General features: G+C 44.5%; 2 protein-coding genes across 6 annotated transcripts; one reads left to right on the forward strand and one right to left on the reverse strand.

Moving 5' to 3' along the window:
- The first annotated feature begins 11,694 nt into the window (after window positions 1–11,694).
- Window positions 11,695–67,271, forward strand: LAMP2 (lysosomal associated membrane protein 2). Of its 3 annotated transcripts, none has more exons than XM_073547585.1 (9): window positions 11,695–11,849; window positions 24,889–25,007; window positions 25,932–26,145; window positions 45,310–45,465; window positions 48,199–48,383; window positions 49,254–49,382; window positions 49,546–49,600; window positions 50,110–50,277; window positions 59,486–67,271. In XM_073547585.1, the coding sequence occupies exons 1-9, from the start codon at window positions 11,804–11,806 to the stop codon at window positions 59,626–59,628; spliced, it is 1,215 nt and encodes a 404-aa protein (XP_073403686.1). In that variant the 5' UTR covers window positions 11,695–11,803; the 3' UTR covers window positions 59,629–67,271. The 3 variants fall into 3 exon arrangements, with proteins under 3 accessions (XP_073403686.1, XP_073403690.1, XP_073403687.1); XM_073547589.1 differs by lacking the exon at window positions 59,486–67,271 and adding an exon at window positions 58,007–58,542; XM_073547586.1 differs by lacking the exon at window positions 59,486–67,271 and adding an exon at window positions 53,058–55,809.
- A 1,886-nt stretch (window positions 67,272–69,157) lies between these two features.
- ATP1B4 (ATPase Na+/K+ transporting family member beta 4) lies at window positions 69,158–239,556 on the reverse strand. Of its 3 annotated transcripts, none has more exons than XM_073547592.1 (9): window positions 238,852–239,556; window positions 236,980–237,107; window positions 115,145–115,292; window positions 87,856–87,984; window positions 77,121–77,225; window positions 75,572–75,768; window positions 75,246–75,302; window positions 73,222–73,314; window positions 69,158–69,715 (listed from the first exon to the last, which is right to left on the reverse strand). In XM_073547592.1, exons 3-9 carry the CDS (start codon window positions 115,245–115,247, stop codon window positions 69,557–69,559), a joined length of 843 nt encoding a protein of 280 aa, XP_073403693.1. In that variant the 5' UTR covers window positions 115,248–115,292; window positions 236,980–237,107; window positions 238,852–239,556; the 3' UTR covers window positions 69,158–69,556. The 3 variants fall into 3 exon arrangements, with proteins under 3 accessions (XP_073403693.1, XP_073403691.1, XP_073403692.1); XM_073547590.1 differs by lacking the exons at window positions 236,980–237,107; window positions 238,852–239,556 and adding exons at window positions 190,041–190,098; window positions 205,313–205,445; XM_073547591.1 differs by lacking the exon at window positions 236,980–237,107 and having other exon boundaries at window positions 238,852–239,555.
- Window positions 239,557–288,344: the final 48,788 nt, after the last annotated feature.

The raw sequence follows: 288,344 nt of genomic DNA on the forward strand, positions 1-288,344 counted from the left end.
AATACGAATGGTGACAGAGTGTCGGTCTAGTCAGTTACAGCGCCAGCGCGCCATTGCATCCCTGCCACAGCAGCCTAGCGTCAGTATTGCGCTTGCCTGATAGCAGCGTCCTCTTTGCGGCTGCGTTCCTGCCGCACTGCAGTTGCAGTGTACGTCCGCAGTTACAGTGTACGTCCGCAGTTGCGACGCCTCTGCCACAGACGTATACGTTTGGTCTAGACGGAGTTGGTGCCGTCAGCCTTCACCTCTCCTGTGACCATTTACCGCGTCTGTGTCGCTGAGTTCCTGTGAGTTAAACAGACTCAGCGCTTTTCTATTTCCATTTATGATGGTAGCTCTATGAGTTTAACTGAGCTTGCCCAGTGCACCAGGGTGACGTAATAACCCAGTGCATTCTATCGCCTTATATTCTGCCAACGCCTAGCAGCGGTCTTACCATCTGCCGCACGGTGGACCCCAGGTGGCGAAGGCACTTTATTTATAACTAGCTGAAGAGCCCGGCGCTGCCCGGGCATAGTAACTAACTGTGGTTAGTTATAACAAATTATAATAATCCTCCATTCCATAGTCCCGTGCCCATATACCCATCACACATCCACGATCCCATAGGCCCGTGCCCATATACCCATCATACATATCCTCCATCCCATAGTCGAGTGCCCATATACCCATCCTCCATCCAATAGTCCCATGCCCATATACCCATCATACATATTCTCCATCCCATAGTCCCATGCCCATATACCCATCATACATATCCTCCATCCCATAGTCGAGTGCCCATATACCCATCATACATCCTCCATCCCATAGTCGAGTGCCCATATACCCATCACACATCCTCCATCCCATAGTCCCGTGCCCATATACCCGTCATACATAGCCTCCATCCCATAGTCCCGTGCCCATATACTCGTCATACATATCCTCCATCCCATAGTCCCGTGCCCATATACTCGTCATACATATCCTCCATCCCACAGTCCCGTGCCCATATACCCATCATACATATCCTCCATCCCATAGTCCCGTGCCCATATACCCGTCATACATATCCTCCATACCATAGTCCCGTGCCCATATACCCATGATGCATATCCTCCATACCATAGTCCCGTGCCCATATACCCGTCATACATATCCTCCATCCCATAGTCCCGTGCCCATATACCCGTCATACATATCCTCCATCCCATAGTTCAGTGCCCATATACCCGTCATACACATCCGCCATACCATAGTCCCGAGCCCATATACCCGTCATACATATCCTCCATCCCATAGTCCAGTGCCCATATACCCATCACACATCCTCCATCTCATAGTCAACCATTATGACATCATAATGAGCGGCGGCAGGGCTTGCAACCTATGATGACATCAGCGTCGCCATGGCAACCATTGTGACATCATAATGAGGGGCGGGGCTTGATATGCACACACTGCTTCCCCAGTATGCAAATAGGGGCATTATGACATCATAATGAGGGGCTGGGCTTGACGCGCACACACTTTTTCCCCAGTATGTAGACGGGGGCAAAATTGTTTGGTGAATTGGAACGCGCGGGGTTAAAATTTCACCTCACAACATAGCTTAGGACGCTCTCGGGGTCCAGACGTGTGACTGTGCCAAATTTTGTGGCTGTAGCTGCGACGGTGCGGATGCCTATCCCGGACATACACACATACACTGTTATGCGAGGCTTAGGTCGAAGGAGGCTGACAAACCCGGGCCCCTGCGGAGTCCCTCAAACTAGGGAAAACCCTGTCTGACCCTCAACCCAGGGTTTTTGCTAAAGGTGCAAATGCCTGAGCCTCCAGCCTCTCCTTATCTCCTGCTCAGCCCTAAGCTGAACCCTCCACCCTCCACCCAGTGAGTTGTCAAACCACCAAAACCCACACAGTAATGACAGACAGGGAGAACTCAAACCGCACCGCGCCGCATACACACAGGACAATACTATAATGTGAACAGGGCAAAACAAAGCACAAATATAGGAAGGCGAAAAGGTAACAACGGATCATATGACACCAGATATGAATTTCTCTCTCCAACACCTCCACTCCAGACCGGAACCACTTGGCACAAAACACAAGCTATAATCGGCGATGCCCACAGGCCAGCACGACTATTTAAAGACCGTGGGCGTGACCAAACATCCCACCTGATTTCCAGCTAGATTAACCCCAGATAACCTGAGTAAAATCAAGCCGGCGCCACTGAGGCTATAGTGGACGGAGATGGAACTACCGCTGCCTGCCGGACGCTGTGGTGTGAACAGCGTCCGACATGACACACACACACACACACACACACACACACACACACATACACACATACATACACACTTTGAGCTTTATATATTAGATTTTTATTTATTGCCTTCCGACACTCCTAACACTAAGGGACCTTTTTAAATGATTAGGAAGCCTTTGCAGGTGTTTTTGTTAATTATTCTAATTTACTGAGATAATGACTTTTGGGTTTCCATTGGCTGTAAGCCATAATCTTCAACATTAACAGAAAGAAACACTTGAAATAGATCACTCTGTTTGTAATGACTCTATGTAATATGAGATTCACTTTTTGTATTGAAAACCTGAAATAAATTAACTTTTTAATGATATTCTAATTTTGTGAGAAGCACCTGTATTTTCATGACTCAATATTATAAACTTCTGTGAAGCACCTGGGGGTTTAAGGTGCTCACCACACATCTAGATAAGTTCCCTGAGGAGTCTAGTTTCCAAAATGGTGTCACTTGTGGGCGGTTTCCACTGTTTAGGCACATCAGGGGTTAGAACATAGAGTCATATTACTTATGACTTTAAAAAAAAGCCCTTAAAAGTTATAATTGTATTAATATAGCTTAAAATCTAATTCCCAAGATAAAACAAAAACAAAAAAATGAACACGAGAACTGTAAAACAGTATGAAATATAGGCAAATTATGGGTAGCAAGGGTGAGCCGCCGTGGAGTGGGGGTGCCATTTTGAATCCCCTAGGTTGCCAACCTCTGCTTGTAGGCAGGGATGGATTTACATCCAGCAGAGGTAAAGCTTTCTTGTGCATATTTATAATTATCTATGTATGCCATACTCAGTTTACACTTCACGTGTGCAATTTTTCTTTTTCTTTTGTCTTGGGAATTAGATTATAACCTAATAACATAAGTAATATGCCCCTACCTTTATAGAATTTTGTAAGAAACATCAGGGACTCTCCAAACACGACATGGCGTCCGCAAATTATACCAACAAATTTTACATTCGAAAAGTCAAATGGTGCTCCTTCCCTTCCGAGTATGGGATTGACAAGGCTATGGTTAGGTGGATTTATAACTGGCTCAGTGAGCGTACTCAAAGAGTGGTTGTGAGGGATCTCAGGGGAAGGGGGGCGTCGACTTCGCTCACCTTGGGGGAGGGGAGAGAAGGCCCCGCAGAGATCGACTCTCTGGCGCCACCACTTGCTCCAGGTCAGTCAGTCAGGGAACTGCACCGAGGGCAAATAGTCACCGGAAAGGCTTCCCTTATAGTTACGAGTTATTGAGGCACTTCCAGTGAGGGGGATATATATCACCAGTCCAGGCTGGGGATATATATTTAAACCTCATGGGTTCACTGCCAGAGTTCCTCACTAAAACAATACGGTATTCTGCCACCAGTTCCTCGTTCGACATAAGCCCCATCCGACAACAGGCTTATATCAGGTCAGAAACCAACCCGGGTAGCGTATAATTGACCAACCGAACGTTCGAATGTGGGGATTCGGGAATTGAGATAAAAGAGCAGCCCAAGATTAATTTTATATTTAATCGCCGAAAAGGCGCACTAGAAATATACAGGTATACAGTCACAAGTGTAGTACAAGGATAGGGTATAGATAGGTTGCAATTACTGTGTTATGTAGCATGTGACCACAGGAAGGCGCTGATGGATCACAGGTCCAAATCTTAGTCACGTGCTTGCCAGTCCAAAATGAGGGACTGCCTTATATCTCCTAGACTGTTCCCTCCCACATTCTGCTGCCACCCCTGGGCTGGGCTGCGTCCCTCCTCCCATGTCTGAGAATAAGATTTTCTGTCCAGAATCGTGGAAGGCCCATAACTTTTGCACCCGAAGCTCTGAATGGGTTGATTGTGCCGCCACTGGGTTCAGCTGGATTTTATCTGCGCATAGAGTCTAAATATGCCTACTGTATGTAATTTCTGTTAGCTATGCTTTGGAACTTCATAATGCAGGGTTCTGCAGGTGGCTAAATAATATCGGCGTGTGGGGAAAGGAATGCCGATTTAGATAATGTGCTCAGCTAGGCACAGAGATATTGCATTCTGATATTATAGGTGCTTCAGTCAAACAAAAGAGCCAGCTGGCTGCAGCTGCAAAAAAAGTTTGCACCTTAGTGTTAAGAGCTTTAAAGAGTTTCTTCCTAGCTCTTTTAATGTAAAGAAAACAATGATCCTGTGGAATCCCAAGGGTGGGAGCACATTTCAGGAGGGGAGAGAATTTTACTTTGTCCCTCACAGTGGTGATAAATGGTTGCACATCCAATTGGAAGATTGTTTCAAGTGAAGTACCACAAGGCTTTGTCCTGGCCCCAGTGTTGTTCAACATTTTTATAAATGATTTAGATAAGGGAACTGAAAGTAAATTAGTCAGACTTGCAGACAACCGGCACCATTTTGAAAGAAAAAAAAAACAGGCATTATGTAGATGGCGGTGCCTGCGTAGTAGCATCTATCAGAACGATGCAACTGCACAGGTGCCACCAGCACCATCTTGATGGGGCCTAATTTTTTATTCTCTAGCTAAATGGCAGCTGCGGTGCCTGCACAGTAGCATCTATCGGTGTGGTTGCCAGTGCTATTTTGATTAAGATTATTAATTTTTTTTCCCAACAAAATATCTCTAAATAAAATGAATACATGCATATTATCCACCGTATCGTGCTACAGCGCAGGAGCCGCCGCCTGCCTGATGAATGTGATTTTTTTTTTTTAAGCCTTATTCTATACAGTATGTCTGCATGGCTGTCGTAAGCCATCAGTACGACTAGCTAAGAAGAGCACCACGTAAAGACCCCCCACAGGCCGCCTCGGAGCATGAGCATATCATTAACTGAAAACTGCAAATAAAGATTAAACAACAACCACAAAACGGATTTCATCACCCAGGTATTATTTTAAGGCCGGAGTCACACTAGAGAGAAATACGGACGAGTGCTTTGTGAGCAAAAATTGCATAGCACTAGGACCAATGTTAATCTATGGGGTAGCTCCCATCATTCATTTTTTTCTCACCTGTATTATACATGCGAGAGAAATCACAGCATGGTGCGATTTGCACCGTATTAAGCCCAAGGCTCGCCAATGCAAGTCTATGGGTGCGAGAAAAAAACAGATTACACACGGACCATGCGTGTGACTTGCGAGAAATACGCACCGGTGTCCTTTAGAAAAGCCGGCAATTCAGTGCGCTATACTGTAAAATCAAACTGACAGGTTAAAATAGAATAGATAGAATGCATGTATACACATAGTATAGGTATATATATATATATATATATATATCATTGACACACATATATATATATATTTATTTATATTTCATAGAGATATAGATAGCAGAATAGGTGATAATTCAATTGTCAGCTTCTGTAAAATCATTACAGAACCCGACAGGATATGAGACATACAGCAAACCATTGCATAGCTGTAAGATTTATATATGTCCCTCACTAATAATGTTAGTAGTGTTTGTAAAATATTGGAGCTGTTAGGTGTTAAAGAATTAATTCAAAAACTGGCGTGGGCTCCCGTGCAATTTTTTCCACCAGAGAGGGAAAGCCAGTGACTGAAGGCAAATATTAATAGCTTAAAGTGGACCATGTTTATTGGCCCCCCCCGGCTAAAAACATCTGCCCCCAGCCACCCCAGAAAAGGCGCATCTGTAAGATGCACCTACGCTGTGTTCCAAATTATTATGCAAATTGGATTTAAGTGTCCTAAAGATGTAATTTTTTGTTTTTCAAATAAACTCATAGATGGTATTGTGTATTAGAGCTCTTTGGATCACCGAAATGAATCTCAAACTCCTGTGATAATTAGTTTACAAGATGAGCTCAATTAAAGGAAAACTACTTAAGAATGATGTTCCACATTATTAAGCAGTGCACAGGTTTCAAGGAATTTAGGAAAGAAAAAGGATCTCTCTGCTGCTGAAAAGCATCAAATAGTGCAATGCCTTGGTCAAGAGATGAAAACATTAGATATTTCCCAAAAACTTAAACGTGATCATCGTACTGTTAAGAGATTTGTGGTTGATTCTGAGCACAGACATGTTGTGCTGATAAAGGCAGAATGAGGAAGGTTTCTGCCAGGCAAGTTCATCGGATTAGGAGAGCAGCTGCTAAAAAGCCATTACAAACCAGCAAACAGATATTTAAAGCTGCTGGTGCCTCTGGAGTCCCTCGAGCCTCAAGGTGTAGGATACTTCAAAGGCTTGCTGTGGTGCATAAATCTACTATTCGGCCACCCCTAAACAGTGTTCACAAGCAGAAATGGTTGCAGTGGGCCCAGACATACATGAAGACTAATTTTCAAACAGTCTTGTTTACTGATGAGTGTCGAGCAACCCTGGATGGTCCAGATGGATGGAGTAGTGGATGGTTGGTGCATGGTCACCATGTCCCAACAAGGCTGCGACGTGAGCAAGGAGGTGAAGGAGTCATGTTTTGGGCCGGAATCATGGGGAAACAGCTGGTAGGGCTCTTTAAGGTTCCTGAAGGTGTGAAAATGACCTCTGCAAAGTATATAGAGTTTCTGACTGACAGCTGTCTTCCATGGTATAAAAAGCAGAAACGTGCCTTCAGGAGCAAAATCCTCTTCATGCATGACACTGCACCATGTCATGCTGCAAAGAATACCTCTGAGTCATTGACTGCTATGGGCATAAAAGGAGATAAACTCATGGTGTGGCCACCATCTTCCCCTGACCTCAACCCTATAGAGAACCTTTGGAGCATCATCAAGCAAAAGATCTATGAGGGTGGGAGGCAGTTCACATCAAAACAGCAGCTCTGGGAGGCTATTCTGACTTCATGCAAAGAAATGCAAGCAGAAACTCGCCAAAAACTCACAATTTCAATGGATGCAAGAATTGTGAAGGTGATATCAAAGAAGGATTCCTATGTTAACATGTAACTTGGCCTGTTAGTATGTTTTGGAGTTAAATAGCTTTTTTGTTCAGTGAATGTGACCTCCTAATGCTGCAAATTCCACAAATGAGCATTTTCAGTTCTTTAAAACATATCAAATGTTTAGAAATTCTACTGTGCATAATAATTTGGAACAGTGCAATTTGAGTTTTTATTCATTTTGGAGATTATACTGTTATCATTGGGAGGTTTCTTCAATAAAATTTGATGTATACTCTAACAGGTGATGACCTTTATTAGACTGACTGTCATTTGAACCGACTATTTAGTAAAATCAGAGAAAAATATCATTTGCTTAATAATTTGGAACACAGTGTATTCTGGCACTTAGCCTCTGTCTTACCATTGCCCTGTAGCGGGTGGCATATGCGGTAATAAGGGGTTAATGTCACCTTGCAATTGTAAGGTGACATTAAGCCTGGTTATTAATAGAGAGGTGTCAATATCCATTATTAATCTACTAGTCTGAAAGGGTTAAAAACACACAGACATTAAGAATAAAGACTTTTAATGAAATAATTAAACACATATTTTTGCTTCCTTTATTAAACTTCCAATCCAATCGAAGCCCTTGCTCTCCTGTAAAAAATCCAAAATAAAAAAGCAACAATATCCCATACCTATCCGCCGTACAGTCAAGTCCCACGCTGCAATCCATATCAAGGGGTTAAATATTGTAGTTTACAACCTGGAGCGGTGCTAATGCTCCGGCTGTAAACCACTGCAGAATGAATGAAAAGCTGCCTGCGCAGCCTCCCCGCCTGACCGGACATGAACTCAGTAGCGTGGGAAAGTTTCTGAACATTTTCCCATGCTGTCAGTTCATCGCGGGTCAGGCGGGGAGTCTGCGCAGCCTCAGTGACTGCAGCAAGCCTGCGAGAAAATCTCGCCATACGGATGTCACACGGATGCTTACATGTGAGAAAATCGCATCCTCGCATTGCACACGGATGACATACGGATCACTGTTCAGACAACATTTCTGTGATTCTCGGCCGTGTAAAACGGACCAATTTTTTTTATATGTTGTGTGTGACTCCAGCCTAATCAGTATAACGGTGCCAATCTGACACTGTTGTGTAGGTTACTGTGCACAATCCTGAAGACAGGTTCCCTTTTAAAGCATTTGGGAATGTTTAGCTTGCAAAAAAGAAGGCTAAAAGGAGACTTAATAGCTGTGTACAAATATCTGAAGGGCCGTCACAATGTAGAGGGACCATCCTTACTCTCATTTGCACAAGGAAAGACTAGAAGCAATGGGATGAAACTGAAAGGGAGACGATAGAGATTAGATATTAATAAAAACTTTTTGACGATGAGGGTGATCAATGAGTGGAACAGGCTGCCATGAGAGGTGGTGAGTTCTCCTTCAATGGAAGTCTTCAGAGACTGGACAGACATATGTCTGAGATGGTTAGTGAATCCTGCATTGAGAAGGGGGTTGGACACATGACGACCTTGGAGGTCCCTTCCAACTGCAACATGCTATGATTCTTTGATACAAAATAAATCTACTTGCTTACTGAGCACAAAGGATTTTTTACTCCAGCTTCGTGCACTTCCATGCTTATTTGCATACCTGCTCTGCAGCGTGTTACTTACCGCGTTGAGGAAAAGCAATAAGACTGACTGCACATAGAGGACTGAGGCTGGAGTTGAAAAAAATCCTTTGTTGTCCCAGATTTGTTCTCATGTCACAGCCCTGTTCCAACGGCTTAGCAAGGTAAGGGGTGTTTACGACACCGCTCTTGTGTCAGTTGTGACATGTTTTAGGTAGGGTTTCTTCAGATGTCAACTTGTACTGATAGGTGACTAGGATAGGATGCAGTTTGAATCATGGGGTGGGGCCATTTCAGCACATTCTCAGAGAACGCCTGTAAGGATGGAGCCAATTTTTTTCCTTTTTTTGCTTTTTTTTAAGAGCCATAAAATAACTTTATTTTTTATCAACAACAAACATATGAGGGCTCGAAGTTTTTGTAGGCATGGTGTTCATTTTGAATGACACTACCAAAACAAATTGCAGCTTCAACAAAATAGTGAAAGAATTGCAATTCCACCATTTTTTTTTATGGGGAAGGGGGGGTAACTCAGCATTAATTACGTAGTAAAAAATACATGACAACCTGATTTCCTGGATCTGTGCGATTACTGTGATAAACTTGCATGTTTCATTGTTTTTGTTCTTTTTTAGCTATTTTAGTAGCCTTAAAAAAATTGTTTAAACAATACTTTTCTGAGATTTTCCATCCATGGAGCGGTGGGAGCGGAGGGCATGTTATTTTGCGTGGCAAGCTGTTTTTATTTATACCATTTGGGGGCACTATAATATATAACGCGTTATCCGCAAATTGGGAACTTTTCTGAAAGGTAAATGTTTCTACAGATGTTAATACACTTTGTTTTGTTAACACTCCAACCAGTCACATATAGATCAGGAGTGGTCACGTCTACAGGGGCCGATTAGATACTTGTTTGTGCTCTTGAAAATAAGCTGACCATAACACAACAATCCACAATAGTGCAGATCCGCTGCACTACAATACAAGCCGGAGATTTATTTCTACTAGCAAATGACATAGATATAACCGCCTGTCATAAAAACTCTACAGCCCATCAAGAGATCTCCCCATCCCGGCTCGAGTTTCACCTTTCAGCTTCTTCCCAGTGTTGCGTTCTGCTGAGGGTGTGTGCACACACTACGGATTCTCCTGTGGATCCACAGCAGATTTGGCCCTGTGGATCCGCAGCACAGTACCATTATTCCCAATGGGAATTAAAAACTGCTGTGCAGACGCTGCACAATTTTCCGCGCGGATTTTGCTGCGGTTTCAAATCAGCAGAAAAAATTGCATGTCAATTCTTTCTGCGGATTCCGCTGCGGTTTGCCATCTCCTCCATTGTAGAGATGAAAAACCGCAGGGCAAAACCACAGGCCAATCCACAGATAAACCGCAGGTCTTTTGACCTGCGGATTTATCTGTGGATTTTACAAAATCCGTGCGGATGAATCCGCAGAAGATTCCGCAGCGTGTGCACACAGCCTTATTTTCCATAACACAAAGTCATTTTTATTGGCTCATAGAAGTGAAGACTCTTGATCTATATATGACTGGTTTGAGGTTAAAGAAAAATCAGTGTATTATATCTGTAGGAATAAATATCCCGAGTTATAAATTTGAAGGGGCTGTGAGACATGTAATGACTGACTGTCTGCTCTCCTCATGTACATGTCTCACACTAGTAACGCCTCCTTTCATTTACAGTAATCTCTGGAGGCAGAGTCTCAGGGAGATCTATGTCCGGCCCATAGATCTTAACAGCTCCTTTGCATATAAGAAAAACATGGGTTTCTCTGGAATAAGACATCAGATCGCAGATACGAAGGTATCCTCTTACTCAGCGTCCTATGACCCACATGCCCATATAGATGGCTTAGGAGGGATGATCCTACTGACTAAGGCTACTTTCACACTAGCGTTTTTTAGCGCTGCGCTTCATGCGCAGTAGAATCGCATGCAAAAGACGCATCATGCGTTTGCTTTTTTTAGGCACATGCGTTTTAACCAGTTTCTAGCCATGTTAACTCTTAAAACGCATGCGATTTCAAACGCAGGCGTGCGCATGCCTTCCCATAGACTGTAATGTGATTTTTTTTTTTTTGCACATTCCGTGCGCAAGCGTTTTTTTGAGACAGGTCGGACGGACCAAAAACGCAACAGGTTGTGTCCGGCGTGCCTAGGCGCACACTACAAAAAAAACGCATGTGCACAAAAATGCATATGAACGCGTGCATGCGCTAGACCACGCACCCCCATGTTAAAGATAGGGGGTGCAGGACGCATGCGCATAGACGCGCACGAAGCGCAGCGCTAAAAAACCCTAAGGTGAAACCAGCCTAATCCCCTTTAAAAAATGCCTGAAGTTTTCTTCCTATTCCTTTCTATTGTTATGGTCCCAGATTACCTGGAAGACACTTCGGGACAACTCTCCCTTTTTGGAAGCCTGAATTGTCTTTTCCTCACATTTTTTTTTGTCGTTTCACAAGAGTTTTTGTTGGTGTTTTTCTTTACAGTACTTTTTTTGTATTTCATTAAGCATTCAGGAAAATATTTATGTTTTTTTGAGATGGGAAAGCTAAAAAATAAGTGAGTCACACACCGCTCAGGTGGCGGCTATCGGCACACACCGACGCCGCGCTCCTCAGCACAAGCTCTCCTGACTCAGCAGATACACGAACCTGCGCTACTTTTTGTTTGCCGTCGCCTCCCGCATTTCCACCTCAGATATTCGTTAACTTGTAGCAGTCAAAAAAAAAATCAACCTGGAACTATTCTTCAGTCCACTGTTGTGAACACACATCATATATGGCTGTCACTGAACGGTGATTTTATTTTTTAATTGTTCATTTTTAGAGAGAAACTACTGGAAAATAAATTCTTCCCGCTCTCGCAAATCCGTCTGACGCGAACCATATACACAGCGCAGGCGCCGAGGCTGTGGGCGAGGCCGGCGCTGTCATGTGACGAGCTGTGTTCTTGCAGTCAGTGTGATAGTGGGCTTTGAGCTGTGCGGGCCTGAGCCGGGATGGAGCGGTTCCTGTGCGGTGCGATCATCTGCCTGCTCGGCTTAGGTATGTGGAGAAGGTGGGGAGGCCGGGCGGCAGGTTACGGGGTCCTGCCCTGCTGCAGAGTCCGGGGGTGGCTCCCTTTGGGATGTCAGACCCTACAGTACAGAAAGGTCGGCGACCAGTGCTGGCGCCCGGGTGAGGGGCTCCTCCATGCGCCCCTGCTCATTCCCACCTGATGGCATGTCACATGGTATTGGGAAACACATAGTGGGTCTATGTGTGGCCGCCTTGTTGGGGGTTGTGCGTGTGTGTGGTCGTCGTGTTGGGGGTTGGGCGTGTGTGGCCGCCGTGTTGGGGGTTGGGCGTGTGTGGCCGCCGTGTTGGGGGTTGTGCGTGTGTGTGGCCGCCGTGTTGGGGGTTGTGCGTGTGTGTGGCCGCCGTGTTGGGGGTTGTGCGTGTGTGTGGCCGTCGTGTTGGGGGTTGTGCGTGTGTGTGGCCGCCGTGTTGGGGGTTGTGCGTGTGTGTGGCCGCCGTGTTGGGGGTTGGGCGTGTGTGGCCGCCGTGTTGGGGGTTGGGCGTGTGTGGCCGCCGTGTTGGGGGTTGGGCGTGTGTGGCCGCCGTGTTGGGGGTTGGGCGTGTGTGGCCGCCGTGTTGGGGGTTGGGCGTGTGTGGCCGCCGTGTTGGGGGTTGGGCGTGTGTGGCCGCCGGGTTGGGGGTTGGGCGTGTGTGGCCGCCGGGTTGGGCGTGTGTGGCCGCCGGGTTGGGCGTGTGTGGCCGCCGGGTTGTGCGTGTGTGGCCGCCGTGTTGGGGGTTGTGCGTGTGTGGCCGCCGTGTTGGGGGTTGTGCGTGTGTGGCCGCCGTGTTGGGGGTTGTGCGTGTGTGGCCGCCGTGTTGGGGGTTGTGCGTGTGTGGCCGCCGGGTTGGGGGTTGTGCGTGTGTGGCCGCCGGGTTGGGCGTGCGTGTGTGGCCGCCGTGTTGGGGGTTGGGCGTGCGTGTGTGGCCGCCGTGGTGTCATTTCACACCCTTGGATGCCATCCCTTCTGTTTTCAGGGGAGATAAGCTGAGGCCAGAGCTCAGTATCTGCCGACACCATACACATTAGATAAGTTGGCCAAACTCGCCTATTTCAGTGAGATCAGCTTATGGGGGAGCTCCCATAACCCCTTTAATGTCAGATGAGTTATGGATTGGACGATTAGATTTTAATCCAAGGGAAATAATTCGCTGCCCGAGGAGTCTGTGTCTTACAGCCCCCAGTCCCACTGACTAGTATGGGGGCTCTCCCCTGATGGTTGAGAACAGCAGGATTGGGTAGTTGGAGTTTTCTTTTCTTCTCAGGGTAGAGGAGTCACGGTCAGAGGTGCATGTAGCCAGGCTCTCCTCTCCCCATGCATAACATGCGTGCTTGTTGATAGGGGGAGTCCAGAGAGATGGCTGACCACCATCTAATGTGTATGGCTGTTTCAGGCTATGCTTGACACTTTCTTTTAGCGAGGACTTTATGTAAACTAAAACCAAAGTGCATTGTATGTACATGAGGTTTTTACAGAGCTCCATCCACGCACAACAGAAAACCCTTGTGTGGATCTCGGGTGTTAATCCTGTGGTTTTCCTGTGTTGTGTATTTTACCTAATACAAAGCCAAATCTGCGTGCATTATAGGCAGAAGACCACCCGGTCAGACCATTACCTGCTGCATAGGTGAGAAGTGTTAGATCAGTATTTGTGGACCCTGTGTTGCCCTCCCAATCACAAGCCTCAGTACCCCTTAGCCACTTGCCATGCTTCTCCATCTAACGGCTATAGCCCTGGTGGTCCCCGATGAGCAGTGCTATAGACTGTGAATGGAGTAGCAGAGCACACTCCATCTCTTGTGCAGTCCAACTCCTCCTCGCAGGTTGAGGACCATGAGACCACCCATCTGGGAGAGTTCGCTAGTTCTGACACCTGGGCAGGTAAGCACTGCTGCCTCTTTTTTTACATTGATAAGTTGTGAACTTTTGGAGGGGAATTTAGATTCCTCTTATTGTGGCTTTGCTTTTATTTTAGGATTTGCAGTTTACAAAGATAATATTAGGAGAAGGAAGGCGCCCCTCTAGTCCCCCCTTACCTGTGTTATTGGCACATTAGTAGCGTGCACGTATATTACACATGTGCCCATGGCCCCAGTGATGGCATGAGAGGTAATAGAAAGGGCTTGTGTTGCGAAGATGGGAAATATTAGTGTCTTGTTACATCTGTTTTCTTACAGGAGGGGAATAAAATGTTGGTCGTGAAGGACATGCCGTCTTCTGCACCTTGGGCTGTAAATGAGTAATCTGTCCTAATACCTACATATAAGTGTGGAAACAACTCTAATAATCTTAAAGGAGCACTACACCCACATACTGTATGCAGCTGATATTCACAAGTATGTCTTTAAGGCTGTGTGCACACGCTGCGGATTTTGCTGCGGTTCCGCAGCGGTTTTGGCCGCTGCGGACCCGCAGCAGTTTTTGCTGCGGTGTACAGTACAATGATTCCCTATGGGAATCAAAAACCGCAGTGCAGACGGTGCGGAATTTTCCGCGCGGATTATCTGCGGTTTTCAATCCGCAGAAAGAATTGACATGTCAATTCTTTCTGCGGATTCTCCTGCGGTTTGCCATCTCCTCCATTGAGGAGATGAAAAACCGCAGGGCAAAACCGCAGAGCAATCCGCAGGTAAAACCACAGGTCTTTTGACCTGCGGTTTCACCTGCGGATTGTACAAAATCCGCGCGGATGAATCCGCACCTTTTCCGCAGCGTGTGCACACAGCCTTAGGCATCTCAGAACTGGAGGAGTGTGATGACGGTGTGATCATGAGGGCAAACCTGTGTTTTTTTTTTTTTTGGCTTCCTGTCAGTCATCTCCCTAAAGACCCTTTTTAATTAGATCACTTATCCACAGAGTTAGGGTACCATCACATTTAGCGATGCACCAGGATCGCTGGTGCATAGCTAAATGGTCGCTAGTGAGCTGTCACACAGGCAGATCTCACCAGCGATGCAGCAGCAATCCCGACAGCGATATGACCCGGTCAGGATCGCTGGTGCATAGCTAAATGGTCGCTAGTGAGCTGTCACACAGGCAGATCTCACCAGCGATGCAGCAGCGGTCGTTACTTACCTGTCAAACACGGCGATGAAGACGTCCTCCTACCCGCGTCTGCTCGTTGGCGCCAGCAGGAAGCGGCCGACGAGAAACGGCCCAGGATGTTCTCGCGCGATCAGCAATAGATAGCGGGGGAGTCAGTCGGAGGTAAGTATCACACATAGCGATATCGCTGCTGCGTCACAAAATCGGTGATGCTTAAGCGATATCGCTTTTTGTGATGGAGCCTTAAAGGCTGTGTTCACACACCATAGTCATTCTGCAGCTTTAGGCTGTGTCCACATGTCCGGAGTCCCGCAAGCATGGCTGTGGAGTCGGTAAGCCAAACCTGCGACTCCGACTCCTCAATTTCCCTTACACCGACTCCGACTCCACGACTCTGACTCCCACACATATTGCTTATATTTAAGTGAAAAATTTATTGTAGTACAATGTGAACCTCAGACATTTAATCATTTTTATGATCCAATAATCAAGATATTTATATAGAACAGAATATATATTGGTGTACTACCCAGATTTCATTCTTTTTGGTACAGATACGATATGGATAGACAGATATGGATGAATGGATGGATAGAGCAGATTTCTAATCTGCTTTTGCTATTGAAAACATTATCTATGAGCTCAAAAACCTTTCAGGTGATGCAGTTTTTTAAAAAGATGATCAGCTTTTGCAGCTGAAAAACGTATCCTCAAAAAACACAGGAAAAACGCTGTGTGTGAATGTAGCCTTAGATCAGGAATAGAACAGTCATTTATAGGACATTTCATAACTTTCCCAAACTCCTATAAAAAAAATATTCAGCACATCCTGCATTGAATTACTGTACCCAATTTATTATATATTTTAGGAGTCGGTCCATTTTATACCGACTCCAACTCCGACTCCACCAAAATGAGCACCGACTCCGACTCCACGACTCCGACTCCACAGCCCTGCCCGCAAGGTTCAGTTCTAGGGCCTCTGCTCTTCATTTACACCTTCGACAACTCATAGAATATCACGGCTTTCAGTACCACCTCTATGCTGCTGACACACAGATCTACCTCTTTGGACCAGATATCACCTCCCTACTAACCAGAATCCCACAATGTCTTCTCTGCTATTTTATCCTTCTCTGCTAGATTTCTAAAACTTAATATAGACAAAACAGAATTCATCATCTTTCCCCCATCTCACTTGAGACCCCCCCCCCCCCAATGTATCTATCCATTAAAATTAAATGGCTGCCCACTCTTCCCCAGTCCCACAAGCTTGCTGCCTCGGGGTAATCCTTGACACTCATCTCTCCTTCAAACCTTCCTGTCAACTTCAACTCAGAAATATTTCACGGATCCGTACATTCCTCAACCAGGAATCTGTAAAAACCCTAGTCCATGCCCTCATCATCTCCCGCCTTGACTACTGCAACCTCCTGCTCTGTGGCCTCACCTCTAACACTCTCGCACCCCTCCAATCTATTCTAAACTCTGCTGCCCGACTAATCTACCTGTCCCCCCACTATTCCCTGGCCTCTCCCCTGTCAATCCCTGCACTGGCTCCCCATTACCCAAAGACTCCAGTTCAAAACCCTAACCATGACATACAATGCCATCCACAACCTTAGTCCTTCATACATCTGTGACCTCGTCTCCCGGTATTTACCTACACGAAACCTCCGATCCTCACAAGATCTCCTTCTATACTCCCCTCTTATCTCCTCTTATCTTCCCACAATCGCATACAAGACTTCTCCCGTGCATCCCCCCCTACTCTGGAACTTTCTACCACAACATATCAGACTCTCGCCTACCATGGAAACCTTCAAAAAGAACCTGAAGACCCACCTCATCCGACAAGCCTATAACCTGCAGTAACCACCGATCGACCAAACCGCTGCACGACCAGCTCTACCCTCGCCTACTGTATCCTCACCCATCCCTCGTAGATTGTGAGCCCTCACGGGCAGGGTCCTCTCTCATCCTGTACCAGTCGTGACTTGTAGTATTTAAGATTACTGTACTTGTATGTGTTATGTATACTCCTCCTCACATGTAAAGCACCATGGAATAAATAGCGCTATAATAATAGTTATCCCTTAGGCTATGTGCCCACGTTGCAGAAATGCTGCGGCATTGTCTGCAGGATTTCCGCAACTCCCCGCCACAGGTAAAACGAATGCGGAATTTGCATGCGTCTTCCCGCAAAGCACAAGCGTTTTTAGCTTGCAGAATGCTAGCGCTTTCCAAGCGATTTGTAGCATCGCTTGGAAAAGTGATTGACAGCTTTGTCACACTCCTCAAGCATAGTGCTTGACAAGTGTGACCAACTTTTTACTATTGATGCTGCCTATGCAGCATCAATAGTCAAAGAATGTTAAGACTAATAAAAATAAATCGGGATATACTTACCCTCTGTTGGCCCCCGGAATCCTCCCGGCTCTCATTGGTGCTGCCGGCAACTTCCACAAAACAAAGGGAAGGGAGGGCACCGCTGATACTGTTATGAAAAAGGGTTCACCAAGGGCATATAAAGAAGTTATGAGAGAGACAAAAGTAAGCCTACAAAAATTAAGAACACCCATATATTATGAAACTATACGCTCAAACCCTGATTTGTTATCCCCCTCCTTCTCTTCTCCCACAGCCCCAATGGCTCTTGAAGACATGCCTGTCTGCTTTTTGAGCAGGGTTTGAGCGTCTTTGGCTTCTTTTCTGTGATAGCTTTCAGAAGTTTTGCTAAACCCTTTTTCACTGCACTTTAGAGGGATTTGCTATTTGATATTAGGTCCATGCAATTTTATACATATGGTGCTGTGAATAATCAGGTATTTAATCAATCAATTTTTTGAATCAGTGTTGATTATTGTCTCTCTTTAGCCATATCATCTGCCCTTATTGTAGAGCTATGGTATTTAAAATTATATGCTGTGTGGGACTAGTTGTGGGGCGACATTGTCATTAGTTTATGGCATGTCTGGACTGAATCACTTTTGTTAAGTGTTTTTAAATTTTCAATTTTTTTTTGTCTACACATGTCTGGTTTCTGTGAATACAGATGTGTGTGTATATATATATATATATATATATATATATATATATATATATATATATATACACATACATACATACCCCTCACACACATCCTCCATCCCATAGTCAACCATTATGACATCATAATGGGCGGCGGGGCTTGCAACCTATGATGACAGCATCGCCATGGCAACCATTATGGCATCATGAGCAGCGGGGCTTTATACACACACTTTTTCCCCATTATGTAGATAGAGGCAAAATTGTTTGGTGAATTGTAACGCGCAGGGTTAAAATTTCGCCTCACAACATAGCCTATGACACTCTCGGGGTCCAGACTTGTGACTGTGCCAAATTTTGTGGCTGCGACGGTGCAGATGCCAATCCTGGACATTCACACTTGCATACATACGAGCTTTATATATTAGATTTTCATAATATATGGGTGTTCCCAATTTTTGTAGGCCGGCAACTTCCATTCCCAGGGATTCATTGCGCGAATCACCTGACGTAGCGGTCTCGCGTGATGCTACATCATCAGAGGTCATTCTCGCAATGCATCCCTGGGAACGGAAGTTGCCAGCAGCGCCAGTGAGCAGCAGGAAGGCTCTGGGGGCCGCCAGAAGGTGAGTATATCCCTATTTTTTATTTTAAAGTATTTTTTACAGGAACATGGTACCCAGGGCCTGGAGGAGAGTCTCCTCTCCTCCAGACCCTGGGTGCCATCCGCACATGAAGCGCTCACTTTACATATGGTGGGCATGGCCACATGCGTAAAGTGAGCATTTCAATGCAATCCTATGGCGGCGGAATCACTGAGATTCCGCAGAAATAATGAACATGATGCGGATTTTACCACAATGTGAATCTGCTGCGGTAAAATCTGCAGCATGGGCACAGCAACTGGGGAATCACATAGGATTGCATGAGATGTGTCTTATTAGTGTTTTTTAAACGTTTCCGCTGCGGCAAAAACACAGTGGAAACACTTAAAAAAAAAACAAAAAAAAAAAACAACGCAACGTGGGCACACAGCCTTATAATGGATCCAGCAGCAATCTGTTGGCAAAAAGCTGTGCAAACACTACTTTAGTATGGTGTTTTTTTTTTTTTTATATATATATATTGAAGTCTATGTACAGCACCATGGAATTAATGGTGCTACATAAATAATATGGAAAATTGATCTGTTAATTAGCCATCCTTTTCTCTTTCATTTGTAGCAGATCTGTTTTCTGCTTACTGGATCCAGTAAGCAAAAAAGGATCCGTTACAAATGAAAGAAGAATGGATGGCTAATTAACGGCTCACCACTGGACTTGTGAACAGGCCTCACACTGGAGCCCCCCTGTGCCATAGTGGGTTTTCTGCTGTATCTATGTACAAGCACTTAATCTTGGTGAATGGCTGTGTCGCTTGCATACTCGGGGCCATTCTGAGCGGCTCTGTGGTTTTGCAGGTGAAGTGTTTCCCTTGCAAGCTTAAAGGATTGTGTAGGAAAACTGTGAAAAGACCACTGTGTGTGAACACAGCCTAAAAGTTAGTTTAATTAGTTCTAGTTCCTGCATGGAAGGCATGCTGATCCCGCTGACTTGTATGGGGGCTTCTCCTTGACACATGATGGCTGAGGAGGAGGATCAGGTGGTTGGAATTTCGGCATCCGTTCCTGTTGCTGTATGAGCCTTTTCTAGGTGATGTTTCCACTTTTCATAGCAGGATGGGATTGTTGGGTGGTCTTTTTCAGGGATGCAGTCTATGGTTTGGCCATTTGAGGACTTGTATGTCATGTGCATGTGTCGTAGCCACATCCTTTGGTATCCTGGCTATTGGTCACTTGACCACCTGGAGCAATAGAAGGTAGCAGTGAAAACTGTCCTTGACAGTCCTGACATTACAGCCATCTTGCACCCACGGTTAGGGCCAGCATTGCTCCCCATACGTTCACATACATCACAGGCAGGCTCTCCTGTTAAGTGCTTCCATGTAATCTGTGTAGTAATTGAGTCAGCATAAAGGGGGAGAATGTGTTCTGTGAAGAAGACCTTACTAATGGCATTTTGGCTGGTTTTGGCCACTAACCTAGACAATTCGGCTTCTAACGCCACGTTTTGGGGATTTGCAACGGTAAATATAAATGGATTTTGAAGACATTGCTCAGTTTTTCCACTGATCTTGGTCAAGGACCTGACAAAATATAACATCAAGTGAACCGTGTCCTACTGAATCCTCTAGTGTAGCTCTCCTCTAAAAGAGGGTCTGAGCACCGCCCCAGTAAGGCATGTAGATGGGAGCTGTTTTGAACCGAACTTTTTTGTTGTTCTCTTGGCTGTTTGATGTCAGTCAAGCAGGAAGAGGTGGCACTGGGTGGGGTATAGAGCTGGAGTGACGGAGGCTTCAGATCTACCATAGCCGTGTAGATGGACTCGTCTTTGAGATGTGAAATCCTGCTGACCAATGCGCTACAAGGCTATGTTCACACATGCAACATTTTTGCTGCAGTTTTTTTTTCTGCAGCTAAAACCTGCTCACTTTGCAGTAAAAAATACTGCGTTCAAAATGCCCGTCCTGACAGTGCTTTAGCTTTTTTCTTTTCTTTTTTTTTTTTTTTTGGGTGTGAATTACACATGTCCTTTGTCCACAGTACAGGTTTAAAGAAAACAAGCTTGTGCATGAGGTGTTTTTTTTTTTTTTTGAAATCTCATACCTTTTGCTAGTACTGTAAAAAGCAGCTTTTAATTGGCATAAAAAATGCCGGTTGTGAACATAACCAAAGAATGCTTTGTCCAGCACTGTTCAGTGGGTAGGCCATGTTCATGGTCGCTCAGCCCTCAGCACGTGGACTCGCGTCGCTGCTACTCTTGCATTAAAGGCCTAATTATAGGGAAAGTTGCAGATTCATCGAACCTGGAGGAGTTGACCACTATCTGGGCTGTTCTTTTAAAGTTAAGTAGTTTTGCTTGTAAAATAAGTGAGATCTCCTGCACCACTCCAGCGTGTGCAGGGCTCACATGGCAGAACAATCAGCGGCCACTATTGGGCTGGCGAGATCCCACTTGTCTGAGGTTCGTCTGAAGCAAGTAAGAGCAGCAGTCCAAAAGCAATTGCTGATTGGCCGCAGGACTCGTGTAACATAATGGTGTCATGGGAGACCCAGCGCCAACAATGCTGGAACATTGTCACCTGAATGCATGAACCATAGCGTAAAACCTCAATGGGTTTGTCCAGGACTTGTGTATTTACGACAGATCATAAAGAGAAGTCATCAATATCCGATGTCAGCCCCAAAGCTGGAAGCTCGGTACAGCTCTATACATTAAATATGGATCCATACAGTAATTGGCACATCACTGGAATCGGGGTCTCTGCCCCTACATCATGCTGCTCTCAGATGGGGTAATAAAGCTATTGTCTGGTTCCTTTTAACAAAATCTAGAAGAGTGGTGCACATGGTGCTGATATGGTGAATTATATTGGGAGATAAAAGGATGAGGTGTAGATGTGCGACCTGTGCAGCTGGAGGGGGCAAAGTATTGCTACATCTTTCTAGAACATGAGACACAAGGGCGTCTTATCTCTCTCGTCATGAAATTCTTCCTGATAAATGGTACATATCGCAGCCCCAGGACCTCCATTATTCTGCGCCTATTTGATGTGTTATGACACTCCTTTAGGTGGATAGTTTACATTTGGCAAAGACAACTTTTCTGACATAAACAGGGTTTGTTGATTTGTGAGCTTTCTATGTTTGGTCACTATTATGAAAAGCAAATCTTTAAAAATGAAGGTTGATCATAGGGCGAGCTGCTGTCTGAAGATAAGATTTCATTTAGCAAAGGTCTAATGTAACCTAATGCCTCTTGGTGGATCGTTAGAAATGAACGCTGTTAATGAATGCTCGTGTGAGGTGCCATATAAATAAAACATACAACGGGGGAGGGCACTACACAGCTTTTAATCAGTCATGTAGTCTGCGCCTAGACAAGGTGCTCCAGAAATACTAAACCTTTATTGATAATTTAGATTTAAACATTAAAGTTATTTACTATCAGCACCGCTTAAGGCGCATGTTTATTACTGCATGGGGTTATGTCTATCATTAATTGTGGCAATATACATTTAGTACTTCTTGTTGATCACATTTTTTAATTTTTTGTAAAGTGGTCTATTTTGGGTTAGTATATATTGCTTAGTATTTTTAGGCTAAATAGCCTTTTTTCCATACTAGCCCTTTAATGTGTATACAGTATGAAATATTATCTTTTCCTACACAAAAGGTTTTTTCTGCATTTTTCCTTTATTTCCCTTCCTTCATCCCCTTTCTATCTGAATATTGTTTTCCCACCTTTTCATCTAGGGTGAGTGGGGGCGCCAAATAATCGTATCTTTTAGGGTGCCAACCTCCACGGTAAGGAAGGTGTGCAGATAGGTTATTGTAGTCCTTTTGTAGGGCTTTTTTTTGGTCTTCTAATTTTTGTGGACTTCCACTTGCTTCACGGGAAAAGGTGTTTTTTAATCTAAATTATCAATAAAGGTTTAGTTTTTTTAAGGGAATACATGTACACAATTATGTTTATATTCCTTTGATTATTCAATAAGTCTGACATGCTCCAGAAATACAGCCGCTGTCTCATTCAAAGAAGTAACTGGCCCGTGGCTGGTAGAGGCACAGGGGGCCCGTGGTGGCACAAAGATGCACATGGCCTCGCATCTTGTATAGGGGGAAGGGCTTTACTTAGCTGGGTGGAGAAAGATCACATTGGTTATTTCTCAACTTCTATAATGTTGGCTTCCCCAAAAGCCTATGCAGTTGAATGTGCTGTGTAGTCTTAAAAATATTGCGGTATTGTCATAAATCTGTGTATAAAAAAAAAAAAAAAAAAAAAAGTCTGCAAATTGGATCTCCACATAGGTCATGATAAAATGCTGCCAGGGATGGAGGCTGCAGGTGAGGAGAATGTGGCCTTTGGCTATGGTGGAAGATTAGCTGGGACTATATACCTTTTTGCCTGGCGCAGATAAAATTCATAAATATTAACCTTTTGCCGCCATTTCCTCCTGTAGCCATGCGTCTGACTACATTACACTGTAATCCCGGAGTTCTGCTGCTGAATCCGAGTCCTTCAGCCCAAGGTTGTATGAATTGGGCCATACACATTATACACAAGTGTGACTGCAGAAATCCTGGAGTGGATGCCGACTCCTCAATGGATAGAAATCAGAAGTGGCAAGTACATTGCCCAAACCGACATGCAGAAGGTTGAACCCACTTCTCAAGATCTTATTTTGCAAGGTCATGGCTCTGGGGAGGAAAAAACGGAAATTGGCTGTGGCATGAAGGGTTTCATTGTTGGGCACTACTAGTCATCACTTTCCTACTAGCTCCGGCAGAACACAAAGTAGAAAGTGCATACTTGTCACCTAATTGTTGGCGCCCAGTGACATTGCCACGTCACTGTTGTGTAAAATGTGCGCCTGCAGATCAGCCGCAGCCTGTCCATATTCTGCCAGGAATGGTGCTGCACGGAGCCAAGTTTGCCACGTTCACACATTTAGTATTTGCGTTTTTCACATCAGTAATCTGTAAGCCATAACCAGGAGTGGGTGATAAATACAGACGTGGTGACGTATTTCTGTTATACTTTCCTTTGATTGTTCCACTCCTGGTTTTGGCCACAAATACTGATGTAAAATACTGAACATATGAAAGTGGCCTTAAAGGAAGTCTGTCACCAGTTTCACATCCCCATCTGCATAGCATGCTGTAGCGGCAGAGACCCTAATTCCTGCACTGTCACTTACTGGGCTATTTGCTCTAGCTTTCATAAAATTGCTTTTTATTCTCTGCTGCAGATCTTGCAGGTCTCTGAATACTCCGCTCTGTATAACCCCGCTCACACCACTGATTATCAGTTTCCTGTGTACACTGCATAGGCAGAAAGTTGCCAATCAGTGATTGGGGTGTTTTTTACAGAGCTCATAAATATGGAGGACTACATGGCAGCAGGTGGACTAGTCTTATAGTGGTCTCCTGATTAAAATTGTGCTTTTATAAAAACCACAGCATGCAACCCAGTAAATGACACCTCACTGGAATTGGGGGTCGCTGTCCCCTACATCACTTTGCTCTCAGATTAATTTGTGAAAACCTGGTGGCAGGTTGGCTTGAAATTTTCTTAGGTGAGAATTTTCAGCTTTTCCTCCCAAGTGATGTGACTTATAATGTGCGTTGCCTCTGGGGAGAACATCTCTAAAATGTAGCCAGGGTGCAGCACTGAATAGTGCGACATGGAGGCTATTGTTCCGGGCTCTGCATTATGATAGAGCTGCGGGGTTTTTCTGCTATGAATACACTGTTTGTATACTGCTTAGGACTGCTTTACATTTCTTAGACTTTCACTCGTCATCAGTTCCGTTTCTTCCATTGTAAGACTTCATCTTCCTGTACACTGCGGTGTTGGAATGGGTAACCAGATAGACTGAGCACTTGGGGGACACTTCTGCTAAGTGCTAACTGTTATGTAGCTTCTTAAAAAGGTTGTCCACTACTTTTTGATTAATAGGATAGCTCATCAATGTCTGGTCAAGGTGCAATCTAAGACACCTCCGCCGATCAGCTGTTAACGGTGGTGGTGGCCGACGGCTAGAAGTACTGACTTGCAGAGCTGCTCCCTCTTCTGCTAGTGGCTGCTGCAGGGTACTGCACATCTGCTTCCTATTGATTTGAATATTGGGAAGATGTGTAGTCCAAGCCTCAACCAGTACTAGATGGAGCAGCTCTGCAAGCGAGTACTTGACACCGAAAACAGCTGATCAGCGGGGATGCAGGTGTCGGACCCAGACCGATCACATTGATGAGCTATCCTAAGGATGGGCCATCAAAGTAGTGGACCACATCTTTACTTTGATTATTGTCTCATTATCACATGTGATTGACATTGTTTTTGTTCACCAGGGCTCATGACATCAGAAGCTTTTGAAGTGCAAGTCAAAGATGAATCCAACCATACCTGTATACACGCCAGCTTGAGTGTGAACTTCACCATAAAATATGAAACGGAGAGCGGCACCAATGTAAGTCTGAAACCTAATGTAATGTTATCAAGAATGCAAATCTAGGTACATGGTACATCCTTCAACATTGATATTGCAACACCATGATAGAAATGTCAAGGAGTTATGGAAATCCCAGGATGGATACGCATGTTATTAATATGGAAATAGTGAAAAAATGGAAACAAACTTCTCATAACATCTCGATGTATTCAGTATGGGTTATAAATGCTCCATGTAGAAATCTCTGCAGTTATATACTTTGGTAGCTATGTGGAGTTCACGTGTGTATCGCCATGAGGAGGCCTTCACGAGGGATCATGAGTTTCAGAAACTGTTTTTTACTACTAGAGTTGAATGAATATGTTCGGAATCGGTTGCCAAATCTGAATTTGCCATATTGCAACCTTTTTCGTGCCGAATTTGTTTGATCGGTTCTGAACATATTCAGTCATTGCTACTCCAATTTACTACAATGACTTTTGGCGTATATTGCAAAAACAATATTCGCCACCACTCATAATCGGAACTGAATTTTGAAAAGCTCGCTCAACTCTATTTTATATACAACAACCAAGCCAGATTGTTGTGAGCAGCATGTGTGACCTAACACGAAGATCTGCAGCATCTCTGGACTTGTACCCTATCGAGCACATCTGGGACATCATTGGTTGACAATTGCAAAGGTAGCCACCAGCAGCGGATCTTGATGATTTGCCAAAGTGCATTCAATGTGGCAAAACATTCGTTGGCCAAGTTGTGTAAGTGCAGGGATTTTGCCACGTGTCATTTGTTTAGAAAATGGTCTCTATTTTTTTTCTTTTTTTTTTGTATATGCATATCATTAATATGTCATGTCTTTAGTTCATAACATCTACTACCAGTCCTTTTTATGAAGTTGAGGAAAGTCCCCCATTAAAATGTTTCTTTTTTCATTTCCTTCAGAAGAGTATAACCTTCGTCGCTCCAGATGATGTGACTACAAGCGGCAGTACGTGTGGCAGTAGTGAGACAGCGGCTTTGTTGGTAGTTAACTTTATGAGCAACCATTTATGGAGTGTGAACTTCACCAGGAATAGTACTGTGTACAGTATCGACGTGATCATCTTCACCTACAATACTAATGACAGCACGCTCTTTCCTGATGCTAAAAGAAAAGGTAACTGCTTTAAAAGCTATGATGAATGCATCCCACTTTTTTTTTTTTTTTTTTTTAAAGGGGTATTCTGGTTGCTTATTCATTGAATTATGGAATGTTTTGTGACGTAGTAAATTTTCTGTACCAATTCTGTGATGTCTTCAAAGTCTCTGAAGGCCACCCATGAAATAACTGCAAGCAAAAGTTACTTCTGCTGAATAAAAAAATGTCCTGGTTTTGTGATGTAACAAGCCAAGGACCTGACATCACATGACCAGAAAAAGGTTCTTGGAACTGGAAAACTATCTGGCAGCTCTGCATATGCTTTTCATGATGCCATGGCTCCTCCATTGAATTATGTGAATTAAATAGCATGGCAAACTGGTAAAAGCAGCTTGGGGACAAAAAAATGCATCGGATCAGCAAAGTATAAGATGCGTATATAATTATATATTCTAAAATATATAGAGTGTAATGGTTAAGTGCATAGCCTACGATGTGGAAGCCTGGGGTTCAAATCCTGGCTCTACCGTGTGTGTGTGTGTGTGTGTGTGTGTGTGTGTGTGTGTTAAAAAAAAAAAAAATGAAGTAAATTATATACCAAGGGGGGGGCGTGGCCTAGCACTGATGTGAGCAGACGCTAGGCAGAGGAGCTCTGCCATCAGCTTTATGAAATATCCTTCATCAGGCCGCTTTAGCACTGATCTGGGCACATCTATTGGCACAGTGAGTGCATAAGAGTCGGGAGGAGACGCCGGGAGTGCGGAGGAGCGCTGAGATGGGACGGAGGAGGCAGAAAGATATCGGGGAGGACGGCAGCGTGACTGCACAAGATGGCGCCGGGAAAGTGAAGGAGGCGCGGAGACAATCTGAAAGCTATGGTAAACGGTCACAGATCCTCCAGAAGCTGCAGCGCTTTGCAAGGGAGGAGGAGGGGGACACCGGAGAAGGTATTGTGCTGGAGGGAGAAGGAGTGAGCGATGAAGCCACAGGAGATGCTGATAACAGGAGGAGAGGGGGAGGGGAAGTCGCTGGCCCTGAGTGTATGTCTGAGGAGGAAGACAGTGGAGCTGATGATGAGACCCCTGAGAGAGAGCCAACCCTGAAAGATGTCTTTATGGTGGTGTCGTTTTGCAAAAGGACACTGACTAGATTGAATAGTCGGGTTGATAAGATTAAAGAAGAAATCACTGGCATTAAGGAGGCACTGAACAAGGCTGATACTAGGATGGGTGCTGTGGAAGAGAGGGTTAGCACCACTGAAGACTCTGTAAACAAAATGCAGAAAACTCAGACTCAGCATGCTCAAAAGATATCAGAAGTGCACTTAAAACAGGGCGACTTAGAAAATAGATCAAGGAGGAACAACCTTAGATTTGTGGGCTTTCCGGAAAAAGCAGAGGGCAGCGACCCCACAGACTTTGAGCAATGGATCTTATCCAAGATCGGCAGAGACACGCTCTCCAGGGTGTTCGCAGTGGAGAGTGCGCACCGTGTCCCCCTACGACCCCCTCCCACCGGGTAGTGCTCCCCGTACTATGCTGGCTAGGATACTAAATTGCAGGGACAGAGAGACTATCCTCCGGGAAGCCAGGAAGCTGCAGGACCTCACGTTTAATGGAAGCCGTATTGAAATATATCCGGACTATTCAGCAGAAGTCCAGAAAATGCGGATGAAATTCGGCGAGGTCAAGAGAGGAATGAGAGCGCTGGGAGTGAAGTATTCTATGATATATCCTGCCAAACTGAGAGTTGCAGCGTTAGGGTCTGTTCAGTTCTTCCCGACCCCAGAAGAAGCCGTCAAATGGATGGAGAACAATCGTTCCAAGCTGGGAGCAGAGAGAGACGGAGAAGGATGAAGTAGAGACTCTCGGACATATATCCTTTTCTCTTTTTGATGTGGTGCCCCGAGGTACCTGGTTTTTTCAGAACTATTTTTTAGGGGTATTGATCCCCGGACGTTTTTGATTATTATTGCAATATCCTTGTTTGAAAATGTTATGCGGCCTGATGAGTACTGTTGAGTATTCTTGTTTTTGATGGAGGGAGCGATGGACGCCAAAGGAGCGGAGGAGACTCGGTGGCTTTTTATGGGTTTGCAATAACTGGGTGCTGGCTGTACCCTCTCTCGTTGGAAAGAGAGAGTCAGCTAGATTGGGATAGAGGGGAGGGAGGGGGGAGTGGAGGGAGACAGGGAGGGCCTTGTTCTGGGGTAGTTCATAAACTGCAATATAATATAGTGACCATAGGAGCTCGGTTATATTTTATATCTTTAGGACATGAGTGGTGATGCCAAAATCCTAAGTTGGAACATACGGGGAGTGTCTGATCCAAATAAAAGAGCGGCAGTTATGGCAGAAATTAGGAGACATAGTCCAGCTATCACATGTTTATTGGAAACCCACTTGATCACGGGAAAGGAAAATTGGTTGGGGGGGGGGAAATGGATCACTCGGGCCTATCACTCTATGTATTCGGCTTACGCAAGGGGAGTATCTGTACTGATACACTCTAGTACTCATTGTGAAGAAATTGATTCTTGCATAGATAAGGACGGACAGTTTGTCTCTTTGCACTGTCGAATTTCTGGAATATGCATAATTGTGGTGGCCCTTTATATTCCACCCCCATATTCGAAAAAGAAACTGCAGGAGATCTTTGAATGGATTGGGGGGAGAGGGGATTGTCCAGTGCTAATATTAGGAGACGTTAATAATGTTATGAATGAGTTTTGGGACCGGGCGGGTAATGGGGGAAATTGCTCTAGGAAAGACAAGATGACTCCATTTGGGATATATGTTGGCGAAATGGACATGATAGACTTATGGAGAGTACGTAATGAGGGGAAGAAATGCTTTTCGGGTTATTCGACCTCGTATCACACTTTATCACGAATAGACTTATCACAGGGCAGTTGTGGTTAGTCTGAGAGTGGGAATGGGGAAAGGGAAGAGAGCAGGGGGGACAATCCACCCGGAATGGCTCAAATGTTTAAACATGGGAACTATTAAAAATATTGAGTTTTTTCAGTTAAACGAAGGTACTGCGGATCCACTTATAGTATGGGATACCATGAAAGCTTACTTGCGGGGATTATTCATACGAGATATTTCGAGGCAGAAGACACGAACGAGGCAAGTAAATCAGGAGGCAGCAGATAGGCTCAGCAGAGCAGAGGAGGAAATGATAGTTAGACCTAATACCGACACCCAAAACGCATTAAAAGAAGCACAAGAGGAAGTAAATAAGTTATACCTACAGGGGATAGATAAGAAAAGGGCATTCCAAAAAGCATTGTTCTATGAAGAGGGGGAAAAGGTGGGACACTTATTATCAGTGATTACTACAGCGCAGAAACAACCTTCACAAATATACAAAATTGTCACTAGAGATGGGGCAGTCCATAAGGATACTACCGGGATATTGGACTGTTTTAAGGAATACTATGTAGAACTGTATACTTCGGAATTGAGGGCCTCGGATCTGGAGATGGATAGATATTTACAAGAGAATTACCTAAGTTAGATGATATTGATAAACAAAACTTGGAAGAATTATTTACTGTGGAAGAGGTAGAGAAGGCTATCCTATCATTAACAAATGACAGATCACCCGGATCTGACGGGATCCCAGGAGAAGTGTACAAAGAGTTAATAGGAATTGTAGCACCCAAACTTAAGCATGTGCTTGAGGTAGCAGTGGAGAAAGGGGTATTACCAAGATCTATGAGGGAGGCTGTAATCGTGGTGATTCCTAAGGAAGGGAAGGATGCCTCATCCGTAGAATCCTATAGACCAATCTCATTATTGACATCAGATGTTAAAATACTAGCCAAAATGTTGGCGATAAGAATGTCTAGAGTTGTCCCAAAATTGGTACATCCAGACCAATCAGGGTTCTTACAAAATAGATCCACCGCCATTAACCTGCGAAGACTTTTTTTAAATATTCAAATCCCAGCAGATAACAGGGGGGAAAGGGTGGTGGTCTCATTGGATGCACGAAAGGCATTTGATAGGGTAGAGTGGAAGTATTTATGGGCAGTACTGAAATGCATGGGATTTGGGCATAGATTTATCTCCTGGGTTAAGTTACTGTATATAGACCGCAAAGGATATATTAGGATTAATGGGGAGACTTCGGCGGCATTTGGGTTGTTCAGAGGAACTCGTCAGGGATGTCCATTGTCGCCGTTATTGTTTGCTGTAGCGATGGAACCGTTAGCGATTAAAATTTGTAATTCCAAGGAAATACAAGGCTTTAGATATGGGGAATTGGAGGAAAAGATCGCCCTATACGCGGATGATATACTCCTGTTCTTAAAAGACGGTGGAAAAGCACTGACTGAGGTCATGGGCCTTATAGGGAAATTTGGACACTTTTCCGGATTGAGAATTAATTGGGACAAGTCATGTATCATGGGGGTTGATGGAGAGCTGGGAGTTCGAGATGTGGGGGGGATAGCTGGACACTTGAAAGTAGTTAAGAAATTTAAATACCTCGGAATATGGGTATCTATGCCTGTGTCTAGATTTCTCGAACTAAACTTGGATCCATTACTAGTTAAATTTAAAGTTAAGATGACAGCATGGTGTAAGCTAGTATTATCAATAGTGGGGAGGACAAATTTAATTAAAATGATTATGATGCCTCAGTTGATGTACATCCTTCATAATGCCCCGGTTTGGATCCCAAAGAAAATTTTTTACAAAATTAATACCATTTTTAGGGAATTGATTTGGGGGAAAAAACAAGCAAAAATTAAATTGGAGATACTGCAAAGGGGGAAGGAAGAGGGTGGGTTGGCGGCGCCAAATCCATGGATATACTTTCTAGCAACACAAAGGCAGCACTTTAGGGGCTGGAGGGAAGAGGGGAACTTGAGCGTTATGGGGAGAGTTTTAATACAAAAATGGTGGGGGGAACAAGAGGCGCAATAGTGCCCTATCACTAGTGACACTAGAAGTATGAGCGGTATAATACAGTTCCACTCACCTATTCCAGTTGTGTAACCCACAACTGGCTTGAGAGCATATCACAGAATCAGCTGCTGCAGGACCTCCACCAACCACTCGCACGTGGAAAAACCTTCAGAAAGTTGTGGGAAGCAGGGTGTGTTGCAGTCCGCGCTGCCGAGATTCACAAATCACCTGGGATGCAAGATGTTGTAGCAGTGTACTCCTTTATTTCCTCCTACGCGTTTCGGCGCTCTTCCTGGCACCTTCCTCAGGGATATCCCTGAGGAAGGTGCTACGAAACGCGTAGGAGGAAATAAAGGAGTACACTGCTACAACATCTTGCATCCCAGGTGATTTGTGAATCTCGGCAGCGCGGACTGCAACACACCCTGCTTCCCACAACTTTCTGAATGGGGAGAGTTTTGGCCCAAATGACCAACAAGAGAACATTGGTACAGAGTCTAGAAGCAGGAAACTTCGGGAGATTAGGGAAGGTAATGCCTACATTTGGACTAATGCACAAAATATGGCAGCATATCAAACTTCTTAGAGTTGAGGAATTGACGACATACACACCTATCTGGGATAATGTGAACCTTTCTGAACTATACAAACTGCGGGACTTTAGTGATTGGGAGAGGAGAGGTTTGCAATATGTGTGGCAACTATTGGAAGGGTCTGAGATCAAGTCTTTTACTGTTTTAAAAGAAGAGTTTGGACTCCCATGTAGTGGGGAATTTCGATATTTTGGTCTCAGGCATGCATTTCAAGCGCAGAAACAGATAATGAATATGACGGTGCAGAGGGATGTGGTATTGGATTTTGTGTGTGCGTCCGGGGGTACGAGAGGTGTTATTTCTACCATCTATAGAGACTTATTATATTCTTACTTGGCTGGGTCTCCCTTAACAGTAAAATCTAAATGGGAGAGAGAAGTGGGGGAAATAGTAGATGACACATGGGAGTCTATTTTAGAGTATATACCTAAACTCTCTTTGAGTGAGCCAGGTAGGATATCGCAACTATATATTGTACATAGAACATATAAGACTCCAGAACTTATGAGGAAAATGGGCTTGAGGGATAATGCGGAATGTCCAAGATGTGGATATGAACCTGCAGGAATGCTTCATACAGTGCCTACAAGTAGTATTCAACCCCCTGCAGATTTAGCAGGTTTGATAAGATGCAAATAATTTAGAGCCTTCAAACTTCACACAAGAGCAGGATTTATTAACAGATGCATAAATCTTACAAACCAAAAAGTTATGTTGCTCAGTTAAATTTTAAGAAATTTTAAACATACAAGTGTGGGTCAATTATTATTCAACCCCTAGGTTTAATATTTTGTGGAATAACCCTTGTTTGCAATTACAGCTAATAATCGTCTTTTATAAGACCTGATCAGGCCGGCACAGGTCTCTGGAGTTATCTTGGCCCACTCCTCCATGCAGATCTTCTCCAAGTTATCTAGGTTCTTTGGGTGTCACATGTGGACTTTAATCTTGAGCTTCTTCCACAAGTTTTCAATTGGGTTAAGGTCAGGAGACAGACTAGGCCACTCCAACACCTTGATTTTTTGCCTCTTGAACCAGGCCTTGGTTTTCTTGGCTGTGTGCTTTGGGTCGTTGTCTTGTTGGAAGATGAAATGACGACCCATCTTAAGATCCTTGATGGAGGAGCGGAGGTTCTTGGCCAAAATCTCCAGGTAGGCCGTGCTATCCATCTTCCCATGGATGCGGACCAGATGGTCAGGCCCCTTGGCTGAGAAACAGCCCCACAGCATGATGCTGCCACCACCATGCTTGACTGTAGGGATGGTATTCTTGGGGTCGTATGCAGTGCCATCCAGTCTCCAAACGTCACGTGTGTGGTTGGCACCAAAGATCTCGATCTTGGTCTCATCAGACCAGAGAACCTTGAACCAGTCTGTCTCAGAGTCCTCCAAGTGATCATGAGCAAACTGTAGACGAGCCTTGACATGACGCTTTGAAAGTAAAGGTACCTTACGGGCTCGTCTGGAACGGAGACCATTGCGGTGGAGTACGTTACTTATGGTATTGACTGAAACCAATGTCCCCACTGCCATGAGATCTTCCCGGAGCTCCTTCCTTGTTGTCCTTGGGTTAGCCTTGACTCTTCGGTCAAGCCTGGCCTCGGCACGGGAGGAAACTTTCAAAGGCTGTCCAGGCCGTGGAAGGCTAACAGTAGTTCCATAAGCCTTCCACTTCCAGATGATGCTCCCAACAGTGGAGACAGGTAGGCCCAACTCCTTGGAAAGGGTTTTGTACCCCTTGCCAGCCTTGTGACCCTCCACGATCTTGTCTCTGATGGCCTTGGAATGCTCCTTTTGTCTTTCCCATGTTGACCATGTATGAGTGCTGTTCACAAGTTTGGGGAGGGTCTTAAATAGTCAGAAAAGGCTGGAAAAAGAGATAATTAATCCAAACATGTGAAGCTCATTATTCTTTGTGCCTGAAATACTTTAGGGGAACCAAACAAAATTCTGGTGGTTTGAGGGGTTGAATAATAAATGACCCTCTGAATAAACTTTTCACAATTTAAAAAAAAAATTAAACAAAGAAATAACATTCTTTTTTGCTGCAGTGCATTTTACACTTCCAGGCTGATCTACAGTCCAAATGTCACAATGCCAAGTTAATTCCGAATGTGTAAACCTTCTAAATCTGCAGGGGGTTGAATACTACTTGCAGGCACTGTATGCTTTGGTCTTGGCCACGACTATCATCATACTGGGAGGAGGTTATAGGGCTTGTTGAGAAGATATACCGATGCGTTATAGGAAGGGACCCGGTAACGTGTGTGCTGGGGTATGTGGAGGAGGTGTCGGTGGGGAATGCCTATAAGTCCATCATAGCAAAACTCTTATATATTGCCCGTAAGCTGATAGCTCAAAAATGGATCGATACTGAACCCCCAACGGTTGGGGAGTTTGTTACTCGTGTGAATAACGTAATCAGATTGGAGGAGAGAATTTATAGAAGGCGACATACGGAAGTTCACTTTGAAAAACTCTGGGCCATGTGGTTACAGTGGAGACAATCACATTGAGAAAGTCTGTATTGCAGCTGGGAAGGGGGGGGAGGGAGGAGGGAGGTGGTTGGGTTAGTTCATCTTCTTGACGGGGAGGAAATTGAATGTCGTGTACTTTTCTATATGTAATGGAAATGATTTGAAAGCTGTGCTTGAATGTAATTATAACGACATTTGAATATAATAAAAATCTTTGGTTTAAAAAAATTATATACCAAGGCTCCTAATACTATAAGGGTATGTTCAAACTGGGAGTCTTTGCTGCGTTTTTTTATGCTAGTTTTCAGCTGCTTTTTACAGAACCTGTAAAGCATATGAGGTTTCAGAAATCTCATACACACACATTGGCTTTTTGTGTCATCAGGATTTTGTGCTTTGCTGCTTCTTTTGGACATAGAGCATGTCACTTTCAGCGTTTTTCACCCATTGACTTGAATGGGTGGTGAAAAACACAGGTATCATTATTTGCAGTGTTTTTGCTGCTGAAAAGTCAAGGACATTAGCATCAGGGCTGTGGAGTCTGAGTTAGTTTTGGTTGGAGTCGGTAGAAATGTACCGACTCCGACTCCAGCTTTAAAAAAAAATGTATTAATATTTCATAATTGAACTTTCATATGAATTTTATAAATGTTACTCAAATATATGTTCTATCAAACTGAACAACAGTGATTAAGCAGTTCTGCTGGAGATAGAGACATTTCTTACTTCTTGTGTGTCACTGTTCTCCACTGCCCTTATCTAATCTTATACTTGGTTAACCTCATGCTGCCCCAACCCCCCTACTTACAATGTATGAAACTGAAAGTGAAAATGTGTTGCAAATTCTTAGTAGTAAAGCTCCTCCTCTAGACTAGCTCATACTAGGTGTGCGTCTTCCAAGCATCTCACAGCTGCCTGCTACTCAGAAGAGGAAGACTGTAAGAAGTATTATCCTTTCAACAAACTTTGCATCAGTTAACTGTGAGTACATGAGGAATAATAACCGTATTACTGACCACTATATCAGTTGTACGACCTGGCAATAATTTTGTACAATTGTTTTTAGGAAAAACAATTGTCATTTGGATTGTGAATGCAGAATTAAAAACCTGAGAATGTCAAAGAAGCATCACATTAAATCAGCTGTATTTGAACATTTCACCATCACTCAAGATAGAAAACATTGTCTGTCAGTGTATGACAAATGATCCAGACGAAAACAAATGCTGTGAAGCCAAGATGAGTGCATATTCAGGCAAAGATAAAAATGTTCCTACCAGAGCTTCTAATCTAAAGAGACATTTACAGTGCTTTCATCCAGAAGTACTGAAAGCAGTGGATGAGAGAGACTGCATCCAAACCAATGAACCAGTGCCCAGCTCTTCCAGCCAAACAAAGGAGCAGAGAACTTTGCAGCCATCAGTGGCAAGATATTTTGTCAGTGACAAAGTTACTGTGACAATGACAGTAGATACATTTAAAAAACAGATCATAGAGCTTGTTGTAAAGGATAGTGTGCCTATTTCATTATTTTCACGACCAGCTTTTATGTGTCTGAATGGGGAAATGGCCCGCAAGCTTGGTGTTTCTCTGGAGAGAGAGAGAGTATTAGAAAATTAGTAATCGAAGAAGCTTTTAACCAAAAGGAAGAACTTAAAAAAACTCTCAAGGGACGCTTTCTGTTTCTTAAAATGGATGCCTGCACACGTCACAGAGTGAACTATTTTGCCATCAATGTCCGATTTGTTTGTGACAAAAATGAAATAGTTACCAAGACATTGGCAGTAAAAAACACCAAAGCTCATCACACCAGTGAGTTTCTCCAGGTCTTGGTGGAAAAGGTTCTGCAAGACTATGAACTTAAAGAGCAAGTTCTTTCTGTCATAACTTGACAATGCTTCAAATATGATAAGTACTATTAAGCTAATGAATGAGAGTAATGATGGTGACCAGCAGCTAGAAGAACATTCTGGGTCCACAGACACAAATGTTTGAAATAGAGGAACACATTATTGTAACTGAGGAGCAAACTGAAGTTGCTTCAGATGAACAGCAACATGATAGTTTAGATGATCTTGTTGAAACTGTGTCAATATGTTCTTTCATTCATCACATGCGCTGTGTTGTGCATACGCTACAGCTGGCTATAAGAGACAGTCTGCAAGAAGGACATGCTGCTGCACTGATTGGCAAGGTGAGAAAATTGGCTACTGCTGACAGAACCCCTAAAGTTGACTCAATTTTGAAGAGACGTGCTGGAAAAGGGGCAATTATTGATCAAGCCACACGATGGGGCAGTACTTACTTAATGATTCAGCACTTGGTTGAACTGAAAACCTTTCTTGTAGACATGGCTAACCCTCAACTGACGCTAAATGAAAGTCAGTGGAATCAGGTGACTGAGCTGGAAAAGTTGCTAGAGCACCCATTTACAGTGACTAAAAAATTACAAGCAGAGGACTTAACTCCAGGTATTTTCTTAAAGGAGTGGAAGAACCTGATGTTTCGCCTGTCCCAAAGAGGAGGGTTAATTGCAAGTGGCATTGCTACATCAATGAAACGGAGAGAGGAGCTACTATTACAAAATAACATTCTTTTGGCAGCTGTTTATGTAGACCCAATGCATCGGATTCTTCTAGATGATCAACAGCTAAGTAAAGGAAAAGAAGCTCTGTTTGAAATAGCAGTAAGGATGAAAGGGTTGCAGAACAGTCAGGAGGAACAAGAAGAATTTGGTCGTCCTGCCACATCTTCATCCTCATCATCAACTGATGAAGAATTTAATTTCGAAAAATATTTGGATCACAAGGACCGTGCAAAGCGTTCCCGCATAGAAGAAGAGTCATCCCCATCAAGGAACACAGCCAGTACATTTCAGCAGAATTTTTCATGTGCACTAAAAGAAATTGAGAAATTTGACCGTTCATCAAAAATAACAGTGCAACAAGCGATTCCTCGGTATCCTGACATTGTCAGAGATGTTGCCCGAGTGGTTACTGCTTTGCCACCAACACAAGTTAGTGTAGAGAGGTTGTTCTCTGCTCTCAAAATTATTAGATCAGATTTGAGGGCATCCATGAAGGAGGATCTGACAGAGGCAATACTTTTTCTGAGGACAAATTTATAGATTTCTTCTTATTAACTGCATAAGTGTTTATTGCATATTTACTTAGTTTAGAAAAGTTTATAAAAGTTATTTGCTATATTCTAATTGTATTCTAATAAATGTAGTTTTTGCTCTAAGTGGTCTGATTACTTATATGATGGTGAGAAACTGAATAAGCACGATGTTTAATATTTTACAACAGTAAATTTGTTATGAATTGGCCATTTATGAAGGTGTCGGAGTCGCAACTGTGGCTTACCGACTCCACAGCCCTGATTAGCATGGACAAAGAGGGAACCAAAAACACACCAAATCCGCATGAAAAAGCATAAAAAACGCACCTAAGCCTGCGTTTTTGCCACAGCTTTCCTGCCTAGAAGATCAGGTTTGCTGCAGAAAAAAAAGCAGCAAAAACCGTCCTGTGAACTTACCCGAATACTACCTTAGGTGGCTGTTATAGCTGTTAAAAGTGAACAGCCACCAACATGGGAGACTGGGGGTTCAAATCCTGGCTCTGCCCTGTTGGACATAATATACCAGTAGTGGTCCTTGGGCAAGACTACTAACACTATAGTGTGCCGGCTCGGACGTCGCCCGGATTAACATGGTCTGTATCAGATGTTGAGGAACCAGGACAATCTAATGATAAATGGGCTACTGGACAAGAGAACCAGGATCTGATAAAATGCTACTATAACAGCAGACCAAATGAGGATATATGAATCGTTTGAGGAAACTCTGGATGGATACTAGACCTGCAGGTCCACTGACTGAGAAACAACTAGTCACCCAACGTTTCAAGATCATAAAGAGAAGGCTATTATCACAACGTGAGATGGATCAACTGCACTGCAGATCCACCCCACATGAAGACCTGGAAGAACATGTGCAACCCCCTGAATATCCTGATCCAATCCTGCAATTAGACGATCAGCTGATCTGAAACAGAAAATCTTGGATAAACTAAATACCATCAATACCAGAGACCGACTGCCAAGGTTCACCAAGGAACACCACCAGACAGTTTGCTAGCAGATGCCAATAGAGCACTTGCATCAATACGTACCACCACCATAACGCAAACTATAAACTGATCTATGCTACTGCCTCAGCAATCATGGCAAGGCTTGGATATACAACCAGCAAGAACAAAAGTATGTGCCTCCCTTGGAAAAGAATGTGAAAAATGAGGATGAATTAACTCGTGGAGATCAACATCCAACACTGCGGAGACACCATCACATGTTTCTCAGCGCAGTGATTCTAGAGCAATGCCCCTATCCCTTATGGGAAATATGTAAACATATGCAAAACACAAGCCGTGGAGACACCATCACGTTTCTCAACGCAAGCAATGACTAGCCAGGTCTTTCCCCGGGAAGGAACAACCACAGGAAGGGCAGTCTCCAATGAAGGAAACCACCTATGCCAAAACATGGTATCCATCCACAGACAGCTGTTTTGGGGTATTGCCCCTCATCAGTGTGGAGTAGGAAACTGGCCAGTAGGAGCAATGCCTAGTAGAAGATTGTGTGAAAAATGAGGATGAATGAACAGCAGTGTTGGATGTTGATCTCCATGAGTTCATTCATCCTCATTTTGCACAGTCTTCTACTAGGCATTGCTCCTACTGGCCAGTTTCCTACTCCACACTGAGGGGCAATACCCCGAAACAGCTGTCTGTGGATGGATACCATGTTTTGGCATAGGTGGTTTCCTTCATTGGAGACTGCACTTCCTGTGGTTGTTCCTTCCCGGGGAAAGACCTGGCTAGTCATTGTTTGCGTTGAGATCCCTTGGAAAAGAAGACTGGAGACAAAGATCAAGGTGACACGCAGGGAAGTCAGACAACCAACAGAAATACAGTAGAGAATCTGAGGCCAAGAAGATAAATTCCTTGTTCTCTGAAAAAACCATCCAAGGTGTACTGCCAACTACAGAGTAACGGCACAAAGGAAGCAACTCCACCCATAGCAGAGACTGAACAATACTGGAAGAATATATGGGAAAAGGAAAAAAAACACAACACCAGTGCAATGTGGCTGCATGATCTGAGAATGAAACACAGCAAGAACCAGCTATTGGATGTATGCTTACAGAAGCAGACATCCAACAGTCCCCCCTCAGTCAGATAATTACAGTGTCTGGCTATGGATACAAGTTCAAGAGTTGAAGCACCATCAGCCACCTCTACGTGGATGACATCAAGCTGTATGTGATAAACGAACACATGAATTCACTGATCTACCTGACAAGGATCTACAGTGAAGACATCAGGATGACCTTCGGACTAGAGAAGTGCGGCCGGTTGGTAATAGAGAGGCAAGGTAGTCAAAACTGATGGCGTGGAATTACCAGCAGGGCACATAGCAGATGTACAGACATGCTACAAGTACCTCGGCATCCCACAGGGATACAGTAACCATGATGAGGAGACCAGGAAAGCAGCAACATCCAAATACCATCAAAGGGTAAGAGAGGTCCTGAAGAGCCAGCTCAATGGGAAGAATAAAATCCACACCATCAATACATAAGCCTTGCCAATTATCAGATACCCTGCTGGCATAGTGTGCTGGCCAAAAGAAGAGATGGAAGCTGCAGATGTGAAGACACGAGAGCTCCTCACAATGCAGGGAGGTCTCCACCCCAAGTCTAGCACCCAAAGATTGTATACCAACATAAAGGAGGGTAGTTGAGGCTTGATAAGCATCCAAGCCACCATCACGGATGAAACAAGGAGTATCCAGGAATACATCAGAAAAATGGCAGCAACAAGAGATCTGCAAGGAAGAACAGGAACATGAAGTGCCATGGCAAGACAAGCTGCTGCATGGGATGTACCATCAACAGATAATGGATGTGGCTGACATGGAGAAATCCTACCAATGGCTGGAGAAAACTGGACTCCGAGACAGCACAGAGGCACTAATCATAGTGGCGCAAGAGCACGCACTAAGTACCAGATCCATAGAAGCAGGAATCTACCACACAAGACCCAAGGTGCAGACTATGCAAAGAAACCAGAGAAACCACCTGACACATAGTGGGAGGACGCAAAATGAAAGCAGGAACGGTGTATATTGAACAACACAACCAAGTAGGGGGAATTGTATACAGGAACATCTGCACAGCATATGGGCTAAGTCCTCCCAAGTCCAGGTGTGAGACCCCAGAAAAAGTGGTGGAGAATGAAAGGGCTAAAATACTGTGTGACTTCAAGATCCAGATGGATAAATAGGTGTTTGCTAACCAACCAGACATTGATAATAGACAAGGAACAGAAGACAGCAATGATAATAGATGTGATGGTGCCAAGTGACAGCAACATCAGAAAGGAGTATGAGAAGCTGGAGAAATACCAGGGCCGCAAAGGGAGATCTGGAGAAGATGTGGAAGGTGAAGGCATCAGAGATTCCAGTTGTGATAGGAGCACTTGGAGCAGTGACCCCGAAGTTGGAAAAATGGCTGCAAAAGATCCCAGGAGCAACATCTGAACACTCTGTCCAGAAAAGCGCAATGCAGAACCCTCAAACTCCCAGGCCTCAGGTAGAGGACCCAAGAATGAGAGAGGACAACAAACACCGCCCCCATTTTGGGGGGGGGTGAGAATAAAAAAAATAGTGCGTGCACACACACATACGTGCACACACGTACATTCATACTTTAGATTATTGGTGTATACACCTGCCTCTGTGGGTTTCAAATAGAATCAGTATTTTGTGATTATTCGCAAATACAAAAGTAAACTTCAGTTTTATATATGAAGATCATGGAAGAACTGTCTTACTAGTTACTAGGATTCCACATTGACTTGGAGAAGGTGGAGCAGATCTGCCTCCTCCGTTTTTTTTTTTTCCCGCTTCTCCTCCACTCATCATATATGCCCTCTATTATCGGACTTGTGTAATATGCCTGTGCATGCTGAAAATTGTACAAGGTGCAAACCTGTCATTGATCCATCAGTTAAGAGTTTGGGGGGAATGGAGCGCCATGTGACGGGATGTAATATAACGACCTTCACAAGCATTTTGAGGGCACTCGCCAGATGTGGGGGGGGGGGGGGGGGTGAAGGGGGAGGCAGATCCGTGTTTCATCACACCAATTCGCTTCCCAAACAGCATTTCTGGTGGGTGTCGATGGTTCTTGTAAAGTTACTTTGCGCTTAGGTCTCATTTCATACAGCTCACACCGATTTTATTTTTCTTATTTTTTTTTCTATATTAATGAAATGGCATAAAATCCCCAGTGAGGCTACAGTAGCCACTCTGCTCTAAACATTAGTAAGAGTCGCTCATGTGTATGCTGCTCTCCTATCAAGCCACCTTTCTGTCCTCTAAGCCTTATCATGGATGTCAGGAATGATGTACGATCAACCTCAGATGCAAACGGGGTCACCAGAACCAGAGGACTCTAAGCTAACAATAAGAGTTAATACACTTTCTAGAGGAACATTCCATCTCTTCGAAGCAATCCAATCAAAAGGTCCAGAATCTAGAATCGGAATTGATCAATCTGGCAGATCAGTGTTGCTCCACTAGACCGGGCTCCTCTGGATGAGCTATAGAAACACTGACTCATGAGCCCAGGCCTCATGTTGTACTGATGTCATACATTTAGTCCTTTCTACGTGTGGTGTCCATTACATTCTTTGCACAGGTCCCCCAGTTTTATATCCCGTTTCATGTGAGCACGAACAGTTCTTGAATTGTAGCTTTCTGGTGTTTCTAAACCTATTTTCTTGTAGCTCATCAGTGGGATCCCCGGCTTTAGAGTGACAGATCAAACTTCCAAAATTTAGATAAGAATTTATGTAGACAAGATGTTTTGGATCTTCTGACTGTCTCGTGCTGAATGGATTAAATGTCTTTCAACAAAAAGAATATCTGGATGATATTACTGTATTGTCTGTGTTCTGGTATTTTCTTATTACATTTTTTTTTTTTCCTTTCATTGTGATTGTCTCGGAGTGAGTGTTTAGCTGCAAATGTCTTGTTTGTAATACAATATCTTCATTGGTGTATAGAGGTCCATTTCCAACAGCCATCACTCCAGTGTTCTTGTGGTACTTTGTGTTTGCTATCTGCGTAAGAAGGCTAATGGATGGTTAGAATACTCTTGTGCAAGTATGTTGGCACAGCTTAAAACAGTTTGGCTGATTATAGAAGCTATAAAACCTGACCTTCCTTTGAGCTAGTTGAAAATCTGGGGCATTACATTTGTTGGTTCCATTTAAACCAGTGGTTCCCAAACTCCAGTCCTCACTGACCCCAACAGGTCATGTTTTCAGGATTTCCATAGTGTTACACATGAGAGAATTCCTGATGCCTTGATACTTTCATCACCTGTGAAATACTAAGGAAATCCTGAAAACATGAACTGTTGGGGTCTGCGAGGTCTGGAGTTTGGGAACCACTGCATTAAACTCTCTCAAAATGGCCAGAGAAAAAGAACTTTCATGTGAAACTCGACAGTCTATTCTTGTTCTTAGAAATGAAGGCTATTCCATGCAGAAATTGCCAAGAGACTGAAGATTTCCCACAACGGTGTGTACTCCCTTCAGAGGAGAGCACAAACGGGCTCTAACCAGAGTAGAAAGAGAAGTGGGAGGCCCCGCTGGACAACTGAGCAACAAGACAAGTACATTAGTCTGTAGTTTGAGAAATCGACGCCTCACAGGTCCTCAACTGGCAGCTTCATTAAATAGTACATGCAAAACGCCAGTGTCAACATCTATAGTGAAAAGGCGACTCCGGGATGCTGGCCTTCAGACCAGAGTGGCAAAGAAAAAGCCATATCTGAGACTGGCTAATAAAAGGAAAAGATTAATATGGGCAAAAAAAGACATTGGACATAGGAATATTGGAAAAAGGTGTTATGGACAGACGAATCCAAGTTTGAGGTGTTTGGATCACAGAACATTTGTGAGACGCAGAACTGAAAATATTCTGGAAGAATGCCTGACGCTATCTGTCAAGCATGGTGGAGGTAATGTGATGGTCTGGGGTTGCTTTGGTGCTGGTAAAGTGGGAGATTTGTACAAGGTAAAAGGGATTTTGAATAAGGAAGGCTATCACTCTATTTTGCAATGCCATGCCATACCCTGTGGACAGCGCTTGATTGGAGCCAATTTCATCCTACAACTGGACAATGACCCAAAGCACACCTCCAAATTATGCAAGAACTATTTAGGGAAGAAGCAGGCAGCTGGTATTCTGTCTGTAATTTGAGTAGCCAGCGCAGTCACCAGATCTCAACCCCATTGAGCTGTTGTGGGAGCAGCTTGACTGTATGGTATGCAGAAAGTGCCCATCAAGCCAAACCAACTTGTGGGAGGGGCTTCTGGAAGCATGGGGTGAAATTTCTCCAGATTACCTCAGGAAATTAACTGCTACAATGCCAAAGGTCTGCAATGCTGTAATTGCTGCAAAGGGAGCATTCCTAGACGAAAGCAAAGTTTGAAGGAGAAAATTTATTTCAAATAAAAAAAAAAAAAAAAATCTTTCGAACCTTGTCAGTGTCTGGACTAGATTTTAAATTAATTTGGCAACTCATGTGATTGATAAAAGTGAGTTTTCATGGAAAACACAATTGTCTGGGTGACCCCAAACTTTTGAACGGTAGTGTATATAGGTATTAGCGACAATTGCTAATGGTGTACTTCATAGACTGTAAGCTTGCGAGCAGGGCCCTCATTCCTATTGGTATTTGTTATGATCTATGTGATTATTATGCTGTAATGTCTATCGTCTGTACATGTCGCCTCTGAAATGTGAAGTGCTGTGGAATATGTTGGTGCTATAGAAATAAAATGTATTAATGGTGAATTATTGTACAGGAAACCTTGAGTCTCGCCAGGAAAACTGTTCTGGAAGTGGGTGGATGGGAGGGCAGATTTGTCAGTCCCCCTTTCCCTACAACAAGCAAGGGCACCTTTCACCAAATTTGTCATGTTGAGCTCCTCACAGGATGTAACAGCGGTTGAAGAGCAGATTAAAAGAAAGCTTAATTTCACCTCTGTTGCGAAGATATTGGCACATAACTTAAGTTCAAGCGGGTTTTAACTCATTATCAGATAGCACCTTGTACAGGGAGGGGAGTGCACAATCCCAGTGAAGTGTTTTTAAGTCCAAGTGGGTGTTATCAGACACTTTCCACTGTGGAAGTGTGCTTCTCTCTCTGTACAAGTAGATATCTGTGTTAACACCCTCTTGGACTTAAATTATGTGCCAATACTTTGATTGCTAATATTTCTGCAAGATCACAGTGTTTAACATTCAGCATGGAAAATTTAGTGAAAGGTCCTCTGTATGGTTAAGGTCCCTATTAGTGATGAGCGAGTATACTTGTTGATCGGGTGGTCTCCGAGTATTTTGGCGTGCTCGTAGACTTAGTTTTCGTAGTCATATCTGCATGATTTGCGACTGTTAGACAGCTGGAATACATGTGTGGAATGCCTGATTGTTAGGGAATTCCCACATGTATTCAGCCTGTCTACAAGTCGCAAATCATGCAGCTGAGGCGATGACAACTAAAATCACCGAGCACGCCAAAATACTCGGAGGACACCCGAGCATGCTCGGAAAAACCCAAGCAACGATGCTACTTGCCCATCACTAGTCCCTATATTATATCAATTTGGCTGTCATTCCTTTATCCTAAATACTTTGTTTTGTATATGGCGTCCAAGTGTCAAAGCCCTGGAGCTGGGAGCAGGGCTGTGGAGTCGGTAAGCCAAACCTCTCACTCAGACTCCTAAATTTCCATGACTCCAAGTCCGACAACTGATTCCACAGCCCTGCCAAGGCTGTGGAGTCGTTCATCCAAACCTCTGCCTCCTCAATTTCCATGACTCCGACTCCACCAAAATGGGCTCTGACTCCACAGCCCTGGTTGGGAGCAGCAGGCGGACTGGCTTTGTTGACAATATAGCAAGTATTGTTATCAGTGGGATTTCGCAAGATGCAAAATGCAAGTTCTCTTGGCTATTATCTGCCTGGAAATGATCAAAAGTGCTCTGAAAACTGTTTTGTTTTTTAATTTTTGATCCGTAGGGAACACTTGCTCATGAGTTTGCTTTTTTTTCCCCAGGGCTTTTAACTACAGCAAAGTCTGTTAATGATCCAATACCAATTAATGCCACCTACACGTGTTTCCAACATAAAGACATCATCGCAGAAAATGTAGTACAAGACTACTGGAATGTTTCCCTCTTGGCATATGCCCAGGATGTGATGGTAATAAGGGGTAAGTGCATTGACTATTCTATTGCTCATGGTGCTATTAAATCAGTGTTTTTTTTTGTTTTTTTTTGTCTGGTTTGTACCATTTTGTTAAACCAAGGGAAGCACAAGCCTGTCTGATTCCTACATTACAATGGAAAAAACCTAAGTGTGGACGGGCACCAAATACCAAGAAGGGTGCCGCAAGCCTGAATCATGGCACATAGTATATAGAACCCCCACCCTCCCAGGCTACAAAATATTTGGGACCCCCTGTACAAAAAATACTGTATCTTTAATAATGTGAATAGAAAATCCAAGAACAAAAATTTAAAACCACTTAATGCCAATATGTAGTGGCATCCTGTATCCACACTCAGACTAGGGAGGACCAGAAGACTCAGGTGGAGCATAAAGGACCCCACAAACTGTGCGGCTTCTCCAGGGTTAGGTGGGTGCATGCAGGGTTTGATTGACAGGTTCTGTAGCTGGAGGTCACCTCACCACATGTGGCATCTCAGGAGCAGAATTGTAACAGCAAGTACTGTGAATGATTACGTGGCTTCTTTTCTCATATACATTACTTTTGTAGGCACACGGACTGTTCTCCTCCCCCCCCCCCCCCCCCCCCGAAACACTGCAGCATGTCCTATGGCTGTACATGTGTGTATCAAGGAATCCGACTTACAGCAGCATGGATCAGATGGCACATAGACACCCACTGAAACCACATCATGCAGTCATTGCACATTAGGTTGGGCATAGTTCTGGTCACGTGCAGTTTATGGTATCTCCTTGAAAACCACAAATGCGAGAAGTGAATAACAATGATTGCCTTGTTTCAAATGCACCTGTCGAGGTGTGGGGAGTGTTAGACATGGAACATACGCTCAGTTCTTGAAGATGTACAAATATCGAGGGCCGCACTGATGGCTAGACAGCTGGGTCAGAGAATCTCCAAAAAACTTCTGTAGTTGTGGCCGTTGATGCGTATTGGAAGTCGACTCGAACTTTTATCGTCCCGCAGAAGCTATTATTTGCCGAGTATGGTGCGGGATCAGTCCATGAGCCTGCGTCATACACCTGCTACTGACTTGAGCATCTATGGGTTATGCAGGAAAAATCAAGAATGAGCGATGGAGTCCCTTAACCTCTTCCTTACGGATGACGGAATAGTAGTCATCGGTAAGGATCCCCTGCTTTGAGGTGGGCTCCGGCGGTGAGCCCACCTCAAAGCCACGACATGTCAGCTGTTATGAACAGCTGACATGTGCCCCCAATAGGCGTGAGTGGAATCGCTATCCGCCCACGCCTATTAACTAGTTAAACGGGCATTTAACTAGTACTTCTGCCTGTCGGGCCGGAAGTGAGATCATCGCCGACCCCGTCACGTGATCGGGGGGTCGGCGTTGCGTTGCCTTGACAACCAGAGGTCTCAGAGACCTCTATGGTTGTTGCAGGCACATTGCTTTGAGCACCGCCCGGTGGCCGGAGCTCAAAGCAATGCAGTAAATCTGCTAGATATGGGCAATCTGTTCATCTCCTATATGTAGCAGAGCCAATCGAGTTGTGCATGCTTCTAGCCTCCTATTGAAGCATACCAAAAGTGTAAAAAAAAAAAAAAAAAAAATTTAAGAAAAAAATGTTCAAATCACACGCCCTTTTGCCCCAATCAAAATAAAACAGTAACCTGATGGCTAAACAGCGTAGCGAGAAAAAAATTAACGCCAGAATTACGTTTTTTTTGGTTGCTGCGACATTGCATTAAAATGCAATAATGGGCAATAAAAAGAATGTATCTGCACAAATATGGTATCATTAAAAACGTCAGCCCGGCACGCAAAAAATAAGCCCTCACCTGACCCCAGGTCACGAAAATTGGAGACGCTATGGGTATCAGAAAATTGCGCAATTTTCTTTTTTTTTTTTTTTTTTTTTTTTTTTTTTTATCAAAGTTTGAATTTTTTTTTTTCACCACATAGATAAGAGAACCTAGACATGTTTGGTGTCTATGAACTCGTAGTGACCTGGACAATCATAATGGCAGGTCAGTTTAAGCATCTAGTGAACCTAGCAAAAAAGCCAAACAAAGTGTGGGATTGCACTTTTTTTGCAATTTCACCGCACTTGGAATTTTCTTCCTGTTTTCAAGTACACAACGTGGTAAAACCAATGGTGTCGTTCAAAAGTCCAACTCGTCCCGCAAAAAATAAGCCCTCACTTGGCTGTATTGCCGGAAAAATAAAAAAGTTATGGCTATGGAAAGAAGGGGAGTAAAAAATGAAAAATCGAAGGGGTTAAAGAATTTTCCTGCCATAGATGATGATAAAGACCACTGTTTCCCAAATACCTGATCTGAAGAGGACATTACAGCGCCACCTAGTGTTTGTTGTGTACACCACAGTACACACATGCTCAGACATCCCTGTACAGCCAGGTGTCGGTTTAGTGATTGCATACTGTAGAGCAACCAATAGAAATGACCTTCCTTCGAAGGAAGCCGCCTGTACTGTGACCATATAACTAATACTCTTCCTGCAAGCTAGGTAAGAAGGGGGTATTGTCAGCCGCCAGCAGCGCAGGTTAGCCGGACCACTAGGGAGATCACAGCAATTTATAGCTATATATAGATACCACGGGACGGCATCGTAGGTGTTCTGGACTCTGCACAAGGGGGATTACACAATAAATATTAGGCCGCTGTATATTTAATGTCTTACCCTCAAATAACACTCTGCCTGTTCTCCAATTATTTCAGAGTTCCACTGCAGTGAGGACCTCCCAACGACCCACACCCCAACTACTACACCCACTCCAAAACCAACGCCCAAACCTGAGGATAAACCCAGCCCTGGCAACTATTCTGTCCTAAGTGGCAATGAGACGTGTCTGATGGCTTCCATGGGTCTGCAGCTTAATGCCTCGGTGTCTGTTGGTGAACATGTAAGACTGTCATTCTTCAGTTGGACCTGTATTCTGCTTGACTTGGGAATTTTAATGTACTTTTGAACTGCAGATTTGGTGCAAACATTTGTCATACATCTGAATGCGAGAATCTGTGCCTATGCTGCGGAAACCACTCCAGGCACATGTATGGTACTGATTCTCCTTCCCAAAAATATTTGCACCCACTCTGCCACCGAATGTGCCATAGACACTGCTGAACACACCAGTGATTGTAAGTGATGCTCTAGAAGTAATGTGTCAAGGTGATTGCCGACACCCCCATGACTGGGAAAATGTTTTTTTTTTTTTTGTTTTTGTTTTTTTTTTTTCCCCAACTTCCTAAAGCCATGACCAAAGCTAAATAAAAGTTCTTTTTTCAGTATAAATTTAAAAAAAAAAAATAGAAGCAAAGTAGGGTATATAAAACTTCAATTCCACCATTGTTTTTTGGGGTTTCAAGGCATTGTGCAGAAGATGTTGCTGGCACCCACTGTGTATGGCGCTCTATACGCAACCAATATATGGTGTACTGGGAGACGTTAAAGGAAATATGTCCTCTAAACAAATTGGTCTTTTTTAGAGAGAACCGAGCTGTCCGCTAATGCTGTTTAATCTGCGGGCGGAACTTATTGAGCAGCAGTTGAAAGCAGCTTCTAAAGAGGGGTAAACTGAGGATTGAAATGACACTGCTGGTAGTGTTTGGGAGAGAGGGAAGTAAAACATGGTAATGAAGTTTGCGCATATCCTTAATCTCACATGGGAAAGCAGTCTTCTCAGTGATCAGATTTTGAATGCCCATTTTATACTCCTGACTATTTAGAAGTGATATTCTGTAGGCTTACTTGTCATTAATTTCTGTCTTTCTAGAATGTTTGGAAGGTGTTTAATATTAACCCTAATGATACCATCAGCTCAGGAAGCTGTGGCAATGAAAGCGCTCTTTTGAGGCTCAACGACACTGACACTGACACTATCTTGGAATTTTCCTTCTTACTTGTAAGTTTTTCAGCAACTTGCACTTTTTTTTTTTTAAATTTCTGAATCGAGTACATAGTGTTGACAATCGTTAAATGATCTGAGCTTCCCTTTAACCCGATTATGAAAGCATAACCATTGATGGCTTTCCAAATATGCTGATCTGCGCTTCTTTCTCTATCAGCGGCAGAAAAACTTTTATCTCCATGAAGTTAATGTCACTGTTGCGAATGGAACAGGCGAGTATATTCTTATGTGTAGAACTTTAAGGGTTATTTCCATGGGTATTGTTGAGCTGTGATTTTTTTTTTTTTTTTTTTTTTTTTTCCAAAAGTCTCTGCTCCTTAATTATTTACATTTTACTGGCTAGGCAACAGACATGTGCAGTGCTGTCAAGTTCTTTTCTATTGAGCTTGTAAGTGCTGCTCTGAAACTGGAGTTATTACTGGAGTGCACTGGTTACCTCCTAGTCCCACCCAGCTTCATTGTAGCACTTAGAAGCTGGACTACAATGGTAGCTGTCTGTTAGGCGACTAACTGTAAACCAAAGGAAAGTCTTTAATATCTTAATGAGTGATGATTGCAGTAGACACTGTTGGGTCTTTGGCTTTCCAATAGCGTGTGCTTGGGATGCATTACATGGCACACATCCTTACAAGCTGATCTTGTTTGGCTCAGCCTCAGTTTTTCGTAGCGTTGCCATGACTGGTATTCATTCTGCAATGTTATATTATGTCTTGCATTACAGGAATTTCTCATATATCAAACAATAACCTGAGCTTCTGGGAAGCGTCGGTGGGGAAGTCCTACCTCTGCCACAAGGAGCAGCTCCTCATTGTATCCTCCGACCTTTCCATTAACACATTTGAAGTGAGGGTTCAGCCCTTTGGTGTTCACAATGCAACATATGATGAAGGTAAGGACGTGTGCCCAAACTGTGACAACACTATTGGCCTGTACTGCTGCTCGGAGTAGATAACTGTATCCGTGAAAGGTAATGGCGCTGAAACCAGCGCGTTATGTGTAAAGTTAGAGACCCCTAATAGGAGCCCCCTCAATTTTCCTAGTTGAGTAAGCAGATGGATCATTTTTGTTAATTGGATTACTAATTAAACTAGTGAGCGATCCCGATAATGGGGCTCTACCATGTCCCATCTGGACTCGTCTGTCTTCAGCAGTCCCGTAGTTGATGAGTGGAGTTGCATATGTTTGACCTCGGCTGCTTTCAGACTGGGCACCGCAGTTCTTGGGATGAGCCGGGGGTCCTAGCAGTTAGACCATCAGCAATCAGGATAGGAGAGAACACTTTCCATATAAGTATAGTTGTGTAATGAAGGTGGAGGATATTGGAGAATGGCTCCATGCAGAGCGCCAATATCTGCAGGTGCTGCAATTAGATGTTCTGTCATTCAGAGCATTTGTTTCACTTGGAAGAAGTGAACATGGAAGAAATAACAGTTTGTCCCCATTTGCCACCTAATGTCAGACTGCAGTCCAACTCTTGCACAAGGGTTTATATCCCAGAAAAAACAAAACAAAATCGCTGTATATGTCCATGTTAGAAGTGAGGTCACTTTCTATGATTTTTTTTTTCTTGCTCTTGGTCCCCATTCTTGCATACGTTTTCTATGCTTTTTTTGTACATATGGGAACAGCTCGATTGAGTACATGTGCAGTGAGGGTTTTTTTTTTGTTTTGTTTTTTTACACACTAATGAAAATCTGATTCAAAATGACACAAATCTTGGCACTCAATGTGTGAAATATTCAGATACTTTTTATTTTGTGCACCCAGACAGAAAGGGTTTTTGGTCCACTATAGGACCTTCATTCAGAACAATCTTGTTTACTGAAACAGATAAATCCTTTAAATGCTAGCCAAAGAGGACAAAGAGTCTGGATAGCCTGTGAATGTGTTAAGAAGCTGGCGTCTGGGAAGCGTATATGGACAGAACCGTCCAAATTTAGAGCAGGCAGCTGTGCACTGTAGGGCTTCAGAGAAGAGACCTCCAGGGTCACTGGTATAGGGAGTGGAGACAGCGCTGATAGCAGTGGGTATATAACCTCTGGAGTAGTATAGCGCAAGTGATGTGCTGATTTGTGCTCTGGCTGCCCATGTGGAAAACGCCTGGAAAATCTGATTCAAAAAGTTGATAAAATCCTGACTCTCTTTGCGTACAAGAAAAATCGCTGATGGTCTGAATGAGGCCTTAGTTACATCAGTGTTTGGAGGACAATACCTGTGGAATAAAACCTGGCTCAAGTTTGTGCACCGATTTCTATATAAATCTATCAACTGGCTTAAAGCGTTCACTAATTTTACATTGATGGCCTGTTCTTAGGATAGGTGATCTATGTGTGATCAGCTGGGGTCCAACGCCTGCCGATTAGCTGGTGGCGGTAAGTATTTGCAGATCTGGATTTCTACGTGTAACGGCTCTGGCTAGTTATTGCACATCAATCTCATATAGATTTGAATAGGAGGCGGATGTGCAGTACCCTGTGGCAGCCGCTATAATTATACAGCCAGCTCCGCTAGTACTTCTGGGCGTAAGCCACCACTGATAACTTCTAATCGACGGGGGTGCCATACCCCAACTGATCAGACATTGATGGCTGGGCTATCAATGTAATAGTGGACAACCTATTTAAATTGTGGGCACACATGAGTCGCCCATACTTCAGGTGCAGTATGGATACAGGTAACGTAGCCTGTATACATAGCCTTTGTGTGTCTGTGACTTATCCCATACATTTCTTAATACCCTGCTGTAGTAACGTGGCATGTTATTTAATATATTTGCTGTTTATATTTATGAATCTAAAAATGAAATTTATGGCTCTGCACCACATACCTTTTTGAAGCCCCTGTAAACCACTTTCTGTAAACCATACTGATGTGATGACACTTCAAAGAGTCGGATTCTGAACCATTTATTAAAGGTTCCTTTCTTGTTTAAAATAAAATATTGGAAACCTGTGCCAGTAGGTAAAAGACAGGCACACAACACTGTTCATATGGTGCCCAAAAATTGGAATGCCTGCTTGCATTCGGGGAATCCTAGAAATGCCGTGTCCCAGAGTGCAGCCCCCATCAAGCCGAATTTCTATTATCAGTAATTTTGTTGCTGGCATGAAATGTGCCTACAGGTGATCCGTCACTGTAAATCCGAGCATTTTATCACATGGTGTATGCGGTATCTTTTGGCTATAGTGAATATTTAAAAGTTGTAAAATATGGAATTTTGGTTCCCAATCTGTACTGGTTTCCACTGCAACCCCTGAAATTCTAGAAAATGTAACCACAATTAGTAGTAGCTCCTAATAAGGTTTTCCTTTTTCTCCATGTTAATGACTGGTGAGCCAGATCTGGTTTATAACTTGTCCTTGTGATGCCACGTCTGATCAAAGCATGGGATTTTCTTAATATGTTGTGTATTGGGCTGGGTTCACACATCTGGGTTTCGCTATCTGTATCGGCTGCAGATATTCTGACCTGAATTTGAAGACGTTGTGTGTTATTAAAGCTGTAACAATGGGGTCAGGAGACTCCCCGGCCAGTTAGTGCATTGGACCATGAAACATGGATGTGTGAATCCGGCTTTTTGGTTTGACTTATTTATACTTCATTTATTTTAGAATTTATTTTTTCACCCATTTTTTTTTTTTTAATTTCTTTTTTTTCCCTCATCTACAGCTTCTGAATGTTTCCTTGACACCGACTCCATTGTAATTCCAATCATAATTGGTGCTGCGCTTGCAGGCCTGGTTGTCATTATTGTCATTGCTTACTTAATTGGTAGAAGAAAAACCTATGCCGGATATCAGACCCTGTAATTGTTGCCGCGCTCACCTCTGATTTTGCACTTTTTGAAGCTGGTGCAATCTGCAACATGTCTTCCCCACTATTGACTTTCTCAAATTGTGTTCTGTGATGCCGACATGTACCCGCGTTACAGGTAGTCGGAGTCCTTTCTCTCGTGTGATTAAAATTCTCCTCTAGTGCTGCTAAAATAAAAGGGAAGCCTGTCATTGGTTTTCTTTAGTGCTGACCATGTTCAGTTTTGCAGCGGCTTCTGTTTTACTCCAAATGTAGACATCGCATAGGGTAAGAAGGCGACTCATGGTGACCACCAAGATGGGCAAACTGGACCCCTGCTTTTACAGAAAAATAAGCCTTCAAGTTAATTAGCAAGTTGCACAGTATCCCCAAATAAATAGCCCTATACCACTACCAGATATAGAGGACATTGGACCCATAAAAAGAGTATTAAATTGAATCCACCAGTACGGACCCTCATCCAAGTCCAGGATTCAAGAAGCTTTCGAGAACATAGGATTTCTGATATCGGGGTCTAACGGAAAAATATCTTTGCACTTGGCAAGCAATCACATTTTTAATGAGCATCTTAAAAAAAAAAAAAAAAAAAAAAAAAAAAAATCAAAGCTGATCTATGATAGGTTGAAAAACAAAGGCTGGTGTTTTCTGCTAGTGGGTGCACATTTTTTAGATAAAATGGATCACAAATCTGGCAGGAGATCTGTGAATTGGTGGCTTGTTACTTAGAGTTCACTCCCTGCTTTGAAAGGGGTTAACAGTGAGCGAACGTGCTCGATGAGGAATTATCTGAGCATACTCGGGTGCTTTGTTTAACAGCTGCAACACCTTCCTGGACTGACTGTTTTTGGCAATCCCTGCATGTGTTGCTGCTGTCGAACAGCCACGAGACATGCAGCTGCAGGGACTCGAACATGGTGTTAGAGCACACCGAAGACCCTGTTGGCACACAAGCATGCTCACATAATACCTTTATTCAAGCACGTTCACTCATCACTAGTGACAGGCCACCCTAGAAATTGCCATGCTACACACTTATCCATATGATGCAGATTTTTTTTATTTTTTAGATCTGTTCCGATCTCATCCACACAGCTAGTACTGTAACCTGCTGCAGATTTTCTATGGTCTGCAGCATCTCCGTTACTCATGCATTTACCCATAGATGGCTGATGAAGGAGGCACGTTGTGTTATGATTATGTAACTTTTTGTTTGGGATTTCTGTTTTTTCCTTTGTGTGAATATGTATACTTCTGATATGTTGCTATCTAATTTTCAAAACAAAATATTTTAGGTAAAATATTTTTGGTAACACTTTAGTACACCCTTAACCCCTCCAGACTTGAATTGTTAAACTGACCCAGTGCTTTAGTCAGTGTTCACATCATGTTTTACCATACGTTCAATGAGTCCTTCGTGGCTTATGTCCAAACCCCTCAGAACGGAGGTTTGGACTGCGTCTCGCTGCCAGGCTCAACACGGAGCACTCTGTGATGCCATTTGCATCATTGCCATCAGTGGGCCCTCTCAGTCCACGCACCCAAATTTTGTTTTGCAGGAGTTTGGATATAAGCCACGAATGTAGGGTCAAGTGTGATGTGAGCATTGCGTCACTGGTTTACGCTGAAGCGCATATTTAATCAATTCTTTACCACGGTCTTCATCTTTGAATCTTTTTAAAATTGCCTCTTGAATAGTTGACCATGTAAAGAAACCAAAGCCATGTCCTGTGACAGGAGGTCTCGGCCTATGGTTAAAGGGAATCTGTCACGTTGTACATGCAGTCACATCTTGGGATGGAGAAGATGAGCAGAATACCGAATCTCTTCCAACAAACATGTATATAACTTGTATTTTATTCATTGACATCATGGTCTGTGTGCATAGGAGTCCAGTGGGTGGTACTAAACAGTGATTGACAGTCTTCCCTATATAACTGTGCTGCAGAGATTGTTGTTAGTCATGGAGTAGGACCGCCCACTGGACTCCTATGCTACGACACCAAGGATTTAAATGAATGATATGCAATGTTTACTGAAGCTTTCCCAACAAGGGTGTAGATCGATCTGACCCGCTCCTCCTGCTCGATAACATCCTGCCTGCAGATCAGATACGACTTTCTACAAGTTCCTTTTAAATTGGCTGCCCAATACATATGTGTTTATCACCTGACTGTAGCTGCTATAGAGTTGAATGTTGGTCTCATTTTTGGGACCCCCACTGATCGGAAAATGGGGTAAATGTAGCATCGCTGTACATGCTTGCTCATCGCGCTACTCTCCTATGGGGCTGACAGATTTTGCCTTTTGGTCAGTCTTATAGAAGTGACTGGGAGCTGGTCGCACACGTGCACCAATGCTACATTCACACCCCGAGTCAGTGTTCATTGGAATCGTGTATAATCTTTTACAATGGTCAACCCAAAAGTATAAACTAACTACTGTTGATTTCCTTCTGTAATAAAATATATTTAACAAAAAAAAATGAATAATGTCCGTGTGCTTCTGTATGTAGTGTTCGTCTTTGTATGTAAGATTTTGGTCTGGTTAAATTTGATTATATATGATTTGATTTTATAACCAAACAATAAAACCGAGTGATTAAAATGTTGGATGTAAATTATTTTAGTGTTTTTCTTTAGAGCCTTTATTAGCTGAGGAAGTGGAGTAGCATCATTGTCGGTAAACATCACATAGTGGCTCTTACCTTTTACAGTTTGGCAAATTCCAGTATGGATGATCCTGTTTAAGCAGAGATGACGCTTCAGAAAACTGTTCTTAGGATGCTGATGGACCGGTCTATTCACATGCCCCTCTGCCCCGAGCCCAGCGTTCCACCACCAAACTTGTGACCTAAAATAAAGTCACTTGAACAGATAAGAAACCGCTGCTCGCCACAACACTCCTGTGATATTGTTTGTCATGAGATCACTCGTGGATGCCAAGAGGAAAAGTGTTTGGTTTTTTCCAGGTCCTTTTAAATGGTTGTCCAGCTGTGAACAACCCCTTTTTAAGTAGAGAATCCATTAAAATGAATGCTATGGGTGTACACTTATGTATTACCACCTTAGGCCTTGCACTAGTCATGATACTAAGAGTCAAAAACACCAAAGATCCATATGTTACACAGTGAATCCCGACCCAGAGGACCCCTGCATTAGGCGTAATAAAAATTGATCGGACCAGAACTTGTGGACAATGGTATTGGGTTTTAATGCCACCCTTGGCTGATCAATCATTATGTATTGTTAGATGGGTTTATCACTTATGGTTGAATGATTGAGGGTGATCTGGACGCTATGCTTCTCTTAATACATCCTAGAGCTGTTAGCCTTTAATGCTGCTGCATCACACTGTTGACTGATGTGCAGTCTGTGATCTATTAGTATACCTAAGTCTTTCACACGTGCTGTTGCTTAGTTCTATTCCTCCCATTCTGTAGATGTAATTTTCGATTTCTTTGCCCAGATGTAGAATCTTGCATTTCTTCCTGCTAAATACCATTCTATTAGTTGCTGCCCATTGTTCCAGCTTATCTAGATCCTTTCTGTCTTCTCTGTTAGCTATCCTTTCTACCTTTGCATCATCTGCAAATTTGATTAGTTTACCTTCAGTTCCCTTATCTAGATCACTTATAAAAATATTGAACACTGGGGCCAGGACAGACCCTTGTGGTACCCCCACTTGAAACACTTCCAATTGCATGTGCAACCATTTTAATACCACTGAGTACTATCAATGAGCCAGTTATTAATCCACCTAACCGTAGCCTTGTCAAGCCCATACTTGGTAAATTTTTCAATAAGGATAGTATGAGATACATAAGTGATTTGCTGAAGTAAAATTGCTGCCAGCCAGTGGTGGAGGTGGGGTTACACAAAATAGCCTGATTATCGGGCAGCAATCATCATGATTAAGGGTGTGTAGCCATCTGAAATGCGTCGCATATCCTGTAACTTACAACGCTGATGTTTTACCCTCTGCTGAGTACTTTTGGTGAATATAGAAAGAAGTTTGTTCACAAGTTCGTTGTGGATTTTCTTCTGTTTTGTGATTGTTCCACACCTTGACACAGCTTTGCCTGTGCTCTGAACACCTAAGGATATCTATTACGGTGAGCTGGGACTTGCGGTATTTCTGTAGCCGTGTAATGTTAATCTCCTGCTGATAAAACATTGATTGTAATGAAACAAAGCAGCACTGCCTAGTAAATGATTGCATCCTGGAATCTGCTGCTCTTGCCCTATATTATGCTGCTCTCAGATTAAATGACAAAATCCAGCTGACAGATTCCCTTTTAAATGTATTTGATAGACCATTAGTGAGCATGTGCGACCACTGCTCTATTAACACTTCACAAGAAAGGAGGCACACTTGTGTGGTTGATCAATGGCAGACTCGGCAATCGTAGGTCACGTACATAGATTTGATAAAAATTATGATAATGCATGATTGCAGGGACCCCTATTGATCACAATGGGATCAGCTCTGTGTGACTGTTAGAGAGCATGTGCAACCAGTAATATTAAATGGATCTAGATTTTAAATTACTGAGAAGGGAATACGAGACCTTGATTGTCACTACAACTAATCCTCCTCGGAAGTATGATCTATAGAGACAGTATGGATTGTGAATCATCTGAAAGGTGAAAACAGTACAAGATGTCACAGAAGGACACTACTCGTGCCCTCAAATTTGTCGTTTTTGGGGTGGCTTTTTTTTCTTTAACTTTTAACCCTTCCTCATAAATGTGAGCCTTTTTTTTTTTTTTTTTTTTTTCTTCTTTTGTTCTATGTCCTCCACATAGCGGAAGATTGCTTTGCAGATCAGAACTTCACAGTTCCAATAGTCGTGGGAGCAGCTTTGGGAGTCCTTGTAGTCCTAGTGATGGTGGCTTATTTCATTGGTCTCAGGAATCGGCATTCAGCTGGATATGAACACTTTTAAGGATTCTAAGAGTTGATATTGGTGCTGGAAATATTTGCACGGTGCAAAATATCAGAACTGACTTGACGGCTTACGTTGGCCTTTAAGCTTTAATTTTGCCGGTAACCTCAATGCAAGCTTATTTTCTTCTACTGATTGTACTGTATTTCATCATGTCCGATACCACCTCTGTATGGGAATGTATGTATTAATTATCTTTGTATTATGATATATGAACACTGCTCCAATGCTAGTTTACTATTTGGAATGTGTAATTTATATATGTTCCAAATTTTTGTTAAAATGTTAATTTACGTAAATTTTCTTTAATTACTATACCATGATGCCACTTTTGAGGGTTGTCTGCTCTCCTGAAATGTCTGTTTCAGTAAATACTTTCATTTTTTTCTTAGAAAAGTGCATTGTCCCTGAATTGTATGAATAAGGTCGCAACTGTACGTTAACAGTCCCCACATGGATCGGTCTCTGCACTCGGACTGAAGGGTCTCCATGCAGATGCTGTCCTTGGTCGGACTTGAGCCTGACACTGCATGGCAACAATGGGGAAAAAATTCAAAGGGTCTCTGTCCTTACATAAGGACTGTTCAAACCAAGTCCTGCCGCTTGATGCATCATGACGGGGCCAATCATTTATATACACTGAAAAGATGCCAGAGACTTTATTTTGCATCTTAACTGACCTTCATTGTTGGCTGCAGGTGCAGAAAGAAACACATCTGGGTTAATGTAGTTACTAGTGATGAGTGAACGTGCGGGGATAAGGTGTTATCTGAGCATGCTCATGTGCTATCAGAGTGTCTTCAGCGCGCTTGAATACTATGTTCGAGTCCCCGCAGCTGCATGTCTCCCGGCTGTTTGACAAGCCATGCATTTGTTGCAGCTGTCGAAAAGCCGTGGGCACGCTAATATTTATTTGAGCACGCTGAAGACCTTCGGTTAGCACACGAGTATGCTCGGATAACCCCTTATCTGAGCGCATTCTATCATCACGAGTAACTACCCTTTAAGGCAGTTTTTCCCACCATATTCATTTCTAATATATAATGTTACCATGAAGGTATAGTCACAAGATATCAGATCAGCTTATAGAGAAATCACCCAAACTGGTCTCTTCTGGTGCGGTTGACCCCATGAATTTAGCAGGTGGTTGGACTGCCACGGTACACACAAACTTTTTATATGTTCAGAAGACATTGTTTTCATGCAATATTTGAGATCTGTTGTCCCTTCTGTGCTTTTTTTTTGGGGGGGGGGGGGGGGGGTTTAGTGTTTGTACAGTTTAAGAATAGGATGGGCCCTTATATGGCTTCTCATGTTTTCTTCTCTTTTTCCCCAACAGCTGAAGATTGCTTTGCTGACTCTGATCTGAGCTTTCTTATTCCAATCGTGGTGGGGGCTGTTCTTGTATTTCTGATAATACTTGTCTTTATATCCTACCTAATTGGACGGCAGAAAAGTCGCACGGGCTATCAGTCTGTATGATGCCAAACTCATTGCTTTCTCCTTTCTATACTTTCAACTAAATCCTTTATTCTTGTACAATGCTAACCTCTCTATGCATAGGTGATATTAAAGCCCTGATGTAACAGTTGGTTTAAAAAAAAAAAAAAAAAATGGAATTGGTTTATGTATATCAGCTCTCGGGTGCATTATTCAGATAAGTGGATATTTTTCTACATTCAATCTACGATCAGGAATCCTTATCCACCAAGTCTATATGGTTCATATGAGCGGTCATTGAGTGCCAGAACTGGATTGGATCCAATCAGAGAAACACCTTAATTTGTGGATAATGCTCCACTCTGATAGGCCTAGTACATACAGAGTAACAAACCACATGAAATTCACTATATAATGAACATGTAAATGAGAAAATCAAGGGATGGATGGATATATAATAATAATTTTTTTTTTTTTTTTTTGGAGGGGGGAGACCAGGCTGAAAACTCAGATTGGATGCTCTAGCGTAGCACTTTTCACCTCTAGTTAATGGGCTTAATCAACATCTGCTTTTTTCTGTACCAATAAGCTGAGGCTGGCTGGAGATGTGTTGCCAAAATATTTAATTTTCTTACTAGTCCAAAGGTAGACCTAATGACTAGCGCATGATACCTGCCACTTGTGCATGCAACCTGGCAGATTCTATAATATCTACCTGTTTTCCATGCAGAGCAGCTCTTCCGCTTCCAGGCTGCTTTGTCTTTGTTGGTGTGACTGCTGATGTCATGCTGATTGACGGCCACCTTCCTGCAGTTATGCAGTGGGGCTCCAGCTGTCGATCAGCATGACATCTGCATTCACACCCCATCAACCGAGCGGAAGCGGAGCAGTTCCATGAGCGGTCTGACTGCTTGGAGTCGGCGTTGGGAACAAAAAGGCAGGTTATTGACTACATGCTGGTAAATTCTTGGGCTCAGTGTTATCAATAAGATAAAATTTAGTGGCATATTGGGCCCTGTTTGTTTAAAAGTTGCCTATAAGGTGGTGATTTAGGGCACTATAGGGCATCCAAGGGACCGCTGCTGAGGAGTGGTGGCTCCAATGTTGAGTAGGGTGCCAACCTCTGCTGGCAGGGAGAATTGAGTTGGTAGGGCAATCTAGTACACCCCATTATTGCCAACTTTTATATCCTGTTCTATATTTGTATTGGTGTATATCTCACCCACTGTTTGCTGCAATACTTAGGTTGCGTATAGACAGTTTGTTGGAGCATAAAAACACCTCTGATTCATGTGGTCAAGTTGTATTGGGATTGAGACAAGTAGGGCATTCCAGGACAGCCGCTGAGCAGCGGGGACACCATTTCTCTTCCCTAGAGAGCTAACCTCCGCTGTTAGGTTGAGGCTAAGTACAGGTACGATATCGAGGTGACTTATTTACTATCCGTTGTGAATATGCATTGTTTGTCTTTTTTTTTTTTTTGGACTATTTTAAGGTGTATTAATAAAATGCAATATTTTAAGGAGGGACTTTATATATCATAGCCTAAGTTCTTGGACCCATTAAAAAAAAGTCTCAGATAACCCCTTTTGAAACTATTGAGTCTTTAACATATATAAATGTTGAAGTGGACATAGTAGCATATAACCTTGATTATACTAATCACACAGATTCTGAACGTCAACTGTTCAGACGGGGGGGAAGGTGGTACAAAAGCTCTGGCCCTGCAAAACTATCGTTCCGGTTCTGTTTAGTTCTCTCATTAATAGTCATCAGATTTCACTGCATAGTATCATATATGCCTGTGTACTTTGGCCCTAACACTTAGCATGATTTATCAGATAATTTTTTGCTAGTTTTCTGGATAAATAATTGAAAAGTTGCAAGTTTTTTTTTTTTTAGTTTTTCCACCATTTGTTCCAGCTGCAGCAACTTTTACATAGTGATCAAAGCTTGAAAATGGTCAAATATTTTTGACAAACATCATAATTTACACCACAAAAAATGGTATAAATGTTGACAAGTGAAGGTCGGCTTTGTACCGGAGTATCGTTCCTGGCAGTAGTACACGACAGTTGACTGATGGTCAGATTCATTAATGGGCACGTATCTGGATCTTTTATTGAATGTTTCATTTTGCTCAAGTGCTCCCTCAACTTAGACAAGGGCTACATGGCAACTTTAATTGTGACACTTGCCGCTTGGCCAAAGATTGCTAGATATCGCTGCTACGGCACAGCACAACACAAGCGATTTCGGGTTGCATCACTATCGCCCAGAGTAGTGCGACCACTACAAGCAAGTCACATATCCAGACCTGGATGGCATCTCATTCGGTCTGGCAGATTGGAGGTTACATAGGAGGCCAAGATAATAACGAAATTCCATTAACTAGAATACAAATACAGTGCAAAAATGGATGTAAATGGGGTGTCAACTCCCTTTTCTACATTGTTCCTTATACAGAATTGATGTTCAGTATTAATGGGCTTATGTTGTAGCGAATTTGACTCCATATCTACGTTTCAAATTGCACTGAAGAGAATCTGTCTCCAGGTTTTTGCAACCCCATATGAGTAGCATGATGTAGGGGCCAAGATCTGGATTCCAGCAATGTCATTTACTTTACTGGGTGCTGTATTTGATAAACTACTTTCTCTGCTGCAAATCTTTCAGTTCTTGGAAGGTGGAGCTCTGTATGATCCCGCCCACACCACTGTGCATAGTCAGAAAGCTGCCAATCAGTGATGTCGGGGTTGAATTACCTGTTTACCGGCTTGAGTTCTATAGTGATCTCCTGCTGATAAAACAATGATTTTATAAAAACTACAGCAAGCAGCCCAGTAAATAACACATTGTTGGAATCTGGGTCTCTAGCTCTATATCATGCTACTCCCAGACGGGGTCGTAAAACCTGGTGAAAGGTTCCCTATGAAATACAGATTCACAAATCCACTTTGCCTGTCTGTGGCTATTGCTCCAATGTCTGCTACCTGAAATGCGTGCACTGCCTGCCTGAGCCCAATCACTAACATTAGCCCATTTTCCCAAGAAACACAAATGGCGCTTTTTTTTTTTTTCATGCTGAAAATCTGCTTTAAATCGTTCCAAGTAAAGCAGATGTAATTTCATGAAAACTTGTATCTGCAGTGCATCCCCTGATGGTGAACTTGGCATTTTTTGGAGCATTTTCTTCCCTATAGGCTTTTAGGAAGAGCCTGTAAGAAACAATGTAGGGCAGAATCAAAACTTTTTTTGTGTGTAGAAAAAAATAAAACAAAACGCTGCTTCAACTCTGCACCCAAAATTCAGGGAAAAAAACACTGCAAAAATGCAATAATCCAAGAAGTCTGTTGTTGCTGCATTTTTTTTCTGCTGCTTTTTAGCCCCAAATATGCATTTTAGGCTACTTTCACACTAGCATTGGCCGACGTACGTCGCAATGCGTCGTTTTGGAGAAAAAACGCATCCTGCAAAGTTGCCCGCAGGATGCGTTTTTTATCCATAGACTTACATTAGCGATGTATGGGCACACGTCGCATCCATCGTGCGACGGATGAGTCGTGTATTGGCGGCCGCGATGCACTCAAACGGTACATGTAACGTTTTTTGGTGCGTTGTCTCCGCCATTTTCGACCACGCATGTGCGGCTGAAACTCCGCCCCCTCCTCCCCGGACATTACAATGGGGCAGCGGATGCGTTGAAAAACTGCATCCGCTGCCCCCGTTGTGCACAACTTTCACAACGTGCGACGGTACGTCGCCCCGACGCAGGGTGACGGCCGTTGCGCGACGCTAGTGTGAAAGTAGCCTAAACTACATCTGAATGCTTTAGAGCCAGCAACACCCATCCCCCAACACAGGGAGTAACATAGTACACTTCTTGAGGTTATTGTTGTATTCTGTGTATTAGAATCGTGTAAGGTTCACCGGTGTCCATTATCATGAACCCGTCAGCTGATACGTGCTTTCTGATCCAAAATGTATCATTCACTGTTAGTATTAGCTCAGCCAGGTATGTTTGACTCTGAAATGCTGCAACGTTTCGGAGAAAAATGTATTTGTTGCTGACCGAGCCGCTCTGTCGAATAGTCAGACTGGTGGATCCCCGGCGGCTTCTTCCTTACTGCTGCCTGTATAGGCAGAGGCCTGTTGGTTCAGGAGACCTGCCTGTACTACTAGTGCACAGCACAGTCCCTGGAGCATATGAAAAGTGTTTTTCTCTGAAATGCCATAGCCTGGGCAGCATATAACAGGCTTTCTTTAAAGGGGTTGTCCAGTCCCAATAGTTAAGTCTGCCATCACAGTTTTAAACCCAGGACCAGAAGATATGTATGAGTTATAATACTGCACTTGTATGGAGCATGGTTGCGCTCTGTAGTTGGCCATGCCCACTGGCCAGCCCTGCCCCTAGATGAGGTGTGGCCTCGCACAATACAAGTGTTTGGAGCGGGCCGTGCCCACAGGCTGAGAGCTATGTACTCATACGTACCCCCGATCCTGGCTCAGAAACCTGTGGACCTCGCAGTGCACAGTGTGTGCCCTTGGTGCATTCAAGTGAACTGCGGACTTATCGATTCGGACTCGACAACCCCTTTTAAGCTACTACTTTCTCTTAGAATTATGAACTTAGTCTACAACTTTGTCTAATATGTTACGAGCAACACACAAGGTTTGTAAAGAAGCATCCTTTACAGGGTTTTCCTGGGATAGAATAAAAGTCATTAAACAATAGGTTCCTAAATGCCTTCAAGTAGCAAATGACACTTGCTTAGGCCAGTGTTAGTATTTGTAGGACATTTAGATGGTTACCCTTTTATTAGAGTGTAATGGGGTAGGTGCGAGCATGTGCACTAAGTCAGATTGCACATGCTCACACTGCTGTCTATCCTATCTGAATGCTACGCTGCTGCTGTGACCTGCACCATGTACCGTCAGGAGGCTTCTTACTCCACAGGCTCTGCTTCCTGTCCTGACTACCTCTCAATCAGTGTAAAACGATGGTGGCCGTTTAAATGTACTTTAGTGACTACCTCCCCTAGAGAAAATAATTGTGATTTGCTAATTAAAGTTATTTTGTAATTTTTATATTTTTTTCTTTTATCCATTTTAGCGCTCGGCCCGGAGACCCCCTTAAGGGTATAATACTGTGTTCTTCAGCTGGTGAGCTTGGTTCATGTATCATTTGCCCCAATAACTGCACACAAGGTCCGGTGATAACTTGCCTTTACACTGAAAATGCTACATTTCTTTCTAGTACAGAAAAATGTTGTGTTTCTCCAGCAGAGGCCAGATTCTCTACATGACCAAAGGGCCTTGTGTGCTGTAACCAATATTTTCTGTTTTGTACCATTTACTAAATTATTCCTTTTAGGATTTGTAGACCTAACAACAACAAAAAAAAAATTGCACAGATTTTAGCTCTCCGGCAATCCTGTACCCTATTACACATGGTCTCAGTGCAATAAATAAAAACCACTTTTTGTCAGATAAGCACCATGGTTGTACATGGTCGAGCCCGGGGGTTACAGCTCATGTCCCTTCCTGAGTAGAGCTGAACAGCAATACTAATTGCCCAAAAAGCACAGGTGCCAATCTTTTATCATCCACTAGTTTTTGATGAGTTGCAATACCACCTCCCATGCATGAGGGGCACTAGTTTTGGAAAATGAGATTTTATATAGTTTCCAGAACCTAGGCTGGTGTCACATGTATGAGGCTGTTGAGCTCGGGTGAGGAGATTCGCGGTCAGTCCACACTCAGACTGTGAGTGTGCGACATGCGAAACTGGCATTATACTGAAGAAGAAAGGATGCCAGCTCATTTGTTGCGACAATATGATGTAGGAGTTTATACATTCGTACTGACCAGATGTAGGAAAATTCAGAAAAAGTGGCGGTATCCAGCTCCAGTAAAAAGTGAAATCCTTTGTTATAAACCATTAATAATCGACTCCATGCTTTAACATCTGTCTCACCATGTCTTGTTGTGTCATCATCATGAAGTCGATTTTTAATTGTTTATTATAAAGTATTCTACTTTTAACTGGAGCTGGATACCAATACTTTTTCTGAAACCTTAGCCATAAGATATTAGGGTCCATTACCCCCTCCTCTAACGGACTTGTGCACTTGATCTTTGTACTGATATTTCTTATTGGACATAGGATTATTTAAAGATGCAAAAGCGGGTACACATTAACGACAAATGGGGCGGCAAAACACACCATTTCTGCCATTCATCACAAACGGCACAATTCTATAAATGTTCAATACCTGGGATATGTATAGTGAGCGTGTAGAAGCTTCTACCATCGGTGGAGAATCCTTCACACCACAGAGTTGTTCAATAGGTTACAAATGCACATGTCCTCAAGCACAACAGATTATTATTGCAATGCATATACTGACTCTTATTGTGGGTAAATGTGTAAAACCTTGTATTCTGCTAGTCCTCCATATTCCATACTAACTGTGAGGCTGAGTTCACACGTGGCGGTGTTTTCGCGGCGGTTTTGCCGCAAAAATGCAAAAAATAAGCATCCCATGCAAACCTATGGGATTCCGCGATGCTGTGCTAATGCTGCTTTTTTTTCCGCAGCAGAATTGCTTCACGGTAAAAAACGCAGCATGCTCATTAATTTAGCGGAATCGCGGTGATCCCGCACTCATAGGATTGCATCGTTCCGCTTACTTCCCGCATGTGGCTGTGCACACCATGCAAAAAGTAAGCAGAACATTTGCAGATGGTACCCACGGTCTGGAGGAGAGGAGACTGTCCTCCAGGCTCTGGGCACCATATCCCTGTAAAAAATAGAATTAAAATAAAAAATAGTTATTCTCACCTTCCGGCATCCCGCGCAGCCTTCCCGCCTCTCCCCACCCTCCCGGTCCCAGTAATCCTTTGCGAGAATGACCGCGATGACGTCAAGATCTCACGAGAGCACGATGTCTCGCGGTCATTCGCACAAAGGATGACTGGGAGCGTGGAGAGAGGCGGGAAGGCTGCGTGGGACGCCGGAAGGTGAGACTACCAATATTTTTTTTATTTTTTACATTTTGTCTTTTACTACTGATGCCGCATAGGCAGCATCAGTAGTAAAAAGTTGGTCACACTTGTCAAACACTATGTTTGACGAGTGTGACCAACCTGTCAATCAGTTCTCCAAGCGATGCTCCAGATTGCTTGGAAAACGCTAGCATTCTGCAAGCTAATTATGCTTGCAAATCGCTAGTTTTTCTGCGGGAAAATCATGGGAATTTAAAATGTGATTTTCCCGCGGAATGGCATTCCGGAATTCTCGCGGTAACTTCCGCGAGAGTTCCGCTACATGTGAACGTAGCCTTAAATATATTTTACCAAGTGATTAACCACAGGGATGTGGATATGTCTCCCTCAAAGTATTTGACCAGTGCCAGACCTTTGCTTGTTCGTGTGGATATGTTCGTCAGAGATCTCCCGTTCATCCTAGTGGCTCGAAAAATAAAATTTTTGCATTTCAGGATGTAATGTGCAAATGTCTGAGTGCCAGTATGGGCGGCTTGAAGCTGTCATATGAATCCTTGAGTGCCTTTTAAATTGATCATGTTTTATGTCTGTTCTATAAAAGATCACCAGAAGAAAACATTAATATATTATCTGACCTGTATGTGCAAAAATTAAAAAAAAAACACCTTGGAAAGTAATTTTTGTTTGGTGTGATTTACTACTTTTATCTTTTGTTTTTGTCTGCCCATGTTTTGTGTTTGTGGTCACAGGAAGTTCTGTCTGCTGTATAATACACTGCCCCTCTCTACTACACAGACTTGCTTTAGCTTACTTTCACTTGAGAGGCATAAAAATTGCAGTTGCAGTAACCCAAATTCAGATTAGATGAAATTTCAGAAAAACTCTGAGGTTGAATAAATAGTGAAACTACGCTTTAAAGGGAATCAGTCAGTAGGATTATCCCTCCTAAGTCATCTATATGGACATTTACGTCATAGGAAGCTGAGTAAAATGATACCTGATATCTGTGATCCAATGTTTTTATTCCAGAGAAATTCACGGTTTTTATATATGGGCCGGACACTGATCTGCATGAGAATTTGCCTCCAGAGATTATTGTAAATGAAAGGTAAGTGTTGTGTGATGGCTGCCGCTCTCCTGATCTCACTGCAGAGCTGTGTGTGAGTATACCTGACACATCTGCAGGCTTAATCTCACAGGAGCCAATACAATACAGCAGAGTTGTGAGAACTGCAGTAAATGTGTTTACCTCCTTTCAAAGTTCAGTTCTATGTTCCTACATGTCTCACACTGGTGACACCCCTCTTTATTAAAAACAGGCCGATTTCTTATGCAGATTTGTGTCCATCCCATAGCCCTGAACATATTAAAAACATGGATTTCCCTGGACTAAGATGTCAGATCACAGATAAAGTATCATGTTATTCAGCTTCCTATGACCTGCACACCTTTAGGCTATGTGCACACGCTGCGGATTTGCAGGTAAAATGACCTGCGGTTTGACACCTGGACAAGGGAATAGGTGGCAAACCGCAGCGGAATCCGCAGAAAGATCCTGATTAGACGCCTGTAACCTAGCCAAGCCACTTTTCACGATGTGTACTGACGAGGGGCAGTACCCAGAAACAGTGTATGCAAATTAAAATTTTGGCTTTTTAAGTCATGTGGCAAGGCTCGTTAGAGGGTCGATACTGCCTTTTAGGATGGCTACTTCCAATAGGTGGCACTAGAGTTCTAGTCCTCTACCTCCCTGAAGCGACCGTTGGCTTTTGCGGTAATGCACATCTTATCTAGCCAGCGGCTTCCGCCTGAAAACTGATCATGCCCCTTCATGTAACTGCTTTTACGGTTTCTGACCTCTGAAGTGGATTAATAGTTTTTATGACTGAAAACTGTACAATGAAACAGGTGATGTTTCTATTTTATGTTTTTATTCCTATCAGTGTAGCGGAAGACTATAGCATTTCGGCAGCAGAAAACAATGTGCTACGTACCCCCATACCCCTGCCCAGGTCTCACAAATAAAAATGGCTGATAATTTATAAATTATAATTTGTGCATGAATAATGTTGATTACCCCCTTACTACAGTGTCACACACAGAACAAGAACATCACATTAATACTTTGACTCGTGTCCTAAAACTGTCATGGGTGGAAGAACACCCATTGTTGCCTACAGCAACCAATTAACGTAAAGTCTTAATTACTGCACCATAGGAACAAATCTGACTGGTTTCTATCGGCAACATGGACAGGCGGTTATGGGACGAGGACCTCGCAATGTGCTTATAATGATATACAATTTCTATTTGATGACTTCTCGCCATCTCCTCTACATGAAGAACAGCATTGAGCAAAATATCTATTACATTGGAGCAGATTTAGCAAAATGATCTGCAGGAAAACCTGTATTGCCAATAGCAACCAATGATGGCACAGCTTACATTTTACCACAGCCTTTTAAACAATGAAAGCTGAGCTCTGGTTGGTTGCTATGGTCAATAACAACAGATTTGATCATTGAGGCCCGTTGACTTTTCGAAAGAAAAGTGAAATCTAAAATACATTTATAACCAAACAATATTTATTCTAAAGGGTCTACAACTAATCAACTCAATGTTACTACAATGGCTGACAGCAAGAATCTCCTTGATTGCCTGTTCCTATGAACAAGGACGGTGGCAGTGCGTGGTGGCAATCCAAAAAGAATCCAAGTGACTTGAAGCATGACTTTCTTATAGCTTTTAGTTTTGTGTACAGCCGTATTTCTATGGTGCTCGTCACTCGCTTGTGCATAAAGGCCAAGTCTATTGGATTTAGCACCCTGTGGTCTAGTAGAAGATGGAGTCATGCATTGAGGTTTCAGGTCTAGTAAAGCCGACCGCTGTAATAGAGGAAAAGGAAGTAGTAGTCTGATTATGGCCACTTGTAGGTATCCTAAATGGCTGAGTCTGGGGCCATTCAGCCAATGTTCATTGTGAAGATGACTCTGCCCAGGAAGCGGTCAGTCTTATGATCGTTAATAATGTCTTGTCCATTGATTTTGCATTGTATGGTGACATCATGATTAGGGATCATCTCTGTGAAATGCATAGCGACTAACGGTGAAGTGTAGTTTACCTAAAAGAGAAAAACTGGTTAGTTATAATACCAGGAAAAATAAAATACTAGATTGCAATCTCATCACACTTTCATAAAGTTCTGATTGGCACAAGTGTAGCAAGTAATGGTCATTGGAAGTGTTGTACAGGACATCTAGATGGATCAACCATATGGCTGGATTAGACCGGTACAGTGTTGAAAGTTAACAAGTTGAATGGGAACAGTACTTTCATCAAACTTTGCATAAATCAATATTACAGGCAAATACAAGAAAGTTTGTAAAATATCTTATCAAAGAAATCTTCCTTCACTTATGAGCCGCTTCTTTCCCTTGCCTCTTCAACATATTGTAAGGGGGTGAACAGGAACAGTGTCATCGGCCCGAAATACGCTCTGGAGTTGGAACTATCGGGCCTGTCATCACTGTTGCAGGGGGGTGACTTGCCTGGGTGGGGAGAGCTCGAGCACCTGACCGAAAGGGGCGTGGGAGACTTAGAAGGAGCGGAGTGCGGGAAGGAGGGGGACTTGGCGGGAAGGTGACTACAGAGCAGGACAAAGGTTGACTCCCTCTCCTCAACTACCACCACTGACGCCAGCCCTTTACAGACTGTCCTCTTACAACCTTTGCACAGTGCCCCTCCACGAATGAGACCCGTGACGGGTATTGCAGCAGACGTACTGAACGTTGTGATTCTGTACGAGGCCTTGTCACCCCTGCGGCCTGTACAGCAGCGTGTTCCTGGTTACCGCGTCACACTTTAGGAACCCACAGAAAGAATTGTATTCCCTCTCCAACGGACCCAAGTTCAACGGGCTCAGGACCAACGGATCTGGATACTTCGGCACAGTCAGGAGGCAGTGCATCTCATTTCTACACAGCAGGGCCAGAGACTTTGTTCACGGACTGCGACGCCGTCGGGAACTGTTCCAACCACTCCCCAACAAGAACTCCAATCGATATGTCATTACCTTTCAGTTTTCCCTTGTGTTTATTGCCTTAACACCTCCCTGTGCGGAGGTTTCCTTGAATTCATATTCATATTGCTTAAGTAAACCCCTTCTCTGCCTCCTGCTGTGTGCTGCATCCGGCGAACCTTAAGGTCATCCACTATGACACAACCCATTATACTCAGGGCAGAGAGGAAGTGAGGAAACAGGCAGTGGGTGACTGCAACAGCAGATAATTTTCTTCTCTCAGCCTGCTCAATGCTCAGCCCCATACTTCAGTATATTACTCCTCAGCTCTACATATACAGCCCCATCCTGCAGGACATCACTCCTCAGCCTCCTCTATGTACAGCCCTTTCCTGCAGGACATCACTCATCAGCCTCTCCTCTATGTACAGACCCACCCTACGGGACATCACTCATCAGCCTCATCTATGTACAGCCCCACCCTACAGGACATCACTCATCAGCCTAATCTATGTACAGCCCCATCCTGCAATACATCACTCCGCAGCCTCCTATGTACAGCCCCATCCTGTAGGACATCACTCATCAGCCTCACCTATGTGCAGATCCATCCTACAATAATCACTCCTCAGCCTCCTCTATGTACAGACCCATCCTGCAAATACATCACTCCTCAGCCTCCTCTATGTACGGTCCCATCCTGCAGGACATCACTCATCAGCCTCACCTATGTGCAGCCCCATCCTGCAGGACATCACTCCTCTTAACCCTTTTATTTACAGCCATATCGTGCAGAACATCACTCTGTTTAGCCCATCTATATACAGCCCCATCCTGCAGTGCATCACTCTGCTTATCCCCTTAATATTGGAGTGAAACATGATGCCACATGTGATCTAATAAACACAAAAGTCCAAAATTATTCTTTAATTGTGTACACATTTAAATTTAAATATCACTTGCCATAAAATTCATTTATGTAGTACAATGAAACTACGAGAATCATTGGCACAAAAGACTAAAATACCATTTAATAGAAATTATACTTACATGTGTAAGCTTGCCATAGTAAGGGAAGTACATTAGGTCAAAGTAATTTTTTGGATAAAAGGTAACTGCTCCTAAATGACTTTCTAAGATCATATTTTTCTGCAATTCCTGCTATAAGTCTTTTGGGGTATGTCTTTATCAGCTTTTTACATCTAGAGGCTAAAATTGTTCCCCATTCTGTTTTGGAAACTAGTTTTATCTCCGTGAGCCTGGATGTAGGCGTCTCTGAACAGCAATTTTCAAGTCTTGTCACAGGTGCTTGATGGGATTTAGGTCTGGAGACTGGGCCATTCACACACATGAATATGTTTTTATCTAAACTATTCCCTTATAGCTCTGGCATTGTGCTTAAAATCGTTGGGCTGCTGGAAGGTGAACCTACATCCCAGTCTTAGTTTTTACGCAGCCTCTAACAGGTTTACGGCAATGTTTGCTTTCTATTTATCTCCATCCATCTTCCCATCAACTTTGACTAGCTTCCCTGTCTCTGTTGAAGAAAAGCATCCCCACAACACTGCTGCCATCACCATATTTGACGGTGGGGATGGTGTTTTCAGGATGATATACAGTGTTAGCTTTCCCTCACACATAGCGTTTTGCATTTAGCCCAAAAAGTTCTACTTTGGCCTCATTTGACCATAGCACCTTCTTCCACAGAATCATAGAATCGTAGAGTTGGAAGGGACCTCCTGGGTCATCTGGTCCAACCCCCTGCTTAAAGCAGGATTCAATTAATCATCCCAGACAGATGTCTGTCCAGTCTCTGTTTGAAGACTTCTATTGAAAAAGAGCTCACCACCTCTCGTGGCAGCCTGTTCCACTCATTGATCACTCTAACTGTCAAAAAGTTTTTTCTAATATCTAATCTGTGTCTCCTCCCATTCAGTTTCATCCCATTGCTTCTAGTCTTTCCTTGTGCAAATGAGAATAAAGATGATCCTTCTACAATGTGACAGCCCTTGAGATATTTGTAGACAGCTATTAAGTCTCCTCTCAGTCTTCTCTTTTGCAAGCTAAACATTCCCAAATCCTGCAACCTTTCCTCATAAGACATGGTTTGCAGACCGGTCACCATTCTGGTCGCTCTTTTCTGAACTTGCTCCAGTATGTTGATGTCTTTTTTAAAATGTGGCACCCAAAACTGGACACAGTATTCCAGATGAGGTCTGACCAAAGAGGAGTAGAGGGAAATAATGACTTCACGTGATCTAGACTGCTTCTGTTAATACATCCTAGAATTACATTTGCCTTTTTTGCTGCTGCATCACACTGTTGACTCATATTCTGTCTGTGATCTATTAGTATACCCAAGTCTTTTTCACATGTGCTGTTTCTTAGCCCTATTCCTCCCATTCCCTATATGCTTTTTTCATTTTTATTGCCCAGATGTAGTACTTTGCATTTTTCCCCTGTTAAAAACCATTCTGTTAGTTGCTGCCCACTGCTCCAGATTATTTATATCTTTTTGAATCCTCTCTCTTCTCTAGTATTAGCTATCCCTACTACGAGAATTATTGGCACAAAAGACTAAAATACCATTTAATAGAAATTATACTTACATGTGTAAGCTTGCCATAGTAAGGGAAGTACATTAGGTCAAAGTAATTTTTTGGATAAAAGGTAACTGCTCCTAAATGACTATCATTTCCTTTCTAGTAAAGAGACAAAAACACAGATGCAAATGCAATTATTACCAAAATGTTTATTTCTCTACTGCTATACAATATGAAAAAATGTTGCCCTACAATGCCCAAGTAATTCCTCCTTAAAATATCACCACACAGTGATTGCAGAACACTGCCATACATCTATTTATATAATTGCCTTGTAATGTTTTCATTTCCTGTTCTGTCCAGATGTCACCGTATCCCAGAATTCCAAGCGGAGGAAGTTCACCGACCGCCATATTGAGACATTCAAGTGATGGGTGTCTCAATATGGAAACTGCTGCTGGTACCAACCTATTGTGCGGTACCACCAGAGGAACACCGTCGTACCACACTCACACTCACTTTCACACACACACACTATTACACTCACACACTAACATTCACACACTCACAGTCACACTCACACACTCTTACACTTACACAGGCTCTTGCGCGGTACCACCAGAGGAACACCGTCGCACTGTGTCTGTGCAAATTCCACGCTGGTGCAGTGAATCATTCGGCTGATCCCGGCAGCAGATGCGCGATGTTTCTACAGGCAGAGGAAGCCAGTCACATTAAAGGGGTTTTCCCACAAACGAAAGTTCATTTTAAAAATTGTCTGTGTCTGACCATGTACGGAGTATACCACATCTCCTGGGAAGGGGAGGAAGCAAAAGACAATAGTGACATTACAGCAGGGGATCACAGGATTCATTTTGTGAAGTAAAATATTTCACTGACTGTTTTTAAACAATATTTTACCTCACAAAATGAATCCTCTGCGATCTCCTGCTGTAATGTCAGTATGGTCTTTTGCTTCCTCACCTGCCCAGGAGATGTGGTATGATCTGTACACGGTCAGACACAGACAATTTTTAAAATGAACTTTCGTTCATGGGAAAACCCCTTTAAAAAGAAATTCCTCCTGACATGCTGTGCACTGACTGTTTAGTGATGGCGTACAGGTCAAATAAGAGATGACATGAGAGGAGAAGACAGCAGATGGGTGAGAGAGAAAGCGCACATGGGTGAGACAGACAGAGCACAGGGGGAGACAGCTCAAATGGGACAGCACATGAGAGGAGAACACAGCACAGGAAGGAGAGAGACAGCAGACAAGGGGAATAGCACATGGGGTAGACAGATCAAAGAAGAGAGCACAGATGAGAGAAGTCAGCACATGGGGAAAGAGAGAGGGGATAGGTGGGTGAGTACATGGGGGGGAGAGATTCTCAACGCTGCAAAGCCTGCCCCCAGTGTGACATTGCCGCCCTACTGATGAGATAGCATCGGGCCTCCATCTAGTTTTCTATAAATGCAGCATTCATAGGTAATATGCATTCTAGGTAATAGCCCAGTTTGTCTTGTCCCTACCTCAGGGCTAGGCCATGATATTATTATATTACTTATAGATTTTGCCATATTTGAAATTTCACCAACTTAAGGATGTGCCTTTGTGAGTTTTTTTTTTTTTGCAAACTATGTTAAGTGACCAGCCATTGATACAACTAAAGTTCCAGCTGTTATACTATATTTTTTTCTGTATGTACTGTATCTGGAAGTCATTGGGTTTTTCATGTTGTATGCCTGGATATTGATTGCAGGCTTGATTAAAAATAATAACCTTTATATAGAGCTCATTTATTCCTCACAATTTTAGATTTGGGAAAGTAACAAACAAGTAAAAAAACAGGTAACCAAAGCAAAGGAACAGTGAGGTAAATGAGGTTCCTGCACATAACAGCTTACAATCTACATGAAATGGGACAGACATTGTACATAGAAATAATTCTGTCCAGTATGTCATCTGGCCAAAACACAGCTCAGGACACTTAAGGAAGAGAATACTGCAAGAAACATCTCAGGTAACCGTGTATTCAGCAACAGAAATACAAAGGTTTGTAAATTTACAGCTAACGTGTTTTACTTACGTAGGTTCCACAGGACACAAATATTGGTGTTCCAAAACCGGCTTTAAACCCAACAATCTAGGGGGATAGTAAACTTTGAGTTTCACATAATAATAAACATTTCCTATAGTTTCACCACTTTACTGTTATAACCCTGGAGTTTTCTGAAAGATTCCACACATGATTTTTACACTTCCTTGAGATCATCCACTCTATATATTTATATTCTATACAAAAAGTCTATTTAATTCTATGGTAATTGTTACGTCCAATTTTTGGTACCTTCTTAGTAAGGCTCCACTACCCTTTAAAAAACATGTCATTGTTTCACCTTTGCTTAGTTTTACCCGGTTCATCTTTAGTAAGATACATGGTTTCCCATGAGAAAAGCCAAAACTTGGGTCCCCAATTCCAGAACAGTTCTGTAGCATTGAGCGGCGGAACTGACAGGCTTTCCTTTCCTCATGTTCCTCTCCATCTTGAAGGAAGTATTGTCCGGGCGTGCATTCCACATTAGTAGCCATTTGTTTGCCATCATCATAGTCTAATATAGAAGAAAACTTATATTACACACATATATATGTATATATCATAAATGAAATTCGTTTATTAGGTTGTTTTTAAGTCCAAGGTTCTATGCTGATTAAACAGTTTGTCTCATAAACAATGTACATCAACAGGTTGGATAATAAATATAGGATTGTTAGATGTTCCATCTGCTGCAACTTCCACCTAGGTTACGTTCACACATTCAGTAATTGGTCAGTATGCTACATCAGTATTTGTAAGCCAAAACCAGGAGTGGGTGATAAATCCAGAAGTGGTGACGTGTCTCTATTATACTTTTCTCTGATTGTTCCTTTCCGGATTTGGTTTACAAATACTGATGTAGACCACTGACCAAATACTGAATGTGTGAACATGGCCTTATCCTGAGAATAGGAGACCCATAGTCCCTGTGTGAATAAACTAATAGTATGCATGTGCAACCACCACTTTATTAAGGGACTATTCCCATTTCATACCTTTACCCACAGGAAATGCTGTAATTGTATAGCAGATGTGGGTACCACTTGTGGGTCTTATATCTAAATTAAGAATACTAGGACCCCAGAGGTATTCAAAAACACCAAACCATTAAGATGGCACCAATGAGAATGATACACAGAATTAAATGATCATGCAGTTTATTCTGAGTTTTGAAAAAAAAAAAAAAACAACTAAAAGTACAATAATAGAAGTGCAAATTTTTTCAAATGTTTCAAAAGGGTTGGCCTGCTTAAAAATTATGTTAAAGGGAAGCTATCAGGACTGGGGCCCACTAGAGGAATTTCCTTGGGGGTGGGAGGCCCACTCCTGCACAGGGGCCCACCGGAGGAATCACTTTTTTCCTCCTTAGGCCAGTCCTATCCTGATTACCATCCAAGATCGAAGTTCACTTCTGTAGATTTGCAGATGATCTGAGTCTTTTAAGCTTAAAATGGATGCTAAAACGTGGATGCGTTTTTACCGTATGAAACCAACTTATCACATATTCATGAGACACTTTGGTTGCATTGGTAAGATTCTTCTTCAGGTTCAGTATTACAAAATTGAAGGAATAAAGGAAGTTAAATAAATTTTGATGGAAAATATAAATAGAAGAGAAACAACAGAGCACTAGACAAGCCTTTCCTAATACATCATGTCCCTGAACACTCCCCAGTAGGGTGGACAGTTGGGAACAGCAGGGATTGCTTCTTATTTTCTTACTTCCATATGGATAAGGTCTGTACAGTATAATTCCTATTGGCGTGCGCCAGGTCTTTTTCTATATGTATGCATATTAGTTATAACTCAATATAACAATGTAACAATGATCATGTCCAAGCAATTTCGTAAGACAAATCATTTCACCTTCCAGAAATGTGTGCAGACTTTTGGCGTATGACAACCACGTGTCCTTCTCTGAAGCATTAAACGTATAATAAAGTCCATTTTCCATTGGCCTGATTGTTACACCTGTAAAATACATTGCATATCGTCATCATCAACCATAAGAATTACTGTACATAATAAAGTTATATTTGACATAATAGCCAAATGACATCACTTACTCTTGTTTTATTTGACTTTTGTTAGGCTCATGTACTTAGTTACATCAATAGGATATTATTTTTTTTATGCACACCGGTTATCTTGATGCCATTTACAGTGTGATTCTATAGTTTAAAGGTAACCTGTCATGCAAATTAACGATATTAACCTGCTGATTTAGGGTTAATGACATCCTGACACCGTCCGGTGCCAGCACTGAGAACCCCACTGCCGGTATGAGATGAACTCTATTCCTTCCAGCATTCGGCTTTCAGTCACAGGGATGGTGAAGGCAAGGTTTCAGTCATCGCTCAGTGTTTAGAGAGCAGCGGCTGTAACCGCGCCCCAGCACTGATTGACAGCCGGCCCTACTGATGAGCTTCTGTCAGTCAGGGCCGGGGGCGCGGTTTCAGGTGACTGGAAGTTGAACGCTGCCGGAGGGAATAAAAGGTCATCTCCCGGCAGTGGGACTCTCAGTGCCAGCGCTGGACCGTGTCAGAATTCTATTAACCTGCAGATTAAACCAATCAAAATTAGTATTATTTTACATGACAGGTTCCCTGAAATGTAAAGAAGAGTCTGCCGTTGTATTTCCCCCTGTGGGTAAGGATGGAGTCATTATTGTTTCAATTTATTTCTATTAAAAAATAATCACCCCTGTTTTTTTCACTTCGACATGTCATTGTAATAAGGTGAGGAGTTATGCAATCTGTTGTTTTTTCTTTTAGAATTGTAATGAATTTAGGTAATATTGTAAAGATTTGCTTTTATTATGACATTAAATAAACGTATTGTCAAAGAAGCAATTTACAGTACTTTGAAAAAGTATTCATACCCAATGAACAGTTCCACATTGTTTCATGTTACACCCACCAACTGAAATGTTTTTATTGGGATTTTATGTGATTTACCAACACAATGTAGCAAATATTTGTGAAGTGTAAAGGAGATACAAGGTTTTCTAAATATTTTAAAAATATAAATCTGAAAATTGTGACATGTATTTGTATTCAGCCTCCCTATAATTTTAGACTTTCTAAGATCATATTTTTCTGCAATTCCTGCTATAAGTCTTTTGGGGTATGTCTTTACCAGCTTTTTACATCTAGAGGCTAAAATTGTTCCCCATTCTGTTTTGGAAACTAGTTTTATCTCCGTGAGCCTGGATGTAGGCGTCTCTGAACAGCAATTTTCAAGTCTTGTCACAGGTGCTTGATGGGATTTAGGTCTGGGGACTGGGCCATTCACACACATGAATATGTTTTTATCTAAACTTTTCCCTTATAGCTCTGGCATTGTGCTTAAAATCGTTGGGCTGCTGGAAGGTGAACCTACATCCCAGTCTTAGTTTTTACGCAGCCTCTAACAGGTTTACGGCAATGTTTGCTTTCTATTTATCTCCATCCATCTTCCCATCAACTTTGACTAGCTTCCCTGTCTCTGTTGAAGAAAAGCATCCCCACAACACTGCTGCCATCACCATATTTGACGGTGGGGATGGTGTTTTCAGGATGATATACAGTGTTAGCTTTCCTTCACACATAGCGTTTTGCATTTAGCCCAAAAAGTTCTACTTTGGCCTCATTTGACCATAGCACCTTCTTCCACAGAATCATAGAATCGTAGAGTTGGAAGGGACCTCCTGGGCCATCTGGTCCAACCCCCTGCTTAAAGCAGGATCCAATAAATCATCCCAGACAGATGTCTGTCCAGTCTCTGTTTGAAGACTTCTATTGAAAAAGAGCTCACCACCTCTCGTGGCAGCCTGTTCCACTCATTGATCACTCTAACTGTCAAAAAGTTTTTTCTAATATCTAATCTGTGTCTCCTCCCATTCAGTTTCATCCCATTGCTTCTAGTCTTTCCTTGTGCAAATGAGAATAAAGATGATCCTTCTACAATGTGACAGCCCTTGAGATATTTGTAGACAGCTATTAAGTCTCCTCTCAGTCTTCTCTTTTGCAAGCTAAACATTCCCAAATCCTGCAACCTTTCCTCATAAGACATGGTTTGCAGACCGGTCACCATTCTGGTCGCTCTTTTCTGAACTTGCTCCAGTATGTTGATGTCTTTTTTAAAATGTGGCACCCAAAACTGGACACAGTATTCCAGATGAGGTCTGACCAAAGTGGAGTAGAGGGAAATAATGACTTCACGTGATCTAGACTGCTTCTGTTAATACATCCTAGAATTACATTTGCCTTTTTTGCTGCTGCATCACACTGCTGACTCATATTCTGTCTGTGATCTATTAGTATACCCAAGTCTTTTTCACATGTGCTGTTGCTTAGCCCTATTACTCCCATTCCCTATATGCTTTTTTCATTTTTATTGCCCAGATGTAGTACTTTGCATTTTTCCCTGTTAAAAACCATTCTGTTAGTTGCTGCCCACTGCTCCAGATTATTTATATCTTTTTGAATCCTCTCTCTTCTCTAGTATTAGCTATCCCTCCTAGCTTTGTGTCATCAGCAAATTTAATCAGTTTACCCTCAATTCCTTCATCTAAATCATTGATAAAGATGTTGAACAATACAGGGCCCAGGACAGACCCCTGTTGTACCCCACTTGAGACATTCTTCCAGCCATTTACGACCACTCTTTGGGTCCGATCACTAAGCCAGTTATGAATCCACCTAACAGTTGCCTTGTCCATTCCATACTTAGTCATTTTTTCAATAAGGATGGTGTGAGATACTTTGTCAAACACTTTGCTGAAGTCAAGATATACTATATCTACAGCATTTCCCTGATCCACCCAGTCAGTGATTCTGTTAGAGAATGAAATTAAGCGGTATACAGCCCCCTCCAGCACAGCACCATGGTACAGTACTCACTGTTGCATTTAAAAAAACAAAAAAAAAACCAAAACAAAACACTCCTCACCTTTTCGTGCCTGTACTGCTCCTGGCTCCAGTTTTGTACACAGGGGCCCCATAGCAGCTGCATGATGTGCCGCTAGCTGGGGTCCCCTGGCGGAGCGGGGGCCCTAGGCAGCTGCCTCGTCTGCCTGCCCCTAATGCCGGCCCTGAATGTGACACCTCGTTTATCAAGTCTGTTTCTTGCAAATAAGTTGTATCCTTCTAGCCTTGTATTCCAATCATGTGTATTGTCCCACCAAGTTTCAGTGATTCCAATGACATCATATTTCTTTTCCTGCGTTAGTACTCGTAGTTCCAATTCTCCTTGTTTGTTGCCCATGCTTTGTGCATTAGTATAGAAACATTTTAGTTTGTGATTGGTTTCTCTTACTCCAATATTTTTATTATTTAGATTTTTTTGTCTTTGTTCTTTCCTCCCACTTCTAATAGCAGAGTTCTCAATAGCATTTGTCAGGTGTATGACTCTTTCTGGCCTTTTTCTAGTTTAAAGCTCTCCTGATGAGTGTAGCAAGGCGACTTCCAAATACATGTTTTCCAGTCTTCGTAAGGTGCACCCCATCTCTAGCAAGTAGTCCATCGTATAGGTAATTTACTCCGTGATCCAGAAATCCAAATCCTTGCTGACGGCACCATCGACGTAGCCAGTTGTTCACCTGCAGAATCTGATTCCACCTCCTTGTTCCATGGCCAACCACTGGGAGGATGGAAGAGAAGACCACCTGCACTCTCAGTTCTTTCACTTTCTTACCTAAGTTTTCAAAGTCACTGCAGATGGTTTCCAGGTCGTTTCTTGCTGTGTCATTTGTCCCCACATGTATTAGCATGGTAAGGAGCTGAAACTCCTAAAACCTTCATCCAATTTGAATGTGGATACCCTCAAATGAAAGCTGAAAGTCTGAACTTCAACTGCATCTGAATTGTTTTGTTTAAAATTCATTGTGGTAATGTCTAGAACCAAAATTAGAAAAATGTTGTCTGTCCAAATATATATGGACCTAACTGTAATCATCTTATGGTGTCTGTCTGTCTGTAACCGAAATCCCGCCGCGCTGATTGGCGGCCGCGACCAATCAGCGGCAGGCGCAGTCGGGCGCAGCGCTCAATCGGGTGCAGCACATCTGTAAGAAATAGAATTAAAATAGAAAAAGGTTATATTCACCTTCCGACAGTCCGCGATCTCCTTTCCACGTGCCCGGTCTCGCGGTCCCAGTAATGCCTTGCGCCTTAGACCGGAGATGACGTCATCAGCGGAGTTACGCGCAATGCATTACTGGGACCGCGAGGTCGGGCGCGTGGAGTGGAGATCGCGGGCCATCGGAAGGTGACTATATAACTATTTTTTATTTTAACAGAGACCATGCATACCAGGAAAGGGGGGTGACGGGACCAGGCATACCAGGAAAGGGGGGGGGGGAACCATGCATACCAGCAAAGGAGGGGGGAGGGGGACAATGCATACCAGCAAAGGGGGGTGAGGATGACCATGCATACCAGGAAAGGGGGGTGAGGGTGACCATGCACACCAGGATAGGGGGGTGAGGGTGACCATGCACTCCAGAATAGGGGGGTGAGGGTGACCATGCACTCCAGAATAGGGGGGTGAGGGTGACCATGCACTCCAGAATAGGGGGGTGAGGGTGACCATGCATACCAGGATAGGGGGGTGAGGGTGACCATGCATACCAGGATAGGGGGGTGAGGGTGACCATGCATACCAGGATTAGGGGAGTGAGGGTGACCATGCATACCAAGATAGGGGGTGAGGTTGACCAGGCATACCAGGAAAGGGGGGTGAGGGGGACCATGCATGCCAGAAAAGGGAGGTGAGGGGGACCATGCATACCAGGAATGGAGGGTGAGGGGGACCATACTTACCAGGAAATAGGGGTGAGAGGACCATGCATTCCAGGATTGGAGGGTGAGGGGACCATGCTTACCAGGATTGGGGGGGTGAGGGGTACCATGCATATCAGGATTAGGCAGGGTGAGGACCATGCATATCAGGATTGGGGCATGAGGGGACCATGCATATCAGGAAAGGGGGGTGACGGGACCATGCATGCCAGGAAAGGGGGGTGAGGGGGACCATGCATACCAGGAAAGAGGGGTGAGGGGACCATGCATACCAGGAAAGAGGGGTGAGGGGACCATGCTTACCAGGAAAGAGGGGTGAGAGGACCATGCATACCAGGATTGGGGGTGAGAGGACCATGCATATCAGGAATAGGGAGGTGAGGGGACCATGCATATCAGGATTGGGGCGTGAGGGGACCATGCATGCCAGAATAGGGGGGGAGGGGTACCATGCATATCAGGATTGGGGGGTGCATTATTGCATTATTATTAAAACTTCATAAATAAACTACATACATATTCTAGAAGGGATTCAGAAAGAGAATTGGAGGGATCCAATGGCTGGATATCCTTAAAGACAAAAATGTCCAGGAAGGATGGGAAATCTTGAAAAATGAAATTCTCAAAGCACAATTGTTAACAATTCCGAAAAGAGGGAAGAATAGGAAGCATTTAAGGAAGCCAGGATGGATGAACACAGAACTTAAGCACATGCTAAAAAGGAAGAAAAAAATGTTTAGATATGCCTCCCTCTTTCCATTTTATAAAGAAGAATATAATGCTGTCTGCAGAACCTGCAGGGCACAAATCAGATTATCTAAAGCTGACAAAGAACTGAGGCTTGCAAGAGATGTCAAAAGCAATAATAAAGGATTTTGGGGATATGTCAAAAGTAAAAGAAAAGTCAAAGATGCTATAGGATTTTTACAGGATGAAAATGATGAAATGGTAAAACAGGATGTTGAGAAGGCCGAACTTTTAAATTCCTATTTTGCATCTGTTTTCTCTCAGAAAGGAAATGTAACATCAACTGTTCTTCTGTCACGCTCGCGCCTTGGCTGAAAGGCACGAGCCGGGGGGTTATGGCCCCACTGTGCCACAAACCAGACTACCCTGGAAGGGGCGTAACTGGAGCCTCTGATGGTGAGGTCAGGCTTGTGCGGCAGGTAGCTTCCGGGTGCCACTCCAGGGTGGTGTCTGGCTGTGGCTGCTGATCCCACTCGGGAACAGGACACCTGGACAGGTGCGAGTGACAGGCAGACTGAGACACAGGGCAAGAAGGTACGACAGATACAGGGCAAGCAGGCACGGCTTGAGACACAGGACAGGCGGGCACGGCTTGAGACACAGGACAGGCGGGCACGGCTTGAGACACAGGACAGGCGGGCACGGCTTGAGAAGGAACAGGTAGGGACCTGTTCACACAGCAGGTGCAGGTATGGATGCAGGCAGGCAGGAGTGGAATATGGAGGAACGAGTTTGGACCTGTTCACACAGGAGGTGCAGGTATGGATGCAGGCAGGCGTGGAATATGACGGAACAGGTCTGGACCTGTTCACACAGGAGGTGCAGGTATGGATGCAGGCAAGCAAGAGAGAAGCTGCAGAAAGAGGTTCTGCAGCGGCAGCAGGAGTCGTGCAGACAGAGCTGCGAGAGTGCAGACGCACAGACAAAGCTGCGAGAGTGCAGACGCACAGACAAAGCTGCGAGAGTGCAGACGCACAGACAAAGCTGCGAGAGTGCAGACGCACAGACAAGGCTGCGAGAGTGCAGACGCACAGACAAAGCTGCGAGAGTGCAGACGCACAGACAAAGCTGCGAGAGTGCAGACGCACAGACAGGGAGGACACAAGGAAAGACACAGGAGAGAAAGAACCACAAACAAGGAGACTGACAGACAGAGGTAAGACTGAGTTCAGACAGAGACACAGGGACAAAGACACAAGGACCAGGATATTCTGCCTCCTGGCAGGCGGACAGAGTACAGACAAGGTACAGGGAACAAGACTCAAGGGCCAGGATATTCAGCCTCCTGGCAGGCAGACAAGGTACAAAGCAAGACTAGGAGTAAACCTCCAGAGAAGGAGATACACAAAACAGGGCCTGGCTTCCTCAGCAGCAAGATACTAACTGAGATTAGACATTGCACAGGCAATGTTTCAGTGGGAGTGGTGATACTAAATAGTCAAGGGCTCCAGGTGATTGGTCAGGGACAGATTACCCAGGTGCACCCTGACTGCATAAGAACCAGAGAGTTCAGGCGCCGCCCCCCTATACACACAGTCTGGAAACATGGAGAGCAGAGGCACAGAGCTGGCAACAGACAGAATTCACAGCATGGCTTGAAGCAGAAAGTAAGTTGGTGTGCGGGGGATGGGAGGCCATGTAGTGATGCCAGCAGGGTTGTTACATCTTCACTGTCCTATTAAGGGAATAGAAGAATGCAGGATATCTATAAACAGAAAGATAGTGAGGAAACACTTAGCTAACCTAAATGAATTCAAGTCTCCAGGTCCAGATGAATTACACCCCAGAGTATTGGAGGAGATAGCAGAAGAAATTTTTGAACCCCTCTCCATAATCTTTGAAAATTCTTGGAGAACAAGAGAAGTCCCAGAAGACTGGAGAAGAGCAAATGTTGTTCCTATCTTCAAAAAGGGGAAGAAGGTGGACCCAGGCAACTATAGGCCGGTGAGTCTGACTTCTATACCAGGAAAGATCTTTGAACAAATTATTAAACAACATGTATGTCAGTACCTGGATAAGAATGAATTGATTAAACAGAGTCAGCATGGGTTTGTAACTAATAAGTCATGTCAGACTAACTTAATTTCCTTCTATGACGGAATCACTGATTGGGTGGATCAAGGAAATGCTGTAGATATAGTATATCTTGACTTCAGCAAAGCATTTGACAAAGTATCTCATACAATCCTTATTGAAAAAATGACTAAGTATGGAATGGACAAGGCAACTGTTAGGTGGATTCATAACTGGCTTAGTGATCGGACCCAAAGAGTGGTCGTAAATGGCTGCACATCCAGTTGGAAGAATGTCTCAAGTGGGGTACCACAGGGCTCTGTCCTGGGCCCTGTATTGTTCAACATCTTTATCAACGATTTAGATGAAGGAATTGAGGGTAAACTGATTAAATTTGCTGATGACACAAAGCTAGGAGGGATAGTTAATACTAGAGAAGAGAGAGAGAGGATTCAAAAAGATATAAATAAACTGGAGAAGTGGGCAGCAACTAACAGAATGTTTTTTAACAGGGAAAAATGCAAAGTACTACATCTGGGCAATAAAAATGAAAAAAGCATATACAGAATGGGAGGAATAGGGCTAAGCAACAGCACATGTGAAAAAGACTTGGGTAAACTAATAGATCAGACTGAATATGAGTCAACAGTGTGATGCAGCAGCAAAAAAGGCAAATGCAATTCTAGGATGTATTAACAGAAGCATACAGTCTAGATCACGTGAAGTCATTATTTCCCTCTACTCCTCTTTGGTCAGACCTCATCTGGAATATTGTCTCCAGGTTTGGGCACCACATTTTAAAAAATACATCAACAAACTGGAGCAAGTTCAGAAAAGAGCAACCAGAATGGTGACCAGTCTGCAAACCCTGTCTTATGAGGAAAGGTTGCAGGATTTGGGATTGTTTAGTTTGTAAAAGAGAAGACTGAGAGGAGACTTAATAGCTGTTTACAAATATCTAAAGGGCTGTCACATTGTAGAAGGATCAACTTTATTCTCATTTGCACAAGGAAAGACTAGAAGCAATGGGATGAAACTGAATGGGAGGAGACACAGATTAGATATTAGAAAAAACTTTTTGACAGTTAGAGTGATCAATGAGTGGAACAAGCTGCCACGAGAAGTGGTGAGTTCTCCTTCAATGGAAGTCTTCAAACAGAGGCTGGACAGACATCTGATTGGGATGATTTAGCGAATCCTGCTTTAAGCAGGGGGTTGGACCAGATGGCCCAGGAGGTCCCTTCCAACTCTACGATTCTATGAGAATACCCGATGCGTTAGAATCAGGCCAAATTCTAGTCATGTCATATAGGGGAATCACTGGCCATAATATGGATTGAAGATGTTTTTAATATATAACATCTGACATTCTGCAGAAAGGATTTCTTTGTAATAGGGAGAAACCAATGATGGAAGGCCTGCTTTCCCATTGTAAATTTGATTAATAGCACATGATTAATTATGCAGATTTTTCTCATGTCACTGCATTGTTACTGTTTTGATCCTGGTCGTGAAAAAATCTTTTTCTTCCTGTGTACTAGAAATTACAACCTGTTCTCACATTGCAGAATAGCTCAGTGTGTTATTAGGTTGATTCCCAATCGAAAGGTCACTAGTTTGAATTGAGGACCAGCCAAGAATATGATTTCCCAAGAAAAGCAGTAGTGGATGATGATGAGATTATGAAGCCTTTTGCTCATCAGTGTATCATTTACTGGGCTGCTTGGTGCAGTTTTGATAGAATTCCTGTTTCCTTATCTGTTGTAGATGTAGTCATGGTCAGAGCTGTGTATTACCCCGCCCACACCCCTGATTGGTAGCAGTTTCCTGTGTAGAGTGTACATTGTAAGTAAGCCACCAATCAGTGGTAGAGGCGGAGTTACACAGATTAGCCTGACTAAGCTGCATGTGAGATCTAGTCCAGCAGTGATAATATCCTGCTGATAAAACACTGAATGTATTACAACTACAACACACAGCCTGATAAGTGACACATCTCTGGAATCAGGCTCCCTGTCCAATATTATGCTCCTCTCAGTCTAAATAGAAAGAACCTGCTGATGAATTTCCATTAAAAGGGTTGCCTCATAAAGAGGATTCCTCCTGGTGAAAGCTGCCTGCACAGTCAGCTAATTGCCATTTACCCAAGCTCTGGCAATCAGCTGTTATTACACAAGGATGTTATACAGCTGGCCATATACTTTCCAAGAAGCAGTCATGTAGTATTACATTCTGGCTATTCAAATGGAGCCCATCTTAGACCAGAAGTGGCTATTACTTATGGTTTCCCACTCGCATAGGGGGGCAGGGGGCCCTCATCTTAAACGGAATCATACCAATAAATGTTCCATGTAAACGTGCCTGTACTTTCCATCTCCCATAACCAGCGCAGGGTCATTGAGGACCACCGTGAGATACAGAATATAGAGTCCTCGGAAATGTTTTCAGGAAGTGAAGTCACTGAGAGATATGGTTACTCCGCAAGGTCACACATCTGAATGTAGACACATTGCAGAGAGGGAGTTCATAAGGTCAGTCCCAGAGCCCTGTGCCATCCTATCTATGATGATCCTGGGGAATGTAGAATGCCCTTTAACATGGCCAATAAACCCCGGGCTAAAAATGAGTTCCTGCTTCACAAATAGGAACACGTAACATTGTGATGGTGCAAACAAGGCGAATGTTCCGATTACACGTGAACACGTAGGAGTGATGGCAACTGATGGAACAAAAGGAGTTATATTCCTTCCGGCTATGCTGAATTAGGCAGTGTAATATTAAGTCTGCAGCACTTACTGCTTTTCAGGGGATTAATAGCTTAGAAGTTACCGTATGTATGCAGTTTACCACTGTGAAAAATGCCAAGGAGCAGCTGCCAACCAGACTATGGTGAGAAGTGGATTCTGTGTGGTGTTACAATCCTAGAATAATGGAGTTCATGGTAACATCGAGCAATCAAGCCAGTCTAGTGCTTACCAAGCTACATCAGCTCCACCTGCAAACCCTCGATCCGAAAGAGATGTACAACATTAAAAGATTATTTAATGAATATAACTTACCAGGTGGGAAAACTCTGTCTCTGTATGTAGGCACATATGGGCTTATCGTAACAAGCAGTCCGTATATACATAATGCAAACATCCCAGTAAGAAATGCATAAAGTAGAAAGTAAAATAGAAGTATCAGAACTGCAAAAGAAAACAACAGAAATATGAAAAGAAATATGAGACCATGAAAGAGTTTCCATCACTTTCTCCCCGTTCAGATTTTGAACAGGAAAGCAGAGATTAGACAGTAGATCTCTATAGAGAGGTGCTAGTTTAGTCTATATGTCCTTAAAGAAGCTCTCCTCCTCCCATCAAAGTTGTTATCCTCTTAATACATCGCAATCATATTATTCAGAACTGTGTACTTACAATTGCTCATTTTGCCTTTCTACCCAGATAATTCCTCTGTTTTCTCTGCTCTATGTAGAATCTGGAAGTCTTTTGTCCCTGTATTTATCATCCCCCTCTTCAACTCCTGATCCCGCGGCTCTCTCCTTCCCCTCTGCTAGGAACCTTAAAGGGAATCTGTCACCCCTTTTTTGAGATATCATATAATGATATCATTCAATTGTGTGTCACATAAGGATTCTCTTAGTACTTTTGCTTCCCCCTGACCCCCCACCTTTCATGCCTAAATACCTTTTTTATATCAGTTCAGATGTATGTAAATTGACACGGTCCGGTCCAATGGGCGGGGCTTATTCAACTGCTCCCCCCCCTCCCTGTCTTGCTCTACACAAGAAGAAATGCGTAGAGCAAGACACGGAGACTTTTTTTTTTATTATTTCCAAAAAATGAATTTATTAGGGAATATTTTTTTTTTTTTATTTAGCGATTTTTTAAAAAATTATTTTTACACTTTTTTTTTTAACTTTATTACATTGTCCCAGGGGGGACATAGCTGTCCTGTGACAGATCTGTCACAGGCACTGCACAAGGCTTCCTCGTGCCTGCGCTTTGCAGGCACTGAGGAAGCCAGCTCCCTGCAGGCCCCCGAAGGTCCCCGTCGCCATCTTGGATCCGGGGACCTGCAGGGATGAAGCCCCCCCGCAGCAGCGCTGCACATTGCGTTGCTGTGGGGGGCTCAGGGAAGCACGGAGGGAGCCCCTTCCCTGCCGATGCTTCCCTTTAACCCCCAGTACACCGCGATCGTGTTTGATCGCGGTGTGCAAGGGGTTAACGTGTCGGGGGCGGTCCGTGACCGCCCATGACACATTGTGACAGGTGTCAGCTGTGATAATCAGCTGACACCTGGCCACGATCAGCGGCGCTCACCACGTCGGCGCCGCTGATCGCTATGACGTAATATTCCGTCCATGGGAATTAGGTCCAGGGTCACATAGACGGAATATTACATCCATTGTAGGTAAAGGGTTAAAGCAAATCTGTCAGCAGGATTTATACTGATTAAAATGATTCCTTGGTTGATGGAATCCGTCTTGTGGTTGTTGTTTAATCTGTATTTTCAGTTTTGTGCTAATGATATGCTCGTGCTATGGGCGGGGCTATGGGCGGGGCTTTATGTGGTGCTCTGCTTACATATGCATCAGTATATGGGCTTATGACATGTCACTGATCCTTTAGTGACCTGCCCCCTATTTTACATACTGCATAGCCTATTGTGGGGTTACAAAAAAACATTCAACTTCATCAAAATGGCAGCGGCGCCTGCGCTGTAGTATGATACATGCCTAATATACATATATGTACTATTTATGCATTATTCGATACTATCATTGGGTAAAAAAATATGAACTTCATCGTGTTCTGATGCTACTGCACAAGCACCACCAGCGCTATTTTGCTGGAGAAAATAAAATTAGGCTCCATCAAAATGGCGCCGGCGGGACCTGCGCAATAGCATCTATTGCCAAAAAAAAAATTCTATCAAAATGGCACCGCCAGCAGTGCCATTTTGATGGAGCCAAGTTTTTTCTCTCCAGCAAAATGGTGCCGGCGGTGGCGCTTGCACAGTAGCATCTATTGGAACACAATAGATGATGCTGCGCAGGTGCTGCCATTTTGATGAAGTTGAATTTTTTTTTGTAATCCCACCATATTATAGGAATAAAGCATAAATGCATGTATGCATATTAAGCAAGTATCATTCTACAGTGCAGGTGCCATTTTGATTAAGTTGAATTTTTTTTGCAACCCCATAATAGAATATGCTGTATGTAGCACGGTAGCACAGTGGTTAGCACTGCAGCCTTGCAGCACTGGGGTCCTGGGTTCAAAACCCACCAAAGACAACTTCTGCATGGAGTTTGTATGTTCTCCCTGTGTTTGCAAGGGTTTCCTCCAGGTTCTCCGGTTTCCTCCCATATGCCAAAGACATTCTGATAGGGAATTTAGATAGTGAGTCCCAGTGGGGACAGTAGTGATAATGTCTGTAAAGCACTGCGGAATAAGATAGTGCTATATAAGCAAAAGCATAAAAAATAAAATAGGGGGTAGGTCAGTGAGGGATCAGTGACCTGTCAGAAGCCCATACACATGAATACCTAATCAGAGCACCACATAAAATCCCTCCACAGGCCGCAACGGAGCACGAGCATATCATTAACTCAAAACTGAAAATATAAGAATAAACAACAGCCACAAGACGGATTTAATCAACCAAGGTATCATTGAAATCAGTATAACGGCGCCGGCCTGACACGGTCTGTAGGTTACTGTGCACTAGGGTGACCGGATCTCATATGGGAGGGAAAAAATGTAAGAATCTTGTTCGTCTGGACCCCACAAAACGATTCCCCTTCCCAGATATTGAGAGAGCCAAAATTTGAGCTCGATCAAACGACGTTAACCCGTGCCGCTCGTCGCTCAAAGTTTGAAAAAATCCAAATTGAGGTATTTTAAGATTTAGGTATTTTGCATAGTCTGTTAGACTATAAAGAATGTGACAACAACATTGCAGAAATAGCCCTGACCAAATTTTCGAACCATTTGTGGTATTTGAATGCAGAGTTGGTGGGATTATCGTTTTTTGATCCCACCATTACAGACAATGAAAAGTTGTTAATGGCTAATAAATTGCTCAGTAGCACAGATGAACCATCAGAGCACGCTAACCTAGATGAGTTGATAATTTTACATAGTTATCTAATCTATTCTACAGCTTTTGTTAAAGTAGTTTTTGAAACGTCAGAATATAATGCTCGGCATTTGCTTACAACTTGCAGGACATATTGCTTTTGTTCTTCATCTTTTGTCAGAAGGTCGTTAAAGTCGGTTACTTCCTACCTCTTTTAATTTTTCTTTCCTAACTTTTGGATTTACAACCCTAGCGTTCTCTGATGGTTCATCTGTGCTACTGAGCAATTTATTAGCCATTAACAACTTTTCATTGTCTGTAATGGTGTGATCAAAAAACGATAATCCCACCAACTCTGCATTCAAATGCCACAAATGGTTCGAAAATTTGGTCAGGGCTATTTCTGCAATGTTGTTGTCACATTCTTTATAGTCTAAGACTATGCAAAATACCTAAATCTTAAAATACCTCAATTTGGATTTTTTCAAACTTTGAGCGACGAGCGGCACAGGTTAACGTCATTTGATCGAGCTCAAATTTTGGCTATCTCAATATCTGGAAAGGGGAATCGTTTTGTGGGGTCCAGACGGACAAAATTCCGACATCGATTTTTTGCGGTCACCCTACTGTGCACAATCCTGCTGACAGGTTCCCTCTAAGTTACAGTCTCTGATGGATTCCTGGTGGTCAGTGGTATATTCAGCTTCTGACTTCTGCTGTTCAGTGATGTTACCAGTATGAGTCCTGGTGGCCTGGGATATATTAAGCCTCTGGTGGTAAGTAAGCAGTGTAATCATCATCTGATACTTCTTAGTAGAGCGGTAAATAAGGTATTCTGGGTCCCTGTTGATCCACCACTAATAAAACAACCTGCAGCTCAGGGAATGGCAGCATCTTCTACCAAGATGTTGTTACTACGAATGAAAAATGTTTTTTCTTTTATAACTACAGGCTTATTCAGGAGTGTTTTCTGAGGCATAAATATACATATTTCACTGCACGATAAAATATATGCATCGTGTACATGCTTCACCGAAGACTTTAGCTTTATCCAGGGCTTCTGTATTCAGCATAGCTTCCACTGTGATATAAAGCTTTGGATGCCGTATCTTTGTAGAGATTTGCAGCTGCTGATCTGTTCCAGTTTGCTATTTCACAAAGAATTTGTTTATCTAGTATTGTAAGAAATCGAGTTCTCCCAAACATTCTCATTACATCCCTGGCAGTCCCCTATTATTCTATAGGACTTACATTGTTTGGAATCATCTATATAAGCTCATTACAATTTCCTAATATTATTTATGAATTGCCACTGATTGATCCTGTAGTAGTGTCTGCTGGGAAATGATAGAATAAAACTATTGACCACATTTATAAATATTTATAATCGTATACAAAAACTCCACATCAGCTTTAGGCTATGTACCCACGTATGTAGAAAGAAACGGACTCCTTCCCAGGAAAAATGTGCGTTTTTTGCGCGCTTTTATGTGTTTTTTACAGGAGCGGCCTCCTGCTCATAGAATATAGTTAGAAATGCGGATTTTTCTGCAAAATTAAGGAGCATGCTGCGTTTTTTACCACGATGCGTTTTTTCGCTGAAAAAAAAATGCATCAATGTGCACAAAAAGTGCGGAATTCATTAAAAAGAATGGGATGCTTCTTGCAAGCGTTTTTTTCCGGTAAAAACGCTTATGTGGGTCCACAGCCTTACAGATGCTTCTGGGCAGGGTTACTAAAGGTGTGCTAAAGAAACCATAATTCTGCCTCAATTGGAATAATCAGAACCTTTCTTACATGACTTGGACCAAATGTAATATTTCTTTTAGACACTTTTTCTTGCACTCTTCACAATAAATTAACTTGAAGGGAAGTGACCAACCTAAAATACAAAACTGTGCGCCAAAACTGCACCAAATAAACCAACTAATAGGTGGTTTACACTTAGATTACATCCCGATTGCCCTCTGTATGGATATGGAAAGCCCATCTCTGCCCCTTTATTATTTGATTGGCTTATTTCTCGCATCTAAAGCCTCCGTTACACGCAGCGAGATCGCTAGCAATATCACAGAAAAGTCACAGGTTTTGTGACGCAGCAGCGATATCGCTATGTCTGATACTTACCTCTGACCGCTCCCCCGCTGGTTATCGCTGGTCGCGCGAGAACGGCCTGGACCATTTCTCGTCAGGCACTTCCTGCTGGGCTTCCTGTGGCGCCGACGAGTGACGCATGGATGCGGGCGGGAGGACGTCAGGATCGCCGCGTCTGACAGGTAGCGACCCCCCCGACCGCTGCTATGTCGCTGGTGAGATCTGCCTGTGTGGCAGCTCACTAGCGACCACTTAGCGATCCATATCGTTGTCGAGATCGCTGGTGCATCGCTTAGTGTAACGGTACCCTAAGATTTTGGTCCAATTAATCATTAATTTGTATGAATACATGTGCTTGTGGACAAATAAATATTTATTCATTTGTTTGATTGCAAGATTTATTTATTGGGTACACCTTAGTTTTGACCTTAATTCTTTATTTTGTCTTACATACGCACAGTGTTTGCATAAGGACGGGATCACACATGTGAGAAACACGTCCGAGTCTTGCATGTTATTACCCGGCGCTGCCGCTGGCACTTGGATCGGAGCGTGCGGCTGCATAGAAATATATGGAGCTGCACGCTCCGCTCCCGAGTTCCAGCGGCAGCGCCGGGTACAAAGATGCGAGACTCGTCCGAGTTTCTCACATATGTGATCCCATCCTCACTAACATAGTTTTGGGATAAGTCGAATTGTAGCTATTCATACCTTAATCATTTAGGGTGTTTTACCTCTTTGTATAGAACATGTGTTTGTAGTATGTAGAGCAGTAAGTGTTTCATTGCGTGTAGAAGTATTACATCGTCTCACTATATGTATCTACTTAGAATTTTGAATGTGTTATATATTTTTTGATACATTTTCAGGGCACCTTTCTCTCTGTGTGGGACAGCTGATAATCCACGTCGGTTGATATTGGTGCAGGTTTGCTGATCTGTTTTTACTTGCGTGTTTCCCAGATGAAACATTAGTCTAGATAAAGTTCACAGTAACAGATGGAAATTCAGTTAAGTTTATTCCCATAGTGCAGTGTAGTTATGGGAACAGTCAGTCATGGAAACTATATCATGCAGAGTTCTGAACATCTATCTGTGACTACGGGAATTAATTACTAAGGTTTTAGCTCATGGTTATTAAATAGCTGTAATGAATGAAGCCAGAAATAGGAATGGAACTTCGTGTACAGTAGTGGAGGCAGCCGAGATCCATTCTTTCCACTTACTGTTAGCTTTTGCTAATAGATTGGGAGCCTGAGAACATTGATGTTGAAATGAAAAGGTGGCTGTCCTGTGGTGGCCTCATTATTGTGACATTTATATTTATAGGGTGCTTACTGGTTTGGCAGACAGCAACATTTAGGTTTAGATAACATCCAGGCCTTTCCCACATGGTCCACCCCACCACATTACTTGATGGGATCTAATATGCTTTGAACAGTTGTCACTTGGTTTAGTGTTGGTTCCTTCTCAATAAAGGGGTATTTTCAAGTGTGAAACATCTCGCCCATCTGTGGGCTTGGGATAACTTTTTAATCGTGGGGGGGTTCGACCACTGGGGCCCTCATCAATCCAGAGAAGTGGGGCTTTCCAGAACCCTGGCTAAATGGAGCAGAGGTCAATCAAGCACATTGATGATCCATTAACTCTAAAAAAAGTTCCAAACATATTCTGAGTGCTGCACTAGACAATCTCTGACGGTCTTATTAAGAATATAGTGGAAATGTGCCCAATCAACCTCAGCTCCATTCAACTGAGGCTCTTTAGAGCCCCCGTTCTTGGGATAAGTGGGGGCCCCAGCAAATGGACCCTCAGCTACTTAAGAATTTCAAACTTCACAATACTCCTTTAGGCTTTGCCATAAATCAATAGCTCTGATTCCCTAAATAAATAGTCATAATTATATACAGTCATGGCCAAAAGTGTTGGCAACCTTAAAATTGTTCCAGAAAATGAAGTATTTCTCCCAGTAAATTATTGCTATCACAAATGTTTTGTTATGCACATGTTTATTTCCTTTGTGTGTATTGGAACAACACAAAAAACAAATAGAGAAAAGGCAAATTGGACATAATTCCAAACAAAACATCAAAATTTTTTGGCACCTATCCAAAATTGTGGGTAAACAACTTTGTTTCAAGCATGTGATGCTCGTTCAAACTCACCCGTGGCAAGTAACTGGTGTGAGCAATTTGAAAGTCACACCTGAAACCAGATAAAAAGGGGAAAAGTTGACTCAATCTTGGCATTGTGTGTATGTGTGCACCACACTAAGCATGTAGAACAGAAGGAAAAGAAGAGAACTGTCTGACGACTTGAGAATCAAAATTGATGAACAGTATCAGCAATCTCAAAGTTACAAGTTCATCTCTAAAGATATTAATGTTCCTTAGTCCATGGTACGCAACATAATCCAGAAGTTTACAACTTATGGCACTGTAGCTAATTTCCCTGGACGTGGACGGCAGAAAAAAGATGACTAATGTTGCAATAGTCCAGATGGTGGATAAGCAGCCCTAACCAAATTTCAAAGAAATTCAAGCAGTCCTGCTGGCGCAGGGTGCATCAGTGTCAGTGCAAGCTATCTGTCGAGCTATCTGTCGAAATTAAACGCTATGGCAGGACAGAAAGGAGGACCCCACTATTGACACAGAAACATAAAAAAGCTAGACTGAAGTTTGCCAAAATGTTCGTGAGTAAGCCAATATCCTTCTGAGATAGTGTCTTGTGAACTGATGGGACCAACATAGAGCTTTTTGTTAAAACACATCATTCTACTGTTTGCCGAAAATGGAATGAGACCTCAAAGAAAAGAACACAGTACCTACAGTTAAATATGGTGAAGGTTCAAACTTGTTTTGGGGTTGTTTTGCTGCTTCTGGCACTGGGTGCCTTGACTATGTGCAAGGCATCATGAAATCTGAAGATTATCATAGGATTTTGGGACACAATGTAGTGGCAAGTATCAGAAAGCTGGGCTTTTGCATCCTCAGTCATGGGTCTTCCAGCAGAACAATGCCTCAAATATATTTCAAGAAGCACCCAGAATTGGATGGAAACAAAGCACTGGAGAGTTCTTAAGTGGTCAGCAATGAGTCTGGAACTAAATCCCATTGAACACATGTGGGGAGATCTTTTAATTGCTGTTGGGAGAAGGCACCCTTCAAATATTAGACACCTGGAGCAGTCTGCAAAAGAAGAGTGCTCCAAAATTCCAATTTAGAGGTGTTGTAGACAGTTATAGGAAGTGATTAATTGCAGTGATTTATTCCGAAGGGTGTGCAATGCAACTAAATATTAAGTTGAAGGTGCCAACAATTTTGTCTGGTCTATTTTGGGGATTTTGTGCTAAATTATGTCCAATTTGCCATTTTCCCTCTGTTTTCTTTTTTTTGTGTTGTTCCAATGCACACAAAGGAATTAAACATGTGTATAACAAACATGTGCCATTGCAATAATTTTCTGGGGAAAATATTTGACTTTCTGGAACAAGTTCAAGGGTGCCAACACTTTCAGCCATGACTGTACAGTATTACAATATATAAACACTAAAGAGAGAAAGTATACAAGAAATAAAAAAAAACCCATCTCCTTTTCTTTGACCTTGTTTTGTGTGATATTACAATAACAACTGAAAAATGTATATAAAAATAATTTCTGTGTGTCTCAAATGCTCAGCTATGTCGCCTTCCTTCTTCTCATTGCCCTGACTGTGGCTGTAAGATAACTGACTGCAGCAGAATCCTCCCAGCTTACTAAGCTCCACCCTCTTGATGTGTCCCACCCCAAATAACCACCAGCTGAAGATAGAGCAGATCAGCAGGAGACTAAAGGCCCCGTTACACATAACGATGTCCCAGCGATCCCACCAACGATCTGACATGGATGGGATCGCTGGGAGATCGTTAGGCTGATCGCTGGTGAGCTGTCACATAGACAGCCCCTCCAGCGATCAGGACCAGCGAGCAAGCTGGTTTCTAATGTAAACATCGGGTTTCCAAGGTAAACATCGGGTATCTAAGAGCCGCGCCTCCTGGATACCCGATGTTTACATTAGAAACCAGCGTCCAGCGTCGCTGATCGCTGGCCTCTCGCTGCCACACGTAGCGATGCGTGCTGGCCAGTGGGAGACCAGCAATCAAAAAATGGCCCAGGCCGATCGAGCACGATCAGCAATACCCGGCAGGGGGGGCCAGTTGCTGATCCCCGTCACACACAGCGATCTCGCTGGTGAGATCGCTGTAGCGCCACAAAATCAGCGATCTCGCTGGCGATATCGCTGTGTGTGACGGGGCCCTAAGATATGCTGTGTGCAGATTGTTCTCTGCAGTCAACAAGACTCTTAATCTCTAATATAGCTAGAGATGTGTCCTTCTGGCGCTTGCACAGTGTTGCGCAGGAATCAGCGCATGCCGCACTACGGTGTCAACATCTCCAGGACATCGGAGAGAGAGAGATAAAAATGTACCAATAAATGCTTGCCCCCCGGACGTAAAATGGGTTCAATAGCTAGTTTTTTTAATGAGGAAAATACTGAAAATTAACAGTGTGACAACTATTTATTGAATTTATTGTATGATTTAATTTATTGTTTAATTTAAAAAAATACTACATTAATTCTAGTATAATTCAACAAATAATTATTACATTTGTTTTTCTATTATTCCGTAAATACTAATTCAATTTACCGTTTAATTCCATGACTAATTTCTAGATTTAGTGTTCTTTTAACACATCTCACGGTTTGCATTTATGATGCAAATATGTCACAAATTGTGCAGCTTTCTGAGAAACCCAATGCTGATGTCCACATTTATATGTGGTGACGTCTGGTTAAAGGGAATCTGTCATCAGGTTTTAGTTACCCCATCTGAGAGCACCATAATTTAGGGTCATTGCACGCTGTGTGGTTGTGTCTGCTGAAGAGCCGTCAGGACGCAGCGCTGATTCTTCCTTCCCTAGAGGAGCAGGACAGGACGACCCTGTGCCTGTATCCGGGCTTGAGGTGTCTGCACTGTGTAGTGAGGAGGTGGCAGGATGCTGTCCCCCTCCTGGCAGGGCCTAGAGGATTCTTGTCTTGTATCTATTTTTCTATGAGGCATATAGATTTATGGCGGCTGCTTGAGCCTATAAACAGATCGGTGTCAGTCAGTGCAAATCGCCCGAGCATCACCCGATCTGCGAAGGACTTCAAAGCAGCTGCCATAAATATCTTTGTGCCTCAAACAGAGGGACAAACAAGACTAGTCAGTATCTGACCCCGGCTGCCGGACACCGCGGGTGAGGATATATTTCTTTCCCTCTTCATACATATATATACTAAATACCAACAAGTCTGACACACCCACATGATTAAGTAACCATGCACTGGTGGGATTCTAGTAGCCCATCACCAAATATCATAAAGACCAAAAGAAAGGATGATCAAGGGGCAATATAATCATGTCTAAAACTAATACAAGATTAAAATCATATAACCAATTACTGGTACAGATAGATTAGTGCAAAGTGTGAATCACTCAAAAACACTCAACTACGCTTAGGTCCGAGGTAGTGGACACCCCAGATGAAGCAAAGGGGTTAAACAGGCACTGTAGTATAGCATTTAATATCTATTAACCTCGGTAAACACCATATATTGTCAAATAGTCAAAGTGCTGCTGTATGGCTAGACTGATACATACATCTCATAATGGTGACATTAAATTGTACTTATAAATTATTTCGATGATTGTGCCTTCCCTGCATGCTCTTTAGATTATGGCCATTATGAGATGTATGTATCAGTCTAGCCATACAGCAGCACTTTGACTATTTGACAATATATGGTGTTTACCGAGGTTAATAGATATTAAATGCTATACTACAGTGCCTGTTTAACCCCTTTGCTTCATCTGGGGTGTCCACTACCTCGGACCTAAGCGTCGTTGAGTGTTTTTGAGTGATTCACACTTTGCACTAATCTATCTGTACCAGTAATTGGTTATATGATTTTAATCTTGTATTAATAAATTGTGTTTTATACATGATTATATTGCCCCTTGATTATCATTTCTTTTGGTCTTTATACATATATACACTGTATATATATATATTGTAATGTGTTCCTGTAACCGGGGTTAAGGTCCTATCAGTCCAGTGTCTGTGTCGTCTCATATAAATCCAAGGTGACAAACATGAAAATCCCATTATAAAGGTTTTTATGAAAAAAGAAAATACCCACAAAGTTGAGGATAAATATATGCATGGTCAAAATTGTTGCTACCCCTCGTTTAATGACAGAAAAACCCACAATGGTCACATAAATAACTTAAATCTGACAAAAATAATAAATCAAATATCTATGAAAATGAACAAATGAAAGTCAGACATTGCTTTTCAACCATGCTTCCACAGAATTTTTAAAAAATAAAACCCATGAAATAGGCCTGGACAGAAATGATGGTACCCCTGAAAATATTGTGACAAAAGGGACATGTTAAATCAAGGTGTGTCCACTAATTAGCATCACAGGTGTCTACAATCTTGGAATGAGTGAGTGGGCCTGTATAGAGGGCTACAGATACTCACTGTGCTGTTTGGTGACATGGTGCGTATCACACTCAACATGGACAAGAGGAAGTGAAGGAAAGAGTTGTCTCAGGAAATTAGAAAGAAAATTATAGACAAATATGTTAAAGGTAAAAGTTATAAGACCATCTCCAAGCAGCTTGATGTTCCTGTGAATACAGTTGCACATATTATTCAGAAATTTAAGCTCAATGGGACTGTGGTCAATGGTAAAATTAGGAGACAAGAAAAGCTTCTAAACATATTAAAGGTGAAATTTAAGCTCAAGGAACGTCAGTGTCAGATCCCACCATCTGTCGTTGCATGAGCCAAAGTGGACTTCATGGGAGACGACCAAGGAGAACACCATTGTTGAAAAAAAAAAAAGTTATAAAAAAGCCAGATTGGAATTTGCCAAACTACATGTTGACAAGCCGTAAAGCTTCTGGGAGAATGTCCTATGGACAGATGGGACAAAAGGGAACTTTTTGGCAAGGCACATCAGCTCTATGTTCACAGACGGAAAAATGAAGCATATCAAGAAAAAAACACTGTCCCTACTGTGAAGCATGGAGGTGGCTCTGTTATGTTCTGGGGCTGCTTTGCTGCATCTGGCGCAGGGTTCCTAGAATCTGTGCAGGGTACGATGAAATCTCAAGACTATCAAGGGATTCTAGAGAGAAATGTACTGCTCACTGTCAGAAAGCTTGGTCTCAGTCGCAGGTCATGGGTCTTGCAACAGGATAATGACCCAAAACACACAGCTAAAAACACCCAAGAATGGCCAAGTGGAAAACATTGGACTATTCTGAAGTGGCCTTCTATAAGACTTGACCTAAAACCTATTGAGCATCTTTAGAAAGAGCTGAAACATTCCATCTGGAAAAAGCAACCTTCAAACACGAGACAACTGGAGCAGTTTGCTCTGTATGAGTGGGCCAAAATACTTGTTGAGAGGTGCAGAAGTCTCATTGACAGTTACAGGAATTGTTTGATTGTGTGATTGCCTCAAAAGGTTGTGCAACAAAATATTAAGTTAAGGGTACCATCATTTCTGTCCAGGCCTATTTCATGAGTTTTATATTTTTTTAAATTCTGTGGAAGCATGGCTGAAAATCAATGTCTGACTTTTATTTGTTCATTTTCATAGATTTTTGATTTATTATTACTTTTGTCAGATTCAATTCATTTCTGTCACCACTGTGGGTTTTTCTGTCATTAAACAAGGGGTATCAACAATTTTGACCACGTGTGTATATATGATAAAGAGCCAAATATAAGAAAATAGAAACAGCCAGTAGGTGCGTATAGACAATCACATATGTATACTCAGTCTGGACAACATGGCCCCCAATGGGGGAGAAGGGGAGAAAGAGAAGACATACTGGGGGGCACAGTTTCTTCCTTACATTGTGATATTTTACCTCCACCTCTTTCTTCTGCTTCCCTCTTTATTTCTGTCCCCTCTTTAGAGTCTTGTTTAGACAAGAGTATTCCTTTTAGGGTTACCTGGATACATTCAGAAACCTATACCCATATGATGGACTCTATAAGCACTTGCTGTTTTTTGCTGTTTTTTTTCTGCAAGTTGCAGCCCACAGAAAGGGACAGAGACCAGAATCCAAGGCATGGGAGCTAATACAGGGGCCATTACACAACATGGGATCTGATTCGGAGTCCATTGGACATAATGGGGGCTAATTCGGGGTCCATTATACAGTGTTGGAGCTAATGCAGGGGCCATTACACAGCTTGATAAAGGATAGAATCTCCAGCGCTGGACTTCAGTTAAAAATACATCATTTATTGTAAATTTTTAAAATCTAACAGAAAAAAATGTGGATAAGGACATACAGGCAGATGGGGTCTCTGGTGGTCTCCAACCAACGCGTTTCGACCTAGAGGGTCTTACTCATGGTTCACACTAGACCAATACTGACGACTACAAATAGTACAAAAACTAGTAAATCACAGGTGTTGGACAAAAGAATTAATGAAAATAGGGAGTGTCCCTACCAGTTAACTCTTGCAAACACTCAGCCTAATGTGGAGCTGAAACAAAAACTAGTCGGAAAAACAGGAGAAAAAAAAAAAAAAAAAAAACACTAATAAAAAGATATCATAAGAATATAATAACAATCACAAAAATTATCAGAATAACCAGAATTGAATAGGACTAAGTAGAATGTAAATATACAGAAGAAAATATCAATCTAATTGCAATATTAAATCAAGTCGTTTGTTCAGACCTAATGGTACTCTTGTATTTAATTTAAAAATCCAAAAGGATTCACGATTTAATAATTTTCTCCTGAAATCACCTCCCCTAGTAGATCTATAGACTTTCTCTATTGCTATAATTTTGAGACCATCAGTTTTACCTCCATGAACAGTTTTACAATGATAAGAAACTGCTGAAATATTATAATTACTACTAGTAGCTTCTGACAAGTGTTTCCTAATTCTCTTTTTAAGAGGTCCTATTGTACAGCCTACATATTGTAGGTTACAAAAAACGCATTCAATAACATATATTACTCCTTCTGAATTACAATTTATGTGAGACTGAATAGGGTATGATATGCCAGTAACACTAGAAGTGAATCTGCTGGTTTTAACCACATAGTTGCAGACTTTACAGGGATGATGTCCACATTTGGAAAAGCCTTTATATGACAACCAAGTATTATTTTTAGTTCTCCTATTGCTGATAAAAAGACTGGGGGATAAGATATCGCTCAAAGCAGGAGCTTTCCTGGCTATGTATCGTATCTGGGTATTGTCCAGAATTTGACCAAGTTTATTATCATTGTGTAAAATAGGTAAATATTTTTTGACAATGTCCTTTATCTTATTGAATTGTGGACTGTACATGGTAGAAAAACTAACTATAGCACGGTCATAATTATTACAGGGGGCCCGTGTGCGATTCTTTTTCTTGTTAGCAGTAACTCCAGTGTGTACAAGGCTCAAAGGAGATTCATTCAGCAGGGTGTGTCTATGGATCCTGCTGACAATATTATCAGCTTTCCTTAGCATCCAATTAGCATATCCTCTGTCCTTAAGTCTAGAGAGGGTTTTGTTTGATTCTTTAGCAAATGTTATAGGTGAACTACAATTTCTTTTTAACCTAATTAATTCTCCCACTGGAATGTTTTTAACCACATGCTTGGGGTGACAAGAATAAGCTTGTAAAATTGAATTTGTATCTGTGGGTTTTCTGAAAGGAAAAACGCAGACCTTTTGGCTGTCAGAATTCACAGACAAAGTCACATCCAGATAACTGATAGAAAAATCTGACACTGTAAATGTAAATGAAAGATTAAAATCATTCATATTAATATAGCTAATGAAATCACTAATCCCTGAGATGTCTCCCTTCCAAATCAAAATCAGGTCATCTATAAAGCGGCCATATAATTGTATATTTTGTGAAAAGGGATTATTGTTACATAAGATATATTTCTCTTCCCAAACAGCTACTGTAATATTAGCTAAAGCTGGGGAACATTTACCCCCCATACTTACTCCTTGTTTTTGTAAGAAAAAAATTCCATCAAATGAAAAATAATTATGTGAGAGAAGAAAGGAAACTGCATCCACAATGAAGGATTGAATTTCTATCACATATGTGCTGTATTTGTCCAAAAAGAATGTGAGACTAGAAATAATCACATTGTGTGGTATGGACGGGTATAAACCCACCACATCACAAGTAATCCATGAATATTCTGGTGACCAATGATAATCATCCAAGGCAGAGATTAACATTTTGGTATCTCTGATATATCCTGGAAGATCAATGACCAAAGGTTGTAGGTAATGATCAACCCACTCTGCCAATTTCTCTGAAAAAGACCCTATCCCCGAAATTATAGTTCTAAAGGGGGGGGGGAACAAATCCTTGTGGATTTTAGGAAACGCATGATAAATGGGAACCACAGGGTTCTTGATATTAACATAATCATAAATTTTCTGTGTTATGGCCCCTGTGACTAAACCATCGTTTAATAATTTCGACAGATCACACTGAAATTTAGACGTGGGATCACTAGAAATCTTGGAATAGGTAGCAGAATCATTCAAAATGCGCAGATTTTCTGAATAATACAGACCAGCATTAAGCACGACTACTCCACCCCCTTTATCTGCCTGTCTCACCAGAATGTCAGCATTATCTTTTAACTCTTTCATAGCTGCTCTCTCTTGTGCTGTTAAATTGTCATATGTCATTTCTGTTATTTTATCAAGCTCCACTAAATCTTTCTCTATTAGTTCTTGGAATATATCTAGAATGGCAGGTCTAGACTGGACTGGATAAAACCCTGGATTGGGCATTTTAAAGAGATCATTTAAAGTCCTATTTTTTGGTAAGGAATGTGATTGTAAGTCTCTAAGAGTGGAATAGCCTATAAGATCTTTAAAAGAAAAATTTCCATAAGGAAAAATTAACTCAGGAATATTTGTAGATCCAGACAGTGACAAGGTCTCTGAAGAGGTGGACTGGTAGTCAAAATGACATTTCAAAGTTAAATTTCTGGCAAACTTATTCACATCTAGAAGAGTCTGATAAATATCAAATTTGTTGACTGGACTAAATCCCAAGCCTTTGCTCAAGAGAGTCATATGAGCTTCTGATAGGATATAGCTTGAAAGATTTATTACAGGGCATGTTGATATCTCCTCTTGTTTCTGAAGTGGTAGTTTCTTTTTATGTTTCCTCCCCGCTCTTCTCCGTCGTTTTTTGATCTCCTTACAATAATTCCATCACTACGGATATCCTCAGAATGATTAGTGTTAAAGGAAGCATCTAAGAACTCTTCTGATGTATTCAGATTAGAACTGGAAGACACTGTTGAATCATGAGACCTGGTGAAGCTGACCCTGCGATCTCTATGGTGAAAGCCTGAAAAACCATGCTGATATCGTTTTTTACCTTCTTGAAAAGGACGGCTTTTCTTCCAGGAATAGACCTGGTTCAATTCAAAGTCGCGTTTGTCTCTTGTGAATTTACTGCGTTTTATATCTGCAATATATTCTTCCAGTTTGGAAAGATTTTTTTCATTCTTGAATTAAATTTGTCAAAGTCTTTCACATTATTGTGTTTGTTCAGAGAAGTCTGCATCTTAGTGATCTCTTCTTTAACACAAGTCATCTCCAGTTCCTCATATTTAATAATCAACTCCATTAATTTGAAAGAACTTTGTGTAAGAATCTGCTCCCACTCTAATCTGAAAGTGTCTGAGTAGATGAAGGTAGGTCTTTTATTCAGTCTCAATCCCCTAGGGATAAGTTTTTTCGTCAGATAAGATTTTAGAGAGGTCATGTCCCACCATAATCTGGTTTCCTTATTTTTCCGATTTTCCAGTTTATTAAAAAGGTTTTCTAAAGACTCTACCTGAGAGACCCCACTGCTCACATTAGTAACATCATCTGTAGAGTCAAAAATGGCTGCAAAGATATGCTGCCTATTTCTGTCCAAATCCATGTCCATAGAATTAGTGTTTACAAGCGTCCACAACGATTATAGAGTAAGGGAGCAGGACTAGATCATAAATATAATTATAGAAGGATAGGGAAAATGAAGGGAGGTCAGCTCACCAGTCTCGGTTGCGATCCATAATCCTCCTGCGCACGGAGTCACCTTGATCAGGGGTGTTGACTGAAGCAAAATAAAGGATAGAATCTCCAGCGCTGGACTTCAGTTAAAAATACATCATTTATTGTAAATTTTTAAAATCGAACAGAAAAAAATGTGGATAAGGACATACAGGCAGATGGGGTCTCTGGTGGTCTCCAACCAACGCGTTTCGACCTAGAGGGTCTTACTCATGGTTCACACTAGACCAATACTGACGACTACAAATAGTACAAAAACTAGTAAATCACAGGTGTTGGACAAAAGAATTAATGAAAATAGGGAGTGTCCCTACCAGTTAACTCTTGCAAACACTCAGCCTAATGTGGAGCTGAAACAAAAACTAGTCGGAAAAACAGGAGAAAAAGAAAAAAAAGGAAACAAAAAAAAAACACTAATAAAAAGATATCATAAGAATATAATAACAATCACAAAAATTATCAGAATAACCAGAATTGAATAGGACTAAGTAGAATGTAAATATACAGAAGAAAATATCAATCTAATTGCAATATTAAATCAAGTCGTTTGTTCAGACCTAATGGTACTCTTGTATTTAATTTAAAAATCCAAAAGGATTCACGATTTAATAATTTTCTCCTGAAATCACCTCCCCTAGTAGATCTATAGACTTTCTCTATTGCTATAATTTTGAGACCATCAGTTTTACCTCCATGAACAGTTTTACAATGATAAGAAACTGCTGAAATATTATAATTACTACTAGTAGCTTCTGACAAGTGTTTCCTAATTCTCTTTTTAAGAGGTCCTATTGTACAGCCTACATATTGTAGGTTACAAAAAACGCATTCAATAACATATACTACTCCTTCTGAATTACAATTGATGTGAGACTGAATAGGGTATGATATGCCAGTAACACTGGACGTGAATCTGCTGGTTTTAACCACATAGTTGCAGACTTTACAGGGATGATGTCCACATTTGGAAAAGCCTTTATATGACAACCAAGTATTATTTTTAGTTCTCCTATTGCTGATAAAAAGACTGGGGGATAAGATATCGCAGCAGATTCACTTCCAGTGTTACTGGCATATCATACCCTATTCAGTCTCACATAAATTGTAATTCAGAAGGAGTAGTATAGGTTATTGAATGCGTTTTTTGTAACCTACAATATGTAGGCTGTACAATAGGACCTCTTAAAAAGAGAATTAGGAAACACTTGTCAGAAGCTACTAGTAGTAATTATAATATTTCAGCAGTTTCTTATCATTGTAAAACTGTTCATGGAGGTAAAACTGATGGTCTCAAAATTATAGCAATAGAGAAAGTCTATAGATCTACTAGGGGAGGTGATTTCAGGAGAAAATTATTAAATCGTGAATCCTTTTGGATTTTTAAATTAAATACAAGAGTACCATTAGGTCTGAACAAACGACTTGATTTAATATTGCAATTAGATTGATATTTTCTTCTGTATATTTACATTCTACTTAGTCCTATTCAATTCTGGTTATTCTGATAATTTTTGTGATTGTTATTATATTCTTATGATATCTTTTTATTAGTGTTTTTTTTTTGTTTCCTTTTTTTTCTTTTTCTCCTGTTTTTCCGACTAGTTTTTGTTTCAGCTCCACATTAGGCTGAGTGTTTGCAAGAGTTAACTGGTAGGGACACTCCCTATTTTCATTAATTCTTTTGTCCAACACCTGTGATTTACTAGTTTTTGTACTATTTGTAGTCGTCAGTATTGGTCTAGTGTGAACCATGAGTAAGACCCTCTAGGTCGAAACGCGTTGGTTGGAGACCACCAGAGACCCCATCTGCCTGTATGTCCTTATCCACATTTTTTTCTGTTCGATTTTAAAAATTTACAATAAATGATGTATTTTTAACTGAAGTCCAGCGCTGGAGATTCTATCCTTTATTTTGCTTCAGTCAACACCCCTGATCAAGGTGACTCCGTGCGCAGGAGGATTATGGATCGCAACCGAGACTGGTGAGCTGACCTCCCTTCATTTTCCCTATCCTTCTATAATTACACAGCTTGGAAGCTAATGCGGGGGCCATTATATTGCCAGGGAGCTAATGTGGGGGCCATTATACAGCCTGGGAGCTAATGTGGGGTCATTATACAGCCTGGGAGCTAATGCGGGGGTCATTATACAGCCTGGGAGCTAATGTGGGGGTCATTATACAGCCTGGGAGCTAATGCGAGGGTTATTATACAGCCTGGAAGCTACTGCGGGGGTCATTCTACAGCGTGGATGCTACTGCTGGGGTCATTATACAGACTGGGAGCTAATGCAGGGGCATTATACATTATGATAGCTAATCTGAGGACCATTATACAGTTTGAAGGCTACTGTGGAGGCTAACATACAGCATGGGCGCTACTGTGGGGGCTTGTAATGTCCCTGCCAGCATCACTGCATGGATTTCCATCTCCCTTCAGGCAGATACACCATCTTACTTACTTCTCTGGACCATGCTGTGAGTTCTGCCCTCTGCCTGCTCCATGCTGTGGACCTCATATCTTTGCTTGCTGCATACTTCCCGCCTGTATGCTTAGGGTGGCACTTCCTGAGTCTTATAGAGACAGTGTCCACACACCTAATTTGGGCCCAGCCTATTGCCAAGAGGTATCGGGTACTTAAGGCATCTCCACCCACAGGGAGATGCCTGAGCAACAAACTCTGTCAGTCTGTACCTTGCTACTGAGTTGCCAGGTCCTGTCCTACTTTCGGCCTCCCTGGGGGCTGCATTCCCAAGTCTGTTTCTGTGTTCTTAGTGTCTTGTTTTCTGCCTCCCTGGGGGCTGCATACCCAGGCCTGAATCCCGTGTCTTGAGCTTGTTCCCGTGTCCATCCTTGTCTGTACTAAGTCCGTTTCTTGTACCTGTTTGTGTCTTTGTCTGTTTCCTTCCCTACTCAGCTGTGTGTAGCCTTGTATCTACTCCTTCTGCTCTGCTCTCCGCTTCACACCCTGCGGCTCTACTCTGCTCTCTGCTTTGCACCCTGCGGCTCTGCTCTGCTTTCCGCTCCACACCCTGCGGCTCTGCTCTGCTCCCCGCTCCACACCCTGCGGCTCTGCTCCGCACCCTGCGGCTCTGCTCTACTCTCCACTCCGCACCCTGCGGCTCTGCTCTGCTCTCAACTCTGCACACTGTGGTTCTGCTCTACTCCCGTTCTGCACCTTGCAGTTCTGCTCTGCTCCCGTTCCGCATCTTGCAGTTCTGTTCTGCTCCCATTCCGCACCTTGTAGTTCTGCTCTCATTCCTGCGGGTCTTTGTTCTTCTAGTCTGAACTGGTTCCTAACAGTCCCTTTCCCTGCAGTCTGAACTGGTTCCTACCTGTTCTGTTATACTACTCGTACCTGCCTGTGTTCCTGCCCTACCCGTTCTGGTTCTGGTTATTCCAGTCTGATCCGTGCCCGCCTTGCTGCCAAAGTGCCAGCTGTGCCCGCCTGCCAGAGTTCCAGCTGTGCCCGCCTGCCTGCCAGAGTGCCAGCCGTGCCCGCCTGCCTGAGTGCCAGCCATGCCTGCCAGAGTACCAGTCGTGCCCGTCTGTACTTGCCCGCACCTGTCATTAGTGTCCTGTTCCCTGTGAGATCAGCTGCTACAGCCAGACACTGCCCTGGAGTGGTACCTTGCAGCTACCTGCCGTACAAGCCTGACCTCACCACTAGAGGCTCCAGTGAACACCAAGGTAGCTGCTTAGTCATGCCCCTCCAGGTAGTCTGGTTTGTGGCACAGTGAGGCCACAATCCTTGCTCGCGCCATTCAGTCTGGGCGCGAGCGTTACAGGGCTGTGAAACTGTGGTCTCACAAAGGAAGCAATATCACTATGTACGGGGCACAATGATGGCATTATAATGTGGGGAAGTATGAGGATTCCTGCTTTTGTATCACTCAGTAAGTGCAGTAATAGGGACACAGCAGCAGCTCAGCATTGAGGTATCAGCAGGATATGGAGTTTGTGCAGGTTGGGAATAGATGGTGATGGGGCTGGAAATGTGAGAAGTCAAATGTGTCTTTGTTGTAATCTCTGCAGACGACTTGTGGATGGAAGTTGTTATGTCGGTCTGGGTCAAAGAAAAGATGGGAAAAGAGAATGATTCCATCAGAAAGAACATCAGCTGTAAGTCACTATCTGTAACTGTACTGTGTTCTCTTATATGTTCTGCAGGACTGGTATCTACCACTATAAGGACACTATATGGAGGTAGTGTTGGTCTTTGTGTACTGATTTATTTTCAGTTACAGCAGGATCATTTGCTGAGGTTCCCCTATATCTATGATTAAAGTGTGCCACCATAGTTGTAATCAGGGGGTTAGGGGGTCACTCAGATGTTTCGCCGCCCCGAGCTGAAACCTTAGTTACGCCTCTGAACTCCACCCACACCACTGATTGTCAGCTTTCTCTGTACATTGTGTATTGACAGAAAGCTGACAATCAGTGGTGAAAGCAGGTCATACAGAGCTCATGAATATGGAGGACTATATGGCAACATGTGACCAGTTCTTCAGCTGATAGTGATTTTATCAAAACTACAGCAAACAGCCCAGTAAGTGACACACTGCTGGAACCAGTGTCTCTGCCCTGATACTATATGGCAAAAAAATTGGTGACAGCTTCCCTTTAAGCCTTTCATTATTCTGTATCCATGTTACCAGACATTGTTAAACAAATACAAAAACTTTTTAAATGAGATTGTTAGTTTGCTATTGATTAGCATCTTGTTTACAATATTTTTATATACATCTTGCGTTGTAAAATACTCATTGGCAGTTATTGCAAATACTTGATTGCAGTTGTTCCTGCTAAGGGTGACCCAACCAGTTATTAGGTTTAGGGGACAATCACGTTTTCACACAGGGCCCTGTAGGTTTGGATTTATTTTTCCCTTAATAATAAAGACCTTTATTTATAAACTGCTTTTTGTGATTCCTTGTGTTATTTTTGTCTAATATTTACATTTGTTTGGTGATCTGAAACATTTAAGTGTGACAAACATGCAAAAGAGTAGGAAATCAGGAAGAGGCAAATACTTTTTCACATAAATGTATAGGGTCTAACTGTAGTTGAAGAGCAGTGTTATTCCAACATCAGGAGACCATGAACCCATCCAGCCCAGTCACCACTGTGAAAATACAGCTTTATTTAGGTTAGTAATGGAATTTTTTTTTTTTTTAAACGTTGGGAAATGCGATTTATTTTAAACATCATTTCCTCTGAAGAGTCGAATTGGTGAATGGAATCTTTTCAGCTGGGAAAATATAATATTGAGACTGACTTTGATCTACTCTCCAAGGAAACATTAAGATGTGACATTTTTTGTTTATTTTATAACTAGATGGACCATTGTAGTGAATATGTTTTAGAAAAATCCTTTAACTCAATGAAGCTGAAAACCAAGTTTTTCCTTACAGAAAAACTACAGCTTTTTATGAAATACCATCCATTGATTTTTCTTAAACGGTTGGCAGTGGTTTGAGCATCATTTATCAAATTATATATTCTGTAAATTTCCTAAGCTATCTCCCCAGACTACTTGTGACATATTTACGCACATTTTGAACATTACTGGATTTTTTTCTTTATTATCGTGGAAACAATACAACTCAAGATGGATTTACACTGCGCAGTCATCTAGCAATGCTTGCTTTCTGATAATTGATTGTTTGTCAGGAGAAATGATCTTCTGGCTTACTACAAAGATCATCGTTACTGGTAGCACATCACCCTGTGTAAACAGCACCTCTGCTGCAGCCTGTGCGCACAGAATGATGGATTACTGATCATTCTGCGTGCATCTGAAGTGCGGTCTTCTTGTGTAAACAGGCTACTAAACAACTACCAATCAGCAAACATGTTGTCGAAGGGCAGATGTTTAACACTGCAGGCCAGTTGGTATAAACCCCACATTAGTCTTAGGGCGGTCTCACATGTCCAGATAATTCCGGTACCGGAAAAAAAACGGTACCGGAGCTATCCGTGTCAGTGTGTCTGTGTGGATACGTAGTACCACCGTGTGGCAACCGTGTGCTGCACGTGTGCCGCATCAGGACCACACGGACGTCCACCGGGGAAGAAGCGCTACAGTAAGCGTTGTTCCCCGGTGGCTGGTGCTGAACACGGCTGTCATTCTTCTTTCCTGCGCTGCTGGCAACAGCGAGTAGGAGAGAAGAATGAATGAAAACCCGACATGGGGTCCCCCTCAGTTTGTTAACCAACACGGCAAAACTAACAGCTGGGGGCTGCTATTTTCAGGCTGGTAAGGGGCCATTGATCTTGCCCCCCAACCAAAAAAAAGCAGCCCCCAGCTGCCCAAAAAAGGCGCATCTATTAGATGCCCCTATTCTGGAGCTTTGTCAGGTTCTTCCCACTTGCCCTGTAGCGGTGGCAAGTGGGGTCATAAGGGGTAAACTACTGGGGAATAAATGGAAGCAGTTATACTCAGTGATGAGCGGTGCTTCCATTCATTCCCTAGTAGTTTACAGTCAGAGCGGCTGTATTAGCAGTGCTCCAGCTGTAAACTGATTAACCCCTGAGATGGATTACGCCGTGGGACGTGACTGAGCACCGGACAGGTAATGTATATTGTTGGTTTGTTATTTTATACTTTTTTACAGGAGAACGATGGCGTTGTTTTGGATTTATGAGTATAATAAAGCTTTAAACAATGTGCGTAGTGTATTATTTAATTACAAGACTTGGTTCTTATTGTGTGTGTGTTTATTTAACCCTGACTGACTCTAGGATTAGTAATGGATAGGTGTATTATTGACACCTCTCCATTACTAATCCCTTAATGTCACCTTACAATAGAAAGGTGACATTAACCCTTATGACCCCCACTTGCTACCACTAAAGATCAAGTGGGAAGAACCCGACAAAGCTCCAGAATAAGCGCATCTAATAGATGCGCCTTTTCTGGGCAGCTGGGCGCTGCTTTTTTAGGATGGGGGGGCCAAGATCAATGGCCCCTTACCAGCCTGAAAATAGCAGCCCCCAGCTGTTAGTTTTTCCGGGTTGGTTCACTAACTGAGGAGGACCCCACATCGGGTTTTAATTCATTCTTCTCTCCTGCTCGCTGTTGCCAGCAGAGCAGGACAGAAGAATGACAGTGGCGTCCAGCACCAGCCACCGGGGAACAACGCTTACAGTAACAATTCTGCCCCGACGGCCGTCCGTGTCACAGAGGACAGTGTGAATTGTTTTCCGTGTGCATATGCTCAGCACTTTTGTGGACCCGTGCGCTCCCACAAACACTGACATGTCTCTGTGTTTTTCACACGGACTGTGTGTCCATGAAAACACGCTGACATGTGCAGAGACACATTCATTTTAATGTGTCTACGTGTGTCAGTGTGTCCGGTATGTGAGGAAACTGTCACTACACGTACCGGAGACACTGACGTGTGAAACCGAACTTATTATGTAATTAAACTGTTAGGTCTTGTACTTATATATCCGGTGATAGAGTATTGCACCCTTTTTGGCCACATGCTTTTGCGGGTGGAACATGTTAAAACAAAAGTCTATTCTGTAAAAACTATATGGGCAAAAACAGCATCATTTTGTGATAGCACAGTATGCAGTTGATTTGTGTGTAGAAAAACCACACCCATTTTAAGCCACACCCATTTTAAACCACACCCATTATTAAGCCACACCCATTTACACGTACCTTTTCCTCAAACATATACAAGTGGGGGCGCAGTCAAACAGTTGAAAAAAAATAAATTGGAATGAGATCAGAACAGTGCACATTCTGGCCATCGGCTCTCCTGACCCGAGTGTGACAGCTGCATATATTTCTATGCAGCTGTCTCACTTGACTGACTGGCTGCCCAGGCTGTGCACTACATTCTGATTCATACGACAGTCTATCTGCGTCCTAACGGTAATTAAAAGTCCCAAAAGGCAGCACAGGTCCCCAATAGGCAGCATAGGTCCCCAATAGGCAGGCACAGGTCCCCAATAGGCAGAATTGTTCCCTATAGGCAGCACAGGTCCCTATAGGCAGGCACAGATTCCCAGTAGGCAGGCACAGGACCCCAATAGGCAGCACAGGTTACCAATAGGCAGCACAGGTCCCCAATAGGCAGGCACAGGTCCCCAATAGGCAGCATTGTTCCCTATAGGCAGCACAGGTCCCCAATATAGGCAGCACAGTGACATATTGACCTGGCGTTGGAGTACAGTGCACAGTGACAGGCTGCGACACGTCTGAAGTAACTCAGCTCTCACTGAGCAGCGGCGCGGTGACTCCTCCAGCTCCAGTTACCTGCCAATAGCTGCAAGGCACTGCCACAGGAATCAGTGCGCGGGGGCTGCCGGGGTGTGCTGTGCTCAGTAGTCACACAGAGCACGTCTCAGTGCACGGTATCTGGCGGGCAGGGATAGGAAGCAGAGCAAGAGTCCTCCTCTGCTCTGGCTCCTGCAACATCAAAGTACCGGATCGTGGCTCTGGATCTTCCCGATTCTGGGAACCGGCTGCTTTTTTAACAACCGGTTCCACCGAAGCGGGGAGAACCGGCTGAATCCCACCCCTGGTTGTACGTTCCACTCATGAGGATCCAGACACTCCTGATCCAAAGTTAAGTGTAGACAATTGTAGAAAAATTGTAAAATCTGTGACCTTTTAGGCTGGAAAACCACAAAACGGATGACACGAGGCTAGCATACATCTGTTCGAGGAAAAAAATTGGACATGTGTTTGTACAGCCCTTTAGCCTAACACTGGTCAGGTTGCGATCTGATGTTTTGTTGGATTGCACTCGTGCCGATAATACGCTTGAGTGCACGAGCCCTAAGGTTGGGTCACATGAAGCGGGCAGCCCATGGATACTGGGTGACCAAGGTGTGGTCAGCATGCGGCTACTCTACAGACATTAAAACTCGCAGCAGCTTTCAGCAGTATTATTAGAAATATGTTGCAAATTGCTTAGGGTATGTTTCCACGGGCTGGATTACACCCAGATTAGCTACGGGTTGAACGCTGCGTACAGCCGCAGCGTTCAAACCACAGCGTCCAGATGTTACAGCATAGTGGAGGGGATTTTATGAAATGTGTGCAACCACTATGTGTGCAACCACGCATCTGGCGACCCTGCGTTTCCGGACATGCGGCGCGTACAGTAGGGGGCAGCGCTTTGGGTGGGGCGGGGTTTCCACTCCGTCCAAAGCGCTGACAATACGGCCCGTGGAGACGTACCCTTATTGTTAATTGCCATGAGATTGTTCTACATTGCAGATCGAATGGCTGAAGAGAGAAGTTATCCTCTTGTCATAAAGCGAGCAAAAGGTATAAACATATCAAAATACTTCCAACTTGCACTGAAATGTCTATAATATATCTGCTGAAGTAAAACTAGAAGACCAAGGGAAATGTCCGAGTAGTGGTGCTGACATACTGAATGTTTAAGCATAGTGTGCATTAAGGAGAAAACCTAACCTGTTCACAAAGTCAATAACCTACATTTATCATTCATTTCCCATGTTTTAATTAAAGAACAAAAATGTCCCATCTAAAACGGTGTCAGTCTTTGCAACATTTCGCTTCTTATTTCAGAAAACATCAAGGAATGTCCTGGAAGCTGCAGCCAACTGTTACATTTTTAGACTTATTTATTAAAGGCAAAGTTTAAAACAGACATCGAAAAAGAATAAGAATCCACTATTCTAAAAATCGGCGAAGAAACTGCTTTTCACCAAGATGAAAGGTGTAAACATCGTGCAATGGTGCAAAGTAAGATATCAAGTTAAGTTGTGTTAATTTTGTTTAAAGAAAAAAAAAAAAAAGTAATGTGGCAAAAGTGAATCATATTACATGTTTGCTTTTATTTTATGAGATGCAATTCAGATATTGGATAAAAGAGAACATGTGCTATTAGCTGAGAGCATTAGATATCCTCGCCATGACAGGCACACCGCAGTACCAATATATGATAAGTTCACAGATTGCATACAATCATATGGGAGACATCTCTAACGTAGTGATTTCCTTTTCTTACCCCAGCTTTTTCCATTTCGTCCTAAAACTTCTTTTTTCTCTGGATTCCAGATGAAAGTTTTTAGGTCTTGTAACCATTCTGCCCAGCTCTTTTTCTGTTCCATCTGGGCTCGCCGATCATCATGTGAGTATCTTCCATCCTGAGTGTCCTGAAAAACAGAGGTCCCTCCCATTAGTAAAAAAAAAAAATAATGTCATAGAAAGAAAGAGGACGGTGTTATGTTGATTATTGCTAGTTTCTTATTTATAGAAGCATTCCCACAAAACGTATTATTCCTGGAACCTTAATGTGTAAATGTGTACATAATTTAGTGTAAGTGTGTTAATATACTTAATGATCGCTGTCTTCCCCGGTTTCCTCTTCTCATTCACATGACTTCTTTTACAGACAGCCGAATCACACTACCTCGTTCTGATGCGCCATGGACTTACATTTTAAAAGTAATTTCCTGCTCACTTATAAACCCCAGGGTGATCCGACAAGTCGAAATAAAAGTCACGTGACTGAGAAGGGGACCTGAGTGGCACTGAAAACTGGGAAAGATGGCGATTGGTGAGTATATTAACGCTGTAGACAAGCAGCTGGCAGAATCCTGAATAGGAGGCGCTGAGACGGTTAATAGGATCAATATCCGGATCCAGATTTGTTAGGAATGATTAGATGAGATGGGTGGAACTAGTCATTGACACCCTCCAATCCAGAAGGTGCAGCTGGTTTCAAAGGGCAGCTGAGCTGTTCATTCCTTGTCTGGAAGTAGAGGTGAAAGCACCTCTGGTATTTTGGTCTGTGTATGAAAGATAGAGGACCTGTGTAAGGTTCTTGAACTTTGCAAGAGGCTGAGAAGTTTATAGAGATAATAAACTTTCCTGTTTGAACAAGAAACTGCATGCCGGTGTGAGTGCTGCCAACTACCAATGAGCTAAATCCCTACAACACACATACACAGGTTACAGTAACCAAGTTTTCTTTATCATTTTTCATATTTAGCACTTGTGTCACACTTCTGAATTAAAACGCTTGGTTCTATGGTCGGGGTCTCTTTCCGCTGAGCCACAACAGTGTTTTAGTTTTGTTATCTTTGTTTCTGTTGTTTTGGGTAACAGGTATTTTTCATTTACTCTGTTTGTCTGTCTGATCACCTTTCCAGTGCAGCTTTAATCCCTTAACGACCAGAGGTATTTTTGTTTATGCGCTTTCGTTTTTCGCTCTCCTTCTTCCCAGAGCCTTAACTTCTTTATATTTCAGTCAAAATGGCCATGTGAGGGCTTGTTTTTTGTGGGGCAAGTTGTACTTTTGAATAACACCATTGGTATTAACATATCATATGCTGGAAAACGGGGGAAATATTCCAAGTGCGGCGAAATTGCAAAAAAAAGTGCAATTCCACAGTATTTTTTTTTACAATGTTCACTAAATGCTAAAGCTAACCTGCCATTATAAATCTCCAGGTCATTACGAGTTCATAGACACTGAACATGTCTAGGTTCTTTTTTTTTTTAAGTGGTGAAAAGAAAAATCCAATCTCTTGGTTAAAAAAAAAAAGTAAAAACACAAATGGTGCCATTTTCCGCAACCTGTAGCATCTCCATTTTTCGTGATCTTGGGTTGGGTGAGGGCATTTTTTTTGCACGCCAAGATGATGTTTTAGTGATACCATTTTAGCGTAGATACGATCTTTTTATCGCCCGTTATTGCATTTTATTACAATGTAGCGGTGACCAAAAAACGTAATTCTGAAGTTTTTAATTTTTTTCTCTTTAAGCCGTTTAGTGATTGGGTTCATTTTTTTTTATATTGATAAATCGGGCAATTCTGAATGCGGCGATACCAAATATGTGTATAAATAATGTGTGTGAATTGTAAAGCGCAGTGGAATATGTTAGCACTATATAAAAATAAAAGATTAATTTTTTTATTATTATTGTTTTATTTTGAATGGGGCAAAAGGGGGGTGATTTGAACTTTTTAAAATATTTTTAAAACCGTTTTTTTTTTTACTTTTTGCATGCTTCAATAGTCTCCATGTATGACTAGAAGCTGCAGTACTTTGATCTGCTTTGCTACACACAGGCAGTGATCAGATCGCCTGTATGTAGCAGAAATGCTCACTTGCTATGAGCGTTGACCACTGGGGCGGCACTCATGGCAATCGAGCAATGACAACAACAGAGGTCTGCTGGAGACCTCTTGTTGCTATGCCAACCCATCGGTGACCCACGATAATATGACGGGGTCACGGGCGGGTTTTCCGGCGCTTCCGGAAAGCAATAGTTAAATGCTTCTGTAAGAGATTGACAGCGGCATTTAAGTAATTAACAGCTACGGGTGGATCATGATTCCACCAGCGGCTGTTAGAGGCACATGTTACATCACTGATGCCATCATGCGCAGTGACACGTATCTCCCCTCCATCACTTCACCAGTGACTCTGTCGCAAACTCCACTCATTGTATTTGGAGGAAGAAGAATGAGTACAACCCAAGGACACCGTCCCAACCTTGAAGCATGGTGGGGGAAACATCATACTTTTGGGGTGCTTTCCTGCAAAGGGAACAGGACGACTGCAACGTATTGAAGGGAGGTTGGATGGGGTCATGTATTGTGAGAATTTGGCCAGCTGGCCAACAACCTCCTTTCCTCAGTAGGAGCATTAAAGATGGGTCATGGCTGGGTCTTCCAACATGACATGACACACAGCCAGGGCAACTAAGTAGTGGCTCCATAAGAAGCATTTCAACAGGGCCACCATCAGGAAATTACTGCCCTGACTGACGTATGGGGCCCGATCAGCAGAGGGGGCCCGCATAGGGCCCCATCACTTCTGCCCATTGTGCCACACTGCCACAGTGGGAGGATTCTGCCGATGCAGTAACTGAACCTGCATCCGAGATGCAGGATTCAGTTACTCTATTGCCGCGTGGGCCTGGGCCCGCATGGCAATAGTCAGGGGCGGGATGGCCCGGGTGGCAGAGAGGCAACTGCCCCTGGGGCTGGTCTCCTAGCAGCAGCTTTGGGACGTTGCCGTTCAGCCACACATTACTTCAGAAGCCGCACTGTGTCTTCATTTGCTCTTCGCAACAAGCAGCATCATCCTGATTGGTGGAGCAGTGGTCACTCAAGGCTGCAATGTCCTTCCAGATCTCTGATTGGTGGAGAAGCCGTCCCTAGGGGCTGTACTGTATTCTTCCTGTTCTGTGTGCTCCAGTCCCTTACAAATCGGAGAGCAGGAAGCAGACAGTGCAGCACCGCTGAGGAGGCTGCAGACCGCCTCGCAACATGTGACAGGCATTCAAGGGGGCTTGTGATAAGGCGTCTCTTTGCTTCTTAGGGTACTGTCACACTTAGCGATGTACCAGCGATCCCGACCAGCGATATGACGCTGTCAGGATCGCTGGTGCATCGCTAAGTGGTCGCTAGTGAGCTGCCACACAGGCAGATCTCACCAGCGACATCGCTGGGGACAGGGGTCGCTACTTACCTGTCACACCAGGCGATCCTGCGTCCTCCCGCCCGGCTCCACGCGTCGCTCGTCGTCACAGCAGGAAGCGCCGCAGGAAGCTGACGACGAGAAACAGTCCAGCCTGTTCTCGCGCGATCAGCGATAAGCAGCGGGGGAGCGGGTTGTAGGTAAGTATCAGACATAGCGATATCGCTAGCAATATCGCTATAACGTCACTAGTTATAGCGATATTGCTAGCGATATCTCTTAGTGTGACATGCCCTTAAGTTGTTTGGGGGGATGCATTGTTGAAACTGAGCTGGAGGGGAGCAGTTAGGGTACATATCTGTCAGGCAGGCAGAAGTAGGAGTGGAATTTTTTGTATGTCTCATTCTGTGTGATTAAAAGCAGTTTCAAGTCCTCAATTCAGTGTATTCCTGTGTATGTTTGTGTGTATGTGTGTGTGATGACATGTGTATGTGTACTGTACATGCATGTTCTTGGTGAAGTGTGTATGTGGTGAAATGTGACAAGGCTGAAGTTGGTATCTTATTTGTCCAGTCTCCCAACTTCAGCCTTGTGTGAAATGTGTGAGTATATGTAGTGATATCTGTATATGTGCGTCTGTGTATGTGAACTGTGTATATGCGTAACCGGGTACGTGGTGACCTGCGTGGGTGAGTGTGTGCATAGTGACATGAGTGGTATGTGGTGGTGTGAATGTGTACGTGGTGAAGTGTGTAAAAGTGTGCACGTGGTGACCTGTGTATATGTAGTGATGTGTGCATCCATGTACATGGTGATGTATGTGAGTTTGCGGTAACGTTTGTATACGTGCATCCGTTTAAATGGTGATGTGCATATGGATGCATTTGTATGTGTGCATAGTGAAGTGTATGTGTGTGAATATATACGTTGTGATGTGTATGAGTTTGTGATGACCTGTGTATGTCTGCATTCATGTATATGGTAACATACGTGTCTGTGTATGTGGTGATGTTTGTGCCTCTGTGGTGACCTGTGTATGTGTGTATTCATGTATATGGTAACGTGCGTGTCTGTGTACATGGTGATGTTTGTTCCTCTGTGGTGATCTGTGTATGTGTGGATCCATGTATATGGTAATGTGCGGGTGTCTGTGTACATGGTGATGTTTGTGCCTCTGTGGTGACGTGTGTATGTGTGGATCCATGTATATGGTAATGTGTGTGTCTGTGTAAATGGTGATGTTTGTGCCTCTGTGGTGACCTGTGTATGTGTGCATCCATGTATATGGTAACATGCGTGTGTCTGTGTACATGGTGATGTTTGTGCCTCTGTGGTGACGTGTGTATGTGTGCATCCGTGTATATGGTAACATGCGTGTGTCTGTATACATGGTGATGTTTGTGTCTCTGTTGTGACGTGTGTATCCATGTACATGATAACATGCATGTGTCAGTGTACGTGGTAATGTTTGTTCCTCTGTGGTGACCTGTGTATGTGTTGATCCATGTATATGGTAATGTGTGTGTCTGTGTAAATGGTGATGTTTGTGCCTCTGTGGTGACCTGTGTATGTGTGCATCCATGTATATGGTAACATGCGTGTGTCTGTGTACATGGTGATGTTTGTGCCTCTGTGGTGACGTGTGTATGTGTGGATCCATGTATATGGTAATGTGTGTGTCTGTGTAAATGGTGATGTTTGTGCCTCTGTGGTGACCTGTGTATGTGTGCATCCATGTATATGGTAACATGCGTGTGTCTGTGTACATGGTGATGTTTGTGCCTCTGTGGTGACGTGTGTATGTGTGCATCCGTGTATATGGTAACATGCGTGTGTCTGTATACATGGTGATGTTTGTGTCTCTGTTGTGACGTGTGTATCCATGTACATGATAACATGCATGTGTCAGTGTACGTGGTAATGTTTGTTCCTCTGTGGTGACCTGTGTATGTGTTGATCCATGTATATGGTAGCGTGTGTGTCTGTATACATGGTGATGTTTGTGTCTCTGTGGTGACGTGTGTATGTGTGGATCCATGTATATGGTAACGTGCGTGTGTCTGTGTACGTGGTAATGTTTGTTCCTCTGTGGTGACCTGTGTATGTGTGGATCCATGTATATGGTAACGTGCGTGTCTGTGTACATGGTGATGTTTGTGCCTCTGTGGTGACCTGTGTATGTCTGCATTCATGTATATGGTAACGTGCGTGTCTGTGTACATGGTGATGTTTGTGCCTCTGTGGTGACCTGTGTATGTGTGGATCCATGTATATGGTAACGTGCGTGTGTCTGTGTATGTGGTGATGTTTGTGCCTCTGTGGTGACTTGTGTATGTCTGCATTCATGTATATGGTAACGTGCGTGTCTGTGTACATGGTGATGTTTGTGCCTCTGTGTTGACCTGTGTATGTGTGGATCCATGTACAGTCATGGCCAAAAGTATTGACACCCCTGCAATTCTGTCAGATAATTCTCAGTTTCTTCCTGAAAATGATATGCAAACACAAATTCTTTGGTATTATTATCTTCATTTAATTTGTCTTAAATGAAAAAACACAAAAAGAATTGTCCTAAAGCCAAATTGGATATAATTCCACACCAAACATAACAAAGAGGGTGGACAAAAGTATTGGCACTGTTCGAAAAATCATGTGATGCTTCTCTAATTTGTGTAATTAACAGCACCTGTAACTTACCTGTGGCACCTAACAGGTGTTGGCAATAACTAAATCACACTTGCAGCCAGTTGACATGGATTAAAGTTGACTCAACCTCTGTCCTGTGTCCTTGTGTGTACCACATTGAGCATGGAGAAAAGAAAGAAGACCAAAGAACTGTCTGAGGACTTGAGAAACCAAATTGTGAGGAAGCATGAGCAATATCAAGGCTACAAGTCCATCTCCAAAGAACTGAATGTTCCTGTGTCTACCGTGCGCAGTGTCATCAAGAAGTTTAAAGCCCATGGCACTGTGGCTAACCTCTCTAGATGTGGCCGGAAAAGAAAAATTGACAAGAGATTTCAATGCAAGATTGTGCGGATGTTGGATAAAGAACCTCCACTAACATCCAAACAAGTTCAAGCTGCCCTGCATTCCGAGGGTACAACGGTGTCAACCCGTACTATCCGTCGGCATCTGAATGAAAAGGGACTGTATGGTAGGAGACCCAGGAAGACTCCACTTCTTACCCCGAGACATAAAAAAGCCAGGCTGGAGTTTGCCAAAACTTACCTGAAAAAGCCTAAAACATTTTGGAAGAATGTTCTCTGGTCAGATGAGACAAAAGTAGAGCTTTTAGGGCAAAAGCATCAACATAGAGTTTACAGGAGAAAAAAGAGGCATTCAAAGAAAAGTACACGGTCCCTACAGTCAAACATGGCGGAGGTTCCCTGATGTTTTGGGGTTGCTTTGCTGCCTCTGGCACTGGACTGCTTGACCATGTGCTTGGCATTATGAAGTCAGAAGACTACCAACAAATTTTGCAGCATAATATAGGGCCCAGTGTGAGAACGCTGGGTCTACCTCAGAGGTCATGGGTCTTCCAGCAGGACAATAACCCAAAACACACTTCAAAAAGCACTAGAAAATGGTTTGAGAGAAAGCACTGGAGACTTCTAAGGTGGCCAGTAATGAGTCCAGACCTGAATCCCATAGAACACCTGTGGAGAGATCTAAAAATGGCAGTTTGGAGAAGGCACCCTTCTAATATCAGGGACCTGGAGCAGTTTGCCAAAGAAGAATGGTCTAAAATTCCAGCAGAGCATTGTAAGAAACTCATTGATGGTTACCGGAAGCGGTTGGTCGCAGTTATTTTGGCTAAAGGTTGTGCAACCAAGTATTAGGCTGAGGGTGCCAATACTTTTGTCCGGCCCATTTTTGGAGTTTTGTGTGAAATGATCAATGTTTTGCTTTTTGCTTCATTCTATTTTGTGTTTTTTCATTTAAGACAAATTAAATGAAGATAATAATACCAAAGAATTTGTGTTTGCAATCATTTTCAGGAAGAAACTGAGTATTATCTGACAGAATTGCAGGGGTGTCAATACTTTTGGCCATGACTGTATATGGTAACGTGCGTGTGTCCGTGTATGTGGTGATGTTTGTGCCTCTGTGGTGACCTGTGTATGTGTGCATCCATGTATATGGTAACGTGCGTGTCTGTGTACATGGTGATGTTTGTGCCTCTGTGGTGACCTGTGTATGTGTGCATCCATGTATATGGTAACGTGCGTGTCTGTGTACATGGTGATGTTTGTGCCTCTGTGGTGACCTGTGTATGTCTGCATTCATGTATATGGTAACGTGCGTGTCTGTGTACATGGTGATGTTTGTGCCTCTGTGGTGACCTGTGTATGTGTGCATCCATGTATATGGTAACGTGCGTGTCTGTGTACATGGTGATGTTTGTGCCTCTGTGGTGACCTGTGTATGTGTGCATCCATGTATATGGTAACGTGCGTGTCTGTGTACATGGTGATGTTTGTGCCTCTGTGGTGACCTGTGTATGTCTGCATTCATGTATATGGTAACGTGCGTGTCTGTGTACATGGTGATGTTTGTGCCTCTGTGGTGACCTGTGTATGTGTGCATCCATGTATATGGTAACGTGCGTGTCTGTGTACATGGTGATGTTTGTGCCTCTGTGGTGACCTGTGTATGTGTGCATCCATGTATATGGTAACGTGCGTGTCTGTGTACATGGTGATGTTTGTGCCTCTGTGGTGACCTGTGTATGTGTGCATCCATGTATATGGTAACGTGCGTGTGTCTGTGTGCGTGGGGATGTGTAGTTGCAGATCTCTGTATCCCTGTTAATGTGCAGTAAGCTGGGTGTATGCACACCAAATTTATGAACGCACTTTGTGTTCACAATGAAGCAGCGGTGACACAGGACTTTGTCAGCCATTAGCGCCAACTTTGAAAAACTGGCATTTGGCAGCCCTACATCACTGCTGCCTCCCTGGGCATGTGCAGGGTAACAATGAAGCCGGGGTGCATGCATACAGCTCTACTGCGTATTTGGAGGGTGGTGGTAGAAGCTGTGGGGTGTCACTCACTACTACTATCTCCGCCACCTTATGACCTCTTGTTTCACAGAAGATGTGATGGCAGAGATAGAAGCGCATCTCCCACAGACTATGGTTACAAGGCATCTTAAAAGGCTCTTCTTAAGGGGAATCTGTCAACAGAAAAAATTCTATCAACCTGCAGATATGGGGTTAATCTAAAGGTTAATAGCATTCCTAACATGCCAGGCGCCTGCACTTAGCCGAACACTGCAGGGAGAAAATTTACTTTTTTCTCCATGTAGCGATCGCGTTTTATTCACGGAGACGGTGCCGACACAGGTTCAGTCACAGCTCTGCAACCGCACCCTCGCATTGACTGATTCCCTGCATTGGGGAGGGCTGTCAGTCAGGGCCGGGGGCTCAGTTACAGCTATCACTCTGTATACTCAGAGCGGTGACTGAACCTGCATCGGCACTTCTCCCACCCTGTGACTGACAGCGTTCGGCTAAATGAGGGCGCTGGGCAGGTTAGTAACACTATTAATCTGCAGATAATTCCCATATCTGCAGGTTAATAGCGTATTTCTGCAATCAGGTTCCCTTTAAACAAAACACCACCGGAAATGGAGTAAAAAAAACCTACTTTTAGGCTATGTACCCACGTATGTAGAAAAAAACAGACTTCTTCCCAGGAAAAAAACGCGCGTTTTTATGCATTTTTTGCACCTTTTTTGCGTGTTTTTGTTCACGTTTTTTACAAGAGCATCCTCCTGCTAATAGAATATACTTGGAAATGCTGCGTTTCTTTCCGCAATGCGTTTTTTTTAGCAGAAACTAACGCATCATGTGCACAAAAATTGCGGAATTCATTAAAAAGAATGGGATGCTTCTTGTATGCGATTTTGAAGCGTTTTTACCAGGAAAAACGCTTAAACGCGAAAAAAACGCTTACATGGGTAAACAGCCTTAGGCCGGGGTCACACTGGCGAGGAATACGGGAGAGTGAGAGGCGCAAAAAGCACGCATTAGACACGGACCAATGATTCTCTATGGGGTCCCTCGCACCAGCCGTATATTTCTCATCCGTATTCTACGCTCCGTGCCACTCACAGCATGCTGCGATTATCAGCGTACTACGCCCGTAGTACACCAATGCAAGTCTATGGGTGCGCAAAAAATACGGATTACACACGGAACACACGTGTGACTTGCGAGAAATACGCACCAGGTGTCTTTTAGCAAAGCCGGCAATTCAGTGCGCTATACAGTAAACTCACACTGACAGGTTTAATAAAGAAACGAAAGAATAGATATATACACATAGAATACATATATATATAAATATATATATATATGCATTCTATGTGTCTATATCTTTTCTTTCATTTCTTTATTAAAACTGTCATAGGGCTCCATTATATGTCCATTTTGCAAGCCTGCAAGAAAATCTCACCATACGGATGCCATACGGATTACATACGGACGCAGACATGCGCAAAATACGCGACCACACCTTGATTACGGATGACATACGGAGCACTGTTTAGGGGTCTGTCATCCGTATTACGCATGTAAAATACGGAGCGTATTTTGCGCAGGTTAGTGTGACTCCAGCCTTAGAGATTAGATAGGTAGGGAGAAGTGTAGGATGTTGTGTAATAAAGCTCATTACAAAGCGGTTAGGGTGTAAGAATAGAAATTTACAGAGGACATTATAGGTACCGGACCATACCGCTAATGTTGACAGTGCAGGTGTAAGATTCATTAAGAGGCGCACTGATCACGTAAAGAATTAGGCACATCTTACCACTGGGGTGCGCCTGGCCAAAAGTCTACATTTCTGGATTAAGTTAGGCCACTAAAGTATTGTAGCTTTTGAAGAATTTGGTTGACGGGCTTTGCCATACCACTTGCCACCCATGTTCTTCCTACTTTGGTGTGTCTGACTGGATGAAAATGGCAAAAGCCACAACATTTTTTTAACAACTTTGAGATGTGCACAAATTTTCTGACTTTTCAAAGTGTATTATGCCAGAATTCTAGCAAAAATACTTTGATGAATTGTGGCCTAAGTGTATTAGTGAATTCAGTACACAAGTAAAACTAAAGTTTCGTAGGCATATGTCATGTCTGTATATCAATCTTACATTATGTGTGACTGTGTAGGGTCGGTGGGCCGGACTGGGGGGTGGTCCCTCTTTTACCGCACAGAGACGTAACAGAGACAATTTGGAGGCAGGTTTCGGGTGCAAGAGGTCCAAGTTTTATTCTCTCGCCGTCCACCTGATGGCCTCTCAGCACACCGCAATTCTCTTCAAGGCCCTCCGATTACAATACACATTACACACCGTACTCTTCACCAGGGACGTATATGTACGTACCGTCCCTTTCCACAACCAACAGTAATTTTACTGGTCAGACATCTCCCTTAATACGGTATGTTTTATCTCTGTGCCTCATCTATATTGCGGTCTTTGTGTCAGGACCACCCCCCTGACTTTCTCTCTCCTCAGTCCCCCTGGTTGGGTTTTCCTCACAGTGCCACAACTGTCACAGTGTCCTCGTCACTTGAGCTCCCCCTGGGGACTGGAACTTTCTGGAACCCTCCTGTCCAATTTATATCTTTTCCGGTTCCCTCTAACTTCGCCCCCCATGACCAATGGTTTCTTAAGCCCTAAGCTGATGTCAAGTCCTGTGCTCTCACTCCTCCCTGCCCTCTAATGGTCAACCCAAGGTACTGCACGTCCACTACACTTTCCTAGCTGTTTCCCCACTGTAATAACTGACACCTGTCTAAACTGTGCAAACCTTCCTTTCTCTATTCTGACAAGTCTGTCCGTCAGGTCACCTTCCCTACACTCTCCCTTCCTTTGTCTATTGTCCTCGACAATCGTAATCCCTGCCTTCGTCGTTCTGAAGCTTACCCTACCTTCTGTTGTCGGACCAGCTGTTGGGCCAAACCCACCATCCACGGGGGCCGAACCAAACCGGGAGCACCATGCTCCTAGCAGCCTACTGCTACTCGCCGGCGCGCATGCCACATGACGTCTTTCAAATTGGCTAGGTACACCTGGATTCTCTTTCCGGCGTGTACCTTCCCCTACCCTCCCCTTCTGTCACCTTCCACTATCCGGTACGCCATGATCGAGGCCTTACACCTACCAGATCATTGTCGGCGTCCACCTTCTTCCTTCAGGGGTGTCCGTGGTGTCAGGGACCTGACCTAGGACGACTGTCTCTCTCACGTCTTCCATCTCTTTGCCTTTCTTTTGGTTACACGTCATGGTCGGTGTCTCGGTCTCCCAGACCTTCTCAACACATAGACCCCTTTGGATCTCACACTTCCCTTTGGTCGCTCAGACCCTCTCTTACCCGCACCTGTTGCATTTTCTTGTGCATATTATACATCAAAACAACTTTACAATATCACAAGTATCCCATTTTTACATTTTTTTTCTTTTTACTAGTGCTTTAAAACCAACATATAATAAAACATAAACTTAGCAGATTTTCTCCCCCTTCTTTTGACCTGGACACTCCCTCTCTTCTTCATATCCCCGCTCTGTCAGGCGTAAACGTAGACTATCCTGTAAGAGGAACATAGAAAAACAAAAATAGAAACCACAGATAAACAACATTTTTTTTTTTTTTAAATCTTAACGCGAACTGTCCTTATGACCTGCACAACGGTGCAACGAACTCCCGACAGTCCAATTCACTTTCCGGTGACTGGTAGCAAGGAATCCCCACAGCCGTGGAGCTCCTGGGATACAGAGAGTGTCCTACAGTTCTTCCTACGGGGGCTCGTGTTCTTCAGGCTCTCGAGCACGGCTGCTGCATAGTAGCCGCGGGGACAATACTCCTTATAATAGGATACTAAGTCCCCTCCTGCAAGGCCCGGCCATGACGGACAGAAGCAACGTTGATATAAACCTTCTGGCCGGTCACAAGATCTCGTATGAACCCGTATCCTCTGGGTATGTTCATATACACGAGCCGTCCCAGGGATCGTGTGGCTGCCATGCCAGTCTCTCCTTTGGTATGAAGCAAGTTCCACACCTCCTGCTCCTGGGCTTTCTTTCTCTTTATAACCTCCGCGACCCAAACGGAGGGTCTGGCATAGGCCCCGGAGTCCGATGGGCGGGACTTAACCGAGGGTGCTGGCGGAGCAGAGGCGGCTGATGATGCCTGCGGCCCAGCAGCTGCTGGGACCGGGTGGCGAGCAGGGACAGCCGTATTCCTCGCCGAACGAGCCACAGGAACCGACACATAGGCCGCAGCCGGCTCCAACGTCGGCATAGCCGCTGCCGCAGGGTGGGCCGCATCCGGGGCTTCAGCCGGAGCCGGTATAGCAGAAGTAACGACCGGCTTCGGGGAAGATGTCACTACTGGCAGGGGGGACGCAACAGCGTCTTCTGGCGACAGGTTCCGCATCGGCGACACCGAGCGTGGCATCGCCGGGCGGGGTGGCTCGGGATTAGGGGCGGAGGCCCCGCTCAGCTCCGCGTAGACCGTAAGGCCTTCCCTGATCAGGCTCTCCGGGACACAGGATACCGCGGGCTGCGGCTGAATGGTGGGGGCCGCTTGCGGAGCCACTGATGGGACCGGGGAACTCTCACCTTCCCCGGCACCGTGGCCTCTGTCACGTTATCACGCGGATCCTCCCGCAGTCTCCGCTCTTCACCCCGCCGTCCGATGGGGCTAGCCTCCAGGCTCAGGAGCTCCGCGGGCAGGTTCCCTGCTGGTATCTTCAGAGGCCGCTCCTGCTGGCTCAGCAAAGGTTCCACTTCTCCGCTCAGCATCCAGTTTCCTTCCATGTGACTCTGAGGAAGACGTTTTCTGACGCGACTCGACCTCCCGGCGCCACTGCCACTCCAGGCACCCGATACCCCGACATCCATAGCGCCGCATATCGTCCGATGGGCAGCACTTGAATGGCGCCAGACAGCCGCAGCCAAAATTTTCCTCTATGCCACTCCTTCTGCGGGGTGGGGCATCAGCAGGCCTTTCCACCCACCTGTCAGGGTCCAGTTTGTGGGGGCGTCGGCCTCCTGGTACATATTGTTGTCCCCAAGGATACATAAGAGGGGGCCCTAGTCCATTGGGGATAACGGCAAACACCTGGATCTCTCCTCTGCGCTGAAATAGCACCGCCATCTTGCTCCGGACCTGGTACTGCCCCGGATCCTCTGCTGGCAACGCAGATGCGCCACAGAGCTCCCAATTTGTAATCCACAGGTTGGTAGTTTGTAATCCACAGGTGTTTATAATCCAAACAGTGCAGTCCAAGTCCGTGTCCATTCCTCAGAGGCAGGCCTGCCGCAGAAGATATTGTATTAGCGGCATTGATCCTGCCGACTACGCCAAGTGTAGGGTCGGTGGGCCGGACTGGGGGGTGGTCCCTCTTTTACCACGCAGAGACGTAACAGAGACAATTTGGAGGCAGGTTTCGGGTGCAAAAGGTCCAAGTTTTATTCTCTCGCCGTCCACCTGACGGCCTCTCAGCACACCGCAATTCTCTTCAAGGCCCTCCGATTACAATACACATTACACGCCATACTCTTCACCAGGGACGTATATGTACGTACCGCCCCTTTCCGCTTATTGACGCTCCTGACAGGTCCGTCACTGTGGCCGCCTTAGGCCCATAAACCAACAGTAATTTTACTGGTCAGACATCTTCCTCGATGCGGTATGTTTTATCTCTGTGCCTCATCTATATTGCGGTCTTCGTGTCAGGACCACCCCCCTGACTTTCTCTCTCCTCAGTCCCCCTGGTTGGGTTTTCCTCACAGTGCCACAACTGTCACAGTGTCCTCGTCACTTGAGCTCCCCCTGGGGACTGGAACTTTCTGGAACCCTCCTGTCCAATTTATATCTTTTCCGGTTCCCGCTAACTCCGCCCCCCCTAAGCTGATGTCAAGTCCTGTGCTCACAGTCCTCCCTGCCCTCTAATGGTCAACCCAAGGTACTGCACGTCCACTACACTTTCCTAGCTGTTTCCCCACTGTAATAACTGACACCTGTCTAAACTGTGCAAACATTCCTTTCTCTATTCTGACAAGTCCGTCAGGTCACCTTCCCTACAACTGTACACACTGGGGTGTTACTGCAAGAAGGCATTTGATTATACGCATAAACAGGTTAAGGCTGACATCTCAGGTAGTATTTGTTGTGGTGTAACACTTTACGGTATGGCTGCTAAGTAGTGGAGTTGAGCAAATATGTTTGGAATCAATCACAGAATCTGAGTTTGCCATATTCATGCCATAATAGTACCAACATATTCGGTCATTTCTCCTCCCATTGACTCCGCTGCACACAGCCAGGAGAGTATCCCACAAAGTAAATTAAAACATAACCTTTAATGAACCATTAAAAGGACATAACACACAAAACCATTACAAAAAAATGCTCATGTGAACCAGTGCTCAATAAAAAATGGTTTGGTCTCACCATTGATATTAGATATAGCATTCCAGCATCAGGGCGTATCCTGCTGGAGAGACGATCCACTCATCTGACGTCATTGTCTTTCGCCGGTGAGTGCGCGCTTTCAGCCTGGAGACAAGATCGCTCGCCGCAGGAGTGTGGCAAGGTAAGGAGATGATAGATATGGGGGCAGGATTGGAGATATGGGAGCAGGATTGGAGACACGGGGCAGGATTGGAGACACAGGGGGCATGATTGAAGACACGGGGCAGAATGGAGACACAGGGGGCAGAATGGAGACACGGGGCAGAATTAGGGACACGGGGCAGGATTGGAGACATGGGGCAGGATTGGAAACATGGGGCAGGATTGGAGACATGGAGGCATGATTGGAGACACAGCGGGCATGATTGGAGACACAGCGGGCATGATTGGAGACACAGCGGGCATGATTGGAGACACAGTGGGCATGATTAGAGACACAGGGGGCAGGATTGGTGACATGGGGGCAGGATGAAAGATATGGGGGCACGGTTGGATACATGGGGGCATGATTGGAGACACAAGGGACAGGATTGGAGACACAGGGTGCAGGATTGGAGACACAGGGCAGGATTGGAGACACAGGGGGCAGAATAGATACAGGGGGAAGGATTGGAGACACGGGGGTGGGATTGGAGACACATGGTTGGAGATACAGGGGGCAGGATGGAGACATGGTACAGGATGGAGACAGATGGGGCAGGAATATGGGACAGGATGGAGACAGATGGGGCAGGATCATGGGGCAGGATGGAGACAGATAGGGCAGGATCGTGGGGCAGGATGGAGACAAATGATGCAGGATCATGCGGCAGGATGGAGACAGATGATGCAGGATCATGGGGCAGGATGGAGACAGATGATGCAGGATCTTGGGGCAGGATGGAGACAGATGATGCAGGATCATGGGGCAGGATGGAGACAGATGGTGCAGGTTCATTTGGCAGTCTCATGGGACAGGTGGGGCAGGATAATGGGACAGGTGGGGCAGGATAATGGGACAGATGGGGCAGGATCATGGGACAGATGGGTCAGGATCATGGGACAGATGGGGCAGGATGGGGAGATCATATGGGGCAGAATGGTGGATACTCATGAGGGCAGGATGGGAGAACATATGGCTGGAGCAAGGAATGAGACACACGGGGGCCAGGATGGGGGATATTATTACCATAGGGGCTAATTAAGGGATATTACTGCAGTGATGTATTTATTTTATTTTTTAGTATGCTGTTTTAAATGGGGGCGCAGTCCTGTTACTGTGCAGAGTGACACTATGTTGCCTTTTTTTCTTCATTTGATGTAGTGTAGAAGTTGGGAAAAAAATAAGTAATGTAAGATTAAAATTGACAAATCACCAGGCCCTGATGGCATTCACCCTCGGGTATTAAGGGAGTTAAGTAATGTGATAGACAGGCCTCTATTCCTTATATTTAAAGACTCTATAGAAACAGGGTCTGTTCCTTTTGATTGGCGGTAAGCAAATGTGGTACCAAGATTCAAAAAGGGGTGTAAAAGGGAACCTGGAAACTATAGGCCGGTAAGCTTAACATCTGTTGTGGGTAAAATTTTTGAAGGGTTTCTAAGGAATACCATTATGGAATATCTCAATGTTAATAAATGTTTAACTCCATATCAACATGGATTTATGAAGGATCGCTCCTGTCAAACTAACCTGATCAGCTTCTATGAGGATGTAAGCTCTCAAATGGACCAAGGAGAATCATTGGATGTAATTTATCTCGACTTCTCTAAAGCATTTGACACTGTCCCACATAAAAGATTGGTAAGTAAGATGAGAAAGCTTGGGCTAGGGGAAAATGTGTGTAGATGGGTAGGTAGCTGGCTTAGTGATAGAAAGCAAAGAGTGGTTATTAATGGTGCATACTCAGATTGGGCCAGGGTTACTAGTGGGGTACCACAGGGCTCTGTATTGGGCCCCCTACTATTTAATATATTTATTAATGATCTAGTGGATGGCTTACACAGCAAAATATCAGTATTTGCAGATGATACAAAACTATGTTAGGTAGTTAACACAAAGAAGGACAGTTTGCAACTAAAGACAGATATGAGTAAATTGGAGAATTGGGCTGAAAAATGGCAAATGAGGTTTAACACAGACAAGTGTAAGGTTATGCACATGGGAAGGAGAAACAGATGCTACAATTACTTACTAAATGGGAAACTGCTGGGGAAATCAGACATGGAAAAAGACTTAGGCATCTTAGTCAATAAGAAGCTAAATTGGAGTGCCCAGTGTCAGGCAGCTGCCACCAAAGCAAATAGGGTCATGGGATGCATTAGAAGAGGTCTGGGGACACGAGATGAAAACATAATTCTCCCTCTGTACAAATCACTCGTCAGACCACACTTGGAGTATTGTGTGCAAATTTTGGACGCCGGTGCTCAAGAAAGACATTACTGAACTTGAAAGGGTTCAAAGGCGGGCTACTAAAATGATAAATGAAGTTGGTTCACTACAATACCCAGAAAGGTTATCAAAATTAGGTCTATTTACTCTAGAAAAGAGAAGACTTAGGGGAGACCTAATATATATGTACAAGTATATCAGAGGGCAATACAGAGATCTCTCCAATGAACTGTTTGTACCAAGGACTGTGACAAGAACAATGGGGCATTCTCTTAGTTTGGAGGAAAGACAATTTCTGCACCAGCATAGAAGAGGGTTCTTCACGGTAAGAGCAGTGAGGCTCTGGAATTCTCTTCTTGAGGAAGTGGTGATGGCCAACTCACTGAATGAATTTAAGAAAGGAATGGATGCTTTTCTTGTGAGTAACAGTATAGAAGGTTATGAATAACATAATATTATAGGTAGATGGTTGACCCAGCTAAGGGGAAGGAATTTTTTTCCCTATGGAGAAAATTGGCTTCTACTCTGTGGGTTTTTTGCCTTCCCCAGGATCAACAATGCAGAACAGCTGCACTAAAAATAGGCTGAACTAGATGGACATAAGGTCTTCCTTCAGCCTTCAAAACTATGTTACTATGTTACTATGTTCTGCAAGCGGTGCTCTAGATAACTGTGTTATTTCCTGCAGAGACTAGCCCTGGCTGGAAGAAGAGATGGTGATCTGTGCTGGATGAAGATGAAAGACTTCACCTAGAGGCGTCACTGGTGAGTCAGTGTGTTACCTATACACTGACACTATACACTGTATACTATATACAGCGGTCCTGTGTACAATCTCACCAGTGATCACTGTATTACCTTTACACTTATACTGCATGCTAAGTACAGATCTCCTGTGTATAATGGCACATATGGTGATATTAGTATTGTGTTTTTTTTTATTACTGATCAGTATTGTAGTATTCAGTCACAAAGTGGTGGTAACATGTTGTCCGGCCAGGGTGTGGTGGTATTTGTTCCTTGTATGTGGTATTATTGGTCACCATGTGGTGGTAATATGTGGTCTGGTCATGGTGTGGCGGGATTTGCCCCTTGTATGTGATATTATTCGGTCAATGTGGTGGTAATATGTGGTCTGGACATGGTGTATTTGTTCTTTGTATGTGGTATTATAGGTTACCATGTGGTGGTAATATTGTATCTGGTCATGGTACAGTGGTATTTGTCCCTTGTATGTGATAGTAGTCATTTTAAAAATTGAAAAATGAATAAAAATATACCTAAATTGTATTGCATATTTTAACAAATGTTTAATAGGTTAGAGTAGAGTAAGGCCCGGCCAAAAGAGTCTACCGTGTTGTGGTGGCGGCTTAAAAAATCTTTTGGCCAAAACAAAAGCTGCTGGAAATATGTGTGATCTGGTGATGGGAACTGTTAATGTGTGATTGGTTAGAAGTGGAGTTTTTCCAAGAGAGAGCAGTGGGACTGTGGACAGTTTGAGGGGTGGAGGCGGGGCTAGGGTGGAGCCTTGGCGGAATCTCAAGGGGGTCCTGAAAGTTTTGCCAGTATGGCGCACCGAAATTCTTAGTGGCAGCCCTGTTTTTCAAGGTCATATAGTGGCCTAGCCTGTATCCAGACCTAAACCCAATAGAAAATCTTTGGAGGGAGCTGAAACAGTCCCAAAACCTGAAAAAATCTTTAGAAGATCTGTATGGAGGAGTGGACCAAAATCCCTGCTACAGTGTGTGCGAACTTGGTCAACAACTGTAGGAAATGTCTGACTTCTGTAATTGCAAACAAAGGTTTCTGTATCAAATGTTAAATTCTGTTATTCTACTGTATCAAATACTTATTTCATGCAATAAAATGCAAAATAATTATGTAAAAATCATACGCGATATATGTGATTTTCTGGATTTTATTTTTAGATTCTGTCATTCAGTTGAAGTGTACCTACAATAAAAATTACATTAATTTCTCTAAATATAAATATGGTCAAGAAACATTGGCATATTTTGAGGGATTACAAGATTGTGGGGGAAAAAATACCCAGTAGACCCAGGTTTATATTCAAGAAAGCAAATAACCTGGGTCTTCTTGTTGCTCCATCTATTAAAGATCCACCTCTACCAAAATCATCTGCCCTTTTTAATGAAAATCTGAAAGGTTTTTTTCCCTGCAAAAAATGTAAGGTCTGTAAAACTCTAAAATTAAAGAAAAAAACAGCAATAAAGAAAGGAGATAGAGACTATCCAATTACAGACTTTATTACATGCACATCGAAGGGTGTGATTTATTCCATTAAATGTCCGTGCAACAAATTATATGTAGGGGGAACAAAAAGACCTATGCATGTAAGAATAAATGAGCATTTGCGGAATATTGGAAAGAAATTTGATGACCATCCACTTTCAAAGCATTTTACTAAAGCACATGGGGGATCAGTGAATGGTATAGACATAACGGGAATTCAAGTAGTGAAATGGCATTGGCGAAATAGTGACTATATTAAAAAAATGTCCAAAGCTGAAAGCAGGTGGATTTTTGAATTAGATACACTAAAACCCAGAGGACTTAACAACGAAATAGAACTATTTGCATTTCAATAAATTGTGCATGCTATAAAAAGGCTTCCTCATGCGACTAGAACCATCCCTGATGAAGGAAAACTCTAATTTTCCGAAACGCGTAGGTTCTTGTCATTCTCCGCTGTGAACTAGTGAACATTGTATGACTGCAGGACAGTCACGTGACTGAAGATGTCACACAGATTTCACATGTCCTGCATTTGGTACACACGCTGACACGCGCTTCTCCTAGTACCGCAGGACATCGATCTCCAGCGTTGTCACCGGCCGGGGCAGCGCTGCAACGTTACTTACACTGCGATCAGCTATCCACAGTATTCCCCCTAATCGGGACCAGCTTTTATTCTTGGAATCGATCGTAAGAATTTGAAGACAGCAACTACTCTACAGGACTTTCACCGCACAGCATTGCAATAAGGTAACGGAATCCGACATTGACTAGAGTAACAAATTACAGCTATACATCAGACTAACATCATTTTTTATAGAGTAATGTACCTGAAAACCAGCGCAAAGCTATTTATTTATTATCTTGATACATTCATTTGGGTCTTGTTGGTATAGACCCCTGTTTCTGCTGCGGTTTTACAGGGAGGTTATATGCGCCACTAATTTTATCCTTTAATTAAGTTTAAATATTCATTCATGTATCTATTTATATGTATGCATGAAAAAAAAAGCCATGCTTTAAATTGCTACCCTTGCAAAAAAAAAAAAAGTATCCAATATAAATAAGTAGGTTTGTTACAGAAAAGGGAACACAATTTAAAATGTATTTTAGTGGTCTTCTATGGGAAAAAAAATATTGAAAAATGGATACGTTTCCTCTATTTTTTTCCTCCAGTATCAAAAAAATAGAAATTCTGAAAATGAAATTAAAATTAGGTCCCACGTATCATGAAAAATGATGGTAAATTTATTTTTATAGCCGAACAAGACAAAAATATACTGCTCTTTAAAGGGAACCTGTCACCAGAAAAAAAAACGCTATTAACCTGCAGATATGGTGTTAATCTGCAGGTTAATAGCTTTGCTTACATGCCGGGCACCTGCACTTAACCAAATTCTACGGGGAGAATATGAACTTTCCTCCCCGACAGCATTCCGGTTTCAGGCACGAAGGGCTCACCGACGCGGGTTCAGTCACCTATCCGAGTATAGAGATCAGCGGTTGTAACCACTCCCTCGCACTGACTGGCAGCTGACTCTAATGTGGTTACAGCCGCCGCTATGTATTCTCAGAGGGGTGACAAACCCACCCCGAAACTGCCCCATAACTAAAACCGGAACCTTACCAGAGATAATTAAGTTCATTTTCTCCCCGCAGTGTTCGGCTAAATGCGGGTGCACTTAGATTAATAACACTATTAACCTACAGACTAACCCCATATCTGCAGGTTCATAGTGTTTTTTTCTGGTGACAGGTTCCCTTTAAATCACATGTACAAAAAAACTAAAAGACATGCCTAGTCAGGAATGTAGATAAATATTGATCTTTAACTGGTTAATGGTAATAACCACAAAAAATAAGCTATGTACTTGCACAATTTTGATTTATTTTTATATTTTAGCATACATCCTATTACACGATCCAAAAGTAAAGTGGTAGGCAGAGTTGACTACAGTGGTGAAAGAAATAATAATATCACAAAATTTTAATTAAGTTTGGTTTGAATAATTGTTTAAACATTATAAAAATAAGTCACATAAAAATGTAGAGATAGATATACAGTAACATGCTGAAAGATGTCTTTACTTTACACATTCCCTACTTCTTGAAGAAGCTCTCCTCCCATCAAAATTGTTATCCTCTCCATATAGTGCAATCATACTATTATCAGCACTGTGTAATTACTATTGCTCATTTTACCCTTCTACCCAGCTAATTCTTCTCTTTTTCATTAAGTCTATAATAGGGGTGGGGAGCCCTCAGCCCGTGGGCCTTTTTTCTCAGGCATGCAGTACTCGGGACGGGAATTGCAGTTTTTGGGCAGGCGGCTGGAAAATTGCTCCTAATATTGTGAGCATGCGCACGCAGCACAAACTACTTGATGCTGCAGTGCCTGTAATTAAGGATTACCTCCTGTTGCTGGCCAGTACCAGTGTCAGGGCTTACTTTGTGATCAAAGCCAGCAAGCGCTGAACTCCAGTGCCACTGACCACAGCAGCGGCAGCCTCTCCAGTGATGTATAGATGCCATCCTCTCCTGTGCTGTATACACCATGTTCCAAATAATTATGCAAATTATATTTTTCTCTAATTTTCCTAAGTGGTCGGTGCAAATGACAGTCAGTCTAATAAAAGTCATCACCCGTTAGAGTATACATCGAATTGTATTGAAGAAACCTTCCAATGATAACAGTATAATCTCCAAAATGAATAAAAACTCAAAATGCACTGTTCCAAATTATTAGGCACAGTAGAATTTCTAAACATTTGATATATTTAGATTGTGAGCCCCATCGGGACAGTGATGATAATGTGTGCAAAACTGTAAAGCGCTGCGGAATATGTTAGCGCTATATAAAAATAAAGATTATTATTATTATATGTTTTAAAGAACTGAAAATGCTCATTTGTGGAATTTGCAGCATTAGGAGGTCACATTCACTGAACAAAAAGGATATTTAACTCCAAAACATTAAAGAGCCCTACCAGCTGTTTCCCCATGTTGTCACACAGATAATAGCATGGGGAAACAGCTGGTAGGGCCCTTTAATGTTCCTGAAAGTGTGAAAATGACCCCTGCAAAGTATATAGAGTTTCTGACTGACAGCTGTCTTCCATGGTATAAAAAGCAGAAATGTGCCTTCAGGAGCAAAATCATCGTCATGCATGACAATGCACCATCTCATGCTGCAAAGAATACCTATGGGCATAAAAGGAGATAAACTCATGGTGTGGCCACCATCTTCCCCTGACCTCAACCCTATGGAGAACCTTTGGAGTATCATCAAGCAAAAGATCTATAAGGGTGGGAGGCAGTTCACATCAAAACAGCAGCTCTGGGAGGCTATTCTGACTTCATGCAAAGAAATACAAGCAGAAACTGTTCAGTGAATGTGACCTCCTAATGCTGCAAATTCCACAAATTAGCATTTCCAGTTCTTTAAAACATATCAAATGTTTTCAGGAAAGATGTATATCTTTGTACCGTGTTAGCCAGTAGATAGAAAAATATTCAGGATTGAGAGTCCTCAGTAGTTGATACCTTTTAATGGCTAACTGAAAAGATGGTAACACATTGCAAGCTTTCGAGACTACTCAGGTCTCTTCTTCAGGCTAGACTAATACAAAATCTGAAGTCACATATTTATGCACAATACAGCACAGAAAAAATGCAATAGATGAGACAAGTGACGTGAAGCAGAACTATCAATATGGGAGAGGGAGAAACAAATATAAACATTGGACCAGTTCATAGATAAGGAGTCCGGATGTATTATGGTCCTCTGATTGGGGTCTAGTTCTGTGTTGTGATGCCCCCACAAGGTTTTAAAAGGAAATTCCTTAATTGATGTAAAAAGACATAAATCCATGCGACACATTCATTCCAGCACTGAAAGTGTCAAAGTTCGTCATAAATTTGTACTCCCAAACTCGTCTCTCTCTCTGAGAATTGAAGTTACCTTTCAATACCAGTAATTTCATATCCATGTTGCTGTGATCAGGGATACAGAAATGTTTTGCCACAGGTAGATCCATTCTTTTTTCTCTTATTGTGTGACGATGAGCATTCATCCTTGTTCTAAGCTTTTGCCCTGTCTCCCAACTGGGGAGTCTGTATGTGGGGGAGACAGGGCAAAAGCTTAGAACAAGGATGAATGCTCATCGTCACACAATAAGAGAAAAAAGAATGGATCTACCTGTGGCAAAACATTTCTGTATCCCTGATCACAGCAGCATGGATATGAAATTACTGGTATTGAAAGGTAACTTCAATTCTCAGAGAGAGAGGAGAGTTTGGGAGTACAAATTTATGACGAACTTTGACACTTTCAGTGCTGGAATGAATGTGTCGCATGGATTTATGTCTTTTTACATCAATTAAGGAATTTCCTTTTAAAACCTTGTGGGGGCATCACAACACAGAAACTAGACCCCAATCAGAGGACCATAAAACATCCGGACTCCTTATCTATGAACTGGTCCAATGTTTATATTTATGTTTCTCCCTCTCCCATATTGATAGTTCTGCTTCACGTCACTTGTCTTATCTATTGCATTTTTTCTAGGCTGTATTGTGCATAAATATGTGACTTCAGATTTTGTATTAGTCTAGCCTGATGAAGAGACCTGAGTATTCTCGAAAGCTTGCAATGTGTTACCATCTTTTCATTTAGCCATTAAAAGGTATCAACTACTGAGGACTCTCAATCCTGAATATTTTCTATCAAATGTTTAGAAATTCTACTGTGCCTAATAATTTGGAACAGTGCATTTTGAGTTTGTATTCATTTTGGAGATTATACTGTTATCATTGGGAGGTTTCTTCAATAAAATTCGATGTATACTCTAACGGGTGATGACTTTCATTAGACTGACTGTCATTTGCATACTAATTTGGAACATGGTGGTGTATATATAGCAGTCTGTGTATTCTATGTGATATCTACTCAACAGCCTCAATGTTTCTTATCTGATATATATATACAGTGGGTACGGAAAGTATTCAGACCCCTTTAAATTTTTCACTCTTTGTTTCATTGCAGCCATTTGGTAAATTTAAAAAAAAATTAATTTGTTTTCTCATTAATGTACACTCTGCACTCCAGCTTGACTGAAAAAAAAACAGATATGTAGAAATTTTTGCAAATTTATCAAAAAAGAAAAACTGAAATATCACATGGTCATAAGTATTCAGACCCTTTGCTCAGTATTCAGTAGAAGCACCCTTTTGAGCTAGTACAGCCATGAGTCTTCTTGGGAATGATGCAATAAGCTTTTCACACCTGGATTTGGGGATCCTTGTTAGGAACGGCGGAACGCACTAAATAAATAAATAATAAAGTGCGTTCGCCGCTCGGGGTCCACCGTGCAGTAGGTGTTAAAACTGCTGCTAGACAATGGCAGACGCGCTATATGACGGTATAATGCGCACAGGTTCAACGTCACCCGATGTACGCAGAGCGGACTCTGTTAACTCACAGAGGCGCTGTAACATAAACATAAACACCGAGCCTGTTAGACTCACAGGTCTCAGCTAAATTGCACGCACGGTATCAGGTTACAGGACAGGATCCATGACAGGGGACGGTGTCCGTCTAGACCTACCGTGCGTGTGGCGTCGCAACTGTGGACGCCAGTAAGTGCTGCTGAATGCAGCGTGGCAGCAGACACAGCCGCTATGCGATAGTGCCGTGAGAGACGTGACACCACCAGACGCTAGTGTAGAGGTGCGGTGTGCACAGTGGCCTATGGCTTGCCACTGACTGGTGCCGACTCTTTCTATAGTTCCCTATCCACATGCGTAACATCAGAGGGAAGTTAATCTTAATAAGTCAGTCAACAGAATCATACATCCATCACCATTCACACATCTAGCAAGAAGAGCCTATACTAGTGCATGGTCGAGCGGCCATGCGGGCCTTTTATAGCCGTGCGCTGCCGGGACCTTCCAGATCTCTGAGATGGACCAATCAGATCTGGAGAAGGACCTGAGCACGTGACTCCTGACCTCCAATGGGAGATCATCTCGTGAGCATGCTCAGTGGAGCAGCAGAGGAACTTAGCCTCAGGAATGGCTTGCTGCAGAGCAGCATGTGAGGCTCTGGATTCCTGTTGTGTAGCTGCAGGAATCCGACGCCTAACAATCCTCTGCCATTCTTCCTTGCAGATCCTCTCCAGTTCCATCATTTTGGATAGTGAACGTTGGTGGACAGCCATTTTCAGGTCTCTCCAGAGATACTCAATTGGGTTTGTTCAGGGCTCTGGGTGGGCCAATCAAGAATGGTCACAGAGTTGTTCTGAAGCCACTCCTTTGTTATTTTAGCTGTGTGCTTATGGTCATTGTCTTGTTGAAAGGTCAACCTTTGGCCAAGTCTGAGGTCCAGAGCACTCTGGAAGAAGTTTTCATCTAGGATATCTCTGTACTTTGCCTCATTCATGTTTCCTTCAATTGTAACCAGTCGTCCTGTCCATGCAGCGGAAAAGCACCCCCATAGCATGATGCTGCCACTACCATGTTACACTGTTGGGATTGTATTGGGCAGGTGATGAGCAGTGCCTGGTTTTCTTCACACATACAGCTTAGAATTATCCCAAAAAATTTCTATCTTCGTCTCATCAGACCAAAGAATCTTTTTTTCTCATGGTCTGGAAGTTCTTCATGTGTTTTTAGCAAACTCTATGCGGGATTTCATATGTCTTGCACTGAGGAGAGGCTTCCGTCGGGCCACTTTGCCTTAAAGGCCAGACTGGAGGAGGGCTGTAGTGATAGTTGACTTTGTGGAACTTTCTCCCATCTCCCTACTGCATTTGTGGAGCTCAGCCACAGTGATCTTGGTGTTCCTCTTTACCTCTTTCACCAAGACTCTTCTCCCACGATTGCTCAGTTTGGCTGGACGGCCAGGTCAAGGAAGACTTCGGGTGCTCCCAAACCTCTTCCATTTAAGGATTATGGAGGCCTTTGTGCTCTTAGGAACCTTGAGTACTGCATAAATGCTTTTATAATCTTGGACAGATCTGTGCCTTGCCACAATTCTGTCTCTGAGCACCTTAGCCAGTTCCTTTGACCTCATGATTCTCATTTGGTCTGACATGCACTGTGAGCTGTGAGGTCTTATATAGATAGGACTTGATTTGCAAAGGCACACACCTATCAGTTTAATTAAACACAGTTGGACTCTAATGAAGGAGTGAAACCGTCTCAAGGAGGATCACAAGGAAATGGACAGCATGACGTATTTTTTGGATTATAGGACGCACTGTTTTCCCCAAAATTTTGGGGAAAATAGGGGTGCGTCTTATAGTTGGAATATACTTATAAAATACTGTGGCGGCGGTCCCGGGCCAACGCTGCAGGGCGATGCAGCCTCCCTTCCCAGGCTGGCTCGGCGGTCATGCTCTGAGGTGCGGTGGTGATGCTCTGTGGTGCGGCGGTGATGCTCTGTAGTGGAGGGCTCCGCCAGCATTTGGTGAAAGCCCGGAAGCCCCTGCAGATCCATTGCTGTGATGCGGTGGCCTCCTGGAAAATGGCTGCTGGGGGTGGCGCATGCTCAGACTCAGATCTCAGCACCGACATCTCATCCCGAGAGATCTCGTTGCCGAGATCTGAATCTGAGCATGCGCCGCCCCTGGCGGCCATTTTCCCGGGATTTACCAGAGGCCACCGCACCAGCCTGGACCACTGAACAACCCCTGTGACCACTCTTCCACCTGTGCCGATCCCCCCAGTAAGCTGAATTTGGACAGCAAGACGGACCCCCATTTGACACATTATTTTTTTCCCCCCTATTTTCCTTCTGAAAATTTGGGGTGCGTCTTATGGTCCGGTTCGTCTAAGGCTGGTTTCACACTTGTGTTTTTTTGCGCTGTATTTTAGCGCTAAAAAACGCATGCGCTTTTTTCCCTATATTTTGCATGCGTTTGTATGTATTTTTACACGCATGCGTTTTTTTGTGGTGTGCGCTCAGGCGCACAAAATGCATCCTGTTGCATTTTTTGGGCGTCCGACTTGCCTCAAAAAAACGCATGCGCGCAATGCGTTTTTTTACAGCAAGACACCCATTATAAGTCTATGGGTGCGCATAGGCATGCTCATGTATGCGTTTTTTTGTTGACCATTGGTTAAACAATGGAAATTAGGGGTTTGGGTTAGAGTTAGGGTTAGTTAAGGGGGGTTAGGGTTAGGGTTAGTATGGTTTGGTTAAGGGTTAGGGTTTAGGGTTAGTTAGGGTTAGGGTTAGTAGGGTTTGGTTAAGGGTTAGTATGGTTTGGTTAAGGGTTAGGGTCAGGGTTAGGGTTAGGGTCAGGGTTAGGGTATGGTTTGGTTAAGGGTTAGGGTTAGTAAAGTCATGGTTTGCGTTAGTGTGAGGCGCCAACTAATGTTGGAAAAGACGCAAATGCAATAAAAACGCACTAAAAACGCATACAAACGCATAAAAACGCTGCGGTTTTTTATGCATGCTCATAAAAATGCTTGAAAAAAACGCAGCATTTGTATGCGTTTTTTCCATGCGTTTTTTTGCGGGAAAAACACGCTGCAAAACAAAGCAAGTGTGAAAGTAGCCTTATAGTCCGAAAAATATAGTAAATATTAGTGTCTGAGCAAAGGGTCTGAATACTTATGACCATGTGATATTTCAGATTTTCTTTTTTAATAAATTTGCAAAAATTTCTACATTTCTGTTTTTTTTCCAGTCAAGATGGGGTGCAAAGTGTACATTAATGAGAAAAAAGTGAACTTTTTTGAATTTACCAAATGGCTGCAATGAAACAGAGTGAAAAATTTAAAGGGGTCTGAATACTTTCCGTACCCACTGCAAAGCAATATCGGTGTCTCTTATATGATGTATACAGCAGGCTCATTGTAACCTATGTGATGTACATACTGCAGGCCCCCACTGCTTGAGTTCTATAAATGTAATGTGAGCATTGATGAATTTCCCACTATGAGGAGACATATAGTGTACTCTACATCTGTGTTCAGAACTTACTGCTGCGAGTTCTTTTAATAATTAATCACAAAGATTCAACTGCACTCCAGACCGATGCAAATCTGGAAAGCAGTTGCAAATAGCAACATCATCAATACCAAATAACATCAGTAATGATAAGCAGTTCCAATGTCATGGAGTGACTGGCCCTGTGTAACACGACCGAGCAAGAGGTTGGTCACTACACGACAAACAAACAAGGGAACACCGGGGACACAATTACAACAGTGGGCCCTGCGATAGGGAACGGGGAAATGAACACCTCCTGCACTCTCCTGAGGCTGTGCCCCTGGTCTATCCTGACGTCCCTATACGGCTTCTTTCAAACCGTCGCCGAGCAGGATACCTTAGCCCACATTTGCCCTGCACCTATCCCTCAACAGGGAATTGGTGAGTGCGGACACTGGTCTCACCGTGCACTAATATAACACCAAGGGAAGATATACAAACGAGGTAAGACAAACAACACTTAGCTTTTTCTGCTGCAATGCACCGCACAGCAGTTAGGCACCAGATCACAGCATTCAGCTGAAGCACCACTGCACTCAGCCAGCTCCTGACTCCAGCTTGCTTGGTCTCCAAAGAGGAAGTGTATGGTGGTGAACTCTTCCCAGAACCGACAACAGAGGCATCCCCCTCACACCCCCACAATGCTCAGAAGGAACCACCACTCTCCTCTGACCCCTCCTCCTAAGAGGACTCCGACACTCACTGTTAGCTTGAGGTGAGGGTTGAGACTTGCCCCTACTCCATGGCAGCACCTCTGCTGCCCCCACTGGAGAAGAAGGGGATGGTTGTAGAATGACGGCAGAGACAGTAGCCCCTGGGCACCAGCCCTCACATGACTGATCCCAGCTGACTACTTCCCTAGACCGCCAATCTATAACCAGGTTGTGTCTTCTCAACCAAGGGAGGCCTAAAACGATAGGTGATGGCATTCCCCCCAAGACGTAGCATGACAGGGACTCATCATGATGAGTCCCTATATGCAGATGTATATTATCCACGACTTGGATCAACCTCCCCTGGCTCAGTGGGACAATGTCAATGACCTGGATGTTTAGGGGTTTTGCTAGCGTCCTACTACTCAGGCCATGGGTCTGGATAAAGTGAGCATCCACCAGATTGACATCTGCTCCATTGTCCACAAGCACCGGTATACCCTCAGTTACCCCGCCAACCAACACTTCTGCTGACAAAGTACACTGAGGGGGAAAAAAATGGAGGAAATATACACTCCCTGGTCGCCTCCCTCCACATGACCAGGGGGACGCGGCTTCTTAGGTGGTACAGATGTTTTGGCCTGAGCTGGGCAGACACCGATGAAATGACCAGTCTGCCCACAGTAAAAACATGCCCCACACCACGACAAACCGCAGGAAACACCGTTTGGGAACTAGCTCCTCCCACCTGCATGGGTTCATCCGTCAGCACTGGTGTGTCCTCCACCCTAACAAGGACTACAGGGGGCACTTTTGGTGTATGCCTCTCCCAGAGGCGTCTATCAACCTGAATGGCGGCCTCCAATGACCTGGGGGTGGCGTAATGCACCAGAGTATCCTGCAACCTTGGGGACAGACCCTGCACAAAATGACTCCTAAGGGCAGGGTCATTCCACTGTGTGTCAGTGACCCTCCTCCTAAACTCTGAGCAGTACTCAGCTGGCCGGCCCCCCTGCTTGATTTTACACAGTTGGGTTTCCGCCAGGGAGACGACATCAGGATCTCCATACACCAGCGCCAGAGCCGCAACAAAAAGTCCACCGACCGTAATGATGGTCGGCAGGGAGAAGGCCCAGGATTGGGTATCACCCTTGAGAAGGGAGACAATAATCCCCACATGTTGTTCCTCTCTCTCTGATGAACGGGGACTGAGCCTGAAGTATAACTTGCATGCCTCCTGGAAAACCAAAAATTTATCTCTCCCTCCAGAAAACCTGTTAGGGACAGATATCTTGGGTTCTGGTTGAGCCTGCACCTGAGCCGAGGCCCAGAACCCCACCAACTGCTGCAGTTGCTGCAGCACCTCACTCTGCAGCACCTTAAGCTCATCGGTGAGGGTCTGAATCAGTTGGGCAAAGGCCTGCATTTGGGCCATGACACACCAGAAAAAAAAATGTGTCGGTTGGTTACTAAACGACAAACAAACAAGGGAACATCGGGTGACACAATTACAACAGTGGTGTCATGATCCAGGTTGGATGATGACAGTTAAAAGCACATATAACCTTTTTTTCCCCTTAAGCTGTGTGCTTAAGTTTGGTTTTGCCCCCGGTGGCCATTAGGATTATTACACAGTGGTGTCTTTTGTTCTAGATTGCCCCCGGTGGTGGTTAGCATTATTACACGGGAATCACTAACAGGTGTGATTCCTCTGGCAAAACTATAAAGGTGTGTCATGTGCTCTCACTGGTGTTGGTGATAGTCTTTATTTCCAACCATCCTTGGTGGAGAAAGGAGCGGGAGAGAGTTCCTTGCAGCACAGTCAGAGTCTTGGTGTGGAGGGAGTCAGAGGGGATTTCCTTGCAGCTCTGACAGAGCTTGGTGGCAGCTATTCAGGAGGAAAGCTGCATTCTGGTGGTGGACTCTGTTGCTGGGAGCAAGAGCAACATAGCGAAGCTAAGTGGTGTTTCCCTGTTTGTGCCTTTCCTTTATGTGTGTTTCAGTGCAGTGGTGGGATTAGTCTCTGCACCAGTCATTTCACTAGAAAGGGGTAGGTGCAGGGCGAGCTAGGGTTCTTAGGTATCCTGATCAGTGCCCAGTGCAGAACCGGCCTAGGGATCGGTAGGAATGTAGAGACACTGACTCAGGGGAGTGCAGGAGGTCTCCACATCCCCGTTCCCTATCGCAGGGCCCACCAATGTAATTGTGTCCCTGGTGTTTCCCCTTATTATTTAAATTCGCCCTGCTGGAGGCGGTGTATCCAGTTTTACGTGTATTTCTGAAATTCGCCTGCTGGAGGCGGTGTATTCGGCTGCACGTCTTATTATTTAAAGTCGCCCTACTGGAGGCGGTGTATCCAGGGTCGCGTGTGTCATACAAATTCGCCCTGCTGGAGGCGGTGTGTCCAGTCACACGTTGACCATTACAAGTGGGCCCTGCGAGAGGGAACGGGGAAATGGACACCTCCTGCACTCTTCTGAGGCTGTGCCCTGGTCTATCCTGACATCCCTATATGGCTTCTTTCAAACCGTCGCCGAGCAGGATACCTTAGCCCTCATTTGCCCAGTACCTATACCTCAATGAGGAATTGGTAAGTGCGGACACTAGTCCCACCGCTGCACTAATATAACACCAAGGGAAGATATACAAACGAGGTAAGACAAACAACACTTAGCTTTGTCAGCTGCAATGCACTGCACAGGGAGCTAGGCACCAGATCACAGCATTCAGCTGAAGCACCACTGCACTCAGCCGGCTCCTGACTCCAGTTTGGATGGTCTCCAAAGAGGAAGTGTATCATCAACAGTTAGCTGAAGCATCAGGTGACCTTTTAAAGGAAGGTGGGAGTGGTCACCACCTGCATCAGCAAATTGACCAGCCATGTAATTACACCAGCGGCCACCGGGGGATGGATAAAAACAAACACATTGGCCCAGTGGCCAACTTGACAACAGTCTGCCTAGTCCTGACCCGGCTCGCTCCTCGGGTCCTCCTGCACAGATCTTTCCCCATCCCTCCTTTTAGCTGATCACAGCCCCTTAAACACACGTGGGCGGTTGTATAAAAAAAAAGGTTCAAGGTCAAAACAGGTAAAATTCGTGGCAAATGCAGGTAAGATGTAGGATTAAAACAACAGTTCTTAAAAGCAACCACACACACAGTCCATAGAATTAAACCCTTCCAGGGTTTCAGTCCCATAATCCAGCAGGGGATGGAGGAGGGGGAAACGAACAATCAGTCCTTTACTCGTGTCCGCATTGGCCACCACTGACACCCAGTTCTGGTGCCATATAGGGCTCGCTGCGCTTTGAGAGATGCAAAACAGTCTCTTCTATTTATCTGGTGCAACCTGCACATTCATTTTTTTCTTCAGGGGCCACATCAGTCTATGCATGGCCGCTGATTCGAGTATTGGGCCATGTACCACTATATAGATGTGGCCTGAGGACCCGCTGGAGGACTACCTGCTGTTTCTTCTATTCCTCAACGGCAAGTCTAATGGCTCTGGAGCTTCTGGCTCGCTCGCCGCGCTTACAGCTGCCGTATCCAGTACAGGCGCTGCTATCTCCTGGCTAGCTGCAGGGGATGCGGCTGTCGCAGTCGTCCGTGCACAATATTGGACCCCTCGCGGCCGTCTCTCCTCCAAACTAGAGGCCATCCTCACAGCCACCGCATATGACCCCTGAGGCCCTTGTTCTTGTATAAATGTGACTCGGTTCCATAGTTGGAGAGGACTCTCAAAGTCAATGGACCCGGCATTCAAATACACCTCATCTCTGGTGTTAGTCTCATGAATAAATCCATATCCTCTTGTGGGGTTAAAGTGTCTGATGAGGCCGCCGGTCATCCGGCCCGACATGGCTCCCTCGCTGCACATTTCTTGCAAGATTCAGCGCTCCCGCCGCTTCTTTTCACCTATCACCCCTCTGATCCACTGTGCCTCTTCGGGAGAGTGTCCTCCCAACTCCTCCAGGGGTGCGCCGGAAGAGGCAGCAGGAGTCGGCAAAGATGGTGGGGCCGAGGGGACAGGAGTCGATATGGCAGTTTGGTTGGACACAGGTTCCCTACTCACCAGCGCTTCGCTCAGCGACAATCTTCTCACGTGGCCGCGTGAGCTGGTAACGATAGTCGCGATGACCCCTCGCAAGACAGCTTCCAAGGTTTTTCGGGCCTTTTCCGGTTCTGCTGATCTCACAAGATCCTCGTCCTCGACAGCCTGATGTTCCGACCGTTGTAAAGGGTGCCACTCCTCCCATTTGCTCATCCACCAGGTCCCGAAGTGCAGACCTGTCTCCACCCGGGCCACAGATCACTTCCAATCCTGTTGTCCAATGCCACCGCGAAAGGACATGCTTTGCCTCTGCATGTTGTCAAGCAATGGCGTCTCCTCTCCCGACACACTGTCCCGTCCTTCTTGGCTCTTCCTGTTGGTGGGTGGAGTCACTTCCGGCTGCTCCACCCGTTTCCTCACACTCTGCAGTAAAGGCTGAAACTTTTTGTTCGCCCGCACCCATTTTAGGCGGGCATCAGTCTCAGTGGGATGTGGCCTTGATTCAGGCCACAGCCTCCTTCATTTTGGCGCCAATTTCTTTCCATGATGCCCACGAAGAGCGTCATTGCCCTCAATTTTCTCGCCACTGAACGACTGTTAGGTGCCGAGGTTCTCCCACTGCACAGGGGGAATCTCAAGCCATGTCCTCTGCGGTCTCCCATTCCTCTACGGCCGCAGAGGTTCCTGCTCAGCAGAGACTTCGGTCCCAGGGTCTTGCCCAGGCTAATGTTAGGCCTCTGATTGCTACTCCAGGCTCAGCTATTGTACCATGCATGTGTCAGAGGCGAGCAGACACTCCTGGGACTAAGTCTTGCCTTTCTCCTACTGAGCATGCCTGTGGGACGACCTCTCATTGGAGGTCGGCGGTCACATGCTCAGGTCCTATTACAGCTCGGATTGGGCCATCAGGAAGGTCCCGGAAGGCTGCATCTATAAAAGGATCACACGACCGCACGGCAGTGCGCTAATATAGACAAAGATTAGACCATGTGGAGTGAGTGTTGTATGCATGTATGAATGTCTCTGGTGAATGACTCATTAAGAAACCCCTACCCTTGGTACGTATGTGTTGTGCAGCCTAGCCTGTTAAGCACCCAGGTCTAGATGTAGGTAGCGGCAGAGTCAGAGACTGGAATCAGTGTCCACCGGTGGCTCTACATGCCACGGTGCACGTGCTTGACACTCCACCATAGTCAGCGTCTATAGTGGTGTCCGCAGGTGCGACGCCACGTGCTCAGAAGGTCTAGAGGGACTCTGAACCCGTGTCCTTGGGGCAGAGTTCTGTGACCGCATTCTGTGCGCCCTCTTGCTAAGCTCAGTGAGTTCTAACAGACTCAGGCATTTAAGTTCCACGGTACTGCGGCTCTGTGACGTAACAGAGTCCGATCCTGTTCACACCGGGTGACGTTAACCCGCGTGTGACCTTTTGTATACAGCTATATACATCCGCCATTACTAAGCAGCAGTTTACCACCTCTGCACGGTGGACCCCGGGCTGCGAACGCACCTTACTATCATTTTATTATTTGGTGCGTACTCACTGTGTCTGCTGGAATTCTAGTCCCATGAAGTACCACAGAGTCACAATCTTTGTTCCAACAGTTAAACTTTACTAATTGGCAAGATATCCATCACATCCAGGGGAACAGTTCACACAGGTAAACATTTCCTATGCTTTCCCTGCCGTCTCTACGGACCATTCGGGTCCCATCCATACATTATGCGTCATCAGCTCCCATCCTGGTCTCTTTCTGGGGACGATCCCGTTGAACTGATGCCCGCTCCCACTGTTCTCCAGGCCTGGAGCAACTGTATCCCACTTGACCGTGGAGCTGTTTGTGCGCACTGCTGTACACGTCCTGCCCTGGGAAATACTGCCGGGGCTTCTGCCACTATCCAGGAAATGCTTCCCCTATAATTCCTGTGTTTCTGCATTCTCATACCCTAAATCTTCCCAGCTGCTTAACCCTATGTTGCTCATACCTTGCTAACACTCCCTTCCATCCCTAAGGTTATGCAAGTCACATAACAAATACATGTACATTACAATACACACAGTAGTGAAACATTGAATAAACATCAGGTCGCCACATGTCGAACAGGTGCACAGTGTTCATGAGAGGGAAGGCAATCGAGGGTCCCCACCACCTCCTTACAAATCCTTATAAGCTCTATGTAGTAACAGGGGTCAATTTTCCCTGCATGGCTCATAAGTCATTGCAAAAGTTCCTGGCAGGGGAAGGGGGAGCAGCTTGGTCAGGAGTTGAAGAGGGGAATGATATATACAGGGAAAAGAAACTTCCTGTTTCTACATAGAGCAGAGAAAAGAGAATAATTAGCTGGGAAGAAGAGGCAAAATGAGCAATTGTATATACATAGTGCTGTATAATATGATGTTTGCTATATATGAAAAGGATTAAAACTTTGATATGAGTGCTTCTTTTACTCTTCTTTTCTTTAATTACATTTTTTTCGTAATAAAAATGACAAAAGTATAACAATATTGACATAAAAACTGCATACAAAATGAGAAGTGTCATACACATTGGGCAGCATTTCTTAGAAAATGTACAAATGCTGGACATAGCTACAATTCTCAACCTTTAACCTTGAAATGAAGATGCTTAGGGGTCAAGCAGGTACTCATTAAACCTGTGTAAGACCCCAATCTGTTTCACATCAAAGAGACACACATGAATGAGATACGCATGGAAGGACAGGGTTAAGGGAAAAACAAAAGTAGAGAGAAATGGTTTGAAAAATGACCCAGGGTTGACCACTTGTTATGATGATCACACAGTGCCCCCTGCTGGGACCTCCAATGATCAGCTATTATCTGTTAGCAAATTTTACAATAATTGTGTCCACAGAGCCAGATCAGTGGAAATTTTGCATTACACAGTCACCAACCAAATCAATGGTCTGTCTGTGTAATGAAGGACAGGACTTGTCCTCAAGAGCAAGACACTCTTTGTAAGGCCGGAGTCGCACTAGAGAGGAATACGGACGAGTGAGAGGCGTTAAAAGCACGCATTACACACGGACCAATGATTCTCTATGGGTTTGCTCCCAACAGTCGTATATTTCTCGGGCGTATTCTATGGTCCGTGCCAATCGCAGCATGCTGCGATTGTCAGCGTACTACGCCCGTAGTACACCAATGCAAGTCTATGGGTGCGCACAAAATATGGATTACACACGGACCACACGTGTGACTTGCGAGAAATACGCAGGTCTTTTGGCTGGTGACAGGAAATGGGCCAATCCATCATCAGGAAGCCTAGACATGCAAATGAGCTCAAAAAGCGCTCCAGACATCCAGGAAGTATGCCTCCACGGAGTACAGCAGCGTCATGGCGCCATATTTCCTAAATGTGGAGATGCATATAGTATTAGTGCAGGAGCGGCCAGAACTCTGGGACCAACGTGATGCCCATTATGCCAACCGGGCAAGAAAGGAGGCGTCATGGAGGCGCATATGTTGCCAGATGTTCCATGATTTTGGTGATCGCCCATGTGAGGAGCAGCAGAAACTGAGTAAGTACAACCCAAAAACAGTTTAAAAATACCTCACATCAAAAGATGCATATAGAATCAGCCCCCCCCCCTTCCTGTGCTTGTACTTTCTTCCTCATGAGGCAGGTAGATTTTGATGTGACACATGGTTTGACACTGCCATAATTAGGCCCGGGCCACAAGCTCCTCATCCTCTTAGCCAACCAAGTTCTTAAGTGTAGTTACTTGATACATGAACTATTCTGACCCTGTGTATCTGGCCTGGATGCCCCAATTAGATATGCCTCCCTGGGTAGAAAGCACACCCCAGAAGGCCACATGCCTAGACTACTGGTAGCAAATTTGACCGATCAAATATGTTAAATTGAGAATATTTCCTGTCACATTGCAGTGGAAGATGTGATGAGACGCTGGCGCAGCATCCGCGATCAGTACAGGCGGGAACGTCAGCAGCGGTCCAGGAGTGGTGATGCGGGCTACAGAAAGAGAAAATACATCTATTATGACCGCCTCTCCTTCCTCGCCCCTATTCTGGATCTGAGACCGTAAGTAAATACCTCACACCACTTTACACCAATACTTTACAGGGCCAAAAATATTAATGTATTTTTGGCTCTGTTCTATTTCATAACAGAACTCAGTCCAACCTTACGGATAGAGGAACGGGCTCAGATACAGAGCCCATCATTGATCCTGTAGGGGATGAGGTGGCTGGCCCATCTTCTCCCCCTACAAGAAGCATGGGTGAAGAATCCTCTCAGGAGAACCCATTGCCTGCGCCACAAACCCCACCACCAGGACCTTCTGCTGCTGCACCATCACCCATCCTGGAGGAGCAGCCCAACTGCCCAGATCCGGGGCTCCTCACAGCCTGCTGTAACATCCCGGCGAGGACGAAGAAGGCGCCAGATCCCTGCCCTAGATACCCGGACCAATGTGGACACAGGGGTCCTCAACTATCTGGCTAGAGTGAATACAGATGATGGGGAGGAGGCATACTCACGTAGCCTGGCCCTTTATCTACGTGCCCTTTCCCGTGAGGTGAGGCTCCGTATTTGAGGATGTTTTCAGATCCTGCTTGATGCAAGCACATCCCCCAATACCTCATATGAGCTGTTTGAATATCTGGAGAGGTGGCAGCTTTCCCCCCGAAATCGAATGCGCATGAGACCACCCACACAGATGCTTGCTCAAGCAGGCTCTGAGGATCCTCAAATACGTGGGCCTACACCTCACCCCCTTCCTTCCCCTACCCAACCTTTACAACACCAGCAACATATGTCTGCCTCTAGCCAACCCCAACAATATGGCCACTTTTTCCCACCCAGTGTTGGAGGCTGGTCCCAACCTGGTTGGGGACGACATGGCTATTTTGGTGGGTATGAGACACGGGCCTACCCGAGCCAACAAGATGCCCCTCTTCATTATTACTCTGGCCAGTACCCCCAACAATCCCAGGAGGAAGGACACTACCCACATTATGGGCAACAGTATGCCCCCACACAGGGCGATGTTGGGCAAAGTAGCCAGCAGCAACCACAGGCTGCTCTTCCGCCTTCCCCATCTTTCCACAATTTATAAGAGCATAAAAACATGCAAATTCTTTACGCATACCATACATCAGTGTCCATAAGCGGTCTGATGCCAGGGGATGTCCAGTGTGGTTCAACTGATGCTCTAAATCCCAATCCAAAGGAAAAAAGAGGTGGTCTCCATCATCAAAATTATATAAAAATATAAAACTTACATTTATTAGGAAGGTTTTCAAATCATATTAATAAGCCACCATGACAGGCAAGGCTACTTACGCGTTTCTGACACATATTACATGTCTGTATAAAAAAGACAATATTTCACCGCGCTATACTGGCAAAGTCAAAGGATCAAAATAGACTACTCACTTGATAATACATAGAGAGAGCGTGATGTTCTTCAGGCTGTTCGCCTTGATTTGGGAATATATTTAGCTGCCAAAAAAGTGACTAATTGAATAAGGGCAGCACGCCTTTTCTAGGCATTATCAAGTGAGTAGTATATTTTGATCCTTTGACTTTCCCAGTATAGCGCGGTGAAATATTGTCTTTTTTACAGACATGTAATATGTGTCAGAAACGCGTAAGGTAGCCTTGCCTGTCATGGTGGCTTATTAATATGATTTGAAAACCTTCCTAATAAATGTGATTTTTATCTTTTTTATATAATTTTGATGGAGACCACCTCTTTTTTCCTTTGGATTCAAAATGTCTAATGTAGCAATTTTGTTCTTGCATTCTGTTTTTTTTGGATATGTGTGAAAATTGTATTTTACTAAAATGTTCACATCTGCAAAAAGGCCAATTTGGCCCATTGCCCCAGTTATCATATGGCAATAATATGTTTGCCTTTAAAAAAAAAAAAAAAAGGCAAAAGTAAAAATTTGTCTACTACAGTTTACGTCTCTGTCTCAATTCTCAAAAAGCGTGTCAGCATACTAACATATGCTTACCAATGCAATTAAACAGTCATAGAATCAGAAGGGGTAGAACTATATATATTTAGACACACATAAAACCAAAAATTCTAACATAGACACAGCATGCTCTTGCCAAGAAGTTTCCCCCTCAGGTGACATAAAGTAATTAGTGAAAATATCACGCACTTTGAGCCCAGAGAGCGGTCTATGTTGAGGGTTGATAGGTGGTCTCACCCTACGCACATTGTCCGGCCTACGCACAACACCAGCAGAGGAGGAACAATCTTGTATCCTGTTGAAGTTATGAAGAACCACACAGGCTTTAACTACTTCATTAACATTTTGTTAACTCAGCTGAATGGCAGACTGGAGTACCCGCCATTTGGCACAAAGAATGCCAAAGGAACACTCCACCAGTCGCCGAGCACGTGATAGGTGCAAGTTAAAAATTATGCGCCTGTGGTCAAGGTTGCGCCGGGGATATGGCCTCATGACATTGCGTGTTAACTGAAACGCCTCATCTGCCACAAGGACATAAGGGACAGATTCTTGAGTGGAGCCTGGTAGCTGGCGTGGTGGTGGTAGATCCAACTGGTTGGTGCGTAGCCGCCGAGCCATAATGGAAGTATTGAAGACTCGAGAGTCTCCCGTCCTTCCATAGGCCCCAATGTCAACAATTATAAACTTGTATTGAGGGTCGGCCAGAGCCAACAATACAACAGAAAAGTATTGTTTATAATTGAAGAATTGGAAGCCAGAGTTCGGCGGCTTACGCACCCGGATATGTTTGCCATCAAGGGCCCCAATACAATTTGGAAACTGGCATTCCTCCTCAAAGTCCCTTGATATCCTCAACCAGTCTTCCATCCTGGGCTCGGGCATGACGACTTGATGTAGTCTTGTCCAGATTTCAATACATGTTGACTTGACTATGCCAGAAATGGTAGATCTTCCAATGAGAAACTCATGGTGGAGGGCGGCATAAGACAGGCCAGTGGACAGGAAGCTTAAGAACAACAGAAAAGGAAGATTTTAGAATGCACAAATTCCAAAAAAAAGCAGGTACATACATACCAAACTTGTTAGGAATTCAGAGTGACTCACACACACATATTTGGTTGCACAACTACTAAGTGATATTCAGTACATATTACACATAACATTCTGGTCTGTAAGTTGAAACATATGTGGACTAAGATGAGGGCATTAAACTTAGTCCAATAAGCCAAAAATACATACTTTGGCCAACACATTATGAACATAGAGAATATGGTTGTGTAGTACAAACCGTATTGTGAGTAGAAGTCGCTCCTCTGCAGATATAGCTTTGCGCATCCTTGTGTCCTGAAAGGTTATCCCAGGGCGCACTGTCTCCAAGAGTCGATCAAATGTTGCAGGGCTCATGCGACAGTATTGGTAGAATTTACCCGGATGCTCCCACATAGAAGAATAGAGGCGGTGAAAATGACCTCTTGTGAGTCGTTGCCTCAAAAGTGGATGGACCCACATGCGTCTCCTCCTCCGCGGATCCACTATCACTGGGTATGGTTGGCCAAAGCGGCGTGACAAAAGCCAGTTGAAGAGAACCTGCTCAGTTGTGTTGAAACTCAGACTGTCTGCCATGTTGCACATACAACAGCAACACACCTAGTGAAGGCAAGGTCACAAATGGACAGAATGGAGGCAGCCACCTGTTCCTGAGGCAATAAATAGGGTGCAGGCTAATGATTTAAATAGTTAGCAGGCCTCAAAACCGTTAAATGTCCATTTTGCAAGGCTGCGAGAAAATCTCGCCATACGGATGCCATACGGATTACATATGGATGCAGACATGCGCAAAATATGCAACAACACCTTGCTTACGGATGACATACGGAGCACTATTTAGGGGTCATTCATCCGTATTACGCATGTAAACTACGGACTGTATTTTGCGTCGGTTAGTGTGACCCCGGCCTAATACTATATTCTTGACCTGTAAGTACTGTAGCTTCTGCATTAAAGGGGTTGTCCACTAGTAACAGAATGTTTTTTTACAGGGAAAAATGCAAAATACTACATCTGGGCAATAAAAATGATCTTTATTCTCATTTGCACAGGGAAAGACTAGAAGCAATGGGATGAAACTGAAGAGGAGGAGACACAGATTAGATATTAGAAAAATCTTTTTGACAGTTAGGGTGATCGATGAGTGGGACAAGCTGCCACAAGAGGTGATGAGTTCTCCTTCAATGGAATTCTTCAAACAGAGGCTGGACAGACATCTGTCTGGGATGATTTAGTGAATCCTGCTTTAGTTAGAATTCTTCCAACTCTACCATTCTATGATTCTATGATTCTACTAGGACAACCCCTTCTCATTCTGAATGTTTGGCCCATTAAAATAAAAAAAACATCACATCTCATATCAGTGATGTTCCAGTGGTGGTACTCTTGTTCTCGGGGCTCATGTAAGGTTGTTATGTTAAGTGAGCAGAATTGGACTGGGGTGCCATGGGCCCTCCAGTAACCAATTCCAGGGCCCCACTTTTCAACTGCATGCAAATGTGACATTATCCTCAATCATAAATTTATATAACAATGAGCTGGGTAGACTGATAAATAAATAAGATGCTGCCTTTGTCTGTACATAGTGATTCATGTATATTGTGCCTAGTACTGCTCATATAAGAGGGTAGTGGCCCAGACTGCATGTGAGTACTGGCCTAATTAGCACCAACATCACTGTGTACTCATTCGGACATATAAGTAATCAAGAGGAGGTGAGAGCTGCAGCTGGCTGATCACTCCCTCTTGATTAATAATACGTCCGAAGGAGGAGACAGTGATGCCAGCGTTAATTTGGCACAGGGCTCGCTCACGTAACGTAACAACCTCATGTGAGCCTAGAGAACGGGAGTGCCGACACCGCTGGAACGGCCCCGGTACGTAAGGTGAGATAAGTGTTTTTATTTTAATGGGGACAAAAATTCAGAATGAGAAGGGTTTGTCCTAGTAGTGGAATAACACAGCAAAACAAGGCAGCAGAATTTACCTGCCCAGATGTCAGAACTTATCAGGATGCACCAAACCCATATAGTAAAGAAGTTGGCAACACAAGTGCAAAAGTGCAAAATACTGATGAAACAACCACTCAAAACCTAACATTTCATGGGGTGATTGCTCAGAATTAAGGCTCATTCACACGTCAGTATTTGGTCAGTATTTTGCATCAGTGTTTGTATGCCAAAGCCAGGAATGGAACTTACCAAGAAAAAAATATAATTGAAAGACTAATGTCTGTTCTTTGTCTTGGAGACACTCCTGGTTTTGGCATACAAATACTGATGAAATACTGATCAAAAATACTGATGTGTGAAAGAAGCCTTAGATTGCAAAAAAAGCGGCTTGTACAGGGCGCTGGTCACACACAGGTAATGCACAGTATCTGGTTTACAGTCTATTAGTGACGCCCATACTATTAGATCAGGCGACTGCCGGTCACTTTCTAAGTGCACTCCATAAGAACAGACACTCTAGTTTAGAAGGCCAAAAATGCTGTGCTTGGCTGCACCCTCAAAAATGAAGCCCTGCTCTATGTAGCAAAAGCGACTATTGAAGCAAATGAAAAGTAAAAAAAAGGTTTTAAAAATATAATTTTTTTTTTTTAAATATAAAAGTTTAAATCACCCCCCATTCGCCCCAATCAAAATAAAAATTAAAAATAAATAAAAAATACACATATTTGGTATTGCCGCATTTAGAATCTCCCGATCTATCAAGATATAAAAAAGTTAATCTGGTAAACGGTGTAATGAAAAAAAAAAGTAAAACACCAGAATTATGTTTTTGGTTTCATCATGTGGCTCTCAGATTAAATAGCAATAACATGCTGACAGATTCCCTTTAACCCCTTAATGACCACCAATACGCCTTTTAACGGTGGCAGTTAAGGGTACTTATGCCTCAGCGCCGCTTTTTAATGGCAATGAGAAGTAAGTGTATAGCGCCCCCCAGAGTCGGAATTTCTCTGGGGTCTCGGCTAAAGTTAGGGTTGGGCTAACATTATGGTTGGGCTAGGGTTAGGGTTGTGGTTATGGTTGGGTTTAGCGTTAGGGGTGTGTTAGTGTTAGGGTTGTGGTTGGGATTACGGTTTGGTTTGGGATTAGGGTCAGGGGTGTGTTGGGGTTAGGGTTGTTGTTAGGGTTATGGTTAGGGTTGGAATTAGGGAGGGGTGTGTTGGGGTTCTGGGTGGAGTTAGGATTGAGGGGGTTCCACTGTTTAGATACATCAGGGGGTCTCCAAACCCAACCATTGATTCCACACAATTTTGCTTTCAAAAAGTCAAATGGTGCTCCCTCCCTTCTGAGCCCTGCCATGCGCACAAACAGTGGCTTTCCCCCACATACGGGGTATTGGCGTACTCAGAAGAAATTGCACAACAAATTTTCTCCTGATACCCTTGTGAAAATAAAAAAAAATGGTTCCAAAGTAATTTTTTTGTGAAAAGAGTAAAATGTTCATATTTTCCTTCCACATTGCATTCGTTCTCGTGAAGCACCGAAGGGTTAATAAACTTCTTGAATGTGGTTTTGCACACCATGAGAGGTGCAGTTTTTAGAATGGTGTCACGTTAGGGTATTTTCCGTTATATTGACCCCCAAACTCACTTCAAAAGTGAGGTGGGCCCTAAAAAAATGGTTTTGTAAATTTTGTTGGAAAAATGAGAAATCGCTGATCAACTTTTAGGGTATGTGCACACGTTGCGGATTTGGCTGAATCCGCAGGTAAAATGACCTGCGTTTTACCTGGGGATTTAGTGCAGATTTACTGCGGATTTTCTGCAGATTTTGTGCGGATTTCGCCTGTGTTTTTACACCTGCGGATTCCTATAATGGAAGAAGTGTAAAAACGCTGCGGATTCCGCACAAAGAATTGACATGCTGCGGAAAATAAACCGCTGCAAATCTGCATGGATTTTTCCGCAGTATGAGCACAGCGGATTTGGTTTTCCATAGGTTTACATGGTACTGTGCACCGCATGGAAAACTGCTGCAGATCCTCAGGGCCAAATCCGCTGCGGATCAGCAGCCAAATCCGCAACGTGTGCACATACCCTTAACCCTTATAACGGCCTAACAAAAAAAAATTATGTTTCCAAAATTGTTCTGATGTAAAGTAGACATGTGGGAAATGTTAATTATTAAGTATTTTGTATGACCCCACTCTCTGATTGAAGGGTACAAAAATTAAAAGTTTGAAAATTGCAAAATTATCAAAATTTTTACCAAATTTCCATTTTTTTCATAAATAAACGCACGCTATAGCGAAGAAATTTTACCACTAACATGAAGTACAATATGTCATGAAAAAAACAAACTGAGAATCTGTGGGATATGTTGAAGCGCTCCAGAGCTATAACCTCGTAAACTGACAGTTGTCAGAATTGTAAAAATTGGCTTGATCATTAAGTACTATATTGGCTCTGTCACTAAGGGGTTAAAGACACTGCTTTAGCGTTGATTGCAAAAGTTTAATCTCTAAGATCCTGCTGTCAACTGTGACAGTGTATTTAGGAAGTTAAAAACATAGAATCTCTTGCGATGTGCATTGCTTTCCACCCCACGCACAATACGAATGGGTGGTGCCAAGGGCTGTCAGGGAGGCCAGAGGCCGGCCATACTACTACTCCAGAACAGCAGTATCTCTGTTTTTTGGTCACATCACCTCCCTACAGTTGTGGCCAAAAGTATTGAAACCCCTGCAATTTTGTCAGATAATACTCAGTTTCTTCCTGATAATGATTGCAAACACAAATTCTTTGTTATTATTATCTTCATTTAATTTGTCTTAAATGAAAAACCACAAAAAGTATGGCAAAAGGTGGACAAAAGTAATGGCACTGTTCGAAAAATCATGTGATGCTTCTCTAATTTGTGTAATTAACAGCACCTGTAACTTAGGCCTCTTTCACACTTCAGTTTTTTGCCTCAGTTAAAATCCGCCAAAAAGGCAGAAAAGCGGATCCGTTCCTAACTGATTTGAACGGATGGCACAGGATCCGTTTTTTGACGGATCCGCAGAATGAAGAATTTTAAAGGAACCGCTGGCCGGGAAGGAGAAGGAGGAGAAGGAGAAGGAGAAGAGGAGAGAGAGAGAGAGTTTTTCGTCAGCCAGAAAGGATTTCAGGGTTAATTTTCTCCCTGACTTCCTTTCTCTGGGCATGCGCACTGGAAAATGCGGATCCAATAACCAAAAAAACGTTGCAAGGTCCGTCCAGGCATGCGTCGGATGAAAAAAATTTGGTGGATCCTCACAAAAACGGATCCAACGGATGGCCATCCGTCAAGATCCGCCAGTAATGCAACTCAATGGGGAAAAAAACGGATCCGCAAAAGAAAATGGCAGATCCGTTTTTTTCAAAACCTGGCGGATTTTGACTGATGGTCAATAACGGAAGTGTGAAAGAGGCCTTACCTGTGGCACCTAACAGGTGTTGGCAATAACTAAATCACACTTGCAGCCAGTTGACATGGATTAAAGTTGACTCAACCTCTGTCCTGTGTCCTTGTGTGTACCACATTGAGCATGGAGAAAACAAAGAAGACCAAAGAACTGTCTGAGGACTGGAGAAACCAAATTGTGAGGAAGCATGAGCAATCTCAAGGCTACAAGTCCATCTGCAAAGACCTGAATGTTCCTGTGTCTACCGTGCGCAGTGTCATCAAGAAGTTTAAAGCCCAGGGCACTGTGGCTAACCTCCCTAGATGTGGACGGAAAAGAAAAATTGACAAGAGATTTCAACGCAAGATTGTGCGGATGTTGGATAAACAACCTCGACTAACATCCAAACAAGTTCAAGCTGCCCTGCAGTTCGAGGGTACAAGAGTGTCAACCCGTACTATCCGTCGGCGTCTGAATAAAAAGGGTCTGTATGGTAGGAGACCCAGGAAGATCCCACTTCTTACCCCGAGACATAAAAAAGCCAGGCTGGAGTTTGCCAAAACTTACCTGAAACAGCCTAAAACGTTTTTTAAGAATGTTCTCTGGTCACATGAGACAAAAGTAGAGCTTTTTGGGCAAAGGCATCAACATAGAGTTTACAGGAGAAAAAAGAGGCATTCAAAGAAAAGTACACGGTCCCTACAGTCAAACATGGCGGAGGTTCCCTGATGTTTTGGGGTTGCTTTGCTGCCTCTGGCACTGGACTGCTTGAACGTGTGCATGGCATTATGAAGTCTGAAGACTACCAACAAATTTTGCAGCATAATGTAGGGCCCAGTGTGAGAAAGCTGGGTCTCCCTCAGAGGTCATGGGTCTTCCAGCAGGACAATGACCCAAAACACACTTCAAAAAGCACTACAAAATGGTTTGAGAGAAAGCACTGGAGACTTCTAAGGTGGCCAGCAATGAGTCCAGACCTGAATCCCATAGAACACCTGTGTAGAGATCTAAAAATGGCAGTTTGGAGAAGGCACCCTTCAAATATCAGGGACCTGGAGCAGTTTGCCAAAGAAGAATGGTCTAAAATTCCAGCAGAGCATTGTAAGAAACTCATTGATGGTTACCGGAAGCGGTTGGTCGCAGTTATTTTGGCTAAAGGTTATGCAACCAAGGAATAGGCTGAGGGTGCCAATACTTTTGTCTGGCCCATTTTTGGAGTTTTGTGTGAAATGATTAATGTTTTGTTTTCTGCTTCATTCTCTTTTGTGTTTTTTCATTTAAGACAAATTAAATGAAGATAATAATACCAAAGAATTTGTGTTTGCAATCATTTTCAGGAGTATTATCTGACAAAATTGTAGGGGTGTCAATACTTTTGGCCACAACTGTATCTATAAGCGATCAGAAAGTCTCGGGAGGGAAAAAAAAACGCAAGCCATTGCACAACTCAAGCAACCAAAAAATTAATAAATGGTAGGTCTCAGAAAATTTTCAATGAAGCAAGTAGTAAGAAAAAAAAAGAACTATATAAATTTAATATCCCCATGACTACACTGACTAGTAGAACAAAGTTACATTTTATTGCCCAATGACTGTCGTAAAAACAAAACCTAAAAAATATTAGCAATATTTTGTTTTTGTTTTACTTCACACCACTTGGATTTTTTTTCTGATTTATTTTCAGTACATTATATAGTAAGAAGAATGGCATAATTACAAACTGCAGCTCCCGCAAAAAAAAAACAAGAAACAAGCCTTCATTCGGCTATGTTGACCGAAAAATATTAAAGTTATGGTTCTTGGAAGAATAGGAGAAAAGGAAAAGGAAAAACTAAAAATTTCCCGGTTCTTAAGGGGATAAAGTAATTGAAGAGCGTATTGTAGCATGAAGTTTGGCAGTATTTGCCTCTCTGAGTTATTCCTTGTTGCTCTTCTAATCTGACCAGTTAACACTGTCGCACCCATGTCAGCACATGTCCTGTGAAAGTAACACAGCCCAGTGTTTGTACTGCGCCAAAAGAGAAATGGAAGCACAGAAATGTCCTAGGATTAAATCCAAGAAAATCAATACATCCTACTACTGCTGGCTGCCATATTTTATCATTCCGATTAGGGATGAGTCAGGACACTTTGTTCTCAGAGAAGAGTGGTTCAGATACACTGCTGAAAAAACATCTATACAATTAGCGCATATTACTATGGAGGACTGCTTGGGCAATTCAGAAAATTCACCTACTGTTCATTGCTCACACTGAAGTTTATGGTTTAAGCAGTGGCATAACTTCAAGCTTGTGGGCCTCAATGCAAAAGTTCCAACGGGACCCCCAATTATCGCAGGTCTTTAATCATAGAATGGTAGAGTTGGAAGGGACCTCCTGGGTCATCTGGTCCAACCCCCTTCTCAATGCAGGATTAATTAAACCATCTCAGACAGATGTCTGTCCAGTCTCTGTTTGAAGACTTCCATTGAAGGAGAACTCACCACCTCTCGTGGCAGCCTGTTCCACTCATTGATCGCCCTAACTGTCAAAAACTTTTTTTCTAATATCTAATCTGCATCTTCTCCCTTTAAGTTTCTTTGCATTGCTTAATAGTAATGGCATTTTCATATGGGCCAAAGGGACCTTTTTGGTTGCCCTAGACTCCAACACCTGCACCTATTATATTTAAGCTCCTTCACAGCCAGATTATATAATTGATCGTGTCAACTTCACTTTGCTTGCACATCAGATATACAAAGTTGGAGCGACGTCATAGAAGACTTGTAGGATGTTGTGACACAGCTATCCCTTTATTAGAAAAATAGCTTCTTTAGGCCACGTTCACACGGTCAGTATTTGGTCAGTATTTTACATCAGTATTTGTAAGACAAAACCAGGAGTGGGACAGTCAAAGGAAAAGTATAATAGAAACATATCACCACTTCTGTACTTATCACCCACTCCTGGTTATGGCTTATAAATACTGAGGGAAAATACTGTTCAAATACTGAACATACAGTGGGGAAAAAAGTATTTAGTTAGTCACCAACTGTGCAAGCTCTCACACTTAGAAAGATGAGAGAGGCCTGTCATTGACATCATAGGTAGACCACAACTATGAGAGTCAAAATGAGAAAACAAATCCAGAAAATCACCTTGTCTGATTTGGAAGTCCAGCCTTGTAGCAATATGTTATATATGATGTGGCCTCTAGGGGTCTCACTACGTTTATGTGTGTACTATAGAGTTTTGGAACTTGTGGGTTAGTTGTTGTGAGGAGACATCTTGTAATGGTGGATTGCCTCTCATGTAATAAAAAGCCTGGAGATATCTACCGCGTGTGATCCATGACAGGAAATAATTAACAGAGCATGGTGGCAGCTGGGCACAGAACCTGCAAATCCTCAGAGCTTGTGTGAGGCTGGGACTGTACAGAGGATCACAGAGAATCACAGCACCTGTAAGCACAGACTCCCTGACATTACTGCAAAATGGAGACTGGTCTGAAGCCCCCTCAGAGACTGGATGTCACTTCATGTACTCTGACCCAGACTTGGAGACATTGGAAGGAAGAGTTTACACTGTATGTGGATCTCACAGTGGCCCCCACTGATGACAAACGAAAAGTAAGGCTATGTGCACACATTGCGGAATTGCCACTGAGATTTCCGCGGGAATTCCTGAATTCCATTCCGCGGGAAATATGCGTGAAAGCTGCATTTTAATTCTCGCCTATTTCCCGCGGAAAAACTAGCAATTTTCAAGCGTATTTAGCTTGCAGAATGGTAGCGTTTTCCAAGCAATCTGTAGCATCGCTTGGAGAACTGATTGACAGGTTGGTCACACTCGTCAAACATAGTGTTTGATGAGTGTGACCAACCTTTTACTATTGAGGCCGCCTATGCGGCATCAGTAGTAAAAAGATCTAATGTTAAAAATAATTAAAAAAAAAAATAAAAAATGGTGTTTTTCTCACCTTCCGACGTCCCGCGCAGCGTTCCCGATCAACGCGATGCTCCCAGCAGGTCCCGTTCCCAGTGATGCATTGTGGCAATGACCTTTGATGACGTCGCAATGCATCACTGGGAACGGGACCTGCCGGGAGCATCGTTGAGGCCTGGTGATGCTGCGAGGGACTTCAGAAGGTGAGAATAACACGATTTTTTTTAATTCTAATTCTATTTTTTACAGGGATATGGTACCCAAAGCCCGGAGGACAGTCTCCTCTCTTCCGGACTGTGGGTACCATCCGCAAATGTTCTGCTTACTTTTCGAATGGTGGGCACAGCCACATGCGGGAAGTAAGCGGAACAATGCATTCCTATGTGGGCGGATTTTACCGCGATTCCGCACAAAGAATGAGCATGCTGCGTATTTTTCTGCGATGCAATTCCGCCGCGGAAAAATCCGCAGCATTAGCACAGCATGTGCGGAATACCATAGGATTGCATGGGATGCTTTTTTTTGCGCTTTCGTGGCAAAATCGCCGCAAAAAAAATGCTACTTGTGAACACAGCTTAAAGCTTATTACCTTATTGGGAAAATGGCAGAGAATTAGCTCACACCTTACTCCCAGACAACCTCCTTCTAGCAGATACTGTGCAGGCATTTGATAAACATTGTGACCCAAAGAAGAATGGGACAGTGGAAAGATATAATTTTTTCACAAGACATCAGGAGGATGGTGAAAATGTGGACAGGTATCTGACAGAGCTAAGAAGACTGGCAACAACATGTGGTTTTGAAGAGATCAGCGACAGTCTAATCAAAGACAGAATGGTGTGAGGCATAAGAGACAGTCATCTCAAAGATTACTGAGAGAGGAAGACTGTTACGTCTGTCTGCAAGTCTGGGCTGCAGAAAGACAGCACCCCGAGTAGCACCGACACCCTTTACCCCTATACAGGGATCTGGATTTACTGCAGAGCCCAGGAAGCGCTGTCTGAACAGGAGCAGAGTGCCAGAGCAGAACGGTCGCAATAGAAAAGCAGTGAGGGAGCCAAAAATGAAGTCGGAAACCAGGCGAGCAGTGGAGGTACAGAAACGGCAGGCAGAGGCGAGAGTCCAGGCAGAGGTCACAATCCGGGAGAGTAGCAGAGGTCACAATTCGGGAGAGTAGCGGAGGTACAAAATCGTCAGGCAGTAGAGGGGGGTCAGGAATCCAGGCCAAGGTCAGCATCAGTAATCGGGAGAAATGCAAGGTACAAAAACGGCAGGCAATAGAGTAGTCAGAAATTCAGGATGGGGTCAGAGTTAACGATAGGCAATCACAAAGTAACACGTAGGGGAACCAAGAATATATCCGGGGGCTTGCAAGACCAGTCCCAAAGTATTTGAGGGATCAGGTCATCCCTCACAGGCTCCCGGACTGCTGATGTCATCAGAACCGCCCCCAGGACCAGACCCGATGATGATGCACAAACCCCTTCATGACAGACAGCGGAGCGGAGTCTGCGTCCACTTGACACCTGGGCAGGAACCCTTTCACTGTTGCTGCCATCCCTTGGGCGCGAACCATGGCGCCTCCCAATGGCCGAGGCGGGAACAGCAGGCCCTGAGCTCGACGGCGATGTGTCAGTCCGGCGCCTCCTGGTGGTCGAGGCCCGGACCGCAGCCCCCGAGCCCACGGGCAGCGTGACCGTCCGTCGCCTCCTCGTGGCTGAGGGCGGAACAGCAGGCCCCGAGTCTGATGGCGACGTGACAAAGACATGACTTTAGAGAAATGCATGCAAATCTGCAGGGCTGCTGAGTTGTCAAAACACAGCCTGAAGATGATGGCAAGCACCAGTGAGAATGATGAGGATAAGGTATATCCAGTATCTATGAAAGGAAAGACAAGACCAAGCTCCCCTATAAACACTGTCCACTGCAAGTATTGTGGGAAAAGACAAGAGAGAGAGAAAAACCAAGTGTTCAGCATATGAGGAAACCTGCAGATCATGTGGCAAGAAGAATCATTTCTCCGCTGTCTGCAGGCTGGGAACAGTAAAACAGTACAGACAGCTCCACACTGTGACACCAGACACTGACAGTGCAGAGGACATTACATGGCTACAACTGCAGCCTGCAGCAGAGAAAGTCAATGTAGTCAGGTGGTGGTAAGCATGTACCATTATTGAGAGTAAAAGCAGTTCAGGCAATGGACTTAATAAAAGTACAGTCTCAAAATATTACGTCTGTTGACGTTTCCCAGGATATACCAAATCCCAGACTAAACGCAGAGCACAACTTGGATATTCAGAATATAAAAACGAAGTATGCTGATTTATTTGAAGGTGATGGGTGCTTTGAAGGTAAATATAGGCTAGAAATTGACACTGTGCAGCCTACCAGATTACCTACAAGAAGAGTGCCTGTAGCTTTAACCCCTTCCTGACATCTGTCGTACTATCCCGTCCATGGGACCCGGGCCCCTATGCCCATGGACGGGATAGTACGTCATAGCGATCAGCGGCAGGGTGTCAGCTGATTATCAGAGCTGACACCCGGGCACTATGTGTCGGGGCGGTCACGGACCGCCCCCGGCATGTTAACCCGTGGCACACTGCGATCAAACACGATTGCAGTGTACCGGGGGTTTAAGGAAGCATCGGCAGGGAGGGGGCTCCTCCTTCCCTGCAGGTCCCCGGATCCAATATGGCGACGGGGACCTTCGGGGGCCTGCAGGAAGCCGGCTTCCTCAGTGCCTGCAAAGCGCAGGCATGAGGAAGCCTGCTGCAGTGCCTGTGTCAGATCGCTGATCTCACACATGACAGTGATGTCCCCCCTGGGACAATATAATAAAGTTTAAAAAAAAAGTGTAAAAATTAAAAAAAAATATATTCCCTAATAAATTCATTTTATGGAAATAAAAAAAACCAAAACAATAAAAGTACACATATTTAGTATCACCACGTTCGTAACGACTCGCCCTATAAAACGGTCCCATTAGTTAACCCCTTTAGAGAACTCCTTAAAAAATAAAAAACAAAGCAAAAATGCTTTATTATCATACCGCCGAACAAAAAGTGCAATAACACGCGATCAAAAAGACGGATGTAAATATCCATGGTACCGCTGAAAACGTCATCTTGTCCTGCAAAAAACGAGCTGCCACACAGCATCACCAGCGAAAAAAATAAAAAAGTTATAGCTCGCTGAATAAAGCGATGCAAAAATAATAATTTTTTATATATAATAGTTTTCAGTGCATAAAAGCGCCAAAACATAAAAAAATGCATAAATGAGGTATCGAGGTAATCGTACTGACCCAAAGAATAAAACCGCCTTATCAATTTTACCGCATGCAGAACGGAGTAAACGCACCCCCCAAAAGAAATTCTTGAAATGCTGGTTTTTGTTCATTCTGCGTCCCAAAACTAAAATAAAAAGTGATCAGAAAATGTCACGTGCCCGAAAATGGTACCAATAAAATCGTCAACTCGTCCTGCAAAAAATAAGACCTCACATGACTCGGTGGGTCAAAATATGGAAAAATTATAGATCTCAAAATGTGGAGATACAAAAACTATTTTTACAATAAAAAGCGTCTTTTAGCGTGTGACAGCTGCCAAACATAAAAACCTGCTATAAACAGTAAATCAAACCCCCCGTTATCACCCCCTTAGTTAGGGAAAAATAATAAAATTAAAATATGTATTTATTTCCATTTTCCCATTAGGGCTAGGGTTAGGGCTGAGATTAGGGATAAGGGGTGTGTTGGGGTTAGGGTTGGAGTTAGAATTCGGGGGGTTTCCACTGTTTGGGCACATCAGGTGCTCTTCAAACGCAACATGGCGTCTGATCTCAATTGCAGCCAATTCTGTGTTGAAAAAGTCAAATGGTGCTCCTTCCCTTCCAAGCTCTGCCATGCGCCCAAACAGTGTTTTACCCCCACATATAGGGTATAAGCCTACTCAGGACAAATTGCAAAACAACTTTTGGGGTCCAGTTTCTCCTGTTACCCTTAGCAAAATAAAAAATTGGGGGCAAAAACATTTCTTTATAAACTTCTGTGAAGCACTGGGGGGTTCAAAGTGCTCACCACACATCTAGATAAGTTCCTTTGGGGGTCTAGTTTCCAAAATGGGGTCACTTGTGGGGGGTTTCCACTGTTTAGGTACATCAGGGGCTCTCCAAAGGCAACATGACACCCGCAGACCAATCCATCAAAGTCTGCATTCCAAAACATCACTACTTCCCTTCCGAGCCCCGACGTGTGCCCATACAGTAGTTTTCTCCCACATATGGGGTATCAGCGTACTCAGGACAAATTGGACAACAACTTTTGGGGTCCATTTTCTCCTGTTACCCTTGGGAAAATAAAAAAAAATTGGGGACTTTTAAAAGATCATGTTTGTGGAAAAAATATGATTTTTTTATTTTCACGCCCAGGCGTTATAAACGTCTGTGAAGCCCTTGGGGGTTCAAAGTGCTCACCACACATCTAGATAAGTTTCTTGGGGGGTCTAGATTCCAAAATGGTGTCATTTGTGGGGGGTTTCCACTGTTTAGGCACATCAGGGGCTTTCCAAACGCTGCATGGTGTCCAATCCCAATTCCAGCCAAAAAAGTCAAATGGCGCTGCTTCCCTTCCGAGCTCTGCCATGCGCCCAAATAGTGGTTTACCCCCACATGTGGGGTATCAGCGTACTCAGGACAAATTGCAAAAATAACTTTCAGGGTCCTGTTAGCCTTGGGAAACTAAAAATTGGGGGTGAAAAGATCATTTTTGTGGAAAAAATGTGATTTTTTTTTTTTTTTTTTTTTTATTTTACAACTGTACGTTATAAATTTCTGTGAAGCCCTTGTGGGTTCAAAGTTCTCACCACATATCTAGATATGTTCCTTGGGGGGTCTAGTTTCCAAAACGGGGTCACTTGTGGGGGGTTTCCACTGTTTAGGCACATCAGGGGCTCTCCAAGCGTGACATGGCATCCGATCTGAATTCCAGCCAATTTTGCATTGAAAAAGTCAAACGGCGCTCCTTCCCTTCTGAGCTCTGCCATGCGCCGAAACAGTGGTTCCCCCCCACATATCAGGTATCAGCGTACTCAGGACAAATTGCACAATAACTTTTGCTGTCCAATTTCTCCTGTTACCCTTGGTAAAATAAAAAAAATTGGACCTGAAGTAATTTTTTTGTGAAAAAACGTTAAATGTTCATTTTTTTTTTTTAAACATTCAAAAAATTCCTGTGAAGCACCTGAAGCGTTAATAAACTGAACTGCTTGAATGTGGTTTTGAGCACCCCTCAAAGTGACTTCAAATGTGACGTGGTCCCTAAAAATAAAATGGAGTTGCAAAAATGAGAAATCGCTGGTCAACTTTTAACCCTTATAACTTCCTAACAAAAAATAAATTTGGTTCCAAAATTGTGCTGATGTAAAATAAACATATGTGAAATGTTACTTATTAAGTTTTTGTGTGCCGTATCTCTGTGAGTTAAGGGCATAAAAATTCAAAGTTGGAAAATTGTGAAATTTTCAATTTTCGCCAAATTTCAGTTTTTTCACAAATAAACGCAAGTTATTTGAATGAAATTTTACCACTAACATGAAGTACAATATGTCACGAGAAAACAGTGTCAGAATCAGTGGGATCCATGGAAGCGTTTCAGAGTTATTACCTCATAAAGGGACAGTGGTCAGAATTGTAAAAATTGGCCCGGTCATTAACATGCAAACCACCCTTGGGGGTGAAGGGTTTAATGCAACCACTGAAAGTAGAACTGCAAGATTTACAGAGAAGAGGCATGATAGCACCAGTCCATAAGAGCACACATTAGATCAGCAGTTTGGTCATAGTGCAGAAACCATCTGGCAAGTTAAGAATATGCATTGATCCTAAGCCACTCAACAAGGTGCTGAAAAGAAATCATTACCCCATGCCGACATTAGATGATGTTCTACCAGATCTGTCAAAGGCTAAAATATTTTCTGTTTGTGATGTGAAAAATGGATTTTGGCATGTGGCATTGTCTGAAGAATCAAGTTTATTGACAACATTTTCTTCACCATTTGGACGTTTTAAATGGCTGAGAATGCCCAGGGGAATAAAACCTGCTCCAGAGGTGTTCCAGCAGACATTAATGCAGGCATTGGAAGGACTTCCTGGAGTGAAGACAATAGCAGATGATATACTAATAGTGGGAGAAGGTGAAGATATGGAATCTGCAATCAAGGATCATGATCAGAAGATGATACAATTTTTGGACAGATGCAGAGCAAAACACATAAAGCTGAACTTGGACAAATTCAAACTGAAAATAACAGAAGTGGCCTATACTGGACATCGTCTCACTTCAAACGGTGTAAAAGTGGATCCTGAAAAGGTGAGAGCAATACAAGATTTGCCTACCCCTACTGATGTTTGTGGAGTGCAATGATTTTTGGGCATGGTAAATTATCTCTCCAAATTTTGCAGACATCTGTTAGACATGTGTGAGCCACTGAGACAGCTAACCCACAAAGATGTGCTCTGGGAATGGACGGAAATCCAGGAGACTGCTTTCCAATCAGTAAAGAAAGCTATTGCAGATGCAGCAACCCTAAAGTATTTCGATCCAGATCGAGAAGTGGTGGTACTATGTGATGCTTCAGAAAAAGGCCTTGGAGCTACATTAATGCAGAACAAACAGCCACTCACATTTGCAAGCAGAGCCCTTACAACAACGGAGCAGGGATATGCTCAGATTAAGAAGGAACTACTGGCTGTGGTATTTGGGATGGAGAACTTTCACCAGTACACCTATGGTCGACGGGTAAGAGTACAGTCGGATCACAAACCTTTGGAGAGCATTACAAAGAAACCACTACTGAATGCCCCAAAGAGACTATAGCGCATGCTGTTGCGACTTCAGAAATATGATTTTGACATAGGGTACTGTCCAGGAAGAGACTTACTGATTACAGAAACGCTGAGCAGAGCTTACCTCCCTATCACAAATGATGAGGAGAAAGACATTGAAACCATCAATATGTGTAACTATCTTGCAGTGTCAAAAGAAAAGTTGAAGCCAGTAGCATAGCTACCAGGGGGGTGGTGGCCCCGGGCCCTGCTCTCTGAGGGGGCCCACCGGAGCTACACTAGTGTAACTGTATCGGCGTGCACAGCGCACCCATACAGTTACATTCTGCGGCAGAGCAGGGAGAATCGATCTCCCTACTCTGCCGCCCAGCCGCTATGGGCCCCTGAGAAGGCAGTGGGGGGCCCAGGTGCCAGCAGTGGGCCCCCAACCTCACAGCCAGCAATGTCGTCCTGGGCTATTCTGTGCGCACAGGACCTGTGATGAGGTCACAGAAGGGGTGGAGTCAGGGGGTCACATGATCAGGGGCTTCAGTGGCTGCAGGACTCTACTGTGCTGGTTGTCATGGTGCTGGATGAGGTGAAGTAAGTTTCTGTGTGGGGTCAGGAAGGATTTACAGGGTGGATGTAGCAGAGCTGTGTGTGTATGAGGTGTACAGAGCGGAGCCGTGTGTGCAGAAGGTGTACGAAGCAGAGATATGCATGTATGAGGTGTACAGAGGAGCAGAGCCGTGTGTGTACGGGGAGTACGGAGCAGAGACGTGTGTGTGCGGGGTGTACGGAGCGGAGCCGTATGTGTACAAGGTGTATGGTGCGGAGCCGAGTGTGTATGGGGTGTGCAGAGCAGAGCCGTGTGTGTACAAGGTGTACGGAGCGGAGCGGCGTGTGTACAGCGTGTACGGAGCGGAGCCGCGTGTGTACGGGGTGTACGGAGCGGAGCCGCGTGTGTACGGGGTGTACGGAGCGGAGCCGCGTGTGTACGGGGTGTACGGAGCGGAGCCGCGTGTGTACGGGGTGTACGGAGCGGAGCCGCGTGTGTACGGGGTGTACGGAGCGGAGCCGCGTGTGTACGGGGTGTACGGAGCGGAGCCGCGTGTGTACGGAGCGGAGCCGCATGTGTACGGAGCGGAGCCGCGTGTGTACAGGGTGTACGGCGCGGAGCCAGGTGTGTACAAGTGCATGGAGAGGAGCCAGGTGTGTACAAGTGCACGGAGAGGAGCCAGGTGTGAACAAGGTGTATTTAGCAGAGCCGTGTGTGTACAGCATGTACATAGCAGAGGTGCGTGTGTACAGAGCAGAGCTGCGTATGTACAAGGTGTATGGAGCGGAGCCGTGTGTGTGTATAGGGGGTGCGGAGCAGAGCCGTGTGTGTATAGGGGGTATCAGGTACAGTAATAGGGACACATACGGCAGCAAAGGCTCAGCATTGGGGTATCAGGTGTAGTAATAGGGACACATGCGGCAACAGCGGTTCAGTATTGGGGTATCAGGGGTAGTAATAGGGACACATACGACAGCAGCGGCTCAGCATTGGGGTATCAGGTGCAGTAATAGGGACTTTGGTATGAAGAAAAAGGTATCCAGCTCAGGAAATAAAATCACAAATCTTTATTTGAACAAATTTAAAAAGTAAGCTGCTTTGTTGAACCAGTACATACTGGGGGAAGGAATGTCTGAAAAAACTGGACGCGTTTCGAACACGTGTAGTGCTCTTAGTCCTCAGTTTCACAATGAGCAGTCTTGCAAAAGTAAAAATACGCCCCAAACAGGTGGGGAATACAATTTTAAGTGATTGCTCCAAAAAAAAAAAAAAACGCGTCCAGTTTTTTCCGATCATTCCTTCCCCCAGTATGTACTGGTTCAACAAAGCAGCTTACTTTTTAAATTTGTTCAAATAAAGATTTGTGATTTTATTTCCTGAGCTGGACACCTTTTTCTTCATACCCAAGTACCTGACGTCAAGCAGAGACGTTTCCTTCCTCGGATCAAACTTCTCATGGCTGTGAGGATATCATCACAAGGGTGAGCTGAATTACTTTTTTTTCTCTTTACGCTTTTTCGTGCTCCCCTTATTACCAATGACTTTCAAACGTACAGCTATTCACTAAGTCAGCTGCTATCTTTGTTATATACAAAGAGGACATTTGTTCGCTTAATTTGGGAAGGTTGTCTTTGTCTTAGAATTTGAGATATACACTCACTGGCCACTTTATTAGGTACACCTGTCCAACTGTGTGTTAAGACTTAATTTCTAATCAGCCAATCACATGGCGGCAACTCAGTGCATTTAGGCATGTAGACATGGTCAAGACAATCTCCTGCAGTTCAAACCGAGCATCAGTATGGGGAAGAAAGGTGATTTGAGTGCCTTTGAACGTGGCATGATTGTTGGTGCCAGAAGGGCTGGTCTGAGTATTTCAGAAACTGCTGATCTACTGGGATTTTCACACACAACCATCTCTAGGGTTTACAGAGAATGGTCCGAAAAAGAAAAAAAATCCAGTGAGCGGCAGTTCTGTGGGCGGAAATGCCTTGTTGATGCCAGAGGTCAGAGGAGAATGGGCATACTGGTTCGAGCTGATAGAAAGGCAACAGTGACTCAAATTGCCACCCGTTACAACCAAGGTAGGCAGAAGAGCATCTCTGAACGCACAGTGCGTCGAACTTTGAGGCAGATGGGCTACAGCAGCAGAAGACCACACTGGGTACCACTCCTCTCAGCTAAGAACAGGAAACTGAGGCTACAATTTGCACAAGCTCATCGAAATTGGACAGTAGAAGATTGGAAAAACGTTGCCTGGTCTGATGAGTCTCGATTTCTGCTGCGACATTCGGATGGTAGGGTCAGAATTTGGCGTAAACAACATGAAAGCATGGATCCATCCAGCCTTGTATCAACGGTTCAGGCTGGTGGTGGTGGTGTCATGGTGTGGGGAATTTTTTCTTGGCACTCTTTGGGCCCCTTGGTACCAATTGAGCATCGTTGCAATGCCACAGCCTACCTGAGTATTGTTGCTGACCATGTCCATCCCTTTATGACCACAATGTACCCAACATCTGATGGCTACTTTCAGCAGGATAATGCGCCATGTCATAAAGCTCGAATCATCTCAGATTGGTTTCTTGAACATGACAATGAGTTCACTGTACTCAAATGGCCTCCTCAGTCACCAGATCTCAATCCAATAGAGCATCTTTGGGATGTGGTGGAACGGGAGATTCGCATCAGGGATGTGCAGCCGACAAATCTGCGCCAACTGTGTGATGCCATCATGTCAATATGGTCCAAAATCTCTGAGGAATGCTTCCAGCACCTTGTTGAATCTCTGCCACGAAGAATTGAGGCAGTTCTGAAGGCAAAAGGGGGTCCAACCCGTTACTAGCATGGTGTACCTAATAAAGTGGCCAGTGAGTGTATATTTTTTTTTTATTATCTTTGGTTGCTCCAGTACATTATCTTTCTCGATCCCAGTTTGTTTTTTACATGGAGACTCTGATTGATCCGTCTCGAAGAGAACGTGCTGCACAGGTGTTTAACTCAGCAGCAGCAAGTAAAAATGTAGACACTTCACCTGATACATTAAATACTATGCATTCAGTAGAGAAACTTTCTCTAAGGCCTCTTTCACACATCAGTATTTTTGATCAGTATTTTATCAGTATTTGTATGCCAAAACCAGGAGTGTCTCCAAAATAAGGAACAGGAGTCAGTCTTTCAATTATATTTTTTTCTCGGTGGTTCCATTCCTGGCTTTGGCATACAAACGCTGATGCAAAATACTGACGTGTGAATGAGCCTTAAATGAGACACGCATCTGGTGAGACCAAACCACGCTTGAGAATTACATCTCAAAGAATATCATACCAAGGGGATTAAGAATAAAAAAAAATCCCAACTACGATATATAATGATGCTTTTGTGTCTGACTGGAACACCATATTATCTGAGTGTTCCATGAAATTAATGCAACTTATAGTGAAATATGAAAATGAAGAATTGTCTACTATCAAAACTAATATAAATAAGGATCTGTTGTCTCTAAAATCCATTGTTACTATGTTGGAATATGAGAATTTTCAAAAAGATTCAAAATCTAAAATACATTCCCTAGAAGAATCCATTATTTCAATAAAGAAAAAGAAATTTAGTAGGGATGTATTTGATTATACAAACAATCAAGTGTATGAATGGGGAAGATGGGAAAGACAACCTACTCCACCCAGATCGATATTAAAGAAACGCACTTGCACTTTTTTTTCTTCTGCACATCGAAATCAAGTAACCTTTTCCATTTCAGATCTAGAATCGGATATCTCTGCAGAATCCTCCAATAACCGTGATGATAACATACATCAAGTAACTCATGGTAACAAATCCTAAATGAGTTATTATCGTAAACAAAAAAGATCTCATAGTGTTCCAAAAAACGTACCAGGAGAAGCGGTAGGAAACACCGCAAATGTTCCCTCTATATTCAAGAGCAGACTGAGAAGCCAGTCCAAGACGTCTCGCTAGACGTAATAAATGTATCTTCTACTGTGCTCTCGGAAACTGAAACTAGAGTATTTTCATTGGGTTTGAATTTTTCTCCAACAAATACCGATTTAAACATTTTTTCTACTCTAAAAGATATAAACAAATTTGTCAGGGATCTGACAGTGAAAAAACATTTTTTTTCTGAAGAGAAAACACAGGTCCCAACACCTGCTTGTGAGACTATAATGAGTTTGCTGGGAAGAGTTTTTTGGAACAAAATGCATTGTCATCCCTTTTGGATTTGGATTCTACTGATATGATTATGAAAGACAGCAATGTGATTTCCACTTCCAAAACTAGAAATCCTTCTTTTTATCCGATACACACCAGGACTGAATCTATGGAACATTTTCAGGACAATATTGAACAGGACTTGCGTAGCCTTGCAGCTGAGGCTCCTTCTCGCTCTTAAAAGCACAATTTGTCAAAAGAAGAACAAAATGCCTTAATCAAATTAAAAACCAACACTGACATCATTATTAAGATGTCGGACAAAGGTGGATCCGTAGTGGTTCTCAATAAATCTGATGCAAATGCCATCCATGATATGTTATCAGACAGTGATATTTATCACTTTCTTGAATCGGATCCTTCAGTAGATTTTTCAAAAATGTGCAAACGTATTATTGATGAGGGACTCAGGGTTTTCACACTGAAAAACAAGCTGAATATTTGCACATGCAAAACCCAGTTATCCCGATCTTATATGCATTACCAAAAACGCATAAAAATATCTTTCCACCTCCTATGCGTCCTATTGTGTCGGGAATAGGATCCTATAGTGAACATCTAGGGGAATGGCTAGACACAATTTTGCAACCATTAGTCCAGAGAACACCTGGTTACCTGAAGGATTCTAGAGATGTACTGAGCATGCTCAACGGGGTCACTTGGGAATCTGAATGGTCATGGTTAACTTGTGATGTAGTTGCCTTATACATAAATTTGTTCAAATAAAGATTTGTGATTTTATTTCCTGAGTTGGATACCTTTTTCACAAGGGTGAGCTGAATTACTTTTTTTTTCTCTTTATGCAGTAATAGGGACACATGCGGCAACAGCGGCTCAGCATTGGGGTATCAGGTGCAGTAATAGGGACACATACGGCAGCAGCGGCTCAGTAGTGGGGTATCAGGTGCATTAATAGGGACACATACGGCAGCAGCAGCTCAGTATTGGGGTATCAGATGTAGTAATAGGGACACATACGGCAACAGCAGCTCAGTATTGGGGTATCAAGTGCAGTAATAGGGACATATACGGCAGCAGAGGCTCAGTATTGGGGTATCAGGTGCAGTAATAGGGACACATGCGGCAGCAGCGGCTCAGCATTGGGGTATCAGGTGCAGTAATAGGGACACATGCGGCAGCAGCGGCTCAGCATTGGGGTATCAGGTGCAGTAATAGGGACACATACGGCAGCAGCAGTTCAGCATTGGGGTATCAGGTGCAATAATAGGGACACATGCGTCAGCAGCGGCTCAGTAATGGGGTATCGGGTGTAGTAATAGGGACACATACGGCAGCAGCGGCTCAGCATTTGGGTATCAGCAGGATGAGGGGTTTGCGCAGGTTGGGGATAGATGGTGATGGGGCTGAAATATGAAAAGTGAAACGTGTCTTTGCTGTATTCTCTGCAGAGTCGTGGCTGGAGGAGCTGTCTTGTCGGTCTGGGCCAGATAGAAAAGACGTGAAAAATGAACGATTCCATCAGAAAGATCGTCAGCGGTAAGACACCAACTATAACTGTGCAGTAATCACTTATATGTTCTGTAGGACTGATATTTACCACTGACCATATGGCGGTAATATCAATATTGGTCTTTATATAGGGATTATTTTCAGTAACAGCGCAGTCATCTCCTGCATCCACTATTAGGGGGCGTCACCGAGTTGTAATCAAAGTTATCTAGTTAGGGGCCCTCTCAGAAGTTTCGCCCCCCCTGAACCGAAACCCTAGCTACGCCTCTGGTTGAAGCAAATCCAGACTTTCTCAGAGAAGGATAAAAGTCTCCAGAGTTTAAATACTGTCATCTTGCAGGGCTGGCCAAAGTACAAGCAACATGCTCCAAGGGAAATTTCACCATACTTCCACATAAGAGATGAATTGTCAGTGCAGCAAGGAATCATCTTTAAAGGAGACAGGGCGGTTATACCAGAAGTTCTCGACATACTGAAAACATTGCACTCTTCTCACTTAGGCATGGAAGGATGTCTACGTCGAGCACGAGAATCTGTTTATTGGCCAGGAATGAATGACCACATTAAAAATTATATAGCACAATGTGAAATATGTGCATCCTGCAGTGATAAGCAACCAAAGGAGGCATTGCAACCACATGAAATTCCACATAGGCCATGGTCAAAAATAGGAACGGACTTGTTCACATGGAATGACAAAGAATACCTGATTACAGTGGACTATTTCTCTAACTTATGGGAGGTTGATTTGTTGCAGGACACAAGGGCAGGAACAGTGATTAAAAAACACAAGGCCCATTTTGTAAGGTATCGCATTCTAGATATCGTTTTCTCGGACAATGCGGCGCAGTTTACTTCGGAAGAGTTCAAAACCTTCAGCAAGAAATGGGAATTTGAACACCAGACATCTTCTCCCAGATATCCTCAGAGTAATGGGAAAGCAGAGTCAGCAGTAAAAACAGCCAAAAGACTCATGCATAAAGCAAAACAAGCAGGTACTAATGTATATCTGTCTATACTGGATCAGAGAAACACAGCCACCCAAGGCTTAGACAGCAGTCCGGCACAGAGGCTCATGAGTAGGCATACAAAGACACTCTTACCAACTGCTAGTCATCTGTTAAAGCCAAAGTTGCTGGGAAACATCAAAGCTAAATTACAGAAGAATCAAGATAGGCAAGCTTTCTATTACAATAAATCTGCAAGGGATCTGCCTGAGCTGCAGAGAAATGACAACATTCGGCTGCAGCCAAGCAGCACATTTGACAAACGCTGGCAAAAGTTGTCCAGAAACTAGGACCTCGGTCCTATGAAATTCTAACAGAGGAAGGAAGAAGACTAAGGAGAAATCGGAGAAATCTGAGAAAAACGCAAGAAAGAGATGATTCATGGCCTTTTGAACAGTATCCTTGTTGAGGAAAGCCTTAAGTTCAAATAATTAACCTCAAGTGTATTATTTCACCTTACATGAGTTTATTTCATATCAAAGTGTGACACTAAAGGTGGCTGCCATTTCCTGTCTTCATCACACACCATGTGCTTATGGAACTGGAATTTCCTGTTTGCCAAATACCATGCGCTCCATGGATCCACCCACAACGATGCCCACTGTGATGACCTCCTGGACCAACCCAGCCTGATGGCCTCATGGATCCGCCAGGACTAGCTCACTTCCCAACCCACTAACCAATGGAATACATCCGAACACTCCCATTTTAGCGTTAACCGAGCCCCTTTACAAGGGACTTAAAACCTATGTGTGAATCAATAAAGCTCCTCTTATTTCTCTTGCTCTCTCTTGGAGCTATGCCATAGATTGATCAAAGAGAGATTACATCCGATCGTGTGATGTTTTTCTTTTTGTTCAACCTAAAATCCTGACACCCAAGACAACGAGGCAGTGTGATACAAATGGGATATGCATGAGTGAGAGACTGGTATAGATAGGCATCCAGTCAATAAGGTAGTGATTGCAGTACATTGAAACATCCATTTGGATACTATGGATTGTGACCGGAATCTGAACTTTTCCTACCATGAGGAGAGCACACACTCAGGAATGTGAAAAGCAACCACCTGCTCAGGCATTGTTGTGGGAGTTAGAAGGGAGGAATGTGAGAACCAAACCAACTGAGATAAAGGAGGAATGTGAAAAAAAAACAAGTTACTGCGCATGTCAGTGCGTGATCATTCCAATTAATATTATAAAAAGTACTGACCTCCTCAGCGGGTAGGGACTTTCCAGACGATTCAAGTGGACGCACTTAGTCTGTAATGCTGACCGAGGAAAACCCCTTCCCGCTGATCGAGGTCCCCCGATGTGAAGGGTGATGCTACAATAACTCGGTAATTATTATTGATGCTGAAATCTTTCATGTCATAACTGTCGTTTTTAAATCAATGATACTATTCATGTGCTATGTAAAACAAAATGATTGCTTGCTAAAATAAAAGATTGTCAATAATCTTTGCCTGGTTGGGATGCCAGTGAGCGCTACGTAAGTTAAGGTAAATAACCTAATTTGGGAGAAAATTTAGCAAGACATAAATTGGCGTAGTCGGCAGGATCTTTGAATTTATATATATGTATATGTATATTACATATAGATATACGGATTTGGAAAAAAAAAACCATAATTGTTTTTACTATCATTGTTGAAGATGTTTAGAAAAAAAGAAAAGTCTAAAGTGACTCATACGGAGATCCCCGGCTGGACCGAGGCTCCATATAATATAATAGCACATGAGTTGGCTCATTGTGGCTTGGCAGAACCATGGAAGGATAAGCTCAAGGGTTGTGAACCTACCGATGTTGTTTCTGTACTCGGTAGTGTCCCTGCGAAGTCAGGTGATGTTGTGGCGCTAGGGCGCCGTATGTGGATTCTCTTAAATGCATATCAAGGAATGCACGAGAGGAATAAAAAATTACAGGCAAAATGCTCTCAGTTAGAACAAAAGACCATTGAGCTGGGAGGTCAGAAGACAGTGTTAGACTGTAACACCCGATTGCTGAAAGATAAGTTAGAGCATTACCAGAATATTGCAGAAAAGGCAGCTGTAAAAATAGCCCAAAATAAATATAAGAAGAGGCGAGGAAAAATCAATAAGACTAAAGTACACAAAATGATTGCATCAGCTGCAGTAGATTGGGATCCTGAAAGATGGGATGGGGATGTGTGGGATTCTACCTCATCATCGGATGATTGGGAGGACCCACCGTCTCCCGTAATTAATCCACCCAAAGGGGTGAAGGCCAACCCTATCAAAAAGAGGTCAGAAAGGTTGGAGCAACAAGTTACCCATACCCAAGCCGTAGATGGGCAAGGAAACCCTCAATTTGATGAGGACGGGAATCCTATTATGGTAACTAATGAACAATCCCTTCCTATTCGTACTAGAGTAATCACGGAGGATTACTCACAAAATGAAATTGATGACATTCTCAAACGTTTTGGTCAACGCACCGGAGAAAGTTAATTGGAATGGATGGTAAGAATCCATGACAATGGGGGAGCCGGGATACAAATGGATGCAGGAGATACAGGAAAATTTATCTCCTTGTCCAAAGATCCTGCTATCTCCCGCTCTATGAAACATTATTTCACAGAGAATAATGCACATTCCATGCAAAGTTTGAGTGTTATACTGGCATCGGCCATTATGGACAAATATGCTACTGAGGCAGATATTCCAATAAGTGACAAACAATGGTATACATTGTGAGACGGAATCAAACGTCTCAAAGAAGAAGCAATGAGAACTGCCTTGCCCGTAATGGGAGCGGAGGATGATTATTTGCAATACCCTCTCACCGCTAGTATGAGGAACAGGATAGTTAAAACGGCTCCCCCTGCTTATAAAGCTGTGATTTTAACATTAACGGTGGCAATGACAGGAGAACCTCGCCATATAGTAATAGCCCGTATGAGGGAACTACAAGATATGGGGGATTGGGATCAGCCCCCGCGAACGGGACAAAAACCCCAAGGTCCTCATCCAGGTAATAAGAGTGCCTACAATCCCGATTGGAAGGGTAATACTGGAGGGGATGGTAATCGAGTATCAAGAAGGGAAATGTTTCAAGCCCTCTTGAAAGCAGGGGTTGAGAAAGATAAAATAGATGGAAAGGATACACGGGATTTGTGGAAATTATACAAACAAAAAGTATTATCTGCCAAAAAGGTGGACAAATCTGAGGAATCGAAAAAGGAGTAGTTAAGCCCCAAAAGAAGGAGAAAGAAGAGGAAAAACCAAAAAAAGTTTCATGGGAAGATTTTCAGAATATCTATCCATGGGAAGAATTGGCCGCTGCTGTGGCTACACGGGTCCTTCCCCAAAATAGATCCACTTTGGGGCACAATCCATCATCATCAGAGGAAGATAATGATCAGCTATAGGTAGCGAGCCGAGCCCCCGTTTGGATTAAAAGGGACGAACGTCCCTATGTCGATCTTAGCATACATTGGAAAGGAGGGAATGTACAAAGAGTTCCCGCTTTGATTGACACGGGGGCGGAGGCTACCTTGATATATGGAAATCCTAATAAAATAAAAGGTCCAAAAGTAAAAATTGCCGGGCTCGGAGGACAATTGATCACCGGAGTCCAAACCAAAGTTGCACTTAAAATAGGTAATCTTCCTTTTAGAAAATATCCAGTGTTGATAGTGCCCATCCCTGAATATATTTTTGGCATAGATATACTGAAAGGAATGACATTGAACCATTCTAGAGGAAAATTTTCTTTTGGAGTAAAAACTGGCCATGTTCAAATGAGGCCAGTTACAGTAGGGAAAGTAAAAATGCCCCCAGTTCATGTGCCTCCTGCCACCAAAATGGTAGCAATGAAACAATATCGAATTCCAGGAGGACATAAGGAGATAGGGGAAACAGTGAAAGAACTAGTAGAGGCAGGGGTAATGCGCCCTACCACTACTGCATGGAATAATCCTGTATGGCCAGTAAAAAAGAGCGATGGCTCCTGGCGCATGACTGTGGATTATAGGGAGCTAAACAAACATACTCCCCCCTTGACTGCGGCTGTACCGGACACTATCACCATTGTCGAAAATATTCAAACCCATGAAGGGACGTGGTATGCAGTGATAGACTTGGCTAATGCCTTCTTCACCATACCAATAGAAGAAAAGGCACAAGATCAATTTGCCTTTACCTGGCTGGGTAGACAATATACCTTTACCCGGTTACCACAAGGATGGTTACACAGTCCCACCATCTGTCACCGGACGGTGGCAGAACATTTGGATGAGTTAAAACTACCATCAGATATGCAATTTTCTCATTATATTGATGATATAATGATTCAAGGAACAACAGAAGAGGCTGTAAGAGAACAGCTTGCCATTCTATTGGCCCATATGAAACAAAAAGGCTGGGAAATCAATGAGGCAAAAATTCAAGGACCGTCACAGACGGTTAAATTTTTAGGCATACAATGGAACAAAGGGCATCGGGAAATCCTCCCGAAGGCTCGACAGAAGATACTTAATTTCCCAGTTCCAAAAACGAAGCAAGAAACACAATCCTACATTGGTTTGTTTGGATTTTGGAGGCAACATATTCCCCACTTGGGACTTATGTTGGCCCCTTTGTACAAAGTTACTCGTAAAAAATATGAATTTCATTGGGGTGAAGAACAACAAACGGCCTTTGAGATGGTAAAAGAAGCAATACAACAGGCTGTAGATTTATGGTCAATGATTAATGGGCCAGTGGAATTACATGTCACTGTTCAGCATATGTATGCTAACTGGTCCCTTTGGCAAAAACAAGGGGGGAAAAGAGTTCCCCTTGGATTTTGGAATAGAAAATTGCCAGATGCGGGAGAAAAATATACCCCATTTGAACAACAATTGTTAGCATGTTATTGGGCTTTGGTTGAAACAGAACAGTTGACATTAGGACATGAAGTCCTACTCAGACCGTTGATACCAATCATGCAATGGGTCTTGTCTAATCCGAAAACCAACAGAGTGGGCCATGCCCAGGAACAAAGTATTATCAAATGGAAGTGGTATGTCTCTGAAAGAGCGAAAAAAGGGGAAGGCGGGACCGCCACCCTCCATGAGAAAGTTGCAGAAATTGGGGATGACATAGTCAACCCACTTGAAAAAGCATCTATGATGGAGGAATCCCCTGTAAAATGGGGAAAAACCTATGAGGATCTAACTGCAGACCAGCAAGAGCATGCTTGGTTTACTGATGGTTCAGCTAGATATGTAGGAGGGAAGAGGCTATGGAAAAGTGTTGCTTATAATCCAAAGTTGGAAAAGCATCTCCAAATGGAAGGAGAGGGAAAAAGTAGTCAATATGCTGATCTATATGCTGTTTTCCTAGCAATAGCTTTTGAAAAAGGGAGACAATGTCATGTTTTCACTGACTCATGGTCAGTGGCAAATGGTTTAGCAACATGGATGATGGGATGGAAAAAGCATAATTGGATGATTCATGGTAAAGAAATTTGGGGTAGGGAAGTGTGGCAATATTTGGAGGAAATGGTGCAAGAGACACCTACCACTGTCTTTCATGTTGATGCTCATATGCCAATTGACTCACTTGAACGTTTGTTTAACTCTGAAGCAGATAAAGCAGCTGCTATTCGACAAAATACTACTGAGATTGATGCTGGAGAAAAAGAAGCATGGCTGCAAGGTACAGCCGTTTGGGCTCATCAGAAAAGCGGACATCTTGGAGAAAAAGCCACTTACAGGTGGGCCCAGGAGAGAGGTGTGCCTCTGACACTTGACATAATAAAACAAACTATACAACATTGCCCAATATGTCAACATTCACAAAAACGAGAGGTACCACACACCGTAATGGGACACATAGGCAGAGGCCAGTTACCTGCTCAGATATGGCAAATGGATTTCATCGGCCCTTTGTCAGAGAGTAGGGGGTGTAAGTATGTCTGTACTGCGGTAGATACATATTCAGGACTGATGGTGGGCTTTCCGTGTAAAGCAGCCACCCAATGGAGCACAGAGCGGACCTTAGAGATAATAACACAGTATTATGGGGTCCCCTTACAAATTCAAACTGATAATGGATCTCATTTCACTGGAGATGCCATTAAAAAATATGCTCAGGACAACAATATACAATGGGTATATCATATACCTTACTATCCACAAGCAGCAGGTTTGGTGGAAAGAATGAATGGATTATTAAAATCCACATTGAGAAAACTTAATCAATCTGATACACAGTATGGACAATGGAGAGACAATTTGAGTGAGGCTTTACAGATAATTAACAACAGGCCTATCACAGACTCTATGACTCCTCTCATGAGGATGCTTACACCCAATCTCACCATACATGAGGCACACCTGATAAGGTCCGTCATATGGTGGAAAACTGATCAAGAAGCACGAATACCGGAACGAGCAACTCCACATTCAGCAGGTTTGGATTTGAGTGCATTGGAAACTGTTGTGATCCCACAGGGGAAAGTAAAACCAATAGCTACAGGATTGGGGTGTCAGATTCCAAAGGACCACTATGGACAGATAGCCACTAGGTCTAGTTTGGCATTAAAGGGGGCCATGGTGGTGGGAGGAGTCATAGATGCAGATTATCAAGGAGAAATCAAAGTATTAATGATAAATTTGGGGAATGAGCCTCTAATTTTGGAGAAAGGACAGCGTATTGCGCAAATGCTTTTGATTCCAATAAATTTGTCAGATGTGCAAGAGGGAACAGCCCCTTCAGAATTAACGATCAGAGGCTCAAAAGGTTTTGGCTCTTCTAACATCACTAATGTGGGAGCCAAAATCTGGGTTCAAAATACCCAAGGACCGCCTTCAGAGGCTGAAGTGATAGCAATAGGCAAAGACCATACCCTGTTAATTATGAGGCCAGGAGTGGAAAAATGGGAATATATCCCACAAGAAAAATGTTATTTGAGAGAATAATGTTGATTATTGATTTTATAGATTCCAAATCTTCAAATATGGTTAAGTGGAATCCTTGGGCTCGCGTGTTTGGACAGCATCGGTGCCTGGACTCCTGGAATCTGTCTGACTACAAAATTCAGGAAGGAGTACGTTCCGAGGCCAGGAGATTGGAAGGAATACAACCGAACCACCCCGAATAAAAATGGCGGATGTGGAGGTTGGGGAAAACTCACCACTCAAGTGATTTTTGACGTTAATCTCACCATAACTGCAAAATATCCCCGACCATGGTATTATAATGGGACTAAGTCTACTATATACTTAGCTGATAGTAAGGACACTTTGAATATTCAAGCTGAAGATCATATTATTTGTTGGACGACTGAACAATTAACCTTTGATCAGTCGATATGGGATAATTATAGTTCAAAAGGGGAGAATAAAACTGAGTTCACTTTTACTTTAAACAAAACTATGATTATATTTTGTGGTAATGCCACCAATCGTCAGATGGTAGCGATGACAGGACAGAAATATCCGCCTTGTAATAATCACACGGGAACCTATAACGGAACAGGACTATGCTGTGGGATACCTAGTTTATCATGTATATCATGGAGAAGGATACTCCGGGTGTATCTGATGTCACAGACTAAAGCTGATACAGGACAGATGAAGAAGATTCCCACATCATGTGTAAAAACAGGAACTCAATCGCAGAAGACTGTTGTTGCAGCCAAAATAATCTTCCCACCTACTCCTGCATGCCATTATAGGGGTAAAAGGGCATGGTATGATACAGTATTGGGAGGAGTCGGGGCTGTGACTGGGACTTTGAACTCATTTGATATTGAAACTTTGGCAAATAAAATGCATAATGGCAGAAAAGATATCCAAGATGCTTTGACTATACAAGGTAGATGGATGCCTACTATTTGGCGTCCTTGGAAGCAGGCATTACAAATGGATACTTTTCTTTTACAAATGAAAAATGTTTCAGATACCTTAAATTTAGAAATTGATACTAATGTTAGCATAATAGTTAACTGGACAATATGTACGCTGCAAGCTATATATCAAATTCAGCAGAAAAATAATATGCAAACTCAACTTATGACCGGGAATGAGTTAGTCTGGAGGACCGTATTTAAAAATACAATCCCCAAGGTTTCCTGGTTAAGAATAGAAGCTCCTAAGATGGTTTGCAACGACACTTTGTGTTCAGGACTATTGATTGTTTATAATGTAACCAATCAACAAGTAATGTGTAGATTTGTAGTGATGCCATTATTATTAGGTATTCCTGGACAACAGTGGTTATGGATGCCCAAGTTTAATGGGTTATATATTGATAAAAATAATCGTACTCATGATTTAGTTTATGTGAGGATACTTTAGAGGGGAAAATTTGCAGGTTACAATCAGCCGTATATGAACCATGTTTGTTACAAAATACTATGAATGTATGTGAATTCATCATTTTGCCAACCTCATATAGAATGTTGATTGAAATAGCCCCACAAGAGGTATGTGTAATAACGGATGTTCCAATAATCTCTGGAATGATAGTACCTTATGTGGGATGCCTAAGAAATGTAACCGCACTACAATGGGAAAATCGAACTTTTCTGTTAAGCTCAGATGTAACCACTGCTGCCACTATTGAGTGGAAACCAACAACATTAGAAATCAATAATTGGGAGGTAAATTTAACGAAATTGAAACATATAATTGAACAATCAGAAGAAGGAAAATATATGATTACTCAATTAAATAGAACTATACAAATGCATGTGATAAGCACCACTATTATAGCAGATAAGATTGTAAAAATGGGATCGATTATTGCTGATGCTACCTCTCATCATTGGTATGATATTTTTCTAGGGTATTCGCCCTCAGCTACCAAATTATTGAATTGGCTGATTCATCCCGTGTTGGTGATGGCTATTGTAGTGATTCTATTATCCATATGGAATTGCTATATAGCTTACAAAATGTGTTGCAAGAAACCACAAGTGCTCATGGTGTCCTATAAAGATGGTGTTTAAAAGACTGCAATCAAGGACCGATTGTGATACAAATGGGATATGCATGAGTGAGAGACTGGTATAGATAGGCATCCAGTCAATAAGGTAGTGATTGCAGTACATTGAAACATCCATTTGGATACTATGGATAGTGACCGGAATCTGAACTTTTCCTACCATGAGGAGAGCACACACTCAGGAATGTGAAAAGCAACCACCTGCTCAGGCATTGTTGTGGGAGTTGGAAGGGAGGAATGTGAGAACCAAACCAACTGAGATAAAGGAGGAATGTGAAAAAAAACAAGTTACTGCGCATGTCAGTGCGTGATCAAGGTGAAACCTGATTCACTGCGCATGTCAGTGCGTGATCATTCCAATTAATATTATAAAAAGTTCTGACCTCCTCAGCGGGTAGGGACTTTCCAGACGATTCAAGTGGACGCACTTAGTCTGTGATGCTGACCGAGGAAAACCCCTTCCCGCTGATCGAGGTCCCCCGATGTGAAGGGTGATGCTACAATAACTCGGTAATTATTATTGATGCTGAAATCTTTCATGTCATAACTGTCGTTTTTAAATCAATGAGACTATTCATGTGCTATGTAAAACAAAATGATTGCTTGCTAAAATAAAAGATTGTCAATAATCTTTGCCTGGTTGGGATGCCAGTGAGCGCTACGTAAGTTAAGGTAAATAACCTAATTTGGGAGAAAATTTAGCAAGACAGGCAGCAAGTACAAGTCAAGTACCAACAGTGACAGCTGACCATCAGGGTGAGGATTCTGGCCAGAGACAGACAATATCAGAAGGCATATTACCAGAATCACAAGAACAACCAGATGTAGGCAGAGACACATCTTATGTTACTAGAGCTGGCAGAATTATCAGAAAGCCTGCGCACCTCAAGGATTATATCTAACTGGACTTATGCTATAGCTCTAACTGGGTCATGATATACATTGTTTTATTATTTTTAATTATTCTTCCAGTTAAAAGAGAAAGGATGTAGCAATATGTTATATATGATGTGGCCTCTAGGGGTCTCACTACGTTTATGTGTGTACTATAGCGTTTTGGAACTTGTTGGTTAGTTGTTGTGAGGAGACATCTTGTTATGGTGGATTGCACCTCATGTAATAAAAAACCTGGAGATATTTACAGCGTGTGATCCATGACAGGAAACAATTAACAGAACAGGCCTGACCCTCTTCAACTGACAACTCTCTCTCTGGTCACCATATTGACCACACTATAGAGGATGTTGGTCAGACATCCTCCAATACAGTCTCTGACGACCCTTATACCGCCACCTGCTGGTCTCTAGTGGTATTTAATCTGACAGAATGGCACCAGGCAATACATCCAAAGCATGAATTATTCCACAGGCTTCAATGAATGCAGACGAGTTTTATTGACCCCTTCATTTTCCTCTGACTTTTCCTTTCCTGATTTTGGCTTACAAATACTGAAGTAAAAATCTCACCAAATACTTGTGTGAACATGGGCTAATCTGCACATGCCTTTATTAAGTTTTGTCAAAGCTAAACACCAGGAAGTATGAAAAACAAAGCACCTTTATTTAAAACACGACATACTAAACAGAGACAAAAAATGCAGCATCAGAAATACGATGTAAGGCTAATTTCACACTAGCGTTTCTGCCGTCTGCGCACGGCTGCCAATAAGCCCCGCCCCCTGTCGTGCCCCCTCCTGACATCACCGCCTATTATCGCACATGGCCGCATGCGATCTGCGCACCCTATCTTTAATATAGGGTGCACAGACCGTGAGCTGACCGTGCGCTAGTAGGATTTTTGAGTGCGCTGCGCACTTTTGAAGGTGCGCCGAGCGCGCCAAAATGCAACATGCTGCGTTCGGCGCACACCGGTGCACCTACAAAAGTGCGCAGCGCACTCAAAAATCCTACTAGCGCACGGGCAGTGCACAGTCTGCGCACCCTATATTAAAGATAGGGTGCGCAGATCGCATGCGGCCATGTGCGATAATAGGCGGTGATGTCAGGAGGGGGCACGGCAGGGGCGGGGCTTATCGGCGGCCGTGCGCAGACGGCAGAAACGCTAGTGTGAAACTAGCCTAACAGGTAAACAAAAGGCACCACAAAATGAACCCCCCCACAAGTAACCTTATTTACATAATAGGTTAAAAATGCTGCAGAAAAACCTGAAACATGAAAAACTCCCCAAATACTCATTGTGTGAATATGGACTAAGCTGCTTACTGCCACCATTCTGACGGGAAGCATTAAAATATTGACGGCCAGAGCGTAGTAGTCCCGCTGTATTCAGCACTTACCGATGAATGAAGGTAGTTCCCACATTGGTCTGTAGAGGGCACAGAATTAATTTCCATACTGGAAAATAATAGAGAAAAGTGACAGATCGTGAAGTCATTGGGAATCATTCACACTGTAAAATGTACATCTTGGTCAGGACCTTATTGGACTATAGAAAGAAACCTTTGGAACCTGGAAACAGTTTGTACATTGTCCGGTATTTGTGATGTACAGCTATCCCATGATTACACTTTAATGCTTGTCTTATCATGTAATGTCATATTGTATTGTATACGAGGGTGTCCTCACCCCACCTGAGATATGGAGGAAAAGAAGTAACAGGCATGTTGAATATTTTACCCTTTTTTTCTCAGTGGAGAAATCTGGCGATGGTCTTTTCTGTGTGCACACGCTGCGGATTCTGCTCCGGTTCCGCAGCGGATTTGGCCCTGCAGGTCCGCAACAGTTTTTGCTGCGGTGTACAGTACCATGATTCCCTATGGGAATAAAAAACCGCAGTGCAGATGGTGCGGATTTTTGAAACCGCAGAAAGAATTGACATGTCATTCTTTTCTGCGGATTCCGCTGCGGTTTGCCATCTCCATTGTAGAGGTGATAAACTGCAGGGCAAAACCGCAGCGCAATCCGCAGGTAAAACCGCAGGTCTTTTGACCTGCAGATTTACCTGCTGATTTTACAAAATCCACGCGGCCAGATCCGCACCTAATCCGCAGTGTGTGCACACAGCCTAAGGACATACTGTATGTACGCACAGCTTAGCCAAGTGTACATGTACATGATGGAAAGAGGTCAGGGGGGTATCAACTAAAGGGTCAATCCCATTTTAAAATGTTATCACTTTTCAGGAGTTGTTGTTTGCTGGGTATACAACTGATCGGGGTACAACCACTGGGACCGCCATGACCCCGAGATAGGGGCTCTGAAGTGTTGAAGAGTTGGAACAGTGGCTGTGAATGTGATCTACTGCTTCATTCATTCATTTTTATGGTAGTGCTTAAGAGCTGAGTACAGCACTCCAACAGGGCGTCTCAGTGTCTCGAGATTGGTGGGGATCCCAAGTTAGACCCCAGTTATCAGCAAGTAGCCAGCTATAATATGGAGAGTTGATATCTTGATGGGATTTAATTTTTATTTTAGAAATTAATAGTACACATGAAAATAAGCTGGGAGATAGCATCTGCTACGGATAAGACTCAGTGTAGATAAGAGGGGGAGGAGCTATCATCATAAAATGACATTATTTAAATCAGGTTTATGTGTCAATTGTATTTTTTTTTCTTTGACAATGTTTTTTTCCATATCACCCTTAAAAAGATACAAATTAAAAAACTTGCAATATTCATTCTGGCCATTAGGACTTTTAACTCCCTGTTTCAGGAAATCCACAAGTACATCAACATCAATGACCAGACTCTGACCCTATCTTTTGTACTGAGACATCTAAAGAGTGTGTGCAAATATCATTGTGAAGAGAGGGGGAGCAGGAGAGCTGTGACTTCACCTATTGGAATTGGAGGATTCTGTGTACAGAGATGTCACCGGTTGTTGTAATCCAGATGTAAAAAAAAAGTCTCAGCAAGCAAAAACTTATCAAGTTTATCAAATCCAGTGAATAAGAAGGATAAAAACAGATAGGACAGAGGACACTATCCCATGTACTTTTGACATCCTCAGACACTTTCTGAAAGGGTCTTGTTTGAGATTGCAAAATGGATGTAAGCTAATGCTGCATGTCTTCTTACATAGTTAAACCCGGAAGAAGCCAGCGGCGAAATGTGCGTAGGGGTGAGGGGACGCCACCACGATCTCTTGTAAAGTAATGGGACCCTGCACATGGTGTTAATTTTGATGCACATATGGACTTTACATATATATCCCTCCACACTGTTTGGTTAGGGACACTTTTTGGCAACTTGTTATATCTGATTGTAGTCTATATTATCATGTATTGACCTCCTTTTACCTCTATCTTTTTTAGTGGAAGTTTATATATAAATATTTGGCTATACATTGAGTATTGAATGCAGTATGCTAAGTTTAGATTTTTTTTTTATGATTGATTGCTTTTCCCTGCATTGATAGCACTGTGCACCTTAATATCTCTTGGATACATATTTATTGACTTAATAATGAGTATATGCTAATATGATTAATTCTTTCTGTAATTTAATGAGGTAATATCTGGGAATTCTTGTATTTAGTCATATTATAATGATTATGGATACTGATATCCATCCTTAAGGATTAGGCCGGGGTCACACTAACCGACGCAAAATACGGTCCGTAGTTTACATGCATAATACGGATGAATGACCCCTAAATAGTGCTCCGTATGTCATCCGTAAGCAAGGTGTGGTTGCGTATTTTGCGCATGTCTACATCTGTATGTAATCCGTATGCAATCCGTATGGCGAGATTTTCTCGCCACCTTGCAGAATGGACATACTGTATAATGGAGCCCTATGACAGGGTTTCTAACAGAAACGAAATAGATATAGACACATAGAATGCATATATATATATATATATATATATATACACACAAGTCATTGAGATAAACATATATATATATTTATATTTCACAGAGTTCTTCATAGCAGAATAGCCGCTAATTAAATTGCCGGCTTCTATCAAATCATTCCCCAACCCGACATGAAATGACACATGGTTTACACTCAGTAAAGCATTTCATTTCATGTTTTTTTATGTGTCCTTGACTAATAATTAGATGAGGGTTTGTGTGCAAAATTTGGGAGTTGTAGTTGTTATATTAAGGGGTTAATTCGTTTTAAAAAAATGCGTTGGCGTTCCCATTGCCCTGTAGCGGTGGCGAATGGGTTAATGTCCCCTTACAATCGAATGGTGACATTAACCCTTTGCTAGATTAACCCACTCGCCACCTCTATAGGGCAATGGGAAGCCCACACATTTTCAAATGTCCAGAAGGCAGTCATTGACACACTCCACAAGGAGGGTAAGCCACAAAAGGTCATTGCTAAAGAAGCTGGCTGTTCACAGAGTGCAGTATGCAAGCATATTAATGGAAAGTTGAGTTGAAGGAAAAAGTGTGGTAGAAAAAGGTGCATAAGCAACCGGGATAACCACAGGAGTGGACTGTTGCTGGAGTCAATGCTTCAAGAGTCACCACACACAGACGTATCCAGGAAGTAAATTTTGCATTTGGTTTTTGAAATCAAGGTCCCAGAGTCAGGAGGAAGAGTGGAGAGGCACACAATCCAAGCTGCTTGAGGTCTAGTGTGAAGTTTCCACAATCAGTGATGGTTTGGGGAGCCATGCCATCTCCTGGTGTAGGTCCACTGTGTTTTATCAAGATCAAAGTCAGCGCAGCTGTCTACCAGGAAATTTTAGAGCACTTCATGCTTCCCTCTGCGGACAAGCTTTTTGGAGTTGGAAATTTCATTCTCCAGCAGGACTTGGCACCTGTCCACAGTGCCAAAAGTACCTGTTCTGTTGTTTCCTGTCATGGATCACATGCTGTTGATATCTCCAGGCTTTTTAATACATGAGAGGCAATCCACCATTACAAAATGTCTCCTCACAACAACTAACCCACAAGTTCCAAAACTCTATTCATATAACATATTGCTACATCCTTTCTCTGGAAGAACAATAAAAAATAATAAAACAATGGACATCATGACCCAGTTAGATCTATAACATAATAAGTCCAGTTAAATATAATCCTTGAGGTGCGCAGGCTTTCTGATAATTCTGCCAGCTCTAGTAACATAAGATGTGTCACTGTCTACATCTAGCAGTTCTTCTGATTCTGGTAATATGCCTTCTGATATTGCCTGTTTCTGACCAGAATCCTCACCCTGATGGTCAGCTGTCACTGTTGATACTTGACTTGTACTTGCATCCTCGTTGTCTTGGGTGTCAGGATACTGTTCAAAGGGCAATGAATCATCTCTTTCTTGCATTTTCCTCAGATATCTCTGATTTCTCCTTAGTCTTCTTCCTTCCTCTTTTAGAATTTCATAGGACCGAGGTCCTAGTTTCTGGACAACTTTTGCCTTTTGCCAGTGTTTGTCAAATGTGCTGTTTGGCTGCAGCCGAAAGTTGTCATTTCTCTGGAGCGCCAGCAGATTCTTTGCAGATTTATTGTACTAGAAAGCTTGCCTATCTTGATTCTTCTGTAATTTAGCTTTGATGTTTCTCAGCAACTTTGGCTTTAACAGATGGCTATCAGTTGGTAAGAGTGTCTTTGTATGCCTACTCATGTGCCGGACTGCTGTCTAAAGGTACTGTCACACTTAGCGATGTACCAGCGATCCCGACCAGCCATATGACGTGGTCAGGATCGCTTGTACATCGCTAAGTGGTCGCTAGTGAGCTGCCACACAGGCAGATCTCACCAGCGACATCGCAGGGGTCGGGGGTCGCTACTTACCTGTCAGACGAGGCGATCCTGACAGCCTCCCGCCCGCGTCCACGCGTCGCTCTTTGTCACAGCAGGAAGCCCAGCAGGAAGCTGACAACGAGAAACAGTCCAGGACGCTCTCGCGCGATCAGCGATAACCAGCAGGGGAGCGGTCGGAGGTAAGTATCAGTCATAGCGATATCGCTAGCGATATCGCTATAACGTCACAAAAACCAGTGACGTTATAGCGATATTGCTAGCGATATTGCTTAGTGTGACAGGCCCTTAAGCCTTGGGTGGCTGTGTTTCTCTGACAATACAATAAGTAATGTTCAATAGTTGCCTGCTCCTGGCCCAATGGGTATTGATCAGTGCGCACAAAAAGAAAAACATCACACGATCGGATGTAATCTCTCTTTGATCAATCTATGGCATAGCTCCAAGAGAGAGCAAGAGAAATAAGAGGAGCTTTATTGATTCACACATAGGTTTTATGTCCCTTTTAAGGGGGCTCGGTTAACTCTAAAATGGGAGTGTTCGGATGTATTCCATTGGTTAGTGGGTTGGGCAGTGAGCTATCTGGGCGGATCCATGAGGTCATCAGGCTGGGTTGGTCCATGAGGTCATCACAGTGGGCATCGTCGTGGGTGGATCCATGGAGCGCATGGTATTTGGCAAACAGGAAATTCCAGTTCCATAAGCACATGGTGTGTGATGAAGACAGGAAATGGCAGCCATCTTTAGTGTCACACTTTGATCTGAAAAAGCTCATGTAAGGTGAAATAATACACTTGAGGTTAATTATTTGAACTTAAGGCTTTCCTCAACAAGGATACTGTTCAAAAGGCCATGAATCATCTTTCTTGCATTTTCCTCAGATATCTCCGATTTCTCCTTAGTTTTCTTCCTTCCTCTGTTAGAATTTCATAGGACTGAGGTCCTAGTTTCTGGACAACTTTTGCCTTTTGCCTGTGTTTGTCAAATGTGCTGCTTGGCTGCAGCCGAATGTTGTTATTTCTCTGAAGCTCAGGCAGATCCCTTGCAGATTTATTGTAATAGAAAGCTTGCCTATCTTGATTCTTCTGTAATTTAGCTTTGATGTTTCCCAGCAACTTTGGCTTTAACAGATGACTAGCAGTTGGTAAGAGTGTCTTTGTATGCCTACTCATGAGCCTCTGTGCCGGACTGCTGTCTAGGCCTTAGGTGGGTGTGTTTCTATGATCCAGTAAAGACAGATATACATCAGTACCTGCTTGTTTTGCTTTCTGCATGAGTCTTTTGGCTGTTTTTACTGCTGACTCTGCTTTCCCATTACTCTGAGGATATCTGGGAGAAGATGTCTGGTGTTCAAATTCCCATTTCTTGCTGAAGGTTTTGAACTCTTCCGAAGTAAACTGCGCCGCATTGTCCGAGAAAACGATATCTGGAATGCCATACCTGGCAAAATGGGCCTTGAGTTTTTTAATCACTGTTCCCGCCCTTGTGTCCTGCAACAAATCAACCTCCCAGAAGTTAGAGAAATAGTCCACTGTAATCAGGTAGTCTTTGTCATTCCATGTGAACAAATCTGTTCCTATTTTTGACCATGGCCTATGAGGAATTTCATGAGGTTGCAATGTCTCCTTTGGTTGCTTATCACTGCAGGATGCACATATTTCACATTGTGCTATATAATTTTGTATGTGGTCATTCATTCCTGGCCAATAAACAGATTCTCGTGCTCGACATAGACATCCTTCCATGCCTAAGTGAGAAGAGTGCAATGTTTTCAGTATGTCTCTTCTGAGAACTTCTGGTATTACCGCCCTGTCTCCTTTAAAGATGATTCCTTGCTGCACTGACAATTCATCTCTTATGTGGAAGAATGGTGAAATGTCCCATGGAGCATGTTGCTTGTATTTTGGCCAGCCCTGCAAGATGACAGTCTTTAAACTCTGGAGACTTTTATCCTTCTCTGTGAAAGTCTGGATTTGCTTCAACTTTTCTTTTGACACTGCAAGATAGTTACACATATTGATGGTTTCAATGTCTTTCTCCTCATCATTTGTGATAGGAAGGTAAGCTCTGCTTAGCGTATCTGCAATCAGTAAGTCTTTTCCTGGACAGTACCCTATGTCAAAATCATATTTCTGAAGTCGTAACAGCATGCGCTGTAGTCTCTTTGGGGCATTCAATAGTGGTTTCTTTGTAATGCTCTCCAAAGGTTTGTGATCCGACTGTACTCTTACCCGTGGACCATAGGTGTATTGGTGAAACTTCTCCAACCCAAATACCACAGCCAGTAGTTCCTTCTCAATCTGAGCATGTCCCTGCTCTGTTGTTGTAAGGGCTCTGCTTGCAAATGTGAGTGGCTGTTTGTTCTGCATTAATGTGGCTCCAAGGCCTTTTTCTGAAGCATCACATAGTACCACCACTTCTCGATCTGGATCGAAATACTTTAGGGTTGCTGCATCTGCAATAGCTTTCTTTACTGATTGGAAAGCAGTCTCCTGGATTTCCGTCCATTCCCAGAGCACATCTTTGTGGGTTAGCTGTCTCAGTGGCTCACACATGTCTGACAGATGACTGCAAAATTTGGAGAGATAATTTACCATGCCTAAAGGGGGTTTTACACTAAGCAATATCGCTAGCAATATCGCTAAAACGTCACTGGTTTTGTGACGTTATAGCGATATTGCTAGCGATATCGCTATGTGTGATACTTACCAGCGACCGGCTCCCCCGCTGCTCATCGCTGATCGCGCGAGAATGTCCGGCTCCATTTCTCGTCGGGCGCTTCCTGCTGAGACTTCCTGCTGTGACGTCCAGCGACGCGTGGAGGCGGGCGGGAGGACGCAGGATCGCTGTGTGTGAAAGGTGAGTATCGTGCGCTGCGTCGCTGCTGCATCGCTGTGAGATCTTTCTGTATGAAAGCTCACTAGCGATCATTTAGCGATGCACCAGCGATCCTGACCGGGTCGTATCGCTGGTTGGATCGCTGGTGCATCGCTAAATGTAAAAGGGCCTTAAAAATCGTTGTACTCCACAAACATCAGTAGGGGTAGGCAAATCTTGTATTGCTCTCACCTTTTCAGGATCCACTTTTACACCGTTTGAAGTCAGGCGATGTCCAATATAGGCCACTTCTGTCATTTTCAGTTTGAATTTGTCCAAGTTCAGCTTTATGTGTTTTGCTCTGCATCTGTCCAAAAATTGTATCATCTTCTGATCATGATCCTTGATTGCAGATTCCATATCTTCACCTTCTCCCACTATTAGTATATCATCTGCTATTGTCTTCACTCCAGGAAGTCCTTCCAATGCCTGCATTAATGTCTGCTGGAACACCTCTGGAGCAGGTTTTAGTCCCATGGGCATTCTCAGCCATTTAAAGCGTCCAAATGGTGAAGAAAATGTTGTCAATAAACTTGATTCTTCAGTCAATGCCACATGCCAAAATCCATTTTTCACATCACATACAGAAAATATTTTAGCCTTTGATAGATCTGGTAGAACATCATCTAATGTCGGCATGGGGTAATGATTTCTTTTCAGCGCCTTGTTGAGTGGCTTAGGATCAATGCATATTCTTAACTTGTCAGATGGTTTCTGCACTATGACCAAACTGCTGATCCAATCCGTGCTCTTATGAACTGGTGCTATCATGCCTCTTCTCTGTAAATCTTGCAGTTCTACTTTCAGTGGTTGCATTAAGTGTATGTGCACACAGTGCGGATTTGCCTGTGGTTCCGCAGCGGATCTGCCTCTGTGGATCCGCTACAGATCCGCAAGTCATGTACAGTACAATGTTAATCTATGGAAATTGAAAAACGCAGTGCACATGCTGCGGAAAAATCCACGTGGAAACGCTGCGGGTTCATTTCCGCAGCATGTCAATTATTTGTGTGGATCTGCAGCGTTTCTGCACCCATTGACTCGCATTGATCCGCAGCAAAGCTGCAGGTCTAAAAAAGATGTACGGTTTTGCTGCGGATGAAACGCTGCAGATTGGTAGGGGGGGGAAGAGTGTGGGCGGGGTGTGGGTGGTGTCTGTGTACATGTATGATATGTGGGCGGTGACTGTGTGCGTGTATGATATGTGGGCGGTGACTGTGTGTGGGTGGTGACTGCGTGCGTGTATGGGCCTATTTGTGTGTGTGGGGGGTTGCCAGGGCTGTGCGGTGGTCATTGGGCCTGTGCCGGGGTTGTGCAGTGGTCATCGGGCCTGTGCGGGGGTTTCCGGGGGGTTGCCGGGGCTGTGCAGTGGTCATCTCATCGGGCCTGTGCGGGGGTTTCCGGGGGGTTGCCGGGGCTGTGCAGTGGTCATCTCATCGGGCCTGTGCGGGGGTTTCCGGGGGTTGCCGAGGCAGTGTGGTGGTCATCGGCTGTGCGGGGGGGTCTGCCAGGCCTGTGCAGGGGGGGTGTCTGTGTGTGTATGTGTGTGTGTGTGTATGCAGGAATCGTCCGATGGGGCTACAAGTCCCATCGGGCTATGCCTGCTACCCTGATAGTGATTGACTCATTAGCCAATGATGGGACAGTAGTCCCATCATCCGGCTAATGTATTGAATGTAAAAAAAAAACAAAAAACATACAGAACATACATATAACATACAACACATAACATAGAGTGCATACTTACCAATCACCAAATTCCCCGAAGCCATCGATCTCCTATAATAAACCAACCTATACTCACCTTTCCGCCGTAGTCCAATTAATAACGAGAGTCCCACGATGATCTCCCATGTAGAACACTTCACTGCTCTACAGGGGCTCCAGCGGTGAACTGACAGGCGGAGGATCGCTGTGTATATCCCTCCGCCGCTGCCGGGAGAGAGGTCACTTCATTTCATTCTCTCACCGGCAATGCTGGGTGAGAAAATTCCTATGCAGCATTGCCGTAAAGTGAGAGAATGAACTCACTTGACCTCTTTAGTGATGCACTGCAGGAGGATTATCTCCTGTCAGTTCATCACTGGGAGGTTATAGAGCAGTGACATCACCTGATGTCACCGTTCTATATGGGAGATCGTTGTGGGACCCTCGTTATTAATTGGACTGCGTTGGACAGGGAGTATATGGTTGGTTTATTTTTTTCTTTTTATTCTAGGAGACCAGGGGCGTCGCTTGGATCTGGGTGAACAATAAAAATATGAAAACCGTGTCGTGTTTTATTTCATTAAAAGACTTTATTCTTGTGTTTTTTTAACCCTTTCAAAAGATTAAAGGATAGGTGTCTTATTGACGCCACTCCATTATTAACCGGGCTTAATGTCACCTTACAATAGCAAGGTGACATTAACCCCCTATTACCCCATATCCCACCGCTACATGGGAGTGGGAAGAGAGGGGCTAAGTGCCAGAATTGGCGCATCTTATAGATGCGCCATTTCTGGGGCGGCTGCGGGCTGGTATTTGTAGCCGGGGGGGGACAATATCCATGGCCCCTTCCTAGGCTATGATTATCAGCCCGCAGCTGTCTGCGTAGCCTTTCTGGCTATAAAATACAGGGGGAACCCACGTAATTTTTTTCGGGGTCCCCCTATTTTAATAGCCAGTAAAGGCTATGCAGACAGCTGCGGGTTGATATTCATATCCTGGGAAGGGGCCATGGAAATACCCCCTTCTCAGGCTGCAAATATTGGCCCCTGGTCATCGGCTATCCCCCTCTGGCGCAGAAAATTGCACGGGAGCCCACGCCATTTTTTAAAAAAATATATATGGCTATATATCTTTAGATATGTCTATAGATATATCTATGGAAATAGCTATGGAAATATTTATAGTCTTATCTATGGAAATATCTAAAGATATATCTATGGAAAAATCTATAGAAATATCTATGGATATATCTATAGATAGATATGGGATAGATAGATATATCTATCCATATATCTATCTACACCTATCTATCTATCTATCTATCTATCTATCCCATATTTATCTATCTATTATCATTTGTCTATCTGTGTGTGTAATGTAGTGTGGGTTGGACAAATGTAAAAGAGGAGGTTGGACAGAAATGACATCACAAATTTTTTTTTTGTTAAATAACATATCTTTATTTAGCTTACAAAAACGTATACAAATCCGCAGGCAAAACCGCACCTGCGTTTTCTGCCAAGAGCTGTTGTTTTTGTGCGGAAAAATCCATGGGACATCCACAACGTGTGCACATACCTCTAAAGCTACAGGCACTCTCCCTGTAGGTAATCTGCACGGTGTTGTCAATTTCTAGCCTATATTTACCTTCAACGCACCCATCACCTTCAAATAAATCAGCATACTTCGTTTTTATTTTCTGAATATCCAAGTTGTGCTCTGCATGTAGTTTGGGATTTGGTATATCCTGGGAAACGTCAACAGACATAATATTCTGAGACTGTACTTTTATTAAGTCCATTGCCTGATCAGCTTTTACTCCCAATAATGGTACATGCTTACCACCACGCAACACGGTAAATTCAACTTTATAACTCTTTCTGTTACATGGGTTCCATATTTTGAGCTTACATGTCCCCATCGGTTTTAGAACACTTTTGTTGTACATCACCAGTACCTTGTCAGTTGGCTCAATAGAAACCTGTTTGTTCAGCAGAGCAGATGGAATTACATTGCAGCTTGCTCCACAATCCAGCTGAAATCTAATGGGCTTCTCATCCAACAAGAATGTTGCATAAAGCTGCTTGGCATCCTTGACTACCGATTGCCTGACTACATTGACTTTCTCTGCTGCAGGCTGCAGTTGTAGCCATGTAATGTCCTCTGCACTGTCAGTGTCTGGTGTCACAGTGTGGAGCTGTCTGTACTGTTTGCCTGTTCCTTGCCTGCAGACAGCTGAGAAATGATTCTTCTTTCCACACAATCTGCAGGTTTCACCATATGCTGAACACTTGGTTTTGTCTCTCTCATGTCTTTTCCCACAATACTTGCAGTGGACAGTGCTTATAGGGGAGCTTGGTCTTGTCTTTCCTTTCATAGATACTGCATGTACCTTATCATCATCATTATCACTGGTGCCTGCCATCATCTTCAGGCTGTGTTTTGTCAGTTCAGCAGCCCTGCAGATTTGCATGCATTTCTCTAAAGTCATGTCTTCCTCTCTCAGTAATCTTTCTTTGAGATGACTGTCTCTTATGCCACACACCATTCTGTCTTTGATTAGACTGTCCCTGTTCTCTCCAAAACCACATGTAGTTGCCAGCCTCCTCAGCTCTGTCAGATATCTGTCCACATTTTCAACATCCTCCTGATGTCTTGTGAAAAAGTTATATCTTTCCACTGTCTCATTCTTCTTTGGGTCACAGTGTTTATCAAATGCCTGCACAATATCTGCTAGAAGGAGGTTGTCTGTGTGTGGGAGTAAGGTGTGGGCTAATTCTCTGCCATTTTCCCCAATAAGGTAATAAAACAGCTTCACTTTTCGTTTGTCATCAGTGGGGGCCACTGTGAGATCCACATACAGTGTAAACTCTTCCTTCCAATGTCTCCAAGTCTGGGAAAAATTACATGAAGTCACATCCAGTCCCTGAGGGGGCTTCAGACCAGTCTCCATTTTGCAGTAATGTCAGGGAATCTGTACTTACAAGTGCTGTGATTCTCTGTGATCCTCTGTACAGTCCCAGCCTCACACAAGCTCTGAGGATTTGCAGGTTCTGTGCCCAGCTGCCACCATGTTCTGTTAATTGTTTCCTGTCATGGATCACACGCGGTAGATATCTCCAGGCTTTTTATTACATGAGAGGCAATCCACCATTACAAGATGTCTCCTCACAACAACTAACCCACAAGTTCCAAAACTCTATAGTACACACATAAACATAGTGAGACCCCTAGAGGCCACATCATCATTTAACATATTGCTACAGTACAATTACCTGATATCAAAACAACAGTATCACTGTGCTTGATTGGCCAGCAAACTCGCCTGACCTTACCCCATAGAGAATCATTGGGGTATTATCAAGAGGAACATAAGACACCAGACACAACAATGCAGATGAGCTGAAGGCTCCTGTCCAAGCAACCTGGGCTTCCATAACACCTCAGCAGTGCCACAGGCTGATCCCCTCAATGCCACGCCACATTGATGCAGTAATTGATGCCAAAGGAGCCATGACCAAGTATTGAGTGCATTTACTGAACATACATTTCACTAGGCCAACATTTCAGATTTTATAATTATTTTTCAAGCTGGTGTTATAAAATATTCTAATTTACTGAGATAATGACTTTTGGGTTTTCATTGGCTGTAAGCCGTAATCATCAACACTAACAGAAATAAAACATGTGAAATAGATCACTCTGTTTGTAATGACTCTACAGTTGTGGCCAAAAGTATTGACACCCCTGCAATTCTGTCAGGCAATGCTCAGGTTCTTCCTGAAAATGATTGCAATCACAAATTCTTTGGTATTATTATCTTCATTTAATTTGTCTTAAATGAAAAAACACAAAAGAGAATGAAGCAAAAAGCAAAACATTGATCATTTCACACAAAACTCCAAAAATGGGCCAGACAAAAGTATTAGCACCCTCAGCCTAATACTTGGTTGCACAACCTTTAGTCAAAATAACTGCAACCAACCGCTTCCGGTAACCATCAATGAGTTTCTTACAATGCTCTGCTGGAATTTTAGACCATTCTTCTTTGGCAAACTGCTCCAGGTCCCTGATATTTGAAGGGTGCCTTCTCCAAACTGCCATTTTTAGATCTCTCCACAGGTGTTCTATTGGATTCAGGTCTGGACTCATTGCTGGCCACCTTAGAAGTCTCCATTGCTTTCTATCAAACCATTTTCTAGTGCTTTTTGAAGTGTGTTTTGGGTCATTGTCCTGCTGGAAGACCCATGACCTCTGAGGGAGACCCAGCTTTCTCACACTGGGCCCTACATTATGCTGCAAAATTTGTTGGTAGTCTTCAGACTTCATAATGCCATGCACACGTTCAAGCAGTCCAGTGCCAGAGGCAGCAAAGCAACCCCAAAACATCAGGGAACCTCCGCCATGTTTGACTGTAGAGACCGTGTTCTTTTCTTTGAATGCCTCTTTTTTTCTCCTGTAAACTCTGTTGATGCCATTGCCCAAAAAGCTCTACTTTTGTCTCATCTGACCAGAGCACATTCTTCCAAAACGTTTTAGGTTTTTTCAGGTAAGTTTTGGCAAACTCCAGCCTGGCTTTTTTATGTCTCGGCGTAAGAAGTGGGGTCTTCCTGGGTCTCCTACCATACAGTCCCTTTTCATTCAGACGCTGACGGATAGTACGGGTTGACACTGTTGTACCCTCGGACCACAGGGCAGCTTGAACTTGTTTGGATGTTAGTCGATGTTCTTTATCCAACATCCGCACAATCTTGCGTTGAAATCTCTTGTCAATTTTTCTTTTCCGTCCACATCTATGGAGGTTAGCCACAGTGCCATGGGCTTTAAACTTCTTGATGACACTGCGCACGGTAGACACAGGAACATTCAGGTCTTTGGAGATGGACTTGTAGCCTTGAGATTGCTCATGCTTCCTCACAATTTGGTTTCTCAAGTCCTCAGATAGTTCTTTGGTCTTCTTTCTTTTCTCCATGCTCAATGTGGTACACACAAGGACACAGGACAGAGGTTGAGTCAACTTTAATCCATGTCAACTGGCTGCAAGTGTGATTTAGTTATTGCCAACACCTGTTAGGTGCCACAGGTAAGTTACAGGTGCTGTTAATTACACAAATTAGAGAAGCATCACATGATTTTTCGAACAGTGCCAATACTTTTGTCCACCCTCTTTTTTATGTTTGGTGTGGAATTATATCCAATTTGGCTTTAGGACAATTCTTTTTGTGTTTTTTTCATTTAAGACAAATTAAATGAAGATAATAATAACAAAGAATTTGTGTTTGCAATCATTTTCAGGAAGAAACTGAGTATTATCTGACAGAATTGCAGGGGTGTCAATACTTTTGGCCACAACTGTATATAATATATGAGTTTCACTTTTTGTATTGAAGAACTGAAATAAATTTTTAATGATATTCTAATTTTGTGAGAAGCACTTGTAGATGTTTGTATAATGATCACATAGCGTTGTTGTGCTTCTGTACATTAATTTAGTACTAAAGATGCGCTGGACCTATTTTTCTTATGTAGTGACAGACACTATTTAGCATTATCTTTCATTGTCATCCTGCCTCTGATGATAAGGAGCCTGCTGAAAATTCAAGGAGTCTAACCCCCCCCAATGGCCAGTGGGAAAACTGCAAGATTACTATACATATACATATTCTTTTTTTAAATACAGATTGTGAACTGGAAAAAAAAACAACGGTTACCAATTATTTTTAGAATTGCATGCAATACAAAACCTAAATTTCTGACGATTACTTCCGTTTTTAAGATTGCATTACGTTTTTTTTAAAGGTTGTACTACTTTCACATGATGGCAATATTGTACAGAGTTGGGTGAAGGCCACCTAAAGGTAGTGCATATTCAAGCTTAGTGGCAATAGTGCAGCAGATTGCTGAGTATTTCTGAAGTACAAATGTTGCACAAGGTTAGTTAGGTGTGACATGTGTCATGTATGGGTAATCCGAGAAATATAAAGAACAATTGGCCCTTAATTGAATTGTGGTTACGAAGTACATAACTGTCTGCAGTTTACAGTCCAGCAATATGCTATCAGAAATAATTTGAATTACATGGTTAAAGACTGGTATTTTAAATTTGGTTAAGGGGTATTAAAATGCTAAGACGTAAAAATTCCCATGAGCAATAAAAATATCAATGAGCAGATCCCATACAGTGAAAGGCTTATATAAAACATTTAGGCTACATAGATAAGCAAGTAAAACAATTTTACTTACATATGGCTATAATCATCTGATCAACGCATAGGTAATTGAATATTTGGTGTATTATTTTACCTTATAGTGTCTTTTTGACAAAATCTTCAATAAGTGGATTTGGTGATTTTCAATATCTGTCAGTGCTATCTCATATCTTTAGGTAACATCGATCCTTAAGTGAACCGTCTCTGCACAGACGGAGATGTCCCAGCTCTCCTGGTAAAAGAACGACTGAGAGATGTTTTCTCACTTACAAGCCCCGGAGCTAGAGAACTGGCAATGTGTGCCTGTCAGTCACAACTATCCCATGCTGGCAGGCCTCTCAAAAATTGCCACTATTTTTATCCTTGCATTCAGTCATGGCAAAAAAAACTAAAACAGTTTGCAGTGTCAGTTCCCAGTAAGACATAACTGGATGGAGCAGGTATAGCTACCGCTGTATAAAGGGTTAGATTGGGTAGAGGACAGTTCAGACATACTGTACATTAGTGCTTAGAATTGGGCACAGGAACCATAATCTACACTGTAATCGTTTCTACTTAGTTGACTAAATATACGTCTCCAATTGTAATGAAAGCTGCAAATAATTTAACAGCCGTTTCTGGATATTTACTATTAGGCAGAAGCGTATCTAGGCTTTCCTAGCACTCAGGGCAAGAATTCAGTCCCCCCAAGCAGTTTGAGTAGTCATCATGCGACCAATCATTCATATGCGATTTGCACACTTAAACCGAGATGACACATGCGAGAAACTCGGACAAGTCTCGCATGGTAATACCCGACACTCAGATTGGAGCGTGCGTCTGCATAGCAATACATGCAGCTGCACGCTCTGCTCCTGAGTGTCGGCGGCAGTGCCGGGTATTAACATGCGAGACTCGCCCGAGTTTCTCCCATGTGTGATCCCAGCCTTACAGTGATGTGCCACGTACTTCTCTTCCTAATTCTCTCCATGTTCAGAGAAAAACTACATGTCATGTGACTGTAAGTATGAAAATCGCATATGAGTGAAGCGGCCATGTGATGACTGCTGGAACCAGCAAGCAGATTGAATCCTGACAGTGAGTATATTACACATTGTTAGGCTGTGTGCCCACGTTGCATTTTTTAATCGTTTCCACCGCATTTTTGCCCCTGTGGAAATGCTTAAAAAATGCATTCCCATGCAACCCTATGGGATTCCGCAGTTGCTGTGCCCATGCTGTGGATTTTCCCACTGCAGAATCGCATAGCAGTAAAATCCACAGAATGTCCATTATTTCTGCGGACTCACGGCGATTCCGCCGCCATAGGATTGCATTGAAACGCTCACTTTACACATGTGGCTATGCCCACCATGTGTAAAGTGAGCGCTTCATGTGCGGATGGTACCCAGGGTCTGGAGGAGAGGAGACTCCCCTCCATGCCCTGGGTACCATATCACTGTAAAAAATAGAATTAACATAAAAAATATGGATATACTCACCCTCTGTCGGCCCCCAGAGTCCTCCAGGCCCTCAGCGACGCTGCCAGCAACTTTCGTTCCCAGGGATGCATTGCGCGAATGACCTCTCATGATGTAGCGAGCCAATACTCGTCTTTGCAGACATTTTCTCCAGTTTTGTGCAGCACATCCCCACACAAAACCCTTAAAAATTGCAGTGCCATTATAATGCTTCTAAATAAAAATATCTTCCCTACGCTGTGCCCCTGAATAAATAATTGCTCCTCATTATGTTTCCTGCACAAAATATCACCCTCACACCTGTCTCTATTATAGTACATGCCCTCCACTCTGTCCCTTAACGCTGTGTCACCCTATACTGCCCAGTCTCTATTCTGTGAACCAGATGAAAAAAAAAAAAGGAAAAGGCCAGTACACGAAGATGAGCACGCCAAATTAGACATAAAAAATATGTATATATCTTTATTGAACACCATTAAACATACACATTAAGAATATCTAAAAGTGCAAGTAAAACAGTAAATAAACACCTATGAGTCTGAAAAAAACAAAAATGTCTATGGGAATTGCATGATGTAGAAATTAGAAAATACTAATCTTTAATATACCGTAGTTATGACTCCATGCAGATGCCGTCAAAAGTGGAGATGTCAATTATCATATATTCCTATACAAGACTGTAAAATGAAAATAACAAAAACTGACGGGCCATCACATACTATGAATGATATGAAGGTAGGACATACAAGTAAAATAGCTCAAATCAAAAGTACATACAGTTAGGTCCATATATTTTTGGACAGAGACAACATTTTTCTAATTTTGGTTCTAGACATTACCACAATGAATTGTAAACAAAACAATTCAGATGCAGTTGAAGTTCAGACTTTCAGCTTTCATTTGAGGGTATCCACATTAAAACTGGATGAAGGGTTTAGGAGTTTCAGCTCCTTAACATGTGCCACCCTGTTTTTAAGGGACCAAAAGTAATTGGAAAATTGACTCCAAGGCTATTTCATGGACAGGTGTGGGCAATCCCTTCATTATGTCATTCTCAATTAAGCAGATAAAAGGCCTGGAGTTGATTTTAGGTGTGGTTTTTGCATTTGGAAGGTTTTGGTGTGAAGGAAACATTCGGTCAAAGGAGCTCTCATGCAGGTGAAACAAGCCATCCTTAAGCTGCAAAAAACAGAAAAAACCCATCCGAGAAATTGCTACAACATTAGGAGTGGCAAAATCTACAGTTTGGTACATCCTGAGAAAGAAAGAAAGCACTGGTGAACTCATCAATGCAAAAAGACCTGGGCGCCCACGGAAGACAACAGTGGTGGATGATCGCAGAATAGTCTCCATGGTGAAGAGAAACCCCTTCACAACAGCCAACCAAGTGAACAACACTCTCCAGGAGGTAGGCGTATCAATATCCAAATCTACCATAAAGCGAAGACTGCATGAAAGTAAATACAGAGGGTTCACTGCATGGTGCAAGCCACTCATAAGCATCAAGAATCAAAAGGCTAGACTGGACTTTGCTAAAAAACATCTAATAAAGTCAGCACAGTTCTGGAAGAACATTCTTTGGACAGATGAAGCCAAGATCAACCTCTACCAGAATGATGGAAAGAGAAAAATATGGCGAAGGCGTGGTACAGCTCATGATCCAAAGCATACCACATCATCTGTAAAACATGGCGGAGGCAGTGTGATGGCTTGGGCATGCATGGCTGCCAGTGGCACTGGGTCACTAGTGTTTATTGATGATGTGACACAGGACAGAAGCAGCCGAATGAATTCTGAGTTATTCAGAGCCATACTGTGTGCTCAGATCCAGCCAAATGCAGCCAAACTGATTGGTCGTCGTTTCATACTACAGATGGACAATGACGCAAAACATAAAGCCAAAGCAACCCAGGAGTTTATTAAAGCAAAGAAGTGGAATATTCTTGAATGGCCAAGTCAGTCACCTGATCTCAACCCAATTGAGCATGCATTTCACTTTTTAAAGATTAAACTTCAGACAGAAAGGCCCACAAACAAACAGCAACTGAAAACCACCGCAGTAAAGGCCTGGCAGAGCATCAAAAAGGAGGAAACATAGCATCTGGTGATGTCCATGAGTTCAAGACTTCAGGCAGTCATTGCCAACAAAGGGTTTTCAACCAAGGACTAGAAATGAACATTTTATTTACAATTATTTAATCTGTCCAATTAGTTTTGGTCCCTTAAAAAACAGGGTGGCACATGTTGAGGAGCTGAAACTCCTAAACCCTTCATCCAATTTTAATGTGGATACCCTCAAATGAAAGCTGAAAGTCTGAACTTCAACTGCATCTGATTTGTTTTGTTTAAAATTCATTGTGGTAATGTCTAGAACCAAAATTAGAAAAATGTTGTCTCTGTCCAAATATATATGGACCTAACTGTATGTATATTTATACAAATATAAGTACAAAGAAAACACAGTAAAGAAAGGACTGGGATATTACATGATCCCGCTATACCCCTTACACATACATGATGTAGCACCCTTTGCATTTGTTTGTTTTTGCATTTTGTGGTGCACCTTGTCTTCTATATATACACTATACTGTGCTCCCTCATCACACTCCCCCTCCTTGACATACTGTCCTCTCCTTGCTGTGGTCTCACACTGTCCCCCTATGCTGCACTCTCTCCATTCTGCTCTTCCACATTACTCAGTCTCTAGTCTGTGCCCTCTCACATTTCTATCATCCCATACTGTCTCCTCACAATATTTCCCTCAATAGTCTCCTGACACATTCCCCCTGCTCCACATACTGTTTCTGCACTCCTCTCTTGCTTTTCATACTGTGTCCGCACCCTTCATCCCCCCTCGCTCCCTATACTGCGTCTGCATCCATTCCCCTCATTCCTTATACTGTGTCCGCATGCATTTCCCCCCTCGTTTCCCATACTGTGCCCTCAAATTTACCCCCTCATTCCCCATACTGTGTCACCACCCATCTGCCCTTGCTCCCCCTACTGTGTCCACACCAATCCCTCCCCATACTGTGTCCTCAAATTTCTTCCCCCCGTTTGCTCCCCATTTGGTGTCCACATACACCCCCCTTACTCCCCATAGTGTCTGCACCCATCCCACATATTTCCCCATACTGTGTCTGTACACATTTCCCCCACCCTCTCCATACTGTTCACTCAAATTTCTCCCCCCCTTCCCCTAATTACAATAAATCTTCTGTGTCTTCAGCTCCATTAGAGCCCTTACCACATGACCTGATCATGCTACTGATGTCGCCTGGACTCAGAAGTGTCGATGATTAAGGCATCAATTGTACTCGCATCTGAAAGATGCCGTCTCAGAGAATGGTTGAAACTCACTTATGTGTGTGTGAGGGTGTAATTGCAGCAGGCGGGGAAACACCTCACACTGCCGCGTCAGGTGGTCTGACGGCACCCCCTGACAGGTAGCGCCAGCTTCCCCCTAGATATGCCCCTGAATTGGGATATATACATAAAAACATATACAGGGTGGGCCATTTATATGGATACACCTAGAAAAAATGGGAATGGTTGGTGACCCAGATCGGCACACTGAATTTGCAGAATGGGCTAAACAAAAATTGGAACAGGACCCTCAGTTTACACAGAACAATATGTTCAGCGATGAGGCAATCTTTTTTGGGTGGGCCATTTATATGGATACACCTAAATAAAATGGCAATAGTGACAGTTTTCTTGCGTAGGGTGTATTGCATTGAACTCTGCTGCAATGACCCGGGTACTGCGTTCACCAGACATCAACACAATTTCTGTCCGCTCCTCACGTGTTAACCTCTGCGACATGTCATTGGCTGTAAACAAAGAGAAACTTCTAAATAACTCATGAAAGAATAAAGTTACGTTAAAACCAAGCACACCATTGTTTTTCTTGTGAAATTCTCAGTGTGCTTGATGTATCACATGACCCTCTTCCCATTGGAAAAAATAAAGTTGGATCCAAAATGGCAGACTTCAAAATGGCCACCATGGTCACCCCCATCTTGAAAAGTTTCCCCCCTCCCATATACTAATGTGCCACAAACAGGAAGTTGATATCACCAACCATTCCCATTTTATTTAGGTGTATCCTTATAAATGACCCACCCTGTATAATTATTATAATTATATCATTGTATTGTAACAAATACTAGTTCCTGTGAATGATATGACTTAATATGCTGAGATATGATTGAATTAAAGGGGTGGTCGGCAACTAATATTGATTTAAATACTAAATGTCTATTTCTTTTAACCCCTTTCTGCCATATGACGTACTATCCCGTCCATGTGCCCTGGGACTTAATTCCCAGGGACGGGATAGTACGTCATAGCGATCAGCGGCGCCCACGTGGTGAGCGGCGCTGATCGCGGCCGGGTGTCAGCTGATTATCACAGCTGACACCCGGCACAATGTGTCAGGAGAGGTCACGGACCGCCCCCCGACATGTTAACCCCTTGTACACCGCGATGAAACACGATCGCAGTGTACCGGGGGTTAAAGGGAAGCATTGGCATGGAGGGGGCTCCCTCCGTGCTTCCCTGAGCCCCCCACAGCAGCGCAATGTGCAGCGCTGCTGCGGGGGGCTCTTTCCCTACAGGCCCCCGGATCCAAGATGGCGACGGGGACCTTCGGGGGCCTGTAGGGAGCTGGCTTCCTCAGTGCCTGCAAAGCACAGGCATGAGGAAGTCTGCAGCAGTGCCTGTGACAGATCGCTGATCTGTCACAGTGATCTGTGATGTGACAGATCAGCGATCTGTCACAGGACAGTGATGTCCCAACTGGGACAATGTAATAAAGTTAAAAAAAAAAAGTGTAAAAATAATTTAAAAAACATCGCCAAATAAATTAGTAAAAAAAAAAAAAATATTCCCCAATAAATCCATTTTTTGAAAATAAAAAAACCAAAACAATAAAAGTACACATATTTGGTATTGCCACGTCCGTAACGACCCGCCCTATAAAACTGTCCCATTAGTTAACCACTTTAGCGAACCCCTTAAAAAATAAAAATAAAAAACGAAGCAAAAAATAATGATTTATTATCATACCACTGAACAAAAAGTGTAATAACGCGCGATCAAAAAGACGCATATAAATATCCATGGTACCGCTGAAAACGTCAGCTTGTCCCGCAAAAAACGAGCCGCCATACAGCATCATCAGTGAAAAAATAAAAAAGTTATAGCTCGCAGAATAAAACGATGCAAAACTAAATTATTTTTTTATATAAAATAGTTTTCATTGCATAAAACCGCCAAAACATAAAAAAAGACCTAAATGAGGTATCACTGTAACCGTACTGACCTGAAGAATAAAACCGCTTTATCAATTTTACCGCACGCGGAACGGTGTAAACGCACCCCCCCAAAAGAAATTCATGAAACGCTAGTTTTTGTTCATTGTGCGTCCCAAAAATCGGAATAAAAAGCGATAAAAAATGTCACGTGCCCGAAAATGGTACCAATAAAAACGTCAACTCGTCCCGCAAAGAATAAGACCTCACATGACTCGGTGGGTCAAAATACGGAAAAATTATAGCTCTCAATATGTGGTGATGCAAAAACTATTTTTACAATAAAAAGCGTCTTTTAGCGTGTGCCAGCTGCCAAACATAAAAACCGCCATAAATAGTAAATCAAACCCCCCCTCGTTATCACCCCCTTAGTTAGGGAAAAATAATAAAATAAAAAAATGTATTTATTTCCATTTTCCCATTAGGGCTAGGGCTAGGGTTAGGGCTAGGGTTAGGGGTAGGGTTAGGGTTAGGGCTGAGATTAGGGTTAGGGGTGTGTTGGGGTTAGGGTTGGAGTTATAATTGCGGGGTTTCCACTGTTTGGGCACATCAGGGGCTCTCCAAATGCAACATGGCGTCTGATCTCAATTCCAGTCAATTCTGCATTGAAAAAGTCAAATGGTGCTCCTTCCCTTCCAAGCTCTGCCATGCGCCCAAACAGTGTTTTACCCCCACATATAGGGTATCAGCATACTCAGGACAAATTGCAAAACAACGTTTGGGGTCTAATTTCTCCTGTTACCCTTAGGAAAATAAAAAATTGGGGGCAAAAATATCATTTTTGTGGAAAAAAATGATTTTTTTATTTTCACGCCCAGGCGTTATAAACTTCTGTGAAGCACTTGGGGGTTCAAAGTGCTCACCACACATCTAGATAAGTTCCGTGGGGGGGGTCTAGTTTCCAAAATGGGGTCAATTGTGGGGATTTTCAATAGTTTAGGTACATTAGGGGCTCTCCAAACGCACATGACACCCGCAGACCAATCCATCAAAGTCTGCATTCGAAAACGTCACTACTTCCCTTCCGTGCCCCGACGTGTGCCCATACAGTAGTTTTCTCCCACATATGAGGTATCAGGGTACTCAGGACAAATTGGACAACAACTTTTGGGGTCCAATTTCTCCTGTTACCCTTGGGAAAATAAAAAAATTGAAGACTAATTGATCATGTTTGTGGAAAAAATACGATTTTTTTATTTTCATGCCTTGGCATTATAAACTTCTGTGAAGCCCTTGGGGGTTCAAAGTGCTCACCACACATCTAGATAAGTTCCTTAGGGGGTCTAGTTTCCAAAATGGGGTCATTTGTGGGGGATTTCCACTGTTAAGTACATTAGGGGCTCTCCAAAGGCAACATGACACCTGCAGACCATTCCATCAAAGTCTGCATTCCAAAACGTCACTACTTCCCTTCCGAGCCCCGACGTGTGCCCATACAGTAGTTTTCTCCCACATATGGGGCGTCATCCTACTCAGGACAAATTGGACAACAACTTTTGGGGTCCAATTTCTCCTGTTACCTTTGGGAAAATAAAAAAAATGGGGACTAAAAGATGATGTTTGTTGAAAAAATACGATATTTTTATTTTCACGCCCGGTCGTTATAAACTTCTGTGAAGCATTGGGGGGTTCAAAGTGCTCACCACACATCTAGATAAGTTCCTTAGAGGGTCTAGTTTACAAAATGGTGTCACTTGTGGGGGGTTTCCACTGTTTAGGTACATCAGGGGTCTCCAAAAGCAACATGACACCCGCAGACCATTCCATCAAAGTCTGCATTCCAAAATGTCACTACTTCTCTTCCGAGCCCCGACGTGTGCCCATACAGTAGTTTTCTCCCACATATGAGGTATCAGCGTACTCAGGACAAATTGGACAACAACTTTTGGGGTCCAATTTCTCTTTGTACCCTTGGGAAAATAAAAAAATTGGTGACTAAAAGATCATGTTTGTGGAAAAAATACGATTGTTTTTATTTTCACGCCCGGGCGATATAAACTTCTATGAAGCATTTGGGGGATCAAAGTGCTCACCACACATCTAGATAAGTTCCTTGGGGGGTCTAGTTTCCAAAATGGTGTCATTTGTGGTGGATTTCTACTGTTTTGGTACATCAGGGGCTTTCCAAACGCGACATGGTGTCCGATCTCAATTCCAGCCAAAAACGTCAAATGGCGCTGCTTCCCTTCCGAGCTCTGCCATGCGCCCAAATAGTGGTTTACCACCAAATGTGGGGTATCAGCGCACTCAGGACAAATTGCACAATATCTTTTAGGGTCCTGTTACCCTTGGAAAAATAAGAATTGAGGGTGAAAAGATCATTTTTGTGGAAAAAATTATTTTTTAATTGTACAGCTGTATGTTATAAACTTCTGTGAAGCCCTTGGGGGTTCAAAGTTCTCACCACACATCTAGATAAGTTCCTTGGGGGGGTCTAGTTTCCAAAATGGTGTCATTTGTGGGGGGTTTCCACTGTTTTGGTACATCAGGGGTTTTCCAATCGCAACATGGTGTCCGATCTCAATTCCAGCCAAAAACGTCAAATGGCGCTGCTTCCCTTCCAAGCTCTGCCATGCGCCCAAATAGTCATTTACACCCACATATGGGGTATCAGCGTACTCAGGACAAATTGCACAATAACTTTTGCGTCCAATTTTTCCTGTTACCCTTCGTAAAATAAAAAAAATTGAACCTGAAATATTTTTTTTGTGAAAAAAAGTTAAATGTTCATTTTTTTAAATATTCAAAAAATTCCTGTGACGCACCTAAAGGGTTAATAAACTTCTTGAATGTGGTTTTGAGCACCTTAAGGGGTGCAGTTTTTAGAATGGTATCACTTTTGGGCATTTTCTATCATATAGACCCCTCAAAGTGGCTTCAAATGTGATGTGGTCCGTAAAAATAAAATGGTGTTGCAAAAATGAGAAATCGCTGGTCAACTTTTAACCCTTATAACTTCCTAACAAAAAAAATTTTTGGTTCCAAAATTGTGCTGATGTAAAGTAAACATGTGGGAAATGTTATTTATTAAGTTTTTTGTGTGCCGTATCTCTGTGATTTAAGGGCATAAAAATTCAAATTTGGAAAATTGCAAAATTTTCAAAATTTTCGCCAAATTTCCATTTTTTTCACAAATAAATACAAGTTATGTGAATGATATTTTACCATTAACATGAAGTACAATATGTCACGAGAAAACAGTGTCAGAATCACCGGGATCCATGAAAGCGTTTCAGAGTTATAACCTCATAAAGGGACAGTGGTCAGAATTGAAAAAAATGACCCGGTCATGAACGTGCAAATCACCCTTGGGGCTTAAGGGGTTAATATAAGAGTTTTTTTTTCTAATATACTTAAATTAAAAAGACCCTACCCTTCCTTCTCTAATCTACCTGCTTTATTTTTTATAACTTTTTCCATTTTGATGACACTTTGTTTGAGAATCCCCAGTGGCTGCTGGGATACACAATCAGGAAGTCATCAGGAGGCAGAGGCTTTGGTCACTGCTATAGCCTCTGACACCACCCTGAAACGAAGTGTCATCCATAAAGTCTATTTTAGGGACTGAGCTAGTCCCAGCTCTACTGAGGAAGAGTTGGTTGTCAATTCTGAAGTATGGTTAATACAAACTTCCATCTTACTGTGCAAGATCCTTTTCACTCCACAGTGACTGTGCTTTCTTGCCAACTCTAATTAGAAATGGCGAGCTGACAACAGAGGGCACTGTCAATGTGCATTGTAAGGAGAGAAAGTGGTGAGAAGGGACGAGCTGCGCCACTGAAAGTGATGCCTGGGGCAGGGTTTGTCTCTGCTCACCTAGTTCTCTCCATATAATGGGGGGAACAAGGGCGGCACGGTGGCTCAGTGGTTAGCGCTGCAGCCTTGCAGCGCTGAGGTCCTGGGTTCAAATCCTACCAAGGACAACATCTGCAAGGAGTTTGTATGTTCTCCCCGTGTTTGCGTGGGTTTCCTCCGGGTACTCCGGTTTCCTCTCTGCAAGGAGTTTGTATGTTCTCCCCGTGTTTGCGTGGGTTTCCTCCGGGTACTCCGGTTTCCTCCCACATTCTAAAGACATACTGATAGGGAATTTAGATTGTGAGCCCCATCGGGGACAGTGATGAAAATATGTGAAAACTGTAAAGCGCTGCGGAATATGTTAGCGCTATATAAAAATAAAGATTATTATTATATAATGCGCACTGACACGGCGCTCTGCTACTGGCTCATTACTTCCAATCAGAGGTGGTGAGGAGGCGCACTGTCACTGAAAAGAATAGTGCACAGTAAGAAAGGAGCTCCTACTGAGCATACAAAGTAATTGACAACTGAAGCACTCATTACAGCAGGAACTAGCCCAGCCCATGAAATGGATATCACTGATGGCGCTTCGTTTCACGGTGTGAACAGAGGCTGTGGCAGTGACCGCGGCCTCTGCCTTCTGATGACGTTCTGTTTGAGTATCCAAGCATGCACTGGGGATTCTCAAATTAATCATCAAAACGGAAATAGGTAAAAAAAAAAAAAAATAAACTGTTCACTGCCTTATAATCCCCCTATGTCTTCTTTAATATTTCCACCATATAATAATGACCCTGTATAACCATATAATAAAAACAAGTATACATAATAAAATGGCCCATGGTCTAATATACACAATATTATGACCTCCACAGCTCCCTTATACACTATATGATGCCCCATACCCTCCCTTTCCCAAGCCCCATAATAATAATAATAACATAAAAAAATATACTTACTCAATCCTGGTTCCACATAAGTTCACCACAGCCACTGTCACATCTTTTAGCTTGCATATGGACAAATGCAGGGGATGGCAGGCAGCACCCCCTGCAAAGTGCTGGCCGTCACAGGCCACAGGCTGGAGGTAACCTGTGCTCTGTCACAGCTGTTGATAGTATTGGCGTTATGAGGACTCCAATACTGTTAATAGTTTTCCAGGCTGATGCAGCCCACGGCCGGACTGACCCATCTGGCATTTTTTAGATTTGCCCGATGGCCATGATATGGGGGCAGTAATGTCATGGAGGTTGCGATCCAATTAATCAAATACAGAATTACCTACATCCTACCTGGCGTTAATAGTGTAAAGCTTCCTATACATATTAAAGTTGGCTGAAAGTGACCTGCAAAACATCTTATGAGTATGGGCACTTGCAAACTAATGATATTGTGAAAGAGAAAGATCAGGCTACTTGAATTTCAACACTAGACTTTTTTCTTCTCCTGGGAGACAGGGGGTCACTAGGTATACTGGTTTACTTTTCTTTCCAATATAGAACTATTGATAGTTGTTTATCGAATGAGTTATCCGTTGATGGCAATCTGATGTATATGGACTTAAGAGATTATTGCAAACTAGCTGAAGAGCCCGGCGTTGCCTGGGCATAGTAACTAACTGTGGTTAGTTATAACATTATAACAATTTATAATGATTATAATGCACATAAAAACATTTCACATCATATATTCAACACTACAGATTTGCAACACAAATTAACTAAACGATTATCCAAGTATTGATAGTATTTTATTTTTTTGATAAACATTTTTGTTTTTTCCTTTCGGTGCAAAGATGAACATATTAACAGATTTTTGGCAGTTGAAATTCTTGAACAGGCCACGTAAAGTTGACCATGAGAAAAGCATGGAGATTGCAAATCGATCCCTACTATTTTCAAGGACTGTCCCTGAGCATTGTTAATGGACATTGCAAATGCCAGTCGAACTGGAAACTGGAAGCGTTTAAAATCAAAAGGCAAATCAGATGGAATGAGTGAAATTCTTGGAATGAAAATGTCCTCTCCTTAGGCACATCCTGTTGCTGAGCTGTGTATGTAATCCTATCCTGTGTGATACCGTCTGCTCAGCTGTGTATCTAATCCTATCCTGTTTGATACTGTCTGCTCAGCTGTGTATCTAATCCTATCCTGTTTGATACTGTCTGCTGAGCCGTGTATCTAATCCTATCCTGTGTGATACAGTCTGCTGAGCCGTGTATCTAATCCTATCCTATGTGATACAGTCTGCTGAGCCATGTATTTAATCCTATCCTGTTTGATACTGTCTGCTGAGCCATGTATCTAATCCTATCCTGTGTGATACAGTCTGCTTAGCCGTGTATCTAATCCTAACCTGTGTGATACTGTCTGCTGAGCCATGTATCTAATCCAATCCTGTGTGATACTGTGTGCTGAGCTGTGTATCTAATCCTTTCCTGTCTGATACTGTCTGCTGAGCCATGTATCTAATCCTATCCTGTGTGATACAGCCTGCTGAGCCATGTGTCTAATCCTATGCTGTCTGCTGTGCCTTGTATCTAATCCTATCCTGTGTGATACTGACTGCTGAGCTGTGTATCTAATCCTCTCCTGTGTGATACAGTCTGCTGAGCCATGTGTCTAATCCTATCCTGTGTGATACTGTCTGCTGACCTGTGTATCTAATCCTATCCTGTGTGTTACAGTGCTCTGTATCTAATCCTATCCTGTGTGATACTGACTGCTGAGCTGTGTATCTAATCCTATCCTGTGTGATACTGTGCTGTGTATCTAATCCTATCCTGTGTGATACTGACTACTGAACCATGTATCAAATCCTATCCTGTGTGATACTGTCTGCTGAGCCGTGTATCTAATCCTATCCTGTGTGTTACTGTCTGCTGAGCCATGTATCTAATCCTTGAGAAAATGGAAATCGGTCTTAGGAGCGCCGGAAAGAGACTTAGACAAGAGATGGGTTTAAACCACAACGCGTTTCGACGGAGGATCCGTCTTCATCAACTTCCACCTGATGAAGACGGATCCTCCGTTGAAACGCGTTGTGGTTTAAACCCATCTCTTGTCTGAGTCTCTTTCCTGCGCTCCTAAGACCGATTTCCATTTTCTCATTGCTCCTATCCTCCATTGGAGGTTTTCGGCTGGAGCTGCGGTGGAGACCTGACATCCTTGTCTGCCCCTGGGTTGCTTCCTAAGCGCTCCTCTATGACCACTTATTACTGACTCTTATGTATCTAATCCTATCCTGTGTGATACTGTCTACTGAGCCGTGCATCTAATCCTATCCTGTGTGATACTGTCTGCTGAGCCGTGTATCTAATCCTATCCTGTGTGATACTGTCTGCTGAGCCATGTATCTAATCCAATCCTGTGTGATACAGCCTGCTGAGCCATGTATCTAATCCTATGCTGTCTGCTGTGCCTTGTATCTAATCCTATCCTGTGTGATACTGTCTGCTGAGCTGTGTATATAATCCTCTCGTGTGATACTGACTGCTGAGCTGTGTATCTAATCCTATCCTGTGTGATCCTGTCTGTGAGCCGTGTATCTAATCCTATCCTGTGTGTTGCTGTCTGTTGAGCCATGTATCTAATCCTATCCTGTGTGTTACTGTTTGTTGAGCCGTGTATCTAATCCTATCCTGTGTGAAAGATGCTTAGTGATTGGTTGCTATGGGACTGTTGCTCATAGCAACCAATCACAACTCAGCTTTCTTCTTTTAAACAGCTCTGGTGAAATGAAAGATGCTTAGTGATTGGTTGCTATGGGCAACACAGGTAGTGTACCTGTTGTGGTCAAGAAGATGTACCTATGGGACTATGGGATGGAGGATGTGTGATGGGTATATGGGCAGGGGAGGGGTGATTAATTTCTGTCATGTGCTCTCTGCTCCTTTCTGGGGGGCAGACAATGGCTGACAGCTTATGTTCCCAGGGATGCTAGATTTCTCCCACCCGGTCAGTGTCTGTTGAGGTGTTGTGGAGCGGGAAAACTGTTGCTCATAGCAACCAATCACAGCTCAGCTTCTTTTAAACAGCTCTGGTGAAATGAAAGATGCTTAGTGATTGGTGTGGATATGTGGAGTGGTCATGGCTGATACACTCATACAGTACATACACTAATATTTATATATATTGATGTGTTATTGTAAATGTGAGATGTATACAGTGGCATGTAAAAGTTTGGGCACCCTTGGTCAAAATTACTGTTATTGTAAACAGTTAAAAAAGTTGAAAATGAAATGATCTCTAAAAGGCCTAAAGTTAAAGATGGTACATTTCCTTTGTAGTTTAGGCAAACTATAAATTTATTTTCATCTTTTACATTAAAAAAAATAACAAAAAAGGAAAATGGGCGATGTCAAAGTTTGGGCACCCTTAGAGATGTGTGTGCTCAGATAACTGACCTCAAAAGAAAGGAAGACAAGTGAGGGTACTTGAGGGATAACCTGAAAGGTACATTTGGGTGATAGGAGCAGACCAACGCCTCCACCTGCTCTGTTGTCCGAGCTTGGGGTATGAGAGATGTGTAGTCCACCATACAAAAGAGCAGCAGCAGCAGCGGTGGTGTCTGACTGCTGGATCCAGGTTTCAGTAAGAGCCAGGAGGTTAAGAGAATCGGAAAGGAAGAGGTCATGGATGAAGGAGAGTTTACTACACACTGAGCGAGAATTCCAAAGGGAACAATTAACAGAGATATTAGGCATGCAGCGAATATTAATAAGATTAGAGGGGTTTCTGAGTGTAGCAGTTGAGGGGTTTGACTTACTATAACATGAGGGGCCGGAATTGGGAGAGATATCTCCTGCGACTAAAAGAAGGAGGATAGAAAGAGTGAGCAGATGGTTAAGTGATGTGTGAGAGCGTCTCTTGTGTTGGATGGTGCGAATGAATGGATCAGTGCTGTTTAGCAATGTGAAAAGAGCGTGAGTGCTATACATAGGAGAGGAAAGGACAGAGGGGCTGATATGGATGGAGTGTAGAGAGTTAATGCAATGATAATATTGCAATGCAAGGATAAAATTTAAAATTTTTTCGAATAAAACAGGAAGATATTTATTAATAATATTTTTAATGGACAAAAATTGTGAACTCTATTAGAGAGACAAAATAGTTTTGGATAATCAAAGATTATTATTGATTGAAGATCTGTCATATTTAAAAAAAAAAATCTGCTTTTTTATGTTTTTGTAATAGATTTGCCTCTATCCATTTTCCAGTTAGGGTAACATTGATCTCATAGTCTATAATAAGATTTTTTTAATTTATTGTGTTGCATCTAATGTTCCTAATGATTCTTGTAACAGAATGGCTTTTGTTACCTGTTTTGGATGACAACTTACAGCATTCAAGATGGTACTTCCAGAAAGGGGTTTACAACATAAAGAGGTATTGATCAATTTTTGGGGGACTCTCGTTAGTTGCAAAGCCAAAACGTTGATGTTGGATTAATGGTAATAAAATATAAATTATAAAGGTTGGAATTAATGTATTTAATAATCCAGATGATTAACATATCGTCAAAATATATCTGCCATACCCCACAATAGTCAGTTAATGGATTCAACTCCGAGTAAAGATTTTAAATTCTCAAAATGATATTAAACAAAATTGCCAAAGAGTTGGAGAATATAGCTCCCATTGAAACTCCCTTATATTGTAAATAATATTTTTTATCAAACAAAAATGAATTGTGTGTCATAAGGAAGATAATTTGAATATTAAATTGCTGCAGAGTCTCAGTGTAAAATGTCATATAATTTGAGACGCAATGTCAATGTCTCAGTAGCAATATCATGAGAAATCAATGTAAACAAGGAAATAACATTGCAACTGATCCACGTTTATCCAAACAAATATTTCTCCGACATTTGGACTACAATATTACCAGAGTCCCTGACGTACAGTAGCCTGGGATACCTTGAGCTGTAGTAGAGAATCCAACCATTCACTAATATGTTCATTAGATGAACCGATTCAAGTAATAATGGGTTTCATCAGAAGAGGAAAAATACCTTTATGCACTTTAGGAAGTGCAGGTAGTGTTAGAATGACTTGATTTTCCACAATTAGACAATCAACTTGTTTTTTAGAAAAAAAATATTTAATGCAAATCCCTCATAAATTAGATCAGCAGTTTATCTAGAAAAATTATCAGTTGGATTAGCTGGTAATTTACAATAAGTACGAAATCATCAAGCATGTTAAAAATTAGAGTCCTATACATGTCAATGTTCATGACAACCACCATTCTGCCTTTGTCTGACATTTTAACAATTATATCTGACATACAGTGTCTTGCGAAAGTATTCGGCCCTCTGGAACTTTTCAACTTTTTCCCACATATCATGCTTCAAACATAAAGCTACCAATGTAAAATTTTGGTGAAGAATCAACAAGTCGAACACAATTGTGAAGTTGAACGAAATTTATTGGTTATTTTAAATTTTTGTGGAAATTCAAAAACTGAAAAGTGGGGCGTGCAATATTATTCAGCCCCTTTAACTTAATACTTTGTTACGCCAACTTTTGCTGCGATTACAGCTGCAAGTCGCTTGGGGTAAGTCTCTATCAGTTTTGTACATCGAGAGACTGAAATTCAGCTTGAGCTCAGTGAGGCTTGATGGAGATCGTTTGTGAGCAGCAGTTTTCAGCTCTTTCCACAGATTCTCGATTGGATTCAGGTCTGGACTTTGACTTGGCCATTCTAACACCTGGATACGTTTATTTGTGAACCATTCCATTGTAGAATTTGCTTTATGTTTGGAATCATTGTCTTGTTGGAAGACAAATCTCCGTCCCAGTCACAGGTCTTTTGCAGACTCCAACAGGTTTTCTTCAAGAATGGTCCTGTATTTGGCTCCATCCATCTTTCCATCAATTTTAACCATCTTCCCTGTCCCTGCTGAAGAAAAGCAGGCCCAAACCATGATGCTGCCACCACCATGTTTGACAGTGGGGATGGTGTGTTCAGGGTGATGAGCTGTGTTGCCTTTACGCCAAACATATCGCTTGGCATTGTTGCCAAAAAGTTTGATTTTGGTTTCATCTGACCAGAGCACTTTCTTCCACATGTTTGGTGTGTCTCCCAGGTGGCTTGTTGCAAACTTTAAACGACACTTTTTATGGATATCTGTTATGAATGGGTCACCGAGGAGAAAAAAGCAAAACAAGCTAAGTCACAGAAAACCAGAGAGGTTGGTAACTATGCAGATTACAGATCCCTGATCCTACCACACAACTAGCAGCAGCCGTGGAGCGTACCTACAATGTTCCTAGATGCTTCGTCACAGCTGGAGGACTAAATAAGCCTGAAGCATGAAAAGGGGAAAACTAACTGCCCCAGAGCAGACCCCAAAGGAATAGACAGCCCCCACACATGTATTAACGGTGAAACAAGATGAAAGCACAAACACAGGCAGGAAAATAGGCTGAGCAAACGATGGGGCCCAAACTAACTAGAAAGGAAAGAAAAGGAAAGGCACTGTCTGCAACCTGCAAAAAACCCTACAAAAATATTGTCCAACACTTCTGATAGCAAAATTAACCCTGAAGTCACTAGACTTCTCCCACTCTATCAGCACTCTGAAATATTCTGAGACAGAGCAAAAAGAGGCCAAGCTAGTAAGGGACAAAAAGCAAATTGGCAAAATACTGATAAATAAGAGTGGAAATTCAGCACAGCCCCCAGCCGGGACTGGCTCACCACACAAAAAACTGAATAGACCAACAAAATCAAGTGTGAACATTAGCAGAAAAACTGAAGCCAGAAGGAGTCACCAGCAACTGAACAGGGCGTCGGCTGTCTTAAATCCACTCTGAGCCTCCTGAGGTCCAATCGTCATCCTCATTCTCAAGTGGCAGATCTCCACCGATCAAATGAGCCTCACTACCTCCTGTTACCACCAGAGGGAGTCTGGAAGGAGAACTCACAACTGGTGAACCAGAGAATGAACTCACAACACTACCCCCCCTTGAGGAGGGGTCACCGAACCCTCATCCACGCCACCAGGCCGATCAGGATGGGCCCGGTGAAAAGCACGAACCAATCTATTGGCATGAATATCAGAGGCAGAGACCCAAGAATTACCCTCCTGACCATAACCCTTCCATTTGACCAAATACTGGAGTCTCCGTCTAACCAAACGAGAATCCAATATTTTCTCTACCTCATATTCCACATTGCCTTCAATCAATACAGGGTCAGGAGGTGCTGCCATAGGAACCACTGGCTCAACAAACCTCGTCAACAGAGATTTGTGAAATACGTTATGGATCTTGAACGTAACTGGAAGAGCCAATCGAAAAGAAACAGGATTAAGAATTTCCAAAATATTATAAGGACCAATAAATCTTGGCTTAAATTTAGGAGATGCAACCTTCATAGGAATATTCTTAGACGACAACGAAACCATATCACCCACTTTAAACCGGGGACCAATGGTCCTATGCTGGTTGGAAAATCGCTGGGCCTTTTCCTGAGAGAGTGACAACTTATCCACCACTTGGTCCCATATCTGCTGCATTCTCTTAACCACAGTGTCCACACCTGGGCAGGACGAAGATTCCATTGCCCTGAAGAGAATCGAGGATGAAACCCAAAATTACAGAAAAATGGTGACATCAAAGTGGCAGAACTAGCTCTATTGTTCAGTGCGAATTCGGCCAAGGGTAAAAATGAGACCCAATCATCCTGATCAGCAGATATAAAACATCTCAAATAAGACTCCAAGGTCTGGTTTGTTCTCTCAGTTTGTCCATTGGTCTGGGGATGAAACGCGGAGGAGAAGGATAACTGAATTCCCAGATTGGAACAAAAGGCTTTTCCAGAATCTGGAAACAAACTGGACTCCTCTGTCGGACACAATGTTCTCCGGAATCCCATGTAACCGAACCACCTGTTGTAAAAACAAGGGCACCAACTCAGTGGAAGATGGCAACTTTGGGAGTGGTACAAGATGGCCCATCTTCGAAAATCTATCACAAATCACCCAGATAACAGTCATTCTCTAAGAGACAGGAAGATCAGAAATAAAATCCACTGAGATATGGGTCCATGGCCTCTTGGGCACCGGCAAGGGCATAAGCAACCCGCTAGAACGAGAACAGGGTTTAGACCGAGAACAAGTCCCACTGGACTGTACAAAATTCCTGACGTCACGAGATAAGGCAGGCCACCAAAAGGACCGACTCACCAAGTCTCTGGTACCAAAAATACCTGGATGACCAGCCAATGCGGAGCAATGAATTTCAGACATCACTCTCTTTCTCCACTGGTCAGGAACATACAATTTTCCCATAGGGCAACGCTCAGGTTTATCCTCCTGAAATTCCTCCAGGGCACGTCTCAAATCGGGTGAAATGGCAGAAAGAACTACCCCTTCACCTAGGATGGTAGTAGGCTCGGTCACACTAAGAGAATCAGCAAAGAAACTCCTAGAAAGGGCGTCTGCCTTAACATTCTTAGTGCCCGGAAGAAAAGAGACCAGAAAATTAAAAGCGTGAAAAACAAGGCCCATCTAGCCTGTCTAGGATTCAAGCGTTTGGCCGACTCCAGATAAATCAAATTCTTTTGATCGGTGAGGACCACAACTTGATGTCTAGCTCCCTCCAACCAATGTCTCCACTCCTCAAATGCCCATTTCATGGCCAACAATTCCTGATTCCCCACGTCATAGTTGCGATCAGATGGAGAGAACTTTCGAGAAAAGAAGGCACAGGGATTCATCGTAGAAGTCACAGGGTCTTTTTGGGACAAAACAGCTCCTGCACCAATCTCAGAAGCATCTACTTCCACCTGAAATGGAAGTGAGACATCAGGTTGGCGTAAAACTGGAGCTGAAGTAAATCTCTGCTTAAGCTCCTGAAATGCTGAGATAGCCTCAGGAGACCAATTCAGCACATCAGCGCCCTTCTTGGTCAGATCAGTCAGTGGTTTGACAATACCAGAAAAATTACCTATAAATTTACGATAAAAATTAGCAAAACCCAAAAATTTCTGGAGGGCCTTCAAAGAAGTAGGCTGAACCCAATCATAAATGGCCTGTACCTTGGCCGGGTCCATTTCAATAGTCGATGGAGACATGAAATCCTCTGTACACCAAAGAGGCATTTCGATCCCTTAACAAACAGGGAATTCTCCCTCAAAATCCGGAACACATTCCGGACGTGTTCCACATGAGAATCCCAATCACTAGAAAAGATCAAAATATCATCCAGATAGATGATCAAAAACTTATCCACAAAGTCATGGAAAATATCATTCATAAAGGACTGGAAGACAGAAGGGGCATTAATGAGCCCAAAAGACATAACCAGGTACTCAAAATGTCCCTCCGAAGTATTAAACGCCGTCTTCCATTCATCCCCATGCTTGATGCGAATAAGATTATACGCCCCCTGAGGTCAAGCTTAGTAAACCAGCAGGCACTCTTAACTCTGGAGAGTAAATCAGAAATCAGAGGTAACCGGTACTGATATTTAACCGTCATCTTGTTAAGGGAATGAAAATCAATACACGGTCTTAATAAACCATCTTTCTTGGCCACAAAAAAAACCCAGCACCTAAAGGTGACGAGGATGGTCTAATATGACCCTTCTCCAATGACTCCTTAATATAGGATCGCATAGCATCATGTTCGGGTACTGATAAGTTGAAAAGCCGACCCTTGAGAAATTTACACCCAGGCATCAACTCAATTGCACAGTCATAACTCCTATGAGGAGGCAAAGACGCAGACTTGCTCTCACTAAATACATCAGAAAAATCGGCTAGATAATCAGGAATATCATGAGACTGAGGAGAGGTGGAGAAAACAGGAGCGTCCCTAAGAACACAGTGACAACCCCAACTCACCACAGACCCAGATTTCCAATCCAAAACTGGATTATGAGTTTGCAACCAAGGAAAACCCAGAACAATATTATCATGCAAATTATGCAGCACCAAAAATGTACAATTTTCTTGGTGGTCTGGGGCAACTCGCATTGTCACCTGGGTCCAAAACTGAGGTTTATTCTCCGCCAAAGGAGTAGCATCAATACCCCTCAAAGGAATAGGCGTCCGCAGAGGCGTCATGGAAAAACCACAACGTTTAGCAAAGTCCAAATCAATCAGATTCAACGCTGCTCCTGAATCCACAAAAGCCTTCGTGGAAAATGTGGATAAGGAGCAGATCAGAGTAATTGCCAAAAGAAACAGGTTGTATACTGCCCACAGCAAATGTGTGTGCAAAATGTTTCTCTCATTTTGGGCAGACAGAAATAGTATGAGAGACGTCTCCACAGAAAAAACACAGCTTATTACGCCTTCTAAACTCCTGACGTTGCGCCCTAGACAAAACCCCATCACATTGCATAAGTTCAGACGTTTGTTCAAAAGGTGGCAGTGCCTCCCGTGTAGTTTTACGTTCACGTAAACGCCGATCAACTTGAATGGCTAATGACATAGAATCATCCAGACCAGAGGGAACAGGAAATCTTACCATAACATCTTTTACGGTCTCTGATAAACCCTTCCGAAAGAGAGCTGCCAGTGCACTATCATTCCTTGTAGTATGGACCGCCCACTTTTGGAATTTTTGACAGTATAACTCTGCAGAATCCTGACCCTGGTTTAATGCCAACAGGGTTCTCTCAGCTTGATCAACAGCATTAGGTTCATCATACAACAACCCCAAGGCTTGAAAAAATGCATCCACATTAGTCAGAATAGGATTTTCAGGTGTCAAAGAAAAAGCCCAATCCTGGGGATCACCGCGCAGCAAGGAGATGACAATTTTAACCTGCTGCACAGAGCTCCCCGATGAGTAAGGTTTCAAGGCCAGAAATAATTTACAATTCTTAAAATTCAGAAATTTAGACCAATCCCCAGAAAACACATCAGGAGTAGGGATCTTAGGCTCAGCAGCATGTGACTGAATGAGGTAGGTGGAAATTCCCTGCACTTCAGCAGCAAGCTGCTCCACACGATCAGACAATTGCTTAATCTCCATTAGGAAAAAGAAAAAAAAAAAAATTCTCCTACGGCCCCAGAGAAAAAGAGGAAAAAATATATATATATAAAAAAAAAAATTCTGACTTTTTTTTTTAACAACTTTTTCCTGCTTTTGAGTACCCTAGAATCTGCGGTAGGGCTGGTGATTCTGTTATGAATGGGTCACCGAGGAGAAAAAAGCAAAACAAGCTAAGTCACAGAAAACCAGAGAGGTTGGTAACTATGCAGATTGCAGATCCCTGATCCTACCACACAACTAGCAGCAGCTGTGGAGCGTACCTACGATGTTCCTAGACGCTTCGTCACAGCTGGAGGACTAAATAAGCCTGAAGCATGAAAAGGGAAAAACTAACTGTCCCAGAGCAGACCCCAAAGGCATAGACAGCCACCACACATGTATTGACGGTGAAACAAGATGAAAGCACAAACACAGGCAGGAAAATAGGCTGAGCAAACGATGGGGCCCAAACTAACTAGAAAGGAAAGGCACTGTCTGCAACCTGCGAAAAACCCTACAAAAATAATGTCCAACACTTCTGATAGCAAAATTAACCCTCAAGTCACTAGACTTCTCCCACTCTATCAGCACTCTGAAATATTCTGAGACAGAGCAAAAAGAGGCCAAGCTAGTAAGGGACAAAAAGCAAATTGGCAAAATACTGATAAATAAGAGTGGAAATTCAGCACAGCCCCCAGCCGGGGCTGGCTGACCACACAAAAACTGAATAGACCAACAAAATCAAGCGTGAACATTAGCAGAAAAACTTAGCTTTAGATGACTGGAACAGAGCTGAAAACCAAGAGCTGAAGCCAGAAGGAGTCACCAGCAACTCAATAGGGCGTTGGCTGTCTTAAATCCAATCTGAGCCTCCTGAGGTCCAATCGTCATCCTCATTCTCAGGTGGCAGATCTCCACCGATCAAATGAGCCTCACTACCTCCTGTTACCACCAGAGGGAGTCTGGAAGGAGAACTCACAACTGGTGAACCAGAGAATGAACTCACAACAGATATCTTTGAGAAATGGCTTTCTTCTTGCCACTCTTCCATAAAGGCCAGATTTGTGCAGTGTACGACTGATTGTTGTCCTATGGACAGACTGTCCCACCTCAGCTGTAGATCTCTGCAGTTCATCCAGAGTGATCATGGGCCTCTTGGCTGCATCTCTGATCAGTCTTCTCCTTGTTTGAGATGAAATTTTAGAGGGATGGCCGAGTCTTGGTAGGTTTGCAGTGGTATGATACTCCTTCCATTTCTATATGATCGCTTGCACAGTGCTCCTTGGGATGTTTAAAGTTTTGGAAATCATTTTGTATCCAAATCCGGCTTTAAACTTCTCCACAACAGTATCACGGACCTACCTGTTGTGTTCCTTGGTCTTCATGATGCTCTCTGTGCCTCACACAGAACCCTGAGACTATCACAGAGCAGGTGCATTTATACGGAGACTTGATTACACACAGGTGGATTATATTTATCATCATTAGTCATTTAGGACAACATTGGATCATTCAGAGATGCCCAATGAACTTCTGGAGTTAGTTTGCTGCACTGAAAGTAAAGGGGCCATATAATATGGCGTGCCCCAATTTCAATTTTTGATTTTCCACAAAAATTTATCATAACCAATAAATTTCGTTCAACTTCACAATTGTGTTCCACTTGTTGTTGATTCTTCACCAAAAATTTACATTAGGTATCTTTATGTTTGAAGCATGATATGTGGGAAAAGGTTGAAAAGTTCCAGGGGGCCGAATACTTTCGCAAGGCACTGTATGTGACGATTCAATGCTTTTTTAAGTTGGGGATAAAGATTAGAAATGGATAGAATTGTGGACAAATTGATCTGGAGAATTTAATTTTTTTATAACTGTAATTTTTATTACATTTTTTAACATTTGAATACAACATTTTAAACAATTACATTAGAGAAAACAACTTCAAGAAACCTCGAAGATGAAGTACCAGAAAAATGTATTTTTGGGGAACACTCCCGTTCTGGAGAATTTTAAGATCTTTCAATAAGGTCTTGGAAATGGTCCATATATTCAGTATGGGATTGAATTGGGTAAAAACATTGATTTTTTTATTTGTAGTTAGGTGCTTGATTGATATCACCCGAAGTCGTTGTTGTGTTCACATTTTTCAAAATTGCACTTGGCAAAAGAACAATCCCAAACATACAGCCAGTGTCATTAAGAACCATCTTCAGAGGAAAGAAGAACGTGGCATCCTGGAAGTGATAATATGGCCCCCACACAACACCCTGATCCTATAATCAGCCTGCCTGTCTACAATTACATGAAGAGATAGAATTATTTACAGAATCCAACATGCACAGAAGAGCTGTGGTTAGTTCACTGGTGGCCATAGACTAGTATATGGGCCCCTCTATGTATCCGTGAGAAAAGCTGCTTACTGCTTGGAGGTGGAAATTTGCCTCTTACCTCTTGGGCCCCTGTGCTGCTGCAGGGGGCCAGTGGCTAGTTCTGCCAGATGTTTGGAACGAACTGTGTACACTGTTGTGAAGTCAAAGGGCACTCACACCAAATACTGATTTTATTTATATTTGTCTATTATTTACTCACTTTGCATTTTGTTATTTTTTATAAATAAATTATTAAAAGGGAATCTGTCAGCAGGTTTTGCTATTTAACCTGAGAGTAACATAATGTAGGGGATGAGAGCCTGATTCCTGGGATGTGTCATTTGCTCCCCAGATTGCTGTAGTTGCAATACAATCAGTGTTTTATCATCTGGAGATCATTATTGCTGGACTAGTTGTCGCTTGCAAGGCAGTCCAGCTGATCTGTATAACTCAGCCCCCACCGACTGGCAGCTTACTGACAGTGTAGTGTTTATAAGAAGCTGCTAATCAGTAATGTGGGCAAGGATTTATACGCAGCGCAGCATTCCGATTTTAGGGGAACAACACTTTAAATACACTACTCAAAAATAAACGGAACACTAAAATAGCACATCATAGATATCTCTGAATGAAATATTCCAGTTGCAAATTTATTCATTGCATAGTGAAATGTGTTCAGAACAATAAAACATAACAACATAACAATTATCAATGTAAATCAAAATAAAAATCCCATGGAGGTCTGCATTTGGAATGATACTCAAAATCAAAGTGGAAAATCAAATTACAGGCTGATTCAACTTCAGTGGAAATGCCTCATGACAAGGAAAAGATGCTCAGTAGTGTGTGGCCTCCATGTGCCTGTATGACCTCCCTACAATGCCTGGGCATGCTCCTGATGAGGCGGCGAATGGTCTCCTGAGGGATCTCCTCCCAGACCTGGACTAAAGCAGCCGCCAACTCCTGGACAGTCTGTGGTGCAGTGTGACATTGGTGGATGGAGCGAGACATGATGTCCCAGATGTGCTCAATCAGATTCAGGTCTGGGGAACGGGCAGGCCAGTCCATAGCTTCAATGCCTTAATCTTGCAGGAACTGCTGACACACTCCAGCCACATGAGGTCTGGCATTGTCCTGCATTAGGAGGAACCCATGGCCAACCGCACCAGCATATGGTCTCACAAGGGGTCTGAGGATCTCATCTCGGTACCTAATGGCAGTCAGGCTACCTCTGGCGAGCACATGGAGGGCTGTGCGACCCTCCAAAGAAATGCCACCGCACACCATTACTGGCCCACTGCCAAACCGGTCATGCTGAAGGATGTTGCAGGCAGCAGTTTACTCTCCACTGCGTCTCCAGACTGTCACGTGCTCAGTGTGAACCTGCTTTCATCTGTGAAGAGCACAGGGCGCCAGTGGCGAATTTGAGAATCCTGGTGTTCTGTGGCAAATGCCAAGCGTCCTGCACGATGTTGGGCTGTGAGCACAACCCCCATCTGTGGACGTCGGGTACTCAAGACCATCCTCATGGAGTCGGTTTCTAACCGTTTGTGCAGACACATGCACATTTGTGGCCTACTGGAGGTCATTTTGCAGGGCTCTGTCAGTACTCCTCCTGTTCCTCCTTGCACAAAGGCTAAGGTGGTGGTCCTGCTGCTTGGTTGTTGCCCTCCTACAGCCCCCTCCATGTTTCCTGGTGTACTGGCCTGTCTCCTGGTAGCGCCTCCAGCTTCTGGACACTACGCTGACAGACACAGCAAACCTTCTTGCCACAGCTCGCATTGATGTGCCATCCTGGATGAGCTGCACTACCTGAGCCACTTGTGTAGGTTGTAGAGTCCGTCTCATGCTACCACGAGTGTGAAAGCACAACCAACATTCAAAAGTGACCAAAACATCAGCCAGAAAGCATTTGTACTGACATGTGGTTTGTGGTCCACCCCTGCAGAACCACTCCTTTATTGAGGGTGTCTTGATAATTGCCAATGATTTCCCTCTGTTGTCTATTCCATTTTCACAACAGCATGTGAAATTGATTGTCAATCAGTGTTGCTTCCTAAGTGGACAGTTTGAGTTCACAGAAGTTTGATTTACTTGGAGTTATATTCTGTTGTTTAAGTGTTCCCTTTATTTTTTTTAAGCAGTGTATATTGGCCTAGTGGCCAATGCACATGTAGAGACCAGGAACCACCGTCTATTAATAAAAAAAATGCCAGAGGTGAGGTGAGACTTTGTGACTAGGGATTTTTTGCATCAGATGCTTGGTTGTGAGGCTTATTTCTGTTTGCTGACACATGTGGTCTGTTAATATTTTTCTGACCTTAGAGCAGGGGCGGACACAGACTGTAGTGGGCCCCTGTGCTAGAAATTTTTCGGGGCCCCCCATCCTTCATAGGGCAACAAAGTTATTTGTTGTTATCTAATATTGAGGCTATGCAGGGCTGTATATAATAGCACATCCTAGATATCCCATTCATGAGCAGCCATGCTTCTCCCCAGGGGCCCCCCCATTCATGAGCAGCCAAGGCCATGCTTCTCCCCAGGCCAGGGGCCCCCCCATTCATGAGCAGCCAGGCCATGCTTCAAGTTCTCCCCAGGCCAGGGCCCCCTCATTCATGAGCAGCCAGGCCATGCTTCTCTCCAGGCCAGGGGCCCCCCATTCATGAGCAGCCAGGCCATGCTTCAGTTCTCCCCCAGGACAGAGCCCCCCAAAAATCATGCCTGCCATGCTTCAGTTCTCCCCCAGGAGCCCCCCAAAATCATGCCTGCCTTGGTCCCAGTCCCTCAGTCCTGCTCAGCTCTGGTACTCTTACCTGGAGCAGGCAGGGTAGGCCAGACCAAGAGGATCCAGCTACTGTCAGCACTTTCCTGAGCTGCAGCATTTAGTTATGGAGCACAGCACACAGTGACTTCACAGACACACACTGACGTTGGCACTGCGGCTCTAGCCACCATCCGGCCGGTGCCACATGCACAGTGACAGTCTGTCTCCTCTCCTCCCCCACAGTGGCAGCGCAGCACAGCATTGACGCTGATCTCACCTCAGGGCTGGCTCCTCTGCACCGGCACTCGCACTCCCAGGACCCGCTCCCGCGCACCTCCCGCAGCGCTCCTCTCCTCCTTGCGCCTCGGCTCCGCGGCGCTCCACATGGTAAATTTGAATAGGAAAATAATTAGCATACCATACCTCCCAACTTTTGAAGAAGGGAAAGAGGGGCAAAGGTTGAAGCGCAAATTTTAGGTCATGCCCCGACCACACCCACTTCACAACTAGTCACACCCATGTCCACACCCAGCCGCACCGATTTAGCACTGCTGATCACACTGATTGCTATTAGGGGCATAGTGGCTGGCATTATGGGCACAGTGGCTGGTACTGTGGGCACACTGACTGGTACTAAGTAAAAGAAAGAAAGAAAACAGAGAGAGAGAAAAAAGAAAATAGAAAGAAAAAGAAAGGAGAGCGAGAAAGAACAGAGAGAGAAAGAAGAAAGAACAGAGAGAAAGAAAGAGGGGAAAGAAAGAAAAGAGAGCGAAATAAAGAACAGAGAGAGAAAGAGGGGAAATAAAGAAAGAACAGAGAAAAAGAAAGAGAAAGAACACAGAGAAAAAGTAGGGACAGAAAAAAAGAACAGAGAGAGAGAAAGAAAGAACAGAGAGAGAAAGAAAGGGGAAAGAAAGAACAGAGAAAAAAAAAGAGGGGAAATAAAGAAAGAACACAGAAAAAGTGGGGACAGAAAAAAAGAACAGAGAGAGAGAAAGAAAGAACAGAGAGAGAAAGAAAGAGGGGAAAGAAAGAACAGAAAGAGGGGACAGAAAAAAGAACAGAGGGAGAGTGAAATAAAGAAAGAGGGGAAAGAAAGTAAAAATAGAGAGAGAAAGAAAGAGAAAAAAAGAAAGAACAGAGAGAAAAAGAAAGAAAGAGGGGAAAGAAAGAACAAAGCGATAGAAAGAAAGGGGGGAAGAAAGAACAGAGAGAAAGAAAAAGAGGGGAAAGAAAGAAAGAACAGAGAGATAGAAAGAGGGGAAAGAAAGAACAGAGAGACAGAGAAAGAAAAAGAAAGAAAAAAAAAGAAAGATTAGAGAGAGAAAGAAAGAACAGAGAAAGAAAAAGAGAGGGAAAGACAGAACAGAGAATGGGAAAGAAGCAGAGAAAGATTCTATAAAGATACTATAGCAGCCTGGCTCCCATTGTAGTGCCCATCTGAGCCTCCCGGTGAAGGATATATCATGATCCGCTCACATGGCCATCATCCCTGACTCCAAGGTGATCCTGCTGTCCGCGCTGTCGGAGGAGACGGTGATGGATCTGAAGCATTCCTGGTTCCATCACAATCTCCTCATGAAATTACTTAATTTCCAGTCAGCTTCCAGCACATCACTTCTGGTGGAACGTCATGTGCGAGTTTTAAAGTGCTCCTCGGGGCTCTGCCGAGTACTCCTGTGTCCGTGGGAAAAGCCCACTTTGTATGCCTCGTACACACTTGGCTCCGCTCTGTACATCCAGTACACATATGGCTCCACTCCGTACACACACGGCTCCGCATACCCCATACACACGCGGCTCCGCTGCGTACACCAAGTACACACACGACTCCGCTCCGTACACCTCGTACACACGCGTCTCCGCTCCGTACACCCCGTAGACGTGCGGCTCCGCTCCGTACACACGCGACTCTGCTCCGTACGCCCTGTACACACACGGCTCCGCCCAGTACGCCACATACACGCGCTGCTCCGCTCTGTACACCTCGTACATGTGATTTCGCTCCGTACACCTCATACACACGTGGCTCCGCTCTGTACACCTCATACACATGGGGCTCCGCTCTGTACACCTCGTGTACGCGTGGCTCCGCTCCATACACCTCGTACACCCTCGGCTCTGCTCTGTACATCTCATACACGCGTGGCTCTGCTCTGTACACCTCGTATACACAGCTCCAATCCGTACACCTCGTACACACACGGCTCCATACACCTCGTACACACACGGCTCCGTACACCTCGTACACACATGGCTCCGTAAACCTCGTACACACACAGCTCCGCTCCGTACACCTCGTACACGCGCAGCTCCGATCTGTACACCTCATACACTCACGGCTCTACTCCGTACGCCTCGAACACACACGGCTCTGCTACATCCACACTGTAAAACCCTCCTTATCTCACACAGAAACTTTACCTCATCCAGCCAGCACCATGACAACCAGCACAGCAGGGTCCTGCAGAGTGCAGACAGACACAGAGGCAGGCATGGCCCCTGATCATGTGACCCCTGACTCCTCCCCTCTCTCAGGTCCTGTGCGCACAGAACACACAGCTGAGCCACATAGACAGGAGGCCCCTGACTCCTCCCTTCTCACAGGTCCTCTGCGCACAGAACACACACAGCCCAGCCACATCATTGCAGGCTGCGGTGCGTTTATCTGGGACGGCGAGCATGGCGTTGGTGGATGAGGGGGCGTGGCGGCGGGGGTGTCAAAAACGGGACTGTCCCGCGGAAATCGGGACGGTTGGAACTTGGGAGCCTTGAATTAGCCATGCGGTGCTGGAGGCTGCAGGGGCCCCCTCTCCCCCGTTCAATGAATGGGCTGCACGGGCGGTAGGTCCGCCCCTGCCTTAGAGCGATGTGGGGAGGATGGAAATTTTGCTAAGGACAACATATAAATCTAAATCTCAACATTTATTCTTATAACAGAGTTATTATATATTAATGGCACATCTGAGCCAATCAGCTGACTATAAAACGCTGCATCATAAGGAAGGGGATTCTCTCACATTTTATCTTTAGCTTGCACAAGTATATTTGTATTTATATTTTGCTAACCACATTGATTAAAGGTCTGGTAACCTTCCAGCAGAAACATAAAAGAACTTGTACAAGTAAACCATGCATTGGAATCATAATGCTGAAACCCCTTATAATGACTGTTTAACAAGATGTTGCTCCAGAACATGGAATCATTGATTCCTACATGGCGGATGGATAGAGACATTTAGAGGGTAGATTACATAAATCCCCTCAAACAATAGAATATTGTTTCATTAAAATACAGTATTTTCAAGTCAGAAATGTATTCAGAACTAATATACAAAGACTAGGTAATGATATAAACCATTTTACAAACTTGTTTGGGCCCAAGTTTGTCACGTCGGTAACTCGCACGCCTTCTCAGAGCTATCCTACTCACTGCACCATCCAGAGGCGTATCTAGGCTCTCTGGCACCCGGGGCAAGAATTCGGCTCGGCGCCCCCCCCCCCCCCCCCCAAGTACATATACGACTTGCACACTTTGCCATGTACCCACGAGCTGCTCCTCCTAATGCTCTCAATGTTCAGTAAAAAACCGAGAGAAGCAGGAAGAGAAGCTCGTTGTCAAGTATGAAAATCGCACATGAGTGAAGTGTCCGTGTGATGACTACTGGAACCTGCAGAGTCCTGACATTGCAGCTTCTGAATTCTCACAACGAATGCACTGCACACATTTAGGATTCTCCCTTGCCGATGTACAGTGATGTCAGCACAAGTATGTGATTTATATACTTCTGGCCACACTCCGACTAGACGTGCCCGGCCTCGCTCCGTTCATTATCATTGAGTGAGGCCACACATGTCTAGTCAGCATGTGACCGCATGTATGTAAATTACCGGCACAAGAGAATCCTGACAGCGTTCAGTGAGCACTGTGAGAATTCAGAAGTCTGCAGTCACATAGAATGACAGCAGACTCCGTACAAACCTGGACAACCCCTTTAATGTTCCTAACAAATAAAAACATGAGAATTAGTCAGTATCACAAATAATATTTACATCCAAGTACCTTATAGATGACGTCTCTGGAGTCGTTCTCCTTTTCTTCTAGACCCCATGATGAGTTTTCTCATCCACAGCCGTCTCTGTAGACTTCCATCTTCTCCGGTCTTCTGCAGCAAATCTCCACACGACACCCTTAAAGATAGAAGTGTCATTATAATGCTCCTAAATAAAAAATGTCTGCAATATACTGTCCCCTCACACTATTCCCCTCCCTCCTCATACTGTCTCCTCTAACATCTCCCCTGTTCACCATACTGTCTCCTCATATATTTACCCCCTCACTCTCTATACTGTCTGCTCACACATATCCCCGACTCCCCATACTGTGTCCACTCACATTAACCCATTCGCTCCCCATACTGTCTGCACCAATCCCCCATACTGTTTCCTCATACATACTCTTTATTTTGTGTCCTCAAATCTCCCCACACATTAAATCCCCCCATCCCCAATCCCCCACATACATTAAGTACCCCCATCCCCATTCCAAATCCCCCCACACATTAACCCAATCCCCACTCATTAACCCCCATCAGCACTCCAAATACCCCCACACATTAACGCCCCCATACATTAACCCCCATCCCCATTCATTAACCCCCGCACACATTAACCCAATCCCCACTCATTAACCCCATCACCACTCCAAATCCCCCCACACATTAAATAACCATCTGCACTCCAAATACCCCCACACACATTAACCCCAACCCCACTCATTAACGCCCCCATACATTAACCCCCATCCCCATTCATTAACCCCCGCACACATTAACCCAATCCCCACTCATTAACCCCATCACCACTCCAAATCCCCCCACACATTAAATAACCATCTGCACTCCAAATACCCCCACACACATTAACCCCCATCCCCACTCATTAACGCCCCCACACATTAATCCCCATCCCCATTCATTAACCCCCGCACACATTAACCCAATCCCCACTCATTAACCCCCGCACACATTAACCCAATCCCCACTCATTAACCCCCATCACATTAAATAACCCCCATCTCCACTCCAAATCCCCCCACACATTAACCCCATGGCATTCCCACTCATTAACCCCCATCCCCACTCTAAATACCCCCACACATTAACCCCATGGCATCCCCACTCATTAACCCCATGGCATCCTCACTCTAAATACCCCCACACATTAACCGCCATCCCCTCTACAAATCCCCCCCATCTCCACTCATTATCTCCCATCTTCGGTGGTTCTTCAGCTCCACAGAGGAGCACACTTACCACCAGCGTTTGCTTTGGGCGCCGGGGAGTGACGTCAGCAGCGTGATCACATGACCTGATCACGCTGCTGACGTCGCTCTGGCCCGGCGGTCAGAGCTTCAATTGTACAGGCGTCTGTATAGACGCCAGTACAATTGCTCCCTGGGAGCCGGCACGGCCTCCTTCTCTGCGCCGGCTGTCAGCTTTACAGCTGACAGAGAGAACCGCCGACTCTCAGGCGGGGGGCGGCAGAACGCAGCCGCCAGGGAGGACACTGCGGACCGCTGCATTAGGCGGCCCGACTGCGCCCCCCTGCTGGCTGCGCCCGGGGCAACTGCCCCGGCTGCCCCCCCCTAGATACGCCACTGGCACCATCCATTGCCAGGCCATTGTGCTGAACTGCCTCTGCAGCTCTCCCACCTCTGCTGAATTCCCATTGCTGGAGTGTCCACCTGGCTATAGTGAGGTGTGGACAGACTCTTCAGGATATATTAGGCAGCTCCTCCATCCACTCCTTGCCTGAACTTAGGTTCCTAGTTGCAGTCTGTCTCTAGAAAACTGTTTAAGTGTATGTTTGTTTGGATTCTCCTGTTACTGGCTCAGCTTATTCTCTCATTTCGTCTGACCTCTCTGCTCCTCACCCTGGCTTTGTATTCTGATCCCGTGCTTCCTGCCAGACCGCAGACCTGGTTTGACCACGTCTCTGTATTTGCCCTCTGCACCTCGAGTTCTGCCTCTGACCCTTTGGTTGTTGGCAGGTTTGTGGACTGCCTGGGAGTGGCTTCCCATGCTTCACCATCAGAGGCTCCAGTGAAAACCAGGTAGTTACTTAGTCACACCCATCCCAGGTAAGCCCGGACAGTGGAGCAGGGGGTCTATACGCATCGCTGTCACAGTTTGATCCCATTTCTATGCAATCAGAGTAATAATCAGTTGAACTCACAGACACAGGGAGCAGCGATGGTCATCACTCATAGCAGCATTCTTTATACTGTGATCGTTAGCTAGCCGTAGCACTTTGATTGACCGCCTGGTCTACAGCACATCTGCGCAGCTGTCAGTGTCAGGCGAGCCTAGAGTCTCTGATCACAATGTAGCGAACAGTGATTAAAACAGCTTTGTGCATTTCTTTATGACTGAGAGCTGGTGACTCCAGGTAGGAATAAGGTTCATGTTCTTCCAGTAGCCATGCTTTCTAGATAGCACAACAACAGTATTATTTTGCAGAATAGGTTCCCTTAGAAACACATCAGTGGTTTATATATGAATTCATGCCCGGACCATGGGCACATCAACAGCAGGTAGTGATAGTGCAGTGCACCCTTCTTTATCACCATGGTGTTCCAGGTCTTCTAGTTACATGCGCCTGTAAGAACAAAACATGAAAATTTAAAATGTTGGAAGCTGTATTAGAACTTGAAAAAATAAACTAACAAAATACAACTAGTCTAGAAGAAGGGTCCGGCGAGTGACGCCTTTGAGACAGACTCCCTATGCCCCCTCCTTACACAGAGTGCTCTCGAAATCCCCCTCTTACACACACACACAATATTCCTTATGTACAGTTGTGGCCAAAAGTATTCACACCCCTGCAATTCTGCCAGATAATACTCAGTTTCTTCCTGAAAATGATTGCAAACACAAATTCTTTGTTATTATTATCTTCATTTAATTTGTCTTAAATGAAAAAACACAAAAATAATTGTCCTAAAGCCAAATTGGATATAATTCCACACCAAACATAAAAGAGGGTGGACAAAAGTATTGGCACTGTACGAAAAATCATGTGATGCTTCTCTAATTTGTGTAATTAACGGCACCTGTAACTTACCTGTGGCACCTAACAGGTGTTGGCAATAACTAAATCACACTTGCAGCCAGTTGACATGGAATAAAGTTGACTCAACCTCTGTCCTGTGTCCTTGTGTGTACCACATTGAGCATGGAGAAAAGAAAGAAGACCAAAGAACTGTCTGAGGACTTGAGAAACCAAATTGTGAGGAAGCATGAGCAATCTCAAGGCTACAAGTCTATCTCCAAAGACCTGAATGTTCCTGTGTCTACTGTGTGCAGTGTCATCAAGAAGTTTAAAGCCCATGGCACTGTGGCTAACCTCCCTAGATGTGGACGGAAAAGAAAAATTGACAAGAGATTTCAACGCAAGATTGTGCGGATGTTGGATAAAGAACCTCGACTAACATCCAAACAAGTTCAAGCTGCCCTGCAGTCCGAGGGTACAACAGTGTCAACCCGTACTATCTGTTGGCGTTTGAATGAAAAGGGACTGTATGGTAGGAGACCCAGGAAGACCCCACTTCTTACCCCGAGACATAAAAAAGCCAGGCTGGAGTTTGCCAAAACTTACCTGAAAAAGCCTAAAACGTTTTGGAAGAATGTTCTCTGGTCAGATGAGACAAAAGTAGAGCTTTTTGGGCAAAGGCATCAACATAGAGTTTACAGGAGAAAAAAAGAGGCATTCAAAGAAAAGAACACGGTCCCTACAGTCAAACATGGCGGAGGTTCCCTGATGTTTTGGGGTTGCTTTGCTGCCTCTTGCACTGGACTGCTTGACCGTGTGCATGGCATTATGAAGTCTGAAGACTACCAACAAATTTTGCAGCATAAGGTAGGGCCCAGTGTGAGAAAGCTGGGTCTCCCTGAGAGGTCATGGGTCTTCCAGCAGGACAATGACCCAAAACACACTTCAAAAAGCACTAGAAAATGGTTTGAGAGAAAGCACTGGAGACTTCTAAGGTGGCCAGCAATGATTCCAGACCTGAATCCCAAAGAACACCTGTGGAGAGATCTAAAAATGGCAGTTTGGAGAAGGCACCCTTCAAATATCAGGGACCTGGAGCAGTTTGCCAAAGAATGGTCTAAAATTCCAGCAGAGCATTCTAAGAAACTCATTAATTGTTACCGGAAGCGGTTGGTCGCAGTTATTTTGGCTAAAGGTTGTGCAACCAAGTATTAGCCTGAGGGTGCCAATACTTTTGTCTGGCCCATTTTTGGAGTTTTGTGTGAAATGATCTATGTTTTGCTTCATTCTCTTTTGTGTTTTTTCATTTAAGACAAATTAAATGAAGATAATAATACCTAAGAATTTGTGTTTGCAAACACTTTCAGGAAGAAACTGAGTATTATCTGACAGAATTGCAGGGGTGTCAATACTTTTGGCCACAACTGTATCTCCCTTTATCTCGCAGACTGCTCCCTATACCGCTCTTTACACAGAATGCTCATTATGTAGACTGCTTCTTATGCCCCCTCCTTACACAGACTTCTTTCTATTGCCTATCCTCACACAGACTTCTCCTTGCCCCCTCCTTCCTTAGACTGCTCTCAATTCCCCCATTTACAGACTATTCACCATGGCCCCCCACTTACAGACTTCTCCCTATGCTCTCCTCCTTCCTATTCCCACTTTTTACACCTACTTCTCCCTATGCCCCCTAATAACAGACTTAGGCTATGTGCACACATTGTGGTTTTTGCTGCGTTTTTGGACATGCGAAATTGCATCAAATCCGCAGTGTAGTACAGTACCAATGATAGTCAATGGGAATTTGAGAATTGCTGTGCACACGCTGTGGAAAAATCCACACGGATTTGTTGCGCTTTTTTTCCCGCAGCATGTCAATTCTTTGTGTGCAAACAGCGTTTCTGCACCCATTGACTATACAGTGAGTAAGGCAAATCCGCACATTAAAAAACGCATGACAATCCGCAAGAAATCAGCATCAAATCTGCAAGCATTTTGGCCTACGTTTTCTGCCGAGATGCAGATTCTGTGCGGAAAATTTTGCAGGCCAATCTGCACCCTTATGACCTCCTGCTTCTCCCTATGCCCCCTCCTTAGGCTAGGTTCACAATTGTGGTTGAGTATGCAGTGTATCGTCCGCAACCACAAACGCATGCAAAAAAGTATGCAAATGCATTAAAACGCAACTTTTTTAGCCTCATCATCTTACGCAAGACATCAAAAAATGCTGCTGTTATGCGTTTGCATACGTTTTTGCATGCGTTTGCTTTTCTAATGCACATGCTTTCCATAGTGAAAAATTTTTCCAGATTTTCTGGGACACAGGCCGTGCCCAATGGGCGTCTCATGGAATTCCGTTATATAGACCTTGCAGAGCTGAAATCATTAGATCTTGCTCCTTTATCCTGTGTTAAGATGGATCTTCGCATGGAGTTTCTATTTTAATCTGGAGTTCGATATCAACTTGTTTCTTGCCTTTGCCTGTGAGCAAGAATGGAAAAGACAAAGACGGAGAAGACGACGTTGGCGCCTTTGGTAACACCCCATTCTTAAAGTCCGGGATAGCCTTGGAGCCTACTACTCCTTATTCAGTGCACTCCGTGAAAACCCGGAGAAATATTTTGACTAAACGAGGATGTCTCAAGAGAGCTTCCGGGATTTGCTGGGTGGTGTACAAGGAGCCATCAGCAGGCAGGACACCCAGCTCCGTAGAGCGATTCCTGCTGAGGAACGTCTGCTGGTGACACTAAGGTAATATTTAAAAATAAACACCAGTCATAATTATTATTGTTCTGCAATGTACTTACCGTATATAGTGTATAAGTCGACATGAGTTTAAGCCGACACCGCTAATTTTGCCACTAAAAACTGGGAAAACTTATTGACTCGCATATAAGCCTAGGGTGGAAAATGCAGCAGCTACTGGTAAGTTTCAAAAGTAAAAATAGATACCAATAAAAGTAAAATTAATTGAGACATCAGTAGGTTAAATGTTTTTGAATATCCATATTGAATCAGGAGCCCCATATAATGCTGCATACAGTTCGTGATGACCCCATAAGATGCTCCATACAATACGCCCCATATAATGCTGCACAAAGGGTAATAATGGCCCCATAACATGCGCCATAGAATATGCCCCATAAAGGTTATGTGATGTGAATTCTCTCTCTGCCTTCCCTCTGGTGATTACTGAAGAGAGTGGAGCTGGTCAGATTGAGAGTTCTCTTTCTGGGCTCCCTCTGGTGGTTACTGGAGGTAGTGGAGCTGATCTGATTGACAGAGGCTTGCCACCTGATAATGAGGAAGACGATCGGAGATCTGGGGTTTCTGATTGAGATTTAAGACTCCCTCTATCCCTGCTCGTGATTTTCTTCCTGTACCTCCTGAGGTCTGATGTCTCCTGCTCTTCCCTGCATGTTCAGCTAAGTGGTTAATTTGCTATTCTGTTTGCATTTGATTTGGTTTTGTTTATCTTTGCTTTGTGCAGGTCAGCTAGCTCCAGCTGGGCATGTGCTGAATCACTGCCCATATGTTACTGCATGTGCCAGTTTTGTTTTGTCCCCTTTTATATTGGTCTTTTTGCTTTGCTTTCAGAATATACCAGAATGCTGATATAGTGGGGCGAAGTCGTGCGACTTCAGTGTTTTTGTGCATCACATGTGTTGGACTTTTTGCAGGGTTTTTTGCGTGATTGCAGACTGTCTTTCCTTTCCTGTCTAGTCAGTGTGGGCCCCATTGTTTGCTCAGTCTATTTTTCTGCCTGTGTTTGTTTTCATCTTGTCTCACCGACAATATATGTTTGGGGGCTGTCTTCCTTTGGGGTCTGCTCCGGGCCAGTTTGGATTTCCCCTTTCTTGCTTTAGGCTAGTTAGCTCTCCAGCTGTGTCGAGGCGTCTAGGATCATTGTAGGTATGCTCCACGGCTACTGCTAGTTGTGTGGACAGGATCAGGGGTCTGCATCCGCATAATGTAGTTACCAACCTCTCTGGTTTTCTGTGGCTTAGTCTGTCCTGCTATCCTCCTCGGTGACCCATTCATAACAGTTATGGCCCCATAAGATGCTACATAGATTATACCTCCATAAAATGCTCCATAGATTATACTTCCATATGATGCTCCATAGATTATGCCCCCATATGCTGCCCCATAAGATTCTCCAAAGATTATGCCCCATATGCTGCCCCAGAAGATGCTCCATAGATTATGTCTCATATTCTGCCACTGCAAAAAAATGACATACTCACCTCTTCTCCCTGGGGGCCAGGTGCTGGGGTCCTGAGCAGGCTGAAACACCGGCGCGCTATGGGGGACAGGTGCCGGTGTTGCTGCTGGTTCAGGACTCGGCACCTGAGATATAAACCTGTCCCCGGGACCACCGCTACTCGCCACTGTCTGCCGCATCCTGTCAGTGACTCTTCAGGCAGCAGAGGGCGCAGCGTGCGCTAACCACTTCATCGCGCCCTCTGCTGCCTAAACGTCACAGAGGACGCAGCAGATAGCAGCAAGCAGCGATGTACCGGGGACAGGTGAATATTGCATATACTTACCCCCTCCTGGCGTGGTCTCTGCAGCCCCCCACGCTTCTCCAGGTCTCCCTTCCTACAGCGGTCACGTGGTACCGCTCATTAAACTCATGAATATGCGCATATTCATGAGTTTAATGAGCGGTACCACGTGACCGCTGAAGGCAGGGAGACTGTGGGAGAAGGGGGGGGCTGCAGCCACATCAGGGGGGTCAGTATGATCTCTGACACCCCCGCCGACCCCCAGGTATATGACTTGTGAATAAGCCGAGAGGGAAACTTTCAGCCCCCAAAAAATGGGCTGAAAATCTTGGCTTATACACGAGTATATACGGTAATTTTTTTCCTTTTTTTGTTTTGCAAAACCCCTCTCGTAAATAATTTGAATATTTTCTCTCTCTGTTAGGCTCTCTCCGGTAGCCAGGAATCTGCCAATCATCGCTCCATTTCCACTTCAGGATTGGAGTTTCCACCTTTTCTGGGATTGTTGCAGACACCTGCCGAGCTTTCTGGGACATTCTGTGTGAGGAATATATCCCCCTACCCACCACGGAAATCTGGCAGGAAACTGCAGAAAAATTCTGGGAAATTTGTAATTTCCCCAACTCTTTCGGAGCAGTGGATGGAAAACATATTAGGATTACCAAACCGGCTCGAAGTGGATCCGAGTACTTTAATTATAAAAAAATACTTCTCTATAGTGCTCATGGCCATTGCAGCTGCAGACTGTAGATTTCTTGCAGTGGACATTGGTTCTTTTGGCAGTGGTAATGACTCCCAGACATTTAAAAACTCTGACATGGGCCAATGGTTGTATAGTAATAATTTTGATTTCACCCTCCCACGACCTCTTCTCAACACTCAAGGCCCGCCAATGCCATTTTTTGTGGCTGGGGATGAGGCCTTTCAGATATGTGGAAACCTACTGAAACCATACTCCAATCGAGACTTGAACCACACAAAAAGGATTTTTAATTACCGACTGACCAGGGCACGAAGAACTGTTGAGTGTGCCTTTGGTATGCTTGTCTCAAAATGGCACATTTTGGGAACAGTCATTAACCCCTTCACCCCCAAGGGTGGTTTGCACGTTCATGACCAGGCCAATTTTTACAATTCTGACCACTGTCCCTTTGAGGTAATAACTCTGAAACGCTTCCATGGATTCTGGTGATTCTGACACTGTTTTCTCGTGACATATTGTACTTCATGTTAGTGGTAAAATTTCATTCATATAACTTGCGTTTATTTGTGAAAAAAATGGAAATTTGGTGAAAATTTAGAAAATTTCGCAATTTACCAACTTTGAATTTTTATGCCCTTAAATCACAGAGATATGGCACACAAAAAACTTAATAAGTAACATATCCCACATGTTTACTTAACAGCAGCACAATTTTGGAACCAACTTTTTTTTTGTTAGATAGTTATAAGGGTTAAAAGTTGACCAGCGATTTCTCAGTTTTGCAACACCATTTTATTTTTACGGACCACATCACATTTGAAGCCACTTTGAGGGTTCTATATGATAGAAAATACCCAAAAGTGACACCATTGTAAAAACTGCACCCCTTAAGGTGCTCAAAACCACATTCAAGAAGTTTATTAACCCTTCAGGTGCGTCACAGGAATTTTTTGAATATTTAAAAAAAAAAATTGAACATTTAACTTTTTTTCACAAAAAAAATACTTCAGGTTCAATTTTTTTTTTTTTACCAAGGGTAACAGGAGAAATTGTTAGTGTAATTTGTCCTGAGTACGCGGATACCTGATATGTGGGGGGGAACCACTGTTTCAGCGCATGGCAGAGCTCAGAAAGGAAGGAGCGCCGTTTGACTTTTTCAATGCAAAATTGGCTGAAATTCAGATTGGACGCCGTGTCACGTTTGGAGAGCCCCTGATGTACCTAAACAGTGGAAACCCCCCACAAGTGACCCCATTTTGGAAACTAGACCCCACAAGGAACTTATCTAGTTATGTGGTGAGAACTTTGAACCCACAAGGGCTTCACAGAAGTTTATAACGTACAGTGGTACAATTAAAAAATCATTTTTTCACCCCCAATTTTTATTTTCCCAAGGGTAACAGGACCCTAAAAGGTCTAGTGCAATTTGTCCTGAGTACGCTGATACCCCATATGTGGGTGTAAATGACTATTTGGGCGCATGGCAGAGCTCAGAAGGGAAGCAGCGCCATTTGACTTTTTTGGCTGGAATTGAGATCAGACACCATGTTGCAATTGGAAAACCCCTGATGTACCAAAACAGTGGAAACCCCCCACAAATGACACCACTTTGGAAACAAGGCATTTATATAGAGATGTGGTGAGCACTTTGAACCCCCCAGTGCTTCACAGAAGTTCATAACGCCCGGGCGTGAAATAAAAAAAAAATCGTATTTTTTCAACAAACATGATCTTTTAGTCACCAATTTTTTTTATTTTCCCAAGGGTAACAGGAGAAAATGGACCCCAAAAGTTGTTGTCCAATTTGTCCTGAGTACGCTGATACCCCATATGTGGGAGAAAACTACTGTATGGGCACACGTCAGGGCTCGGAAGGGAAGTAGTGACGTTTTGGAATGCAGACTTTTATTGGAATGGTCTGCGGGTGTCATGTTGCTTTTGGAGAGCCCCTGATGTACCTAAACAGTGGAAAACCCCCACAAATGACACCATTTTGGAAACTAGACCCCCTAAGGAACTTATCTAGATGTGTGGTGAGCACTTTGAACCCCCCGAGGGCTTCACAGAAGTTTATAATGCCCGGGTATGAAAATAAAAAAATCGTATTTTTTCCACAAAAAGGATATTTTTGCCCCCAATTTTTTATTTTCCTACGGGTAACAGGAGAAATTGGACCCCAAAAGTTGTTTTGCAATTTGTCCTGAGTAGGCTGATACCCTATATGTGGGGGTAAAACACTGTTTGAGCGCATGGCAGAGCTTGGAAGGGAAGGAGCACCATTTGACTTTTTCAAACGCAGAATTGGCTGGAATTGAGATCAGACGCCATGTTGCACTTGGAGAGCACCTGATGTGCCCAAACAGTGGAAACCCCCCAATTCTAACTCCAACCCTAACCCCCAACACACCCCTAACCCTAATCTCAGCCCTAACAGGAAAATGGAAATAAATACATTTTCTTTTAATTTTATTATTTCTCCCTAAGGAGGTGATAACGGGGGGTTTGATTTACTATTTATGGCGGTTTTTATGTTTGGCAGCTGTCGCACGCTAAAAGACGCTTTTTATTGTAAAAAATAGTTTTTGCATCACCACATATTGAGAACTATAATTTTTCCATATTTTGACCCACCGAGTCATGTGAGGTCTTATTTTTTGCGGGACAAGTTGACGTTTTTATTGGTATCATTTTCGGGCACGTGACATCTTTTGATCGCTTTTTATTCCGATGTTTGGGATGCAAAATGAACAAAAACCAGCTTTTCATGAATTTCTTTTGGGGGGTGCGTTTACACCGTTCCGCGTGCGGTGAAATTGATAAGACTGTTTTATTCTTCGGGTCGGTACAGTTACAGCGATACCTCATTTAGGTCTTTTTATGTTTTGGCGCTTTTATGCAATGAAAACAATTTTATATAAAAAATAATTATTTTTGCATCTCTTTATTCTGCGAGCTATAACTTTTTTATTTTTTTGCTGATGATGCTGTGTGGCGGCTCGTTTTTTGCGGGAGAAGATGACATTTTCAGCGGTACCATGGATATTTCTATGCGTCTTTTTGATCGCGCGTTATTGCACTTTCTGTTCGGCGGTATGATAAAAACAAAGCAAAAAATGATTTATTTTTTAAGGGGTTAACTAATGGGACAGTTTTATAGGGCGGGTCGTTACGGACGCGTCGATACCAAATATGTGTACGTTTATTGCTTTATTTCCAAAAAATGAATTTATTAGGGAATATTTTTTTTTTTAATTTAGCGATTTTTAAAAAATTTTTTTTACAATTTTTATTATTTTATCTTTATTACATTGTCCCAGGGGGGGACATAGCTGTCATGTGACAGATCGCTGATCTGTCACATCACAGATCACTGTGACAGATCAGCAATCTGTCACAGGCAGTGCACTTGGCTTCCTCGTGCCTGCGCTTTGCAGGCACTGAGGAAGCCAGCTCCCTGCAGGCCCCCTAAGGTCCCCGTCGCCATCTTGGATTCGGGGACCTGCAGGGATGGAGCCCCCCGCAACAGCGCTGCACATTGCGCTGCTGTGGGGGGCTCAGGGAAGCACGGAGGGAGCCTCCTCCCTGCCGATGCTTCCCTTTAACCCCCGGTACACCGCGATCGTGTTTGATCGGTGTGCAAGGGGTTAACGTGTCGGGGGCGGTCCGTGACCGCCCCTGACACATTGTGCCGGGTGTCAGCTGTGATAATCAGCTGACATCCGGCCGCGATCAGCGGCGCTCACCATGTGAGCGCCGCTGATCGCGCTAGACGTACTATCCCGTCCATATCTTTCCTCACCTGCCCGTGTGTCAGAACTAGTGCACTCAGGATGCAGAAAACACAGAATCCTGAGTGCAATAGTGCTGACACCTGGGCAGGTGAGTATTGCTGACCCCTGACCCTTTGTGTTGTTTTACTTTATATTTTTCTGAGGATTTTCAATCCCCTTTGTTTTGCCACCTCATAGCTCCATAACAAAAGAAAGAAAATGAAGAGAAGATTGTGTTTGTAGCGATGAGGTGGAGAAAAAAACAAAAAAAAAAACAAAACAAAAAAAAAACAAAACTGTGTGCTGACAGTGCGCGGTGTATGTTGCCGGCGATGAAAGACAAAGAACAAGCAGTGATGGGGGAGAAACAATACAATTTTATTTACCAGAAAAAAAAAAAAAGAAAAACATTTACTTTTTACAAAATGAGGGGAAAATATTAAGGACCAAGAGGATGTGAAGATGGGAGGATTGGCTCGGGGTGGACAATGAAGGGGTTCGAGGGGAAGGGCCTAATAAATGGTGGTGGTGCTGTGCGGCAGGACTGGGCATGGTGGTCATACAGGGGTATGCAGCAGAACTCGGTAGAGAGGTAAATCGTGTAAGTGGTGGCACTGTTGGAAATGCCACGTGTTGCTGCGGGTAGAACTGAGTCTGCTGCATAGCCTGAACGTAAGCAGCATTGCAGGCCTACATCACATTCAGCTGGAGTTCAGGTGTAAGGTTTTCCGACATGCCCAGTTCTATCGGCGAAAAAAAATGGTGAGCTGGTCTCTGGATGTCAGCTTCCAGACGGTCAAGGTGTTGGTGGACAGACTGGAAAAGTGTGTTAATATGGTTCAAACCACTATCCAGTCTACCAATGCCTTCAGGCCATTCTGGAAAACCGAGCTCAAGTGTAGAAACTCGGGCATGAGTGTCCTGTCCGAGGCCTTCTGCAGCTGTCGGGAACACCCAACAAAAAAAAAAAAAAAAAAGGCAGAGGAGGCCTGGGACAGGGGAAGACCTGAAGGACCAGCTGCCTGTTCTCCAGCCTGTGACGCCAGCCCACTTGCTGCCTCGCTGGTGGATGGCTGGGACTGCTCCGAGGCTGTTCGCTGAAGGACCGCTCCAGAGAACGATCCAGGTTCAAGGGTGCTGCTCCAGGTTCTGTGAAAAGAAAAACATTACTACCAAGAAATAACAATTGTACTGTGGAATAGAAAGATTCATATTAGGGAACACAACACAATAGAATACAACACCAAAATACTTACGTTCTCTGAGCAAAAAAAAGGCCAGAAAAACTATTAACAGTCGAGGAATAAAAAACACAAAAACAAACAAAAAAAAAACAAAAACTTACATGCCGCCTTGCCACCGGAACGTGTGCCTCCCTCTGCTGGTCCTGCTCCTCTGCAGTTGATGAAGTGTTCTGTAAAAGAAAATACATGATTTTGTCACATACAGTGGGGAAAAAAAGTATTTAGTCAGTCAGCAATAGTGCAAGTTCCACCACTTAAAAAGATGAGAGGCGTCTGTAATTTACATCATAGGTAGACCTCAACTATGGGAGACAAACTGAGAAAAAAAAAAATCCAGAAAATCACATTGTCTGTTTTTTTTTCATTTTATTTGCATATTATGGTGGAAAATAAGTATTTGGTCAGAAACAAAATTTCATCTCAATACTTTGTGATATATCCTTTGTTGGCAATGACAGAGGTCAAACGTTTTCTGTAAGTCTTCACAAGGTTGCCACACACTGTTGTTGGTATGTTGGCCCATTCCTCCATGCAGATCTCCTCTAGAGCAGTGATGTTTTTGGCTTTTCGCTTGGCAACACGGACTTTCAACTCCCTCCAAAGGTTTTCTATAGGGTTGAGATCTGGAGACTGGCTAGGCCACTCCAGGACTTTGAAATGCTTCTTACGAAGCCACTCCTTCGTTGCCCTGGCGGTGTGCTTTGGATCATTGTCATGTTGAAAGACCCAGCCACGTTTCATCTTCAATGCCCTTGCTGATGGAAGGAGGTTTGCACTCAAAATCTCACGATACATGGCCCCATTCATTCTTTCATGTACCCGGATCAGTCGTCCTGGCCCCTTTGCAGAGAAACAGCCCCAAAGCATGATGTTTCCACCACCATGCTTTACAGTGGGAATGGTGTTTGATGGATGCAACTCAGTATTCTTTTTCCTCCAAACATGACAAGTTGTGTTTCTACCAAACAGTTCCAGTTTGGTTTCATCAGACCATAGGACATTCTCCCAAAACTCCTCTGGATCATCCAAATGCTCTCTAGCAAACTTCAGACGGGCCCGGACATGTACAGGCTTAAGCAGTGGGACACGTCTGGCACTGCAGGATCTGAGTCCATGGTGGCGTAGTGTGTTACTTATGGTAGGCCTTGTTACATTGGTCCCAGCTCTCTGCAGTTCATTCACTAGGTCCCCCCGCGTGGTTCTGGGATTTTTGCTCACCGTTCTTGTGATCATTCTGACCCCACGGGGTGGGATTTTGCGTGGAGCACCAGATCGAGGGAGATTATCAGTGGTCTTGTATGTCTTCCATTTTTTAATTATTGCTCCCACAGTTGATTTCTTCACTCCAAGCTGGTTGGCTATTGCAGATTCAGTCTTCCCAGCCTGGTGCAGGGCTACAATTTTGTTTCTGGTGTCCTTTGACAGCTCTTTGGTCTTCACCATAGTGGAGTTTGGAGTCAGACTGTTTGAGGGTGTGCACAGGTGTCTTTTTATACTGATAAGTTTAAACAGGTGCCATTACTACAGGTAATGAGTGGAGGAAAGAGGAGACTCTTAAAGAAGAAGTTACAGGTCTGTGAGAGCCAGAAATCTTGATTGCTTGTTTCTGACCAAATACTTATTTTCCACCATAATATGCAAATAAAATGAAAAAAAAACAGACAATGTGATTTTCTGGATTTTTTTTTTTCTCAGTTTGTCTCCCATAGTTGAGGTCTACCTATGATGTAAATTACAGACGCCTCTCTTTTTAAGTGGTGGAACTTGCACTATTGCTGACTGACTAAATACTTTTTTTCCCCACTGTGTGTACAGTGAATACTTACCAATCAGTTGCAAATGTACTCACTTCAGACTCCTATCCGCTGTGCTCTGGGCTTGAGGCCATGGTGGTGAATGCTGCAAGAAAGACAAATGATTACAGACTGCAGGAAGAATAACAGACATGCAGACATTAGCTTGTATACTGACATTTTTCTGTATTCAGTGTCTTCACAGATGTCTTTGTCTCTTCCAGATGCTTGAGTGTAATGGACAATGAGTGCCCACACCCTCTTTTTATGTATCTTTGTGTGGGGGGGTGGCTAAAGCCAGTGTCTAGACATGTTTACTCTGAAAAACACGAGTACAAAAACGCAAGTGAACGCATGCGCTTGCATACGCATGTGTTCACATAGATTGTAATGCGTTGTTTAGACGCATTCCTTCCGCAACATGTTCCGTTAGCCGTGCCCCGCCGCACAACCAGAAACGACGCATATGTAAGCAAACGCGGTCAAACACATACAAATGCATGTACCTGCGTCCACAACGTTAAAGAGAGCAAAACACGACGCATGCACATGTATGCGTCAGAAACGCTGCGGACACAACCGCAAATGTGAAACCGGCCTAACACCAACTTCCAGGTACAGACTGCAGCTAAAATTTAGACCTGGCATTTGAAATCTCACAGGCCCATGTTGTCCCTGTCCCCAAGCACCAGATGGGATATCTCTCTCTCTCTCTCTTTATATATGAACAACGACAAAGCAAAGTCCAGCAATAACGTGAGCAATCCAGGATGCTGTTAAAAAATGTTTTCTTTTTATTCATAAATCCATTAAAATGCAATGGTCCAAGCAGTTCAAAACAGCAATAACGCAGGAAAGTCGTGCTTTGCCGTTGTTCACATTTGTATGGATGGACTCCTACATCCAGATCCGGGCACAACGGAGTTAACCAGGTCAGCTGAGGTTCCAGGTGGTTCACAGGAGTGAGCTGGTCTACATTGTTGGAGATATATATATATACATATACACTCACTGGCCACTTTATTAGGTACACCATGCTAGTAAGGGGTTGGACCCCCTTTTGCCTTCAGAACTGCCTCAATTCTTCGTGGCAGAGATTCAACAAGGTGCTGGAAGCATTCCTCAGAGATTTTGGACCATATTGACATGATGGCATCACACAGTTGGCGCAGATTTGTCGGCTGCACATCCCTGATGCGAATCTCCCGTTCCACCACATCCCAAAGATGCTCTATTGGATTGAGATCTGGTGACTGAGGAGGCCATTTGAGTACAGTAAACTCATTGTCATGTTCAAGAAACCAATCTGAGATGATTCGAGCTTTATGACATGGCGCATTATCCTGCTGAAAGTAGCCATCAGATGTTGGGTACATTGTGGTCATAAAGGGATGGACATGGTCAGCAACAATACTCAGGTAGGCTGTGGCGTTGCAACGATGCTCAATTGGTACCAAGGGGCCCAAAGAGTGCCCAGAAAAAACTCCCCACACCATGACACCACCACCACCAGCCTGAACCGTTGATACAAGGCAGGATGGATCCATGCTTTCATGTTGTTTACGCCAAATTCTGACCCTACCATCCGAATGTCGCAGCAGAAATCGAGACTCATCAGACCAGACAACGTTTTTCCAATCTTCTACTGTCCAATTTCGATGAGCTTGTGCAAATTGTAGCCTCAGTTTCCTGTTCTTAGCTGAGAGGAGTGGTACCCAGTGTGGTCTTCTGCTGCTGTAGCCCATCTGCCTCAAAGTTCGACGCACTGTGCGTTCAGAGATGCTCTTCTGCCTACCTTGGTTGTAACGGGTGGCAATTTGAGTCACTGTTGCCTTTCTATCAGCTCGAACCAGTCTGCCCATTCTCCTCTGACCTCTGGCATCAACATGGCATTTCCGGCCACAGAACTGCCGCTCACTGGATTTTTTTTCTTTTTCGGACCATTCTCTGTAAACCCTAGAGATGGTTGTGCGTGAAAATCCCAGTAGATCAGCAGTTTCTGAAATTCTCAGACCAGCCCTTCTGGCACCAACAATCATGCCACGTTCAAAGGCACTCAAATCACCTTTCTTCCCCATACTGATGCTCGGTTTGAACTGCAGGAGATTGTCTTGACCATGTCTACATGCCTAAATGCACTGAGTTGCCGCCATGTGATTGGCTGATTAGAAATTAAGTCTTAACACACAGTTGGACAGGTGTACCTAATAAAGTGGCCAGTGAGTGTATATATACACACACACACACACCTTATCGTATCTGTCTGTAACCGAAATCGCGGCCCGCTGATTGGTCGCGGCTGCCATACCAGGATTAGGGGGTGCATTATTGCATTATTAAATCTTCAAAAATAAACTGCATATATATTCTAGAATACCCGATGCGTTAGAATCGGGCCACCATCTAGTTACTAATATTACCCTGGATAGAGGAAAGCCAGATTTACTACAAGACCTATATTTCTAATTATACCTTTATTACAACTCTTACCAGAATGGATGTCTTGAGAACACCAATTCTACTAACAATATAGCAGACAAGGTGACCCACCACCAGACAGGAACTGCCAGATGTCCAGTCCAGCCCTGCCAACTTCTCCCTATACCCCCCTAACAACAGACTTACCCCTATTGCCAGTGGCGGATCTTAATAGGGGCGGATGGGGCAGTCACCCCGGGCCCAAGGTTTTTGGGGGCCTTGATCAAGAGGGGTGCCGGGTGCCCAGACTTTAGGAACAGGCCTCGGACCAGTGAGCAGTGCACTGCATGCATTATGTAACGTAACTCATTCAGGTCCTCACATCATGTCCCCTATGGCCAGGTTCACGTTGGGCGATTTTGTGCGTATTGGCCGTAGGCCTACAGCTTATGTGCAATGTCTTTTTAGGCCATGTCCACACGTGGCGGAATGGTGGCGGGTTTTCCGTACGGACCCGCAGCAAAGCAAGTGTCAATTCCCGCACGGGGACCGCAGCGCTCAGCTAGCTGTATTTATGCATGATGGTTTCAAACTGCACAGGTGAGAGATCCTTTTCAAAACTTAAACGAATTAAAAATGAGTTGAGGAGTCAAATGGGACAAGACAGACTCAATCATCTCTCTTTAATGAGCATTGAAGAAGAGCTTTTGAAGAGTCTAGACCTCTCAGAAATCATCGACTTTAGCACCAAAAAATCTCGCCGAAAAAGTCTGTGAGCAGTTTATGATCTTCAGCGTCAAAAAAAAATCAGAGTTTCTAGTCCATTAAGAAATTGTTGCCTGTGCTCATTGCACTTTTCCTGTAAGGCCTCGTTCACACTTCAATTTTTTGTGTCAGTTAAAATCCGCCAAAAAGGCGGACAAGCGGATCCGTTCCTAAGATGGATCCGCAGAATGAGGAAATTTAAAGGAACCGCTGGAGAGAGAGAGAGAGAGTCCAACAGATGACCATCAGTCAGGATCCGCCAGTAATGCAACTCAATGGGGAAAAAAACGGATCCGCCAAAAAAAATTGCGGATCCGTTTTTTTCAAAACCTAGCGGATTTTGACTGATTGTCAAAAACGGAAGTGTGAAAGAGGCCTTAGGCTACCACCACACAGATATACATCTGTATAGATAAATAATTATGTTGAATTATTGTTTAATATTATGTTTACATGTTCTTATTTGCACTTACATGTGGTACGGTGAATGTAGCCTTATGCTTACCTTGTATGAAGAAATACAGGCCAGTATATACCACATTATATATTTTGACGATTTTGAGGAATATTTAATATTATTTATATTGTTTGACCATACAATACAATTTCTTGTGAGAAAAAAGTAATTTTTCTTTGTTTTTATGGTCTAATAAATGTTACAATTTGTATACCTAAAAATCAGCATATGCAGTGTTTTTGTGAGAAGAGCCACAAAATTTTGACAGAAAATGTTTTCCTGAGAAGGGGGGTACTGGGCCCAGGTTTTATGAACAGCCCCGGGACCATAGTCCACTTAATCCACCACTGCCTATTGCCCTCATCCTTGTCCCTATGCCCCCTCCTTACACCTGCTTCTCCCTATGCCACCTAACAGACTTTCCCCTCTGTGCCCTCATCCTTCTCCCTGTGCCCCCTAATTACTGCTCACTAGGTCCCCCTCCTTACACCTGCTTCTCCCTATACCCCCTAATAACAGACTTTCCCCTCTGTGCCCTCATCCTTGTCCCTATGCCCCCTCCTTACACCTGCTTCTCCCTATACCCCCTAATAATAGACTTTCCCCTCTGTGCCCTCATCCTTGTCCCTATGCCCCCTCCTTACACCTGCTTCTCCCTATACCCCCTAATAATAGACTTTCCCCTCTGTGCCCTCATCCTTGTCCCTATGCCCCCTCCTTACACCTGCTTCTCCCTATACCCCCTAATAATAGACTTTCCCCTCATCCTTGTCCCTATGCCCCCTCCTTACACCTGCTTCTCCCTATAATAATAATAATCTTTATTTTTATATAGCGCTAACATATTCCGCAGCGCTTTACAGTTTGCACACATTTTCATCACTGTCCCTGATGGGGCTCACAATCTAAATTCCCTATCAGTATGTCTTTGGAGTGTGGGAGGAAACCGGAGTACCCGGAGGAAACCCACGCAAACATGGGGAGAACATACAAACTCCTTGCAGATGTTGTCCTTGGTAGGATTCGAACCCAGGACCCCAGTGCTGCAAGGCTGCAGTGCTATCCACTGAGCCACCGTGCTCCCTATACCCCCTAATAATAGACTTTCCCCTCATCCTTGTCCCTATGCCCCCTCCTTACACCTGCTTCTCCCTATACCCCCTAATAATAGACTTTCCCCTCATCCTTGTCCCTATGCCCCCTCCTTACACCTGCTTCTCCCTATGCCCCCTAATAACAGACTTACCACTCTGTCCCCTCATCCTTGTCCCTATGCCCCCTCCTTACACCTGCTTCTCCCTATACCCCCTAATAATAGACTTTCCCCTCTGTGCCCTCATCCTTGTCCCTATGCCCCCTCCTTACACCTGCTTCTCCCTATACCCCCTAATAATAGACTTTTCCCTCATCCTTGTCCCTATGCCCCCTCCTTACACCTGCTTCTCCCTATGCCCCCTAATAACAGACTTTCCCCTCTGTGCCCTCATCCTTGTCCCTATGCCCCCTCCTTACACCTGCTTCTCCCTATACCCCCTAATAATAGACTTTCCCCTCTGTGCCCTCATCCTTGTCCCTATGCCCCCTCCTTACACCTGCTTCTCCCTATACCCCCTAATAATAGACTTTTCCCTCATCCTTGTCCCTATGCCCCCTCCTTACACCTGCTTCTCCCTATGCCCCCTAATAACAGACTTTCCCCTCTGTGCCCTTATCCTTGTCCCTATGCCCCCTCCTTACACCTGCTTCTCCCTATACCCCCTAATAATAGACTTTCCCCTCATTCTTGTCCCTATGCCCCCTCCTTACACCTGCTTCTCCCTATACCCCCTAATAATAGACTTTCCCCTCATCCTTGTCCCTATGCCCCCTCCTTACACCTGCTTCTCCCTATATCCCCTAATAACAGACTTTCCCCTCTGTGCCCTCATCCTTGTCCCTATGCCCCCTCCTTACACCTGCTTCTCCCTATACCCCCTAATAATAGACTTTCCCCTCTGTGCCCTCATCCTTGTCCCTATGCCCCCTCCTTACACCTGCTTCTCCCTATACCCCCTAATAGACTTTCCCCTCATCCTTGTCCCTATGCCCCCTCCTTACACCTGCTTCTCCCTATACCCCCTAATAACAGACTTTCCCCTCTGTGCCCTCATCCTTGTCCCTATGCCCCCTCCTTACACCTGCTTCTCCCTATACCCCCTAATAATAGACTTTCCCCTCATCCTTGTCCCTATGCCCCCTCCTTACACCTGCTTCTCCCTATACCCCCTAATAATAGACTTTCCCCTCATCCTTGTCCCTATGCCCCCTCCTTACACCTGCTTCTCCCTATACCCCCTAATAATAGACTTTCCCCTCATCCTTGTCCCTATGCCCCCTCCTTACACCTGCTTCTCCCTATGCCCCCTAATAACAGACTTACCCCTCTGTCCCCTCATCCTTGTCCCTATGCCCCCTCCTTACACCTGCTTCTCCCTATACCCCCTAATAATAGACTTTCCCCTCATCCTTGTCCCTATGCCCCCTCCTTACACCTGCTTCTCCCTATGCCCCCTAATAACAGACTTACCCCTCTGTCCCCTCATCCTTGTCCCTATGCCCCCTCCTTACACCTGCTTCTCCCTATACCCCCTAATAGACTTTCCCCTCATCCTTGTCCCTATGCCCCCTCCTTACACCTGCTTCTCCCTATACCCCCTAATAATAGACTTTCCCCTCATCCTTGTCCCTATGCCCTCTCCTTACACCTGCTTCTCCCTATACCCCCTAATAATAGACTTTCCCCTCATCCTTGTCCCTATGCCCCCTCCTTACACCTGCTTCTCCCTATACCCCCTAATAATAGACTTTCCCCTCATCCTTGTCCCTATGCCCCCTAATAATAGACTTTCCCCTCTGTGCCCTCATCCTTGTCCCTATGCCCCCTCCTTACACCTGCTTCTCCCTATACCCCCTAATAATAGACTTTCCCCTCATCCTTGTCCCTATGCCCCCTCCTTACACCTGCTTCTCCCTAAACCCCCTAATAATAGACTTTCCCCTCATCCTTGTCCCTATGCCCCCTCCTTACACCTGCTTCTCCCTATACCCCCTAATAATAGACTTTCCCCTCATCCTTCTCCCTATACCCCCTAATAATAGACTTTCCCCTCTGTGCCCTCATCCTTGTCCCTATGCCCCCTCCTTACACCTGCTTCTCCCTATACCCCCTAATAATAGACTTTCCCCTCATCCTTGTCCCTATGCCCCCTCCTTACACCTGCTTCTCCCTATACCCCCTAATAATAGACTTTCCCCTCATCCTTGTCCCTATGCCCCCTCCTTACACCTGCTTCTCCCTATACCCCCTAATAATAGACTTTCCCCTCATCCTTGTCCCTATGCCCCCTCCTTACACCTGCTTCTCCCTATACCCCCTAATAATAGACTTTCCCCTCATCCTTGTCCCTATGCCCCCTCCTTACACCTGCTTCTCCCTATACCCCCTAATAATAGACTTTCCCCTCATCCTTGTCCCTATGCTACCTCCTTACACCTGCTTCTCCCTATGCCCCCTAATAACAGACTTACCCCTCTGTCCCCTCATCCTTGTCCCTATGCCCCCTCCTTACACCTGCTTCTCCCTATACCCCCTAATAGACTTTCCCCTCTGTGCCCTCATCCTTGTCCCTATGCCCCCTCCTTACACCTGCTTCTCCCTATACCCCCTAATAATAGACTTTCCCCTCTGTGCCCTCATCCTTGTCCCTATGCCCCCTCCTTACACCTGCTTCTCCCTATACCCCCTAATAGACTTTCCCCTCATCCTTGTCCCTATGCCCCCTCCTTACACCTGCTTCTCCCTATACCCCCTAATAACAGACTTTCCCCTCTGTGCCCTCATCCTTGTCCCTATGCCCCCTCCTTACACCTGCTTCTCCCTATACCCCCTAATAATAGACTTTCCCCTCATCCTTGTCCCTATGCCCCCTCCTTACACCTGCTTCTCCCTATACCCCCTAATAATAGACTTTCCCCTCATCCTTGTCCCTATGCCCCCTCCTTACACCTGCTTCTCCCTATACCCCCTAATAATAGACTTTCCCCTCATCCTTGTCCCTATGCCCCCTCCTTACACCTGCTTCTCCCTATGCCCCCTAATAACAGACTTACCCCTCTGTCCCCTCATCCTTGTCCCTATGCCCCCTCCTTACACCTGCTTCTCCCTATACCCCCTAATAATAGAATTTCCCCTCATCCTTGTCCCTATGCCCCCTCCTTACACCTGCTTCTCCCTATACCCCCTAATAATAGACTTTCCCCTCATCCTTGTCCCTATGCCCCCTCCTTACACCTGCTTCTCCCTATACCCCCTAATAATAGACTTTCCCCTCATCCTTGTCCCTATGCCCCCTCCTTACACCTGCTTCTCCCTATGCCCCCTAATAACAGACTTACCCCTCTGTCCCCTCATCCTTGTCCCTATGCCCCCTCCTTACACCTGCTTCTCCCTATACCCCCTAATAATAGACTTTCCCCTCTGTGCCCTCATCCTTGTCCCTATGCCCCCTCCTTACACCTGCTTCTCCCTATACCCCCTAATAATACTTTCCCCTCATCCTTGTCCCTATGCCCCCTCCTTACACCTGCTTCTCCCTATACCCCCTAATAATAGACTTTCCCCTCATCCTTGTCCCTATGCCCCCTCCTTACACCTGCTTCTCCCTATACCCCCTAATAATAGACTTTCCCCTCATCCTTGTCCCTATGCCCCCTCCTTACACCTGCTTCTCCCTATACCCCCTAATAATAGACTTTCCCCTCATCCTTGTCCCTATGCCCCCTAATAATAGACTTTCCCCTCTGTGCCCTCATCCTTGTCCCTATGCCCCCTCCTTACACCTGCTTCTCCCTATACCCCCTAATAATAGACTTTCCCCTCATCCTTGTCCCTATGCCCCCTCCTTACACCTGCTTCTCCCTAAACCCCCTAATAATAGACTTTCCCCTCATCCTTGTCCCTATGTCCCCTCCTTACACCTGCTTCTCCCTATACCCCCTAATAATAGACTTTCCCCTCATCCTTCTCCCTATACCCCCTAATAATAGACTTTCCCCTCTGTGCCCTCATCCTTGTCCCTATGCCCCCTCCTTACACCTGCTTCTCCCTATACCCCCTAATAATAGACTTTCCCCTCATCCTTGTCCCTATGCCCCCTCCTTACACCTGCTTCTCCCTATACCCCCTAATAATAGACTTTCTCCTCATCCTTGTCCCTATGCCCCCTCCTTACACCTGCTTCTCCCTATACCCCCTAATAATAGACTTTCCCCTCATCCTTGTCCCTATGCCCCCTCCTTACACCTGCTTCTCCCTATACCCCCTAATAATAGACTTTCCCCTCATCCTTGTCCCTATGCCCCCTCCTTACACCTGCGTCTCCCTATACCCCCTAATAATAGACTTTCCCCTCATCCTTGTCCCTATGCTCCCTCCTTACACCTGCTTCTCCCTATGCCCCCTAATAACAGACTTACCCCTCTGTCCCCTCATCCTTGTCCCTATGCCCCCTCCTTACACCTGCTTCTCCCTATACCCCCTAATAATAGACTTTCCCCTCTGTGCCCTCATCCTTGTCCCTATGCCCCCTCCTTACACCTGCTTCTCCCTATACCCCCTAATAATAGACTTTCCCCTCATCCTTGTCCCTATGCCCCCTCCTTACACCTGCTTCTCCCTATACCCCCTAATAATAGACTTTCCCCTCATCCTTGTCCCTATGCCCCCTCCTTACACCTGCTTCTCCCTATACCCCCTAATAATAGACTTTCCCCTCATCCTTGTCCCTATGCCCCCTCCTTACACCTGCTTCTCCCTATACCCCCTAATAATAGACTTTCCCCTCATCCTTGTCCCTATGCCCCCTCCTTACACCTGCTTCTCCCTATACCCCCTAATAATAGACTTTCCCCTCATCCTTGTCCCTATGCCCCCTCCTTACACCTGCTTCTCCCTATGCCCACTAATAACAGACTTTCCCCTCTGTGCCCTCATCCTTGTCCCTATGCCCCCTCCTTACACCTGCTTCTCCCTATACCCCCTAATAATAGACTTTCCCCTCATCCTTGTCCCTATGCCCCCTCCTTACACCTGCTTCTCCCTATACCCCCTAACAGACTTTCCCCTCTGCGCCCTCATCCTTGTCCCTATGCCCCCTCCTTACACCTGCTTCTCACTATACCCCCTAATAATAGACTTTCCCCTCTGTGCCCTCATCCTTGTCCCTATGCCCCCTCCTTACACCTGCTTCTCCCTATACCCCCTAATAGACTTTCCCCTCATCCTTGTCCCTATGCCCCCTCCTTACACCTGCTTCTCCCTATACCCCCTAATAATAGACTTTCCCCTCATCCTTGTCCCTATTCCCCCTCCTTACACCTGCTTCTCCCTATACCCCCTAATAATAGACTTTCCCCTCATCCTTGTCCCTATGCCCCCTCCTTACACCTGCTTCTCCCTATGCCCCCTAATAACAGACTTACCCCTCTGTCCCCTCATCCTTGTCCCTATGCCCCCTCCTTACACCTGCTTCTCCCTATACCCCCTAATAATAGACTTTCCCCTCATCCTTGTCCCTATGCCCCCTCCTTACACCTGCTTCTCCCTATACCCCCTAATAATAGACTTTCCCCTCATCCTTGTCCCTATGCCCCCTCCTTACACCTGCTTCTCCCTATACCCCCTAATAATAGACTTTCCCCTCATCCTTGTCCCTATGCCCCCTCCTTACACCTGCTTCTCCCTATACCCCCTAATAGACTTTCCCCTCATCCTTGTCCCTATGCCCCCTTCTTACACCTGCTTCTCCCTATACCCCCTAATAATAGACTTTCCCCTCATCCTTGTCCCTATGCCCCCTCCTTACACCTGCTTCTCCCTATACCCCCTAATAATAGACTTTCCCCTCATCCTTGTCCCTATGCCCCCTCCTTACACCTGCTTCTCCCTATACCCCCTAATAATAGACTTTCCCCTCATCCTTGTCCCTATGCCCCCTCCTTACACCTGCTTCTCCCTATACCCCCTAATAACAGACTTTCCCCTCTGTGCCCTCATCCTTGTCCCTATGCCCCCTCCTTACACCTGCTTCTCTCTATACCCCCTAATAGACTTTCCCCTCATCCTTGTCCCTATGCCCCCTACTTACACCTGCTTCTCCCTATGCCCCCTAATAGACTTACCCCTCTGTCCCCTCATCCTTGTCCCTATGCCCCCTCCTTACACCTGCTTCTCCCTATACCCCCTAATAATAGACTTTCCCCTCATCCTTGTCCCTATGCCCCCTCCTTACACCTGCTTCTCCCTATACCCCCTAATAATAGACTTTCCCCTCATCCTTGTCCCTATGCCCCCTCCTTACACCTGCTTCTCCCTATACCCCCTAATAATAGACTTTCCCCTCATCCTTGTCCCTATGCCCCCTCCTTACACCTGCTTCTCCCTATACTCCCTAATAATAGACTTTCCCCTCATCCTTGTCCCTATGCCCCCTCCTTACACCTGCTTCTCCCTATACCCCCTAATAATAGACTTTCCCCTCATCCTTGTCCCTATGCCCCCTCCTTACACCTGCTTCTCCCTATACCCCGTAATAATAGACTTTCCCCTCATCCTTGTCCCTATGCCCCCTCCTTACACCTGCTTCTCCCTATACCCCCTAATAATAGACTTTCCACTCATCCTTGTCCCTATGCCCCCTCCTTACACCTGCTTCTCCCTATACCCCCTAATAATAGACTTTCCCCTCATCCTTGTCCCTATGCCCCCTCCTTACACCTGCTTCTCCCTATACCCCCTAATACTAGACTTTCCCCTCATCCTTGTCCCTATGCCCCCTCCTTACACCTGCTTCTCCCTATACCCCCTAATAATAGACTTTCCCCTCATCCTTGTCCCTATGCCCCCTCCTTACACCTGCTTCTCCCTATACCCCCTAATAATAGACTTTCCCCTCATCCTTGTCCCTATGCCCCCTCCTTACACCTGCTCCTCCCTATACCCCCTAATAGACTTTCCCCTCATCCTTGTCCCTATGCCCCCTCCTTACACCTGCTTCTCCCTATACCCCCTAATAATAGACTTTCCCCTCATCCTTGTCCCTAGGCCCCCTCCTTACACCTGCTTCTCCCTATACCCCCTAATAACAGACTTTCCCCTCTGTGCCCTCATCCTTGTCCCTATGCCCCCTCCTTACACCTGCTTCTCCCTATACCCCCTAATAATAGACTTTCCCCTCTGTGCCCTCATCCTTGTCCCTATGCCCCCTCCTTCTCCCTATACCCCCTAATAATAGACTTTCCCCTCATCCTTGTCCCTATGCCCCCTCCTTACACCTGCTTCTCCCTATGCCCCCTAATAACAGACTTTCCCCTCTGTGCCCTCATCCTTGTCCCTATGCCCCCTCCTTACACCTGCTTCTCCCTATACCCCCTAATAATAGACTTTCCCCTCATCCTTGTCCCTATGCCCCCTCCTTACACCTGCTTCTCCCTATACCCCCTAATAATAGACTTTCCCCTCTGTGCCCTCATCCTTGTCCCTATGCCCCCTCCTTACACCTGCTTCTCCCTATACCCCCTAATAATAGACTTTCCCCTCATCCTTGTCCCTATGCCCCCTCCTTACACCTGCTTCTCCCTATACCCCCTAATAACAGACTTTCCCCTCTGTGCCCTCATCCTTGTCCCTATGCCCCCTCCTTACACCTGCTTCTTCCTATACCCCCTAATAATAGACTTTCCCCTCATCCTTGTCCCTATGCCCCCTCCTTATACCTGCTTCTCCCTATACCCCCTAATAATAGACTTTCCCCTCATCCTTGTCCCTATGCCCCCTCCTTACACCTGCTTCTCCCTATACCCCCTAATAGACTTTCCCCTCATCCTTGTCCCTATGCCCCCTCCTTACACCTGCTTCTCCCTATGCCCCCTAATAACAGACTTACCACTCTGTCCCCTCATCCTTGTCCCTATGCCCCCTCCTTACACCTGCTTCTCCCTATACCCCCTAATAATAGACTTTCCCCTCTGTGCCCTCATCCTTGTCCCTATGCCCCCTCCTTACACCTGCTTCTCCCTATACCCCTAATAGACTTTTCCCTCATCCTTGTCCCTATGCCCCCTCCTTACACCTGCTTCTCCCTATACCCCCTAATAATAGACTTTCCCCTCATCCTTGTCCCTATGCCCCCTCCTTACACCTGCTTCTCCCTATACCCCCTAATAATAGACTTTCCCCTCATCCTTGTCCCTATGCCCCCTCCTTACACCTGCTTCTCCCTATGCCCCCTAATAACAGACTTACCCCTCTGTCCCCTCATCCTTGTCCCTATGCCCCCTCCTTACACCTGCTTCTCCCTATACCCCCTAATAATAGACTTTCCCCTCATCCTTGTCCCTATGCCCCCTCCTTACACCTGCTTCTCCCTATACCCCCTAATAATAGACTTTCCCCTCATCCTTGTCCCTATGCCCCCTCCTTACACCTGCTTCTCCCTATGCCCCCTGATAACAGACTTACCACTCTGTCCCCTCATCCTTGTCCCTATGCCCCCTCCTTACACCTGCTTCTCCCTATACCCCCTAATAATAGACTTTCCCCTCTGTGCCCTCATCCTTGTCCCTATGCCCCCTCCTTACACCTGCTTCTCCCTATACCCCCTAATAATAGACTTTTCCCTCATCCTTGTCCCTATGCCCCCTCCTTACACCTGCTTCTCCCTATGCCCCCTAATAACAGACTTTCCCCTCTGTGCCCTCATCCTTGTCCCTATGCCCCCTCCTTACACCTGCTTCTCCCTATACCCCCTAATAATAGACTTTCCCCTCATCCTTGTCCCTATGCCCCCTCCTTACACCTGCTTCTCCCTATACCCCCTAATAATAGACTTTCCCCTCATCCTTGTCCCTATGCCCCCTCCTTACACCTGCTTCTCCCTATGCCCCCTAATAACAGACTTTCCCCTCTGTGCCCTCATCCTTGTCCCTATGCCCCCTCCTTACACCTGCTTCTCCCTATACCCCCTAATAATAGACTTTCCCCTCATCCTTGTCCCTATGCCCCCTTCTTACACCTGCTTCTCCCTATACCCCCTAATAACAGACTTTCCTCTCTGTGCCCTCATCCTTGTCCCTATGCCCCCTCCTTACACCTGCTTCTCCCTATACCCCCTAATAGACTTTCCCCTCTGTGCCCTCATCCTTGTCCCTATGCCCCCTCCTTACACCTGCTTCTCCCTATACCCCCTAATAATAGACTTTCCCCTCATCCTTGTCCCTATGCCCCCTCCTTACACCTGCTTCTCCCTATACCCCCTAATAACAGACTTTCCCCTCTGTGCCCTCATCCTTGTCCCTATGCCCCCTCCTTACACCTGCTTCTCCCTATACCCCCTAATAATAGACTTTCCCCTCATCCTTGTCCCTATGCCCCCTCCTTACACCTGCTTCTCCCTATACCCCCTAATAATAGACTTTCCCCTCATCCTTGTCCCTATGCCCCCTCCTTACACCTGCTTCTCCCTATACCCCCTAATAATAGACTTTCCCCTCATCCTTGTCCCTATGCCCCCTCCTTACACCTGCTTCTCCCTATGCCCCCTAATAACAGACTTACCACTCTGTCCCCTCATCCTTGTCCCTATGCCCCCTCCTTACACCTGCTTCTCCCTATACCCCCTAATAATAGACTTTCCCCTCATCCTTGTCCCTATGCCCCCTCCTTACACCTGCTTCTCCCTATACCCCCTAATAACAGACTTACCCCTCTGTCCCCTCATCCTTGTCCCTATGCCCCCTCCTTACACCTGCTTCTCCCTATACCCCCTAATAATAGACTTTCCCCTCATCCTTGTCCCTATGCCCCCTCCTTACACCTGCTTCTCCCTATACCCCCTAATAATAGACTTTCCCCTCATCCTTGTCCCTATGCCCCCTCCTTACACCTGCTTCTCCCTATACCCCCTAATAATAGACTTTCCCCTCATCCTTGTCCCTATGCCCCCTAATAATAGACTTTCCCCTCTGTGCCCTCATCCTTGTCCCTATGCCCCCTCCTTACACCTGCTTCTCCCTATACCCCCTAATAATAGACTTTCCCCTCATCCTTGTCCCTATGCCCCCTTCTTACACCTGCTTCTCCCTATACCCCCTAATAATAGACTTTCCCCTCATCCTTGTCCCTATGCCCCCTCCTTACACCTGCTTCTCCCTATACCCCCTAATAATAGACTTTCCCCTCATCCTTCTCCCTATACCCCCTAATAATAGACTTTCCCCTCTGTGCCCTCATCCTTGTCCCTATGCCCCCTCCTTACACCTGCTTCTCCCTATACCCCCTAATAATAGACTTTCCCCTCATCCTTGTCCCTATGCCCCCTCCTTACACCTGCTTCTCCCTATACCCCCTAATAATAGACTTTCCCCTCATCCTTGTCCCTATGCCCCCTCCTTACACCTGCTTCTCCCTATACCCCCTAATAATAGACTTTCCCCTCATCCTTGTCCCTATGCCCCCTCCTTACACCTGCTTCTCCCTATACCCCCTAATAATAGACTTTCCCCTCATCCTTGTCCCTATGCCCCCTCCTTACACCTGCTTCTCCCTATACCCCCTAATAATAGACTTTCCCCTCATCCTTGTCCCTATGCCCCCTCCTTACACCTGCTTCTCCCTATGCCCCCTAATAACAGACTTACCCCTCTGTCCCCTCATCCTTGTCCCTATGCCCCCTCCTTACACCTGCTTCTCCCTATACCCCCTAATAATAGACTTTCCCCTCTGTGCCCTCATCCTTGTCCCTATGCCCCCTCCTTACACCTGCTTCTCCCTATACCCCCTAATAATAGACTTTCCCCTCATCCTTGTCCCTATGCCCCCTCCTTACACCTGCTTCTCCATATACCCCCTAATAATAGACTTTCCCCTCATCCTTGTCCCTATGCCCCCTCCTTACACCTGCTTCTCCCTATGCCCCCTAATAACAGACTTTCCCCTCTGTGCCCTCATCCTTGTCCCTATGCCCCCTCCTTACACCTGCTTCTCCCTATACCCCCTAATAATAGACTTTCCCCTCATCCTTGTCCCTATGCCCCCTCCTTACACCTGCTTCTCCCTATACCCCCTAATAATACTTTCCCCTCATCCTTGTCCCTATGCCCCCTCCTTACACCTGCTTCTCCCTATACCCCCTAATAACAGACTTTCCCCTCTGTGCCCTCATCCTTGTCCCTATGCCCCCTCCTTACACCTGCTTCTCCCTATACCCCCTAATAGACTTTCCCCTCATCCTTGTCCCTATGCCCCCTCCTTACACCTGCTTCTCCCTATACCCCCTAATAATAGACTTTCCCCTCATCCTTGTCCCTATTCCCCCTCCTTACACCTGCTTCTCCCTATACCCCCTAATAATAGACTTTCCCCTCATCCTTGTCCCTATGCCCCCTCCTTACACCTGCTTCTCCCTATGCCCCCTAATAACAGACTTACCCCTCTGTCCCCTCATCCTTGTCCCTATGCCCCCTCCTTACACCTGCTTCTCCCTATACCCCCTAATAATAGACTTTCCCCTCATCCTTGTCCCTATGCCCCCTCCTTACACCTGCTTCTCCCTATACCCCCTAATAATAGACTTTCCCCTCATCCTTGTCCCTATGCCCCCTCCTTACACCTGCTTCTCCCTATACCCCCTAATAATAGACTTTCCCCTCATCCTTGTCCCTATGCCCCCTCCTTACACCTGCTTCTCCCTATACCCCCTAATAGACTTTCCCCTCATCCTTGTCCCTATGCCCCCTTCTTACACCTGCTTCTCCCTATACCCCCTAATAATAGACTTTCCCCTCATCCTTGTCCCTATGCCCCCTCCTTACACCTGCTTCTCCCTATACCCCCTAATAATAGACTTTCCCCTCATCCTTGTCCCTATGCCCCCTCCTTACACCTGCTTCTCCCTATACCCCCTAATAATAGACTTTCCCCTCATCCTTGTCCCTATGCCCCCTCCTTACACCTGCTTCTCCCTATACCCCCTAATAACAGACTTTCCCCTCTGTGCCCTCATCCTTGTCCCTATGCCCCCTCCTTACACCTGCTTCTCCCTATACCCCCTAATAATAGACTTTCCCCTCATCCTTGTCCCTATGCCCCCTCCTTACACCTGCTTCTCCCTATGCCCCCTAATAGACTTACCCCTCTGTCCCCTCATCCTTGTCCCTATGCCCCCTCCTTACACCTGCTTCTCCCTATACCCCCTAATAATAGACTTTCCCCTCATCCTTGTCCCTATGCCCCCTCCTTACACCTGCTTCTCCCTATACCCCCTAATAATAGACTTTCCCCTCATCCTTGTCCCTATGCCCCCTCCTTACACCTGCTTCTCCCTATACCCCCTAATAATAGACTTTCCCCTCATCCTTGTCCCTATGCCCCCTCCTTACACCTGCTTCTCCCTATACCCCCTAATAATAGACTTTCCCCTCATCCTTGTCCCTATGCCCCCTCCTTACACCTGCTTCTCCCTATACCCCCTAATAATAGACTTTCCCCTCATCCTTGTCCCTATGCCCCCTCCTTACACCTGCTTCTCCCTATACCCCCTAATAGACTTTCCCCTCATCCTTGTCCCTATGCCCCCTCCTTACACCTGCTTCTCCCTATACCCCCTAATAATAGACTTTCCCCTCATCCTTGTCCCTATGCCCCCTCCTTACACCTGCTTCTCCCTATACCCCCTAATAATAGACTTTCCCCTCATCCTTGTCCCTATGCCCCCTCCTTACACCTGCTCCTCCCTATACCCCCTAATAGACTTTCCCCTCATCCTTGTCCCTATGCCCCCTCCTTACACCTGCTTCTCCCTATACCCCCTAATAATAGACTTTCCCCTCATCCTTGTCCCTATGCCCCCTCCTTACACCTGCTTCTCCCTATACCCCCTAATAACAGACTTTCCCCTCTGTACCCTCATCCTTGTCCCTATGCCCCCTCCTTACACCTGCTTCTCCCTATACCCCCTAATAATAGACTTTCCCCTCTGTGCCCTCATCCTTGTCCCTATGCCCCCTCCTTACACCTGCTTCTCCCTATACCCCCTAATAATAGACTTTCCCCTCATCCTTGTCCCTATGCCCCCTCCTTACACCTGCTTCTCCCTATACCCCCTAATAACAGACTTTCCCCTCCGTGCCCTCATCCTTGTCCCTATGCCCCCTCCTTACACCTGCTTCTCCCTATACCCCCTAATAATAGACTTTCCCCTCATCCTTGTCCCTATGCCCCCTCCTTACACCTGCTTCTCCCTATACCCCCTAATAATAGACTTTCCCCTCATCCTTGTCCCTATGCCCCCTCCTTACACCTGCTTCTCCCTATGCCCCATAATAACAGACTTACCCCTCTGTCCCCTCATCCTTGTCCCTATGCCCCCTCCTTACACCTGCTTCTCCCTATACCCCCTAATAATAGACTTTCCCCTCATCCTTGTCCCTATGCCCCCTCCTTACACCTGCTTCTCCCTATACCCCCTAATAATAGACTTTCCCCTCATCCTTGTCCCTATGCCCCCTCCTTACACCTGCTTCTCCCTATACCCCCTAATAATAGACTTTCCCCTCATCCTTGTCCCTATGCCCCCTCCTTACACCTGCTTCTCCCTATACCCCCTAATAATAGACTTTCCCCTCATCCTTGTCCCTATGCCCCCTCCTTACACCTGCTTCTCCCTATACCCCCTAATAATAGACTTTCCCCTCATCCTTGTCCCTATGCCCCCTCCTTACACCTGCTTCTCCCTATACCCCCTAATAATAGACTTTCCCCTCATCCTTGTCCCTATGCCCCCTCCTTACACCTGCTTCTCCCTATGCCCCCTAATAACAGACTTACCCCTCTGTCCCCTCATCCTTGTCCCTATGCCCCCTCCTTACACCTGCTTCTCCCTATACCCCCTAATAATAGACTTTCCCCTCTGTGCCCTCATCCTTGTCCCTATGCCCCCTCCTTACACCTGCTTCTCCCTATACCCCCTAATAATAGACTTTCCCCTCATCCTTGTCCCTATGCCCCCTCCTTACACCTGCTTCTCCCTATACCCCCTAATAATAGACTTTCCCCTCATCCTTGTCCCTATGCCCCCTCCTTACACCTGCTTCTCCCTATACCCCCTAATAATAGACTTTCCCCTCATCCTTGTCCCTATGCCCCCTCCTTACACCTGCTTCTCCCTATACCCCCTAATAATAGACTTTCCCCTCATCCTTGTCCCTATGCCCCCTAATAATAGACTTTCCCCTCTGTGCCCTCATCCTTGTCCCTATGCCCCCTCCTTACACCTGCTTCTCCCTATACCCCCTAATAATAGACTTTCCCCTCATCCTTGTCCCTATGCCCCCTCCTTACACCTGCTTCTCCCTATACCCCCTAATAATAGACTTTCCCCTCATCCTTGTCCCTATGCCCCCTCCTTACACCTGCTTCTCCCTATACCCCCTAATAATAGACTTTCCCCTCATCCTTGTCCCTATGCCCCCTCCTTACACCTGCTCCTCCCTATACCCCCTAATAGACTTTCCCCTCATCCTTGTCCCTATGCCCCCTCCTTACACCTGCTTCTCCCTATACCCCCTAATAATAGACTTTCCCCTCATCCTTGTCCCTATGCCCCCTCCTTACACCTGCTTCTCCCTATACCCCCTAATAACAGACTTTCCCCTCTGTACCCTCATCCTTGTCCCTATGCCCCCTCCTTACACCTGCTTCTCCCTATACCCCCTAATAATAGACTTTCCCCTCTGTGCCCTCATCCTTGTCCCTATGCCCCCTCCTTACACCTGCTTCTCCCTATACCCCCTAATAATAGACTTTCCCCTCATCCTTGTCCCTATGCCCCCTCCTTACACCTGCTTCTCCCTATACCCCCTAATAACAGACTTTCCCCTCCGTGCCCTCATCCTTGTCCCTATGCCCCCTCCTTACACCTGCTTCTCCCTATACCCCCTAATAATAGACTTTCCCCTCATCCTTGTCCCTATGCCCCCTCCTTACACCTGCTTCTCCCTATACCCCCTAATAATAGACTTTCCCCTCATCCTTGTCCCTATGCCCCCTCCTTACACCTGCTTCTCCCTATGCCCCCTAATAACAGACTTACCCCTCTGTCCCCTCATCCTTGTCCCTATGCCCCCTCCTTACACCTGCTTCTCCCTATACCCCCTAATAATAGACTTTCCCCTCATCCTTGTCCCTATGCCCCCTCCTTACACCTGCTTCTCCCTATACCCCCTAATAATAGACTTTCCCCTCATCCTTGTCCCTATGCCCCCTCCTTACACCTGCTTCTCCCTATACCCCCTAATAATAGACTTTCCCCTCATCCTTGTCCCTATGCCCCCTCCTTACACCTGCTTCTCCCTATACCCCCTAATAATAGACTTTCCCCTCATCCTTGTCCCTATGCCCCCTCCTTACACCTGCTTCTCCCTATACCCCCTAATAATAGACTTTCCCCTCATCCTTGTCCCTATGCCCCCTCCTTACACCTGCTTCTCCCTATACCCCCTAATAATAGACTTTCCCCTCATCCTTGTCCCTATGCCCACTCCTTACACCTGCTTCTCCCTATGCCCCCTAATAACAGACTTACCCCTCTGTCCCCTCATCCTTGTCCCTATGCCCCCTCCTTACACCTGCTTCTCCCTATACCCCCTAATAATAGACTTTCCCCTCTGTGCCCTCATCCTTGTCCCTATGCCCCCTCCTTACACCTGCTTCTCCCTATACCCCCTAATAATAGACTTTCCCCTCATCCTTGTCCCTATGCCCCCTCCTTACACCTGCTTCTCCCTATACCCCCTAATAATAGACTTTCCCCTCATCCTTGTCCCTATGCCCCCTCCTTACACCTGCTTCTCCCTATACCCCCTAATAATAGACTTTCCCCTCATCCTTGTCCCTATGCCCCCTCCTTACACCTGCTTCTCCCTATACCCCCTAATAATAGACTTTCCCCTCATCCTTGTCCCTATGCCCCCTAATAATAGACTTTCCCCTCTGTGCCCTCATCCTTGTCCCTATGCCCCCTCCTTACACCTGCTTCTCCCTATACCCCCTAATAATAGACTTTCCCCTCATCCTTGTCCCTATGCCCCCTCCTTACACCTGCTTCTCCCTATACCCCCTAATAATAGACTTTCCCCTCATCCTTGTCCCTATGCCCCCTCCTTACACCTGCTTCTCCCTATACCCCCTAATAATAGACTTTCCCCTCATCCTTCTCCCTATACCCCCTAATAATAGACTTTCCCCTCTGTGCCCTCATCCTTGTCCCTATGCCCCCTCCTTACACCTGCTTCTCCCTATACCCCCTAATAATAGACTTTCCCCTCATCCTTGTCCCTATGCCCCCTCCTTACACCTGCTTCTCCCTATACCCCCTAATAATAGACTTTCCCCTCATCCTTGTCCCTATGCCCCCTCCTTACACCTGCTTCTCCCTATACCCCCTAATAATAGACTTTCCCCTCATCCTTGTCCGTATGCCCCCTCCTTACACCTGCTTCTCCCTATACCCCCTAATAATAGACTTTCCCCTCATCCTTGTCCCTATGACCCTCCTTACACCTGCTTCTCCCTATACCCCCTAATAATAGACTTTCCCCTCATCCTTGTCCCTATGCCCCCTCCTTACACCTGCTTCTCCCTATGCCCCCTAATAACAGACTTACCCCTCTGTCCCCTCATCCTTGTCCCTATGCCCCCTCCTTACACCTGCTTCTCCCTATACCCCCTAATAATAGACTTTCCCCTCTGTGCCCTCATCCTTGTCCCTATGCCCCCTCCTTACACCTGCTTCTCCCTATACCCCCTAATAATAGACTTTCCCCTCATCCTTGTCCCTATGCCCCCTCCTTACACCTGCTTCTCCCTATACCCCCTAATAATAGACTTTCCCCTCATCCTTGTCCCTATGCCCCCTCCTTACACCTGCTTCTCCCTATGCCCCCTAATAACAGACTTTCCCCTCTGTGCCCTCATCCTTGTCCCTATGCCCCCTCCTTACACCTGCTTCTCCCTATACCCCCTAATAATAGACTTTCCCCTCATCCTTGTCCCTATGCCCCCTCCTTACACCTGCTTCTCCCTATACCCCCTAATAATACTTTCCCCTCATCCTTGTCCCTATGCCCCCTCCTTACACCTGCTTCTCCCTATACCCCCTAATAACAGACTTTCCCCTCTGTGCCCTCATCCTTGTCCCTATGCCCCCTCCTTACACCTGCTTCTCCCTATACCCCCTAATAGACTTTCCCCTCATCCTTGTCCCTATGCCCCCTCCTTACACCTGCTTCTCCCTATACCCCCTAATAATAGACTTTCCCCTCATCCTTGTCCCTATTCCCCCTCCTTACACCTGCTTCTCCCTATACCCCCTAATAATAGACTTTCCCCTCATCCTTGTCCCTATGCCCCCTCCTTACACCTGCTTCTCCCTATGCCCCCTAATAACAGACTTACCCCTCTGTCCCCTCATCCTTGTCCCTATGCCCCCTCCTTACACCTGCTTCTCCCTATACCCCCTAATAATAGACTTTCCCCTCATCCTTGTCCCTATGCCCCCTCCTTACACCTGCTTCTCCCTATACCCCCTAATAATAGACTTTCCCCTCATCCTTGTCCCTATGCCCCCTCCTTACACCTGCTTCTCCCTATACCCCCTAATAATAGACTTTCCCCTCATCCTTGTCCCTATGCCCCCTCCTTACACCTGCTTCTCCCTATACCCCCTAATAGACTTTCCCCTCATCCTTGTCCCTATGCCCCCTTCTTACACCTGCTTCTCCCTATACCCCCTAATAATAGACTTTCCCCTCATCCTTGTCCCTATGCCCCCTCCTTACACCTGCTTCTCCCTATACCCCCTAATAATAGACTTTCCCCTCATCCTTGTCCCTATGCCCCCTCCTTACACCTGCTTCTCCCTATACCCCCTAATAATAGACTTTCCCCTCATCCTTGTCCCTATGCCCCCTCCTTACACCTGCTTCTCCCTATACCCCCTAATAACAGACTTTCCCCTCTGTGCCCTCATCCTTGTCCCTATGCCCCCTCCTTACACCTGCTTCTCCCTATACCCCCTAATAATAGACTTTCCCCTCATCCTTGTCCCTATGCCCCCTCCTTACACCTGCTTCTCCCTATGCCCCCTAATAGACTTACCCCTCTGTCCCCTCATCCATGTCCCTATGCCCCCTCCTTACACCTGCTTCTCCCTATACCCCCTAATAATAGACTTTCCCCTCATCCTTGTCCCTATGCCCCCTCCTTACACCTGCTTCTCCCTATACCCCCTAATAATAGACTTTCCCCTCATCCTTGTCCCTATGCCCCCTCCTTACACCTGCTTCTCCCTATACCCCCTAATAATAGACTTTCCCCTCATCCTTGTCCCTATGCCCCCTCCTTACACCTGCTTCTCCCTATACCCCCTAATAGACTTTCCCCTCATCCTTGTCCCTATGCCCCCTCCTTACACCTGCTTCTCCCTATACCCCCTAATAATAGACTTTCCCCTCATCCTTGTCCCTATGCCCCCTCCTTACACCTGCTTCTCCCTATACCCCCTAATAATAGACTTTCCCCTCATCCTTGTCCCTATGCCCCCTCCTTACACCTGCTTCTCCCTATACCCCCTAATAATAGACTTTCCCCTCATCCTTGTCCCTATGCCCCCTCCTTACACCTGCTTCTCCCTATACCCCCTAATAATAGACTTTCCCCTCATCCTTGTCCCTATGCCCCCTCCTTACACCTGCTTCTCCCTATACCCCCTAATAATAGACTTTCCCCTCATCCTTGTCCCTATGCCCCCTCCTTACACCTGCTCCTCTCTATACCCCCTAATAGACTTTCCCCTCATCCTTGTCCCTATGCCCCCTCCTTACACCTGCTTCTCCCTATACCCCCTAATAATAGACTTTCCCCTCATCCTTGTCCCTATGCCCCCTCCTTACACCTGCTTCTCCCTATACCCCCTAATAACAGACTTTCCCCTCTGTGCCCTCATCCTTGTCCCTATGCCCCCTCCTTACACCTGCTTCTCCCTATACCCCCTAATAATAGACTTTCCCCTCTGTGCCCTCATCCTTGTCCCTATGCCCCCTCCTTACACCTGCTTCTCCCTATACCCCCTAATAATAGACTTTCCCCTCATCCTTGTCCCTATGCCCCCTCCTTACACCTGCTTCTCCCTATACCCCCTAATAACAGACTTTCCCCTCCGTGCCCTCATCCTTGTCCCTATGCCCCCTCCTTACACCTGCTTCTCCCTATACCCCCTAATAATAGACTTTCCCCTCATCCTTGTCCCTATGCCCCCTCCTTACACCTGCTTCTCCCTATACCCCCTAATAATAGACTTTCCCCTCATCCTTGTCCCTATGCCCCCTCCTTACACCTGCTTCTCCCTATGCCCACTAATAACAGACTTACCCCTCTGTCCCCTCATCCTTGTCCCTATGCCCCCTCCTTACACCTGCTTCTCCCTATACCCCCTAATAATAGACTTTCCCCTCATCCTTGTCCCTATGCCCCCTCCTTACACCTGCTTCTCCCTATACCCCCTAATAATAGACTTTCCCCTCATCCTTGTCCCTATGCCCCCTCCTTACACCTGCTTCTCCCTATACCCCCTAATAACAGACTTTCCCCTCATCCTTGTCCCTATGCCCCCTCCTTTTACACCTGCTTCTCCCTATGCCCCCTAATAACAGACTTTCCCCTCTGTCCCCTCATCCTTGTCCCTATGCCCCCTCCTTACACCTGCTTCTCCCTATACCCCCTAATAATAGACTTTCCCCTCATCCTTGTCCCTATGCCCCCTTCTTACACCTGCTTCTCCCTATACCCCCTAATAATAGACTTTCCCCTCATCCTTGTCCCTATGCCCCCTCCTTACACCTGCTTCTCCCTATACCCCCTAATAATAGACTTTCCCCTCATCCTTGTCCCTATGCCCCCTCCTTACACCTGCTTCTCCCTATGCCCCCTAATAACAGACTTACCCCTCTGTCCCCTCATCCTTGTCCCTATGCCCCCTCCTTACACCTGCTTCTCCCTATACCCCCTAATAATAGACTTTCCCCTCATCCTTGTCCCTATGCCCCCTCCTTACACCTGCTTCTCCCTATACCCCCTAATAATAGACTTTCCCCTCATCCTTGTCCCTATGCCCCCTCCTTACACCTGCTTCTCCCTATACCCCCAATAATAGACTTTCCCCTCATCCTTGTCCCTATGCCCCCTCCTTACACCTGCTTCTCCCTATACCCCCTAATAATAGACTTTCCCCTCATCCTTGTCCCTATGCCCCCTCCTTACACCTGCTTCTCCCTATACCCCCTAATAATAGACTTTCCCCTCATCCTTGTCCCTATGCCCCCTCCTTACACCTGCTTCTCCCTATACCCCCTAATAATAGACTTTCCCCTCTGTGCCCTCATCCTTGTCCCTATGCCCCCTCCTTACACCTGCTTCTCCCTATACCCCCTAATAATAGACTTTCCCCTCATCCTTGTCCCTATGCCCCCTCCTTACACCTGCTTCTCCCTATACCCCCTAATAATAGACTTTCCCCTCATCCTTGTCCCTATGCCCCCTCCTTACACCTGCTTCTCCCTATACCCCCTAATAATAGACTTTCCCCTCATCCTTGTCCCTATGCCCCCTCCTTACACCTGCTTCTCCCTATGCCCCCTAATAACAGACTTACCCCTCTGTCCCCTCATCCTTGTCCCTATGCCCCCTCCTTACACCTGCTTCTCCCTATACCCCTAATAATAGACTTTCCCCTCATCCTTGTCCCTATGCCCCCTCCTTACACCTGCTTCTCCCTATACCTCCTAATAACAGACTTTCCCCTCTGTGCCCTCATCCTTGTCCCTATGCCCCCTCCTTACACCTGCTTCTCCCTATACACCCTAATAATAGACTTTCCCCTCATCCTTGTCCCTATGCCCCCTCCTTATAACTGCTTCTCCCTATACCCCCTAATAATAGACTTTCCCCTCATCCTTGTCCCTATGCCCCCTCCTTACACCTGCTTCTCCCTATACCCCCTAATAACAGACTTTCCCCTCTGTGCCCTCATCCTTGTCCCTATGCCCCCTCCTTACACCTGCTTCTCCCTATGCCCCCTAATAATAGACTTTCCCCTCTGTGCCCTCATCCTTGTCCCTATGCCCCCTCCTTACACCTGCTTCTCCCTATGCCCCCTAATAACAGACTTTCCCCTCTGTGCCCTCATCCTTGTCCCTATGCCCCCTCCTTACACCTGCTTCTCCCTATGCCCCCTAATAACAGACTTTCCCCTCTGTGCCCTCACCCTTGTCCCTATGCCCCCTCCTTACACCTGCTTCTCCCTATACACCCTAATAATAGACTTTCCCCTCATCCTTGTCCCTATGCCCCCTCCTTATAACTGCTTCTCCCTATACCCCCTAATAATAGACTTTCCCCTCATCCTTGTCCCTATGCCCCCTCCTTACACCTGCTTCTCCCTATGCCCCCTAATAATAGACTTTCCCCTATGTGCCCTCATCCTTGTCCCTATGCCCCCTCCTTACACCTGCTTCTCCCTATGCCCCCTAATAACAGACTTACCCCTCTGTCCCCTCACCCTTGTCCCTATGCCCCCTCCTTACACCTGCTTCTCCCTATACCCCCTAATAACAGACTTTCCCCTCATCCTTGTCCCTATGCCCCCTCCTTACACCTGCTTCTCCCTATACCCCCTAATAATAGACTTTCCCCTCATCCTTGTCCCTATGCCCCCTCCTTACACCTGCTTCTCCCTATACCCCCTAATAATAGACTTTCCCCTCTGTGCCCTCACCCTTGTCCCTATGCCCCCTCCTTACACCTGCTTCTCCCTATACCCCCTAATAATAGACTTTCCCCTCTGTGCCCTCATCCTTGTCCCTATGCCCCCTCCTTACACCTGCTTCTCCCTATACCCCCTAATAACAGACTTTCCCCTCATCCTTGTCCCTATGCCCCCTCCTTACACCTGCTTCTCCCTATACCCCCTAATAATAGACTTTCCCCTCATCCTTGTCCCTATGCCCCCTCCTTACACCTGCTTCTCCCTATACCCCCTAATAATAGACTTTCCCCTCTGTGCCCTCACCCTTGTCCCTATGCCCCCTCCTTACACCTGCTTCTCCCTATACCCCCTAATAATAGACTTTCCCCTCTGTGCCCTCACCCTTGTCCCTATTCCCCCTCCTTACACCTGCTTCTCCCTATACCCCCTAATAACAGACTTTCCCCTCATCCTTGTCCCTATGCCCCCTCCTTACACCTGCTTCTCCCTATACCCCCTAATAACAGACTTTCCCCTCTGTGCCCTCACCCTTGTCCCTATGCCCCCTCCTTACACCTGCTTCTCCCTATACCCCCTAATAATAGACTTTCCCCTCTGTGCCCTCACCCTTGTCCCTATGCCCCCTCCTTACACCTGCTTCTCCCTATACCCCCTAATAATAGACTTTCCCCTCTGTGCCCTCACCCTTGTCCCTATGCCCCCTCCTTACACCTGCTTCTCCCTATACCCCCTAATAACAGACTTTCCCCTCATCCTTGTCCCTATGCCCCCTCCTTACACCTGCTTCTCCCTATACCCCCTAATAACAGACTTTCCCCTCTGTGCCCTCACCCTTGTCCCTATGCCCCCTCCTTACACCTGCTTCTCCCTATACCCCCTAATAATAGACTTTCCCCTCATCCTTGTCCCTATGCCCCCTCCTTACACCTGCTTCTCCCTATGCCCCCTAATAATAGACTTTCCCCTCTGTGCCCTCATCCTTGTCCCTATGCCCCCTCCTTACACCTGCTTCTCCCTATGCCCCCTAATAACAGACTTTCCCCTCTGTGCCCTCATCCTTGTCCCTATGCCCCCTCCTTACACCTGCTTCTCCCTATACCCCCTAATAATACTTTCCCCTCATCCTTGTCCCTATGCCCCCTCCTTACACCTGCTTCTCCTTATACCCCCTAATAACAGACTTTCCCCTCATCCTTGTCCCTATGCCCCCTCCTTACACCTGCTTCTCCCTATACCCCCTAATAATAGACTTTCCCCTCATCCTTGTCCCTATGCCCCCTCCTTACACCTGCTTCTCCCTATACCCAATAATAGACTTTCCCCTCTGTGCCCTCACCCTTGTCCCTATGCCCCCTCCTTACACCTGCTTCTCCCTATACCCCCTAATAATAGACTTTCCCCTCTGTGCCCTCATCCTTGTCCCTATGCCCCCTCCTTACACCTGCTTCTCCCTATACCCCCTAATAACAGACTTTCCCCTCATCCTTGTCCCTATGCCCCCTCCTTACACCTGCTTCTCCCTATACCCCCTAATAATAGACTTTCCCCTCATCCTTGTCCCTATGCCCCCTCCTTACACCTGCTTCTCCCTATACCCCCTAATAATAGACTTTCCCCTCTGTGCCCTCACCCTTGTCCCTATGCCCCCTCCTTACACCTGCTTCTCCCTATACCCCCTAATAATAGACTTTCCCCTCTGTGCCCTCACCCTTGTCCCTATGCCCCCTCCTTACACCTGCTTCTCCCTATACCCCCTAATAATAGACTTTCCCCTCATCCTTGTCCCTATGCCCCCTCCTTACACCTGCTTCTCCCTATACCCCCTAATAACAGACTTTCCCCTCATCCTTGTCCTTATGCCCCCTCCTTACACCTGCTTCTCCCTATACCCCCCTAATAACAGACTTTCCCCTCTGTGCCCTCACCCTTGTCCCTATGCCCCCTCCTTACACCTGCTTCTCCCTATACCCCCTAATAATAGACTTTCCCCTCTGTGCCCTCACCCTTGTCCCTATGCCCCCTCCTTACACCTGCTTCTCCCTATACCCCCTAATAATAGACTTTCCCCTCTGTGCCCTCACCCTTGTCCCTATGCCCCCTCCTTACACCTGCTTCTCCCTATACCCCCTAATAACAGACTTTCCCCTCATCCTTGTCCCTATGCCCCCTCCTTACACCTGCTTCTCCCTATACCCCCTAATAAGACTTTCCCCTCTGTGCCCTCACCCTTGTCCCTATGCCCCCTCCTTACACCTGCTTCTCCCTATACCCCCTAATAATAGACTTTCCCCTCTGTGCCCTCACCCTTGTCCCTATGCCCCCTCCTTACACCTGCTTCTCCCTATACCCCCTAATAACAGACTTTCCCCTCTGTGCCCTCATCCTTGTCCCTATGCCCCCTCCTTACACCTGCTTCTCCCTATACCCCCTAATAACAGACTTTCCCCTCATCCTTGTCCCTATGCCCCCTCCTTACACCTGCTTCTCCCTATACCCCCTAATAATAGACTTTCCCCTCTGTGCCCTCATCCTTGTCCCTATGCCCCCTCCTTACACCTGCTTCTCCCTATACCCCCTAATAACAGACTTTCCCCTCACCCTTGTCCCTATGCCCCCTCCTTACACCTGCTTCTCCCTATACCCCCTAATAACAGACTTTCCCCTCTGTGCCCTCACCCTTGTCCCTATGCCCCCTCCTTACACCTGCTTCTCCCTATACCCCCTAATAACAGACTTTCCCCTCACCCTTGTCCCTATGCCCCCTCCTTACACCTGCTTCTCCCTATACCCCCTAATAACAGACTTTCCCCTCTGTGCCCTCACCCTTGTCCCTATGCCCCCTCCTTACACCTGCTTCTCCCTATACCCCCTAATAACAGACTTTCCCCTCTGTCCCCTCATCCTTGTCCCTATGCCCCCTCCTTACACCTGCTTCTCCCTATGCCCCCTAATAACAGACTTTCCCCTCTGTGCCCTCATCCTTGTCCCTATGCCCCCTCCTTACACCTGCTTCTCCCTATGCCCCCTAATAACAGACTTTCCCCTCTGTGCCCTCATCCTTGTCCTATACCCCCTCCTTACACCTGCTTCTCCCTATACCCCCTAATAATAGACTTTCCCCTCTGTGCCCTCATCCTTGTCCCTATGCCCCCTCCTTACACCTGCTTCTCCCTATGCCCCCTAATAACAGACTTTCCCCTCTGTGCCCTCATCCTTGTCCCTATGCCCCCTCCTTACACCTGCTTCTCCCTATGCCCCCTAATAACAGACTTTCCCCTCTGTGCCCTCATCCTTGTCCCTATGCCCCCTCCTTACACCTGCTTCTCCCTATACCCCCTAATAGACTTTCCCCTCTGTGCCCTCATCCTTGTCCCTATGCCCCCTCCTTACACCTGCTTCTCCCTATACCCCCTAATAACAGACTTTCCCCTCATCCTTGTCCCTATGCCCCCTCCTTACACCTGCTTCTCCCTATGCCCCCTAATAACAGACTTTCCCCTCTGTGCCCTCACCCTTGTCCCTATGCCCCCTCCTTACACCTGCTTCTCCCTATACCCCCTAATAATAGACTTTCCCCTCATCCTTGTCCCTATGCCCGCTCCTTACACCTGCTTCTCCCTATGCCCCCTAATAATAGACTTTCCCCTCTGTGCCCTCATCCTTGTCCCTATGCCCCCTCCTTACACCTGCTTCTCCCTATGCCCCCTAATAACAGACTTTCCCCTCTGTGCCCTCATCCTTGTCCCTATGCCCCCTCCATACACCTGCTTCTCCCTATGCCCCCTAATAACAGACTTTCCCCTCTGTGCCCTCATCCTTGTCCCTATGCCCCCTCCTTACACCTGCTTCTCCCTATACCCCCTAATAACAGACTTTCCCCTCATCCTTGTCCCTATGCCCCCTCCTTACACCTGCTTCTCCCTATGCCCCCTAATAACAGACTTTCCCCTCTGTGCCCTCATCCTTGTCCCTATGCCCCCTCCTTACACCTGCTTCTCCCTATACCCCCTAATAATAGACTTTCCCCTCATCCTTGTCCCTATGCCCCCTCCTTACACCTGCTTCTCCCTATGCCCCCTAATAACAGACTTTCCCCTCTGTGCCCTCATCCTTGTCCCTATGCCCCCTCCTTACACCTGCTTCTCCCTATGCCCCCTAATAACAGACTTTCCCCTCTGTGCCCTCATCCTTGTCCCTATGCCCCCTCCTTACACCTGCTTCTCCCTATACCCCCTAATAACAGACTTTCCCCTCATCCTTGTCCCTATGCCCCCTCCTTACACCTGCTTCTCCCTATGCCCCCTAATAACAGACTTTCCCCTCTGTGCCCTCATCCTTGTCCCTATGCCCCCTCCTTACACCTGCTTCTCCCTATGCCCCCTAATAACAGACTTTCCCCTCTGTGCCCTCATCCTTGTCCCTATGCCCCCTCCTTACACCTGCTTCTCCCTATACCCCCTAATAACAGACTTTCCCCTCATCCTTGTCCCTATGCCCCCTCCTTACACCTGCTTCTCCCTATGCCCCCTAATAACAGACTTTCCCCTCTGTGCCCTCATCCTTGTCCCTATGCCCCCTCCTTACACCTGCTTCTCCCTATGCCCCCTAATAACAGACTTTCCCCTCTGTGCCCTCATCCTTGTCCCTATGCCCCCTCCTTGCACCTGCTTCTCCCTATACCCCCTAATAACAGACTTTCCCCTCATCCTTGTCCCTATGCCCCCTCCTTACACCTGCTTCTCCCTATGCCCCCTAATAACAGACTTTCCCCTCTGTTCCCTCATCCTTGTCCCTATGCCCCCTCCTTACACCTGCTTCTCCCTATACCCCCTAATAACAGACTTTCCCCTCATCCTTGTCCCTATGCCCCCTCCTTACACCTGCTTCTCCCTATGCCCCCTAATAACAGACTTTCCCCTCTGTGCCCTCATCCTTGTCCCTATGCCCCCTCCTTACACCTGCTTCTCCCTATGCCCCCTAATAACAGACTTTCCCCTCTGTGCCCTCATCCTTGTCCCTATGCCCCCTCCTTGCACCTGCTTCTCCCTATACCCCCTAATAACAGACTTTCCCCTCATCCTTGTCCCTATGCCCCCTCCTTACACCTGCTTCTCCCTATGCCCCCTAATAACAGACTTTCCCCTCTGTGCCCTCACCCTTGTCCCTATGCCCCCTCCTTACACCTGCTTCTCCCTATACCCCCTAATAATAGACTTTCCCCTCATCCTTGTCCCTATGCCCCCTCCTTACACCTGCTTCTCCCTATACCCCCTAATAATAGACTTTCCCCTCTGTGCCCTCATCCTTGTCCCTATGCCCCCTCCTTACACCTGCTTCTCCCTATGCCCCCTAATAATAGACTTTCCCCTCTGTGCCCTCATCCTTGTCCCTATGCCCCCTCCTTACACCTGCTTCTCCCTATGCCCCCTAATAACAGACTTTCCCCTCTGTGCCCTCATCCTTGTCCCTATGCCCCCTCCTTACACCTGCTTCTCCCTATGCCCCCTAATAACAGACTTTCCCCTCATCCTTGTCCCTATGCCCCCTCCTTACACCTGCTTCTCCCTATGCCCCCTAATAACAGACTTTCCCCTCTGTGCCCTCATCCTTGTCCCTATGCCCCCTCCTTACACCTGCTTCTCCCTATACCCCCTAATAATAGACTTTCCCCTCATCCTTGTCCCTATGCCCCCTCCTTACACCTGCTTCTCCCTATGCCCCCTAATAACAGACTTTCCCCTCTGTGCCCTCACCCTTGTCCCTATGCCCCCTCCTTACACCTGCTTCTCCCTATACCCCCTAATAACAGACTTTCCCCTCTGTGCCCTCACCCTTGTCCCTATGCCCCCTCCTTACACCTGCTTCTCCCTATACCCCCTAATAACAGACTTTCCCCTCTGTGCCCTCATCCTTGTCCCTATGCCCCCTCCTTACACCTGCTTCTCCCTATACCCCCTAATAACAGACTTTCCCCTCATCCTTGTCCCTATGCCCCCTCCTTACACCTGCTTCTCCCTATGCCCCCTAATAACAGACTTTCCCCTCTGTGCCCTCACCCTTGTCCCTATGCCCCCTCCTTACACCTGCTTCTCCCTATACCCCCTAATAATAGACTTTCCCCTCATCCTTGTCCCTATGCCCCCTCCTTACACCTGCTTCTCCCTATACCCCCTAATAATAGACTTTCCCCTCTGTGCCCTCATCCTTGTCCCTATGCCCCCTCCTTACACCTGCTTCTCCCTATGCCCCCTAATAATAGACTTTCCCCTCTGTGCCCTCATCCTTGTCCCTATGCCCCCTCCTTACACCTGCTTCTCCCTATGCCCCCTAATAACAGACTTTCCCCTCTGTGCCCTCATCCTTGTCCCTATGCCCCCTCCTTACACCTGCTTCTCCCTATGCCCCCTAATAACAGACTTTCCCCTCATCCTTGTCCCTATGCCCCCTCCTTACACCTGCTTCTCCCTATGCCCCCTAATAACAGACTTTCCCCTCTGTGCCCTCATCTTTGTCCCTATGCCCCCTCCTTACACCTGCTTCTCCCTATACCCCCTAATAATAGACTTTCCCCTCATCCTTGTCCCTATGCCCCCTCCTTACACCTGCTTCTCCCTATGCCCCCTAATAACAGACTTTCCCCTCTGTGCCCTCACCCTTGTCCCTATGCCCCCTCTTTACACCTGCTTCTCCCTATACCCCCTAATAACAGACTTTCCCCTCTGTGCCCTCACCCTTGTCCCTATGCCCCCTCCTTACACCTGCTTCTCCCTATACCCCCTAATAACAGACTTTCCCCTCTGTGCCCTCATCCTTGTCCCTATGCCCCCTCCTTACACCTGCTTCTCCCTATACCCCCTAATAACAGACTTTCCCCTCATCCTTGTCCCTATGCCCCCTCCTTACACCTGCTTCTCCCTATGCCCCCTAATAACAGACTTTCCCCTCTGTGCCCTCATCCTTGTCCCTATGCCCCCTCCTTACACCTGCTTCTCCCTATGCCCCCTAATAACAGACTTTCCCCTCTGTGCCCTCATCCTTGTCCCTATGCCCCCTCCTTGCACCTGCTTCTCCCTATACCCCCTAATAACAGACTTTCCCCTCTGTGCCCTCATCCTTGTCCCTATGCCCCCTCCTTACACCTGCTTCTCCCTATACCCCCTAATAACAGACTTTCCCCTCTGTGCCCTCATCCTTGTCCCTATGCCCCCTCCTTACACCTGCTTCTCCCTATGCCCCCTAATAACAGACTTTCCCCTCATCCTTGTCCCTATGCCCCCTCCTTACACCTGCTTCTCCCTATGCCCCCTAATAACAGACTTTCCCCTCTGTGCCCTCATCCTTGTCCCTATGCCCCCTCCTTACACCTGCTTCTCCCTATACCCCCTAATAATAGACTTTCCCCTCATCCTTGTCCCTATGCCCCCTCCTTACACCTGCTTCTCCCTATGCCCCCTAATAACAGACTTTCCCCTCTGTGCCCTCACCCTTGTCCCTATGCCCCCTCCTTACACCTGCTTCTCCCTATACCCCCTAATAACAGACTTTCCCCTCTGTGCCCTCACCCTTGTCCCTATGCCCCCTCCTTACACCTGCTTCTCCCTATACCCCTAATAACAGACTTTCCCCTCTGTGCCCTCATCCTTGTCCCTATGCCCCCTCCTTACACCTGCTTCTCCCTATACCCCCTAATAACAGACTTCCCCTCATCCTTGTCCCTATGCCCCCTCACACCTGCTTCTCCCTATGCCCCCTAATAACAGACTTTCCCCTCTGTGCCCTCATCCTTGTCCCTATGCCCCCTCCTTACACCTGCTTCTCCCTATGCCCCCTAATAACAGACTTTCCCCTCTGTGCCCTCATCCTTGTCCCTATGCCCCCTCCTTGCACCTGCTTCTCCCTATACCCCCTAATAACAGACTTTCCCCTCATCCTTGTCCCTATGCCCCCTCCTTACACCTGCTTCTCCCTATGCCCCCTAATAACAGACTTTCCCCTCTGTGCCCTCACCCTTGTCCCTATGCCCCCTCCTTACACCTGCTTCTCCCTATACCCCCTAATAATAGACTTTCCCCTCATCCTTGTCCCTATGCCCCCTCCTTACACCTGCTTCTCCCTATACCCCCTAATAATAGACTTTCCCCTCTGTGCCCTCATCCTTGTCCCTATGCCCCCTCCTTACACCTGCTTCTCCCTATGCCCCCTAATAATAGACTTTCCCCTCTGTGCCCTCATCCTTGTCCCTATGCCCCCTCCTTACACCTGCTTCTCCCTATGCCCCCTAATAACAGACTTTCCTCTCTGTGCCCTCATCCTTGTCCCTATGCCCCCTCCTTACACCTGCTTCTCCCTATGCCCCCTAATAACAGACTTTCCCCTCATCCTTGTCCCTATGCCCCCTCCTTACACCTGCTTCTCCCTATGCCCCCTAATAACAGACTTTCCCCTCTGTGCCCTCATCCTTGTCCCTATGCCCCCTCCTTACACCTGCTTCTCCCTATACCCCCTAATAATAGACTTTCCCCTCATCCTTGTCCCTATGCCCCCTCCTTACACCTGCTTCTCCCTATGCCCCCTAATAACAGACTTTCCCCTCTGTGCCCTCACCCTTGTCCCTATGCCCCCTCCTTACACCTGCTTCTCCCTATACCCCCTAATAACAGACTTTCCCCTCTGTGCCCTCACCCTTGTCCCTATGCCCCCTCCTTACACCTGCTTCTCCCTATACCCCCTAATAACAGACTTTCCCCTCTGTGCCCTCACCCTTGTCCCTATGCCCCCTCCTTACACCTGCTTCTCCCTATACCCCCTAATAATAGACTTTCCCCTCACCCTTGTCCCTATGCCCCCTCCTTACACCTGCTTCTCCCTATACCCCCTAATAATAGACTTTCCCCTCACCCTTGTCCCTATGCCCCCTCCTTACACCTGCTTCTCCCTATACCCCCTAATAACAGACTTTCCCCTCTGTGCCCTCACCCTTGTCCCTATGCCCCCTCCTTACACCTGCTTCTCCCTATACCCCCTAATAACAGACTTTCCCCTCTGTGCCCTCACCCTTGTCCCTATGCCCCCTCCTTACACCTGCTTCTCCCTATACCCCCTAATAATAGACTTTCCCCTCACCCTTGTCCCTATGCCCCCTCCTTACACCTGCTTCTCCCTATACCCCCTAATAATAGACTTTCCCCTCACCCTTGTCCCTATGCCCCCTCCTTACACCTGCTTCTCCCTATACCCCCTAATAACAGACTTACCCCTCTGTCCCCTCATCCTTGTCCCTATGCCCCCTCCTTACACCTGCTTCTCCCTATACCCCCTAATAATAGACTTTCCCCTCATCCTTGTCCCTATGCCCCCTCCTTACACCTGCTTCTCCCTATACCCCCTAATAACAGACTTTCCCCTCATCCTTGTCCCTATGCCCCCTCCTTACACCTGCTTCTCCCTATACCCCCTAATAACAGACTTTCCCCTCATCCTTGTCCCTATGCCCCCTCATTACACCTGCTTCTCCCTATGCCCCCTAATAACAGACTTTCCCCTCTGTGCCCTCACCCTTGTCCCTATGCCCCCTCCTTACACCTGCTTCTCCCTATACCCCCTAATAACAGACTTTCCCCTCACCCTTGTCCCTATGCCCCCTCCTTACACCTGCTTCTCCCTATACCCCCTAATAACAGACTTTCCCCTCATCCTTGTCCCTATGCCCCCTCATTACACCTGCTTCTCCCTATGCCCCCTAATAACAGACTTTCCCCTCTGTGCCCTCATCCTTGTCCCTATGCCCCCTCCTTACACCTG

Source organism: Dendrobates tinctorius, unplaced genomic scaffold, assembly GCF_039654945.1.
Source record: "Dendrobates tinctorius isolate UK_male_01 unplaced genomic scaffold, ASM3965494v1 ptg000154l, whole genome shotgun sequence".
NCBI lineage: Eukaryota > Metazoa > Chordata > Amphibia > Anura > Dendrobatidae > Dendrobates > Dendrobates tinctorius.

Excerpts from the sequence above, each read along its gene's own strand:
- LAMP2 (XM_073547585.1), top strand. The coding sequence starts at position 11,804 with ATGGAGCGGTTCCTGTGCGGTGCGATCATCTGCCTGCTCGGCTTAG. Across the intron at positions 45,466-48,198 it reads GGATGTGATGGTAATAAGGG|AGTTCCACTGCAGTGAGGAC; the intron begins GTAAGTGCATTG and ends CAATTATTTCAG. Across the intron at positions 50,278-59,485 it reads CAATGCAACATATGATGAAG|CTGAAGATTGCTTTGCTGAC; the intron begins GTAAGGACGTGT and ends TTTCCCCAACAG.
- ATP1B4 (XM_073547590.1), bottom strand. The coding sequence starts at position 190,097 with ATGGAAATTAATTCTGTGCCCTCTACAGACCAATGTGGGAACTACCTT. Across the intron at positions 115,293-190,040 it reads GGAACTACCTTCATTCATCG|GACACTCAGGATGGAAGATA; the intron begins GTAAGTGCTGAA and ends TCTGTTTTTCAG. Across the intron at positions 73,315-75,245 it reads TTGTGTCCTGTGGAACCTAC|AAAGGAAATGATAGTCATTT; the intron begins GTAAGTAAAACA and ends TCTCTTTACTAG.